A 288,358-nucleotide genomic window follows, 5' to 3' on the forward strand; every position below is an offset into this window, starting at 1 on the left:
CTCTGGGTCAGTCTTAAGTGGCAAACTGAAAGCTCTTGCAGATTCTCTGCTTCCTCTCCATTCTTTTTCTCACAAGAATTTGTTCTACTAAGTCTGTCTCCACCCATTATTCCATATTAATATCTACTCCCCAAAAGACTCAGATTTATTCACTGACACTGGTGTTTACTGAACAAACAGACCCAAATTAATACAAATTGGGGGAACTTCAGGATAAGGCTAAATAGTATTAATCTTGTTCTTGTTCTAATGCTGAATGAAAGAAGACAGCATAAGGGATCATGGGAAGAACAAATGCTTCCAGACTTGGTCAGGCTGCAATGCTCTTCTTTACAGTTCAAGGTGGTGTGTTATTCATGCTGGTTTTGGTGAATGCAACAAAAGAGCTGTGGTATGCTTTGGGATCACTGAGAAGATTGACCATGTATGTCCTCCTGTCCAGTGTAATTAGAACTAGCAGTGTAGTTGTTGGTTGTGGGATATTTGTACACTGTGTGAGGATACATTGCTGTGATTAGTTTAATAAAGAGCTGAATGATTAGTAAGTAGGCAGAAGGTATAGGCAGGACTGCTGAAGTAGAGAGAGGAAGTAGAAGGAGCTACCCAAGGTGTAGAATAGAGGCCAATAAGACATGGTGAGGGTCAGACATACAAAACGAAAGAAAGGTAAAAAGCTTGGTAAAACGTAGATTAATAAGGGCACATAAATTTAAGTTATAAGAGCTAGTGTGGCAAATCTAACCTAAGGCTGAGCTTTCCTAATTAGTAATAAGTCTCTGTGACATTATTTGTGAACTGGCTGCTCAAAATAAAATCTGTCTACAGTCCTTTAACAATCGACAGTCAGTTAAATAGGGGGAGGGAGACAAAAATAATTCTTAATTTAATAATCTATTACATCACTAAGTGCACTTAATCTTCTACTTATAACTAAGGAAAGTTTTTTTTTTTTTTCTGAATGGAATTTACTGAGTAGGCTACTCTAAATATTTTTCTTGCCTAAAGCACTCACATAATAGATAACTTGTAATTTGTGGTTGCAGTTTATTAATGCTTGGGTTAGAATTTCAATGTAAATATAAGAACATTGAATGGGTGCCATCCAAAAGCATCTTTGAAATAGCAACTTTGAAAGTCTCAGGGACAAAATTCACAGAGAAGAAAAGATTCAAAATAGAAAAAGGCAAAGGGTGTTGGAGGGAACAGGTAGTCCTGTGACAGGAAGCCTAACCAACATGAGAAAGTGAGAAAACTATACTGAGAGGTCCAAATCACATGCCAACAGTTCAGATGAGCCAAGGGCCGAAGAAAGCAATCTATGTCATAAGAAAATAAAAGAGAAAACACAATTGGGTCTTGCTCTACACATAATCAATGGGCAAATAAAGTGGCTCCTCAATTAGAACCTCAGCACCTAAAATTCCACATCTCACTCCACCTTCAAATACTGTGTCCATGCAAGTCAAGCAAAAACACTCCAAACAACATCTACTTAATAATTTCATCAAATTACCACACTCCATTTCTTCTTGGTATGACGAGGCTTCTATTAATACACAACGTTTGATCGTGTCTTCTCTCATGAACATCCATGTGTTGGATGAAATATTTCAAAGACTTTTTTCATTAGTTAATCTCTATGGGTTCCGTGAATTTGGATCAAGTCATCTTATTATTTTCTCACTTGTCTTTCTGAGCAGAAAATTAGAGTCATCTTGTATTTTCTTCATCTAGTTAGCCCTTTTTTTCTCTCCTCTCTTACTCCTTCTATATGCCAAGTGCAGTCAAGTTCAATGAATGGCTTGAAAATACAACTTCTAAGTCCATAAACTACTTTCTATATGCTCTTTAGCAAAATAATCTAATAAACAAAGTACTCTGAACAATTATCATGCTATTAACTCATTGCTGCAAATATCTTAGGGTGATGACACTGGCCAGAATACTTCAAATATGTTGCATACATTTTACTGCATAGTTACCATCAGCCAGCAAAGCCAACAACAGCAACAATGAAAATAACTAGTGTTTTTCTTAGTTTCTTGTTCTTACTCCTTATTTAGACTCTATTTTTAACAAACATTTATGTTTCAAAAGATGTCTGTATCTAATTTCTTAGATTTTAGTACAAAGTCTGAACTGTCTCAGTTGTGCTCTAAGCACATTTTCACTTAAAATTACAAAAAAAGAAACATAGTTTCCAAGATCTCTTTTTCTGATGAACTCAACTGCTAATCTTCGTCAACATTTTTCAGTAATACAAATTTCTAATGAATGACGTATTTCTATGTTCCAGTCATGTTCTATCTGGTCTGGACAGTGATTTATGATAGTGATAATTTTAGTTTCAAATGACCAAGTTTATTAAATTACTGGGGAAGCCTGTTTTAGGAAGTCAACTCTATTTCCCAATAGTGAGTTCCAGGCAGAACAGAGTATCCCCTTGGGTGAGGCTTCGAAGTAAAATTACAAACAACAGCAGAAAGGTGACATCATTTAATGGAGGGCTCAGAAAGATCCAACAGAAATTGACTGAGGAAGCTTCCTTAAGGCAGCCTTTTGTCATTCCTGATGGAGAATCCTGGGCAGAGCAGTGACAACTCAGGTGAGGTGCCAAGTTAAAGAACAAACAATAAAAGAGAGAAAAAAAGAAAATCATCAAAGCAGGCTCTCACAGCATCCATTCAAAATGTACTAGGAAGGAAGTTAAGGCTTTCCACTGGAGAGTCTCCTCATCTCCATGGCTCAGCTTCCCTGACCAAACTTCCCATGATCTAAATCTCAGCTTCTGTTTTCCACTTGTTTTTCATAAGATGAACAATAGAAACCAATCCTAGGGATGGTTTCGCCTTCTAGATATTCTTGAGGGCACAATGTTTCTACTCCTGAGCTCTTTTGATGTTCTTTCTCCCCATCGCAGACTGAAGAGGGCCAGCTCATCTCCAGACAAAGGGACTCAGAGGACACAAACATACTTACAGTTGAAATAGCAGGAGGGCAGCTGGCTTCTTAGTGACCTCCAACAGCACATGAAAATCTACCAATACAATTGACATTAAAAGTCACCCCCTCCACTAATCACCCACAATTACTTTGGAATCTTCCACAGGTGTGCCCTTCTGCTACTTAATAGCATTCTAATTGATGCCCATGCCTTAAGCCTTTGACCACCACATCTATTTAATTCAATCAATATTTATTGAACATCTTCATTGTGCAAGAACCCTGAGAGGTATCTAGAGGACAGGAAATATCTCTACTCTGTGATCTCCTAGTTCAATATGGTTATTATTCAATCTAAATAATTTTATTAATGCTTTATTAATATTATTTTTATTTTAATTTGATATTAATCACTCAATATTCTTTAGTTTAGAGCCTGCTGTTCAATGAAGACAATCTAGGCAAAATGTTATGAGAACTTAAAAAGAGAATGGAGCTCAATTTATTGTAGTCATCTTTCTAAACCGGTAGTTTTCTCATGTTACTTTCCTGCCAAAGAAAACACAATAGCTCTTTATTTGCCTCTATGAGTCTTAATTTTGGCAGCTATTGTGGGAATAGACTTAGAGGTCTCTTTTGCTCAAGTTGCCCTCAGTGTGACAATAAGTCAACTTCTTGTTGCCTCTAAGTCAAGAGGTATTACTCTAAGCTCCAGAGCAACATATGCCTGCATGTTGCCATGCTCCCCTTCATGGTCATAATGGATCGAACCTCTGAAACTGTAAGGGACCCTTCAATTAAATGTTTTCAATTATAAGAGTTGACATAGTCATGGTGTCTCTTCACAGTGATTAAGAAAAAAAAAAACCCTACAAAAGTTGGTACCAGGGACTGGAGTATTGCTGTGATAGGCCTGGTCATGCTTTTGTTAAGAGTAATGTGGACTTTGGGACTTTTGGTTAACAAAACAGTGGAATAATTTAAGCACAGATTAATGAACCATACTAATAGGAACATGGAAGACAGTAGTGCTGAGTGTGATCTGATGAACTGGGGGACAGGGCTATTTCAAGAGGCTTCAGAAGAGAAGGCTTTTAGTATATTGCCTAGATATCATTCATGTGGTATTTTGATGAAGGAAGGGGTTGCATTTTGTCTTTGTCAGAAAAGTTTGCCAAAGGCTAAAGTGAAGAATTTTGGATTTATTCCATTGACAGAAGGAATCTCAAAACAGCCTAATACAGAGTCTGCAGTGTGGTTTTTGGTAGTAACTCTAATTGCCATTGGCCATGCCAGAGAAGCAGGTTGCAACTGAAGTTCCAGGAGTCAGCCCAGCAAAAGGGAGTCCTCCAGTGGACCAATCTCGTTTAGGCAAGGTCCAGGGACTGCAGACTCTGAAATGTCTTTCACTTCTACTCTGCCTTTACATGTTTGCTGTAGCTCTCTTTCTCTGGTATCTAGCATGGTGTGAGTGGGTGTAGGGGGATCTCCACTGCCTGTAATATAGTGTGTTTATCTCTTGGAAACATCCCATTCTTGGGCATTTTTACCTGTGGATTGTCAAGAAGATGATCCCTCCCTAAGCTGTACTGTCTGATTTGATAATAATAATGATAGTTTATACAGAGTTTTGATAAATGAAAGTAAATACAAGGATATGTTTCACAGCCACAGTCTGTGAGTTTTACCAAAATAGCTGCATAAATTGCAGCTCAAGTTAATGATTAACCATTGAGTTTCCACCTTTAGTAATGTCACAGGATACAAGATCAATTCACAATAATCAGTAGCCCTCCTATATACAAATGGTAAGCTGGGAAAGAAATCAGAGAAGTATCACCATTTGCCTCACAATAGCAGCAAATAGCATAACGTATCTTGTGGGTAACATTAACCAAACAAGTGAAAGACCTGTTCAATAAGAACTTTATGTCTTTGAAGAAAGAAACTGAATAAGATACCAGAAAATAGATAGTTCTCCCATGCTCTTTAATAAGTAGTATCAACATAATAAAAAGGCAATCGTACCAAAAGCAATCTACAGATTCAACACAATCCCCATCAAAATCCCAACACAATTCTTCACAGAAATCTAAAAAAAAACAACTTCATATTGATAAACAAAATCTCAGAATAGCCAAAACAATCCTGTATAATAAAGGAGCTACTGGAGGCATCACCATCCCTGACATCAAACAGCTTGGTATTGGCATAAAAACAGACAGGCTGACCAATGGAATTGAATCAAAGACCTGGATATTAATCTACACACCTACAAACACCTGATTTTTGATAAAGAAACTAAAATTATACAATAGAAAAAAGAAAGCATCTTCAACAAATGGTGCTGGCATATCTGGATGTTAGCATGTAGAAGAATGAAATAGATTCATACCTATCCCCATGCACAAAAAGTCCAAATGGTAGCATTAACAATTGGGTTGCTTTGTTCTTATTCCCTGACCTTAAAGAATTCTGCATTTCTACAGAGCGAGTTGTAGGGAAGCTTCCAAAGCTACAGTCCTCAATATAAATTTGACTACACTGAACCTGATAGGAGAGAAAGTGGGAAGTAACCTTCAATTCATGGGCAAAGGAAACCACTTCCTAAATATAACTCCAGTAGCACAGACACTGAGAGCAACAATAAATAAATGGGACCTCCTGAAACAGAAAAGCTTCTGCAAAGCAAAGGACACAGTCAACAAGACAAAATGGAAGTATACACAATGGAGAAAAATCTTCACCAACCCCACATCAGGCAGAGGACTAATCTCCAAAATATATAAAGAACTCAAGAAACTAGACATCAAAATATCAAATAGCCCAATTAGAAAATGGGGTACATATCTAAATAGAGTATTCTCGATGGAAGAATTTAAAATGGCTGAAACAGTTAAGGAAATGGTCAACATCCTTATCCATCAGGGAAATGCAAATTTAAACAGCTCTGAGTTATCATCTTAACACCTGTCAGAATGGCTAAGATCAGAAACACAAATAAAATAATATCTTATGCTGGAGAGGATGCAGAATAAGGGAATACTCCTCCATTGCTGGCTGGAATGCAAATTGTATAAACACTGTAGAAATCAGTATGTTGGTTTCTCAGAAAACTGGGAATCAACCTACCACAAGAGCCAGCAATATCACTCTCGGGCATATACCCAAAGGATGCTCAACCATACTACAAGGGCATTTGTTCAACTATGTTCATAGAGAATTATTCGTAATAGCTAGAACTTGAAAACAACCTAGATGTCCCTCAACTGAAGAATGGATAAAGAAAACGTGGTACATTTACACAATGAAGTATTACTCAGTGGTAAAAAAAAAAAAAAAACAACAATGACATCTTGAAATTTGCATGCAAATGGATGGAAATAGGAAAAAAATCTTGAGTAAGGTAACCCAGACTAAGAAAAATGAGCATGACATGTGCCCACTCATACGTGAATACTAGCTGTAAACCAAAGGTAACCAACCCATAGCCTGTGACCCCAGAGAAGCTAAGTAACAAGGAGAAACATGTATGCATCCCCCTGGGAAGGGGAAATAGACAAGATCTCCTGAGAAAATTGGGAGCATGGTGGTAGGGGGAAAAGGGAGGCAGAAGGGGAGGAGGAGGGGCAAGGGGAAGGAGAACTACAGGGAATGTGATAGCCAAGATAGGGGAAGGACACAGATGGAGAACAGGCAATGAGATATCTTGATTGAGTGAGCCATTATTGGGCTAGTAAGAAACCTAGCACTACAGAAATCTTCAGGAATTCACAAGGATGACCCCAGCTAAAATCCCAAGCAATAGTGGAGAGGGTGTCTGAACGGGCCTTGCCTGTAGTCAGATTGATAACTATCTTAAATGTCATCATAGAAACCACATTTGATGGAAGCAGATGCAGAGAACCACAATGGAGCATTGGGCTGAGCTCCCAAAATCTAGTTGAAGAGAGGGAGGAGTAAGAATATAGGCAAAGAGGTCAAGACCATAATAGAGATACCTACTGACATAGCTTAGCTGAGCTAATGGAAATCTTCTAACTCTGACCTGATGGTGAATGAACCAGCATAGGACCAAACTAGGCCCTCTGAATGTGGGTGACAGTTGCATGGCTGGGGCAGACTCACTGGATGCGGCCACTGGCAGTGGGAGTAAGATTTATCACAGAGTTGAATGCAGACCTCTTTAAGGTCAGGGAACCAGAACAAAGCAACCCAATTTTTAATGGCTGATGTGCTCTCCTTGCTAGGTTTGATTGATGACCAAAGGTGATGATTAATTCCTTACACCCATTTCTGTCCCTCAATCTCTCTCTCTATATATATATATGAAAAACCCTAAAGATTTAAAGTAGAGCTGACTTATTCATTTTCATATATAAAAGTTTAGGTTTGTGATTTCTATAAGATTACTTTTCAAGATAAACACTAAAGTCATTGGTCCTTTATTTGCAAATGCAAAATGCAGCCTGCCAGTAAAAGACCTGACAGGAGCTCCTTGCTTGCCCACATGGTTAATCTATAACAAGTTACTAGGGGATGAATGTATGTGCGTTTTTGGGATAATTTGTTTGTCAACAGTAATACATAAAATGTTTAATCATGCGAGGGAGATGAAAAACATGTTTTTACCTATAATCATTCACTTGAGAAATAGAATGCAACCATTTTGACTCTTGTGCTGCCAGGAAGAGTGTGTTGGGGTACAAAAACTGTAAAAAAAAAAACATGAGAAGAAGAGATAAAGTAAATAAAAGAAAGAATAAAGAAGAAAATCACCAAGAGAGTTTGTGAGTGCCTTTTTTCCCTAACCCCAATCAGGTACAAGAGTCCAGCTTCACTGACTTTGTGGATTCCTATCAAAGCGCTATGCTCCTGGATGCTGGCTCCACAGACAGCAGTATCTAATGAAGACTTATAATAAAAACTTACTAAGGGAAAGTTTTGAGCTAGGTGTGGTGGGGCAAGCCTTTAATTCCAGCACTGAGGAGGCAGAGACAGGAGGATCTCTGTGAGTTTGAGGGCAGCCCGGTCTACAGATCAAGTTCCAGGACAGGTTGAAAGGGTTCAAAGCTCCAGAGAAATCCTGTCTCTAAAATAAAAAAAAAAAAAAAAAAAAAACAAAAACAGCCAAGCTTAGGAAGTGAAGGTAGAAAACCAAAAGCTGGTGAAGACATTATTGAACAACGGGGCCAATGTTCGAGCCCCAGCAAGCAACAGATATTGGCTTTTTAGCCAGATGATTCTGGGTTCAGAGTTAAGGATAGAAGAAAGGAGATATGGAATAAAACACTGAGGCCAGGCACGTGTGAGGGGTGACCCTGAATGGAGGCCTCATAAGAAGCCATCATATGAAACTGTAAAGTTGTTACCTGGATTGCCTTGGTGAACCAAAGAACCAAGGAGATATGTTCACAGGGAATAGATCCAGCCCAAGTTGCTGCAGTCAACAAGGCTGAACAGAGTTGGAGAGCTGAAGAGAATTTGATGCAGGATTTGCTTGCCCTGCTGGTTTTTGGTCTCACTTTGGTACAATATTTCTTCTCTAAGCTCCCTTCCCTGAATTTTGGAATATTAATGTACAACTTGCGCCATTGTATGTTTGAATTATTTGGTTCACTTTTTGGTTTTTACAGGTGATTACAGTCAAAAGATTGCCACGTATCTCAGTAGAGTCTTTGGACTTTGAAATAAATTTGAGACTGTTATAGATTATGGGGACTTTTGAAGTTGGACTGAATACACTTGTTTTGCATTATGATATGGTTATAAGCCAGGGAGTAGACATGGTGAAGTAGAATGTGGTGGTTTAAAAGAAAATGGCCCCAATGGGAGTGGCTTAATTTGGAGGTATGACTTTGTCAGAGAAAGTGTGTCACTATGGGGGCAAGCTTTGAGGTTTCTTGGTCAAGCTTCCCTCAGTGTGATAATCAGTTGACTTCCTGTTGCCTCTGAGTTAAGAGGTAGGACTCTCAGCTCCAGTACCACATCTGTCTGCATGCCAGCATGCTTCCTGCTATGATGATAATGGACTAACCTTCTGAAACTGTAAGTTTCTAGGAGTTGCTCTGGTCAGGGTGTCTCTTCACAGGAATATAAACTCTAACTAATACAGAGCCAAAAGATTTTTTTTGAACAAATCCCCAAGGTTTGTTCAGGGATAGAGTAGAATAAATCAATAGAATGCCAGGAGTGAGTATAATTATCTTGTCTCCCAATCTACCCTGCCAAGTCCATTATTTCGGTAGGACATGCACAGATGTGCCCAGCTTTTTGTATCATTTCACTTCTCCATCAGAATCAAGAATGTGAGAGAAGAAACACATGTTCTGTGGTTTCTTTTGAACACTTCCTATCCCAGGACACAGGGACGCTTTCCCAGTCTTTTTCTTCAGCCTTCTTGAGGGTTCTCTCCCACAGTTTTTTTTTTCCCCCAGCTTTTCATGAGAGCACTTCCCCATGAAAAGTGTGTGGCTATCTTTCAGGAATCTTATTCCCTGATGGCATTTCAACATGGCTAAGGAACTTAGCCATCTCCGATTATTCTTCAGAGGTTGTCTCCTTCCCTAAGTGTCAACACAGCCTTGCTATGGTTGAGAGCATAAAAATCTTTAGCCCCAAGGTGACTACTTCAGTGCTTTTTACAAACAGTAATTTTACACAGAAGACTTTGAGGGGGGAAAAACACAATAAAACCAGAAGCAAAGCCAAATAAAACAAGTTTAATAAAACATAACAAACCCACCACACCAATACCAAAATACGCAGGTTCTCAATACTATGATGAGTTTTATTGTTTGACAAACTTTCAGAGGAGTTTCATTGTATAACGATTATACTTTCGGGTGAGAGAATGGCCCCACCTCTTTCAACTTTTCTATAAATGTGTGCCTTCCCTAGGAAGCAGGTGGATACAGTCTCAAGTGCTTTCTTTCTTTCAAGCCCCATGCTTCCTGGTGGATTGTTCCTCCCAAACGCCTGTGAGAAAGCTTTTGGATTTGCCTTCCACAGCCTCTACTTCTAGACTGTATAGTTCCCCGTGGAGTTTTACACATTATACATATTTTCTAATTTCCATTTTTAGTTTTCTAAATGATTCCCTAGGTGTTTATCCTTGCCCCTACCTGCTTCCTTTTACTTTTTATTACAGTTTGCCTTACCTTTTTCCCCCAAAGAAAGTATCAAATAAATTATTTCTACTGACGTTCCTTTAATTTTAAATAAAGGTGCTTAAATGAACTCAAGCCTGCCTTTTCAATTCATCAGCGTGATTTAGACACAGAAACCCCAGAGGATAGGTATGAATTCTTTTCAGCGTTAGGTCAAGAACATCAGTAGGGTTTGGTCTCTTTGTTCTTTATTTGAAAAGAAGAAACATCATTATACTCTTTTTATTTTTGCCTACATTTTTTTTGGGGGGGGGACAATGTCTTCCTCTATTCAACATACAGAACCCAAATTTATTATCCTTATGCCTGAGCCACAATTGTTTAGAATTAAGGTGGGTGTCATTAAGATTGGCCCTAAGGCATTTTATTGTTTTAAGTTGGTCTTAAGTTCCTATGAGAGGAACTAAGGGGAACTAGTCCATTGTCCCTGTCTCTCCCATGTGTACATTCACATGTATATTCCCATATGTGTGCACTTCCGTGTGTACATGCACACCATCACACATTGAGCAGCAATGTTGAAGTAAAGATGGGACACTATCTTTCAAACCCAGCTAACCAAAAAATTTCAAGATTAACCAAGGAGAGAAAAGTGATATACAGATAAGGTCAGTGATAATTTGGTACTCTGCTTTACTTTTTGTTATTTTGAAGAAGAACATAACTCCATTTTACTGGGACATCAAATAAGAGCTAAGACCTGATTTTGTTTGTTTGTTTATGAGTATTTTATCCACTTCTGAAAGAAAGGTTCTTGGAAGGTGAGGTGCCAAAGGAAAAGTGGAAGGTGTGTGAAACCATGCCTAAAGGACTAGGGAAACTGTCTATAGAAGAAGTAGAAGGCTATGTGCTATCTCTTCCTTGGAAGACATTCATTGGACCACTAGATAAAAATACAGGCTGGAGAACAAAAAGTCATCTCCAGCTGTAGCATGAATGCATAGGAGTTGAATGAGGAAGCCAGGTGTATGATAAACAAGAAAAAGTGAAATGTAGATTGTTGAAGAGTTTGAAAAGTCAGAGAAGAGACATGTGATATGAACACACATCAGTACTTCCCCAAATGACATAGACAGGTAGAACGGTCTACTAGGCTATGAGAATGATGTTATTGAGTTTTCTATTGCTATGATAAAACAACATAACCAAGCCGGGCGATAGTGGCGCACGCCTTTAATCCCAGCACTCGGGAGGCAGAGGCAGGCGGATCTCTCTGAGTTCGAGACCAGCCTGGTCTACAGAGCTAGTTCCAGGACAGGCTCCAAAGCCACAGAGAAACCCTGTCTCAAAAAAAAAAAAACATAACATAACCAAAAGAAATTATGGAAGGTGTTTATTTTGGCCCAGGTTTTAAGAGGCTAGCTTCTATGCTGATATGGCAGAGGGTTCTGAAGGGAACAGCAGGGATGATGGTGGGGCAGAAAGCTGAGAGCTCATATTCTAAACTGCAAGAATAAAGCACAGAGGGTAATCTAGATGTAGTATAAGGCTATAAGCTCTTGAAGCTTGTCCCCAATGACATAATACCTCCTCCACAAAGACCATACCTCCCAATCATTCCAAACAGTGTCACCAACTGGGGAACACATGTTCAAATACTGTAGCCTATGGGGACATTTTCTATTTAAACCACCACAGAATAGAAAAACCTGAAAAAGCTAGATATGTCACATCAATGAACAAATAAACATTCCCTTGCTATGGAGTTGGGGGAGGAAATATTAAATGAGCAAAAAGCAATTCATAATGAAGAAATAACAATTATGTGTTACAACTAATTTATTACATCACAAACTGTGATAAATTTGGTGGAAAGAAAGAATAAGTCAAGGTGAGAGCTATTAGAGATTGGAGGAGACAGTTGAATCCTTTGTACAGAGTAGACAGGATTGAATCTTAGCTCAACAAATATTTAAGCAAGTTTTAGGGAAAGAATAATTAGCTCTCCAAAGATAGTGAACACTGGCAGTACGTCAGCCTAAGGCAGGGAAACGGGTAAATTTTGAAGAAATTAACAGCCACATGCACATGGAAAGGTGCTCCCATGCAGTACACGCATGCATGTACACACATACAAACACACAAGAACACACAAGCAGCCATAACTAAGGTTTTACAAGTGTTCTGTGGAGTTTATCCCACTCTCCATTTCCCTGAATTCTTCCACCAGTATTAAAACTGGGGATTGAGTGTCATAAAATTCATTCCATAGTTACTTTTCCATTCTCATTTTAAATGTTACTCCCATTTCCTTCACAACTGTATCTGTCAATGGTTTCTCTTCCATACATGTCCCTTCTTCCCGATCCCTCATTCATTCACTCCAACCGCTCCTCCTTCTCTTACCATTCAATTCAATTGTTGCTTCTTAAAGTTACAGGTCAATATGTCATTTTTATATTCGGCGGAAACTCATGTTTAAAACTAAAACTCATGTTTTAGTCCGTCTAAAGCAAGTCTTACCTTCCTGACCACTTTTGATTTTTGTATGCACCACCCTTCAGCTGCCTTCATCCTCTGGGGTCATCAGTGCTAGGTAGAGTCACATATGCCCAACTCTTCCTCAGTTAAATCCCTAACAAACCAAGTTCTGCAGGGCCTGTATTTGGATCATCTCCTTTTTGTAGTCTACATTCTCCTTTAGGATAGTTCCACTCCAATGGCTGGGAATGTTACTGACAAGCTGCCAGCCACATCCATAATCCTAGCTTAGCTCTTTTCTCTGAGTTACAGAGAAATTTATCAATGCCCTTTCTTTACAGCTCCTTCATCTTCATTCGCATTTTGTGGAAATCCCAAGACAATTTAACCAGTCTGAGTCTCCACTGTGAATGACTTTACCCCTACATCCATCTTTAATTTTTTTCTGATCCAGTACTCTGTGTTTACATGAAGGCTACCTTCTTTTGGGAACATTTGCCAAAACTGAAATCAAGGAGTCATCATGTGGGTGACACCTCTGTCTTTCATCACCTGGATTCCTTGCATTCAAAATCCTACTTGAGTATTTCTCCACAACATCTGGTTCCCATCTGTCTGCCTCACCCCACCTGCACAGTTTCCACTCTGGTCCAAGTCACTGTCATCTCTTTCCTGAAATATTGCAACCTTCCTTTTATTTGCCTTTCTGTTTCTGCACTTGGCCCCTTTCCATCTATTCTTTATGCAGTAACTAAAGTTGTATATTTTAAAATACAAAATGGCTTATGTTCTTTCTATGCTTTAAATGGTTCCATTGCTTATAAATTAAGAATCCGTAACTTAGTCTTGAGAACCTTTTGTTATTTAAGCTCAAGAAACTCCCTGGATTTAACTTAAATTTTTCTTTGTTATTAACAAAATCCACTTTGCTTACTCTTATACATGTGTGCACAGCCTCTCCTTTTGTACCTTGTCCTTCCTTCCTTCCTTCCTTCCTTCCTTCCTTCCTTCCTTCCTTCCTCCCTCCCTCCCTCCCTCCCTCCCTCCCTCCCTCCCTCCCTTCCTTCCTTCCTTCCTTCCTTCCTTCTTTTTCTACCTCTTTCCTTCATTCCTTTCTTTTTTGTTTGTTTCCTTGTTGCTTTAAGCACATGAACTTTGCTTAACCCCCTCAGGAACTCTGCTTTCTTTGAGTGAAGCACATTGTTCCCTCTGGCTCTAGGTCACAAACATCTTTTAGGTCCCCTGAGATAAACACAGGCCATGATAAATTTTAGTGACTTAAAAATCATTTTATTTATTTAATTTTTGTCAGAAATCAATCTATACTGAACTCATTCAGGTCACTCTTCTGTAAGGTTTGTAACAATCCCTCTCATACTACTATTTACCTGACGAACTTACTTGTGCCTGGTGCTAACTCTTCCTCTTTGTGTTTTCTCCTACTGTTTATTTGTGCTTTTTCTAAATTGTTCTCCCAACCAAGGCCGATCAAGTAGCTCTACAGGCAGTAGCAAATTGACAGAACTTTTGAAGGAATAGAACTAAAATCTAGTTCCTTCTGATATATTCTATTAATGAGAACGAGAACATCATTTAGCAAGTGCATCAACATTGTATACTTCGCAGTGTGGTTACTGGAACCAGATTATGGTGAAATACCCTAATTTGAATTAGCACTATTCAAGAGGGGTAACACCAAGTGTAAGGATATGGAAAAGAATAGCTGTTAAGTATGAAATTCATTCACCAACTGAACACAGTACTCATGCAGAGGAGGAAATCATAACGTATTTCATGGTCTTGAGAATTATAAATATAGTGTTAATGGAAGAAATGATTTTTACTGTCTTATTTACCACCTTTTCTACAAAGCCCATAGAGTAAGAAATGTGGGCATTTTCCTTGTAATCACCAGAAGGTTACATTTACAAAAGAAAGCTCATCTGACCGTTTCAGTTGTATAATTCAACTAAGGCTACAGCGATCTGAATCTCTGGGCTATTTCCAATTGTATGTATGGAAATTTCATGGCAAGGCTGAAGGATAGGCAGTGTCTGCTTCAATCAAATGTGGATTAGGTAAATTAGTGATGCTGTCGCCACTGATGTTAAAACTGGCATATTATCTTTTCTCACATTGGATGGCACTTACTCGCTACTTTATACAATAAGAATCAAATCAACAAATATAGGCAAGCAGACACAGCACTGTGGTCTCAGTCTCCTGGAGAGAAAATTAAATGTTTTCACAGGATATGAACAGAACTCATCTACTGTTAACAAATTATTTATTCTGGCTGGGCGGTGGTAGCCCGCGCATTTGATCCCAGCATTGGGAAGCAGATGCAGGTGAACTCTACGAGTTGAAGGCCAGTCTGGTCTACAGGTTTCCAGGACAGGCTCTAAAGCTACAGAGAAACCTTGTCTTGAAAACCAAAAAGGGAGGAAAAAAAGCACCTATTGGAGGTTACAGTATAATTTATGCTCTAATAAAAGATTTCTTTGTAAAGAAACATAATATTTGAAACAAATACAAACCAAATATTGAATATAATAAATAATGTGCAGAATGAATACCATAATTTTCACATTACAGAAAGTCAAATGCTGTAACTGATATTAAGTTGCATGTTTGTATTTTAAACCTGTAAGACAGGCGGGTGGAGAGATAGCTCAGTCAGTAAAATGTTTGCTGTGCAGGTTTGGAGTCCCTGAGTAAGGTCCCCAGCACTCATGTAAAACCTAGCCACATGTTGTGTTGGTAAGCCTACCTCTAGGGGACAGAGGCAGTTCATCTTCAGAGCTTAGTGGCCGGCCAAGCTAGCCATCAGTGAGCTCCTGGCTCAATAGCCCACTATGATGCAAGAGATAAGGCAGAGAACAACTCAGGAAGATGCACTGCTTCAACTTCTGGCCTCCACAAATACCTGCATGAGCTCACAAGTATATGTGGACCCTCTGACAGGAGCATGAACCAACAGACAGAGAGACAGACAGACAGACAGACAGACAGACAGACAGACAGACACATACACAGAGGTATTAACTGTTTTAGAGTAGTCCCTTATTTGGAACAAAATTACTATGATATTATTTTAGAATGTAGATTTCAATTTGTTTATATTAATCTACTTTGATTAAAGCCCTCATTAGCTTATTTCTCTTCTGAAGGACTCATTTAAAAGAATGCTGAGTAGATCATGGAAAAAAAATCAAGAATAGTGGATAGGAACAAAATGGCTAAGATGGAAATCCTCTTTCAGTCTGACATCTGGTTAGAGCTACACCTCTAAATAGCTACAGACACTATCTTTAATCAAACATTTTTATCTGCAAAATTGAACTGGAAATTGCTTGTTAATGCCTAGTTAATAGACCCTTTCTTTCCTAACAGCTGAGAAAAATCTCATTTTAGAACAGAATTAACTAGAAAGTGACAATCCTTAGAATTTATGGGTCTTTCCCTAGTTTGTCTGGAAACTCATCTCAGCCCATGCTGAACAGGGCTGAACAGAAGCAGTGAGCTCCGCAGCCAAGCTAGCATCACTGAAGGCATGCACTCAGCCCAGGAGGTGCGCATAAGCGGAGAGAAGCTTTTGTCATCTTTCTTATTTCTTCAGTAATGGAAATCAGGTTTGCTCAGATACAGGGTTCCTCCTATGTCAACATGTCCTGGGACAATATACTACATTGCTAACACTTGAAGAAAATGAGTATTTACAAACATTCGGTTCCTTATTATATTGTTTTGGGCCTCGAGGTTTTTGCACTCTATATTCACATGAAGTTCTACGTACAGTTTTAAAAATGCTCTCAAAAGTGTTCAGAGGCCCAGGAGATGGTGGTTAACGTACTTGCTTGACAAGTGTGAGGATCTGGACTCAGGTCCACAGGACTCGTGAGAAGATGGTGCTGGTCATGTCTGTCTGTGAGAGGGGAGGCAGGGACAGGAGAATATGCTTACAGGCCAGCTATCCAGACATATGCAGTTTTGAATGAAAACTCCTGTCCCTAACAGGGTGTCAGTGAGGAGCTACAGACAAGGTTGTCTTCTGATTGCAACACACATACCATGCTATTGAAGCATGCCCTGAATTACACACACAAACACACACACACACACAGAGAGAGAGAGAGAGAGAGAGAGAGAGAGAGAGACAGACAGAGAATGAGACAGAGACAGAGACACACAGAGACAGAAGCAGACAGACATGTGTTTGGACAATATAAAACAACATTCCCTTGAGAGAATCTGTGTATTGAAAGGTATTTATTAGATTCAGAATCAAGACAAGAAGGTATAATGTAAACACACCTGTATGTCATCATACTTATAAAACATACTTAATTATTCATAGACCAAAAAGAGTTAAGCATATTTTGTCTAGGGCATTAACTCAGCTGCTAGCCTAAAGATACTTATTTTTACCTTCCACCTCAATCATGTATATCTCTCAATGCCTTGCCTTATAGCCTTCAACACATCATGTGGCAGACACTCAGGCTCAAATCTCACTCTAAGCTGGCCAACAGTGCTCTGCCCCGCTCACTCTTTGTTCTATGATACAGCATGTGTATAGGATTTGGTTGCTTAGGATGTAACAAAAGTGCTTTAGAAACTTTCCTGGGAATGTTCCCTCAAATTCATTTCATGAATTCATTTCTGGCCTTCGTCCCATCAGAAAAATATGAAAGTTTGCCAAAATAGGTTTGTTTTATTTTACCCACTCAATGCAAATCCAAAAGCGCTTGCAATAGACTACAAGAGCGAAGGAATTATGTTTAGAGTGTATCTTCATGTTATATACAACGAGGCCGTATGTTCAGTGGCAAGAGGATACAAGTTTTGAGTTAGAATAACAGAGATTGGAGTCTGAACTAAGCCTGTCTGAACGTTCAACTTCTTCTTCAGTTGAAAGATGGAGATATTGTGAACCTCCCAGCTTGGAAATCATTTCCCGAAAGACTTATAACAACACATGTTAAAGCTGTCCACCACAACAACTCCCCACACGGTCTGGTTATTTTCCACAAATTCTTTATGATTCTTTTTTGGGGGGAAATCACTAATTCTTGCTCACAAATTTTTCTCTCCCTTCCTCCCTCCCTCCCTCTCCGTCTTTCCTTCTTTCTTTCTAGTCACTAGGATTCATTGTGGAGGATGGCAAACGGCAATCCCTGAACCAAGCCAAGACTTCAGCTTAGTTTGTAAACACAGTTTCCTTAGGACCCAATCCCGGTGGTTTATGTGTGCCCCATGACTGCTGCTGTAGAACCACAGCACTGTGTAGACACAACAGGGGCTATGAGGTTGTTAAAGCCTCAGAGATTCATTGTCTTTGGTTTGGAAGAAAAGGCTTGTTGACCCCACTTTGGAGACTGTATTTTCCTTAGCATGGCTGCGCTATTAGTGAGGTTGCTTATACAGCAATGTTCCCCCTATTACGATTGCTGGTTTAGTGTGGACCATTTCCTCACTGATCGTTACAGGCTCCTGCTTATCACAGTAGCACCAGGAGCGCCATCACTACCCAATATATTCTGTGCAAATAGAATGAACGCAGAGATGAATTAATGAATAAAACCAATAGGTACATTCATTTAAAAATGAGCTCAACTCTGTGATAATATTCACAACATAAAGTGGCCTTTTTCATGTATCATCAGTGTTCTGAGGGAAAAAAAATCACTTCAGATTTCACAAGGTTTGATACATTATACATTGCATAATTGTATAATTAGTATTCTCTATCATATAGACTACAGTTTTCCCGTTTTCTATTTTCTTTCTTTCTAGAGACCTTGTTCTATAAGAAAGCCTTTTGTGAAGTTCTTTCTGGGCTTTATAAAATGGGTAAATTAAATAACCATTTGTCCCATAATAAAATACTTCAGTGACGTATGGATAATATGGAGGCAAAGGCAAGGGAACTAATTATGAGGGAATTACTTACTTTTTATTCAATTACTTTTGGCATCACCTCTGCTGCGTTTCTGCTTTGTTGTCTGGTACTGCGCCCCTCCCATGTCTCTGCTTTGCATAAACAATATATCAGAAAACGTTTTACAGCAAATGCCCGGCAGCTCCTGGCCTTGAAGAGCTTATTCGCCTAATTGCACATCCCTGGTGGATTTTTCATAATACTTTACAGATCTAATTTAAATACTTTTACAAATTCATCAAATACATTCTCCGAGGCACATTTACTCAGCTTACTTTTGAAACTTCTAATGAATTCTCTCGATATGTAATTTTATACTCAGCATCATGATTTGAATTAAATATTATTGAACAAGGTGTTCATTATTGGATGTGAATTATAATTAGAATGATAGGCAACCTTAACTATGATAATAGTTCCAGTCAATTTCCTGTGGGACTTCCAGTTTTCAATCCAGTACAAAGACCAATACTCTCACCTCAAAGGCTCTTATAAGGGTTACAAGTAAATTAAGCAATGTCAATGCTAGGTGCTTAAAAAGCTGGGCTTAGGAGATACAATTTGACTCTTACAGGCAATAGAAAGTTGCTTTGGTGTTGCATATCAGAGAAAGATCTCTAACCCTGAATGCAATTTAGCATTCTGATATTAAGAGATTGATAGCCAGGCAGTCGTGATGGATGTCTTTTATCCCGCACTCCGCAGGCAGAGGCAGGCAGATCTCTGTGAATTCAAGGCCAGCCTGGTGTATATGAGCTAATTACAGGACAGGTTCCAAAGCTACAGAAAAACCCTGTCTCAAAGAGCCAAGAAAAAAAATAGAAAGAGGAAGACTGAAGTCCTATATTTTCCACTAACCTTGTAAACAGTTGATGTGTCTGTTAATAGCATGCATCAAAATCTGAGTCATGATACACTAATTCCTAAACATATATTTACTGATTTGATACAATAAAGACATGCCTGATGTTAACCAAAAGTTTGTTTTAAAATATATTTTTTAATGTGATTGAATTGTGGATTTTAAAAAAGCATTATCTTCAAGTGTAACCCTTATTCTTAATAAGAGAGCATGATGAAATTTGTGAAAAAATGACTGGACAGTCCACTGTTATCAGATATCCTTGATAGAATTTTATCCAGTGGACATTTCAATTAATGTGATATGAATCTCTCATTGCACAGTGATTTTCAGTTCATGGAGGCCAGGTTGTGTGAGGGAGGCTATAACTATCTTAAGTATGCACTATCTTGTTATAGGTGACATATAATGGGTGATCATTAAATGGCGTCTCCCTCCCTCTATTGTGAGTTATGGTCATCATCAGTGAAAATACTCATTCTTCTGCCTTTTCTGAAATCCTACATCCTTATTTATAATTTAAATACCCTGGACTAAATGAGTCTTCATCTGGACACCATTTCAAAGTAGGAAAAATTGAAGGCAAAACTGTGGAGTGAGAGAGAGCCTGGGTCAATGTTCTCTCACCCCTTTAAAATCATTACTTCTCCATGCCATGACTGGGACTTTTAGGGACTCACCAACCTGGAGCAAACCATATCCATGACATATTTATAACAGATATTGTCACAGTAGCTTGAAAAAGTAAAGCTGGGTCAGCTACTTTCACATCACCTACTTCCTATAATTTTGTCAACCTGTAATCAGTTCTATTCGTTTTTATCCTAAGTCCCCCTTGCAGAATACAAGGCAAGTCCACCCTGCTATTACGTCTGCATGGATTGCTCTCACATTTCCACCTCTGTATTCTACCAACTCTCATACCAGATCTCAGATGAAGACAGACTAGTTCTTCTAGCTCAGCAGGGAAAGAACACCCCTTCCTTCAGCTCAGTGTGTTGTCGGCAAGTCCAAGGCTTTAGTATGTGACATGTGCTATGTAGGAGAAGGAGCAATGGTAGATGGGCCATTGGGGAGGAATCTATGAAGTGGGTAAAAGCATATTACATACCCATCCAGTCATTTTCATGTTCCTCTTGATATTTCAATTGTTACTTTTTATATCTTTTGTTTGTTTTTATATTCTGATCAAAGTTTTCCTCCCTTCCCTTTTCCTAGTTCCTCCCCACCTCCTTCCCCACCACCACTCCTATTCCTGCCCCATCCAATTCTCCATTCTCTCTCTTAGGATACCGACAGGCATCCCATGGATATCAGCATGGCACAGCATATCAAACTGCAGTGAGACTTAGGCATCTCCTATTAAGGCTGGATGAGTCAGTCTGGTAGGAGGAGTATACATGGACCCATTCCAATAAACTATATGAAGTAAGCTTCAAGCAAGTGATGGTTTGTTCCTTCAGGCCCCATCAGTCACTCCAGACACTTTTATTGTTTCTCATACTTCTCGATGTAGACTCATCAGTATGAAAAAGGTTTCCTTTTAGCAAATATCATATGAGACATTGTGCTTTGGTTACTTCAAAACCTTGCGATATTTGTTTCTTTAGTGTGTGAGTGTGTATGTGTGCAGCCACGCTTGTGCACATGTCTCGATGTATGTGTGACGGTTAGATGTCACTATGCAGAAGTCAGTTTCTTCTTCCACCCTATACACTGCAGGGACTGAACTTAAGTCTTCAAGCTTGATAGCAGATATTCTAACCTGCTAAGGTATCACACCAGCCCAAGTTTATGTGTTTCTTCGATTTTTGTCATGTTTGTATGCAAGCAAAAAACAAGGCTCATCCTCTGTGACTTGGCCTATTTCTTTTGCCTTTAGATGTGGTCTCTCATAATCTCTTCCATCATCTCCTGCATTTTGGGAATTTTCGAGGGAGGTCAAATGGAGAGTTCTACTTTCTCTCTTGCATTTTAAATCTCCCAAGAAAAAGAATTTTTGAAAATCCAGCCTAGCATCTGTTGTCTGGATAACTACAAAAAATAATAAAACCTTAACCAATTTCTTGCCAGCAGGGGTTCTCTGGCATGCATCAGACAATTCCTGCCACCTTCCTGTAAAACTTACGATGATATGATAGATTGATCTGAGGCCAAACCACAATGATAGATGCCAGAAAAATGTAACACACACTTATGCTGCTGTATATGAGAAGGAATAATATCGTTTTAATAATAATAATTATAACATACAAGGAATCATGATAATATATCTAAATATAGATATACATACATGTACGAAGACAGAAAAATTACAAGGAGCTAGAAATGGAGGCAAGGTTTTTAAAGCAGAGCTGTAAACACATTAGTAAATGGTCCAGACATGGAAATGATATAGATCCAAATATAGGGCTTTTTGTCTGAGACTTAGTAGGTCATATAGGGATAAAACTCCTCCCTCTGCTACAGATAACAAGCTGGAGACGATCATTGCATAGAAATGAAACCCCAGAAGGTATCATTTAAAAGCAAGAAAGGTCTCTCTACTCACCCTCTGGAAAGCAACAAGGAAGACTTTCATCTGTCTTAGCTCTATCTGGAAATCGAAACCCCAGCTATACATAGATTGAAATCCACTTTGTACATAATACAGAGGTCTAGGTGCTCAATATAAACCCTTGTTTTGTAATCACTAGATTTTTTTTCAGGTTGAACAGTACAGCACAGAAATTATGACGCTCACTCAGGGTTAAATATCGTTGAAGCCTGGCATGGTGGTGCATGTCTGAAACCTGAAATTCATTAGACAGAGGCATAAAGATGGATCAGTCAAAGATATGTTCTGCAGAGTGAAGTTGAGCAAGAAAATCTTTCTCAATAGGCTTGGGGCATAGCTTATTGGTAGAGTAATTGCCTAACTTTGAAGGCTTTGGGTTTGATTGTCAGAATTAGGGTTTCCTCTGTACATCATTGGAGAGGTCACAAAAGAGTCATGCAGTGAGCAAATCTTCATGAAATACAGTCTCTCAATAAAGGAACAAAATAATAAGTACTAGTACATAAAACAAAAGGGTAAGCTTTGAAATGCAAAAATAATTATTTAAAATGATTGTATGCCTCACAATATTTTCATTAAAGGTGATTATAGATTGAAGTGAGTCAATTTTAAGAAAGATTAATAATAAACAAGAAATATAGTTACATAAGTACACAATGTGAATGAAAGCATGAGTATAAAACTCACGAACAAGAACTCTGGAGAACCTCATCGCATAGAGATTTTGTATTGTTCATTGAATATTACTACTAATAATAACCAGAGCTTATTGTATTGTCAATTGAATATATCTTTATTGCACTTTGGTAAAATTGATGGTAGCTAAGGAAAAGATTTATACAAAAAGAGTGATGGAGCTTATTAGATGAATATTAAAAAGTAGATAACAAATATAAAACAGAATAAATAGTAAGAGGAACAGTTGAGGTGAATGGTAGACATGAGCACGGGTGTAAGCATTTAGGAGAAAGAACACAAAGTGCCGAGAGCCTTGGGGATGTGTGTGGGACTGGATATGAGCTGTTACTAAAGGCATTACATTTCTTTCTCAAGGTTGTAGTGAGGTCACTTACTTTTCCTGGTATTCATGCAAGCAACCTTCCTTAGATTCAGGTTCATAAAGATGTTGGCTGGAACGATATTCAGTTTATATACATCAGTTTACTTTAGGATTCTCTATTTCAGTTTGAAAGTGCCCTTGCCTCTCATTTTCCCATGTTTTCTTCCCCATGTGGTCACATATAAAACACTCACATGCACATATATGTATGATTATAAGTAAAGCTGGACCAGCTACTTCTATATCAACCTCTTCCTGTATTTTTGTCAACCTGTAATCAGTTCTAAACACACACACATACACACACACACATACACACAGAGCTTTATGACTATCAAGTCATATCAAATTTGAAACAAACTTACTAAGTTATGTTTCAAGTATTAATAATCAATTTTGGAAGTGTATTTTGCTTTTAATTTCAAATAAACTTTCAAGATCCCATTATTTGCCAGTGACAAAAGAACTATAATTGGACACTAAGTTTAGAAAATCCTTTATTGTATGCTACACACACTTCCAACATTCCTTCTGTGCAATTTCTTTATTCATCTACTTTACCAGTGCTGGCTCTGAAACCAAGTATTCAATAATTCATTTGACATAATTTTGCCAGGTACTTCATTTGGGCATGCACTGAATGGTCATTCTATGAGCATATAATCTGTGTAATTACCCCAGGACTTCCCTAATAAAAAGCATTTGATATATTTGCTAATCTCTTCAACAGTAATGTGAGGTTCACATTTTTGCACCTGAGGCCTTTGTTCCATTTGAGAAAGAAAAGGTATATTAATCAGGCTGGGATATTTATTTTTAATTTTTTATATATTCTTATGCCAAGTGTTCTAATACTCACTAACTGTCATCATTGTAATGAATCCTTGTATATTTTCTTCTGGAAGGAATCAATTCCATTGTGTCTATGGTTTGCTTGAAATTATAACCCTTTTTATTTTTTTAATTAATTAATTTATTTATTAAACATTTCTGTCTCTTCCCCACCACTGCCTCCCATTTCCCTCTTCCTTCCCCAATCAAGTCCCCCTTCCTCGTCAGCCCAAAGAGCAATCAGGGAACCTGCCCTGTGGGAAATCCAAGGACCACCCACCTCCATCCAGGTCTAGTAAGGTGAGCATCCAAACTGCCTAGGCTCCCACAAAGCGAGTACATGCAGTTGGATCAAAAACCCATTGCCATTGTTCTTGAGTTCTCAGTAGTCCTCATTGTCCGCTATGTTCAGCGAGTCCTAATGGCACTAAAATGTTTACTTGCTTGATTAGTGAGAATACTTGCTAAAGGTACAAGCTCCTTATTTAGCTAACCAAATAGAAATAAGAACAACATGAACATCTCCTATTTTAATAACTCATAAATCAATATGATTTTGTGATCAAAGACGACTATTAAGACACTAGCCTTTCATGCAGGAGTCCCTGGATTTGCTCTAGAACAGCAGAAACACAACAACAGGAAAAAACTCTAGAACAGCAGAAACACACAACAACAGGAAAAAGACAGGGCTTTATATGGGTGATAGCTTTCTTACCTAGAAATAGCTCAGAATTTAGCAAAACCATAAACACTAAATCAACAACAGAACTGTGTTGTTCTCTTATCAAAAAAAAATTGATCCAATTTCCAAAAATAAAGTTTATAAAGGTAGTCAGCTAACATAACCAGGGCCACTCCTCTGAAATAATATTCAGAAAGTCTGGAAAGAACCTAGGAATCCATGTTTAGGACACCTTCCCAACATGATTCTTTTCTGTAATAATATTTGAAAATGATTTGTTTAGCCTTTAATACTGAACACATTTTAAATGATTAACATGTTGCTAGAATGAGAAAAGTGGTAACCTAATAATTTGAGAGGATTGTGATACTAAAGAAAAGTAGATGCATAAATATATATTATTTGTGTGTGTACCTTGTATAAAAATTAGAGAGGGAGAAGAGAGGGAAGATGGGAGGGAATAAAGAGGGAGGGAGGGAGAAAGAGAAAGAGAGACAGAATTTGCTCAGGAGAGATTTTAGAAGCTGAGATAGATAGGTAGCAGACAGCCCACAGATTTTTAGTAAAAATAAAAAAAACATATCTTGTAAAAAATAAGCTATGAAAGTTACCTGAAAGTTAAAACATATAGCATCAAACACCAAATTACAGTCACTTATTTCATCAAATAAAATTAAATCCTAGAAAGGCTAATGATGCCTACCTCTTGAAATCAAATGACATTGTCTGTAATAGTAGGAAATTCCCCATGATTTGAAGAGTGACAGAGCCATGGAGCCACTTGCTGAGAATATTGCCACTCATTCTGCCTCTATTTCTGCCCAGGTGTCATTACTGTGTAATCAAAGATGTATCGAGTTATTCTAGAAAGTTCCTTGCTTTTTTTTACCCCTGAAATTTATCCTTTTGTTATAAAGGATGATGAACAGGAAGCACAATGCTACCATTTCTGAGAGCCAGGGTTTCATAGAAGAAAAGGCAAGGCAGAGCGGAAGAGCATTTTTCTCTATGTGAATTTGAACAGAGTAACCTCTCTGGATGAATCGGCCCAAGCCACTTATACAAAGAATGAAAACACCTAGTCACAGTGCAGCAGGCAGAATGTGATGCACAAGATATGTTTAATCCTTGATCAAAGAAGGAGTGCATGGATAAGTGAATGAGCTTTGACAGAAAGAGGAAATATAGAGGTCAGGAATAAATAGGACAGTGACCCTCCAAAGTTCTGTTATTAAGTCACAGTGGGGTAAAATGAGGAGAAGACCAACACTAAGATGCTTTTAGCTACATGACAAAAAAAAGAGATATTACTGATTTCAGAATGAAGATAAATAGAAGCAAGTTATTTTCTGATAAAGTTGAAAAGCATGTCTTGAGTGGGAGAGGGCAATATCAAGATGAAGTTTCCAGAAAGACCAAAGCACGAGCAAGGAACTCAGGACCGCGAGGGGTGCACCCACACACTGAGACAATGGGGATGTTCTTTCGGGAACTCACCAAGGCCAGCTGGCCTGGGTCTGAAAAAGCATGGGATAAAACCGGACTCTCTGAACATAGAGGACAATGAGGACTACTGAGAACTCAAGAACAATGGCAATGGGTTTCTGATCCTACTGCACGCACTGGCTTTGGAACCTAGGCAGTTTGGATGCTCACTTTACTAGACCTGGATGGAGGTGGGCGGTCCTTGGGCTTACCACAGGTCAGGGAACCCTGATTGCTCTTTGAGCTAATGAGGGAGGGGGACTTGATCGGGGGAGGGGGAGGGAAATGGGAGGCGGTGGTGGGGAGGAGGCAGAAATCCTTAATAAATAAATTAAAGAAAAACTGTGTAGTGTTGCATACTCTTTATTATTGTTTCCTGTACTTGTATTATTGAAAAAAAACTATCTCCTTGGAATGTGGGGTCAAAAAGAAGGATCAGATGATGAAAGTCTAGATACCTGGAATGATTCAGCACCCTTAAGAAAGGAACATAACTGTATGTTTCCCTCTGACAACTGACAATACAGATGTCACCAATGACTTGACTTTAGACGTACCTGACTCCAGGCTTATGAGAAATAAATATTTCTGTTTATAAATAAATCCTTATAAAAATAAATAAATATTCCTAGATTATGAGGATTCTGTTATTGTAGCCCAAACAGCCTAACAGATCCAAGAACAGAAGATTCTGGTTATGTACTGGCTGTAACTGTTAGGTGGATCAACGAACTGTCTTTATCATGAACCCCTGAAAGTCTAATTACTTTTCTCATCATTCTGCATTTAAGAAACTTGGTCCAGGGTTATTAGAAATTCAAATTTCTTTTCTAAGCTCTCTAAATGGCCAACCCACCACAGCTCATTCTTCATTTATTTTTCCAGGGATCCATACTCATACTGTTTGATTTGTAGTGTGTTGCATAGAGAGGGCTTAAAATTAAATGGTTATTGCTTCTAAGGAAGATAGAGGTAAGTATATTTATTATCAATTATATTGTTATTATTGGCATACATATTCATGTTAATACATGTTACACGTATATGCAATTGCATACGCATGTGTGTGCACATGACTGTAGAGGGTAGAAGTTGACGTCCCTTTACAACTTGTATACTTAGACAGGTTCTTCCATTCAACCCAAAGTGGATTACAGGTAGTCAAACATCTACCTGACTTCTTTGTGGGTGTTGGGGATTAGAACTTCAATCCTTTTGTTTGCATGATAAACATGACTGTAGAGGGTAGAAGTTGATGTCCCTCTACAACTTGTATACTTAGACAGGTTCTTCATTCAACCCAAAGTGGATTACAGGGAGTCAAATATCTACCTGACTTCTTTGTGGGTGTTGGGGATTAGAACTTCAATCCTTTTGTTTGCATGATAAACATGACTGTAGAGGGTAGAAGTTGATGTCCCTCTACAACTTGTATACTTAGGCTCTTCCATTCAACCCAAAGTGGATTACAGGGAGTCAAATATCTACCTGACTTCTTTGTGGGTGTTGGGGATTAGAACTTCAATCCTTTTGTTTGTATGATAAACATTTTACCCAGTGACCGTTCTCAGTTTCAGGACTGAGTTCTGCGTGTATATATTCCTGGGAACAATGCTCTTCTTCCACATAATCCACTTTTTTGGTGAGGATTACTAGGAAGCAAACATGAATATAGATAGAGTCTCTGAGTTTACAGAATAGAGGTAAGTACAAACTCAAGAAAATTAATATTTGTGTTGGATATCCTACTCATTTACAATAATTAATTTTAGCGTTATTGCATTCATGTGTGTGTGTGTGTGTGTGTGTGTGTGTGTGTGCACATGTCCATCCATGCAGGCATACCACAGCACGCCTTTTGCAAGTTGGTTCTCTCCATTACATGGGTCTTTGGGATCAAATTCAGGTAGTTATGTCTGTTGTCAGGTGGCTTTACTCACTGAGTCATCTGAAAGGCCCACACGTAAAGTCATCTGACAGGCCCACATGTAAATGCCAGCAAAACTCAGCTATATCTACAACTCCAATATTTAGAATCCATGTAATGGAGAGAGAAAGAGTTAATTCTGTTTGCTTTTGAAGTGATTTCTTATAGAGAAACTGTCTATGCCATATGCTGACATTTTTGTCTCAAAAACGTTTTAGCATTTTTCTTTACAGCAACTGTACTTAGCAGTCCTACATTCTTTCAACACTTTAGAATTGTGCTATAATATTACCTTAACTTTGTAAGGTATGCATGCCTTGGATAATTAAATCCACTCTTGCTTTGCTTCAGTGTTGGAGAAATGTCTGGTTGTTTTGGGGGGTTGTTTTGTCTAAATTTAGCACTGGTAATCTATTCTCAAACACAAAATTATGCTACAGAATTACGCTCATTATTAGAAGCAGTTCACCTAGTTTATCATGGTCCATCACCAATATACATATGAAAGGTAAAAATCCAGCAATGTCAGAGATATGATAAAATTGTTCTCATCAGCAGCAACTAAGAATTTGCCTCAGAGGACTCATACACAGCTTGGAGAACGACTATGGTACTCTTCATCCATGAGAATACCTACTTAGTTTTCAATAAGTTCTCTCACCTCTGGGACTCCATACCCTTGATCTAACTCCCTATCTATATGCACTGTGATCTTCGTGAGAGAAAGTTAAATATAACACAATCTTCATTAGAATCCATTTGTAAAATATGGTCATGTAACATACGTAACAGAATAGTATGTGACAAGTAAATAATAATAAATGTGATCAAGGATATCCACAATATAGTGTGTAATTAAAGAATAAAAGAGAAAATACTTTTCAGGGTATTGGAACCATCATGATGTGGGGCATAGATGTGTGCTTGAGAGAGCAAAGCACCTGGATATAAAATCAACACACCTTTGATAGCTGACTGCTTCTGAAGAGTGGGATTCAATGCAATGTTGAAGGTGAGTTATCTCCTTGAATATCTTGCTTCTTTTTTTTCATTAATTCAATTTAACAGGCAAATTTTATTTTTTTTTTCATCTTAAAACCTTAAAACAACACAATTACACTCTATATACTAAGACTTTCATGGATGTGAGAATATGAAGATCTAATTCTTGGGACTGCTGTACCGACATAAAATGAATGCAGGCAGATTGTAAAAAATATATACAGCTTTATTGTAGAAATAGACTTACAGTACCACTCATCCCTCGGAGAAACAGGAAGCAGAAGAGGCACGCGGGTTCCTGCGCAACCAATTTAGAAGTAAACATTCACCCGAGGCAAGCCCGTCCCCTAAGGGGCTGGCTTAACCCTACAGACTGCTTTCTTTGTCAATTAAGAATCCTGAATTATTTGAAAAATCATATGGGTAAATGCACACAGTGTCTCAAAATTGCTACTGTAAGATTACCCGCAAAACTTTCATCTTTAAAGCCACGTGATGATTTTAGCTTCCTGCAAATAAGACTAAGGCAATGCCAAGAGCCAATCTTCTCCCTGGTAATGGAATGAGGACCAACATGTGAGTCGAGTATCTACTTCATTGTACCTATGAAGGAAAGGGCTGAGAGCCCAAGGCGAAGTTACCTTTCCAGTTTGTCCTGATGCAATAATGCAGTGCCTTATTGCCCCTCTATTTTAGAAATGGGACAAACTATTTAGCCATCCAAAAAAAAATTACAACACTATTTACTGGATTTAATCCATATCTGGGGAAAATGTCAAATCACTTCCAAATGCTCCTTCTTTCACAGAAAGTGCAAATCATTGTATTTAAAAATATTAAGACGTATGCATCAACCTTTTAATGGTTGATTTCTTCTGTACATTCTAATGTTGATTCATCTATGTTGGAGAACTTATTTTATGCCATCATCTTATGTTGACATATGAGGTTGTAAACATGTTATTTGACAACAAATAAATTATGCGCTATGTTTCCTACTTTCCATTGATTATCTCGCTCTTGGTCCCTGGCCACGAATCCAAGGGTATTTATTAGCTTTAACTGATCGATTGACGCATTGTTACTTAAAGGCTATGTCTTGCTAGCTGTTGCTTTTAAGTCAGATAATTATAAGTTGACTTTGTAAATGTACCTTTAAAGGTAGGGAAGGTACCAATTCATAAAAAGTTCGAGCTTTCAAAAGATGCAATTCAACAGAATCACAGCAGGCAATTACACGATGCCTACTTCGTGAATCTGAATAGATTATCGATAGTCACATTAGTGTGCGTGGAGCCTGAATTTAGAAAGCCCAGCTGATGGAGAAAAACTAATGTGCATTCTCACACCAAAGTAACCACGGACTGTCTTTTTAAAAATAGGAGCAGGAATAAATGCCATGGCAATTTCAGCCCTCTTTTCTGTTTCAATCACTTTCTACATCATTAAGATTTTGCAGGTGGGGGGTATCATTGTCTCATGTCGGAGGCTTTTAAAGATTTCCGTTATAGCAAAATCACACCTGGCAACTGCTGGGAGGTGGGGTATGACTTCAAGTTTTTCTTCTCATCACTTTGGGTCTAATAGGGCAACTAATAGGTCAAGGCGGGAAGCTCGGAAATGTATTTTTTTTTTAATTGCTTTAAGTAATTCTGACCAAAACCCATTAACCTTCCTATATACCCACCAGAAAAACAGAAACAAGCCACTTCTGAGCCTTGGCTATACTGTGCTAGTCAAGTGTTCCATGCTCTATGTGGCACGTCTGTGGATTTGTGATAATGAGAAAGATGCCCTTTGTGGATTCTCAGATTTTGCAGATTAGCAAGCCAGAGAAAAACGTGCCTTAAAGAGCAAGTATGTATTTGTTTGCTTGACTATATCTGTGCAAATTAAATCTCACTTTAATTCTAATTTAATTAGCTTGTATAACAAAAGGACGGAGAGGGGCATTTTTTTTGTCACTATGTTCAATTATTTCAATTTGTGAAGTAAATAGCTCTAGAAGAAACTCTTGAAATAAGTATAACTGTTCTGGCAAATGTGGATGTGGAATTGAAACACACGTGACTGTGATAGATGATTTATATGTTTATCCCTCATATCTTGCAGAAGAAATTAATATGCACACTTGAAAGACATGAAACTCTGTATAATGTTGTAAAATACATGGGAAGGCAAAATTATCTTCTTTCTACTTTTCTTGTAGGCTGCTAAAGAAAGACATGGGAACATAACAGACCTTCACCAGATGTATGGCTCTTCTTAGTGTAAAGAATTATTTGGCCAAAGGTTCAAAATTAATTTATAGTAATCACATCATAGAGGTGATGCTGTAACTTCATTTGATTAGTAGCAAGCAAAAGGTATAATTAAAAAATGCAGAAAAGCAGAGCATAGGTAAAAACGTCAAATTGCACATTAATTTAAATGTCTTTTTCCTGACATGACAAAGTGATTAATAACTCCTAATTTGAGAGAGGTGATATTCTAGTGAATGCAATTTATAGACTAGAAAATGCTGCGAGAAAATATTATACAGACCTCTAAATTATCCACTATACATTATTTTAAAAATATAGGTGTGATACTTCGTCTTCCCAGTTGAGCCTACAGCCTAACATAAGCTTCTTTAATTAGCTAAGTAGATTTTCAGTCTTTCTTTTATTGGGGGGACTCCAATTTTATGTCGTTTGGAACATTGCCTACATCTAAAATCATTTGGAAAAGCTGAGTTAGTCTCAAAAATATTAATAGGTACTCTAACACTGCATGCATTATTAATACTGCCTAATGCTATGTGTGGTCCCTAATACATTTGTGAGCAACTAATGAATATTCATAAAATGAATTGACACCAATAAACACGGAAAGGGATCCTTTTAGTGGAAGTGTCATCTATAAAATGAATGTTCTGAACATAAATTTAGAATAAATATTTTCATCAAAGCAACTCTTTTGTTAAAGACAAAGAACACTTTAGAAACATGTAGTCTTAAGACAATATCTAAACATTTAATGCAAATATGTATAATTGCTGATGAATGGTAGATCTGATAGGAATAGGAGAAACCTGTTTCTTATTTCTTTTATTAATAGCAAAACTGTTATAAAAACATGAGATTAAAAGCAAATGTAAAAAATAAAGATTGTGCACCAAAACATGTAATTTTTATGTTGATAGTCACTTAATATTTTTGCACAGCTTCACAAATTCTTACTGCTCTGGTCACTTATTTACCTGGATACTTAAATTCTTTTCAGAAGGACCCTTTACAAAGAAATCTGTCTCCACAGTTCTCTTATATGTGACACTGTCTTCTAACTCACATTCAATAACCCGGATCTCAGTACATTATTCATGGATGTATTTTATTGCAAGCCCTAAGTCTCCATATCTTAAGAAAGTAATATAACTGAATGCCACCTGCTCCTGGATTGTGTTAAAGTGGTTGTAGTTGCAAGCTCAATAAGTTCTAGAATGAATTGAAAGAAGAGGCAATGACAAGGGACGATGTTAGAACAGGATAAGAGTTAAACGTTCGCATTGGATCACTATGTTTCCTCACTAAGGTCACGCCTGTTCTTATAAAAGAAGGAGAAAGCACCCACTCATATGTTCCGTCCACTATCTTTTCCTAAGAAATATTACATTTAAAAGAAGTTTATGAATCTTCAGGCATTCAGGTCAAGGAGTGTTGGGGAATAGGGGAATGGAGTCACGCAATTTCTCCTTGGAAGAGTCTAAGGCCAAGAGTAAAGAACAATGAACTAAGCCCAACACAGGGCACATACTGTACTCAGGAGGTAAGTCGAGGAAGATCTGGGCTCCAAGACAAGACAGGGTTAAAGCAGCAAGACCCTTTCTCAAAAGTGAGAGTGAGGATGTTGTTAAGTTGTAGATTAAGATTTTTAAATTTCTTTCTTCCATCCCCAATATGACTCAAATCTGAACAAAATAAATAACTTTTTAAAATCTACTTATCTCATACATTTAAACATACCTACATGTTCATTATTTGAAACAATATTTGAAATGATATTATTGTATAAGAAGTTTTGAAATGTATACAGCAAACTTCTAGTTTGTGGAAACTCATTTCATTTATATGAGTGATGCTCATTTTTATTGATTCTCTGACACTTCTCAGAACTCATACTCTGATCGTCTTATAAGTAGGATAAAGATAGACTTTTTCCTGCTACTCTTTCTGTACTGAAGCCTGAACTTCATGTTGTTAGAATGCTTCCGGCCTCAAGTTTGTAATGGACACACAGCACCTTGATTGTCTGAGAGTTTCGCGTATTACAAAAACAGCACAAATTCCCACATCTGCGAATACATGGTCTTCGTTTGGGGGAAACTGGTTAATTATATTCACTAGATGTGAGCTCTGCTTCTACTTTGTTTATTAATATTTATCCAACTTTAAACCAACTTACATTGTTTCCCATTAAATATGATGGGTTATATACTGTCCATGGTTATTTCATATTATATGTATATGTATATATATACATATATTTATATGTCTGTAAGAAACATAATTTGTAGTTTGTAAGAAACATAAATTTAACCTTCTAAATGTCATAGATTGTAGTATCATGTTAACATTGGGCACTAAACGAGTACTGAACTTTACTCATTCAAACAACTATTTCTTGAATAATTGCTAATATTTAGTTTCTACAATATATTCACTAGAACAATAGATGGAAAAGCCTTATTTTCTGATGGTTCAGTATGTTTTGACCCTCTAGGTTTTAGTTAACCTTTCTAAAATAAATTGGGATGCCCTGTTGAGAAAGTAGAAGGAGAAGAGAGATGGTAAACATTTACATTGTTTGAAGGGGTGAAGGCAAAGATTATGAAGGGACTTCTGCAGTAGGTCCAGGGAGAGTTTGTTGTCTGTGAACTTAACACTGTAGATCCAAAATTGTCAAACTTTCTTTAAACAATCGCCTTTCATTTCTTGTTGACTAAATGAGACTCCAACTTCACAACTCATTAATAAACCGGAATCCCAGGAGTAAATCTGCAAGACACTCCGCTGTAACTCTATAGTCACTTAATATCTTCTAATTGATTTCCATGTGTTATTTCATTAAGTATATGCACATCAATAAGTCAGAAAGAGTTGTTGAGCATAATTTGCAATTAACCAGCCATACCTTAATAAAGCGTCCAAATTAAGGCTACAGTGTACAGTTCTGCGAGAGAGTACTTTTACATCGCACGTGCTTGTCTTGACTCCCCCCCCCATGCTACACATGTGTGTGTCTGAATATGTACACTCACACGCACACACATACACAGAGAAGTAGACAGAGAGGAACTCAGATATAACCTTACTGTGAAATATATCCTTATATGCCGTTCTCATTTGACCAAATATATCTAGACCTTCCTAAGGAAATATTAACTCTTTCAAGCACAGAATTTTTATGCATTTATTCTATGGAGGAGCTATATTATTGAACAGAGGTAAATTAATGCAAAGACTTAATGGGAAGTCACCAAATGCCCATTTCATGGGAAGAAGATGCATATGGACCCAGAAAAAATGCTCTATGAATTATAAACTTGAGAGGACAGGAGGGTGAGGTGACATTTATCTCCAGTGTTTGTTGTGCTTAGAAGAACAATGGGGAGACTCCTCAGACAATGCAGACTAAAGCAGTCCCGTCTGTGTGTATTTCTTTAAATGCAGTCATAACAACTGGAGACCAGAGCTGGGAGCCTGGGACTATAGTATACAAACACCAGTTTACTGAAGCTGTTTCACACTAATAACGAAGTTGGAAAATGAGTCAAACAGAATTGGAATGCTGAACAATTAAAATTCGCTCCCCATAAGCCCATCTCTATCATTTTATTAAAGGCTACTGGGAAAACCCTTACTGAATAACTAATTCTAAATTATATTCGATGAAAACAAATTAATGTAATAATTTTCTTTCTGAAATTAATTTAAATCTCTGTGGATGCTGCAACAAATTTAGTCTTTACTATGCATACAAAAAGTTATGAAAAGCCTTATTGCATTCGGTGCTTTAGGCAAAGATTCATTGTTTCAGTCACTGGTAATGGCTATTATTTCAATTTAGCAAACATTCTCTAATCAATCATATTTGCGTATTTACTTTAAATATTTTAAAATACCTCCATTTTCTTAGGCAAAAAAAGAGACTAGTTGCTGAGGTAATTCAGCTCCGTTTTGTGCATTCCTTTTGTTTTTTGTTTCTGTACAAAGGTATAATGGGTAACCTTTCCTAAAGATTAACCCTTGTACATATTATTTCTCTGACTGTTTTCTTGCAATTGAGTTCAAACTCAGGAACTCTACCTTCGTGTACTTTAAAATATTGTTTTCCTTCTGTCATTTAAGTATAAAATGAATCAGTGAATACAACTGTATGTGTGATTTCAGTAATAACCCCCCTTTTCTTTACAAATGTTCCAGACTTGTATTGTGTCTGGTCTATGCTAAAACTGTCCTTTTCGTTAGAAAAATCAGAATAATGGATTTATTTAGTTTATTTAAATCTGTTTCTGTTTCACCTGACAGTACAATTAACGTGTAGAAGACGAAGAGAAGAGAAAGCTATGTAAACTTACAATATATCACAAATATTTGTGATATTACGTGGAGAACTGTTGAATGCTAGAGAAGTGAAGGAAAAGAGAAGAGAGATTTATACAGGTAGAGGACAGTCAACATCAGCCATGTGTTCTATAAGCAGATATCTGTGTTGGTACCTTACAGTCAGGGAGGCTGTCTTCAGGAAGTTAACAGTCTCAGGACAACTGTCTGATAGTACAAATCTTCAGTTTTTTTCCAATTTATTAGTACCTATGCATTGTTTTGATAAATGTTGAGATGATCCCTATTCCAGTTCAAGACAAAACCATGACCTTGACATTGCCCTACCTATACCACCCTCTATCTGTCTTTCACATGGGAACTCATCAGGGTTCTCCTTAACTGAAGACCCTACGCTGAAGCTTTATTCCTGCAAGCACATTTGGATGGATGAAATAGGTCAGGGCTGGAGATGGAAAAGATACAGTAGAGCGTTCTGCACAGGCACATCTGAATCCAACTATGTTGAGAATGTGAAGTGTCTCCCAGAAAGAACCCTCTCCTGCTGACTTTTTATTCGCTGTTTCTGACATTGGCATGCTTTTCTATGGGCTGAATATAGTTATAACAATAAGTATGTAACAATACTGCTCACATCTGCCCTCTTTTCTTCCCTTAATGCATTTCTTCTTTCTCACCTACCTTCTTCTTTTAGATTCTATCACTTGTAATTTATCATTTTTGCCCATGAGAACTAAAACCAGTAAGACCCAGAAAAAAAAACACTTGTGAAATATTCATACACAGACATAAAAACATAATGGGGATCTTGAACCACAGCAGTAATTCACTCTTGCCCACTATATGTTACTATTTAGTTTTCCGTAGAACAGTCAGATAAATGGGGATATAATTCAGGATACCAGCTGTATACCAAAAGCCTTTGCATAGCTAGCTCTTATTCATTTTATTGGTCTCAGTAGTGAGGTTTAATTTATAAATTAGGTCTAGTCAAAACTTCCAAAATAAATTGTCATAAGTCTTAACAAGATCATAAATTTCTTACTTTTCAAAAACATGTTGGAAGGCATTACTGACTTTATTATTATTAATTGAGTTTGTATGTATATGTCTTTACATGAACATACAGCTAGCCAGAAGGTGCCAGATCACCTGCAGGTAAAGGAACAGATGCCTGTGACTCCTTCATATGTGTGTTGATACCTGAAATTTCGATCTGGGTTTTTCTGGTTCCAGTTAACTAGTTTATAGATCTTTTGAAATGTCCAAAGTCTTGGGCAAGATATAATTGAGCTTCAGAGCCACTGTCAAGTAAAGTCACATTCCTGTCTCCAGTATTCAATTTGATTGCCATATGGTTCAGGAAGTATGACCAAGGAAAAGGTAGTGTCCTTGTGGAAATACTGGACATGGTGTGATTCTTGATCTGTGAACAGTAGGACAGACAGCATGAAATTTCATCATACAGAACAAAACACTGTCTTGAATTTATGAAGTGTTCTGGAAGTTTCTATTTGACACTTTCGTACTGGGAGTAATGAATATATTTATCCATGAGTAATGGACACCCATTTCCCTGTAGGTTAATGGAGTCTACTGGAAAAGTATCGAACTTTTGACCCACTACCAAGATAAGCAGGCAACAATTAATAGAATATTCTAGCTATTAAATTTTCTGGAGATAAACACATAAGTTTTTAAAATTCAAATCAGGTATAAATAACTGATTGTTTTTTTGCTTGAGAGAGGCTCTCATGTAACTCAGGATGTCCTAAACTTACAATATAGTAAGGGTGACTTTGAACACTAGATCCTTCTGCATCCACCTCACTAGAACTGGGATTGCAGGCATGTGCAATCATCCCATGCCTAAACAAATGCACATCTTTATTCCAAACAGAAAAGGCACAGTGAGTATAAAATGCTATAATTTTATTCTTTAGAGTTATTGGAATTAAAAATCGTAAATAGTTTCAAGTAACCCAATCCATTTCTCAAGTAGTAATTGATACTCTACAACTAATTTTTATTTACCCAAAGGAAGATTTTCTTAATCTAGCCCATAACAGAAATAAAAGCTTTCCAATTTTAACTTGGTTAATTTATATCAAAGGTTTGCTTTGAGTTTGACTATTTCTTGTATATGAATAGGAATAGTATTTTAAGCAAATGTGGTTTTGTCTGAAACTTATGTGCCTTAATTAAGAACTCAGAATAGCTTGCACATCCTTTACTACAATAAAAATATGAGTTTATCTGCAAAGGTGAATGACGGGCAAATATATACTATATTTGACTAAAAGTGTCAATTTATTTGAGTGAAATCTGAAACTGAAAAATAGTAGCATATTTTGTTCATTATGATTTTGATAGTTTCATTTCTTTTCCTGTTGCTAATATGATTTATTTTATGACCATCTGTCCACATTTGATGACCATTCAGAAGCTAACAAAGTATCTCATTGCAGAGTGCCCTGGATATGTGCCAGAATTTGGGGCCTCTTGCACTCTCGGAGGGTTTGACCTTCCATGCCTCTCCTTTACTTAGATACAGACTTCTGTTAGTGTTAAATAAAGATGGATTTCTTTCTGTTTTAAAAAACTAAACAATTCTACAGGAGAGTCGTTTTTTTTTTTTTTTTAGTTTTAGCATATTTATATATTTGATGGTGTTTCCTGGAATTGCCGGGAAGTTTCCAAATGAATTCAATACTGTGCTCTGTTTTTCTTCTTCACATGAGAAATGTTTCCCATAGTTAAAAAGAGAACTTCCCCAAAGTGAAAGTAAATTTTATGGTGTAAGACTACTTTGTGATCTTTGTGATACGGGAATTCAGACTATATATGGGTTTCCGTTCCTCCTCTGAAATACTGGATTTGCGTAGTTACAAATCATCCTGACTATGCAGGAAAAACATGAAATGTTTTATAACTGATAGAGTGATATGCCAGTGTGAAGGATTTAATCAACTGATATCATATCTAAAATCAATATTAAAATTTGTAATAGATTTTCTAGCATGCTAGACAGATTATTCATATATGAAGGACAATTCTATTATATCTATTTTATATTCTGATTCATATTTTAAAAATGACAAAGTGACACAGTATAATTAAGGATTCTACAGGGAAACAGTCTGGGTCACTTCCCCAAGCCCATTCTTTGTTCACACCTTTTGAGACATTTTATTTATGTTTGTTACTTTACTATGTTGTCATTGTTTTGACGGACACTGGGAAAGGGTCAAGGCTATATCCCCTGGCCATCAGGAGACATGCTCTCCAAGAAGCAATGGTCAGCAATAGTCAGTAAGCCCGTATACATGGCTAGTCAAGGGAATAGTTTAAAAAGATAACATTTTTGCTTTACTCTGAAAGATTACCTTGAATGTGATTAATATATATATATATATATATATACTCTTAATTATTAATAGTCATCTCAAAAAAAGGAGGAAGAAGAGGACAAACAAGCAAACAACAACAAAATCCTGAAGAGCTGCAGTGAGAAATAATCACAGTTTAACTACTGAGCTCTCTGTTTAGTCTGTGCTCCTGCTGGGGTATGAAGTGGGAACACAGAGGAACACAGACAGCAGAAGCAGACCCGCCTTCCTTATGAGATACTAAAATCCACGAAGCTTTTAAGGCAACTGGTGAGGACTAATAGTTATGCTACAAGTCAGTTTTAAACTAATTCCTCACTATGAAATAAATCAATTTGTGATTCTGTGTATTTGTAATGACTATGTGCTTATTTAGCCATGAGATCTATAAAGCACACCCACAGGAGACAAGCAATTCCCCAGCAATAAAAACTATAGAAATGCTTGAGATTGCCAATGAAGCAATACTGAACAGGATGCCATTCTTATTCAGCTAAACACTGTACCCATCTGTCCGTGAGCCACCATTCCTGGCCTGTTTTAATTATGCTTACAGAAAGAGGACAAACTCCATTGCCTTGAACCTCTGCTTTAATCACCCCATCATTTTGAATTCTTGAAATGATGCCTGTGTTGCGTTAGTTTACGGAGGAATGACAAGGAGTCACTCCACCGACCAAAGTTAATATACTTTGTGTGTTTAATTAGATCCTACAAGAGAGATGGAAAGACAGGTGTAAATGACAGGTTTACTCCAAAATTAATTCCAGCCTGACCTATTTGAAATATGACCTGGAAACAAGCGAAAGATATGAATGCAAGTGTCAGATGTTGAATCACTAAGAAACACTTTGAAAACCCCCTAGTCTTAACACACTTACAGTACAGTGTACTAAAAGGTCTGAATTCAAAGATCTTTTTTATTTTGTATGTCACTGCTGTTTGCTATTACAACTAAGCTAAGTCTACTACTAAGAAAAGGAGGACACTCTCTCCTAGATTTCTTTAAAATATTTAAACAAATACTGCTAAAGACACACACACACACACACTTTCATGACGCAAATTTTAGTTATAAAATATTTAAATTACTAATTTTTTTAAAAAAACTGAGTTTGTGCTTTTGTTGTCTGCAATGTCTGCAACATAGTTTTTAATGAACTGTAGGAAAGTCAAATTTTCAGGCGATGCTCAGATGCTCAGCATGTCCCCAGACACTTTAGACTTGGCTTATGTTGAAGATTGGCATTATCAATTAGATGCTGTTGAAGATTGGCATTATCAATTAGATGCTAGTAGACCTGATATAAAATATCACTAACATCTCATTAAGTGTCACCATAGCTAAAACTCAAACTTCTTTTCTTGTGTTTGCCCTCTTAGGTATCACTCTGCTAGCATCAATGTTACAGACTCAGCTATATAGAGAGAGATTTTATTGTCTCTTCTTAGGTTTTGCAGAGGATGGGCCTCTGGTGCAGAGGGCTTCATTGTAAAGTTTTTCTTTCTTACATGTGCAACTTCCTAACCAAATTTGATCATTTAAACTGGATGTTTTTGGTTAATAAAAAACAAGATGTAGCACAATTTGTTGAAAATGCTGTCTTTTTTCCATTGTATACTTTTAGCTCCTTTATCGAAAATCAGGTGCTCATAGGTTTGTGGGTTAAAGTCAGGGTCTTCTATTCGATTCCATTGGTGGACTTCTCTGTTTTTATGCCAATACCAGGCTGTTTTCAATACTGTAGCTCTATAATAGAGTTTGAAGTCAGGGATGGCAGCATTTTCAACAAATTGTGCTGGCAAAACTGGATGTCAATCTGTAAAAGAATGAAAATAGATCCATATCTATCACCATGCACAAAACTCAAGTCCAAATGGATTAAAGACCTCAATGTCAGTCCGAACACACTGAACCTAATAGAAGAGAAAGTGGGAAGTACTCTACAACACATGGGCACAGGAGACCACTTCCTACGTATAACCCCAGCAGCACAGACACTAAGGGCATCATTGAATAAATGGGACCTCTTGAGGCTGAGAAGCTTCTGTAAAGCAAAGGACACTGTCACTAAGACAAAAAGGCAACCCACTTACTGGGAGAAGATTTTCACCAACCCCGCAACTGACAAAGGTCTGATCTCCAAAATATATAAAGAAATCAAGAAACTAGACCGTAAAAGGCTAATCAATCCAATTATAAAATGGGGCACTGAGCTGAACAGAGAATTCTCAACAGAAGAACTTCAAATGGCCAAAAGACACTTAAGGTCATGCTCAACTTCCCTAGCGATCAGGGAAATGCAAATCAAGACAACTTTAAGATACCATCTTACACCTGTTAGAATGGCTAAAATAAAAAACACCAATGATAGCCTTTGCTGGAGAGGTTGTGGAGAAAGGGGGACACTCACCCATTGCTGGTGGGAATGCAAACTTGTGCAACCACTCTGGAAAGCAGTGTTTCGGTTTCTCAGGAAATTCGGAATCAACCTACCCCTGGATCCAGCAATACCACTCTTGGGAATATACCCAAGAGAGGCCCTATCATACAACAAAAGTATATGCTCAACTATGTTCATGGCAGCATTGTTTGTAATAGCCAGAACCTGGAAACAACCTAGATGCCCTTCAACGGAAGAATGGATGAAGAAAGTATGGAATATATACATATTAGAGTATTACTCAGCAGTAAAAAACAAGGACTTCTTGAATTTTGCATACAAATGGATGGAAATAGAAAACACTATCCTGAGTGAGGTAAGCCAGACCCAAAAAGAGGAACATGGGATGTACTCACTCATATTTGGTTTCTAGCCATAAATAAAGGACATTGGGCTTATAATGCATGTTCCTAGAGATGCTAAGTAAGAAGGTGAACCCAAAGACAAACACATAGGCATCCTCATGAATATTAACCTTCATCAGGCGATGAAAGGAGACAGAGACAGAGGAGCACGGGACAGAAATCTCAAGGTCCAAATCAGGAGCAGAAGGAGACGGAGCACGAGCAAGGAACTCAGGACTGCGAGGGGTGCACCCACACACTGAGACAATGGGGATGTTCTATCGGGAACTCACCAAGGCCAGCTGGCCTGGGTCTGAAAAAGCATGGGACAAATCCGGACTAGCTGAACATAGAGGACAATGAGGAATACTGAGAACTCAAGAGCAATCGCAGTGGGTTTTTGATCCTACTGCACGTACTGGCTTTGGGGGAGCCTAGGCAGTTTGGATGCTCACCTTAGGAGACCTGGATAGAGGTGGGCGGTCCTTGGGCTTCCCACAGGTCAGGGAACCCTTATTGCTCTTAGAGCAGATGAGGGAGGGTGACTTGATCGGGGGAGGGGTAGGGAAATGGGAGGCGGTTGCGGGGAGGAGGCAGAAATCCTTAATAAATAAATAAATTAAAAAAAAAACAAAACAAGATGTAAGTGTTCTTTTGTATCTTGTATTTTCTGGAGGACAGAAAATTATTTCAAAGTAATTGCTAATAAAAATGTTATGAATTTGAGAACTTTAGGATTATTTTCTTTTCGATTGGATGGCCCATTCATTAGATGAGAACTTAACAGTTTGTATTATCTTCACATTTTGCTTGACATGATGTTCTATTACCATCCCTGCTTGTCATATTGATGCTGAGAAGATAGACCCTAGTGCCAGCCTAACTGGTGATGGGCACTTTTCAAAGTTTTTAGTGCATGGATATTTTGTTCCTTACAATTATGTGAAGTTTGATTGTTTTCTTCATTGTACCAAGGATTAATAGAAGCAAAACACTAAGAAAATTGACATAGCTTGTAACTGCTGGGGCTGTCTTTCAAATAAAGGTCTGTTTATGTAATGCGATTTACTCCTAAGCTCCTGTGACATATAAAAAATTTAAGATCAGCTGTACAAGCAAATACCACATATAAATGAGAAGCTACTAGTTATGGCCAAAGAAATAAAATCATGTTCTTATTATAGTCCAACAACGAGTTATTATAAGGAATAAATATCAGGCTGCCATGGACTGATTTGTATTCTCTGTATAGCATTACTATGATTAAGATATGGCCAGAGGTGCCAAAGGCTTGACTCAGTGTTTAATAGTACTTATTGCTCTTCTAGGTGAATCAGGTCCAATTCCCAGCACCCACACGGTAGCTCAATACCATATTTAACTCCAGTTACAGGAGATCCAGTGCTTCCATCTGACTGCTGCAGGTACCAGGCATATACTTGGTACATGCAAGTATACATACCTACGAGCAAAAGGCACTAATACATGTAAAATAATAAAATTAAATATTTTTAAACGTGCTAAACCTCTCTCGAATATAATTGAAATGAATAGATATTTTGATAAATTGAATTCACTTCCAGTAATGTATGCCCTTTTCTTTCACTTTTGAAAGTTTCCATAAGAATTTAACAAGTTTGATCAGATATAGCCAGTAGGCTGAAGCCACCCTATCTTCTGGTATGAATATTTTTTACAATCTCCCTGGCATGTATGACCTGGACTTATTCAGTCATTTCTCTTAGATGAGACATGCTAGTGTGCTGGGGGTGAGTGAATGCTGATTTTGAGATTTGGTCAAAAAGAGCCAAAGTTTTCATTTGTGGCTTTTGCATCTCTCCCTTTCCTTCTGTTCAAGAGCTGTTACTTTGGTGCCAGATATTATGGAAAAATTCACAGGGCAAAGAAGGATTAAGTTGTTGGCAGACTGGATATGAACGCTGCTAATAAGTACACATGTGAGCATGGACAGCGTGAACCAACAATGTAGATTTGTCCTTTGACCTCTACACCTGAGCCATAGCATGTATGTCTACACACATATCCTGCACACACTCATACACAATTAACAATAACATAACTCTTCTTATATTTGTTCATGGCACTATCACAGTATTATTGCATACAAAAAGAAGCACCAGAACAATACATTTCTGTGTAGAGTACTGAGTAAACATATACGTTTGAACACGATATATCACATGTAAGTAGTAGCAATATGTAAAAATCCAATTCCAAATTATAACAAAGCTCTTTTTTTTTCATGGCTGCTCGAATTGTTTAAAAGTAGAACCTATAAATACCTTTGAAGTATGTTGATTTTTTTTAATTTGGAATTCTGCTAGTTTTGTGATTAGTTAAATTTATGGCAGTGGCTAAAAATTTTGAAGTCGATGGCAAAGAAGCCTAGTGGAACTGGAGATCAGGTTAAATTTCAATTTCTTCTCAACTGAGTCATCATCTTTTGTCTTAACAAGAGGACACAATTTATAATTTGATACTGTAACAATGATACCATATTCCTTAACATGGAATAATAAAGACACAGAAGTTGTATTTTTCCTAGCAATTTATTTGATTTATTAACAATAAAATCAAGGATAAAAATCAGCAGTAAAAGATTTTTTAAAGTAACACTTATTCTTTTATGTTTAGGATCTTCTGTGCAAAATTTCCGAAGACCTCTTTAGTTGTAGAGGCTGTTATTAAGTTTCTAGCAAGCTTCTTGATGATTTTCAGTCCTATCACAGATTGCTATAGTTGTCAGGATGTGGCAATCACAGAGTAGATGCCCTAGTCATGTAAAAATAGTGCCAGCCAATATTCCAAAGGAGTTCAGAATACCCACTCTGTCTCTCTGTCTCTGTCTCTGTCCCTGTCTCTCTCTCATATATGTGTGTGTGTGTGTATGTGTGTGTGTGTGAATTGTGTACAGAATATAGCATATGAGTATGTATATTGAATAGGATATATGCTCTCTATAAATAATAGGCTAAACTGGCGAAATGATTTCTTAACCTTAATATTCTTTCTAAATAATGTTTTTATGTCATCAAACAATAAAAGTGAGATGTGACTTGCATTTTCTTTAGATAAACAATTGGCACTTGATTTTTTTCAATTATGGTTATATGTAAAATGTCATATAGCCAAGAATATTTTCATTTTGGTAGAATGACAACACTGTAACATTTGAAATAACATTTGGCACCAAGATAGTTTTCTTTAATAAAACCAATTTTTATAGATCTTGGTTGCTATATAATACGTTTTATATGATGCCTGTATTTGAAACTGATGTCACTCATTTATATCTATATAGGTTTGTGATTTTACCTGTAAAGAGATTTTAAGACTGGAATTCTTTAATTAAATTAAATGAGCAGGCACGGAATCATAGGTTACTGCATCTCAATGTAATGATAAACATTAAAATTAATTTCAGTCCTTCCTACTTAAGCTATATTCCTTCATGTGTGCTCTGCAAGGCCCAGTGCAATGCACAGACCATTCAAAGATGTATCAGCAGAATCAAGAACAGAAGAAACTATATATAATAATTTTCAAAGTATAATTTATATGCACTTAAGACAACTTAAGTTATTTTAAGGTGTAAGGTATAAACTACAATAAATGTTAATAAATTATTAATGACCCATTCTGACAGAAATTAAAGATGGATTTGATTCGGATAGAATTCCTGCAGGGAGAAACATGCAGATTTTATTTATGATTTAAATTCTTCAGAGAGCACAGTTTGATGTGAAGTACTGCAGAGAATTACAAGCCCCAGAAACAATCAACTTTTATTCTGAATGATAAAAATTAATACAGATGCTATTTTAAATTAAATCTGAAGCATCGATAGGCAGAAAAATGACTATGGAAATTGCTAATCTTAAAATACCTGTAATCTATCAGAGATGATGTTTTACATTGCAATGAACCTGACATAGTAATTTTCCTCTTTAAATATATATGTTAAGAAAGCAATTTTGGTTCCGAAAGTCAGTTTTCAGCTTTTTGTCATCTTTTCTCTCAAATTAAAGCTTTTACGATTGATGATTTACAGGTCATAATGTGAAGGTCCATAAAATATAAAAAGTCTTCTGGGGAGAATTAAAGCAAAACTACTGAATAACAAAAAAGAAAAAAAAATAACCCAATAGTTCTACAACATATAGCAAACCTTTTCTAGGTAAGAAAATTTAAAAAAAAAAAATATGACTTAATACCAATGCCAGGCTGATATTTTAACTAAAAATAAAATCACATCTAACTATTGGTGTACATTTCATTTAGAAAAATACTTATTACAAAAGAGATTCCAGGGAAATTGCAAACAGCACTTGGCCACATATGCAACCCCAAAGCATGTATATTGTTTATCTGGGAATACATATTAAAATATAATTTCAAACTGAAGATTGTTGATTCTCAATGATGTGTCTAGACATCGGCAAGGGAAACTCAAAGTCATAATCATCCAGGTGTCTGCTGATTAGATTTTGAAATAGTATGCAAAAAAAGTGCTTGAGCCGGAACTATTTGTAGATGCTCTTCAGGCAACAGAGTGATGGGGTTACTAAGTCTACGGCAAATCTTACTGTTTTATGATTAAATTTATTATTGCATTTTAGCTTCAGGCACCAAGATTTATTATACAGTGTCTTTCATGTCTGTGATAATCACTTCAGGGTTCTAGATAAAAGAAATATTTTGAGATGCCAGGGAAGCTTAGGATATTTTGCAGGTGGGTTTCTACCACCTTTAACATCCTCATAAATCTTGGAAATAGATGAATCATAAAATATTAATTCTCTTGATGACTTTATTATGTATGGTAACCTAAATTGGAAATGGTTAAATCTGGAAATTCAACAAAAGTTCCTGGTTGCTTGGGTGATGGCTATTTTTATTATTAACTAGCAGCATCTATTTTTAACTACTGAATTTACATATCACTTTCCATCTGATGATGAAATGTTTTCTATGTAGTACTTTTATAGTGGCATACATAAAAAGATAATTAAATGCATATTGTCAAATTTACTAGAATGACTATTTAAATAAAAGTGTATAATATATTGACAAGTGTTTTCAGAGTTCTTTAGTACCTATGTTGTGGTGAATTATGAAAAGTAAGTATAAATGGAGAGATGGCTCAGCAGTTAAGAGCACTGACTGCTCTTCCAGAGGACAAGGGTTCAATTTCTAGCACCCATATGGTGGTTTACAACTGTCTGTAACTCCAAAATCACACTGACATACATGCAGACAAAGAACCAATGCACATAAAATATTAAATTATAGACCAGGAATATCAATAAAAGTGAATACAACTTACACATACCACCTTCCAGTATCATAAACATTGTGTTAAGTCTGTGGGGTCAATAAACATGCAAATTCTGCTAAAATAAATGACCAGTAAAAGAAATCCCGGATTCAACCATCTAACCTGGGAAGTAGTCCCATCCTATGATAAACCATTTGGATAATTCATAAAATTAGGCATGGTATCTAGTGAAGAAGACTAACAATGCAGGAATTTAGAAATATTTATTTGACATTTGTTTTGTCATATAGTTATGTATTTACTTTCCAATGATAGATTTGATAGTCAGGGTACATTGGAATTGGACTGTGAGTGGAGAATTCTGAATGTTAGTTTAAATATTCTCTAGGCATGTGGTCTTGGACAGATCACTAAACTCACCCCACCCTTAGAGTCTTCATCTATCTCGGAAAGCAAGTATCAAAGCACAAAGCACATAAGAGCAGTACTTTGTCCTTTAAATGCTCGTTAAATCCACTACAATTATGCCCAATAGGAACTGTCCAGAAAAGGCTTTTATCTAAAATAAAGGCACTCTACTTGTTAATTCATTGTGTTATTGCAGCAGAAAGACTTTCAAAAGTCGGAGCTGGAGAGATGGCTTTCTTGGTAATGTGATAGTGTGTCATTTTAGTGCTATGAAGGGGAGGTAGGCACAGAGACCCATAGACGCGTAACTCTCTTCTTACCTCCTCAGGATACTTTCGTACACACTTACACAATCAGATTCTTTCTCTCTCTGTCTGTCTCTCTCTGTCTCTGTCTCTGTCTGTCTCTCTCTGTATTTCTCTCTCTGTCTCCCTCCCTCCCTCCCTTTTCACTCCCTCTCTTTCTGTCCCTTCATCTATTCTGGGCACTGCCTTTATATTTATTGTAAATGAAGGAGTAGACATGAAGTAGAGACACCTTTATAAGCTGCTCCCCTGAAATTATTCCCAGTCTTAGAGACACCTGGCTCCACAGGCATTCCCACCGTGATTCTCTACTTCGCCCTAATTTGAGGAAAGACAGTAACACTCCCTGGGCTGTGGAGCAAAAGATTGGGGGGGCATTTATGTCAGCCCAAGGCACAGGGTTCTTTTCTGTGACATTCAGTTTGCAGAAGCATTCCCATCAGTATAAGTCAAATTGAAATGTATGTCAAATAACTTGTTTTTTTTTCCTTTTCTAGTTTTGTTTGGTTAGTATTCTTTTCTGATTTCTGATGTAGTGTCTCATTATGTAGCTCAGTCTGGCTTTAAACTTTCAGCAATCCTTTTGCCTCAGGCTCCTGAGATTATGGGTGTGAGCTACCCCCACCTGGCTACTTTCTTATTTTAGAAACCAGACTTTAATAATCTGGCAGCCTTCAGAAGGGTTGAAACAGGATTGTAAAATGTTAAGTATATAAATGCCTTTAAAATGGACAGGACATGATCATTTAGAAGAGAAATCCCTGATGGTTATTGATCACGAACAGAAGTCATCCTGCAAACTCGCGCCTGTGTGGTGTGGGACGAGAGGCTGCTCTCCTGGTTGTCACAGCTCTAAGGTCTCTTGACAATGGAGAGCTCTATAATTTGAAGACAACTGATTCCACCTAAGTGTGTCTCCCAGGAATCGCCAGTGATTTAGTGGCTCTGAAAGCAAAAAGGATCCTCAACTAGTGATCCTGCCTTTAAGATAGGAAAGAAAAATTACCTCATGCAAATGTTTTTTGCATTTCCTCTCCCAGAAGCTTTGATATCTAGAGTGAGCTGCTTAAGTCCTAATGAAGACAAGAGCTCAGGAAGTGCATCCTGCGTATTGCCTGGCCAGAGACATCAGGTGTTGCTGCCTTCAGTGGCAACCCAGACTAGCTTGGGTTATTTGGTTCACTCAAAGGTCAAGCCTGCCATCCCCCCTGATGTGGCATTCTCTACACAGATGTATTCTTTTGTATACTAATAGTGAAATTGCCTGGTCTGGCATTAATAAAACAATAAGCAGATGATGTGAGGAATTAGAGGGGCTTCTTCCCGCTGCACTCAGGACCGGGGGCATTTAGACATGCAGCTTCTCATTTGCCGTGCACCTATTTGTTATTTTAAAACACCTCGGTCTCGGCAGTCACACTTTAAAACACATTCATAATGAGATCCAGAGAAGGCAATTCATCAAATTGCAGTGTGAATTGAAACGGGTTTTATAGCAGTTTTATTGTGCGAGAAGCCCAAAGAGCCCAAATGCGGAGTACTTTACAAAAACCGCAGACTCGGATTCTACAAAATCAACTTTGCTGCTAACAGAATCTCTGAGCTTCTTAAAACAATGGCCTGCATGTCAGCAGGCAGCATGGACCAAGAAAATGAGACAGACATGGTCTAGCAACCAGTAGCTCACAACTGTGAGACAGTCGTGTAGCTCGATGGTAAGAAACACAGCCCACAGGTCTAGGCACCAAGGTAAAATCAAACCCAAGAGTGAGAGGATTGGTTTCTTTCTCATGTTTCATGACTTACTTAACAAATGTTCAAATTCAGACTACACATCCCTTGGTTACAATTTTCCATAGATTAGCTTTTAATTTTCAGCCGGTGGTCTTACCTACTGCTGGTCTTAATATTGAAAATAAACAGCGATTCTGATTGGAATGAAATGTTATGGCCATATTTCATACTGGGATCACTCTCTGCAGCTGTTTTCATTTTATTTTCTGTTTATTCAACCTTGCAGGGAAGCCAATATTAGTAACATACATGACACAATTCATTTTTTTAATCTTTAGAAACCATTTGAAAGGATATCAACTTGCACTGGGCGTTATGTTTTATATGGCAAAATTGCACAGCCAGTGTACACAGATGAAGGGAAATGATCATTTTTGTATGCTTCACGAGATGCTTGGGCAACAGCTGTCATCGTTTCAAGAATAACAGTAGAGTCATATCTCTCTATATATAAATACACACACAGATGTTTAGTAACATCTGCAATTGTCTGCAATGATATTTTCTCACACTATATAATGTCCCCTAAATCTAAAACCCAGTAACACAGGAAAAGATATTTGACACTATCGAAAACTACATACACCATCCTACAACATTTTGCCGTATGTGACAAAGGTTGTAACTTTGTAATAGAGGGAAAACTCACAATGGCTTGACAAGAACATAGAAATTGATTTAATTCACATGATTTACTCCTGTTCCTCTTTTTTTTGTAACTGAAACATAATAGTTTCATGCCACTATGGATTATTTTAAATGACAATTTGTGGTCAACTGTATTTAATACCCGTTTAAGCCCATTAACTATACAACTAAAGAAAAATCTCTCTCTCTCTCTCTCTCTCTCTCTCTCTCTCTCTCTCTCTCTCTCTCTCTCTCTGTGTGTGTGTGTGTGTGTGTGTCTTTGTCTCTGTCTCTGTGTGTGTGTGTGTGTTTGTGTGTGTATACTGGGTCACTAGAATGGCTAATGAATTGTAACGTTTTATTTTAAAGTGACCCTTGAAGTATAGTCTTCTAAATTTCACCACTTCCAACACTTCCAAGTGAAATATTTTAATATGAGTTTTTCTGGCTGCATTTCAGAAAGGGTATAAAGGTAATACATTGTCTGTGATCATCATGATCAAAATATACTTTATTAGGACACTTCAGAAATTAATTTTTCCTTGACCATCCATTCATTCGTTCATTCCCCAGAAAGGTTAATATACGTGGAAGAAAATGGATTTCAGGAGAGTCTTCTCTCCTGCTTTACTGGCAAAGAGATTTCTAGGACTCTGCTTTCAACACTAGCAAATTTGTTAAGCAGATCCAGAACAAAATACACTTTTCTGTCTGCAAAAACACTTACGTTTGTCTAAATAACTTTTTCCCCTCAAGATATACAGCCAAAAACATGATCACTCAAGATTCATATCGACTCCTTAAGATTTGATCACGGTTAAATAAACTATTTATAGTGAGCTTCAATAAGATGTTCTCACAATTATTTCACAAACACTACATGAGCATGGTGGTTTTAGAATCTTCTGGGTGTTGGAAGCACATGCAGTAAACTTTGCCATTTAAAGTGCCTCTTTAGCAAAATGCCTTTTATTCGGTTCTCTGCTTGTTTGGTTTTCTAACAGGTAACATTCAGAAAACTTCATTAGGAATTCAGGATCAATTTCCTTTAAAAAGCAACATGTACAAAAGCCATTGGAAACCTAAGGAAATTTCTTCTGAAATCTTTTGAGATTCTTCATTATTTACAGGTTTAGATTATAATTGTAATATTTCAAACCCCATTAGCCCCATTTCTTGTTAATGATACCCATCACTGTTTCAAGGTGCTGTGATAACATTGTGTAATTCAATTTACAGTTTTAGTGGTGTTTCTAATGTTATTTCAAAGGATGCTTTCACAGCTGTACAGAAAGCTAAACAAGGTATCAATTATATATACCTATCAAGCTGTATTGATTATTCTAAATCTTTTTTTTCTTTTTTCTTTTTTATTCTTCAGTGCCATACTTAAGCTCTAGTTCAGCCATGGCCAGAAAAATGCATGCCATGTCTTTCTCCATTAGCAAACACTGCACAAAAAGAGTTACAGTTTATCTTCATGAAGATTTCTCTTAGGAGCTTTTAAAAAGTGTGAGCCTAGGCAGAAATGTATATGGCGATGATGTCTGCATTCATATTTGTAGTAAGATTCTTTTTAATGTACCTATTAGTGGGAGCTAAACAGTTTGGATGTTGAAAGGCAGAGGCGCGCAGCTGATCTATAGTCTAACGGCCAATGGAATGAGGAGTCATTAAACAGAATGCCTTCCACATAAGATCCTGAGTTGTGGATAATCCATAATCCTTGATGGTTACGTATTTCCAACACAGGTGTGATAGTTAAAAGAATTAAATCTAAAGGATGACATCTTTGCTTCCTTTCACAACCTTGCTATAATGTAGCTGGACGTAAACTTTGAATTCATCCTCAACACACTATGCTGATTTCATTCAGAGAAGATATTTGTCTGATTGAAAATAGTTACAAATTGGAATGATTTGTTATAGCAGCCAGTTATCTTTTACAACAAATGATAACATCATTGTTTTTGAGATGTAAGCATTTCTTCCCATAGTGGAAAGAAGGTTTTCCTAAAGTGGGCCCTAGGGGGGAACAAATTGGATTCTTACCTTGAAGGCACAAACTTTAGAAAAGGCATTGGATCCCAGCACCTTAGGTCTGTTGCCCATTTCATCTACCTGGGGCTGCCTTTGCCAAGCCTCCAGGAGGCCGAAGCCTTAATGCTTAGATACTGCTTTAAGACATCCAATAAAACAGTAAATATAGGGTGCCTTAGGGCAAGCTTGAAGTTGGGTGAGGTTATTGTGGTTAAATGAATGAAACTGAACAGAAAAAAATAAGAAGAAAGAAATAAAACTGTCCACAGTTTTATTGAAATATTAAATAAAATGTTTTCAAATAAAATCAATAAGTTCCAGGTTACTTATTGGGCATGAGCAGAAATATATTTCGTTATGCAACAAAGCCCAAGTTGCGAGTGTTTACCAATTACAGTGTCATGTGCAGCAATAACTTTCGAGGCTCCCTAAATATGGAAAATTACTGAAGGGAAACCCTAGGAACAAGCCACTTTTGACTATGAATAGGACAGAAATAGAAGAAAGGGGTCAGGGAAAGGAAGAAGATATGGCATGTACACTCACATGCATCTACATGCTTTATGGAACCGCTTTTGGTCAAAACATAAAACTATCCATTTGTATGAGCTGAAACAATGGATAAGAATAAAAAATGATCTTCAGAAGATAACTGGGTAATATAATCTAATGGAATCAATTATTCTTCTGTGGTTGATGAAAGTATATGGGAGAGCCAGACTAAGACAGTTTAAATAAAAATACAACCGTTACCTTATTAGAATAATAAAATGTCTACATGAAGCCTTCAATTGGACATATATACTATATACATCAATCTCTTTATAATGACAGAGCACTGTCCATGTACAATTGCTGGATTGATTTCTAAAATTAGGAAAATCATTAGTACACTTACTTCTGCGACTATTTCTGAATTGGATTTATTACAAAACTTTAAGTGACAAATATAAAATAAATGTTGAAATTGAGTGTTTTGAAGCCCAGTGTTTATCACAAAATAAATTAACTATGATTCACTGTATCGCTTCTAAGAATTATACTAATATACCAACCATTAATCTTAATATTCATTTAGCACAGGTAATTACAGCCAATCAGGAAGTTAGCAAATAGAATATGATGATTATATATAGATAGGTCTGGGCGTCTGTATTTATTACTTTTATAAAAGCATTTAATTTAGTGTTTTTCAATAGCCTGTGTTAAATTCACAGGAGCAGTTTGTTATCTCATATACAAAAGAAACCAGCCAACAAAATACCTTTATTTGTGCTTACGATGGAAGGAGATAATAAATTGACTTGTCCAGCATATTAAAAGCACAATGACTATATAAGTCCTTATTTCTGTTTCTTACCAATTGATCATTTTTACCATGATGATTTTAGTAAATAAGATTTCTTACAATTATTTCCTGCAGCTACTATTTTATGATGAAATGGAGAAGATATAAATATTATAACTTTAATAATACCATCTGTGTTATTTTTTTAAAAAGTAAAATGTTATATTGGCAATTGATATTTTAGAATGTATTTTCCTTTAATAACTGAAATGTGACCCACAAGTTTAAAATTTTAAAATATTTCAGAGAATCTAAGCTAATATGTGTGCTTTCTGTTTCACCTACATATCTCAAAATCTCGGGGTGATCCAACTCTAGTTCAAAATGGGTCATTAAAAGGATTTCAGATGTACCTAAACTTTTGATATTGCAACATAACATTGAAATCTACAATCTCCATGATTGAGGACCACATAATTGAGTTCCAAAATAATAATAATAATAAAGTTTCATAATGTTTTACAGAGTTAATGAACTTGCTTTGGGGCCTTGCTCATACCTGTTCTTTGTCACATGTAACCAGTAGGCTATGAGCTGGTCATGGGAGTTCCTCATTAGATTAGAGCCATTAGTGACAATATTTATGAAACAGACATGAGAAATCCAATTTCCCTATTAACTTGGAAAAGATCCTGCTTAGAAGGAATCACTAAAAAACCCTACATCAAGCACTCATTGGATTCTGCTACCTACTTATACTGTGATTTCCCATCTCTAGAACTTGAGAAATAAATTCCTGCTGTTCATGAGCTGCTGAACAAATGACAGTTTGTTATACCAGTTCAAATGAACTAACACACACACACACACACACACACACACACACACACACACACATTGCTCTTAATGTTTCTGACATATCAGAATCAGTTAAAAACTTGAAGAGAAGTAAATATTCCAAAAATACACAAAATGGGTTTTTATATTATTTGGACGTGGCTCAATTATCTGTCTCACAAGTGAGCATAAAGAATGAACAAAATCTTTCTGAGCTTTAGTTAAGTAAGTTACAAGTCAGGAAAAAAATACGATTCCCACTGTTGACTGTAAGATAAAGAGAAATAATATATGGATTACCATTCAGTGTGGCTGGTTGAACATCTATGAAACCACTGTTCTTCTAGGGACAGATGTTTTTCTAAACATGGTAAAACCCAGCCATGGAGAATTTGTGTTCTATTTGAGATGGTAAGAGAGTACATGTGCTTTCCTATGAATGTTTGTTTTATGTTTGAGACAAATACAATTAAAAAATAGATGAATTCATGGGTTATTGCTTAATACTTTAAATATTTTTCAAGTACCTCTCATGTTCTTTCTTTTACCCTTTCCCTTTTCCATTCTTTCTTCCAAAACTGGTGTGGGACAATTGTCTATATTCTGTCAATTATATTTTAAATAAATGTTGATTGGCCAATAGCCATGCAGGAAGTATAGGCCAGCCACCCAGACAGGAAGTAGAGCCAGGTCAAGGAGAACAGGAGAATTCTGGGAAGAGGACGCAGTCCCAGCCCAGACACAGAAGATGCAAGATGTGACTGCCCTGCTGAATAATGTACTTAACCACATGGATAACACAGATAAAAATAATGGGCTATATAAATCATAAAAGTTAATAAGAAGCTTGAGCTAATGGGCCAATCAGTTTATAGTTAATGTAGACCTCTGTGTGATTTTCGAGAGATGGCTCAGTGGTTAAGAGCATTGCCTGCTCTTCCAAAGGTCCTGAGTTCAATTCCCAACAACCACATGGTGGCTCACAACCATCTGTAAAGAGGTCTGGCACCCTCTTCTGGCCTTCAGGCATACACACAGAATATTGTATACACAATAAATAAATAAATATTTAAAAAAAAAAACAATTGTGGGAACTGGGCAGGACAGAAACCCCACAACAAATGGCGCTCATGTGGACAACTACATCCACTTAAAGCCTGAAGGAGCTTGGGAAGACAGAAAAGAATAGAGTAAAGCATGGCTTCTTGGTAGCAGCAATTTCTCAGGTCTGCTCTGCTTGCTAGAGGCAAGCAAGCACTCTCATTTAAGAGATGCTTCCTGACTCAGCTTTAGCTGCCATACCTTGCAGCTCTTTTAAGAAGTTCTGTCATGAAAAAATTAAATGGTGTTGATGAAAAGCTGACTGCATTCTTTCTGATTTTCAGCTGTAGCAGGAAAAAAAGCTGCATCATTTTAAAAATGCTGGCTTTTTAGGATGTCCTGCCAACACAAACTCTCACTTTTTCATGCAGGAGGTCCAGCTACAGAATATTTGAATGTGGTTTGTAAGCATACTGTTGCAGCTTGCTTGCTGGCAGGGACCTTGAAATGTCATAGAGTTGTGACAAGAAACCCAGCTGCATCCAGTATCTCCTCCATGAGGCTGGAATCTCAGAAAGCAATGAAATGGGCTGGATTTAGCCATCAAAGCCAGGGCTTTAATCCTCTCCATATTGCTTAGAAAATTAAAGACTCATGTGGTCAGAAAAAGAGAAATATATATAGTAAAGATAGATTCAAAGACAAAAGAAACTGTAAATGATTTACTTTGTTTAAAAATATATGTAGGCTTGGGAGAAAAAAGATAAAAAGAGAGTAGTTGTGTGTGGTGGCACATGCCTTTATCCCAACACTAGGGAGACTTAACAATTGTGGGAACCGGGCAGAACAAGGACCTGGCAGAACAGAAACATCAGTCAACACAAGGCTCTTAACCAAGTTTAAACATAAACATGCACAGAAGCACATATAAAATACAAAGTATGCCAGCTGTGATTATAGTGAGCTGTTCTGTACATTAGTCATGCTTTTCTTGGCTAATTGTCTTTTTTCTTTCTATAAACATATTTTCCTCCTCTTATTATTTTCTTGAGCATTTCAATGTAGAAAGCTGCTGAAGCTCACACTCTCTTCCCATAGCACTGTAAGTTGTGTCTAAATGTTTTGTAATATATACATGCAAGTGTGTAGTTTATTTAAGAGTTCCATAATACAACAGAAGTCTGTTCACAAACATATACTTGAGTTTTCTTCTTAAAAATATTGCTTGTTCTACAGAAGTTCTCTTCCTGTTTGTATATTTCATAGAGGTTCAGTTCAGTCTTTTACAAAACAACAAGTTTGTCAGGGTTCCTTGTCAAAAACTAAAATGAAGCCTAAACAATGCAGTAGTGAACACATCAATACTTAAGTATTTGGCAATGAAAATTATATCAAATACTACTACTATATATCATAATAAAATTTATATGATATAGAATTATATAATAAAAATTCAATATATACAATTTGTTTTAAACTTTACTACTTTTAACTGTTTTAAACATAGTACTTTTGTTCATTAAATCTTGATTGTTTGTCATTTTATGCTTTTACCTGACCTCTGTAAGTGTCTTCCAAATGAGTTTGTAGTTTTCCAATTGTCAGGTGGTAAACACTGCAAAACATTAGTGTATGTATGCTAGCCATTTTATGAATTTCTCACTTCTTTATTGAGTTTTTAGGGCCAGAGACCTTTGCCATTAAAGCTGTTTATATTCTTCTCTGGATGGTCCAAGAGCCTTCCTTCCCTTCCTATTGCATAGATAATGCTGTATTAAAAAATTGCCCACCTTCATTTTCCCTCTCATAACTCTGGGGCCCATTCTCCTTTATTTTTGTGTTTGGTGACTATTTAGTAAGTAAAGGAAGAGCTGGCAGTGGCCTGACAAAGAAAGTACATGCCAACGGTAGACTGTAGAGCATACAGCAACTTTTAAAAAGGTTTTTAATAATATCTTGCTTTAAAGTAACCTTAGCATAAACCCACTGGTGCAACCTGTATATTTTCCCAAACTACTTTTGTGACTGATGATAATTTGATTTCTAAGATACTATTTTTCATAACTATATTCATGGGTCACTTCCTCATGAGAATGGTGAATGCTTGTCTTGCTTCCTTTTCACATACACACACATACACAAACACACACACACACAATCTTCATCAACATTCCAGTAAATGTAGTTAATGGAATTTAATTAATTCCATTAAATGGGCAGAAAGCAGAGATTTTATTTGTATGCTTTCATTTTTGGTCCACATTTCTGATAATTTAAAATATTCTTTTAAAAAGAACATTACCCATCCAAGAAGAGTGGTGCATTTTTGCAATTCTTTTAAGAAGGTATAAGTGAGAGAATCAGAAGCTTTGGGTGATTCTGAATATTATGAGAACATCTACTGTTTTCTTAAACACACACACACACACACACACACACACACACACACACACTCACACACTGAATGATCCAGAACAACTCCCCCTAGCAGATATATACCCAAAAGAAAGACAACAATCTGTTGATAAGGTAAGTGCCCTCTCATCCCTTATGTAGTCCTAGTTAAAGAAGCCAAGGAATGGGAATAATTTAGCTATACCATTCTCTTATGGATAGACAAAGAAAAAGTGGTTCAGTCATTCAATTAATATTAGTCATAAAATGAATGAGATCATGTGGTATTTGACAACAAAGATGAAACTGATGATCCACGTCAAGTGAAAAAAGGCACACATAGAAAGGTCCTACACGCAATATAAATGGTTGATCTTCCAGAGCTTGAGATATTGAAAATTGCTTACTAGAAGCTAAAGCAAGTGGAAGCAGTGGGGAAGCTGATTTTTCAGTTCCAAGTAGGAGCAGAAATTCTGTTGTGCTGTCGTATGATAATAAAATAAGAACAGTGGACTATAGTGCAATAAACTATAGTAAAAGATCTTTGTTTTTTTAACTTAACACAGATTATTTAATCAGATGTACTTATAATATAATCAATGTGTGCTGATACCTCACCCTAGACTTCATTAATGTACTATGCAATTTTAACTTCTTTGTCCATCAATTAGAATAAGTTTAAGTGCAAATAACATCCAGGATGGTGGTATGTGCTTGTAATCTCAGCTACTTTGAAAAATAAGATGGAAGTATTGTTTATCTGAGCCTCTGGGCTTGAGACTGGCCTGAGCAACATAGAAAGAGACCTTCTCTCAAAAAAATAAATGTACAAATAGAGCTATTTCTTATGCAAATTTTAGTACATGTAATTTGAATGTCATATTTTGAGGAAGTTCTAAAAAGAAGAGTGGAAGTTAGAACCATTCTTATAATCTTGGCTCAACATTTGCATATAAATTGAGATGTAATTTTTAAAGTCCCACAGCCAGGGGTAAAACGAAATACCAATTAATGTGAAATCGGCCAGGATAATGTACTAAAATGAAGTCTAAACAATGCAGTAGTGAACACATCAATATCTCCAAATTATATTTAAGAGAATCAATTCTGGTTGTGGTGTAGCAAGAATGCAGGGCCCTCTTCAAAGAAATTCTGTTTTAAGTTACTAGAGCTATTTCAGTAGCTGGCTGTTAGCACTCATAGTAAAGGTGTATGAACTCTCCCTTTCGACTAAATGGGGTGGCCTGTTCACTCACTGTCAAAAAAGACAGCTTTTTTTTTTCCCATGTCCTTTTCCTGTGAAAGTGGAAGAATACAGAGGAGTTTATTTGGATGGTTTTTTTTTCCACAATTCCTTCAAAGTTTTCAATTAATTATAGTAATTGTGGTGTGAATTGATAGGAAATATATTTGTAAATCTAAAAGAAAAAAATTTAAAGAATATTGTCTTCTACATATGCATGTGATATTAAGTTAATCTCCCTAAGATAACATGAATGCGAATATTGAGAAATGAAAAGCTACTTCAATTTGCTACAAGCCTTTCAGTGACTAGGACAGAAATGGAGTCCAGCTGTGACATGTTGTTTTATTATTATCATGCTCAGAATTAAAAGGCACCCACAGAGATGCATACATGTATGAACACAAACACACAGGGACATATAAATACTCTGTTGTTGAAATTACAGTAACTCTGCCTACATAGTTGAGGAGATATTAAGTTCTGTATACTTTTTAAATGGCTATTTAAAAACTATTTCTATTTGGGTGGTATGATATTTATTTCAAGACTCTTTTTAAGGACACCAGATTATGCATAATTTTAAATCTTTCTATAACATTTTTTTATGTAGTGAAATTCATTTTTGTGAGAAATATTTGCATTCATGTTAACTCATGTACTAGTTTTTACTATATATTTTTGTTTCGGACTCGCTGAACATAGCAGACAATGAGGACTACTGAGAACTCAAGAACAATGACAATGGGTTTTTGATCCTACTGCACTTACTGGCTTTGTGGGAGCCTAGGCAGTTTGGATGCTCACCTTACTAGACCTGGATGGAGGTGGTTGGTCCTTGGACTTCCCACAAGGCAGGGAACCCTGATTGCTCTTTGGGCTGACAAGGGAGGAGATTTGATCGGGGGAGGGGGAGGGAAATGGGAGGCGGTGGTGGGGAAGAGACAGAAATCTTTAATAAATAAATTAAAAAAATAAAAAAAGAGAGATTTCTAATGGAATCTAAGAGTCTAATGATATAACAGGTTAGAGGCAGCTCCGTCTATTGATATTGTATTGGTAATCACTTTGGACCATAGAAAATGAAGCCTGAGAGCCTGAAGTCATGATGAAATCATGATGGAAAGTCTACCACAGACAATCTTTTGAGCATCTAGAAGAAAATTTCCTTTGTTCTCCCTTGACACATTGTCTTTGGGAGAGTAGCAGGGGTCTTGAATCAGGCTAAAAGAATACATAAATATATTTGATATATTATTCTACATAAGGGCCTCTCAAAAGACAGATGCTTTTTGTTATCTTAATGGGCAGTGTACTGTGTTTTCTAAAATACTTTGGCAGATCCTTGTAGTCCAGTGGAAGAGGAATTTCCCCTGAGATAAGAGCAAACACACTCTTTGAAAGGAATCCCAGGCATGAGGATTAGAAAGATAACTGCAAGCTTCATTTCTTTTATCTTATCACATCTTGCGCTCCCTCCCAGGAGCACAGAAGATAAGTTCTGTTTAAAAGAAGACTGCACAGGAGCTGCAAAGGAGGAAGCAAAATTTCTTCCCAATTTGGTATGGGCAATCTGAAAGGACAGACTGGGCTTAGGAACACTTGGAGCACATTCAGTTTATGAAATTGAAATGACCTGGTTTAAAATTGTTTAAGTGTGGCAATAGGGAGTCATAACCACTTTGAAATAGGTACTTTTAAAGTTTTAGCAGGGAAAATATTGTTTTGCAGTGTAATTGATACCAGGAAAGGCATTATGATTCAACAAAAGCATGGATTTTTCAAAATAACAAGACTTCTCACATTAAGAAGAAGAGTACTTATAATCTCATCATCTTGTTCATGATCAACATTCACGTCTTTTGAACAAGTAGCAATTTGACATTATAGAATGAGTTGTGAAGTTTTAAATGAGTAGATGGCTTCAAACAGAACTATAAGGCCAGAGGGAGCTTGGGACCTAGAATCTGTCTTAAGTTCCGACTTCATTTCTGAAGAGCAATGCTGAGTATATTGCTGATTTTGCTCTCTCTCTCTCTCTCTCTCTCTCTCTCTGTGTGTGTGTGTGTGTGTGTGATTGTGTGTGCATGTTCTAGAGCTCAAAAAGAGCAATGTACTTAAAGTGATTTATTGATAACTACTGAAACTGTGATAATTCAGGGGAATTAGAGACTCATGCATGGTATAGTTAATATAACAGTAAAGAGTAAGCATGAATATTAAATAAAACATTTCATTGAGAAAAACAAGCACCTCGATGAATAACAGATCAGTTTAAATGAATTGTTTTTAATGGAGAGAAGAAATCAGTAGTCCTAACCAACTGTAAATTCTTCAACTTACAACATTAGCTAGCCCAGCAACATAATCTGTCTTCAGTGTGGCCAACATCTGTCTGATTGTACTTCTTGCCTGCTTGATGGGAGGGGATTTATCTTTAGTTCTATGAACCCAACCAACTCCATATTGCTTAGCAGAACCTGGACTCTACAGGCACACCTAGGCAGAGAATCAAGTCTAGCTCTCCTCTTGTACAATAAAACAAATATTTCAAAATAATCCCTAATTATTATAATTAACGAATGTAAATTCTAACTGTATTCTAAACACTTGCTCACATACCCACCTTACACGCATACCCACAGGTAAATATAGGTATTGGAAAGATTCTCCATCTCTCATCAAATAAGCCTGTCTTTGCAACAGATGGAGACTACTACAGAGATCCACACATTCTTAAAATGCAGAGAACAAGTGTTAGCATGCTGCCCACCTTCAGTTGAAATAACTGCAATGCAATCATCATATCTAAAGGTCAGGGAACAACTCAGGAGTGACAGTATAAAAATCTTAAGTGTAAGAGGGCCAGGACATATACTGCTACACTTTCCTCCTAAGGCACTACAGGGAAAATGCACGCATAAGCGTTCAACAATATGTTTGCCGGCACACGATTTGCACAATGACAGTATCAGCTGACATAACAAAGTGGATGGGAGTTGCTCCACAAGATATGACCCCTAAATGAAGTACTCTCGGTGGTCAATAGTAGCTGAGAAGGGTAAAATCCGTTTCTACCTGAGCCTGCCTCCCAAATAAGTCTTCAAATTCCAAGTGATCAGAGTTGGACATATGTAGTAATAGGAGGAGCGGCGGCGGGGCTACGTCCCCAAAACCCCAGCCACCTGCCCGGCTAGCTTATGCCCCGAAATAATTACACAGACACTATATTCATTTAAACACTGCTTTGGCCCATTTCTATCTAGCCTCTTCTAGGCTAATTCTCACATATTAATTTAGCCCATTTCTAATCATCTGTGTAGCGCCCCTAGGTGCGCTTACCAGGAAGATTCTAGCCTATGTCCATCCTGGGTCGGAGCTTCATTGCTTGCGTCTGCCTGGGAGCTGGGAGGATGGTGTCTCTCTGAAGGCTTCTGCTCCCGAGAGGAGAGCTGTCGAGTCTGACCTCACTTCCTCTTCCTCCCAGCGTTCTGTTCTGTTTGCTCCACCCACCTAAGGGTGGGCCTATCAAATGGGCCTAGCAGTTTCTTTATTGCTTAGCCAGTGAAATCAACAGATTGATATATGACACTCCCACATCAGACATACGTACATATGTACAAGACTAAGTGAACTCAATTAATTGTATAGACAGTTATGTATGAGTATGTTTATGTATGTAACAATAATACTTAAAGAAAAATAGATCATTAATTTAGGAGAGAGGGAGGAATTTGAAAATTGTTGGAAAGGGAGGGAGAGGAGTATTGTTGATACAAAACTCATATATGAAGCTCTCAAAAAAATTCAACTTAAAATTATAAATGACTAACTTGGTGTCTGGGTGTGTGTTGTGAATTAAATGAAATTTGAAGTGTGAAAACGACTGATATGTTCTTTTGTCACTTTTAAAACAAAATGTAATATGGTGTAGTATTTGTGCATTTTTGCTGTAAGCTACAGGTTGAAATCACACTGTCTAGCATAAATGAAGGGTAAACACACATATCCATGTATGCACACGGAAGCTGGAGATGGACATTTTGTGCTGTTCTGTATCCCTCTCTGCTTTCTTGTTTCAGACTCGGGCTCTAACTGAAACAGGAGCTGAGTCTGTGAGACTGGCACCAATACTAAAGTACAGAGGGATGCTGTAACACCCTGCCTTTCATGTGGATTTTGTGGAACATATATTATATTATATATTATATATATATATATACATATATATATATATACTATAATACTATGTATTAGGCAACATAGTAACACCTCACCAACTCAATCATCTCCCCATTCCAAGAGACTGAAAAAATCTTTTGATTTGTTTAAAAGGAAGCAAACTTTTAGATTTGAGTAATAGAAAGGTCTTAGCATTCAATTGCTGAGTTCTGGAAAAATGTATTTTGCAATGACCTTACCTAAAAGATATCTCTATGGCATGAACTCACAGACAGTATTTCAGCAGGATTCATAACAAAGAACTCATATTCATTTTCTTTAATAATCTATTAGGGGCCTGCACAAGGGAAAAGAAGTGGTATTTCTTTTAAAGTCTCCTATAATTCAGATTTTGCCAATGTGAACTAACCCTGTGGTCAATTAAATATGAAGTAGTGCAGTTTTTGTTTTTGAATATACTGGACCTGAAAGCAAATATTATTTTTTGAAAAGTTAATAACACAAGGGCTTTTGCTAGTAATATTTAGTGGTGCATACAGTCACCTGAGGGTATCACTATTTACACAGAAGCAGAGACAATCTCAGAATTATTTGAACTATAACTTTTGGTCAAATGCATTAGCACAGTCTGTTTATGCAGAACAATGCACAGTAGAGGACTACAAATATTCTTTAAAGTTCCAACTGGAACTTTGCTTCAAAATGTCCTCTGTGTATAGATACCTAACCTGGATTATGACCTGAAAACTATTATCTTTTTCTAATTTATTGAAATATGACCACAATCTAATCTGTAGTGGAATCAAGGTTTTCCTTTTAGTCTAAATCCTGAGGAATAATTAGAAAAAAAAACAGAAACATTTTTTTCTTTGCTAACATCATTGGCCAAACATGTTAACACATAAAAATAGCATCAAAACTTCAAGACAGCCTCAGTGTGTCATTTAATTTAGAACCCAGGCAAAAACACAAGTCATAAGATACCAGGTCAATCACCTAGTTTGAGAGGATCCGTGCAGCAGTTCTTAAGAATGAAATGTCAAATAAATCCATACAAAATAAATTTATGTTCACCATTTGTGGCTTTATATATAAGGCTATTGAATGTAGCTTCCTAGTCTTTTTTCTGTCTGTTACTTTATACAGTCAACATGTAGGATTATTTTACTTATATGTATATGATTTCTACAGTAACATCAGCTGGTAAGTGCTATAAGAAGGTTGCTTGTACATCCTGGTTGCTCAGAACTCAAAATATCACACAGAAACTATATTATATGAATCACTGCTTGGCCCATTAGCTCTAGCTTCTTATTGTCTAACTCTTACATATTAATATAACCTTTTTCTATTAATTTGTGTATTGCCACATGGCTGTGGCTTGTCGGCTGCATCTGTCTCTGGCAGGGTTACATGGCTTCTCACTCCTTTCTCCCAGCATTCAGTTTAGTTTTCCCTGCCTAGATCTATTCCCTGCACAGGCACAAGACAGTTTCTTTATTCATTAACTGATAAAAACAACACATAGACAGAAGGACTTCCCACACCAAGTAAGAGTGTTTCCAAATTCTAATAATCATGTTCAATTTCTATATCCACAGAGAAGACTCTTGACAGTTTACTTGGGATATACACATCTGCATTTTTTATGTCTGCTTGCAAATGAGTACATGCATGTGCACACACATGTATACATACTCATGTGCATGAACGAACACACACAGCACGATCTTTTTCTTTTTTATATTACTTGAATGACACTAAGCATAATTAGGCACTTGAGGTAAATTAACTCTTAATTATAATGCTATTATGGTATAAAAATTTAGATCAATTTTCATTCTAACTTATAGCTTATTATGAATACTCCATCTCTGGTAATCTTCTGCTATTATGTTTATAGAGTTTATGATATAAAATTTTTATGAGTTTTGATCGATACATGGAATTAAAACAACTTAACTGCTACTATTAACGTTTAATTGAAGTGCCACTATAGTTGTAGCAATTTAGTTCAGTTCTATAAGATTCAAAAATGGAAAATTTTCAGAAAATAGTATTTAAAAAAGAAAATCAAGCTTCATGAATTTTAAAATCAAAGTTTACCAGAGTTTGTATATTGCTTATCCAGAATGCTTGAGATATAAAAGTAGAGCTTTGGGATTAAAATGTTGTTTTGAATATCAGAATATTTATGTGTAGACGTTGAGATCTTCTGGAATCGGTTCTGTTATTGGAATTTCCAAGGCTAATTTCTTTAAGGCTGTTTCCTAGTTGTTAGACTTTGGAAAAGTGCTTAGCTGAGTCATAAGTCAGATCTCCTTTTAGCCTTTTGAGGATTCTCTACACTAATTTTCGTAGGGCTGCAGCAGAACCTTTCACATAGCAAATGAGACTTTCCCTTTCCCTCCATCCTCAACAGCAGTTGTTACTCATTGTCTTCTAGTTCTTAGCCATCCTGATGGGGTATGATAAAGTCTCCAAGTAGTTTTAATTTGCAATTTCTAAGGATGTTACACACTATTTGGGGTATTTATTAACAATTTTGATTTCTTCTTTGGATAACTCTATTTAGATCAATTAATTGGTTCATCTGTTTTCTTGATTTTTCTTTTTGAGTTCTTTGCTTGTTTTGGAAGTAAATCCTCTAGTAGATGTGTAACTGGAGAATACTATCACCAATTCCGAGGTCTTTCCTTTTCAGTTTATTGTTTCTTTTGCTTTAAGGAAGCTTTTTACTTTTATAAGGTCCCATTTGTCAAATAGGGTTTAACACACGAGTAACGGTAGTCCTATTCAGAAAGCTATTTCCTACGTCTCTATCTTGTAGCATTGTGCTTATGTTTTCTTCCAGCAGCTTCAGCATGACTTAGGGATATAACTCCTTGTCACATGCACAAAGGACTCGACAGCTTATGCCACAGGAATTCACTCAGACATGTCTATTGTCATTCATTATTCATACTACCCAGGGAATGGAAGCAACCTGACTGCTCCTCAGCCAGTAAACAGACAATGAAAAGGTGATGCATAAACACAAGGACAATAAAATTCCAGGATGTAAAGAAGATGGAATTTGTAAGCAAAAGTATGGGACTAGACTGCTAGATGGATGTAATCCAGGCACGCAAAGAAAAATATCACAGGGGCTGGCTGCAAAGGAGGAGATAGTAGGACACGTGCCTTGAAGGGAAGGATGGGAAATTTATGGGAGGTGTGGCTTCATCTGAGGATGAAAGTGTAGAACTATTAAAGAAGATGGAGAGAAGAAAAGAAAATTAGAATAAGGGTATTTGAAAAAAACAGGAAAAAACAATATTCAATGTTCATTATATATATATATATACATATATATATATGGTTGGGCTCCTGTGATACATTCCTTTAATCCCAGCACTCAGGAGGAGGAGGAGGCAGGCTGATCTCTGTGAGTTTGAGGCCAGCCTGGTCTACAGAGTGAGTTACAGGACAGACTCCAAAGCTAAAGATAAGCCTTGTCTCAAGAAACTCATTAAATATGGAATGTGGGAGACAGAAGGTACCCACCAGAATACTGCTTCATCCCTCTGCGTGAAGGGCTGGCATCTTTTTAAGATTATTATTATAGAAGCCAGATTACCTGGCACCGAGTTATAGATAGTTGTGAGCCTTATGTGGGTGCTAGGGATGGACCTGTGTCTTCTGCAAGAACAAGGTTCTTCCTTTAAGATACATTTATTTTATCACTTGTGTATGACGTTTGCTTGCATCTATGCTGTTGCCTTATGAGAGTACAGAGCCCAAGAAGGCCAAAAGAGAGTATCTGATCCCCTAAAACTGGAGTTTCAGATGGTTGTAATCCACTGTGTAGGTGCTAGGAATCGAACCTGGGTCCTGTTCAAGATTAGCCAGTGCTCTTAAGTCTTGAGCCATCACGTCCCTAGCTGGCGGGTATCTTTTATTAACATCTACAATCAGGATGAAAATAAATCTACAGGGAGTGCTTCGTCAGTCAGTATCTATCATTTTGAGTTTGTCATTTTTTGCTTTAAAGTTATAGTAAAGTGCTTCTCATTAATGGGTTTATCTTTACATATTCCATAAATTCTACTGTCAGTCTTACAAATGTGTGCAGAAGACAAAACACAGAAACTCACATCTAGGTTGGCTCTTCTTCCCCTACAATACTTCCCAGGTCCAAGAAACAGACTCTTAAATCTTCTATGGTGTGAAAAACAACCAGTAGGAACATATCTTTTAGAGAAAGTAATGTTCCATCTGAAACTTGCACGCTCTTGTCATTTCATATGGTTCCTTCACAGTAATTAGAGATGGGGTCTATGAGAATTAAGGTGGCAGTGCTGGCAAGTTCAATTCTCTTTGGCTTTTATTTGTTGTCTTTGTTTATCATTTCAGCCATAAAGTTGAAAAATGAGAGATCATAACTATGATTTGGGACACATGACTGGCACTAACCAAATCTTTGTTAAAGCAATAAAATAACATATATGCCTGGCATACACTTCTTAAATCAAACTACATAGCACAGTGATGAAAATTAAACATAGCTATCTATCCAAATTTATCCAAATGAATGGTTGTTCTTAAAAATTAAGTCTTTGCAATTCAAGCCTCCTGTATTTTGCGAAAATGACTTCACTATGATAGCTATTCATCAAAGTGTAATTGAAATGGAACAGTTATCTGGTTATCCGCACAATGAAAACCTCCCTGTAAGCGCTTTGGTCTACACTGACTTTTTTTTTTTTTTTTTTTGCCCAGAGAATTGGTGAGCTTTGGTCGACATCCCTTAAAACAAAGAGCTATCCTGTGGTGGATGCCTCTTTGAAATGTTATTGTGTTTTTTTCTGTAGAAAGAACATTCTACATTTCTGTAGAAAGGTCTTTGTCAGAATCCTGAATGATATTATTTGAAGGTTGATGTTGGATTTTATGTATCTAACATTAAAATATAGAAAAGCAAAAAAATGTGATCAAGATTTAATAATGTATGTCATTAAAACATTTTCCAAGTCCTCTAATTCTCTCCCATAATGTGAGTAAAAGCTATTATGAAAGTTCTCTGGTATGTGAAGATTTAATTGTCTTTTAAAATTATATGTTTATTATACTAGCAACCTAAGTAGACACAGAGTTTTGATTTATAATTATTAATTTTATTATGTTTCTTATTTCAAATCAATATTGTCAATCACAGAACAAATTTCAGGGAGAGAAAAATATACAAAAATATGACACACAAACATGAAAATATCAATTTTGTTTGGAAAATAACAATTTTTACTTCAAGAAACAAATAACATATTAATAGATGTTTAAGTATTCAACAAAAATGTATTTACAAGCTAGTCTTATATAATTACTTCTAAAAATTTGTTAAAATTTTATGTCTAGTATGTCCCATTGTTTAACAGGAGACTATTGACTTTCGAACTAAAGTTGACTAAAAGGAGTTTTTAAAATGCTAAAGGAAACAATATTTTCTACTTAGTTGTAGACATTTAGTAGGGAAAAACGTGAGTTAATGAGATTTAATTTCAATGTTTAAGTTCACTCTGTATTTTGTATAAATTAACTATTCATATATATAACTGTGAATTCATATTGTCAATTATTGTTAGTCCATGAAAAGTCTTTTAATATGTTAAAACTGAGATTAAATAGAAGCATATGAGTTGTCATCTTTTATAAAGAGAATCTTTCACCTTCACAATGTATCCCCACACTGACCTGGGGAAGGTCATCCCACTTTCTCTCTCTTGGCTCTTTCTTAAAAATCACAGCCTTAAACTCTTCATTTGCCCGTGACAGCGCTTCCCCTGTCTTCCAAGGGTGCATTTCTGTATCAGCTATCATCCTTCATATTTTATCTCACTGCATACCTAGAATGTGTGAGTGTTGTGAGATTCTGTTTTTCACAAGGTAAAAAGGGAGTCTCTCTGTTTCATTTAGTGAAGTTCAGAATGATGCACAATGTCCCAGGAGACAGACACCTGCCCCTGCCTTAATGATGTGGTCTCTTATACATTAAGAACTTATTTTCATCCATTTTTTTACTTTTTCTTCCTTCTCTTCTTATGATAGAAAAAGGACTTGCTTATGTGAGAGATAAGAACTTGAGATCCATGAGGAAAAAAAAATCAGTGGATCCATTAAGGGTATTTAGATTAGTGGCTAAAACTGTAGTGATGAGTTAAGGAGCATTTAGCAGACAGTATCCTGCCTTGAATCTACATAGGTAGGATCTTCTGGCAAGTACTAGAAATTACAGAATAATGGATTCTCTTTGATTTTTTTTTTAAATCACAAAACGATGGTAGCAAAAAGTGACAACTTTTAAGTATTTTTATTTTTTGACAGTTACTAAGTCATTGTCTTCTTTATCCCAGGTATTCGCATTTGTTGAATTGCATGATGCTCATAAAGAACAGAAACAAAACACCCTGATAGGATTAGTTAACGCAATGTGAGCACCTGTTAACACCTTTGCTCAGATTATTCTTGGAAGGCATACATTCCACCATGTGAGATGTAATGCATATGTATGAATGAAGAGTTTTCTTTCATATTTAAGCCTTTGATTTTATAACATCCTTGAAATTCTTGAAAGTACCTGTCAATAAAATGATTTTTGTGGTTTTAGGCCTTTGAGGATCTAAAACAGGGAGTGAGGCCGTATGATCCAAGTGAAGTAAAGCAGTAGGCAGGGGGATTGCTCCCCATGGGCATCAAGTCCTGCAGTGGCACAGAAGCAACCTGAGTGAGAGAGAAATGAATTCTCCACCAAACATGCTCCCTATCAGACCTGACAGGCCCAGACAGTGTTTGGGGTCTTCTTTTTATCAGTGCAAATGAAAGATTATGTACATTTTCAAAAACCTATTACCTACTAATGATTTTTCACGTATTAAAGAATTAAAGGTTCAAAGCATTCAAATACTTAAAGAAACACCTTTAATTTAAAGTTATAAATAATGCAAATATGTTCTTGATCAATAGTAATTTATATTAGTAATACCATAAAGTAATATTAAATTCTTTTCTCAATAAAATTTATGCATAAACAGGTAAATTATATATATCTTAAAAACAAACATATTAAGATCATGTTTTCTAGAAACTTTCTATTGTAATGGAAATAGAAATGATTGTTTTGGCTGAAACTAGCCAATCAAACAGAATTCCGTTGCAAGAAACAATGATACAAATTACACGATACTACAGATGTAGGATGAGTCCTTGCAAGCCAGTTTTACTCCTGGAAATCGATAAAGAGAAACAATGATATTTCTTAATAAAATGAAATCCACTCCTTTAAATGTGGTGTGAGTTTCACTTCACATTTTCCTGGCATTACAACATTTAGGGGACAGTTTTCCCATAACTATTCTGACTATGGTATTTTATTTACAGTTATATATAACATTTTATATAAAGGATGTGTAGCTCCCTTCTTTTAAGTAATGTAGAGTATAGAAAAAGAGAGCAGGAGGAGAAAAAAATAACACTTAGAGACAAACTGACATTTAGTCTTATTTCTGAAAAAGTATTAATATCAAAGTGCCAGCAAAACACAGAAAAGTACATTTTCAGCAATGTGTCTTGCCCACATTGAGAGTCCAGTTGCCATAAGCATTCAGAAACTCAGATCTGTTTCTGGATGGTGAGTCCACTCTAAAGGACTGGCTGTTAGGAGGAAGCTGTGGTGGTATTGTGATGTGCGGCACAGAACACCCCGAAATCACAGCACTGAGGCTGGGCCAGGAGGACTGCAAGTTCAAAGCCACTGAAAACTCTTTAAAAAAAAATATGGCTTGCTAGTGCTATTTAGGAAGACCCTGTTTCAATGGAAAGAAAAATGTGTAGAACTTTAGATAATATCTATTGTAAACTCTCTTCCCACAGACCTGTGAGCATTTATGCTTCCCTGAGTTAGTTGTAACCATGGAAGTGTTATAAAAAAAAAATCAATCAAACTAATATTGTAAGTATTAATATTGTATAAAGTTGTGTGTGACTTCTAGATTCCCAGTTAAGTAGGTTTTAGAGTATGTCTACACAAAAGAATAAATTAAGTGAATGAATACAAAAAAGATTAAATTCTCATCTAGTTGTAATTTGGAAATTTAAAAGTCAAAAAATGGCATTAGGAAAATAAATAACGAACAACTGTAGAAATAATAATTAGTGTTTCCCAAGTGCATTTAAACATTTCTTATTTAATCATCTGGGCAAGCAAGGGTCAAATGTCCCTTTTCATATGAAAATAAAATGGAGATTATGTACTGTTACCAGGATTTTAAGAAATAAGTAGTGTCAGGACCAAATGCTGTTTTTTCAATGTGTGATGATCTAAAATTTGATCCCAAGTCCTTTAAACAAAAAAAGCTACTTCAGTTTTAAAAAACTAACACTAAATGGAGGGGCCAGCCCACTGGGTCCTAATAAGTTGTTGTCTCTCATTAAGTTCAGTCATTTCATTCTTTTTTTTTGAATCTTTTATTAGTCTAAGTTGTTTTTCTTTGACATAAATGATCTTTGCTTTTGTACTGTAATATTTATTACCTTAAAGTTTTTATATGTTGGTAGTTTGGGGAACATAAATCAATGGCAGTTTTTGTTTAAAACAAAAATGTCAGGAACTTTGATTTTTAAGTGGGAAGTTAGGAAAATGATAGCATAAATGTTAGCAGTTTTAAGCTGAAAAGAAAAACAGAGAGAGAGAGAGAGAGAGAGAGAGAGAGAGAGAGTCAATTCCCCATTCATTGGCTTCCTCAGAACACTTTATTGCTTGTTTACATTGTGCCCCAAACTTTACACTATATTCATGGGAAGACTCTCAAATAGCACAAACGTACAAAGCTCTAAACAGCACTTTGAGCGATGAAGATTGGAGTCGATCATGATCAATGGAGTCTAGAAACTTAAACATAACACAAAAGCTTCTGTGCTCAGTGTCTCCGAAAGAGTAATAAGGAACAATGCTGGTTCCTGTTTCACTGGGGTTTGAGTGGGGCCCTTTTTGTCCCTTAATTTCCCTAATTAGTCTCAATTGTGTTCTCCCTCTAAGTTAGCAGGCCAAGACAGTATCTGCTTTATTGCCATGGGAGGGAAACTCGGTCTTACCGTGCATTATTAGATACTCCGCTCTCTCATTTAGAATCCTATTAAGTTTCCCCTTGGTGTTTTCTAAATCAATTAGTTTTAGCCTTACCCTTCTTAATATGCTCCTTTTGGAGGATCCTAATTTTAGTCCCTAACTCTGGTATTTGTAGTTGCCTTTCTCTTTTCTTTTGGGCAAAGATTTCAATCAATTTTCCTGGCAATACTGCTTGGCTAGCATTCCACAGAGTCATATCTATGACCTCACCATTATCACTGCCTGCTAAATATTCAGCCCATATGTCTTTGGGCTTTTCCCTAAACTATTGCTGCTGAAGGAAGTAATTATTACTTTACCATCTTAGCACTCCCTTGTTGCTTTTCAAGGGAAATAATTCCACACCCAAGTGAATCATTGCAGGGTCCTAAACTAGAATCTTGTCAATAGAACAGCAACTTTACCCTCCAATTCTAGTGGGCATAGAAAGGAAAAAAATAAAAAAACAACGGTTTGGGAAAAGAAGGAATGGTTTACACAAGAAAAAGTGAGTTGTGGCTGTAAGTATACTTACGTATTTTCACAGTCAATATTGATGGTAAATAAATTTTATGGTTACAATAACTCAGAAAATAATTTATCACAATGAAACATATCACACAATTATTAGGTAATATATTTGTAAACATATTTAGACATGAGTTTATGTATTTATTTTTCCAAACATATAAATTATACACAGAGAAATCATTTAGTCCTGTGAAAATAAATGCAGAAAATTTCAGATAAATATTTTACATTATATTTAATTGTGAACTGGATGAATTGTCAAGTTTATAGTTTTCAGAATTATCTGTAATCTTCAAATATCTATTATAAATATCGCTTAAAAAGCAAAATATATTTGTACGGAAGTAATAAAGTGGTATATGTTTTGTTTTCCATATAATATAAACTGGTTATCTATGAAGCTAGGAATATTTAGCTCAGTTCACTGACTTCATGTTTCTAAAATGTGATATTCTAAATGTGCAAAACAACACAGCTATTTTTAACCTTCTGTATAGTTGTGTTTTGCCTACATGTATACATATACATCACCTGTGTGCAGTGCTCTCAGTCCCAGAAGAGGGCAGTAACCTCTTGGCACTGGAGTTAGAGTATTGTGAACTACCATGTGGGTTCTGGGGTCCCAAAGAAGGTCTTATGAAAGCAAAACAGCTTGCTTCAACTCTCAGCCAATGCTCCATCCCCCTTATCAGGACCTTTTCATAGTCTACATATTTTCAATTTCTGCCTTTCCAAGTAGGATCAAGAATATGAAACTTTTATACTGGTCCATAGATACACACACACAACACACACACACACACACACACACACTAAGCATAACAAAAATATTTTAAATACTGGAAAAACTAAATAATAGGTGAATTGACCAATAACAGATTATTTAAAAAATAGGAAGTATCAAACAAACATGAATAAATTAATAAAGGCAGAGAATATTTAAATTGTTGCCCATAACTAATAAATATAAAATATTTTATCCAACAGCTAGAATGTGTACATCATTCATAGTCTGTGGAAACAATGGCCATATTTAAATAGAAGCAATACTTTTAATCAGTAGTCCAGATTTGGTGATTTGCCTCCAGAGTTATTCATGAAGTCATTTTAATAGCCTATGACTTTTTATATTTTGGAATTAATAGTAAGCACTTTTGAAGTCACAGAACCATTTGATACTGTTTGATATTTAAAAACATAGGCAGGGTACAAATGCGGTTTTACGTGTTGTGTAGAGGAATATTTTTCTGGAACTGCTAAACAGTTACTTAGCAATTTGTTGCCAAAGATGTATTAATATATTGTTCCCCTTGCATTTATGTTATTGCAATTAGAAAGACAAATGGTATAAATATTACACTATAGATAAGATCTCTTAGTTACATAAAGTCTGATTGTTAATTTTTAAATTATTACATATTTAATCCACAGTCCCCACCTTTACCACACACAGGCAACCACAGACACATAAATGAAACAAAATAATAAATAAAGCAAACAGGCAAGAGTCTATTTTCTCTTTCCACTGTGTATCTCCTTGGAATTAAGCACAAGTCACTATACTTGGAGGTCAAGAGTTTACTTCTCAAGCCATCTTGGCCTCTAAAAACTTATTTTTTGTACTTCAAAACTGATAGAATAATAAATTCTATGAAAATTAGAAATTAAAAACAGTAAGACATGCCATCCTCCTGCATTTACTTCTGACTTCCTCCTACCCAAGATAGAGTCAGATGAGAGATTTAGGCAAAAACATGTATTTCTTTGGTTCATATGACTCTCTTTCATTTACCATCAGAAAAGAGATGCCAAAAAATAAGAAAGTTCACTATTAAATACAAATGAAGATATCTACAGTTATTTATTACCAGTTTTACTTATTTACAAATTAATAGCATTTGAATTATAGAATAAGCTTTCCTTCATTGCTCAGCAGTGTTCTCCCTTCATCTGCTTCGCAAGTCATTCAGTTTGTGAGTAGTGCTTTAGTTATAAAGTATATTTATTAGTTGAAAACTCATGCAACTATTGTTATCATGCTACAATAGGCAGATTTATTCCTACAAAATGGAGACTGCACATTATTCAAAAACACTAAAAATGACTGAAAACAAAATATCTGGAGAACGCGAAAAGAATGGCGATTTTGCTTTTGCAATATTTATCATGATATAAAACTTTAAAATCGGTGCAATTTTGACAAGGACATTTGGTACCCTGCAATGTGTGCACCTCATATTGTATCTGAATAGGGTTAAAGAACCAATCAGAGGGGTCATGCAGAAATGTGCTCTAGAGTCCCATGATGGACAGCGGGCCTCCCTAGTGCATTAGGTACAGGGGCTCAATCACTCGAGCAAAGTTTATCACAGTCATCTCTCAGCTGTTCAAACAAGCAGGTCCTAGGCAATCCTCAGTCAGCCCGATGGACTTTGCTATTTAAACATCACATCATTTCAGTACATTAGAAAATGTCAGTCTCCTATCTGGTTATACCTGACCAAGGAACTAAAGTTTGGAAGCAGCACATCTAATTTGTCTGCGAATAACACAATTGTCTGACTTTTTTACTGGAGAAGTAGAGCAATTGCATACACTTAATGTCTCACAGATTTCCTATGATTGAGTCAGAATCAATGCAGAGTAAAAACTTTGGAGGCATTTTAGAGTTGATATCACAATTAACTTAAATGACAATACTTCTAGATAACAAGAGGTTCAGTTGAAATGGAACAAGAAGGTCTAGTTTGTTACGAAATAGCAAATATTTAGCCCTGAGATCATATACATACAGGTAGCATTATACAGACAAAGCAAGGTGTGTGTGTGTGTGTGTGTGTGTGTGTGTGTGTGTGTAAACAAAAAAGAAAGAGACAATTAAAGAGAAAACAAGTAATTTATTTGGAAGGGGTTTGCGAGAGGAGAGAGAAGGGAAAATGACTTCAAAGGTTCTTTAAAACATTATTAAAAAGTCATGTTGAGGAGCTGGAGAGATTGCTCAGTGGTTAAGAGTATTTGCTGCTTTTGCTGGGGACTGGAGTTATTGACAAAAAAAAAAACTGTCTGTGATATATGGTCTAGGGGATTCAGCATACACTTTGGATGTCTGTTCCAGGCATGCATATAATGTACATACTTACATTTAGGCAAAACACTCATACATATAAATTATAAATAAGTAAAAATATATGCTGACTAAAACTATGTGAAAGAAATTTGGAAGAGTGCTATGTGTTTTTTATCTTAGTTATGAGATACTAAGAGACTAGAACATATACAATTTGACTCTAATAATTCTGCTCAGGTGCTCAGATCAACTACTATTTTAAAATTACCTTTATATACCCCAGAATTTCACTGTACATATTGCTTGGATCACTCTCATCGGGCTAAATCAAACAATCTGTTTTAATGTCACTTAACCCTAACAAAGCCATCTCAGACAAATATTTTAATATTTTTATTTCTTTTAATTTACTTTTTTGAGACAAGTTCTCACATATACAGAAAGCTGAACTTAGGCTCAAAACCTTCCCTCCTCTGAACCTCAAGTGTTGAGATTGCAGACATATGCTGTCATGCCTGACCTCATTATTTCAATTTCATTGACTGCAAGATGAGTTATTTACTCTGTCTAAACAAATAGAAAAATATCTGTGTTAAGATTTGAAAACATATTCTAACTTCAAAACTGCTTATTGTGACGTTCTTATTTTATTTTATGTGTATGAGTATTTTGTCTGCATATATGTCTCCATATTTACTGCATGTATGGTATTCTCTGAAGCCTGAAGAGAATATCAGATCCTCTGGAACTGGAGTTAACAGACAATAGTGAAGTACCCTATGAGAACTCAGAATTTAAAATCAGTGGATGGAAGAGCAGACAGTGCCTAACCATGAGAAATCTCCAACCCCTATGCAAAATATTTTAAATATTACCTAATTCTACTTATGTTACTTTGCAAGGAACTCAGTGTTATTCAAGAATATTAAGACATTGTTTCTTCTACAACTACCTACATGTTTCCTCCTTTGGTGTGGCACAGTGGTCTGTATTCTGTTAATTATATTTTAAATAAATGCTGATTGGCCAGTAGCCAGGAAGGAAGTATATATAGGTGGGACAACCAGATAGGAAGTAGAGGCGGGTCAATGAGAACAGGAAGGAAGTCCTATTCTGTAGTCCTAGCCCAGCCACAGAAAAAGCAAGATGTGACTGCCTTGCTGAATAAAGTACTGAGCCACGTGGCTAGCATAGACAAGCATAATGGGCTAATAAAAATTATAAGAGTTAAGAAGAAGCCTAAGCTAATGGCTCAATCAATTTATAACTAATGTAGCCCTCTGTGTAATATCTTTGGGACTCAACTATTGCGGGAACTGGGTAGAACAGAAAACCTCAGTCAATACTCCTCCCCCAAATAACCAAAGACTTACTATCTTATCAATATAATGACTACCATATTTGGTTTTTTAATATTCCTGTGAAAAATTGATGAGTTCATCAAAAGACAGCTGCTTTCCAGTCCATTTTTCTCTTTCAAAAAGGCTTCCCACTATCTTTATCATTTGGTATTGGCAATAATAGTGAACATTTTGGGCATCCAGGATTTCTTTTTGTTTGTTTGGTTTTTTTTTTTTTGCATAAACACAATGACACTTAACCTTCTTTATTATGTAAGAAGATGAACTATATGCTTGGTGTTCTGCTGGCTGTTAGAGATTCAATAGTTCATGTTTAAAATCTACATCAGGTTAGCAGAGCTTACACTGAAAGTATCTGTTATTCTCTAGTAAACCAACAGGAAAGCATCTAATTCTCATTACACATAAAAAGGCTAAGTCAAATATTTTCTTCCTTAGCTGGACCTGTTTTATTCATGGTTAAAAAAGAAAACAGACTTTCATTTCTTCTTGAGCATTGTAAATACAGATATTCCACTAGAAGAACTGTACAAATCAAATAACTTCACCATATTTAACTGCTTAAGAACTGTGGATTGGTATTGGCCTGTACCTAAAACAGGATGGGAAGCACACTGCAGTGCATGCATAAGCTGCATGGCCTCAGATGGCAGGGAGAAATTCGTGAGATACAGAATGAGAACTCAGTGCGACAACATGAATGATGTAGATACTCATATGACACAATAAAAAAAAATTGTACTTGCTATCACTTTACCTAATTCTATTTAGTGATATTTATCTACAATAAAATAAATGTAGATAACAAAAGTGTTCTTTTTACAGATAAAGACTTGCACTTATTAAGAAAGAGGAAATGCTCTTGTTCTCCCTCCTTCTGCTCCTCATTGGGACCTTGGGAGCTCAGTCTAGTGCTCCAGTGTGGGTCTCTGTCTCTATCTCCATCCATCACCAGATGAAGGTTCTATGATGATATGCAAGATATTCGTCAGTATTGAGGAGGGAGAACAAGAGCAAAGAAGTCGGGACCACGAGGGGTGCACCCACCCACTGAGACAGCGGAGCTGACATATTGGGAGCTCACCAAGGCCAGCTGGACTGTGACTGAAAAAGCATGGGATAAAACTGGACTCTCTGAACATGGCGAACAATGAGAGCTGATGAGACGCCAAGGACAATGGCAAGGGGTTTTGATCCTACGTAATGTGCTGGCTTTGTGGGAGCCTAGCCAGTTTGGATGTTTACCTTCCTAGATATGGACGGAGGGGGGAGGACCTAGGACTTACCACAGGGCAGGGAACCCTGACAGCTCTTTGGACTGGAAAGGGAGGGGGAAAGGAGTGGGGGGAGGGGGAGAAGGGTGGGAGGAGGGGGAGAAGGGTGGGAGGAGGGGGAGGGAAATGAGAGGCTGGGAGGAGGTGGAAACTTGTTTTTTTTTTCTCATTTTCTCAATAAAAAAAGATTAAAAAAAAGAGGAAATGCTATTTGGCTTTATAGACAAAAGAGAGTGATGAGACTACATTTAAATATGAACATAGAAGACAAAGATTATTGTAATGGGTTTATTACTTAGCTATAATAAGTCAAAGGAAATAAAATATATGTGAAATATTGAAAATTTATGCGGTTAATGCTGATCTTGTATGGACTTCTAGTATAGAATTCTACATGAATAAATTTTGGTTTATGTGGTAAAATTAGATACCAATAAATTCTCAAATTATAAAAATTTATGGCTGGCCATCAAAATTCTGAAACTTAATTATTGTGTTTCTGTGAGGCATTAGCAAGAATTCTTATCATTACAGTTTTACTCAGAATGAAAATGGAGGACGTATCCAATTATGAAAAGAGGTTGACAGACTTTTGATCATATACAGTGTATATAAACTCTAACCAGCTCCAAATAGTATCAGCTCAATGTATGGGCAGAGTCATACTGAACCAAGTCAACATATTTCTACTATTGAGGGTCATGAAATTTGATGACTGGCCTCTGTAAAACTGCTGTTTGCTATCATTATACAAGATTTGGAGTGGATTTTCATTTGTGATTTTTTTTCTTTTGAGATAGCCCAATAAACTCAATTGTTCTTAGAAGAGGAGAAATAGAGACAAGAGAGGGAGACATGAAGTTTGCTTTATGGAGACAAAGGCAAAGGCTGAACTCTTACTACCCCCAAGCAATGGTATACCTAGGCTGGAGAGTGGAAAAAACAACAGATTCTCTGCCTAGTTTCTAGTAATAATGAAAAATTATTATAGATTTACCTCCGGATAGAAACCATATAATCACACACAGTTACTCCTAGATGTGTCCAAGGATTAATGAAGGAATATGTCTATAATATGTCCATATTTACTTTGAGTATTTCTTTGTGTATGTGTGTTGTGGGGGCTATGTACTGGAGTTTAAACCTAACATGCAAAATATTCTAGGCAAGCAACCTACTAATAAAACATATTTGTAGCCCCCCTTCAGATTTATTTTGTAAAAGGATCTCCCTACATTGCTTGAACTAGCCTTGCATATACTCTGTTGCCCAAGTAGGCCTTAAATTTGGGATCTGTCTTCTTCAACCTTCAATGTCATTGAAATTACCAAGCTGTGCTATGGGCCTCGCTGTTGCTTTTCAGGATACAAAATCTGAGGGTTAATCCTTAAAAAAAAATTCTGTCATGTCACCAATTAAAGCAAATATCTTATGAGTAATGTTATTTCCTAGTTATCCTAGTACTCATTACTTGGAGTAGAATAGTTATTAATATTAGTATAAGTCAATATAAACATCACTACTTCTTCATATCAAATTACACATGGAAGAACTGAGGCAATTCACATGAGATTACATGATGTCAAGGTGAGATATCAGAGGGAAATTGTCAGGTAAGTCATCTGTAAAATGGAGAAGTGTATCGCACACATTCTTCAGTGCTGTGCCTGATATTCTGATACCTTGTAGTGTGCTCTTTGTCAGGTATTATTTACTGTGCCTTCCTTTATTTTGTCAGTCCCCAAAAGGACCATAATAACGCGACTAAACATGAACATTTTTCATTTGATAGAAAGCTTAGGAGCTCTTATAGGTTAAATGCAGTTACACCGTAGCTTTCAAGGACTGAAGAACTTGACTTTATTCAAGCAGCAAAGCTTTTATTCACAAAAGCCATTTCTTCATTCAGGAATGTGGGTGCTGTGATATATTAGCTCAGGCTAATATTACAAGATTCCCTGAACTTTGCAGTTTACAAGCACAGATTTATTTCTGACTGTTGCTGAAGCTGCAGTCTGGGGTCAAAGTGCCAGCATAACCACGTGTTGATATAGGTTTCTGGGATTTGCACCACTGAACTTCACTGTGCTCTGACAGGTTGAAATGAAGTCCACTCTGAAAGGTGGTCGCTCTCATTTGTGAACACTCTACCCTCATAGCTATTGGCCACTCAAATATCTACTTTGAATTCCATTGCTTTGGGTTTAGAATTTAACATAGAAAGTGGGAAGCATTCAATGCACTTGACTTGGGGAAATTTTTAAAAAGTAGATTCATCAATACTAAAGTGCAAGAAACTCAGAGGCTCCAATAACTGTAGGGTAGAATAGAAAGGACAGTCATGCTGTAAGCAGAATGTTAGAGGTACAATTTTGGAGAGGTAAAATAAAATTGTACTGAGATCTAATTTACTACCTTTTTAAAAATCAATTATGTTACTTAGGACTGGTTTTTCAGTTAGTAAAGGTAGGAGCATGTTACCGTGTTGACATTGGTTTGAGAAGATAAGGTTTTCAGTGGCACATACAGTTGTAAAAAAAGGAAAGGATTTCTTTGGAGGTTGTTTTTTTTTTTTTTGTTTGTTTGTTCGAACAAGCATGTGTCAGTGAAACCTGGAAGCATGAAGTATTTATATTCAATGTTTGTGACTAAAATTTTCTGTCTATGCCAAATCTGTAATAACACATGTTCAATGGCATAGAAGGAGTGGTAGAAAATCAATGATTACTAGAGTTATATAATAGGAGCTTAAAATGCTAAACATAACATTTACCTGGCTTGCAATATTAATCTCGTAGTATTGTCTGGTTACTGAGATTCGTCACACACACTTTTCCTCCTCAGTACTTCTTTTGGATTAAGTTCACGGTAGCTCTCCACACCAGTTAAACTTTACCATCAGCCCCCCAAACTTAGGATGAATCTGATAGTCTTAACTATACAAAAGGATTTTCATAATCGATAGTATGATAAACCATTGCTAATGAAGGGAGCTCTGTCTTAATGGGACATTACATTTCTAGTAATAATTCTCTAATACATGAAGAGCAGACATCAAGGAAAGGGTGGGGCCACCTGATAAAGCATTCGGCTCTCACATTCTCATCAAAGCCTAGTCTAACTCACATTTTTATGTTTTTTATAGTATTGAAATTTTTTAGAGGCATAACTATTCTAACAATAGCATAGCAAATATCATCATTGTAATTTTACTTCAAACTTCTTACTTTGCAAACAATCATTCAATAATCCACATACTAATTTTGATTTGGGTACAATTACATTTATAATACATACATTATGATAAATGATAACTACTCCATGCAACATCATTGTTTACTTAGGTAGTGCATTAATGCATTAATGCCATTATAAATTCAGATGTAAATGAATAGACTATTTTAACCTTTATTTTTTATCTGCTCAGCTGTGATAATTTTTGTAATTGGAGCAGATCATTGAGGTCAGCGAACGTCTGCCTAGGTTTGCGAGTGAAAGCGGTCTGGAAAGCTGAAATATTTACCCAGCGGAAGGGAAAAGGCCAATTCCATTTATCTGGTGTTAGAGATTTTAGTTCCACAGGTGAAAGTGACTGGCAATATGTACAGTGTTTTCATCAGTATCGCTGGGAAGCAAAATGTATTTACTAAGACCTGCAGTAATTGATAACCTTTACACACTACATTATATTAATTAGCCCGTTTAAGACACCACCCTCTTGAAATGGGACATTCTGGGTCAGTGATACCTACACAAAGCAATATGTTCCTTTTGCATATTTCCAGAGAGTCTGCAGTAATTGATAACCTTTCTACTACCCTTGCATCGGCCAAAGCATTCAGAGCACACCAAATGGCTGCAGAGTGGATTTCTGAATTAATGACTGTGCTCATCATTATGTACAAAAGCATGTCCTTATTATTACTAATATTTAAATATATATTGACTATAAGCAAGAAATTTTTAAAAAATGCAATGCACTTATTTGAAGAATTCATTGATTGTGCTTATCATAAAACATAGAGCATTCAAAAGCATCATTACCAATTGGGTTAATCTTTACTTAAACTACTTGCTTTAATTATAATGATTAAGCTGCCTACTGGGGATTCAATTTTTAATGACTTAATTTTAATGTGCTGTCCGTTAAAATGTCATTTTGTAAAGTTATCGTTCTTATTTTATCTCATTATCAATTTACTACTCTCCCAAAGATAAACTTCATCTAATATTGGGCTAGTAAGGCAAGTTTTAACTTGAGCCTAAATTTTTTTGATGTATAATATAATTTACCCTTAAGAGATAAATTGTTGTAATTGTCAAGGAAGAGTGTTACCCAAAGTCCTAACCAGTTGTTCAGCCTTTGAGCCATGGTGGAGAGACATGGAAAGAACTGAGGAGGGAGAGTGGTGGAAATCATATAAATACCGTGTACTTATGCATGAATTCTAGAAATATAAAATTTGAATTTGAAATAAAGAGATTAATGTCTGAGTTTGAAATTTCATTTTTGGCCAAAGAACAAAGGAGTAAAAATGTAATTATAGCATGCCTCATATCTTTATTTTTATGTTACCATCAGCTCTGAAAAACCCTAGCTACACCTGTGGGACCACATGTTTGTTAAAATTGCAGGCTTGGTATGTGTTACACTGTGGCTTGTGTCCTTATATGTAGAATTCCAAGAAATATTTCAAATTTGGACTATCCTCCACACAGCGTAACTTAAGACTGATTAGCATTAAAGTCGAGAAATGTTAGAAATGCCTTTTTGCAGCTGACACGGGCTGAATTACACTCCTCTTCCACAATTTAGAGGTTGAAGGTATATTTGTCAATGTGTTTCTGTCTGGGTATAGTCCTTTAAATAAATAAGTTTAGACTGGATGTGGAGGCTCCTAGCACTTTGGGCACTAATGTAGAATGCTGTTTCAAGTTTAAGAAGGAGTCCCAGGATGCACATGCTCAGTAGGCTGTATGGGTGCACTAGAGACACTGGGGGAATTGAAGCCATTTCTCACCTTGATCTTGAACTTCTAACTCTAAGAATTCTATGAAAAAAATGTTTCCCAATTTTTTGGGGTTTAAAAATTTATTTCTTGTACCTTTGAGATTATAGTGCAGTTATATCCTTTCTCTTTTTTTCCCTCTAAATAACCCTGCCATGTACCCTCTTTCAAATGCATTGCTTCCATTTTCATTGTCATCCCATGCATACATGTATGTGAATATATGTATCTACTGCTTACTATGACCTGTTCAGGCTTCATTTGATGTTTTCAGGGCTGACCATTTGATACTGGGTACCAATTAGTATGCTCATCCCTAGGGAAGACTCGTTATCCTATTCTCAGCACTCCTTGATTGCCTGTGGTTGTTTTGTAGAGTTGAGGCTTGTGGTCTTACCCACACACATTGACAAGCCTATTGTTATCTTTTTCATGTTGGGGGTCACATTGATGAGACTTTACAGGGTTAGCTTCTGGCGTTATTAAGAGACATAGTCTCACTATCAACTGTCTGATGCTCTGGCTCTTATAATATTTCCCTTCTAGGACACTTCAAAAATAATCATTATTTGTATGTGTGCATGTGTATATGTAAGTCTGTACACTTATGCATGCTATAGCATGTGTGTAAATGTCAGAGGGTAACCTTTAGGAGCCTGTTTTCTCCTCCTCTCATAGGTTCTAGGAATCAAATTCAGGATGACAGGCTTAAGAAATATGCAGCTGTACTTCCTGAGTCATTTAGACAATCTGGAAAACACATGTCTATTGTTGATGCTGGATAAATGCAGGACTACTGTATCTTGCCCTGGTATCAGCAGAGAATCGATAAGCCCCAAGGTTCTACATGATGAGAGGAGCTACTGTATGTGGCGATCATGCTTTACAACCTCAAATAGTTTGCATCCATGTCCTTACCTGGATACATGCGAAGAGTGTACAGTTAGCATGTGTGCCTATGTCCCTGGAAAGAATCACCAAGCTTCACTAAAGTAAAATGGAAAAATCTATTGGGAAAGCAGAGTTCATGGAGGCACATTTTCTGGCTTCTTCACAAACAGGATTTTGGTGAATGATAAGAAAAGGAAACTTAATGGCAGAAAGGTGAGAAAAACAAATGATTTAAAAAATGACCAACATCTTACTTTTGCCAAATTATAACTTGGCTGAAAATATATAGTTAAAGATGGGTGCTTTAAATGATCTGGAGTGTTCCAAAGGATTCCATAGTACTTTAGGGTACGAGAAAGTGATTTAGAGGACATGGTAGAGGCTGCCAAGCTACCAGAGCCCAGAGTTAAGTGCAGGCTCGGCACCTCCACAGTTTGTACTTATAACAGGGATAATGAAATGATTGATGCAAGAAGATCGCTTAGATTTCTATTCAGCAGATACTACACACTATGCTTCCCAACATAAAATAACCTCAAAATGCAAGTGAGAGAGGAAGGGTGTGTTTCTGAAGGGTGGTAACTGCCTTAGTTTGCTACTGGTACCGTATCAAAAAACCACAGACCTGGTGGTCTAAACATTACATTGTATTTTCACATGAGGAAAATTCAAGATCAAAATACATTCAGAGTTTGTTGTTTCTGAGCTATATTTTTGCAGATGGTCATCATCTCTCTGCCTCCACTCAGCCTTTTTTGTGTGCTGCTGATTATAAATTTCTTCTTCAAATGGCACTAGTCAAAGAATCAAACCTAACCTAATTTATGGAACTACTCAAGTCAAGAGTAAGTTCACTAAATGGAGTTGTTCTTTGACATTGTAAGTATTAGTACTTTAGTTGATTTTTTTTCGGTGGGGAGAAACAACCCATGTTATATCAATGGCCAACAGATAAAAACAGAACTCTGTCATGACCTTGAAATTTTGAGGCAGTTAAAGCTGTTACGAAACTTGGAGATGGGGACAACTGTGGGTCTTCTAGCAGAATGATTTGCAAGTATACCCTTTTTATTTCAAGGGAAGGAATATAAATTAATATTTGACTTCCATATCCATTTGGATTGAAGGCTTATCCCAGAGCTTCAGCAATCACAATCTCAGTAAACTTGTCTACTATCAAGCATTGTTAAAGATTAACTTTCTACTGCTACCGCAATTCAACATGAACATCTGTGAACACATCTGGAATAGTGGCATGCACAGAATAAACATTCAGTAAGCATCTCTGTTTTCTTCATGTAAAAAGCTTTAATTATATTTTTGTGGGGGAGGGTCATGCAGAAGGTTAGTCTCTATAGTCCACCTCAACATTAGAATTCTATTTTTTAATCAAAAATTACCTCTAGAGAGGTTGTTTTCCTATGAGTACCTTCAAATAAAGTGATCTATATATGAACATAACCAGCTGCAAGCCCTAGAAAGACTAAAGGTTATTGGAGCAATAAAAAAGACCTGCATAATAAAAATAACTATTATTCTTTTCTAATTTTCTCGATTACTTCTGCATTTATCTCATTAATAAGTCCAAGTATATAGGGCTAATCTAAAACAACCCAACATTACCACTGGTTCTAAATTCAGGATGAATATATTTGAAAAGGAAATATTTTGTGTAAACAATATTTTAACACACCTTCTAGTTAAAATTATATTGTGGAAATACTGCATTGCAGAGTTCAATATAGTCTGATTATTTCTCTTAACAACTTTTTATGACTCACTTTTATATCAATGAACTTAAAAATATGCTTACCCAAGCTCCTTCCTTTCAATAAAGAAGTTTCACATGTAATTTATATATTTTCATGTAATTTATATATTTCATTTATATATGTTTTAAGTTTAGGCAAAATTGCTACACTTAAATGACAAAATTAAATTGCATAGTATTTTATGTTAGTCATTAAAAAAACTTTATTTAACTTCATTGAACTCAGAGCTATTACCTTGCTTTCTTCCACAAGATATGCTAAAAATAATATCATTTCTACTGAGTTCTAAGACTTGTCCTTACTTAACAGCAGGCTTTTTACTCTAATTTAGATTAAAACATATTCAGGATCAGGAGAGCAATATTATATGCTGCTGATTTTCGCCTTCATCGCACAGTGTCATTGAGTTTTTTACTTTTTGTTCTCTCCTTGTGCCTGTGGATTTTGACTTCTTTTTGCAAGCTTTTATTTGCTTACATTTGTTTGTAAGATGTCTTTCTTTCATGTGTGCATTTGTTCTGTTTTTCTATTTTTGCACAATGTTCAAGAAAGAGATATTCTTCAAGCACATCACTGTGTAATACAGTAGCCTTCTACACATTATTCACGCTGCAACTTTAAAAAACAGGATATTCCAAGAAGAGCAGTGTGGGGAAAGTAAAGACTGGCAGAGGGCTTATTATTTTTTAAAAAATATGTAGGACTCAAAAAAGTAATCAAATAAAAAGGTAAACTGAGCCTGTATTGACTGTCCAAGGACTTTCCTCATTAGGGGTTGATGGCATCATTGATAAATGAATTTGCCACAATATATAATATAGTATGGTATATTCTGGGAGTTTTCCAAACACCTCTTTTACTTAAGACATTAAATAATGTCCATCACATTCATAAAGTCTGTCCACAATGCATGACAGGAGGTGGAACAGTTTCAGTGCACCATTCCATAGTGTTGTAACTGCTTCCCAGGCCTTTAAAACATTGGACCAAGCTTAGATATTAGAATGTGTTAGTGATTAAGTGAATCCTCACCTGTTGCTATTAGACAGACCCCAAAGAGTCCCTCATTTGTTATGTTTGAAAATTCTTTATGCATAAGAAAATTATTAAACAGAAATGTAAAACACGTCATACAGAAAGAGTGTTAAAGGCCAATTAGTTATGTATAAAACCCAAACAAAAGCACATGTGTTTGGGAGTTGTTTGAATGGAACAGAAGACAATGGAAATTTTCTATTTTAATTTTTTATTTACATCAGTAAATCATTGTAACTATTATGACAGGTCATCCATTTATCGATTATAAGAAATCAATTAGCTTTTGTGTTCTGATCTTTATTTTATTTTATTTGAGAAAAAAGAGAGAGAAAGAACATGAATTTTGGTTAAATAGGAAGGTAGGATGATCTGGGAGGAATAGGGAAAGAAATATAATTGGATAAAAGTATGCTATCGCAAAATTAAGTTACTTATTTTATTTATTTGAAAGTGTGTTTACCCGCATGAGTATATGTGAACATGGTTTATGCAAGAGTTTGTGGAGGCCACAAGAGATTATATTTCCTGGAGCTCCAGTTACAAATGTTTGTGAGCAAACATGTGGGTGTTATGATCAGAGCATGAGTTCTCAACAGGAGCAGAAAGAGTTTTTGTTTGCTGAGCCATATCTCCAGCCCTCAACTCTATGTCTATAAAAGCACATTTGAGGGCTCTACCATATTACTAGTTAATCATGTTTTTAAGCCTGGTTCAATTAAACGAGAATTCATTGCAATTCTTACGCTTATTTTTCAGAATTGCAAATTTAAGGCTCTTATTATTGTCTCAGGAATTTATGGATGCTAAACCACCAGAATATGAGGAAATACATTTGTACCACATGTTCCCCCGAACCTATACAGGTTCATCACTGCTAACTTATGAAACAGTAAACTTATTCTGTTTACACTTGTTTGCCATCTACTCTCTAGTGGAAGTCAAAGCACTGTGCCCCAGTAATATTGGCAAAACCAAACAAGCAAATAAAACAAAGTAAAGCAAAAGAAAATTTTTTGATAACTGGCTCTGTTTTCTGTGATATTGGATGCTATAGACTGAACAGTAGCCTATCAAATTCACGTGTTAAGTGTTGGAGTACCAATGTCCTGATATTCACAGATCCCAAGGCCTAAGAATGCACATGCAGACCTCAATATATTCATTGACACAAACACACTCACAGATCTATTATAAGACACCTGAAATGACTGGTATCACACAATATATATTTTAGCATATAGAATAGTAGCATTAAAGTATGGACAGCTCCTTGTAGATTAGAAAACATATACACATACATATATATGCTCCATAGATATCTGACACATATGCAAGAAATGTGTGATTATGTACATTATAGCTTCTCTAATGACTAAGAAGTTCTATAGGAAGTGGGTTTCCCTCTGGTTTCACTAACATTCTTCAGCCTGAGGTAGCTCTGAAGTAACTTGTTCTTTCATCACAGGAAGACAGGTCACCACACAATAAAGAGGGATTTCTTTGAAAGTTGTGCCTGGATGCTATAAGTCCATACACTTCATTTCTTTCTCTACAAAGATTTTATGCATTTAAAAGATGTAAACAAAACATAAAAATTCAGATGAATGATACACTAAGCAATATATATATATATATATATGCACATATATACATATATACATGTGTATGGTGGGGAAATCTTTTATATATGTGTTGTTGCCTTTATTGGTTAATAAAGAAGCTGTTTTCAGCAAATTGGTTAACAAAATATAGCCAGGCTGGAATATATATATATATATATATAGAGAGAGAGAGAGAGAGAGACAGAGAGAGACAGAGAGACAGAGAGACAGAGAGAGAGAGACAGAGAGAGACAGAGAGAGAGAGAGACAGAGAGAGAGACAGAGAGACAGAGAGAGAGAGACAGAGAGAGAGAGTAGGCAGAATCAGGGGACACCATGAAGCTGCCAGAGGAGAAAGACACAAACCACCAGCTGGAAACTTGCAGGTAGGTCATGAGCCTCGTGGTAATATATAAAACAATTGAAATGGGTTAATTTATTGGCCAAACAGTATTGGAATTAATATAGATTCAGTGTGAGTATTTTGCATCTGGGCAGACAGGAAAGGAATGAACAGCCTTCCCCAACATACATACATACATAGATGCATATGTATACATACCCACACACACAGCATCACATCTTCTGCTTCTTTTCTTTCTTTTTTTATTTTTTATTTTTTTATTGAAAAAAAATTCTGCCTCCTCCCAGCCTCCCATTTTCCTCCCCCTCCCACCACTCCTCTCCCCCTCCCTCTCCAGTCTGAAGAGCAGTCAGGGTTCCCTGCCCTGTGGAAAGTCCAAGGTCCTTCCCCCTCCATCCAGGTCTAGGAAGGTGAACATCCAAACTGGCTAGGCTCCCACAAAGCCAGAACATGAAGTAGGAACAAAACCCACTGCCATTGTCCTTGGCTTCTCATCAGCCCTCATTGTCCGCCATGTTCAGAGAGTCCAGTTTTATCCCATGCTTTTTCAGTCCCAGTCCAACTGGCCTTGGTGAGCTCCCAATAGATCAGCCCCACTGTCTCAGTGGGTGGGTGCGCCCCCCGTGGTCCTGACTTCCACGCTCATCTTCTCCCTCCTTCTGCTCCTCTTTGGGACTTTGGGAGCTTAGTCAGATGCTCCAGTGTGGGTCTCTGTCTCTATCTCCATCCATCGCTAGATGAAGGTTCGTTCTTTCTTTCTTTCTTTCTTTCTTTCTTTCTTTCTTTCTTTCTTTCTTTCTTTCTTTCTTTCTTTCCTTCTTTTTTTTTGTTCAGTTTTTTTTTAAGACAAGGTTTCTCTGTGTTTCTTTGCTGCCTGTCCTGGAACTAACCCAGTAGACCAGACTGTCTTTTCTTTTCTTTTTCAAAGAAGTTTAATGAGGAGGGAACCTTGTCTTGTTCGCATTTCTTACCAGGTGCACTGCAATTCCGCTCACCTGAAAACACAATGCTTATTACGAATGTGAAAACCATCCTTGCCAGCATCCTCTTATAGCCCCCTCTGCGATTTCTCTTAGTGGTCCAAATGCAGCCAGGGCTATCTATCTTCATAGGTTCCAACTAGCTTTTGAAGACAGATTTTGAGGGGTGAGGGGAAACCCTTATAGTCTGTGTTCTGTAGCCCCAGTGTTGAGCACCCTTTCACTGTAGAAACGCCACTGTCAACGCTTCCTTTCCCATTGTGTCAGAAGGACAACATACCCCCCCCCACACACACACACACATCCCTTTGAACAACACTTGGACAGATCTCAAAAGGCTTTTAGTTAGCAGCTGTCAGATCTTGCTTTTCTTCAAAGCCCTTCACACTGTGGACTTCTTGAGACTGTTTTCCACTCGTGAGCTTTTGCTTCTTCATCCTTTAATTGGAGCCCTTACTTGAGCGCACATTCTTCCCTTTTCATTCTCATAGCAGAGCAGGAGGCCCTGAAGTTCTCCCATATTTATTCATTTCTGCAAGGATGCTCTAAGCTCCTCTTCTCCTTTAATTCCTTACATCCCAACTTTGCCCTAGTCACCATTCCTTGTTTGCCCCTTACGTCCTTTGTGCTTGGCATGCCTGTTAAGTCACCTGAAGGCTGTTGTTTTCCTGCCTCTTATTCCTTCACCTAGGGTTGCAACATCTCCTCCTCCCATTCTCATCTGTCTCCTTTAGATTTTGCATGAAACTTCTTCTTATGAAAGGAGTTGTTGCAACTCCATCTTTACCCTCCAAGATTCTGTTTTCTGCTGCCTTCTTCACCCCAAACTTCATTGTAGCTTTCTCTTCTTTTGTTTTAACATGGTGACCATCATTTTCATTCTGCAACCCTCCTCTGAAGCCCCATCTCAGCGCACTCTCCTCTGCAGACTCCAAAGAGTTTTTTTTTCTGTCATCAAGATTGTAGATGGTACCACTTTAGCTTCTCTCACATCCATTGTAGTATGTGTTTAACTGGCTTCTGCACATATGACCATTTTCTTCCTAGAGGTTATGAATGATTCTTTTTCTTTTTTCTCTAGAAGCATCACTGTGCTCTTTCTTCATAGGCAAAATAATGGTACATTCCTTGTACTCATTTTATTTAAATGGACAACATACATACACACCCACAAATACACACTCACACACCTACACACACATAAGAGAAACAGAGACAGACAGCCCACAGAGAAGTTTCTTACTTAAAATAGGTAGCTAATCTCATTCTAACTTTGCCAATTTTACTTTAATTTTACATTGTGCTATTTAAATGCCTCAACTCATTGCTTTCAAAAAGAACTATTGCAAATGAAAAAAAGCTATAAAGAAGGTCTTTGAATTTTCTATATTTGCTACAATTTTGGAGGGAAGAAGTAGCCATCTGTACCCTAACTTGTTGAATATACTATAACAGTTGTTTTAATTCTGGTGCCTTCTCTCTCGCTGTTGCTTCTATAGCCAATTCCATCTATCGCATTAAAGTTGCACTTTAAAAAATGAATTAAATCTAACATTGTTGGTCATTAGAAGCAAATGAATGACTACAATCTCTTCCTCAGACTAAAAAAGTTGTTTTCATTCTTCCAGAATAAGAAGCATACAAATACTTGCCCACAAATACACTTAACTACTTTTATTACAGACAATTATTTATTGTGTGTGTGCACATGCATAATGTGTGCACATGCCATGACATCTGCACAGATCAGAGAACTACTAGTGACATATGGGTACCATGGATGGATCTCAAGGTGTCTGCAGAGCTACCTTGTGGGTCTACAAATTCTCCTTAAGTTTAAACATTTTCTTCATACATTCTGTGCATGAGTATCACATGAAATCTTGAACTGGAACCACAGCTTCAGTTTTGCAATATTAAAGACTCTTATGATTTCTCTCTGTCTTTTTTGTTCATCAAAAACTACTAAATTATAAATCTCTTTTTATGTTTCTCTTCTTCCCCCTTTCTCCTCTCTCTCTCTCTCTCTCTCTCTCTCTCTCTCTCTCTCTCTCTCTCTCTCTCTGTGTGTGTGTGTGTGTGTGTGTGTGTGTGCATGTGCTCATGCACATACTTCAGAGCACATATGTGTGTTAGGATAAATAAGGAAAGAAAGACTATGTAGTTACAATCACAATTTGAAGATTGTTAGAATAAGTTAAAGTAGAGATTAAGAGATCGATGAGCTCTCAATCCTAAACATTGTATCAGTTCCAATCTCTTTAAGATCTGAGAGTACTACAGAAGAGGCAAAAGGAAAGTAACAGCCTGTTGTATAAAGGGCCGCTTGTTGGTTCCTGGTGCCTGTCTAGCTTAGACCCAAAATACTCACACAGAAACTGTATTAATTAAATCATTGCTTGGCCCATTAGCTTTAGCTTCTTATTGATTAACTCTTATATTAATTTAACCCATCTCTAGTAATCTGTGTATTACCACGTGGCTGTGGCTTATGGGCTAAAGTTTTGGCATGTCTGACTCTGGCAGCGGCTCCATGGCGTCTCCCTAACTCTGCCCTCCTTTTCTCCCATGCTGTATGATATATTTTTTTATTTGAGAAAGTTTGTACTACTTGTACAATTATATTATGCATTATTATATACTCAAGTCACGAAGAAATATTAGGTAATAGGTTGCAAGGTTGTGAGAAAAATACCCTGTTTGTATTTCCAAAAGAATATTGATATGGCCAATCTTTAAAATGGCAAAAATAACAGTTAATAATTTTTGTATGAAGAAACAGTAAAAGAATTAATAAAGAAAAAGAAAAGGAGTCAAACACAAAGAATTTACAAATATCTAAAATAATTGTTATTGAGAGGGAACAGAGGTCACTGTAATCAAACAATAAGAACTATTTCCATCACAGAGATTTCTTTAAAGGACCAAAAAATAAATGAGAGATTTCAAATATTTTATTTTGAACTCCATATTTAAAAATTAATTTGAATGTACCAGTATTAACCAATAAAATGTCTAATTTTACAAGGTTAGTTGTTCTTAATGTCAATTAATGCCCTACATAAAATTCTCCATATTTACTCATCTAACAACTATGCATTTATTGAAGTGTGCTGAGTATTTTTATAAAGTAACATAAAATATATTAAATCTTAAAGCTAAGTATATATTATGTCTTACAAATTAAGAGAAGAAAATTATGTATGTCTTTGTTTTATATCAATCATTCATTACCCCTTCCCTTATCCAAGAGAAAAATAATTTTTTTTCTTGCTAACGTTGTGTCTTTCAGTGCTATCTATCACACAATTCATTTAATTCTATGTGCTTTTTGACGGCCACTCATGCTGGGCTTTCCTTCTTTGAAGTATAGTGAACAGTATAATGGCTCATTTTATTAACATTGTCATACAATATAAAACACATATTAAGAACAGACACACATGCCTTTCTTGCAAATATGATATCAAAAATTAGGACTGCTCCTGCACCAATCATAGACAAAATAGTATCCCCAAAGCTAGGAACAAGATACTGTGAAGTAAACTTTCATGAGCTTATTAACCCTGTTTATGTGCAGCCAAACTGTGTGTGGCTGACTAATTTTCAATCTATATATAATAAATCAGTTTTCTAAATAGGTGCATACTGCGTCTTTTATGGAAAATGTGGCAGGCTTTTACCTTCATAGCTGTCCTGTTAATAAGCACACAATCCAATGATGGTGATTTCAGTGGCCCAATGAAGCCAAGTGTGGACTACAGAACAGGCCTTCCTGGAGTGGCCACTCCATGCTGCCAATATGGAATGCTGTGTTTGTGAGTGCGAATCTGCTGGCCTAGTTTGGGAGATAACCCAGGAGTTTGTAATTACTTGTGCTGCCCTTTGGTTTTGGAAAACAAGAAAAAGGGAAGAAAAAAATACATTCTTGGAATGTAAAAAGACAAAAGAAAAAGAAGAAAAGAAGAAAGACTGGGTATAATTAAAGTGGGATTTCCTGTACTTTGTTCAAATTCACAGTAGCACACATTAATTTCAGTGCGTGGTTGCATGTTTCAAATCATTATGCTAACATTGACTACAATTAAGAGTACTATGATTTTCAGAGACGACAAACTTCTGCATGGAAAATCAGCTTTAGTTAAGGATTCCCTTCTAACTGCTATCAAACACCATATTTTTAAGGCTAGAAGCTATAAATCACTGTAGCTTTTTCCCCTCTAACGGTGGCAATGAACTCCTGTCCTAGGTCTGAAGAGTTTCTTGGAGCCAATCCAGAAGCCCTAGGTGGTTCTTTAACTAACTTGGGTAATTATACTGATTTCTTTGGGAATACACTTCTTTGGATCATAGTTTTCCTCCTAATTTTGTGGAAATGTTTATGGAAATCAGTATAATTTCTTAAGCTTTCTACTTCTTTGCCAGCAAATAATATTTTGTGGTGTTTTGTACTAGTTTTTACATGTAAATTAAGACTAAGAAATTGAACATTCAAATATTATATGAATAACACTAGGTTTTCTTTTTCTTTGATTTTATGCATAATGGTTTCAAATAATTGGTAAAATAGGTAACCCCAACTCCTGATGTATGTATATCTTTAAAATAATAGAAGGGCATTTTCAACTGTATGTATTGAATCAGAAAATAACACTCTTTCCGGTTATGTGAGATTTTTAAATAGTGATTTAAGTATAAATTTTCCAATTCTGGTTATATTAGTAATCTAATTGTTAATTAACAGAAAACTACTATATAGTATTATTAGTTCAAATAAATGTCTTTATGTAGAGTTGATCTCATTTATAAAACAAAGTACTAAGATAAGCATTTAGTACATCACCTTGAAAAAAGAACTTAAATAAAAACAATGTTCCCCAATAATAATTATCACACTAATTTATTTACTCCTGTGTGCTCCTCAAGAACCTTATTTAAACCACAAATGAAAAATAAAACGGTTCATTTTAGCAAATTTATCATTCAATATCTGGAACAGATAGACATTTATTTTTTGCAAATAAAATTTACATCATTCATTCGTAAATAATGACCTGGAGTACCTTATTATCCTCATTGTCAGAGTAATGATAATAGTCTTATAAATATACATAAAATATGAACATACTCTTAATTGTTGAGCTTTTTCCTTTAACAACAATTTTCAGCCCAAGGGCACACACAAGCCAGAGCAGACACAGCGCATCTCAGCACCACGACTTTAATTTCTGGCATTCAGAGCATTTAGCTTCAGAAAGTCTCAAAGGACAACAACTACTTTCATTTTTGCCTCCTGCAGCCACCCTGTCAGGGGAGAGGTCTGGGCTCAGAAAATGCAGCTCATTAAAATGAGGAATTTTCCCCGACTTTGATATTCACAGTTCACTGGGGATGTACTACCTGTTCGCTGAGCTATTTTGTCTGGAAGGGGGCTGTAACAGTGCAGACCAAACCTTAATTAAACTGCTTTAATCAAATTCATTAGGTCTCTAACATTTATAAAACATGTTGAGTTATGGTACTGATATTCTCAGTATATATTTTTTTAAATTGTCAGGTTTTCTCTTCCCTTATTTAATTGGGGCGGTGAATGATATTCAGAACAATACTTTCATCTAACGCATAAACGTTTTGCTGGCGGACAAGGTAGAGGCTCTTTGTATTTTCCTGCACACGGCAACGGCTGCTCTTAAATGAGTACAGTTCTTCTGGCCTGTGCCCGTTTACTCTCAGAGTCCTCATTTGAAACAGAGGATTTGTCAATCAAAAGAGAATTTTGTAAAAACAACAAATAGACAGACGTTTTATTAGCTACGTTGCAACTTACTGCTAAGTTGCAATTAGGACAGACAGGCTTCACGCATAACCATTGTCACAATAAACAAGCCTACTGTGCAAACACACATCACATCCATACACTAATGAGGCAATGATTTTTCACAATAGAGACCAGGGCTTTAAACTTTTATATATTCTTCTAACTGGTTTCTCTTGGCAGACAACAAAGGAGCCTAAGATCCCATTCTAAAACAAACAAACAAGTAAGTAAAATAGCAGAACCACATTCTTGTGGCTCTGAGGAACTTTTGTTCTGTCTGTTGGTTGCTGATGATATGATTCTGTGGTTTCTTTACCCTGGAGAAGTCTTGCAATGTTTCTATTGCAACCAACAACTGGAATTCCCCAGACAAAGCTTAATGATCACTAAAACTCTCACCTATTTTGCAGATGCTCATTTCTCAAATAATCTTGGGAGAACAGTATGTATTTATAACATGTGAAATTTTGATAAACCTTATTTAATAAGTGTAATATTTTACAAATGAGATACGAACAGAACTATCTTACATTTGGGTTGATCAAACTGGCCATCAGTAGAAGAAACTTCAAGATATGTCTCTTTGGCATCTAAAGAATTTATTTATATCCTGGGGGTAAAAGAATGTTGATCAATATAAGACATTTTGATAGTCACTAAATTTGCATTGAATCTATTTGAAATAATTCCACATGGAGTCAATCTGTAGATAACATAATCATCAGAAGTGCTCTGAACAGAAAAGTTATCATAGAATGAGAAATTTACCAGAGGAGATTCGTAGTTGAAGTTATGATTAAAATTGTGACATTGAAGACTATAGAAACTTGTTGCAAGATTAAGAATTTTGTCAGTTTGAGCTTCATTCAAGCCAAAAAATATTTATTAATAACACAGCATCATATTTGAAGAATTAGTTTAGTTGCAATTACCTGGCATGTTGCACGGAATGAATTGGATCATGAAAAACATGGACCAAATATCTAACTTGCACAGACTAATAATTACTCTGAAATGGCCTTCCTCTCTGTAAGGTCTCATAGAAAGAATGTGTAAAGTGGAAGATGCTTTAGGAGAAATAGTCTAAACCATTGAAAATATAGAAACAGAGACGAACAAGAAATGATAGACAGGGCTGGAGAGATGGCTCAGTGGTTAAGAGCGCCGGCTGCTCTTCCAGAGGTCCTGAGTTCAATTCCCAGCAACCACATGGTGGCTCACAACCATCTGTAATGAGATCTGGCGCCTGCCTCTGGCATGCAGGTATACATGGAAGCTGAATGTTGTATACACAATAAATAAATAAATACAAAAAAAAAAGAAATGATAGACAGAAAAGAGTTTGAAGTTCTCTGTAAATTAGAGCTGGGTGTTATATAAATAGCTGGTATGAAGAAGAAAGAAGTTTGGGGTATAATTCTATCTAAGAAAGAAAGTAAGGAACAGAGATGTACATAGTATTGGCCAGAGCTGATAGTCAATGAAGTATGAGAAAAATAAGAAAGTTGAGCATTCATTTTAAGGCTCTCCAAAGAGCTTCAAAAGGGAATCTTAAGAGTCAACCATTTCAGAAACAAAGAGACAAACAGAAAATGCAGTCTATTAATAGCCGGGGACTTGGACACATGAGGGTCACAGGCACCATTTGTGAGACGCACTCAAACAGCAGTGAAAAATAAAATCAAAATTGGACAATGAAGAAGTAATAGGGAGTAAGGATGCATCGTGATGATTACATTTTACTCTATAGACAGAGTAAAGAATAAGCTAACTGGCGGCATAGCTGCAGTTCCAGAGGTGGAAAGAATCAGGACGTTATGGCCAGTCTTGGGATACATAATGAGTTCAGGGAGTTCAAGGACAGCCTATAATATACCGTAAAGAGTAGAGGATGGAGGAAAAGCAGGTGAGCTATGGAATGAAATTGAAAACTATTATTTTTCTAATGAAGAAGAAAGGCTCATATTATAAGCATATATTGGAAACCAAAAGTGATAGGATGGATCAGAAAAGCTGGTGAAATGAAACTGAGAATAACTGGTGAGAAAACTGGGTGACAGCCTTGATAAACATTTTGTATTGTCTCCTGTGGCATGGGTTGAGTAGATCCATCCAAGTCAGCAATGCCATAGTTATTTCTAATACTCTTTCCACATCATCATTATGTTGTTAGAGAAAGAAGACTTTGAATGCTCATTGTTCCTCTCTGACTCATTTACTTATAATATTAAAAATAGACCCAAATCACATCATTGGGATGAATATAGACTCCATGCTATATCAACAAGAGTCAAAACAAGGACAAGTTACTAAACCAAAGATCAAGAGATCAGAATGTTAGTGAAGAAAAACATGCTTCAGAAGTAATTTCCATTGATTATAAAATGGTAAGAAATCATTAATCTTTTTGTTGTGTAATCATATCGAGAGGTTATGCTTTTCTGACACTATCTTATCTTTATCAATAAACACTTTATCAGAAAGCTTAAAATATCTGTTTGGATATGCATTAAACCATTCTGAATACTGTATTTGACAATTTGCTCAAGAAAGCTAAAAGTAGAGCATAATTATATAGGACCTCTAAAAAAATGTAGCAATGTCTTAATTTCATAGAAAGTTTTTCCTGGAATAAAGCATTTAGTTTTATTTTTGTTTTGTTTTTTTGGTTTTTTTTTCGAGACAGGGGTTCTCTGTGGTTTTGGAGCCTGTCCTGGAACTAGCTCTTGTAGACCAGGCTGGTCTCGAACTCACAGAGATCTGCCTGCCTCTGCCTCCCAAGAGCTGGGATTAAAGCGGCCACCACCGCCGGGCTTATTTTTAATTTTGAATGAACAGTTTGTCATAATGAAATATGTGTTATGTGTTAGTGACAAATACATTTGTTCGTTTGCTCTTGCAGTCACTAAATTCTCTACCAAAAGTAACCTGTGAAAATGATGGATTTTGTCTCACAGTACAAGGGTACAGGACATAATTTTAGGAGGTTAAAGCAGCAGGAACATGAAGTAGCTCGTTGTGTTGCAGCCACAATCAGGAAGCAGAGAGTGATGTATGCATGGCACTGCTCCCCTCACTTTCTCTACAGACACAGTATAGAATCTACTTTCTAGAGAAGGTGCAGTCCACAATCGGCATGGGTCTTCCAACATTAACCAAGTTCATGACAAAAAGCTCCCTTCGGGTACAGCCTCTGGTGTCTTCCAGCTGATGTTAGATTCCAGAATTGAGACTATTCTTATATAACAGTACATGCACACATACACACACACACACACACACACACACATATATATATATATTCTATAGATGCTAGATTGGGATGAATAATCTCATTTAGCAAAATGTCTAGTTAAAATAAATATGCAGTCATAGTTTTGTTTTAATTAAACTCACGAACTGAACTAGAAATTTAGTGGAACTTTGTCATTGCAACATTGACTTATAAGTGAAAGTCTGAAAAATGTTGTTGATTGTTCAGTCATTATGGGTATAGTCATTTAAATCAGAAAGCTGTGTCAACCTTTCTTTTCAACATTATACAGAGGGTCTATACACAATAACAAGGCTGGATAAAGAACTCCAAGCAAAAAAATTATTAACAAGAAATTTAAAATGTTTTTCCTATTGGTAATACATTTTCTTATATAGAAATAAAAGTAGATGAAACAAAATAGAAAGAAGAGAATATTCATGATTTAAAAGCATTTAGAAAAAAATCAACATGCATATGTAGAGAAATTTGGAATATTTTAGAAAGTTGTTTATTATTGTATGTGAGTGTGTGTGTGTGTGTGTGTGTGTGTGTGTGTGTGTGTGTATGTATGTGTCTGATGCATGTATCTGGTACATGTGTAAGGTCACCAGGCAACCTGGTACAGTCACCTGTCTGTTTCCACCTTTACATGAGCTCCAGGAACTAAACTCAGCTAGCCAGTTTGGGAAGCGAAGCACCTTTACCCACTAAGCCATGTCACAGGGTCATTAATACATTATTTTGATACTTCTCTTTTATACCGATGGGCTTCGGGTTACTTAGCAAGGCTGTGCTACCTGAAATGCAGGGTATGAAATGTAAGAAATGGAAGCAATTGGATCATTTAGGTTGCTGAGGCAAGCGTAAAGAAACATAGTTCATAGTTGTTAACACTGAGATGGAGTGAGAAGAGATATCTTGGATAGTAATTAAGAGGAATTGTGGCCAATCAAATCAGAGAATTTTTTTAAAGGAATACCAGGTCTTAATTTGAGGACTAATGAAAGGTTGTAGGGCTTGAGAAATAAGAAATGTTGGAGAAGCAGGCTTCGCTCAAACAAAACAAAAGAAAACAACAACAAAACACTCTGAACTAGAAGTATTTGCTATAGCTTTCAGGCATAGCAAACAAATTGGGCATTGCCGTGGAGTAACAGTAGAGTTAAAAGGATGACTCTATTTTGAAGATATAAATTTTGAAATAATCTGCCCAAGGAAAATTCCATTCAGAACCATAGATACATGCTTCTAGAAAGGCAATATAAACAGAAGAAAGATAAGGGTTCTGGCTCAATTGCACATTCCCAGTTAGAGTCTGAGAAAAAAAAAAACCTGAAATAATCAAAAACAGAAAAGAAAAGAAGGGGATGGAGAGGAATGAAAGGTAGCAGATGAAGATAGCCAGGAAGTCTGACATCAATGGTTCAGGTAGAATGGTAAAACTCTTTGCAAACACTAACGGCTTAGGTAACACATGAAGTAACTAACAATATGAGTTCCAAAGAACAACCTTGACAAGAGCTGGAATGATGAGAATGGGAGAAATTTCTAAACGTGACATAAATTAGTTTATGCAGGCAGAATTATCCTCTTCAAGGGTGATGCTAATTACTCAGGAGTGAAGTGCACAGAGGACATTGCTATTTCCCTCCCTCTGAAGGGCAGGTAAATATTAGTAGTTGGTCCATTTCAATACATGAGAGTGAAATATAAATAAACTCTTTCCCTGTACTACTATGATGAGGAGCAGCATGGTTTTACCATTAAGTTTTAATCATCTTCCTGTATATATACAACTCTACGGCAATAGGAGAATATAGGGCCAAAGAAGAAAGACTTTAACATAATGTGTCTGTCTACTTTAAGTAGAAAGTTAAGTATTGTTCCACTGGATTGGTCTCAGTGACTGTTCTGCTGCTGTGAAGAGACACCATGACCAAGGCAGCTCATAAAAGGAAGCATTTCAGTGGAGATTCGCTTGCAGGTTCAGAGGCTTTGTCTAATGTTATCTTGATGAGCATCATGGTGGCACGTGGGTGCTGGAAGAGTTCCCCAGAGTATTTCATCCTAGTCGGCAGACAGACAGACACACAGAGAGATCTGGCCTAGCATGGGTTTTTAAAATCTTAAATCCCTACCCCTAATCCCCTGTGACACACTTTCTCCAGGAAGGCCAAGCCCCCAATCCTTCTCAAATTGTTACAATCGCTAATGACTAAGCATTCACACATACGAGTCCAAGTTTCCTCTTCAAACTGCACAAGAATCTTGAGACACTGCTGAGACTCTGTGAAGCTGAAGACAGTTTTACAGCAGAACTCAATGTTATATTTGCTTCTTTATCATTCTCTCATGAGTGTGCAGTCGTGTGTTCCTAAAAACTCATGTGTCCATGACACCACTCTGCAGTTCACTGAAATCTTCACTTGTGTATTTGTGTAGTTTACAAAACTCTTGATCTTCTGAATTCTTTTAAATTATGAATTTATTAATCCCCCTCTCCCTCCTGAACACACAGTTACTGAACGTCTTTCAATCTTCATAAAACTATGCTGCTTTCTATAACATATTTTTATTTTTTTACCCAAATACCTTCCAAACATTCTTTCTTTAATTGAGTAGATGCTATTAAAAGTTAACATCTAAGATAGTTTTTGCTGTCTTTTGATCAAAACTTTGATATAATAAAATTAAAATTATAACAAATAAAATTGTAACAAAATAAAATTAAAACAAATACAAACAAATATACAAATACAAGTTGTGCCATGCCTGCATAGTATACAAAAATCAAAGGGTTTTAATAAAAGATTGAAGAGCTTGGTTGTTTTTTAAATGTGTGTGTGTGTGTGTGTGTGTGTGTGTTTGTTTGTTTGTTTTGAGACAGAGTTTCTCTGTATATTCTTGGCCTCCCTAAAACTCAGTCTGTAGATCAGGCTACTAGACTGGCTTTGAACCCACAGGATTAAAGGCATGCACCACCACCACCCATCTATCATCATATTTTATTTTAACCTTATTAGTTTGAAAAATGGATGTAGGTGATACCAGAAACATAAGAAAAGACTTTGGAGAGATGGAGAGTTAGTGAAACAAGAAAGCTAAGATGCTGTGAGAGTTATAGGGACCTGGCATAAAATATGTTTGGGTGCAGAGTATCAAGAGCTGGTGATTATCACTATAACTGACTGGCAGCCTTTCAAGGCAGGGATACTTTGATGAATATAAAGGTAACAGAGGTCAGAACAAGGACAGCATAGCGGGCGAGGCCAGCATCATTACATGAGTGGAAATACCACAAGTTCTCATGGGTATACACGAAAGTGGACTGAGTATATATATTATAGGCCAATGGGGTTAGGGCAAATAGCTTTAATTCTGTTTATCACATTTTCCTGAGCTGGTTCTGTACGTGGAGGCTGCTTGTTCATTTCATGGCCACTTAGACCCAAATAATCACACAGAAGCTATATTAATTACAACACTGATTGGCCATTCACTTATACATAATGCTATCTAGCTCTTATATTTTAAATTAACCCATTTCCATTATTTTATATTTTACCGCGAGGCTCATGGCTTACTGATAAGATTCCAGCCAGAGTCTAGCTACATCAGAAGTTACATGGCATTTCCGTAACTCCACCTACTTTCTCTCTAGATCATATTTCCTCCCTGGCTATATTGTACCTTTCTATAGGTCCAAAGTAGCTTCTTTATTCATTAACCAATACAAGAAACACATATACAGAAGGACGTCCCACACCACGCTCCAAGAAAGCCGCTTCATGTTACCTGGCGGTGGTGGGGCACACCTTTAATTCCAGCACTCGGGAGGCAGACACAGGAGGATCTTTGTGAGTTCGAGGACAGCCTGGTCTACTAGAGCTAGTTCCAGGTCAGGCACCAAAAACTACAGAGAAACCCTGTCTCAAAAATCTAAAAAAGAAAAGAAAAGAAAGCCTCATGTCAACATGGCAGGCTTGAAATGACAAACTCTGCGACACTCCAAACATTGCAACACCTACTCAAAATCTCATCATAGCATCGTTTTACAGCATTTGCTGTATATTGTAAAAGTTCCTTTCACTGAAGAAAAGACGGCAGAGCAGTTTGTCACCTGTCTGTGTCCCTCCCACTGTAAACTTTCTGAGTAATTCACGTAAGTTCACATTGATCCTTCTTGAGTCTCCTGGATATGACAGAAACTACACATGTCTGGAACTACATATTGCAAAATGTTCAGAACTAATGTCTCCTTCATTCCTTGGTAACCTGGCTTCTTTTAATAATCAGTTTGCTATGGTATCTGTCAAAATGTCTTTGTTCTAAATATCAGATATTGAGTACTACAAAGCATACCACAGAATTGTAAGCTTCAAATTCTGGAAAACTAGCTTAACCTTTTGTTTCTAAGGTTTTATTGAAGTGAAAAAAAAAACATATCATCTTGGGGCTGGAGAGATGGCTCAGTGGTTAAGAGCACTGTCTGCTCTTCCAGAGGTCCTGAGTTCAATTCCCAGCAACCACATGGTGGCTCCAAACCATCTGTAATGAGATCTGGCGCCCTCCTCTGGCGTGTGAGTATACATGGAGGCAGAAAGTTGTATACATAATAAATAAATAAATCTAAAACAAACAAACAAATATATCATCTTTATTATTATCATTATTTTATTTTAACATATCAATGAGATTAAACAATTTTTGGCTATTAGTTGTTGAATAACACCCTATGTCCATTTAACCCTCTAGTGATTTTTATTATAGGTTGTATCCCATGTTGAGATTTCCTTACATTATTTCAAAGACATTCTCAGGAAAGACCAATTCTTTCCTATCTAAGAAAGTCCTTGAGCACTGCTCAGGACCAGGATTATTTTACTAGAAGAAGAAAGGACTATTTTTATCATTACACAAAAGCAAAAGAAATAATTTTGTCAGTCTGTTTGAATACTCTGCTGCACAGTACCTTAAACTATAAGAGACATTTTCCTATGATGTTAGAAGTCAGTTCATGACCAAGGAGCTCAGAGACTCAATGTCTGGTTGCAGGCCAGCCTTCTGACTCATACAGGGTATTATTTTTGTTGTGGCCCACACATGATGAAGGTTACAGGTAATTTTCAGGGAACTCATTTCTGGGCACTGAACTCAAAACTGGTAGTTCTACTCTCATGATCTAATTATTTTCCAGAACCTATATTTTAGGTAATGATATATCAATATATGAGTTTTGATACATCATGAATATTCCATTCAAACAGGTCATTAAATTTGAAAAGTTTAGGAACTGTTTTAAAAGTTAAGTCTATCTGAGAGGTTGTGGCACACACCCTTTTACCCATACAAGTAACTTTTGTATTAGATGAACAACTACCACAGAAGTATTTAATTGTAATTATTATTTTTACTTTAAGATTGTTACTAGCTAAGTGTGCTAAAGAGTTTTATTTTCCCTTGCTTGTAGTAGTATGAGCAGCGGGCTGCTTCCCTGGCACCCGGCCGCCCTCACGGCTAGCTTTACCCGAAATAATTATACGGAAACTATATTATTTTAAACACCGCTTGGCCCATTTCTATCTAGCCTCTTCTAGGCTAACTCTCGCATCTGGACTAGCCCATTTCTAATAATCTGCTGTAGCCCACGAGCTGGCTTTACCAGGAATGATCTTAACCTGCGTCTGCCTGGAGTGGGAAAATCATGGCGACTCCCTGACTCAGCTTCTTTCTCCCAGCCTTATGTTCTGTTTTCTCCACCCACCTAAGGGTGGGCCTATCAAATGGGCCTAGTAGTTTCTTTATTGCTTAACCAATGAAATCAACAGAGTGATATATGACACTCCCACATCACTTGTGTGCCCTCCTATTTTCTTTAGGAGTAGTAGTAGTACTGTTACTTTATCAAGTGAACAAACAAATGGGTTTTTTTGTGAAACTAGCATATATTCTTTGTTTGTATTGTTCTTCCTCCTTTCTTAATTTCATGCCCTTCCTCCCCTCCCATTGAGCAACTCTCCTGTGGACCAGGTTCTTTGCTTCCAATAACTTCTATTTGGCATTCATGACACATATCACTTTGTGTATAGGATGTGTTTATAAGGGGAGATGAGGGAGGAATAGAAATATGCACTTGTGTGTGTGTGTGTGTGTTTGTGTGTGTGTGTAGGAGGAGTACATAAGGAGGAGATGACAGAGGATTGGATATGTGTGGATGGGTGTGCATAGGGTGTGTACATTAAGGGGGAGAGCACAATTTCAAAGTAGATCAAGATTAATAATTTGGTAAAGCAAATTCAGTATTTTAAGAATTTCAGTGATGAGGTATTGAAGATATGAATGAGCAGTTGAGAGCACTCGTTGCTTTTTCAGAGAACCTGAGTTGTGTTCCCAGGGCAATATCAGGATGCATACTGTTGACCATAGCTCCTGCTATAGGTGATCCAATGTGCTCTGCATGCACGCACACACACACACACACACACACACACACACACACACACACATACACACACACAAATATAAAAAGGAAAGAAAATCTGGATAGAACTGTATGTTTTTTTCTAGTACAAAGGGATGCTCCCTGGTGGTGTGTTAATCTCCAATACAATTTGAATCTTTGCACTCTTGGAAAGTATGTAGACATTTGGCATCATTTTAATAGTGACATGGATGAGTTAGCACCAGTGCAGACAAATTATAAGCTCAGTGAAGATAAATAACACACAAGTTTGCAACTTGAACTAATTAAAACAAGCTGGTGTAAATGCTTGCTCCAACAAGAAATGATGGATTATATATTGGGTGTTTCACCAACTGAGCCATGTAGTATTCACAAATGAATTGTGGGGATTTCTTAATATTTTCCATTAGAGAAAAGTTGGATTATGTCTCTAAATCTCATTATATCTGAAATGTTAAACAATTCAATTCACTAGGAAAAGTCACAATTTTTATCTTTATGTCTAAAATAATACCACTTTAAACAAATTACAAGAAACAACAATTTGTTTTAAATATAAATCTAATATTGATGAAATTATAAGGTACGCCGAGTTCACTCTCTTAATTGATAACTCAATGAGACTTCATTTTAAACCTTACCCCCTCAGATGAGTGGGCGGGGGATGAAAAGCAGAAGAAGCTGAGATGGGAGAATGGAAGAGAGGGGGAATTGCGGTTGATATGTACAATGGAAAAAAAATTAAAGAAAAGAAACAATACAAAATATTTCCAACATTGAATCTATTACAAACAGAATGCCAATTCTTATTCAATGAGAGCAAAGTTAAATTGAATAAGAAGGTAAAGGAATAATATGCTTCCACCTTTCAAATATTCCTCAGTGCCCAACATTTTTATATCAGCTCTGAACCCAGGGAATACCTAACAATAAGTTAGATATTGAGGCACTATAGTCATATTAGTAGGAGTTTAATTGATAATAGCATTGTACATAAAACATTTTGAGAATAAAAGTTTATTGCAATATTTGAATTTAGGGAAAGCATAGATCATTGGATTCAATAAAATAAAATAGAATCTGTTAATAAGCCAGACCAATCCACAGTACTCCCCAGTTATGCATTATTCCACAGCTTCCATAGGAACTTTCCTTACAGTGTTCAGAGCAATTAAATGGATGACCTCCCAGTGCAGGGAGGAGAAACTTGGTATCTGTAACCCACACTTTCGTTCTCTCTCTCATGACACTTTTGTCATGCTCACACCCCATTCAGGTCCATTGAGGTAGAACAACAGCACCTTGCTACCTTTCCAAGGACTTACAAAAATACATTTATTTCTAATTACAAAGTTATATTTTGCTTTGGATCATAAAGATCAACAAAATGTCAAATACATGTACATTGATTATAAAATCAGTGGTATAAGCCACAATGTGAAAGTAATTAGGTTTCATTGCCTTCACCACCATCTTACCAAATCATGATACAACCATCAGTTTTTACAGATGGGGGTGGATAAAGTCCTTACTGTAGAAGCAGAAACCTAAGTTTCAATCCCAGCACCAATATACAAACATAACTGGCAGTACAGACCTGTAATCCCAGCACTGGTGCGGCATGACAGGCTAATATCTGATCCTTGGTTGTCAATCAGTATAAATGAAGCAGCAAGCATTGAGGTTCAGTGAGAATCCCCCAAAATAATGTTGAGAGGCGAGGGACACAGCTTACTGAATGATGCACTTACTGTGGAAGCGTGAGGTCCTGGGTTTAGAGTTTTAGCACCCAGGTGAAATTTGAGTAGGTAAAAACTGAGTGGGCAAAAGCTGCACAGGTGTAATAAGTCAGCGACAATTTCAGAGCTCAGACGACAGAAACCAAGCAAAGTGATCAGCTAAAGCAGTGCCGTATCCGAGTTCCAATTGCAGCCGGACATCATGCTACAAGAAATACGGTGTGCAGTGATCGACGATGACACCCAAACATGACATCAATCTCTGACATCCACACGCACATATATGTATCTATATACATGTGAACTCATTTAAACATCCTTATATCATATACATACACTTTCAAAAGAAGAAAGAAAGAGAGAAAATAAAGTCAGAGAACATACCTGGAGTTTAATCCGTGGCTTCCACATAACCATAGATGAATGAACCCATATACACAGTGCACATGTAAGTATATAACAGACAGACAGACAGACACACACACACACCACAAGCAAATTAAAAATATATATCACAAGCCTAAATACTAGCAGGGGAGGCAGGGAGTAAAAAGGACTACTCATTCAAGGCTATCCTAAGCTACATAGGGAGTTCGCAGCTAGCCTGGGCTATAAGAATACCTGTTTGTTAAAAGAAAGTAAATAAACAAAAAGGAATAACATTTTCTTAAGGGTAATAAGTAGATAAAATACTCTTCTTAAAGATCTATATTACATACAATATGTACAAAAATATGTATTCTAATATGTTCATTTTTCTTAGGTAATTTTACATTGAACTCTATGATCATGCTCAAACTGGTCTAACTTTTATCTAGGTTTGACTAGGATGATGGAATGGTTAGGTTTAGGAAAGAAAAACCTTTGTGTTTTTATAAGTCATTTTAAAAAAATGTCATTTATGTCAGCCCTTTGTCCTTTTCAAATGGCTTGGTTAACAAGGTGATTTGAGAGTAAAGTCCTTACTTTCTGAATGGAAGCGGTGACAATGAAAGCTATTATAAGGCTCTTGCTTTAGTATAGATAAGTGGGACAGAAGGACACTGTGGGTATTCATTAAAGCTGAACGGAACAGAGGTTCAGGATCCTATGTAACAAGTACAGTAATGATCTACCATTCATAGAATGGTATATGATCATCTAGGGACCTAAGAAAGAATTAAGTTATTTATACTATGATGACATTGTGAAAGTAAAATCTGCCACTGGCCTCAAACAATAGTCTACATCGGCTCATTGTGCCTTTTGTAGCCTGTTCCAATCAGTTTGCTGCCCTTAACGCTGCATCACATCCCGCCATGGACTTCAACTACCTAGACTCAGAGTAAAGGAAGTTGCTGCTGCAATACCCCCATGAAAATCTCTCCCCACTCTTGTTTGTTGGTTCCTTCTAAAATAAAAAGAGCATATTGAGATGGTGTTTCTGGCACAAAAGACAGTTATCTATTTTGGATGGGTGTCAAATATTGATGTAATTTCAGTGAGTCCATGGAGTTCCCATGCATTGGAAACTTGGCTCTCAGTCGTAGGCAGAGTGGTTATGAGGTAGTGCGATCATAGCATAGGACTCTCCTGTCACCGAGGTAGCGTCTGGAGAACAATAGTGTTCTATTGTACAGATTTTTCGTGAGAAATTACTTCTAATAACAGCTTGAGATTGAGATTAGCCAAAGTCTCTGTCACTCTCTCTCTGTGTTCTCCCTCTGAAACGTACTCCTGCACCATGATCTGCTCTAAGACAATCATAATTCCAAAAATGTTGATAGCATGCCTGTAAAGATCATAGTTAGAAAGACAAATAATTTTCTTTTCTTCAATTGCAGCCTGTGTCATATATTTCAGTATATTAGTGTAAAACAGTTTATTCTAGTGAGGTTGGGAAAATGTCTCACAATCATGTTATTTTTGTTTTATTTTTATGATGGTTTCATAGAAATTAACCAAGAACCTTGTGCTTAGTGAGTAAGCACTCTATCTGTAATCTAAATTTCCAGCCTTATCATTTTAGTTTTTGAGACTAAATGATTGGTTAGGCCTTGCAGATAAATATGTACTTTTAAATTTCACTCCAGAACACAGATGGAATTAAAAACATGTGATAACAATTAGATGCAATGTGAGCAGATGTGGTGTTAAAATAAAACCAATATAATCATTTTGTGTTTATGTTGATAAAATGTACTTGATTTCCAACATGATGTCTTGTTCAAAATTAAATGTCTACTCCACAAGTATGAAAATAATGACTGCCTTTTATAATAGTAGATTTATAATGCAACAAGTCATATTATCTAAAAAAATTACAGTGTTCATATATTCTCACTACAATACACTGAATTACATGTGAGAATACACACCTACCCTACCCCACATAAAGAAAGTGCTAACATTTTGCCATCTATTTTGAAGTCTATATAAATTCATATAATCTAACCGTTAAAAGGCTAGAGTGACAATTATATTTTCTTTTTACTTTTTTGTTATGTTATCTTGAAGGTGCCTGAGGGTTTCTCAAACTGAAAAATCTTCCATAAGTTCTTTGCGGAAGTCATTCATAATACTGAAAATATAGGTAACAATTAACTGTCATAATAGAATGTTTGACATTTAAAACAGTTTTTGATGGCATAGTTCATATTCTCCTCTGCCATTTCTCTTTAACCAATGTAACTGAATCATTTACTTACAAAGATTAGAGGTTCATATTTAGCAAATTTTAAAAGGTACATTTTATGTTGTAAGTTAATTTTGTTATTGTAACATATGACAAATCTTTAACACTGCTTTATGTCTTGGTAAATGGTTCACATATCCTTCCAAAGTAGTTCAAATTCTGTAGTCCATGATGAATGCTATGAAACTTGAGATTATGATGCCTTGACAAGTTCAGGATGTAATATATAAGTCACAAGTCCATCATGAAAGGAAATCAGACCTGTATCAGCCTTCTGCAATGGAAGTATTGGATATCATCCAGAGGGTTTGTCTCTTTCTTTCTTTCTTTCTTTCTTTCTTTCTTTCTTTCTTTCTTTCTTTCTTTCTTTCTTTCTTTCTTTCTTTTGTAGCGTATAGCTTCTCATACTTACTATGCTTTGTGTAAGGCTACAAATTCAACTTCTTTTCAACAAAGTAATCTAGGTCAATTTGAGGATGCTGTGCAATCATAGTCTTGGTCAATATGTCTGTCATCCTATGCAGCAGTGATGCATTTAGAATTACAGGTGATTTTTACTTTAACGTGTTTAGTGTGATTCTGCACCTTTGAAGAGGTAAACATGCCCCTTTAGAAATCACCTGATTTAATCATCAAGTGACTCAGAAGGTATAGTGAGAGAAGGTGCTGCAAATATATATATTTCTCTAATAAATATTTGGAAGGCAGAAGAAAGGGTAAGTTTAAGATCACACTGCCATAACAAAGGAAATAAATGACTGTATGCTTTATACAAAGTGATTCCACATTTTATCAAAGGGACAATGAAACTGAACACCAAGCCACGGGATTAATCAAACCGGCTACAAAGCATTTGATCCAGAGCAGAAGGCTGACAAGGTTGGATTACGTAAACAAGAGCTGACTCCAATTTAGGGGAAAAATAACTATGCAGCCACATCAATTAAGAGATTTGTTGTGGGAACCTGGCGAGGTCTGACCTGGACAACTTCTCCAAAGCTTCAGCTTTCTGGAAACACATCTACCCTAGTCCTGGATTCCACATCAAAAACTGCAGCTTTTATGAAATGCATTACCATTGATTTTAGAATAATATACTCTGATGAACTTAGTATATATACTCTCCATATCAGTCCACTTTTTAAGGACCTGATCCAAAAGTTGCTGGGTTTGTGGTCAAGAGGTCACTGGTTAAACGAATCATGCTAACCTGGATGATCTGATGGAATGAAGCTCCCAAGTGTTCTCTTCTCTCTTCCTCTTCACAGGCACACCATCAAGAAGTATGAGAACATAGGAAGGCAATGTCTAAAATTATAGGAGAAAGCCCTTCCTAAGCACTCACTATCTTTCATTTGTGCTAGACTCCCTATCCCTGGAACTGAATGAAAATATTCCTGTTGTCTATGCCATCCATTAATTACCACGATGCTGAAGCAGAACTGAAGAGACAGCACACGGGTCCAATGCACCCAGCCATCCTGCCACATCTCACAGACAGATAATCATTCATAATTAACATGGAGGAAAAAAAGTAATAATTTCACAACTGTAAACTGAATGGGAAGGAAGGTGAGAGAGAAGGGTCTACATTGTCTTTGTTCCTGAGAGAGTAACAGGATGTATATGCAATAGGGAGGTTTGAGAGAAGATGGATATTGTGTTGAGTATCCCACAGCAACAGCAACATCCGAGACCCTGCCTTCCATCTACCTCTTCAGCCCCACTCCCTACCTAGTTCATTACTGCTAGTATTTTGTTATCTGTTTCAAAGTAAAATGTGCAGTTAATGTGAGAAAATATATTATGTGCCTTATATAAAATATTTTAAAATTAACAATCATTGGAGTAAGCAAATATTGAAAACACATAGAACAATTACTTATTCTAAGATAAGTGCAATGTTTGTCCATAAATCAGCCGCTACAAATTTTCTCTGAATCAGCCATACACAAAGTTGAGACTTATTGTAGGCTCTAGTGTAATCACCTTAAGTTTCTGTAATTCCATGTTATGGTAAGTGCTGTAAGAGTAATGTGGTAAAATGGCAAAGCATATACAAATCCTTTCCAGAAGGATTAAAATAGACTGTGACACTCCCAGTTCAGTTGTGAAAATGGTTGTGATCTCTTTGCAAGAAGAAGGCATGCGGTAGGAACATTCTGAGAAACTAGACTGGTTGATTTACTAAGAAAAAAACAGTATGTTTGCTTAATGGAGAATGGTCTGATTGGGAAGAACTGTCACAATCATGAAATAGATAAGCAAGGGATGGTTTTAAAAGAGACAATGGGGCCCATGGAAGAATATAAATTGAAACAGATGTCTTCACTTTTTGAACTGTGGAAGATAGAGTACAGCACCAGAGAGTAACACAGCCAGATGTTTTCTGCAGTAATAGGCATAGCAGAAGTGGAGAGAACTAAGTCAGGGAGAGAAACCTGAAGTAGAGACCAACTGAGGATTATTGAAAAGGATGGAGGGAAAGAGACCTAATACTGTACAAGAATAGCAGAGGAATTTACTGTTCAAACCCTAAAACCATTTACACAGAGAATATTTAGCAAGGATTTAAATTTGTAGGCAGTAAACTATAAAGTGGATACATTTGATTTGTTTTCATAAATTGAATCTGTGTTAGTGGAAAAAAATAATCAATGAGATACAATTAGAATTTGGAATATATGTGCTCAAAAAATGACAGATATAGTCTTCTGGCAAGTGATTTGTAGAACAAATAATCAAATTTTCCAGAATTCTTTCACAATTTTAAGTTTACAAGCCTTTAACTGAAGCAATTGTTTAAAAAAAAAAGGATAGGTTATTACTACCTGTGAATGCCGAGAAAACATCTCCTTTTTTTAAAAAAAAAAAACACTCTTGTTCTTATTTAAAAAGAGGCGAATTTGTGGGGAAATGTATTTCTGCTTGATATCAAAGAATTCTCTTCTACATGTATTTCAAATGGAGAGAAGATGAAAGGATATATATAGGCCACTTGATAGTGGTCTTAATAAAAAGTAATCATGTGTATATTTGAGTGCCTGTGTATAAGACTATGCACCACATGAATGTCTGAACCCCTAGAAGGCCAGAAGAAGGCACCAGATCCCCTGGCAATAGAAATACACAGGGCTGTTAACTGTATTAGGGTGCTCTTAACTTTTGAGCTCTCTATCCAGTGCCTGGTTGGTAGTTTTATTAAAGGGGTACACATTTTGAGTAAAACTTGCTTCTGGAATTCCACAAAATAGTGGTCTAATATGAATAGCGTTTTTCAATTAAACAGTAACTTTCCTAAAGTCATAATTAATTTTAGCAACTAAAATTATCAGCAATAGTTTTTGCTTTAAAATTGTTTCATTTTTTTTAGTATGTCATGATGTTTCCCACTAACTCCACATCAAGCTTCTGTTAGACTCTTCAGCAGCTTCCTGTTGATTTGAATAGGATGGAAGGAAAACTAGATTCACAGTCCCTGAATGCTGTGGGAGAGAACACAATATTTTTATTTACTTAAAATATGTTCTCTTCTTGAAGTTCTGCTCTTACATGTGAGTGGCATCATTAGGTATATTCCTGAGAAATCATTATTTTTGAAATGGGAACTTAACTAGGATGAGAGCAATATCTGAATAAAAAAAAACTTTGAAAAATAAAAACTTACAAATTGGCATTTAAAGGGTTGGAGACAGAATTCTCTCATTTCTTGAATGCTTAAAGGGGTTAATAATTTCTCTCTTTCTCCTTAGCCAGAACTTTTACTAGTAGTTGATATATATTAAGCCAATTTTTTTTTTGTCTTGGCGGTACTAATTTTCATGCAATAATAGTAATAGCTAAGGCCCACTGAGTGCTTGCTCTGCTATCAAGCAGAGTTCATAGACTATACACAGCTTGTAATTTTTTGAGAGAATCTGATGGTAAGTATTTCCAGGCCTGTTTTGCAGTAGACTAAACTGGAGCACAGCAGGAAGCCAGCTATAAGTGACACACTTAGAAGATACATCCCAGGCTTACATTTATACTTCCCTCATGCAAACTCTGCCATATTCTTCTACTACTTCTCCAGACATGACTTCAAATGAGCAGTCTGAAGATCTACCCCCTTGATCCAGGGTCTTCACAACTATACAGTTGGGGCTCATGAAAAAGTCAAGACAGTTGATCTTTGAAATTTAGGTTCATAGTTAACTTGGTCTACATTTTTCATATAAATGGATAACCTTCTTTTTTCTCTGTCCAAAAGAGTGAATGAGAAAGAAACCAAAATAATCTATATTTTGGAGTAATTTCAGACTCTAGCATTTCTTATTCTTCCATTATCTCAGTCTTCCAAAACTTGTGAGACCCAGTAAGAAAGTAGATTTTCCAAAGTTTTCAATGAGTGACGTGCCTTGAGTTCAGATCCTCAAACTCCAAGTCATCCTCTCCTGCTTTCTTAATAGCATGTTTTGATGTGAATTGCCTTGTCAAGTGTACACACTTTGTTCAAGCATCACCAAGTACAAGCTGCACAAAGATCTCCACAAAGAGGACATGAGCATTATGCACAGTATATGTCATCAGGGCAAATATCTGTAGTAGATATATAGCTACACTATAATAACAAACAACTAGAGAAAAATCTGTGCAAAGAATTTTCCCCATTTCTCTACTCCTCTGAGGAAGAATCAAGGGAAAATCATTCCATCTATAAAGCATATGAAATCAGCTTTACGGTCACTCTGGTGGCAAAAGGCACTATGCAAAGCGGTAGAGTGACCTGAGACATTAACATTAGTTCTTTCTTACCTCCTAGAATATTTACTGACTTCCAGTACCCTCTTCTGGTCAATAGCTATCAATAACTATTTAGACTTTCCAGAGAGAATTCTCAAAAGCTTACATTTGAGTACAACTTTACAAAGATGGTTATAATTACCACTGTAATTTCATGGTCCTGAGAATTTTCCGTGACTCAGAGACTGTACCTAAAAGATTTAATCATCATTATTTCTCTGCTTGGTCATTTGCAGTCATTTCATGTTTCAGTATTCTATTGTTACTTGATAAACAATGGGCTTGGTATGAGGGAAGCATATGAAACTAGAACATTTAATCCTGGATTATTTACTGATCAACTCTTTATTACTTATATAGAACAGGTCAAGTAATCCATATTATTTTTATTTTAATAATTTGAAATATTATAAAGTTTACCATAATAAGCATTGCAAATGATGTTTTATTTATTTACTTTTTAAAAGCACAATTAACAACTGATTTCAGAAAGCAGCCATTTCCTCGTGAGCTTGGAGGAGTAGATGACACAATTTAACCATTTCAGTTACTACCTCTGGAAAATAAAGTCAACACTGAAGCACAGCTCAAAGGGCCTCACTGTGTTAGCAAGCATTCCCGTTAATACTTCTACTGTGAGTACAACTATGACTATTATACTAGTATTATGCTTTATTCAACTTTCTACCAAGTGTCTTTTTTCTGACCCTTGTCAGTCCTCCTCTATATTCAAAGCTCAGAAGAGAGTCTAGGTCTCTACACTTTCAAAGAACAAATAACCACTTAGCTCTGTTTTCTTGTGCCCTTCAAACTCATAAGAGACCTGTTCACTCTCAATTGTCTTGTGGGTTCTCTTATAGCTTCCCATATCTTTGATTTTAAAGCTTATTTTTAATGAGCACAATGTGAAGTAAAACAGTTCCTCTCCTGTAAGTTACTCCTATTCCAGTCTTTAAATCCAGGGTCCTTAGTACTATACCATCTACTTCTATTCTTTTATCTTTTAAAGTAATCTCCTCTTAGCCACTAAGTCTGATGTTTCCTTGACACTAACCAGTGGGACTCTCCGTGAATAGCACAATCATGCATCCATTGTGTGTATTTTCAGGGCATTTGCTTGTGTTCATTTATCGAAGAGAAGCTATGGCTATATAAAAGACAGAATGACTGAACCTTAACTATGTAGTGTTTCCAAGATTCCATGATGTGATGGTTACCCTAGCTTCTTCATTTTCTGTCAATTTCAGATGTAATAATCTGACAACGTTGAAGGATAAAGAAATTAAGCCTTAAAAATCAGTACCTCTAATATTCCTTTTTTTCTAATCTCTTCTATTTAAGTTTATCTTTAAGAAGATACAACAGTTTTCTTCTCTGTTTTTGACCCAACTATTTAATTACACAGTGATAATTTTACTGTTCAATTGAATTCCAAATTTTGCTCCAATCAATGTTGGCATGTGATTTGGTCCTGATTCATGCCCTCCCTGAGATTCAGTTTTGTCTCATTTTAATCATTATAATTAGGCATAATAATATCAACTATGAAAGATCCTGGGGAGAATTAAATGAGACACTGTTTGAAAGGAACCTAAAGTAGTGTTCGCTTTCAGTAGAAAAGAAAATCATTAAACCTGTTTTCCCACTTAGATTAAGATTTTATAAATCTTACAGGGAGCTAAAGCAATGGCTTTCTAATTGGCCTCCCTGCCTCTATTTTTCTTTCTTTTAAACCTAATTTTGGAGTTAGACTTAGACATAATTGACAACACCTTAATAACAATACTTCTGTGATGGTTAATCATCACTACCAATTTGATTATATTGAATTGCGACTAGTGTTACAGTTTACATATGAAATACATCTCAAAAGACTCATAGATTAAAAGTATGATTACCATTTGAAGATATTTATGGAAAGTAAATGGATCATGTGGCTTCTGTTTTTATCAACAGATTTACTGATAGTTTCAAAGTGATTGGGATAATTGAGAGTTAATAAACTCAAAGACTGGAGGAAATAGGTCACTTAGGGTGCCCCATTGAACAATGCATTTTGGAATCTGTTTCTTCTGTTTTCAATCTTCTTTCCAGAGAAGATGAGTAGCAAGTTTGCAATGCCCATTTTCCATGACATACTACAAAAGCACTGAACCTAAAGCCATGGAATGAGCTGACCAGAAAACTATAAAGCAAAACAATTCTTTCTACCTTTTCAGTTGATTAATGCATATACCTTCAACAGAATAGAACCACAGAACTTATTTATATTAATATGTCTTTAATTCCAAAATGGTTAATGATTTAGGACAATTCTTCTCATGATGGGTACTCATGACTCCATCAAACCCTCTTCTGTTAGACATAAATCTTTATCAAATCACTTATTCATGCCAAAATCTCCATTCCCTCATATTACAGTTTTGAGGGTTGGTTGCCTATTATCTCCTTAATTGGCTTCTTTTTTTCTATCTAGCATTATTGTGGTGAAATTTGTATGATTTACTTTGTAGGGAATAGAGAAAGTCCTGAGTCCATGAGTAAGAGATGATGAAGTTCTATGTTGGTGTCTATTGTTGACATGAACTTGGCTGTGTCAATGTCACAAGTGCCTTACATCCATGGGAATTGCAAAGCCTTCCTCATTCAAGATCAAGAAAATACCAAATGGTCCATGCATAGATGTTGGCAGTGAGATCAGAAAAGATACCCTGCAGCATCCTTTCCTTGATTACTTGTAGCTTTCAACTACTCCCCTATAGAGACCCTAGACTCTTAGCTAAAACTTCCTCCTTTTTCATCTCTATATGATAACTTTATTTCCACGTTCAGCTGTCTACAATAAACCAGCCTACTCTATTCAGATAAATAGAATTTTCTTGTTGGTCGTATGCTTCTATCAGAGAGTATGGCCCAGCCTAATCCAGATTTTCCGTATGTGTATCTTTTGTTTCTTCATTTCCCCTTTCCTCAGTTAGATCAAACCTATGTCTGGTGCAGTTCTCAGTTTATGTGTGTGTGTGTTTGATGGATATTTCCATAACAACAGAATCACTTGTTGAAAGTGCTTCCATCCCATTCGGTTCAATATCAATTTTAGACTTTGTTTCTTTGGATTCTCATTATTTACATACACATGGTGCTGCTTATCTTTCCAGGGACTTTTCTTATCTCACCTTGTATTCTTGTATTTAGTGAAAAGTCAACTTTGTTAGCAATATAATTGATGAATGATATACTATCCTATTGAATTCCTATTAAACTTTAAGTTCTTATATTCATATCTTTATGTTTATTGCCTTACATATGCTTGTAAGTATAGCAATATAATGATAAGAATTCCTCTCCTCTCCTCTCTCTCTCTCTCTCTCTCTCTCTCTCTCTCTCTCTCCCTCTCTCTCTCTCCCAATCTAGTAGACCAAACTGCCTTGAACTTGTTATATAAATAAAGATAGTCTAAAATTTCAATCCTCTTACTTCCATCCCAAATTCTTAAATTGTGGGAAAACAACAAACGACACCACATCTGGTTCATGTTGTACAGAAAGTCACCAAGGACTTTCCATATGTTATTCAAACACTCTGCCCTCTGAGCTACAACCCCAGTCAGCTAACACTGACTGATGTAATGCTGTAGCAGTATAACTTGTTTCCCCTTTATAGTAATTCTATGATTGCATGCATCATACATCCTTGAGTACTGTTTTATTGTTACATTTCTGTATGTTTCTGTAATAGCATACCTGTGTTTGTCTGTTCTCAAGCAAAATGTTTGAATGTGTCTGTAAACACTTAGTCTCATAGATACTAGGTCATTATATTTTGCAATGAATCAATGTGTAGGGTTTATTTTTGTACAAAGAAGCTTGATGATACTCAAGCATAAAGAAGGGAAGTTGAGAGGTTTATCTAAGTGCTATAGGTTAGATTAGACTATACTCAGTTTCAGAACCATAATTTTGAAGTTATGTCCAATAATTTTTATTACTATGAAATTTTTTGTCTCAAAATTAATACTTATTTTAAAAGTTAAGCATGCTTTTATGCTATTTTCTACAGAAATAATTTTCAGAGGAAGCAATTCTAACTATCTAAGAAAATTTTTAGTTCTAAATAAAACAATTTAGATGATATCACTAGGTTTAAACCCTTTCTGTTATATAGTGCCTCCAAGGAATCAAATAGTTGGGAACATATGAACTACATGAATTAAATTACACAGAATAGTTCAACACAAAATTTTAATTGAGAAGATTCTAAAAACATCATGTTCTCCTCCAATAATTGTTTGCTACCTAGGGCAAAGAGGAGCTGGAGGATTCATCGGGAGTACTTTTCTTTTCTTTTTTCTTTTTTTGTATTGAGAAAAGGAAAAAAAAAAACAAGTTTCCACCTCCTCCCAGCCTCCCATTTCCCTCCCCCTCCTCCCACCCTTCTCCCCCTCCTCCTACTCCTCTCACCCTCCCTCTCCAGTCCAAAGAGCAGTCAGGGTGCCCTGCCCTGTGGTAGGGAGTACTTTTCTTTTTTTTTCTAAATTAATTTAGGACTGCTGTAAATAATACATGTATGTACCATGTTGCTCTTCAATTTTCCTTTAAATTCTATACAAATATAATGAGACTTATGATTATATTTCTCTGACATGATATTTTTATATTACCTTTAAGAAATCTTTATCCTTTAAAAACCCTGTAGGGAAATACTTTGCTTTGGTGCATAGCTATATAATGCAATAATATCTTGCTATGATGAACTTGATTTTTTTGGTACATGGAAGCCCTCCATGTGTTAAAGTTAGTGATAGGACCTAGATGTAAGCTTATTTAGTTGCTACCAAAGGAGAATTTTCTATATGAATTTTAATCAAAAGCAAAGGAAAAATAAATTTTGATCTTCTCTTATAAGTTTAAAAGATATACTCATTCAATCAAGAAAAAAAATCAACAAATTCATAATGTAAAATATCCTATATGTTTTCATTACATGTATTTCTAATATTGTTATCAAAGATTATTTCTTCAAAATCTACATTCCTTTGAGATTATTTGGAAAACCATAACTTTGAGTTTTCCTGAGTTGTTTTCTTCAGCTTAGAGGATAAGATCAGGCTCCCATTGCATCCTCAGCTCTAGCCACACCAGCTCCTTCATTCATCTACCATCCTCTTTGCATCTTTCCCCATAGATACCCATGAGTTCCATCCATCATGTCCTTCCAGGGCTTGTTAAGATGCCCCTGTTACTTTGTATTGCTTACTGTAAACATACTATTTATCATTATTTAATGTATTATTTACTTTCTCAACTTTTTCTTCTTCAGCTAGAGTCCAAACATCATGAGGTCAGAGTTCATCTTTCGTTCCCAGATGCATCTAAGTACAAAGCCAACATCAAAGTATTTGGTCAACAATGGAAAATATAATATAATATAATGTATTGCAAAACAGCTCATTTTCCTCCACCATTCATGTAAAGCTAATAAGACTACTCCCAATGCTTTCCTCTGTAGGAGTTTTTGCTCTGGTGACCAAGTTGGGTGCTGTTCCTGAAACAACGTCTGTTCTCTAAGGACAAGTAGACAGCAACAGAAGTAATGAATCAAGTTAGAGTGCTTTGAAAGGATCTGCCAGGAGATGGTAGCAGATTGATAAATGTACTTGGAAGATACTAGTACAGATGGTTGCTCTCTGTAAATTGACAGAGTTCCCCAATTACCAAGGACAATAGTCATACAAATCATTGAATGTAAACAGCAAGCTGGCGTCTGCATGGAGCATTCACCCCTTTGTTCTAGTCTATTTTTTGCGGGGAAGTATTTCTGCAGTGTAGCTAAAGAGAAACCAAGATAGTAACACAGTCATACAATCTTCAACCTAGAGTCTGTCCTGGCTGCAAGATGTTGTGGGGCAATGGTGACACAGAAGGGAGTGGTCAACCGATATCAGGTTAAACTTGAGAACTGCATCTGGAGAGAGAGCCCAGAATCAAAGGGTAGAAACAAACATGATGGCATACTAGTGCTGCTACTACTATTACTACACGATTCTGATTCCTAATGATATCCTGCTATATTAATAGATCAGTTCTTTGTCTAGTCATCATCAGAGAGGTTTCCTCTGGCAGCTGATGGGAGCAAGTGCAGAGACCCACAGCTGGATACTGTGTGAAAGAGAATCTAAACTGGAGGTCTCCATCAGTCCCTTTTCTCTGAGCTCAGAGAACCCTGAGGAAGAGGGTGACGAAAAATTCCAGGAGTTGAGAGAGAAAAGAAGACACCCAGAGAATATGGCCCACTGAATCAACTGAGCATGGTCCGCACAGGCTCACGGGGACTGAAGCGGCAATCATGGAGGGAGCCTACATGGATCTGCACCAGGTCCTCTGTATATATGTTGTGTCGATTTGGTGTTTTTGTGGAACTCCTAACAGTTGGACCAAATGTATCTCTGACTCTTTTGCCTGGTTTTGCATTAATTTGTCCAACCTCTATATGTTTGTAGTGTCAGGTTTGATTGCTGTCTCTTGAAGGCCTTCTTCTCTCTGAAGGGAAACAGGATGTGGGTAGATCTGGGGAAAGGAGCTTAGGGAGGGCTGAGAGGAGTGGAGGGAGGGGAAACTGTGGTTGGGTTGTGTTATATGAGAAAAGAAATTATTTTTAATTTTAAAAATTTCTTAAAGAACTAATAAAAATGAGAGATTAAGAGTTTTTCAAAACATAAATGGATATTAAAAAGTAAACAATATACATTATAATACATCTCTATAAACATTGTTTTGATAGTAAATTATGTAATTAAGTGAAAAATATCAAGTTATAAATGTAATTAGTGAAGATAATGTTTCTACTTAATAAATATTCACATTGCCTTTTACTTCAAAATCTGAAAGGGACACCTGCTTCAAAAAAGAGAGGGAAAGAAAGAGAAAATGTCTGTAATTACTGTGACTTACTCAGTAAGTTAGGATACATTTATGTCAACTGAAAATGAAAGGCAGAGGAAAGCATAAAGACTTGGAGAAAGGAGTTTCAATTTTATTTTATTTCATTTATTTCATTAAATATGCATCTGACAGGACAGGGTATGGGATGTACAATATGGACTTGCTAAAACATGAATAAGTCCTTGATATGATAATCTTGAATTATTTCTTATTTATAAAAAATATAATTAACACTACTCTGTGTTGGCTACATAAGTGTAGACAACGAGAGAGTTAAACTTGGTATTTCAGGTTAGAAAAATGTTTGCAGAAAGAGTTTCAAGGTGAGGAAGTTGATTGTGCACCATTGCATCACTATAACTAATGAGAAGTCTAAACCAAGAAAGGGAAAATAAATATCATGGGTGTTTTCTGGACGAAGACAGTGAATTAGAGTAAAAATCTGAGTTTTTAGAGTGTAAAAGTATCATTGGAAAAACAAGAAGAATGTGTGGAGTATACTGTGAAAAACAGACTGTTTATTGTCATTCTTTATTCACAAAATGAAAGTGTGAACATGTGAATGACATGTGACCAAGTGAAAGAAGTATTCAAAAGTATGTAAAGATCACTACATTACTCAAGGCTCTGCCACCATAGCACATACCTATAGCAATTAGTTTAAGACAAAGAAATCTTCCCTTTACCATCTTGTTTCTGAGTTTCTACTCTAAGGTAGGCTGGCCCCATCATTTTATAACTTGGTGTATGGGAATGCAAAACCACTTATGTCATGATTAAGTAATAGAAGAATGAGGGGCCAGTATCCCCTTAAGAGGGTCAAACCATAATAATCTAAGCAATTCCAAAAGAGGTCCCTCATTTTGACTGTTCCATCAACTTCCTATAGTGCCATGCTTGGGAGTAAGCACATACGCCTAAGGGAAGCATTCAAAATCTACACTGCAGTAGTCTTCTGTATGGATACTAAAATCACCAACAGTAATGAGTGAAAAAGACACTGTCATAGAAACGCAGCAGGTAAATTTATCAAAGAAGATGGGTAAGTGGGAGTGAACGTAAGTCCAAAGGATTCAGGCTCTGCAGGAGCAAATTCCTAGGGTTTGCAGTAGTCATGGTTGTGAAGGTGATTTCAGCTGGACACATTTCTCTGTTGAATGACATGGCGAAGAAGAAGAGAGCAGATACTACACTGTCCGTTCGCAGCATATTGCATAATTAACAGTTATATGCTTGCCAAATGGACAACTGGAGTTTTACAAACTGCATTCTAAGGAATTCTGATGCCTTAAATTACCTTAATAGGTACTCCATTCATAAAGAATTCCTTGATTAACCAAGACTCAGTAAAGCCCGACTTAACAGAACCTGAAGTGGTGTATTTATATCTGTACTTCTTACAGTCTTTAATATTTTAATGTGCAATATGAATCACCTAAAGGGAGATTCACTGTGCAGTTCCTAAACTTTATTGACCGTTTCACATTCATTCAAGAACAATTATTCACATCCATTATACGCTAGGTTTCCTCAAAACACAGTTTGGGACAGACTGCTGAAGATAATGTCCATTGTTCTCAAGGGCACACGGGAGGGAGTGTGCATGTTCCTTGGTTACTGATAAGCATGGGACACAGTAAAATAATTGCCCTATTTTAGGATGCAAACCTTTCTTTCTTTTATTGTTTCATCTAAGTACAAATGCTTTTTACAAAAATCTAGTTAGAAAAATGTTCATGAAAGCATCTAGTAAAGACATCAAAATAAAGGTATGAGTGAACCCTGGTAAAAATGATACAGGTTCCATATAAGGGAAACTGAGGCTACCTGATATGTTACAATAACAAAAGATATAACAATTTTGTAATAAAGTAGTTTTACAAAGAACCATGGACAGAATCAGGCTTAAGTTTACTTTGCAAGATAAATATATGTATTTATTTGGTAGATGAACTCCAGAACACTCATACACACCCATTCCTTCCTTTTGCACACATGCACGCACATGAATACATATTCCTATAAGCAGAGAGAACACTTAACATATACAAAACCCTGGGATTCAATCTCCACAACACAACATGAATGTGTGTATGTCCAATTAAATTATCCACTTAAATTTCTGCTTATTTTGCTTTGTAGAATCTTATCAGTAACAAAGAAAGTCAGTATTTCTTGACATGGTCTGGCATGCCCATACCTGCCACTACACTTTATGAAAGAAGCGGATAACCTGTAAATCAGTAATTCCAAGATCCATATTTTATGACACAAAGGACTGTCATCTACACTTCTTGCCAAAATTCAAGTATTTGAGACTCTATGCTAAGATTGTCATATATTCATTTTATTATAGAGCAATCACTGAAAAATAAAAGCAATCTTTTCATGTATTTGGAAATCCTAAATCTCTGCAATTAGAATACTCAGTATACATTTGATGAATGAAGATTCACTATTATTTAATAGATTTCAAGCTTATTTCCTCAGCTATACTGTCCTTACAGCTTCAATGTCATTTGTGAACATGTTAAAAATATTCAATGATTTTTTTTCTGAGTATTGAATTATTTCTCTTACACCATGTTCATTTTGTTGCTTACCAGTGTGGAGACTATTTGGCCAAAATTATCAAAGTATACTATTCACAAAGATCCTCACCGTTAGCTATTCTGTGTTCATGGTATGCATATAACAGTAAATGCCAGTGTTCAGATATAATATTCCCATCTCTTTCGGATATACTGAAATATATAGAAAAATACATAGAAAGAGCTGAAGCGAAATACATTACACCACTTTTTATCCTTTCCGTTTTTATATTTCTATGATTTCAAATTACTCAAGCTGTTCGGGTTATTAAACAGTGAATCCAGCTGACTTAAAAATATAGAACAGTGCCAGGCAGGCTCTTATAGAAAGCTATTTAGAGCTTCTATTATCTACTGAAGAACTAATGCACTTCCTTAATTGTGCCTGCTGGGTGATCAGGCGAAACTGGCTGAGGAATTCAAGCCCACACAGAAATGCAAGGCTGCGAAAAGGACATTTGCTCAGCAAGAAAGGTTGCAAAAACCCTTTGACAAATGAGACAAAGTAAGTCAAGTAATAACGGAAGGGCTTTTTGAGCATTTTCAGTAATTTGGTTATAACTAACTCTGGAGTGCATTAGCGGAAGGGTCTTAATCAGACCTCATTTTTCCATTAGAGACTGATTACAGTGTCTCTCATTGGTAGATTTCTTTTTTTCCCTCCCTGAAAATGTTAAGCAAATATAAACTGATTTGGTTTGAACATCCTTTTGTGCATGTCTCTGTGTTCTGAGCAGGCCTGATGCTGTCAAATAGAGCCTGTGTACACAGAGGGCACTGTTCACCAAGTAATCCCTCTTCTGCAGGCAAATGATTAACCCAAATCCACATTAACAGGAGATCAACTCACATCTCTCAAATGGAGTGTCTGTGCTAAAAGCTTGTTTTTACAAGCCTGGGTGAATCCCACTCTCTGAATTCTGTTTCTTTTATAAAAGATGACTTTCAATCGGAGAGATTTATTTTCCTCTTGCTGAATATGTCACTTGCTAGGCCAGTGATCTGCTTAAGAAGACATCTAAATTAAGAGACCGCCTGGAGGGTGGGTAAGTGTTTTCTGCCTAAGTGACTAAGATCATAGGTAATCCAATAGAATTTTCTTTTCTTTTTTGTTTAGAGACATCTTCCTAAAAAACAAAATAACCCCTCCCTTTAAGATATGATTTTGAAGATGTTTTATGCTGGGAAAAAATTTATAAATCTCTTTTGGTTGTTTATTCTGAGTCAATTTCAGTTACTTTATTCAAAAATACTGCATTAGTGGCTCTCCCGATGTACACGCTCCATTATACAAAGAACAAGTCTCAGTTCAGAGCTGGCTTCCATGTTAACAGCAAGTGATGGCTGTGTGAGCATAGGGATCAAAGCCACCCCATGTCATCAGGGGAAAGTTATACTCACATTGTTTCGCTACCCACTTTTCTTAAACTTTTACATAACATGTTGGTGTACATGTTCAGTGCAAGTGGTTTCAAGAGTCTTCTTCAACTGTTTTCATCATGTCTGTAAGCCAGTCTCTCACCTCAAGCCACTGATTGGCAAGCTTGCTGACCAGTGAGCTTCAATAATGTCCCGGTGTTCGAACACTGCAGTTCTGGGATTGCAGATAATCGATCCTTTATGCAGTTGCTGGGGCTCTGACCATAAGTCCTTATGCTTGTAGAACAACCATATTACCAAATGAGCTATCTCATCTATCCAGTATTCACTATTTTCAAACTTTTGTTATTGATAAATTTGAGAAATATTGGGAAAGATAAACTATGTCCAACTACCTGTTATATTCATATTTCTCTGTGGTTTGTGAATAATTCCATGTATGCTTGTATATACACATGAATATGTATCTACTTGTCTGATATTGATACCAAATTTTAAATAACTTAATAGGCAAATATCATTCCAAATAACCCAAACCAATCATTGGCTCCAGACTCAGAGAGCTGGTTGTGATATCAAGTGGGATATGTATAGATAATTACCCTGGTAAGGCAGAGTATTTCTAGAATGTCTTATAAATCACAACTTTGAGTCTCATTTTCATATATAACTAGTACAGTAGAAGAAACTAATTTGGAAGGGTGATCACATATGCACATTTGAAAGTAGAACCAACTCAGAAGGAAGAAGATCCAGAGAAGGGAGAGGAACTGATTCTTTGATTGTTTGGTTGGCTGCTTGATTGGCTGTTCTTGTTTGGGACTAAGTGGCATAGAGAATGGGTGGACCTGGAACACTCTAGGAAGCACTAGATGGCCTTGACCTGCTGATTCTCCTGCCACCACATCCCAGGGGCTGAGATTATAGACAGGCAATCCCACTTCCGGCTTCTTACTGCTATTTTAAAGTCTTTCATTTTCCTTGCAACTTTATTGTGTATCTTCTCTAATGTAAGCATAAGACTTCGGGCACAAGCTCGTTTCAGGATAATTATGTACTTTCCTCTTTAGAGATTTGATTAACACATGAGGAGTGTAAGATTGATGAGCAGAGGCACGTGAAAACTTAGTAAGTTATTTCCTACCAGATAAGGTACTGGGAACCCAAAACTGCTTCAGAGGTTTAAGCATTTGGGAATATTACTTCAGCTATTTACATTTCATTGGGAACAAATTAATGAATGAATAATATTTTTAAGGTTTAGACTCAAGAGAATAATCATTATGGAATCCTATGTCCTTTTAGGCCATTTCTCAAATGGCATCTATATCAGAATTTTAATGGAGATAAATGTAGCCTCTACTGCATTCATGAACTACAGTCATTTTTCACTTTTTAGTGAAAGTCTCTATCATACCTGTGCACTTTACAAATGTATTCAAAACTTAACTTCAATTTGAAACTCTTTCTAAGAAAATAAATCATTTTTACAACCTATATTTTCAGTCAAAGCTTTCAGAATGGTCCCTTTCTCATTTTCCCCATAAAGACTATCTTCTTTGAAGCCTACTTTAAATGTCATCTATCTCAATGAGATTTTTGTTACCACAACCCGTCCCCCACCTTCTTATGCTCCAAGCTTCCAAGAACCATCATCCTACTCTCTGTCTCTGTGTGGAACAGATCTTGGTTCTAATCTTTGTCTTTCAGTCCATATCTTTCTTACAGATACATTCTGATTTAGACTGAATATTATCTATTCACCCAATGAGCAGAAAAGTCTGAGGAGAATCAAAGTGGAAGAAGCAAGAGAGACTCGTGAGAAGTCTGTTGTATTAGCTCACCCAGGAGAAGGCCTTCAAAGTTTATTGCTGGCCAGAGAGGTCTGTAAAGACTCTAAATCATCTTGTTCTAACACTGCCAATTAGTCGTACTCTGATTTTTGACTTAATGAATTTTATTTTGTATCTGAGTTCATTATTTGTATGTTTATTGCTCTCATTCAATATTAGATACCTTGAAGGCAAGGATCGCATCTTCAAGTCCTGTGTTTCTTCAGAGTGATCTGGTGAGTGTCTGGAACCAACAATTTATTGAATAAGTAGACACTGATTTGGATTTATTTAGTTTAACCAGTATAATTTTTTTTTTTGTAGAAAAGTTACTAAAGTCTGTTGTATTCCTAATGTTTCTGGGTACAGGGAATTTTTTCGCATAAGTTACTAATCTTATCCGTCTATAGTTTCAATCTTTTCAATCTGTTTTTATGACATTATCATAATAAACTGGGTTCTTTTCAATCTGTTTCCAAGACATTATCATACTGGGTTTTTAAGTGGGGGTCATATATTAATTGAAAATCATACAGAGTCTTGATATTGAAAGGTGATTATACAAGCACGTGATGGGAGGGATGTGTTCAGCTTGTTAAAGTGTAGGGTTTCATGAAAAAATGAATCCATGACTAAAAATATTTGTGGATTTGACACTCACATGTTTCTGGTGTGGGAAGTTCTTCTGAATAAGTGTTTCTTTTATTGGATAATAAATAAAAAAGCTGCTCTCGGCCAATGGCTTAACAGAATATAATAAGCTGGAAGATATATATATATATATATATATATATATATATATATATATATATATATATATATATATATAGAGAGAGAGAGAGAGAGAGAGAGAGAGGGAGAGAGAGAGAGAGAGTAGGCGCAGTCAGAGAGACACCATGGAGGCACCAGAGGGGAAAGATGTGATTTAGCAGCTGGAACTTTGCCAGTAGGCCATGAACCTCATGGTAAAATACAAAATAATGGAAATGGGTTTATTTTTGATGTAAGAGCTAGCTTGCAATACACTTAAGCTATTGGCCAAACAGTATTGTAAATAATATAGTTTCTGTATGTTTATTGCAGGACCTGGCAGGACATAAACCTCCTTCCACACTTCTGTATATGTGTTGCTTTTATTGGTTAATGAATAAAGAAGCTGTTCTCGGGCAGATCATAGCCAAGCTGAACGATATATCTATATATGTATATGTACACACACACACACACACATACACACACACACATATAGAAAGAGAGAGAGAGAGACACAGAGAGAGACACAGAGAGACGGAGAGAGACGGAGAAAGAGTCAGAAATAAGCCATGTAACCCCTCCGAAGACAGATGCTAGAGGGAACCTTGCCGGTAAGCAATAGTCATATGGCAATACACAGATTAATAGAAATGTGTTAAATTAAGATGTAAGAGATAACCAATAAAAGCAAGAGCTAATAGGCTGAGCAAATTTCCAAATAATATAGTTTCTGTGTGTTTATTGCATGACTAGGTGGGACAGAAACCTCCTACAACATGTTTCTGTTGCTTTTTAGTGTTTTCCCATTAATATGGATATTACCCAGTAGTCAAGGAAATGTACTTTATGTCACATGTCCTTGAGTTAATCAGAATAAGGACTGAAGTTCATGCACTATTATATTTCCTATTCCTAGAACAATTTTTGGTACTCAGCCAGCTGTTTGTTACTTTGGAGTTATTTGTTTTTAAATGTGTACCTTCGTTGAACTAACTAAATAGTATTCTTTTAAATATCGTCAAAGTGAATGGCAAAATATTTTAGAATAATGAATGCATTATTATACACAAAATATGTAAGCCTGAGATCCTCTACTGCCTCTGTTATATATGTTGGTTCTGATGTTGTTTTAGTAAACATATAGCATAAATTCCAATATTCAACAAAACCTTTTTCTTCAAACAAAATTGTTTCAGGTTTCGTGGAGAATTTCTAAAGTCCATCAGTAGCAAAACAATGATGTAAAAAAAAAGAAAAAAAGATTAGAGAGCCCTCTTGCTATGTCAGAATTCAAGGAGTTTGCTTTATACACTTCCGAAGTTTCTCTAAGTCATAAATGTGTACAACTCATCAGTATGTAGAGTGGGTCCTTCTTAAGAGCACAATTGCTTGACATGTATTCTGGGTGCGAACCATGCTGGCAATGATCCTTTATATTTATAACACAGTCTTTCTATATGCTTTTCCCAGAACTCAATAAAAATTATTTATGCTCAAAACTTCATGATGGATCTTACTACTCTCTCATATTTTGACCTACTTTTCCCCAACAACCCCAAAAGGTCCTGACCTCTATTATCAAAATCTCGATGCAGATGGAAGCTCTGATGAGATTCTAATTAAGTGAAAACCTTTCTGTAATTATACATGTTCACTATTTAATGAGATACGTTCTATAATTAGAAATTTATTTGGACACTTTAAGATTTCACAGACTGTAGCTGTAGTGTCCTGTTTCAAACATTTTTCATTCATGAGGGGGCAAAGTTCTCTTCCTGACAAATGTGTCACTGCCAAGGGAAATTTCTCCTTTAATTAAGTGTACAGTCCTGTAGAATGATAAGTCACAAAACTTATTTTCACTCTTCCTTTACTTGCCATGAACACAGGTTGAAAACGAACACCTCATGAGGTACAAGCTTTTGCTGTTTAGGTTAACAGTGTGTTTGGTATTGGCTCAATAAATATTCCTGTCATCATTTAAAACAAATTGCTGGCAAATTCTGCTTTGGGATAAAAACAGAGGCATTTCAAGCCATTTCTATCTAGAAGAGTAAAGAAAAACTACAAGGAATTATGGGGCTCAAGACCATTAACTGGGGAGTCTTTGAAACTGGGGTAGAAGGGAATCCTCGGAAAAATCTATTTACAGTGGTGCTTTCTCAAGAACTTGTTTTTCTTTTTATACTCTGTCCATATCTTGCATCATTTCACGTCGAATCGCTGTGGTTAAATTACATGTCCTTACTCCCTCTTTTACAGTACCCTAGGGATAGCACTCCTAGCAGAATTACACAGGCAGAGTAAACCACATGAGTCATTACCAGGAGGCTCCACCCTGTTAACCGGAGAGGTAAACCTGAGCCAAAATATCAGTCTGGTTACATGATGCATAGTAAATGAGTAGGGAGAGGCAGATGGCCTTCACTATGTGTTAAAATGTAGTAAGACTTATACTAGTTTTCTCAGGAGATCTTGTCTATTTTTTTTCCCCAGGGGGATCTATGTATGTTTCTCCACATTACTTAGCTTCTCTGGGGTTGTGTGGACTATAGACTTCTTATCCTTTGTTTACAGTTAGTATTCAGAGGGAAGAGCGAGAATACGAGCAAATAGGTTAAGACCATGATGGGGATACCCACTGAAACCTGAGCTAATGGAGACCTTCTAATTCCGGACAGTGAGGGAACAAGCATAGGACCAAACTAGGGCCTCTGAATGTGGGTGACAGTTGCATGGCTGGGGCAGACTGTGGGATCACTGGCAGTGAGACCAGGATTCATCCCTACTGCTTGTTCTGGCTTTTTGCAACCCATTCTCTCTGGCTCAGCTGAGATAGAGTGGGGAGGGCCTTGGGCCTTTTCCAAAGCAATGTGCTAGATTTTGTTGATTCCTCATGGAAGCCTTATCCTCCCTGATGAGTGGAGTGGAGGGTGAGTTGGGAGTTGAGCAGGAGAAGGTGGAAGGAGCAGGAAGAGAGAAGGGAGTGAAAAATGTATTCGATATGTAAAATGAAAAAAAATAATTAAAATAACATGTTAGGTTGGGTTTATCACTCTGTGCTTGGTACAAATCAGGTGCTAGGTCTTCAAGAATAGGGATAGAGAAGTTAAGGGATAGGAGAGAAAGCACATAGAAGAGAAGATAAAGAAATAAGAGGAAAGGAGGAGGAGAGAAGGAAAAATGGGGTAATTGAGAGAGGATGGTGGCAGGGAGGGAAAGAGGGAAGAAAGGAGGAAAATGGAGGAGGCTCTTCTAAGCTTGAGTTCAGAAAGCAGAAAGCTTTCTGTTCATGTTGAGAAACCTTAGCACTCACTTCATTTTTTATAACTGTTGCAATTTGCTTAACACATGGGCACAAGTTCGTTTTATACCAAATATCCAATCAACCTCTTATTCAGAATAGACCTTCCTGAGTGTCGTCCAGGATGTGCTGAGCCATTCATGGGGCAGTAGAATCATGTCAGCACAGAGAACCTGGTGTCCTAATGACAGATTTTTCTTTGGAATATAAGGTATTAAATTATTTTTGTGTGTGTACAAGGGAGAGAAAATTATATTGTCATGAATCAAATATTTACATTTGGCTAGAAATCAAAGTAGTAATTCAAGCTCTTTGAAGACTTCAATACTGAAATGATAAAGTAGATGCAGTAAGATTTCAAAATTCCCCATTGAGAGCCTAGGCAGTTTGGATGCTCACCTTACTAGACCTGGATGGAGGTGGGTGGTCCTTGGACTTCCCACAGGGCAGGGAACCCTGACTGCTCTTTAGGCTGACGAGGGAGGGTGACTTGATTGGGGGAGGGGGAGGGAAATGGGAGGCGGTGGCAGGGAGGAGGCAGAAATCTTTAATAAATAAAAAAAATTCCCCATTGAAACCTAAAATCTGATAGAACTTTTATTCTTATAAGTACATTTTAAACATTTTGATGTTTGCAAATGAGTGTGTAAGTGCCATTTTATGGTACTGACAGCAGCCATCTAAGGTAGAAGTACATGCTGTGTAGTGCAGTGTTGACATTTAAGACAAGGCTTAAGAACTTGACCCCACGTTGTTTCCTGGACATTTGTCTCGACTGATTTATGTGAATACCCCTTAAGCTGCCCATTTCATGTGTATCATCACAGCTCCATTTAAGTATTTGAGGATGGAGATTTGTGTTCCTAGTTCCATGTCCACGGAGCCAAGGCCGGTGTGGTGGGAAGGAGGGGCGCTCCTCCTGGTGTATGCCATTGCACTGATTTAAAAGTCTTCTTTCTCTCTTCGTTTCTCCCTATCAGCCACGTGAGAAGGACAATAGATTTCGGGTGAATGCTAGTGTTTTATTCCCATATTTTCCAACCCTCGTGAGATTTCATATATCTAGAAGGCATGTGGATAATTTCATTATTCTATAAAGAAAGAAAGAGTAGAACAGAAAAAAAGAAAATCTTAACTCCTGTATTTTTCCTATTACCAACCCCAGAGCATTGGAAGGGTGGTTAAAACTCCCCAATGTTCGATTTATTTTCTACAATGACTATTATTTACTCCAAGAGAAAGTTCAAGTTTATGGATAACATCATTTATTTATGATAGAATAAATCTTTAAATCTGATAAAAATTACAAGGTTGTAAAGTATATTAAGTTCCTCCAGTAGATGACTTAACTCCTACACTTTCTGACATTTTCTCCAATAACATTTTATTTTAAATGTCAACCGTACATAAATTCAATCTCGTCACAGACACTGGGATGTTCAAAAGTTCTCAATTTTAGACAGAGGAAGGGGGGTAGGAGAGCAGGCTGGCCAGATAGAGAGAGAGAAATAGGCGAGGAATTACTTTAAGAACTCGTATCTGAAAATGCCTCAAAATGTTCATCCCTTCAGTAAGTTAAAATGTAAAAAAAAAAAAAAACCTAGCTTGAAATATGACAATAAATTATGCAGTGCATCATAAATTTTGAATTGCCCATTGTAATTGTGGTATAATGTGTCAGAACAATGTCCTGAAGAAGAAATATCAAATACTACTTCTCCCTTTGTTTGCATTATTGCCCCTCTATGTACTAAAAGAGAACACTACAGGTTTAAGTAAACCTATCAATATTTCAGAAGCAAGGCGATTCTCCAAATATTCAAATGAATGCTGATTGTATAAGCTTTAGAGAAGAAAAACTACATTTATCGAATCTTGAAAGAGCTTTTGTCTCATTTTGTTGTTCAAGAGAAATAGAACAATTTCATATTGTTTTACTTAGTTAACTAATCAATGATATGCTCAGGCATAAATATTAAAAGTTGTGGTAACTTGACATAAAACCAGCCAGCACAATTAGCACCTCTTTGTCATTTTAAGTACTTTTCCAGTTTACATTAAATTATATATTTAGTAATTCTGATAGCTACATATTCTGAGACCAGAATTTGAACAAAATATCTATTCTGTCTCCTCTGCCAAAGATTTACAAATCTATTAAAACAAATGCTTATACTATTAACAGTCCCAAAGTTTATTCAGCATATGCTAAATCAGAAATTTTATAAGCTATTCAGCTACAGCTATCAGTCTCCAAATTTTTAAAATGGTACTTGCTTAACTTAAATTCAGTGAAATTCAGAAACAATATTTTTATTTTATAATAGTTAATTCTTAACAAATCATCATGCATTATAATTTCGGTAATTCTAGAATCTGTTCTAGCACTGCATTAACGCAAGAAATAAACAGAATTGCATGCATGAACTTCAAATAAACTTAAATAAGCTTTTCTAATCAACTTTATTATTAAAAATTTGAACACCAAGCATTAAAAATTGAGGTATCAAACCAAACAGAAAGTTTTCAAAGTTAAATACAAATGGATAAGAATTAAAAAAAAGTTCAATGTTTTTAGCCATCATGAGGATGCAAATTAAAACTGCTTTGACATTTTATCTTATTCAAGTTGAACTAACTAAGATCAATTTAAGAATGAGAACAGATTCAGGTGTGGGTATAAAGAAAGGGAAAAATTTATTCTCATTTTTTGGGAGTACAAAATGGTGCAGCTGCTATGGAAATCAGTGTGGACTTCTGCAGAAAGCTAGATCTAGAGTTACTCGGTAATCCAGGCATACTACTCAGGACACAGTCCCAAAGAACTCTATGTCCTACTACAACAATATTTGGTCACCCATGCTTCTTGATGCTCAATTTTTAGATCAGCCAAGAAATTGATATATGTTACATGTTTATCAATGGATGAATAAATAATGAACATGTACTTGAGACCTACCAACTAGCATTATTAAACTATGAATATTTTAATTTTTATTCTATAAATAATCATTCTGATAGAGCTAACTCAGATAGAAAATCATTGTGCATTTTCTCTCATATGCATATTCTATTTTAAAATACATGTGAGTGTGTGTATGTATAAATTTGAATAGCCAAACAATAAATAAGGAACAGGAAGCATTAAACTGAGTAGGAGCGGGAAGACAGGGCAGAGGAGGGAATACAGAGAAGCCTAGAGACTTCTGCAAAAGTCACTTGGAAAGCAACTACTGTAAGACCTGCCAAGAATACATATACATATAAAAAGTGGAATACCCTATAACGGAGGAACAACTTCTCCCCAAGATAGTGTAACCTAAAGTCCAGTACCAGGTATGAGTTATCACCTTTTGATTTGTCCAACAGTAGAGTCCTGTTGATTTTCCATAAACATATATAGCTTATTGACACTGGCGTTGTTTATCACCCAGAGCTTGATGGCAAAATCTTACTGTTAAAGGTAACATATACCTTGGTTGTAAAACTTAAATAAATCAAGAGAGTACTGACCTGGACCTTCATCTCTACTGACTAGCTTTCATACTTCTAGAAAGATTTATGCATGTTCCTGGAGAAGAAAGGTCTTCCTAATCAACCCTCTTACCCAGCTAGCAACCCTGGGAGCTCCAGAAATGACTGGCTTGATAAGATTTGCCTACTACTGCAATAGTGACAGTGATGTTAATGGTAGTAACCCATCACATTTTGTTGGATTTAAAGTCTTCTCAACAAGACAGACTGCAAGCCTTGTACCACTAACTGATCAAAAACCCCGAGGCAGGCTATGTCATTGCCACAAAGAAGGACCTAGTATCATTATTTTGCTAAATGGTCACAGCAATAAGGACTTAGGGAGAAATTTATGATAATGTTTATACTCTTCACTTTTGATTTTTTGTTTTGCTTTGTTTTCATGATTTACTGTTATTCAGGCTTGGTCAAAGTAGATATCATTTAATCAAACCTAATTGGGATGACTTCAGCTGGATCATATCTGAAAGCCTCTCTCGCATGGTATAGCTTCAGTAGTTCCAGAAATATACTGAGCAAGCTTCCCATGACACAGATCAGTTCAACTGTCCTACTCACCTGCAACACACGACCAGCATTGCAAGAAAAGCACAAACGTACAATAAGTGGCACTCACATGTTGGTAGTAATTAATAGCTGTCTAATTGGACTTAAAACCTGATCAACACGAGAGGAAACATGCCTGTTACTAGTAAAGGAAACAACCTCCCAGGGCTAGAGAAGTCATAGACCTCAGAAAATAATCCACTATTGCCCTTTGGCTTGACCAGCATAATTCCTTACTACACTCTAAATTTTAACTTATACCCACAGGTAAGAGTAGTTACCACCCCTCATTAAAGAAGGTTCTTTTTACTGCAAAAGGAACCCAACACAGCAAACACAATGAGACACCATGCAGAGATTGTGGAGAGACCAGCCCCAAACAATCATAACATCTCTTACTATTACAAGCATCTGTGGCTCAGGGAGTAGCACAGAAGAGGGGGTGGAAAGATTGTAAGAGCCAGGATATTAGGGAGTCTGCAGTGAAAGTGTCTGACAGAGAAATGGCTGCTTAAACAAGACTGGAAAAAGAGCAATATCATGGACATGTTAATATGGAAAGGGACGACATTTTGTGATCTCAACATAGAAAAAAAAACTACAATCAACTAATGATTACCGGGAAAAAGAAGAATTAGTCTCCCCAAGGAATGATCCTCTTTATGTCCAATACATAGCAGTCAGGCCTAAGACCACATACATACAAACAATAAAAATAAACTCATCAGGTTGTATCTATATATATTTGTGCACACACAGACACACACACAATTAAAAGAAAAGATGCCATCAACTTGATTTGAACGTGGTTGTGGGACGGCTTAAAAGAAAAGGTGAGTTGGAAGGGCTGGAGGGAGGAAAGACAAGATTAAGTGATATAATTTTCTTTATATTTAAAACATGTTTAACAATTTTTAAAAATTAAAAAGAACTACTTGGGTCCAGATAGATATCACAATGATGAAGAGCACTTGCTGCTCTTTCAGAGGACTCCAGTTTAATTGCGAGTTCTCATATGGCTGTATGCCTGTGACTTCAGTTCCAGAGGATTCTATTCTGCCTGCTGGACCCATGTGATATACAGTCTTGCAGGCAAAACATTCTTGCACATAAAATTAACAACAACAACAAAGCACTTCTGTGAGAAGTATATTGTGAAGGGGGACGGAACTCATAATTGGAAACAGCATACAAGATGCCCCATGAGGCGAGTGAAGGACAGAGGCAGAGAGCAAGGAAAGAGATTTCTTGATTGAGGGAGTCATTATGGGGTTAGCAAGAAGCCAGGCACTAGGGAAATTGTCAGGAATCTACAAGAACGACCCCAGCTAACACCCTAAGCAATAGTTGAAAAGGTGCCTGGACTGACATTCTCCTGTAATCAGATTAATGACTTCCTTAATTGCCATTAAAGAATCTTCATCGAGCAACTGATGGAAGCAGATGCAGAGATCCACAGCTAAGTTCTGGGCTGAGCTGCCAGAGTCCAGTCAAAGAAAGGGAGGAGTGATATTATGAGCAAATGGGTAAGGAGTATAATGGGGATACCCATAGAAATAGCTGACCTGAGCTAATAGGAGCTGCTGACTCTGGACTGATGGTTGGGAAACCTGCATAGCATCAAACTAGGCTCACTGAATGTGATTGACAGTTGTGTAGCTTGGGCAGTCTTTGGCACTACTGACAAGTGGGACCAGAATTTATCCCTAGTGCTTGAACTGGCATTTTGGAGCCCATTCTTTTTGGAGGGATACCTTGCTCAGCCTACATATAGGTGGGAGGGCCTCATTCCTGCTTCTAAGTGATGTGTCAGACTTTGTTGACTTTTCTTGGGAAGTCCTATCCTCTCTGAGGAGTGGCTGGGGAACTGGCTTGGGGGGGAGCATGAGTAGGGCAGAGAGTGAGAACTGGGGTAGGTATTTAAAATAAGAAAAGATTGTTTTAAGAAATAAATTTAATAAAAAAAATTCATTACATTTTATTCAGTAAGAAGCACATAAGCAACTTTTTGAAAAGACAAAGCCAAACAATGAATGTGGTTTTCCCTTATAAAAGATAGTCATAGACACCATGTATAATCTTTTATTTTTGTAGACTCAATATTCTTTGCATACTTAGTTTGGTATTGCTGACTTTTAAATAAAGACAGCTTTTGTTTAAATTTGTGAATATTCGCTTGCATTAACATGGTCAAAGGAAAAACAAAAGCCTTGAAAAAAGAGGCTCAACTCAACAGCTCTATTTGTAATGAAGGGAGCAGGGAAACAATCACAGAAAGAAACATACAGATTGATTGGTACCTGCTGATAGCCTATGGGGCATGAAGCAACCCTCTGAATGTTTACTAAACAGTAACTGGAAAACACTTTCTAGAAACCATTGCAGGTTTCTCACTACTGGATATGATAGATCTAGATGTGGTTTAAGACGTGAAATGAACTCAGAGAGAATATAAGCATCTTGCTGACTCTTATAAAGCAAGTAATTACCAGAGACAGGACTTAGAATTCACTTGCTTCCCCAGATCCGCCCCTGCAGCTTTTCAATAAAGTAGGTCCATACTTAGAAATAAACATTTTTTTTGTTTGTGTGAGTACATGAATCAGACTATGTATTTGTTCATACAGAGGGGTAAATCACACATTTTATTGTGGCAAAGCTGTTGCCCTTTAGTCTCACAGTGGCCCAGGGAAGCAAAAGTTAGATTAGAAAGTTTAGATGAAAACATCCATCCTTCTGAAGTGCTAAACAGAGAACAGCCACTGTGAATGAGACCAGCAAAACCTTAGTTCTGAGCATGGATTACATTAGCTCTGATGGGGCAGTCATCGTCCCATTTGGATCTGACAAACTTTTCATTGTTTTTTATTGTTATTATTTAATTTATTTTTATCTTTAATGTGGGTCCTTCTGCTATTGATACAAGATAGTTTTTGAAACAATTTTTATCTATTTTGCTCTCTGTCCTCAACCTACTCTAAGTCAAATGAGTTCTTTTAAATGATTTAGTTTTTTTTTTGATTTGAGAGTTTTATATATGTGTAAATATAGCATATTTACACTTAATCTCAATTTTATCCTCCATGAAAAACTATATTCTCCACAACATCTTCCCTTAACTTCATGTCTTTCTTTAATACTTTTTTATAACCCACTGAGTCCACTTATTAGTGGTCCACATGGGAATGAGCATAGGAGAATCCAATGGGAGCATGTAAGTCTTACAAGGGGTCGCATCCTCAATAAAGAATAGTTCTCCATCCCCCAGCAACTCAAGTGCCAATAGCTCTTCAGTAAGGTGTGGGTCTCCAGTAAGGAGATGGTCTACCCTTCTATACTGGATATCTGGCTAGTTTCCCTTTGTGTATGTCTTGCGTAAGTGATTGCAGCAGCCGTGAGTTTATGATGGAGATGCTAGTCATGTCCAGAAGATAACGTTCCACAGCATTTCTCCTCACCCTAAGGTGTTACGTTCTTTCCATCTCTTCCTTGTTCTGGTGAGAACTCGGGGTTGTTATCAATGCCCTGTTTACTACTGAGCTCTTAGACCCTTAGCCTCAGCACTTTTATCAATTCTGAGCCTGTACATGTGCCTGTACCCATTGGAAAATGCAGCTCCTCTGACCTGCCTTGATAGCAACTATGTTTATGGGTATAAACACAAATATTTAGACGGTACTTTGAAATCATGGCCACAGTCTATCAAAATCATAGCAATTCTAATCATATGCACCAAATGTGGATGCATTCAATTTCTTGATAAAAAATGCTACTAAACATAAAGCACACATTAATTACAATGCATTACTCTCAGTATGTTTCAACAACAGCATGAGTAAAATGAACATCTATAAACATTCTATGCAAACAGTACTTTAGCCAGGTTGTTTAAGGCTCTGGATTAAAGACATTCTACCCAAACACGTTCTTCTCGGTAGTCTATGAAACATGTTCCAAAACTGATCACATATTAGGGCACAATGTATGCCTTGATAAGTATAGGAACTTTAAAATAGCATCTTATATTCTACTTGGTAACAATAGTTTAAAGTAGATATCAATACCAATGGAAACTACAAAAACTAATGGAAGATCACTGAAGATTTAAAAAAGGAAATAAAATGATTAGAAATGAATGAAATGAAGCTATAACATATTATCTCTCAGTCACAATGAAGTAAATCATGACATAAGTTTTTATGCTAACTTTAGTGCTCACACTAAAAAAAAAAAGAAAAATTTCAACAAAATTACCAGTCAGACTTTAGAAAACAAGACCTGCAATGACTACACCAATTGAGATGACAACCTGGACAACAAGAATTCTACAAGGCTCCAAAATTAAGGAAAGAGCTATGGGCAATACGTGGTTATTAAGAAGAGGAGAATATGTTTTCTCCAACAATATACCCTTGATAGGTTATCCAGTCCCAAGTGATCACTATAAACACACACACACACACACACACACACACACACACACACACAACTCTAAATGAACTCAATAATTTGTATTTATAAGTATGTATATGTATATGCATGCAAATATACATGTAAATGTAACAATAAAAATTAAAGATAAAACAGATTAGTCTCCCACAAGGCCAATCCATGCAGTAGAATCAAAACTCAGTGTCATAGTCCTTGGCTTCTGTTTGGATGCTCACCTTCTAGACCTGGATGGAGGAGGGAGGACCTTGGACTTCCCACAGGGCAGGAAACCCTGACTGCTTTTAGGACTGGAGAGGGAGGGGGAGTGTGAGGAAAATGGGAGGAGGAGAGGAGGTGGATATTTTTAATAAATAAATAAAATTAAAGATAACAAGGTCATAAATTTGAGAGTGGATAGGATAGTCACAAGAGGAACTTGAGAGGGAGAAAGGAAAAGAAACAGTGTAAACATATTACTTAAGTGAAAATATAAAATATGTAAAAAATTAAATAATCAGATGTCTTGAGGAAATTGGAGATCAATTTCTAAGTTCTTTTTATGAAGCAATTACTATTCCAATATCAAAACCAGATAAAGATATCACTCAATAAAGAAAATTGCCAAATAATTTTCCAGATGAAAGACATGCAAAGTTCACAGCAAATACAAATGAAATTGAACATTACAGCATAAAGCCCATAGATCATGACCAAACTGATTTTATTCTAGCAATAAAAGGATAGTTTAACATGTATAAATATTGCTTCCCATAAGACAGGCTTGGATTCTCCAGAAGATTCTCTGGTATATAAATTTCTAAGTACCTGTGAACACCAAGAAAAACCTTATGCATGCAGGTACTTTGCTTCCATGTTCAGTACCACATCTCCCAACTGGTTAGGCACTGTGACTGAACCTCCCATTCTTATTCAGCCTAAGAAAAGAGACTTCAGTATTGGGGCAGAAAGAGAAACTCTTTGGGTATATGTTAAGGATTTCAGCATACGTGGAACAAAAACTACCGACGTTTTCCAGGACATTATGTGATCTTAGGGTTTTTATATGGAAGGGGAAGGAAATAAACTGAAAGTGTCCGCAGTAGGGCACACTACAGAATCTAAAATATCTAAGAAGACACTGATCGTGTCTGGAAGACAGGAAAGATTGCAAGTGTCCACTAACATAGGCTGCATTCAATCAGCTCAGATCTCTTCTACCAGGTTTATATTTCCATAGGCAGCGAAAGGAGGAAAAGCAACATCCAGACCTCAAATAAGAAGAGCTGGGAAACAAACTTTTCTCCCAAAGCATTATACAATGAAAAGTCATGGACTATGCACTACAGAAAGCCTGGAAAGATCACCCTGGTCTTTCTCACTTGTACATACATGCTTGTGCCTGTGTTCATGCACACACTCACGCACACACAAACACACATATGCACCTGAAAACACACACATACACAAAAAATATTATATTTTTTGAAAATAAAAGAACAGCACAGAGAAAACAGTACTATTACCTGTGCTTAGAATCCAGGTCACTCATAAAATTAAAATCATTACCTCAAAATTACCTGTTTGCATATATTATTTTTTTAATAAAGGCATGTGGACTTTATTCTATTGTTTAAATTTTTCCAAGTGGGAAAAATTTTAATTAAAAACAGTCAGTTGTCAGTTTTCAGATTTTCCCCTTCCTTTGTCACTTTTGAAAATAGAATAACTGTGATATTTCTATCTTTTGTTAGTATTTAAAATATTTAATTAAATAAAGGATTAATACTTCAATCAATCAGAAATTATCGCTGAATTTTTTCACTGATTTGTTTCCAGAAATCTGAGTTGGTTTGATAGGGGACAGAAAAAATTGCTACAGAACTGTGAGGATATGGATTCTTCATAACATTTCTGTCCATATTCATATGAAAATATATAAATGTAAAACTTTAATATATATTTACTTAAATAAATAATTTGATTACCTTATTTTATTAGACCAACTTCATCATTAACTCTTTAGAATATCATAACCTAGTTTCTCTCATCCCATTATTAAATATATAAATATATTGATCATCATTTTTCTGAATGAATGTTGCCATTCTCCCCTTCACAGGACTTGAATCACAGGACTTGATTGTGACATTAATTCTTCTCAGAGGATGTAGCTATAATTTCATACATGAAGTAGTTCTATAAAGCTGTTTGGTGAAGTTACAATTCTGTTTCTGTGATTAAAACTATAAAGGCAAAAAGTAAATGCGATGTAGACATAAGTGCTTACCTTAGCTCACATTTAGAAGTCAAGGCACCATGGAAGTCAGGCAGTTAGTCATTTTATAACCTCAGTCATGAGTAGATGGAAATGAATTCATAGGTGCTTACTTACTTGAACTTAGTGCCCCCTCTACATGTACATATTCCAGAACTCACATGGATAGAAGATACCTACAACAGGCAGACATACCTACCTCAATTAATGTCACCAACGCATGCCCAGAAGCCTTAAATCTTTCTCCAGGTGGTTTAGATTGTGGCAAGCTAAGGATTAAACTGACAATCACTATGTTTATTACGTACAACATTGTTTTTTTTTAGTGTGGAATGATTTAAAAAATAAAATAACATTGGGACTACTTACGAATTTCCATATTTTTGTCCATATTAACCTTGAGGAGATATATTCTCAAAGAAAATGGTAAAGAAAGAGTTTCTTAGATGTTTCATGAACTTAAGAAAAATTTGCTTGCCACCTTTGAAGACAACTTTACAGTCTGTCCTGGAATCGAACCTCAGAAATTGCTTTCAATGCTCACAGGAATGGAGGATGGTGCCTGTTTCTCCTCCCATGACAAACTTATTATGAGGCAAGGCCTAGGGTTATGTTTATCTTCCGGAGAGAAATGCTTGTAGACGGCAGGAATGAGTACTTTCTAGTTCTAGGTTTTAGATATTGAGGTGCTATTACTTCAACATAGCTGCAGGAACAGCCTCTGGGAGGTAGCTCAGGGGTAAATGTCATAGTGTCATAATCCCCTTTTTAAGTTAATAAAACTCACACTTGATGGAGCTTCCTCTAAGATGTCCCCAGAGTCCTTGGTGCCGCACAGTCTGTGCACCAGCATTGTCTACAGCCTTCCACTTGTAGTAAACCTAATGGTAAAATTTAGTTTAGAATGAGGGAGTTTTCCTTCATATTTTATGTGATAGTGCCTTTTATTGTGATTCTTGCTGAGAAACAATAAAACAAGAAGCCAAATATGTTATCATTATTCTTTTCTGACATTCTTACAGTGCAACCTTTGGTGATGATCAAAAGAAAAACACAACCCAAATTTGTTTGCCCAATTTTCCTAAACTTTTGTTTGGTTTTTATAAAGGAATGTATATGATATAAATACGTTTACAAAATTTAACATCAACGCTTTCAAAATATTTATCAAATGCTGACTGCCTGAAATACAATAGTTGTTGCTATGCATTCAACTTATACTTATTCAAAAAATATGTCTTTGCAATCCTTAGTCTATTACCAATTCAAGAAAAAATATGAATAAATATATTACGGCAAGTTCACCTGTCCTCTGCCAACATTCACTAACAACTCACAAACTAACCTGTTACCAAGAAAGTGTGTCAGCCTCCTGCCGGTTGGCCTGTATGCAGTATTTATGTGCACAGTGTTTACCCCAATTGGTCCTTAATTTCATTGACTTCTTTTCCTTTTCTGAACAAATTGTTTCTTCCCATAAAGTGACCACTGAGTTAATTTCCAGTTAATGAAATTTAAAGGTAAAGACCTGGAATAAGTCATAGCTCTCAATTCTGTAATCCTGAAATTAATTTACCAGCTCTTGATCAAATGAGAAAATGTTTAGCAGGTACATCAGTCAAGATGAATTTTCATGTCTGTGGTTGATGTTAAGCACTGTGAGAAACACCTAATGGAAGTTTATTTCATGTGGAATACCATCTGCAGCATATTAGTCTATGATACTGTCTCTAACCTCAACTATCCAGTACACAATAAGCTGTTTCCCGATGCATGATGAGTAGACTACTCTCCGGTAGAGGGCTACTCTCTCTTAAAATGTCTCTGTGAGATACAAGCTCTCCTTCTTCCCTCTGGATGATATCATAGATGAACACAGTGAAACTCATGAGAGAGATTAGTAGAACAGTCTGAGAAAGTCACCATGCTGGGGATTAGAAACCCATTTTCCCCAAAGCTATTATTCTAATTTCTTAGATGTTGGTTTACAGTTCTATTGTCAAGTGATGGAACAATCAGAAAGTTGGGGTGAATACCTAGTGTGACTACTGGGAACAGGTCCTTGGAGGGTATTAGGATTCCAGTGCTTCCTCTCTGACTTTTGACTCCCAGGCTTCCATAAAGCTAGCTATGGTACATCTTCACACACATTATGATATATTATGTCACCACAGACCAAGAGCAGCAGGATCAACCAGCCACGGAATGAAAATTTTGAAAACGTGCAAAAGCAAATATTTTCTTCTTTTTATATTGTTTTTCTCTAGAATGTTATCACACAAATTTAAAGGAAACTAACACAGCAGATTGGTTTTAAATATGTACGTATGAAAATTCAGTAGTGAATAAGATATCAGCTCTTCCAAAAGAAGTTGAGGTCAAGCAGAGAAAAATGTGCAAGCAATAGCACAAGATATAGTATTTTAGGAACTCTACCATAGATTTTGTTATTTGACACAAATTATCAAAGGAAGATAGAGTACATATGCTTAGAAATTTACTCAATTTGATTAGATGAGTTTACTCACTGGATTTGGGAAACAAGTTCTATAATTTTAAATAGCAAACATGGAAGTGTGATGACTAATCTTGGGAGCTTGATGGAATTTATTGTCAATATGGAAATAACTATTGTCTTGTCTATGAAGATGTTTTCAGGATATTTTAACAGTGACTGAAACCTCAGCCTTCATGTGGACAGCTCTATCCTATCAACTGGGATCTCTCTGGCTTAATAAAAAGAAAAAGCAAACTGAGCACCCAGATTCTTCTCTTTATCATTTCTGACTGTAAACCCAGCATGGGCCAATAATGTTATGCTTTATGTCTGTTTTGTTTTGCTCTACATCCTCATCCCCAATAGACAATATCCACTTCAAGGCAAATCAATCCTTCCTTTTCTAAATTGCTTTTGTCAGATATTCTGGCAACGGTAACAACTAAGGCAACAAAAACAAACAGAAGGGAGCAAAGTACCTGAAGCCCAAATATGGATCCTGGTCAACGATTATGACAAACTTATGTGACGTGAGGGAAGGGCATAGGAAACGGAGCAGATGAGGGTGTGTGTATAAACATAGAGTTACATAGTCATACTTTTATTTATTGAGGTTATTTTTGTTCAGAAACGTGATAATTTATTAGGATATTGGAACAGAGCATGAAATTTGATTGGGTGTTGTGAAGAAAAAGATACATAGACACAAAGAAATTGAAATTAAATAGTAGTGTGATGGCTAGCTTTGCAATGGCTTGAGAAACAACTCACCCAGATATGAGGAGGACCTTGGAAATGGGGGGGGGGGTTAAAATGTTAGTTTCATGATTTGTAAGTTATTTAAAATTTAAAGAAAATAAAGCAGAAAGATGAACACGGGGAGATTGCTCCCATTAAGAGTTACCCTTAATGTTCAGCTCTCAGCAGCCATATGGAAGCACACAATCTTTCAGAATTCTAATTCCAAAGGACACCATGAACTCCTCTGACTTTACTAACACCAGACACCACAAAGGACACATACATACATACATGCAAGCACAATATTCACACACAAAAAATAAAAAAGAATATGTTTTAAAGCAAAAAAATAATATCAGAGATCTATGGTAAGAAAGAGAAGTGTGATAGATTTAATTTTACATCTGCTAATTTTAAGATACCAAAATCTACCCAAGTGAAAACAGCAATAGACACAGTGATTGTGAGGGTCTATGCTCTGGGAGGAGTCATTTGATGAAGATTGGATTAGGAAAAACAATAGAATTAAAATTAACAAAGAGATCAAATATATATAGCCCAAAATTCCAAAAGAAAGTAATATTTGAGGAAGAAAGAAGTACAATTTATCTGCAATAGTATTAGATGATGTCCTTGTCCCCGAACATCCTTAAAAGTCTTTAGATAAAAAAAAAGTCCTTAGATATATTAGAATGGACGTATAATTGAATTTTAAAATATACAGAACTTGTCAACTAGAACTCTGTACAACGTAGGGTGTTCTGTGATTACAGAAAACATAATAATACAACATAATACAACAATGTGTAAATAGACTTTGGGGAAAAAAGAGATTTAATAACTTTTCATAGTACAAATTCCGACTTAATGCATTTCAACATGAAAATAGCATTTATCTTTGGGTTTTGATGTCTTCATTGGGTTTCAACATAAAGTTATCCCCTTTATTTCTAAAAGAGTACCAGCTGTTTTTACCTTCCATGAAGACAGAAATGTGACCAAAGTATCGTATATTTCAGGGTTAAAAGACATGTATGTGGAGGAATGCATAGGTGTGGTAGCTAACAGAGAATGTACATTTAGGATATAAGGGAAGAAATTCATTTAAGATATTTATAAATATATCATAGCTATAACAACATGCCTCTGTTCTTCCTCCTGTTGTTCTGTGATGTTTGAGTATAATCTTATCTGAACATTTTTCCATATAGGAAACAGTGTGAAAAAAAGGGGAGGAGGGAGGAAAGTGTATGACCAATGAAAGAAAGCCTGAGCAAAGGTAAGCGTGAATTACACTCCGGAACTGTAGAGGTCATGTGTGAGAAGGAATCAGCGAGCATATGGATAGATGTTCATGGCTTAGGGACAAGCTGGAAAGAAGGTTGAGAAAATCTTTGCTCCAGAAGATGGCCCCTTTTTCCTGAAAACGTGGAAGAGGCAGATGACGTTTGGCAAGAGCGATGGGCAAGGCGACACTACTTGGAGGTTTTAAAAATAAAATTCCTCTTTGTGCTTCTGCCTGTAATCCTTTTTCCAGTTCTAAACTGGCATGGGAGGTGCTGCCCTGGACCCTCCCGAGGTGCTCTTTGGCCCAGCTTGCCTCACAATTGCACTCTGGGGCGGCAATGGTGCTATCAGCTTTAATCTCGTGCCCTTCTCTGTCTGCTTCGGTGCCTCTCCACACCCTAATTTCCTGCCCTCTGTCCCTCATGCTTTCTCTCTAGCGATTTCTGCTGACATTCATATTTCTCCTCTGTCTTCCGCTCTGACCTTCAACCCTATTGTCGGAAAGAATGCCAAAGATTCTATTTGAAGAGGTAGACGATAATCTTGTTTTATCCAAAATAGCTTAGAAAAATACAAAGATGAGGGAGCAGTAGAGAGGCTTACACTGAAGCAGTGTAACCAAAAAGGAGGCAAGCAGAAATTTTCTGGATGATTGTTTTCAGAAAAATTCTGAATATAAAAAATAATATTATGTTATTATTTAGAGTTTGACGAATGTGTTTATATGGAAATAAGATACACATTAGAATAAAATTTTTAATTCAGTATAGAATATTTAATGATGACAGTGTTGGGTTTATTGAAGAATTCCCTAAGTTTGAACTTAACCCGAATTAAGCTAGCATAATCTCACTTCCCTACACGGTTTGCTACCAAGAGAGTGAAGTAACTGTTTTCCAAAGGTTTTATTTTATTCATTAGGGCAACATAGATACTGTTTAGTTTTTCAGTTAGTTGAGGTGAGGTTTTTGTAATACACAAAGGGCTACATTTTAGAGTGAGAAATTTTTGCTTTCTTTATACAGGAAATGGACATAGACTTATCCTCCATTCAGGAGAAATGTGACCTACATACACTGCATGTGGCTGTGATTTTCTCATTTTCCCTAGTGAGAGGGAGAATTATCCCCTCCCCCATCCTCCTCCTGCTGTTCTAAAAAGGAAAAAAAATGTGATCATAGGAGCTTTGAATACAATTTTTGTTGAGCTTGTTTTTTCTCTCACCTTAGGTGACCAGATCGATAGACAGCCCAGCAGCTTGGGGGAAAAAAAAAATCAGATGGCTGGGATGTAGCCAGAGGCAGTTTATCTAGTGCAGCAAGAGTCCATTCTGATATTACAAAATTGAAAATAAATGGAACGTAAGGAGACACTTCTATCTCAGTAAATTTAAAAAGAAAATGTACATGTTAAAATAACTCATGATACTATCCGAACCAGTCTTCCGCACACACGTACAAAATATATCAACAATGAAAGACAGTTTTCAAGGCCATGAGAGGTTCCTGGTATTCAGAGAATTCATGTCCATAAATACAAATTCATACAAGCTAATTATCATAGTTAACCCTGGTACTGTACTGGCCTGTGAGGTAAGATGGCTGCTTAAGCACCTCACATGAGGAAAACACATCCGGGAAATCAAAACAATGTTCAGATTAAAGACCAAATATGTTTCTCGTCTTAGAAGCTGTAGATTAACAAAGTTTAAAAATAGACACGAAATCAGCAATAAGTGTGATATATCACTCTTTGATTTGTTGATAATAGGATATACTGCTGCTGGATGCTACTGTAGAATATTATTTCAAGGTGTGTTACTTTTGTTTATGCTCTGAAACATTTCATTAATGATGCAAAGATGAGTTTGATTAAATAAAATTCTCCTGCAATCTTAAGGCTGAGTCAGCAACTAACTGACATGAGGTGGAGGAGTCAGGTGGAGAAGAGTTTATTAAGCGGTAGACAGAAAAAGCAGGAGGCTTTCCTGAGAGACAAGAGGAGGTTAGCTAGGTGAGCTGCTTGCTATTCAGCCTCTCTGGGAAGCAGGTTCTACCTCAACCTTTGAATCCTGCGCTCTTTAGTGGGAAAGAGATTTAGATCAATTCTCCAAGGAGCTTTGAGAGAGTAGGTGCCTGAGGGCTCTTGTGGCCTAGTCTCTGCTAGTAGCTGCAGCCTTGCAGTTGCTGCACCTTGAAAGCATCCACCATTAAAAAAAGGGACAGCAAGCTGCCTACTAGAACTTGATTCTAAGAATCTAAACAGAAGAAATAAACAATTTCAACACGGGATGTGGGTAAATCAAGTCGAGACTGACATGGAAGCTTCCTCTTTGTGGGTGACTAGTCACTCAGAATTGTGTAAGTGACCTTATTTCCCCATTGATATCAACTGATTTCTGCACTATGGGAGAATCTTGCATGCTTTGAATGGCTGCATACATACCTTTGCTTTGTTATGATCATGTACCATCGAGGAAATAAACGCTAAGATGAACAAGAGGTACCTTGGAATAAGACTGTTTCAGTATTCACAACAGCAAATGGTACCAGTCAGTGCCTTTTGATTCCTAGCCCGCAACACTTTCAATTATCCTCTTCATAAAACTCAGTTTATCTGTGCGACTACATAATGTTCCCTAGACCTACATTCATAGGATAAACTTACGTTTTGTTGAAAGCAGACAAGCTCAGGGACTTAATGTATAGTTCCTAATGATTAGGTTAACCTGTCTACATACAAGAAAGCTAACTCCTCTAGCCTTTCCAGAGGTCAATGAGAAGTCTATCTCATCTATTGATATTTGACAACAAATGAGCATCTGGTTAAAATAATAGAACTCTAAATTGAAAAATTTCACGATAAGACTGAACATCATGAGCCAACAAAGTGATAACTGTTTTTGTGTTCATAGCAAAACGGTTTTGCACACCAACTTGCACAGGAAATGTACCTACAATACCTCACTAGTCATGTCTTCTAGTATAAAATAAAATTATTTAATTCCAAAATATGCATGCATAGTATTTGCATGAATTAAACTAAGTAGAGATGTGTGTATACATACATATGCACACACATGTGAGTATGTACATATCAATGATATGGACACTTAAAACTATAATGCTTTTTATCTCAAGTGGACAGTTATAACAATTTTCCGTCGTTTTGAAAAATGATTTGAAGAATATGCATTCTTCAGACAGTTTAAAATGCTATTAATGAGCAATTAGAATGTCTTTGATATTCAGTTGTTAGATGCATTTGCTGAAGGCATGTCTGATTTAATACATCTGTTTCAAAGGGTGCATTTATCTGCCTCATTCTAATTCCAGGAACTATGCCAAAATTATTGCAACAGAACAAAAAATAAAAGGCATAAATATTGTCAAGAAACATGATACAATGAAACACTTTTGCTGAAGCAAAAAAAGATAGTCTGGTAAAAATTAGCATTAATTTTTTATTTTTTGAACAAAATTAAAAATAGTTTTAAAATGTGGTAGAAGAGCCTATATTGTACATATAAAAACTAAACAATGCTATGTTTTCATCGTATGATTATTTGAGAAAAGAACCCCGGGTCATAGAAAACATCTCAATTTAATTGTTATTCTCAATTGAATATTCTAAAATACCCTCTAATTGGAGCATTTTATAGTGTTACCTTTATAAAGGATGAAAAAAATATACTCAAAGAATTAATAACTAATAGTGCTAAATATTCATTCAGTTTAACTCTACCAGGAAAACTTCAGACCAGTGTAATGAGCTACTAGTATTTATTAATGTCAAATGCAAGTTATTTAAAAAAATGTACTCATTGTCTGAAGACCTTTTGTAACATACTTTAAAAAAGACAAACTTAGATGAATTAAGCTAAATACAGGATCAGTGTGATGCCTTATTAAAGACACAAGCAGGTTGAACCTACAACACACCAAGAAGACACGTTTGGTATGTGGCTGTGTATTTAGTTATGATATTTTCCTCACTATCTATGCTCTACTGAGACTGATGCAATGATTTCATTTGGTTTCATCATGTGGGTAGAAGTCTGTAAATGATGAGTGAGGATTTTATTCAAATAATGACACAGCTATTGTTAAGTCTTAACATAAAAATGAATGCATATGATGGAGGAAGGTCATTGGCTAATAAAGGAACTGCCTTGGCTCATCTTATTGGTTAGGACATAGGTAGGTGGAGTAACCAGAACAAAACGCTGGGAGGAAGAGGAAGTGAGGTCAGACTCGACAGCTCTCCTCTCGGGAGCAGACACCTCAGAGAGAGACTGCCATGCTACCAGCTCCAGGGAAGACGCACGCTATGAAGCTCCGACCCAGGATGGACTTAGGCTAGAATCTTCCCGGTAAGACCGGTGCTATACAGATGATAAGAAATGGGCTAGTCCAGGTGGGAGAGTTAGCCTAGAATAGGCTAGGTAGAAATGAGCCAAGCAGTGTTTAAATGAATACAGTGTCCGTGTAATTATTTCGGGGCATAAGCTAGCCGGGCAGGCGGCTGGGGTTTTGGGGACGTAGCCCCGCCGCCGCTCCATATTACTACATGCATAGGTTTTTTTTTTTTTTATTCCTGGCAATTAAAAATCTCTGTTGGCCTTTCAGACTGAGGCTGGGTTCTGATCACAGTTTTCTTTGAACATGAAGCTCAACATTCATTCTTTTCTGTCTACCATCTGGCGGCGAGGTCGCTGTGGATTCTGCTAACACTGAAACTATGAAAGTTTCATAGATGTAAACAGTTCTGTTGGTAGAAAGTGCAGATGGAAACCATTTTCTGTGTCTTCTTCAGACTTCGTAGACCTTGTTGAACCCACATGACTCATCTGATGACACTTGACTTTGCATACATCGGACTAAAACAAAAATTAAATAAATCCAGGCCAAATCCGAGGATTTTGCTGAGGAATAGAGAAGATATGTTGAGGACGCCTGTTCTACTGGGAAAAAATAATGTACAGGGGAACTTGTCATATAGTCTAGCTTGCACAGTAAAAGTAAGATTGGTATGATTTTGTTTGTAGTGTGATAACACACAGAAATATGTTAGAGACTTCAAACACAGTGGATAAAGGGATGTATCTATTGTAAAAAGAAAGGAGTCAAGTAAATCTCTTCCTTCTCAATTTTATGTAATGCTAGCCATGATCTAATGCACTGATACACTGTATTTTTTCTGTTTGAAAATTTCTTTAACTAAGAATGTCCATAGAATCATACTAAAATACTAATGTCAATAGATCTTTAGAAACAATTTTCATGGGAACATGACAATAACTTATCCAGTAAGCAGATGTCTTGGCACACTCAAATAACTGACTGGGTGTGAGAAGAGGATGCTCCATCTCTTGAGAGTATCAAGTGAAGTCTAATATTACAAATGCGGTCTGTGACACAAGGAATCATATACTAGGTTGATAATAGATGCTAAAGTTCAGAGTTTTAGAAAGGACTTGAAATTTTGGGCCTCGAGACTCTGATGTTTCATTTCCTCATGTTCTAGCTCTGCCAGTTTGTCAACAATCACATACTTGAGTGGTTTTGCAGCTGGGGAGTGCCACACAACAGAATGTCTACTACTGATTAGGCTCTGAGCTCCTCTATAATGTCTTTCTACTATCTGTTCCTTCTTTTTTACACTGACATGTAACACCCACATGCTGACGATCATCAGACTTACCAACCATCAGGACATTTGCACTAGCCTGTCTTCCTAGACTCCCAAGTCTCTGGTAATTATATTCTTTATTTTTCATATCTTAATTCCGATGACAATTATTATAGATATCTTCTTTGCCTACTCTCCTAATCTTTTTCTGCTATCTTGTTTGATTTTCTTCTAAGGTCAATATTTCTGCCATGGCATATATGTTATGTTTTATTTTTTGCATTAATAATGTATGTATTGGTTAATAACCATGTTCATATAATTGAGGTAGCTGGTAGTTGACAAAATTCATGTTAACAACTTTGTGAACCAAAGAACAGCAGGTACCATCACTCAGCCACACAAAGCAAAATGAGAATGTCCATTATGCCCTGTCTTATCTTTAAACGCACATGTTAGATCAATTAAAAAAAACCCTTCCTGATTAAAGCTCTAAAAGTGTAATCTATGTCTATATTCCAAGATCAAAGCATTGTCATCAGCTGCCTAGATTAACAGAGTAACTTCTAATTGGCAGTGGCAGCTGCTAACTCCCTATTTCAGGTCTTGCATTAGTTCATTTGTTTTTAATTTTGTAGCTGGGAGATATTTGAAAATCCACTTAGTCTCATCTCCTTCCTTGCTTAACATTTTAAAGAGTTCTTATTTCTATTATGAAACTTTCAAATATTTAGGTATTTTTCCCCCACCTTCTGCCTCACCTCTTTTTTTCTGACTTCTTTGTTCATGCTATGTGGCTATGATTTTGGAGACTTTCCCTCCAAAAAGTCTTTGTCAATTTCTTTGAGCTACTACATGTTTGAGTGGGGATGCACACTATTTTCTTTCATGCTAAAATTTTAGACTTCATCATACCTACTTTATTGATTACTTTTTTTACTACAAATTTGAGGCTGCAAAAACACAGAGTTCAAAAGAACATATCCATTTGCTAATCCATAGGCCACCTGAGTCAGCTTAAAGAACACATTCAATTCAGCCCTTATTGCTGAAAAAGAAAAGAATTTAACCCTTAATCTTGGATTGGACATTTTCTAACAATGTAATATTTCTATTGATTAGTTGAGAATTTTATACAAGGCATCCTAATCAAATTTGCTTCCCTTTCTTCTCAGGTACACCCTCCTATCCTTGAGCCCACACCGCAAAAACACACCACCTATAGTCTGTGCTGCCCATATGTTTCGTTAGCATATGACCAAGCTCCCAGTGGTCAGTCTCTCAAAGATAGTTGAGTCTTTTCCATCCCTCTGTCAGAAGACAACAACTGTGAAGAGCTCACCTCAACATCTCCATTTCAAACCTTAAGGACTCTCCCCAATGCCCTCCATCTAGACCATTTCGCTTTGTAGGTGGTGAAGGCTATTGATCTCAGTGTCCTTAATTCTCAACTAGGAGCCTGTAGTCCTCAATAGCACCACCGCAGATGCTTCATTGCCCAAGACAGTCAGCAGCAGCATGAATCATGAACTTCCGCATGGCCTCCTACAGTTACAGAAACATCCATAGAGACCCACAATGAATCATGGACATCTCCATGGTCTCCAATCGCAGCACAGACCACAGATCTCATCATGACTTCTAAATGGCTGACAGACCTCAGGCATCAACACAGTCCCCAGATTGAAGAATAGGTATCTGTTGCGTCAGGGATACCAACATGGTCTCAGGTGGCAACATGGACCATGGACACCAACATGAGCTTCAGAAATAAGATTTATTTGGCTAAGCTCTCTTGTATTTATCATCAGTGGACTTGACATAGTCAATTTAGTTGATTTATAGAAAATAAATTCACGTGGCTGAAAAAAAACTGAACAAGACTTTGCTCTTTTGGCATCTCTCTGTGGAACACCAAGTGCCACCCAGTCTTCTTCCAGGTGCTAGAAAGATGCATTAAAAACAATGCTGACAATGTCGCTATATCTAACCTAAACTTATGCGATAATAAGAGACAGACAACAATAAACATATAATATTAAGTGACTCATAGGGCACAAATATAAGTTAGTGGTAAAATAGGACAGGAAGAGAATACCACTGAAAGGAACATATGTGGGATAGTGAGGGTAGTTGTTTCCTCCCAAACCATAAGCTAAATCAATCTGTGTGACAGATTTGACCTATATATCAAATTTCCAGGCAAGAATTCTCCTAAAATATGCTTTTCATTCTTATGAGATTGTTATGTTCTATACGCTGACAAGGTAGTACAGTCAAGATTCTGAGAGAAATGAGATGGACCAGTTTTATGCAGCTATCTAGTTGTGTCTTTATTTTAAGCTGAAAAGAAAGCCATTGGCATGGAATTATCACTTATGAGAGCAAAGTTCATTCATGTAGCATCTGATATATCTCAACCCTTTTGTTGGGATGCAGGCAGCACATGGATCTGATACCACTGTGTAGTAACTCACAAATCATTATAATTAGGAGACAAGTGAAAAGAATGTGTTTTCCTCCTTCCTTTTACTTCTTTCTTTTCTTTTATTCACTGAGCTCCAAAGTAACTAGCCCTTGGGGGAGATAAAGTGATGAATACCCTCATTCAGTTCAAAGAAACAACAACAAAAAATCCCCAGTTGAATGGTTCATTGCAAATGGCAAAATGGTCATTGTTTAGCGGATGAGGTTTCCTCTATTTAGTATCCAGGCAATGACTAATGATTTTCCTCCAAACCTCCTACTCTTAAAAGAATGAATAAGCCCCGAAGGCCTCCGAGAGATAAGTAATACTTTTCTCCTGGTAGCTTAGCTAGTGACTGAGATGGAAAAAGAAACTGGACAATATTTCAAAGCCAAGACATATAAACATGATGGTGGATATTGCACTCCTCTACTCCTAACTCTTTGGTGCCCAAATGGTCTCTATGTCATCCTGTGTATTTTGTGCCTTATCCACAAATTCACTCATCTGAAGGGAAATTGTGTAGAATATGCTTCTGGGTGCCTTCCCGTCAGTAGAATTACAGTCACTGCATTTCTCAAAGAAAAATATCCCCCGTGGCCTAAGCCACTGCTTAAGCAGCATTTTGAAATTAGATGACCAGAGACCAGATTGCACAAAAAACATTTCTTCCAGACTTACATATTTATCTGTGTTATTCTATTTTCAAGGAACAACATACCAACAACCACAAAACAAAAAAAGAAAGAAAGAGAAAACTACAAAATAAGTGTGAGGCTTTGGGAAACACACACACACATCGAATACAAATGTCAAGTCCAGAGTATTGGTTTCATTTGCTCATCTCTATTAGTAGAATGTCATAGGTTAATATGTTTGTGCCCCACTGAGACTAAAGGGGAAAAATACTGTGTTTGTAATGAGGTTAGGCATTAATGCAGGGAGGTCATGTCGATGGCATAGAATGGATATGGCAACAAGATTTTCCTTAGTTGCCAGTGGGGCATTCAACTCACTGATGGGTGATGCTTTGAGAAATATTGAAAGGGAATAGTAGTAGAGTACTCTGGATGATAGAAACCATAAATAAGATTCTTCTCCACAAAGGATTAGAAAGCAAAGATACACTTTACCAGTGGTATCTGCTCAAAGTTCAAGGACTGAGAAGAGAGATAGCAGGGTATTGTGCTGGCAGTGGAATGTGTTTGCACTGGCTTCATGTGATGAAACTGGATCTCAGTCTTAGGAGACATAATAACATTAAATTAAATGAACATTGGCACTGTAGGCTTGTAGGAAAGGGAGGGTGAAAGAAAAGGTGCAATATGGAAAAAAAAACCATGTATTTGAATTTAATAGTTAAAATTAAGATTGACAAATTATGAAATGGATTTCAGACAAACTTATTATGTGACTGCTTCCAGTTCAATGTTGAGGAAATTAACTCTCCTTTGCCTTTTATTTCAGGGGTGATATTTGTACATAACCATTATTAGTAAATACCTAGAATAAAAATGAAACATTATTAAAATATAATAAATATTTATGAACATTATTATTAATAAAATCATTAAGTAATGCTACCTACCTTATAAATCCTTTTGATTGTACATTTTATTACGCGATGAAATTCCTAGCAAATAAGTATTATTTTAAAAAATATGTGAAATAGTGAAAAAATAATTCCCCCCAATAATTAAGAAATGGAAATCAAATTCATAAAACATACTATCACTATTAACCAAAGAAACTAGTAGAGGATGATATTAGGGCATTTAAAAAGTTAAATTTAGAAAGATTATAAAGAATGAATTAAAGCAGTGTTGGGGAGCATAAGAATCCAAATATGTCTTATAAATATGACAACTCAAAATACTACTTAATGGGTATTGAACTGTCAACTGCCTTTTTAGGGAGAATTTTGCTAATAAATCTTTAACAGTTCAATATCTAGTAAGAAGCCTTAAAATTAGTTATTAACAAATGGAAAATCATTGGGCTGATGATAAAGATCTGAAACATATTGGTAGTAGTAAACATTTAGAAAAATTGAAGTGTCCAATCAAAAAGGATAACTTTATATAAGACTTTTTAAACTAGTATATCTCCCCATGATCATGGAAAACAATGCTGTATTTTGGTGGAGGTATACAGGCATTTTTGTCGTGGGTCTTGACATTTCATTGCAGATAAGTCAAGTACTTCATCTTACCTTATTTCCTAATTTGGAAGAAAAAGATTCATTTTCTTAGCAAGTTGGAACTTAGAAGAAGGTAGAGGAGACCTGCATTTTTATTTCTTTTAAAGAATGAATCTTCCTAGAGACAGAATTATCTTTCTTTTCATTTACAGTTTTTAAGATGCCCGGGAGAAAAAGAATCAGCCATGACTATATGGATCACTAACACATGGGTATACTCTTTATTTTGTAATTCAGTTAGTGAGATTTTATGTTACTATCACAAACATTTAAGAGTAACAACTCTAAGAGTAGGGGTTGGTTTGGGCTCATGGTTTTAGAGGTTTCAGTCCTTGGTTGTTTGTTTCTACTTTTGTAAACAGAAAAACTAGACAAAACATGAATGTGGATGAAATGGTAGCTCTGGATACATGGAGTTGATGAGGACATAAGTTGAATGAACTTAAGTCTCCAAGGACGATGACCAAGCACCATATGTTGATGAATTGGTGAGAACGTCCTTACTATCCTTAGATGTTGCCTTCTGTGACCATTATATCAAAGAAAAAGCAAGCATATGGGTTCTTTAACTTCCTAATGGGTTCATTATCGGGCCAGAACTGTGAGATACAATGGGTTTGTGCTCAGATTCACCCAAGGGCTCTTCTCTTGGCGTATTTCAACATTCATAGCATCAGTGGAATGCCTCAGATTTGCCATTAAAAGTTAGATATTTCTATTTAAAAAGCCATTCCTTTGAGATACATTTTGTTCAGTAGCTACTTCAAATGACTGCAAATGTTAGCATTTTCCTCACATAATCATATGTGTTGAATTTCACAATGTGGTCAAAAGGGTAATCTGAAAAATCTTTAATAAGTCCTCAGGAAAACCTCCCCCTCTCTCAGCTCTATTCAACCTTGGTTCGTTCCGTCTGGTAATAAGTGCTCAGAAATACACATTCATAAAAGTGCAGTGAACAGATTTAAATTTCAATAACTGTGTGTATGCACATGTCAAAAACTACATGAGCACATAAGAGTATAATTAGCAAAGTTTAAAAGCAATGCATATCAAAACCTTTAAGCTTCCATACAACTGCCATATTTTTATAAAATCATCAATCCAATTTTCCAACTTGTTGAAAAATGTTCCCAGTTACTACTGCACAGTTTCAGAAAGCACATGCATACCCCAGCCTTGTGTTCCCACAGCATGTTCAACTCTGAGGATAAAATAACATTTATGTTCATATCAATTTTAGTGTAAGCTTTATCATAATATAATATTGAATGATAATAATCACCATTTTCTTTATAGAGAAATGAAGAGAACTTTGTGAAGTTTCTTCTTAAAATAACACATTTTAATGTTGGTGATTGATATCTGAGATCCCAGTGTACTCCAGAGGGGGAGATCTGATAGTTTCCTAAATGGATGCTGTATATGAATGCTAATAGACCGGTGTCCAAATTTATCTTTCATAGAGTTTTAATTATTAGAAGGAGCCTCATCTGGGACAGTATGGGTTCCTGGACTATATTGTATAGTTGTGCACTTTACATTGAGCGTATCCTCAGGGCCAGTGTTTATCCACACTGTGCAATTGAAGAGTTCTTCAATGGGTTGCTCTGGATGGATTTTATGAAAGTCCATACAACATAGACATTATAAACTAAGGCATGGTTGTGGTTCTGACACTGAGGAAGAGGAGACAGAAAGAGCTATCCCTCCTTCCCAATGGCCAGTCAGTATTGCTGAATCAGGGAACTCCCGATTCATGGGGAAATTATGTCTCCAAAAATGTAAACAGAAGAAAAGAGAGTTTGACTAGGCTCCACATGCATGCACATACACATATATGTGTAAACACATATGCTTACAGACATGGACATGAACATATATGTCCACCATTTACCGCAGAGGGAGAGAGGAGAGAGAGAGAGCCCTGACAAGCTCTGAGCAAACCTAATGTGTCTGGTGTTTGTTTTTGTAGAGTTGATTGCTTCAGATATGTTATCATCTGGCACACACATGTGGGGCTGAATACATCCAAGTAAAACCTGAGAGTTTTGGAAGGAAATCTAGACACAAAATAAATACAGAGTTTAGCACATTTTCTTGGTAGCCACATTTTTTTTCCTAATGGGCTCTGTTGGTTGGTGTTGAGCAGGAGCACCATGGTTCTTTTAAGAAAATACTTATCTGACTCAGCATAAGAAACTGGCTTCCTGGTTTGTGCTGCCAGCATGAACTCTGCCTCTTTCAGAAGGCTGAGCACTGAAGTGGAGTTTGTGAGCAGCATGTTACTAGTTGCTTAATGGTGGCATAGACCCCCTTCGTCCATGGAGCTGGGGCAAAGTGCATGGCTCTCAGAGGCAGTGAACATGCCTCTGCCATGTTGGACTGGGCAGAGCCAACGTGCAGTGCTGTGGACTTGGTCCTAGCCATAATCACTTAGCATTTAAAAGAAATATAAAAGTGCTCCTGGTTAAAAAATAATTATAGATATGCATGCAATGAAGACAAATCCAGATAGAAAAGACCTATAAATGTGTCACATTGTTGAATAAATGTACATAGGCTAGAGAAAGAGAAAAAATAGTTATAAAGGTAAGTAGTTTTTTTAAAGTAAAGTCTTTAAACAGACAGAGTACAGACAGTCATAGGTTAAAGGGGTAAAGAAAAATAAGCCACATAATGCATATTATTGTTTTCTTTAAATTTTTGGAACGAAGAGACATTTGATTCTCAGGAATGCTAATCTAAAAAAAAACATATATACTTTAAAGGTATTGAGTTTAAATTTGGGTCTAAGGATGTTTCTTTGGAAAGAGATTCTGCTTTTGTTTCCACAGAGGATGAGAACCTGTGAATTTCTTCCAGACTAATGTGGATTGATAGACCAAGATCACCCATAAGGTCTCCATAAAAACCCCACAAATTGCTTCGCCCAACCAAAAGCAGAAAGAAGTATGGTGAGAATTATACCCAAATTCCCAAATATTGTTTATAAATGTTTATTTAAATTTAAAGGGGGAAATGCTATAGAGATGGATACTTTGCATTGGTATGGATCTTGGTTTATTGATACAAATTTGAGATCAATTTTGTTATATATGTATTTCTGCTCTTGATTAAGGCATTGTGTTTGTGCAGCTCATTAAAAATGTAATTATAGTTAAGAAATACAGGTTAATAGATAGTTATCTATATTAATCAAGCTTGTAGTCATGTTAGTTATGTTTTCTAGATGTACAAAGATATATATCAGATGAATAGATAGTCTTCAGATCTTTCAAAGGCCACAGAATATGGCATTTAAAATGTTTTAAGAGCTTAGACTTCTCATGATAATAAGACACATCTGCTCCTGGCAACACCAACTACTTCAAGAGGAAGAAGAGCATGGAAGAGGCTCCTCATGGAGTTTGTTAGCCATTTGGGCAAGAGATACTCTTACCTGTACTGCTTGATGTTATCCTGTATGAAGTGAACATGCAGGACCCACAGAAAAATTACTGCAGAAGTTGCCTAAAGAAGGTGAGATAGTCCTTCAGTGTTCCTGCTTCATGAAAGTGTCTGTCAGACATCTTTTAGAACACAGAAGAAAGTGTCTGACAAACTGCCAATATAGGTGGAACTGTCTTTGAAATTTCCTACTTTATGGAAAAGTCTGCAAGATGCTATGACCTAGTAGGCTAAAAATGGATTCCTAGAATAATGATACAAAAGATCTTTTGGTAACTATCCAGGAAGTGATATGTCTTTGTCAATTCTAGAGTTTTGGAAGTTACTTACAATGCACTTCCTATTTACTTAGGTAATATTATATCCTTCTGGAGTCCTTGATGGAGTTGAAAAATATATATATTTATATTTATAGTTTTCCTTAATTATGATAAAAGATAAAAATAGATATAAATATTGTAACTATAATTCTTGCTTGATAACTGTTTTGTTATATGTCGTTTTGCTATATTAAAGTTAAAACCTTCCTTTTTATTTAGACTGAAAATGGGAGGTGATGTGGGATTACCCTCCGTATGCTGTAAATATGTTTTATTGCCACTGGTTAATAAAGATCTGATTTCAGCCAATGTCTTAACAAAATATAGCCAGGTTGGAAAAAATATAGAGAGAGAGTAGGCAAAGTCAGGGAGAAACCTTGTAGCCACCACATGAGACAGATGCCGGATGCCAGACACCAGATGGAACCTAAGCCACAACCATGTGGTTATGCCCAGATGAATAGAAATGAGTTAATTTAAGATATAAGGGCTAGAGAGAAATATGCATAAGCTAACTGGTCAAGCAGTGTTGCAATTAAAATAAATTTTAGTGTGATTATTTCGGGTCTGGGTAGTTGGGAAATGAAGGAGTAGCCTCTGCCTACAGTATAGGGAGTATGACTGGCCTCCACATGCGTACACATACACATATATGTGCAAACACATGTGGCTACAGACATGGGCATGCAGCATTTACCACAGGAGGAAAGAGAAAGGGAGAGAGAGACAGAGACAGAGAGACAGAGAGAGAGAGACAGAGAGAGAGAGAGAGAGAGAGAGAGAGAGAGAGAGAGAGAGAAACAGAGAGAGAGAGAGAGAGACAGAGAGAGAGAGAGACAGAGAGAGAGAGCCGAGAGAGAAAGCCCTGACACTGAGAAGCTCTCAGCAAACCAAATGTGTCTGGTGTCTGTCTTTGTAGAGCTGATTGCTTCAGATATGTTATCACACAAAACTAACACATTTCCCAAACTACTCTTTGGCTCTAGGACCTCATGATAAAGTTTAAAAAAAATAAAACAGGATATAGACCGCTAGGAAAGCAGTGAGTTACTAAGATCGGCTGCCCGTACTTTCTTTCACCCAAACACAATTATCCTAAAGTACATTACATCAGAAAATTTTGAAGTAGCTTCTAGCCAGCAAAGCAGGAAACAGGGAAAGCATCAGGGCTGTCATGAGTTAGCAAGGACAGGGAGAACTATGGGCTTCTCTCAGGGTTTCAATAGGAAAGAAAGCGGGGAGTAATATATTTAGACTTAATGATGTACTTTAGATTTGGAGGGCTAGAGTCCCTACCTAGCACTGTGTTACTTTGCCATGATATGACTCACGAAGGCACATTGTGGCAAAGAGTTGGAAATAACAATAAGCAAAAGTCTTGGTAGTATGCATGATGGTTGGTAGATTACATTTGAAGGCATGGCCAAGAACGACCAGATTTCCTAGGATTTATTGCTTTGTTTAACACAAAATGAATTAGAACAGTGGATAGGTTAAGGCAGATTCTAGAAACGTGGCTGGTATTAGAGATCAGGGCAGCTTAGGGGTCATAGCCACTCCTATCTCTACTGTATGTTTACTGAATGCCACCTTCAAATCTAAAATGAGCAGGATCTAAATCCAGAATGGCTGAATTTGGTTACTGAGGATGGTCACAAATATATAGGCAAATCTTCGAAAATGAAACCATGATTGAGATTCCTTTATTAGTATTCTTATATAGTATTTTTTGTAGTCATGGTCAGATGAAGCAGGCACAGAAAGAAGGGAAAGGACATAAATTCAATGCTACTCTGTGTTAATTATTCTTGTAGACCAAATACATTTGTATCCATAATGACCTAAGGCATTTTACTGAAAATATTTAAACCACGTTTGTGGCCTAGATAATGATAGAGACAGTAAAATTATTATAAGGGACAAATGTCAGAGAGGAATGACCAACAACTATAGATAGATAACTTCCTTTCTTCAAGGCAGCAGGCAATTTTAAGACACTGCCAGCACTAATAGGAGTCCATAGTGGTCAAGCTGACATGTCCCTTTATGATTTTATTCCAATGAATTCTAGTGACCTTCAAAATTCAAATTTCCTCAGAATTATCTCCTTTCCACTGATGGGAATATGCCCACTTGATCCATTTTCCTTTGTTGAAATAGTCTTAGATGAATATTTTAATAAGCAATTAATAGCAGCTAGCAGGGGCGAAACTATCATTTTCACTTCATTTTTTGTATTTGATTTTGCTACGAGGACTGATGTTTGAGGTTAACAGAGTCATGAAAACACAAGAAATATCCTTCAGTCCTGATGAAAAACATCAGTAATCAGGGACCGAAGCTTGTAAAAGGAGAAAGACTTCCTGATTAATTAACATAGCCACAGTCGATTCCAAAGGGCATTCAAACACAGAGCACCCGCATAGTATCTTTCTTTTTATATCTAAATCCATTCAGGTAGATTATTCTTAAGAAAATGTAGTTAGTCACAAAATAGATGGGGCTGGTGTAATTCCCTCTATCGGTATCTTCCCTCAGGTTCTTAATGACAAATGCATTACAGTTATTTATTACAAGTAGATTAAAGTGTCAGTATGGTTCAATTCATAGCAATCTTATACTTTTTAAATGCATGGGGAATTGGGTTTCTTCCCAGTGCTGACAATGCACAGTGCCGCTTTCCAGGGGACTCGATTCCTCTGGAGTCCATTTCTTTATGTTTATTACTTTAAGAACTGAAGGTACCATCTGCTCAGACCTTGGAGTTGTTTAAATTGTTTAGAACCTCAGGTCATAATGAGAGAAACTACGGTGTACTTCCACATAGTAAATTTCCTTTGCAATAATTAGCTACACAGTCCTTTCTTTTGCCCGGCAACGAATAACTCTGGACATTAAGTTGATCTATACTAGCAGCATGTTCTGGGGACTGACACACTGCAGGCATCTCTAAGTGATCTCAGGAAGGAGCAGAAAGCAGGACCATTCTGTCACTCATTGTCATTGCTATGCATACTCTACATGAGCACACTCTTTATGATTAATCTAGAACTCATAGTATTAGATAAATATGTGTTTCTGAAATAGTTTGGAAGATGGGACAGAGGATCAGAGGTTAAACTATACAGATAAGAACTTAACAGCCCTATGGCTGTAAACTTTATTGTAAGAAAAAGTGCAGTAAAGTTTCATAGGAGTTCTGTAACCTGTAATGTTCTCATTGCTGGGTTAATAATGTAAATAAATAAAGAAATGTAAATTAAGAACAGAATCAAGCAATACTCAATGAATTAAAATTTGTTTGTTTGTTTGTTTGTTTGTTTGTTTTATCAAGATAGGGTTTCTCTGTAGCTCTGGAGTCTGTCCTGGCACTAGCTTTTGCAGAACAGGCTGGACTTGAACTCATAGAGATCCGCCTGCCTCTGCCTCCCAAGTGCTGGGATTAAAGGTGTGCACCACCACTGTCTGGCTATAAATTATAATTTCATTTACGCCAGAAATCTGAGACTATTCTGAAACTGTATATACAGAATTTGAAGTCCTCATGAATGTGTATATTTTTCTGAGGTGGATCTACTTTCATTCACTATTTGACTATTTACAAGTATATTTACAATAATGTACTGTTTAAACAAATACTTTAGGTAAAGAGGAACAGGGCACAAAGACATTTATCTTTTGAAAAAAAAATAGTGAGCTGCAGAAAAAAAAAGAGTCTGATAAAGAACAATCACTGTCTTTTCTACCTGTTAGAAAGATGAGCCAAATCATCTCAAACCTGAATGTTTGTTATCTGAATACGTCTCAGAAAGATATCCACATCCCGTTCATACCCATGCTGTTATAGATACATACACTTGGAATAACAATGGCCTTCATTAGGTCATGTCGTGTTTGAAGCTTTTCTTCACAGATACCAGAATGATAACTTTCAGGATCTCTTCACATATATACAAATTGCTGCATATATATTGGAATTCAAATAAGTGTTTTATTTCCGTTTTATGTAACATTTTTATTTATGTGCATGCTGTTTACTTCATCCCCATTATTTAAATGATTGTATTGCTATGTTTATATTCTAACATTTTCAAATCTGACAGGTTCTCTTTCTGTTAACAAGGAGAAAATTATACCGTATCCCAGCACTCACAGGAAAAATGGATACCATGAATATTTCTTAGTGAAACAGATGCAAACATTTATAAACAACAAACCTACCTGAGGGGATTAATAGGGAATGGAGGTAAGGATTGAAATGCTGTACAATCACTAGGGCTTTATCCTTCCCAACAACTTTCTGTGTGTAAAATGAATGTACTTTGTGCTTTACTGAGAGAATTTTGAAAAAGAAGAGAGGGAAGGAGAGAAGAGAGGAGGGGAGAGGAGAGGGAACAGGAAGAGGAGAGAAGAGAGGAACAGGAGGTAGGGAGAGAGAAGGGAAAGGGGTAAGTAAAGAAACAGAGACACAGCAAAAGAGGCAGAGAGAGATAGGCAGACAAAACGCCATGGAAACAGAGACAGAGAGATAAAGGGAGACAGACACAAAGAGAAACAGAGGCAGAGGTTACATTAGAAACTCAAATTGGTTAAACATTTGCCCATTCACTTCTCACTATTCAATCACTCACGATTGATTGGTAGGTAGCCTGGTTCATAGAATAATTTCTTTGTTCATCCGTTGCTTCAAAATATGCAGTAAAACTGTGTAATAGTAAGGTAGAGACACATTGAGTTTTATCCCTTGTCTTAATTATATTTTAGTCCATAGGCCAAGGATATCCCTAAAGAAAGCAACGTTTTATATACCTAAAAAAAGCAATTAGTTTTGTAAACACTCGGCCTTAATTTCTGTTATAATTTTCATTATTTTACAGTCATATGTCTTACACTTCCAAGTCCCTCTTATTCATATTAAATGTTTTGTTCAGAGACCTAAACCCAGGACCTTGTGTTTGTTTAAAAGTCTTCTACCACTTAGCTGAGTGTGTATTTTAGGGGTTTTATTTGGAATCTCAGGTGACCAGTCAGAGCAATAAGACCACAATTTCTAATTACACTTAACTAATTAACTGATTAGGAGTTAATAAGGCAAGTCAGTGTTATTCTTTTCATTAACAGCATATTAACATGTCAACCAATTAGCTTTTAAAATATATGTGCTAAAGTTCGTAACAACTTTAATTAATAAATTTGTTTCAGAGAGAGAAACGCTTTCATTCTAGGTCACATTGAGAGGTTATCTGAAATTTGGTAATTAATACTTCTAACACAAACTTAGATAATATTTGGGAATATATACTCACAAGTATGAGCTAGTGCCCATCGCCTAATAATAGATTAGGTATGTTTTATTTTTACTTAAATAAATCATCAAAAATTTAAGAGATTGTGATTGAGAGTCTTGCATTTTAAGCAAAGGGCAAATCCCATATTTCCTTCAACAGAAACTCAAGTGAGGGGAAAGCTCAATGAAAGTAACAGGTTTGGAGATGACCATTCAGCAATAATTTAACAATTTAGAGCAATGAATTTAATTTACAACTAAGTGGAAAATTAAAAGGCTAAGAAAATCATATAAAAAAAACATCATAAATAAATAAAAAATAAAGAACCACTGTGATATTGGTTTGCTATTTATACTTCAATTTATAAAGTAATAAATTGTTATATGTGTATTTTATGTAATGTGTGTTATTTTTATATTAAAGTTCTTATAATGATTACTCTATAATTCAGGATGTTTATAATTATTGACATAGGTTTACTGTGCCAGTAAACATGTTATAGAGCATTGCTTTAGTGATTTTAAACTGAGATATTTATCAAAAGCATTTGTAGAGGAGTAGTAGCAACTCTGGAATATAGAAACATACGGTTCTTCTGCACATATGCACATGCATACTTTTAAATACACGGTCTGCTACTCCCTTCTAATAACCTATCATCCCTATTTGGCAGATATTGAGCCATTCTGTCTTTAAAAGTTCTTTCTCTACTGCACTCATCTTCTAACTATGTGCTCTTCTCTGGTCTTTCAGACTTCTGCCTAACTGATAACTGATAGTTACAAGAAAGTTTTCAGATGCAAAGTATTTCTAACATTCACTAAATTCCACAATCGATAGGCACTGCATATATTCAGTGGAATTTGGTGATTGTTGACGTTAGTATTTCACCTTTTCTGTTGTAATTATAACAGTATGATTTGCACGATTTCATTTTTCTTCAAAGACTCTTATGCTAAAATTTGTAAGACACTTAAAGGCTTAAAACTAATCAACATTGGTACTTAGCAACGAGGCAACTAGGAGGCAATTAGGTTTGGAGATGGTTGTGGGTAATGATCTTTTAATACATAATGGTGGAGTGAGACCAAGGCATATGCCTGTGTCAAGTGTACACACTTGCACACACACACATGAACACACACATGCAGACAGACACACATACATTCCCTGTGCATCTGATCATGTGATCTGTCATGTTATCTTGGAACTCTGCCTAAGTGAAGTTGTTGCCAGGTACAGACATTCAGCCTTGTACCAGAACTAGAACAACAGCAACAACAACAAAAATTACTTCCCCAAAGTTAACTACTCAGTTTGTGTGGTTGTTTGATAAAGGAAGGAAACAGACTAAAGAGTACAGTTTAGGGCAATCTGTCTCTTTCCATTTTCATTCTTCCCAAGAGACATACTTACCCCAAAGCCGGTACATCGTTACCAGATATGCAATTTATCTTCCCTACATATGTAGTTTCTATAAATAATACTATTTATTATTTTTAAAAAATACTGTGTTGGTATTAGCAGGAAGTATGTGTTATTATACCACATTTTAGAAATTTTCATTTTACTTAAAATAACCTTGGAATCATAGACTTTGCTTGAGGACTTGTTTGATTAATTTGACCAGACTACAAAGTTTTAGAGGAACTGAACATACTTATTTTAGTCATCAATTACTTCCTGAAAGTTTTTTTTTTTTTAATAAAAGAAAGACACAGCAGGATGAAGAGAATCTTCATATCATTGATATTTGGAGCTTTGAATGCCTGCTTAGTTAAAGGAAGCCCAGTAGGAATGTTTTGCAACAATGTTGCCAAGGTTTATGGCTTTCTTATTTTATTAAGCTTCAAACAATGCCTCCCTGCTCGCTGATATTATGCAAAGATGGAAGACGTTCACATCAGAGGCATTTCCTATCCTTAAAATAAAAAGTATTTTAGCACAACAAAATACTCTTTTCTTGAAACCATCACATTAAGTATGTTTTATTTTTTAAAAAAACTAGCATCCTCCTCATTTCTGCTAAATTGGTAATAATGATGTGTGTGCACTAAACCAGGTATTTCAAAAGTGATTCATAGTAATAAATCCTAAGTCTTAGGCAGTAACTTGGGAAGTCTACCTCTAGAATCACTCACCCATTATCAGCCTTTGTTGTCCAATATCTGGGAGACTGGATCTCAAGTTTAATTGTATGGCCATTAGCCTGTAAGCGACAGAAAGCCTTCCAAATATAGTGATAATCCATATCCCCTAAAGCAGAAACTCAATTGAAGAAAATGGCCTGCATAGATGTGAAATTGGCCACATATGCATAATGGCAAGAAATCAAAGATAAATTAATGAGAATGCTTATAATTACATTTATGTGTTTTTTCCTATAATAAACTTTTGAAATGAAAAGGCACATTTGATTTATCCATAAGCTTAATGAAGGGGAAAATTCAATCTAATTACATTCCAGTTGAATCTTTACTTCTAATGCAAATTCTTTGAGTTTTTCAGTACTTTAAAGTATATCTCCAATAAAAGTAGTATATCAAACCAGAAAAAGTACTTTCTCCAAAGCATGATTTTTATTACATTATAAATTAAAACTCACTATACATACATATAATTTAAATCTGAGGTTCAATTATGCAAACCTAAGAGAATATATGCATCACTTTTTTATGGATTCCTTAATAGAAATTATTCCTAAAATTATTATTTAGAAATAAGTCATTCTCTTTAAAATTCCATAAAATTTCAGACTATTAAAAGAACATTATTGCTAAACCAAAATCTATTAGACTTTAGTCTTCTTATGTCATATTACTCCTCTTATTTAAAGAGCTGTAAATATCTTTATTTTCTAGTGTTTTTTAAATTACAGGGTATATTCTGATAATGTTTCATATGAGAAATTTAATAACTAATATTATCAATTTTTATTTTCAATTTGAATTAAACACACTTCTCCAGTCTTGTTATTAAATTAGTCTTCAAACCCTACCTCCTACCCAGAAAAATATTATGTATGTTTTCAGATGAAACTTAGGCATTGTGTGCATCTGGGACACAGATAAACAAACTTCTCCGTAAAGTTGAAATCTGATCAGGAAGTTATTTTTAACCACCTATGTAGACAAATGGCACTTACACAGCTGGACTGAATATAAATTGTGATTCATTTCCCTCTCTGCCATATGTTATCTTCCAAATAATATTGATATGATAATAGGAAAGGATGCAATAGTCAACAAGATCAACTTGTAACACACACAACTGCTTTTTAAAATCAGAGTTTTAATACCATTATTTCTTTCCACATTTAATTCTGAAAATAACATCAATGGGGTTCTAGGGGCCCATAAACCACAGATTTTAAAAGGCAAGGGGCTATGTTGAAGTCTGTCTTCTTTTCACATATGAAGGTTTCAATCAAAGTTTTGTTTACTAGATCACCGTGAAAATATATGTATATGTGTATATGTATATATATGTACATATATACATACACACATCATAGATGACATTGTTTATGCTATGATGAGTAGCATACTCCTACCACCTAAACCTTCTTAGCTCCTACTGTGATAGAACTCAGAAAGAAAGTCATAATGTTTAGACTGGAGAACGAGCTCTTTTGACATGAATAACACCATTATAATAAAACAAAGGAGATTAGAGCTTCCTTTCTGTTCTGTATGAGAACAATAAAAGGGGAGAGGCCTTATACTAACCAAGAAAAGGCTCGTGACTATAAATGGACTCTGCGTGTCTTGACCTTGGTTTGGCAATTTCATTTTCAGGAGTATAAGAAATCACTGTTTGACAAGCACCAAATCCATAGTAATTCTCTGTAGTAGCATAAACTGAAACCATTTTTTGTGTAATTTCTTTTCTCTTCGATAGTAGTGCAAGTATCATCGCTAAAAACATTTCACGTGTGTCCTTATGCCAACGGAAAAATATAGTCCTCACTCCTCATCAAAAGTTCTCTTTTCAACAGATAGAGACCATTACAGAAAAAAAAAAAGACAACCAATCGAAATGCAAAGTAGTGGAGCCCAGTTCCAGTGGATACATCTAGAAAACAATCCCCCAGCAATGAAGGCTCAGTAAATATTGCTGAAGACAGGGTGGAAAGATGGGGAGATCTATAAGTTCAATCTGAGACTTTATCTCTTAGTTATGTCAGTAGCTACACCCATAAAGTCTCACCAACATAATAGTTTAAACATGAGCTGAACAAGGATGACTCCGACAGATGTGCAAAAGTTGATGGGCCTCAACTTAAGACTGGAAAAGCATATTTACATTTAGGGTTTCGAGTTGTTTTCAAATAGAGAAATTAGAAATCTCTAATTTCTAGAAAGGGAAAAGTAAATTGCAATCATTTATATGTTTCTTCTTTCCACAGAATCCTGGTGAATCTTTAATTGCTTTTCTAATAATGAAACTGAATTTCTAAAATTTGACCCTAGCATTTACCAAAAATGTGACAAGAGATGTGCTACATTTATTATAATTTTTATTTCTCTTTGCATGTGATTTATGACATCAAAAGTGATCTCAGATAGAGAACTTAAACTTTATTTATTTACTAAATATTTTGATGCATGAAGAGTTAGAAGGGGATGCATACACAAAGGTTTATGTTAATGAACTAATAAATTATTTTTTTTAGTTCTCCAAATGATCAGAACATATATGGTCTATTTGCTCTAATTTTAGTCTATACTAAAGGTTGCTAGATAACATACAAGAAGAATAGTTAAATTAGAATTGCAAATAAATCATGCATAAAGATAATCTGCATGCATTGTAAAGACAGTTATCCATATTTGCAAAATCTGGTAACTTAATCTATCTGTGGTATATTGTTTTAGAATTTATATGTGATGTCTGCTCTTTTCACTTTCCTGATTAGGATCCTATGACACATTCTGAAAAGTGTGATATAGTACTGACTAAGTACTATATGGCTAAGATAAACAAAACTTACAACAAACGCTGACCAGGTTTTGGCCTAACGCTAGCACTCCCTGACTGGTGGTGGGAATGCAAATTGCTGTATCTGCTCTGGAAATCAGAACGTAGAATCTTCAAAATAAAAATCTAAAAAATGACACAGGTATGCCACCCCCTGATATATTCCCAGAGGACACCGCATCCTATTTCATACATAGTTGGTTATGGCTGCCTTGTTCACAATAACTAGGAAATATAAAGAACTACATGTCGTTCAATGGATGGATGGATAATGAAAATGTGACACATATACACAATTCACTGTTATTTAGCTGGAAAGAAAACAACATCATGAAATTTTCAGGTAGATGGATGGACATAGAAAAGGTTATCCTGAGTGGTATTATCTATCCTAGAAATGACTGCATAAGCAAGATATGAGCAATGACTTTTTCAATAGATATGCTAACATAGAAGGGGAAAAGAAAACATTTCTTGTCCCACCACAAGACAAATAACTCCAGGCCACTAATAACTGCTAAGGAGGGAAAATGAACCTCTCTTAGGGATAAGGGCTACCCAATACTAAGTGCTCAACCCTGAAACCATAAACATACAAACAACTCAGTGAGTTGTGTTTATATATTTGTGTCCCTCTTTGTGTGTAACAATAATTAAAGAAAACAATGTTACTCATTAGAAGTGAAAGGGAGAAATGGAAGATGTTAAAGGAAGGAGACATGAAGCTGGAAGGAGAAAGGGGAAAGGTGAAGTGAGGCAATTACATTTTAATTAAGATATATTAAAATAATGATGACTATGATAACTGGATCCAAACCTGCAAAATGTTCAAATGTTGAGCTTCAAGTTAAAGCCTAGTCAAAAATCCTAACCACTCTTGTGGTTCCAAAGATGGAATAGAAGAATTAGAGAAAACCAAAAGTGTTGATTGTAGATTTTCAATTACTCCATAATGTCTGTGAAGGGTATCAGACACAGGTAGGTCTCTGGGACGGCACACTGTCTCTCCTTTCCACTTCTGTACATATTCACTGATTGTGTTAGTCTGTGGCTACTTCCTGTCCCTCAGCTGTGAAGATAACTCCTACTCTAGCTGTTATGACAAAGACAACCCACTTTCCCAGAGTGATTTGCTGTTGTGAAAAAAATCAGGATTTTCCAAACATAAGGCTGTGCTTACAATCCCAGAACTTAGGAAACTGAGATAAGAGAATAGGGATTTGTATTCAGTCTGCGCTACACAGAGCTAAAGGCACGCATGAACTATATTGCAAGAGACCTACTCAATAGTGCAAAGAAAAGAAGACTGTTTAGAATCCAATGCTGAAGAGCCGTGTTAAAGAATATTAACACAGGAAGCTATACCTGAAGCTTTCTCCATGAGTAGCAGGAATAATATAATAAACACAATACCTTTTAAAATAGTTATATTTGTGGCAATCTTTCTATTTGAATTTCCAGAACTGTATTATTATACAGATAAGTTAACAATTGAGGACACAATCTTTACACATTTATTGTTCATTGAGACATGTTTCATGTTTTCTACATAGTATTTGATTCATAAATATATACACAGTAACATAGAAATCATATTATAATCATCTTTCTGCATTAAGTACATCCCAGAGACATCAAATTTAGGAACAATTAGAGCTCTCCAAATTTATTTTTACTCTGAACATGTTAGCTCAAACCACACAGCTGCTAATAAATAGATCCTGACTTAGGACTTATGCTATTATGGGCCCTTTAAGTTCTGATTTAAAGTTAAAGTTGGTTAAAAATATGTTATTTATAGCGCAAAAGAAGTTGACCACTTTTTAAAGTAGTTTATGGTTATTCAGTGTATTTTCTTTTCAATTTGCTAGCAAATAGTATTATATCCAGCATACAGTTAACTACTATTTGTTCATTTAGATGAATGAATTAATTCAGGAATAAACATGATAAAAGACCTCCTTTCATAATGAACATTAAAACTTCAACATATTATGAAAATTATGGAATTTTTCACTGGATAAGCAACAAAAGTTTTGTTATCTATTATCAAAGCAAAACATGAGGGAGAGTGTCATAGGAAAAAATGATTATGACTCCGTAAAGACAGTTTCTCCCAGTCTAACAAATGAGATCAGATAGCTGCCATTATCTGGACTTTTGGGGTCATACGAAAGCTTGTTTCAGTTAGATACAAAAAAAAAAAATAAGCTGAAATCAAGATACCTGGGAAACATATAGCTGGAACCATCATGTTCCTAATTCTGCAATTTACTCCCCAAAGGCTGTCTGTTGCCGCATCAGCACATTTTGGATATTAATAAATCGGGAAGACTATCTAATAAGCAATATTAATTAAGCCACCCAGGTTAGAAGGTGACTTAATATAGATATCTAGGGATTTCTAGGCTTGTCAGAATATGGCTTTTAAATTACTGATGCTCCAAGATAAACTCATATCATTCTACTCTCTTTCATATGAACCTTACTAACTCTGCCTTAGGTCTCCAGATCATGAAAGAATACACAGTAAATCAAGAATCAGCCTTGGAATCAAGCATTGCTAATTCTCGCAAAAGCGCCTAAGCCTGACACAATCTTTCAACTCAGGATGCTATTTCTAATTCTGAAACAAACACTGACTGCCTAACTAGGCAAGAGGTAAAGGGTGTTCTTTAACAATTTGTTCTTGGGTTTAAAATGCTAGCTCATTAATCAGAGTGATTTTAATGAATATAAATTACAGGCATGCAAAATGGAGCTCATACTTATGTCCTCATTTTTATTGAATTGCCAATTCCATTTACAGCCTCATTTTGGGTTTTTCTTTGACTGTTAAGGAATATTGACAAGTAATCTAATCAACTCCTTGGTTATGTTACAAATTGAACAGAAAAATCTCCAGAGATGAATTTGTCATTTCTTAATATGTTATGTATGAACATCACAAACCACAGTCTTTTTTTTTCTAACATAGTTTGTAAATCTTTTCAACACACAACACAAAGTCTTACATGTCTGGTGATTTAATGGCAAATATTATATGTTTTAGATTGTGTGTATCTGTTTTGTGATTATTCTCAAATTTAGCAACTAAATGACTCATTCATTTAAGACAGGTTTTAATGTCTCATTTTTATCAGATAGGGGCAAATAGGATACATTCCTCCATGAGTATAAATGGTAGTGAGTCTACATCCTAGAAAATTAGTAACCGTAAAGTTGTATTATTTTCTATATAGTTGAATTACTTGTCTACTTAAAAATATTTAAAGAAAGATCTATAAAGCAAGAGAAGATGATTTTTTAGGGAACATATAATTTTGTCTTGTCTCTGCTTCTATGTGTGGCTTTGTCAGTGTAAATTATAATGTTGAAAAATCAGTAATGAATGCACATGGTTTAATTTTACAAGTTCAAGGAAGTTCAATGATTCTCATGAAGGGGAAACAATGTTAACATTAAGGGAGAAGTGTTAAGTAACATGGGGGGGGGGCGAGGAGATGTTGCCACCTGGGTGTAGTTTTTCCTGATTTCGAGTGTAGTTTTTCTTGATTTCGGTTATGATCTCTCTCTCTCTCTCTCTCTCTCTCTCTCTCTCTCTCTCTCTCTCTCTCTCTCTCTCTCTCTCTCCTCCCCCTCTCCCTCTCCGAAAATAGTACAAATCCCGAGACAATGGGAGGAAATACTCCATAACAACTCTACACCAGATGTCTACCTCTGCATGGCATTTTCACTAAGATGTTCTCACTCGAGCATAGGACAAGAGTGTCAGAACTTAATAAACAAGAAGTGATTCATATTTTAGACCTTAGGTTTAGATTTACACATCATTGGTAAAACCTAGTTTGGCTTTCATACCCTTATGTGTTATTTCTCTATAGAAAGATATATCTTTAAAATTATTGTTTAAGTAATTCTTCCACTGTATTGTAAATCTTGTTATTTATTAAAAATGTAATTATAAGAAATAAAGCTCTTAACATCTTTATAAAGCAAAATTAACTTTTTTACTTTACTAGCATTCTCATCATGGCACAGACAAAATATAAGAAATAGGAGAAAGTATAAAATCTCTAGTCAGACAAATATTTTCCTTTCATTAGTTATTAAGTATGAGATTAGGAAAGAAAATCACTGTGATATTATTATATAAATCTTCTATAACTACATTAATTAAATATATACTCACTTATTTGTATACTGTCAACTTGAAAAATTTAAGCAATTTTATGAAAACACATGTGCAGTGCTTAAATATATAACATAAAATAAGAATGTGATTTTGCTGTTTATATAATACTAGATTATTAAAAGATATTCATGGTCATAATTGTTTACACATTCTGAAATATTATTTGCCTAGGTAATATATTATTTGTGTAGTTTTTCCTCCATTTCTTTAGTATTTGGCATCACTATAGCTATCCATATATTTAGAAACTAATTTTCATATATTATTTTAGTGACTATTACAACACAGTGACCAATATCAGGATTTCATTTCTTACCTTATCTGATTCAATTCAGTATAGTGGAGAGGACACCAAAATGTGCAACAAAAACCCATCTGTGATTTATCAGCAAGCTTTCTGGATTTTCCAGATAATCAGTGTTTGGTTGACCCAACAAAGGTGTCTATGCATTGCTCTATGGGCTCCCATCATTTGGATTTGAGGCTTCAGCTTGAAGGGAGACTTCCAGGTCTTTCTCCTTTCTAACAGTTACTTGCTATTCATTTCTCCCAGTGAAGAATTTGTAGTTCCTAATTTTTGTTTTTGCTAATTTGCTTTACATTTCTTCTTTTGTCTGCATGACCAATTAGACAGAAACTATGCCAAATTCCTGTAAATTCAAGCACTGTGGCCCCAGACAAAATTAGAATCATGTTAGCAGTCTACCTTTAAGTATTTTAACAAAAAGTAGTAAATAGTCTTACTGAATGAAATACGTTCATTATTTTGTCCCTCTGTAAATCCCTGTATATAAAAATACATATTAGTATGCAAATTCTGTTAATGTTCATACATTTTCAAAATAATTTAAGCTAAAAAGGGATGCTAATCATCTGCTCTTCAATTATAACTTCTACATTGGCAAGAAGGTCATAGTGATCAAGTAATGGAAAATTAGGAGGATATGGTCAGGTAAGGAAAACAAGGACGGGACTATCCCATTCTCTTGAGGAAGGCAGTCTTGAGGAAAAGATCTGCTCTCTGATAAGGAGGACATAGGCCTTACACAAGGCCTAACTCAGAGCACTCCCAACCCAGGAGACTCAAAATCTGAGTGCTCCCTCCAATCCAGACACATCTAGATGGAAGCTGTCAACTTGTTTTCAATAGTGAAATTACTTTCAGTCTTTGCTTGCTCACAGTTTGATCTTTTACCTTTCTTGGGTAGTCAATTCTTTACCTGGCCTGTAAAAAGAATTTGATTATCAGTCATGGTCTGCATGAGAACACAGGAGACCTACCAGGTTCCCAGAGCAAAATTTAGCACAGTCACACATTGGTTTATCATGCAGAATTCATGAGAAGGAACAGACATTGCTTAGTCCCCCATGTATAAAAAGTCTCACAACAACTCAGCCTCCTTTATTCCCTTTGTATGTAACCCCAATCACAATCTGTTTATAGGCATATTTTTTTACATTTTACATAAATTTGTACTCAAATTCTGAGCTTTTCCACAGATAATTGAGAATGAGTATACACATGTCACATCTTTATTATTTGACACACACGGTAGGTTCATACCAGGAAAATGAATATTTAACAAGTAAAGAACTAATGATTAACTATGAAAAAATGTATTTGTTAAAGCTGGTACATCTCATGATATTTGGAAACAAGACAGTAAGTAAAAAAACCTATATTTAAAATTATAAAGAAATAGAAATATTTTTAACACAAAAGGATCTGTGTATGAGGAATAAGATGCCTAAATTTACAGAATGTGAAAGAAAAACCAGCTGAGGTTACACTGATCTAAACTAATTACACAAGATATGTATAAAAAATAAAAGAGAAAATATATATGTATCTACACACACACACACACAAGGATCTTGAAGATTTCAATATCAATGGTCAATTTGTCAGTCTTCAGCTATAATCAAAGGTCTGCTCTTCATAAAATTACAAAGACTAATGGAAAAATTAGAAAGAGATGTCTAAACAAAGTTTATTGAAATGTTTGTTACTTGTTCAATCCTTTTCTAAATATTAAATTTAAAAGTTGTTTTGACTACCTGTATTATCTTCAGAACACATAAAAATATGACCAAAGATTGAAATAGTTAGTATGAATCTTTAACAGTTCAAGGGGCTGCACCTCGAAACATTTGCCTTAAACATGTGAGATGCTACCAAGACTCTTCTCTGTCACCGACTTCTTAATAATAAAATGCTGTCTGTGATTAGAATACCATGTCCTTGACTCAAAACAACACTTTGCCCCAACAAAGGGAAAAAAAAAACAGAAAATAAAAACATAGCTTGTTAAATGCCAACTAAATTTAAATCAACTTAAATTTACCAACTATAAACAATTTAAAAGTTTTCTCTAGAAAGATCACCTCTCACAACTATTACATGTTCTTCCTATTAAAGGAGGCTACTAAATACCATGTTGTCAAACTCACAGCTTTGGGAAAATTGGTCAGGATACCAGAATGGAGTTCATGAGGCATCACTGAACATAAAAGACAAATCTAATGGAATTCCATTTCTCTCATAAGTTAGCAATTAGATGTCAATATCTGGCTATGCTCTGAAAGAAAATGAAATCCAGACTTCAGGCAGATTTGATCTGTATTGTCTACCATCACTTGGTGTTCTATTTAGTGCGTGGACAAGGGCAGAAGCAGCTACTTCTGTGGAGGGCTCTGAAAATGAGACATTTGTTTTATCTGACTTCTCTGATAAACTTCCAGGCATTTGCCTCTGTAGAGAAGGCTGATATAATGAACAGAATTGCCCAATTGCACTTTAATCCATCAAAGAAAACTTTATCACTCTAATTGTTAAAAAATAAAAGATGGTGTCTCTAATCTTATCTCTCAACACTTCCATGGAAGTTGTAATAAAAGAGAGTCAATGGCCAACCACTGAACTTAAAAGTCTGAAAATCAAAACAAAGCTAAACAAATGAAAAGTACAAACCCTGAAATCTGAGCTGGAGTAACAGTGTAATCTACAACAGTGGTAACAAAGAAACCATGACCCTGTTAGCATCTATGATGAGGCATACAGTCCTTGGGTGGTTTCCTTACCTATATTCTTTAACAAGGGCAAAACTGCCCAATTACATTCCTAGCTATTTTCTAAGCAAGAATTGTGATAATACTAATACTTTGTGTATGTTACAGGCACCACTTCATCCACCCAACAAACTCCAAGCACAATGGCTCTCAGCAAATGGATATCCTATGGTCTGGATCTCTGCCTAAGTTTTATTGTAACCACTCCAAAAAAACCTCCTTGAAGCCACTGACTACAGCCTCTTCCTAGGTTTTCCTCTGACAACTTATAGCAATTACAGCAGCTATAATTTCCTCTTCCAAGAGTAACTGCTTTTGAAAGAGTGGAGGAAGTTAGAAGAATATAGCCAGGTAGATACAGATATGATGGACAGATTTTCCAAGAGGGCTATTTTCACACTCATGGGGGAGAGGCAGTAAGGAATAGAAGGTCACAGAGACATATGATGATCCAGAGACCTTACTAAAGACTTAACCATCATGGCAAACTTCCAATTTGAATGTTTCCTCCAATCTTGATGGGAGATATCAAGTTGTGATCAATTAATGATTATTATTTTGTTTTCATTGTGCTTCTCTGTCTTTCCTATATTTCAGTCATTTGTCTTTATCAGGAAGTTATTTCTTTTTATGTCACCCAGAATGAACTCACCTATCACAAGGATCTCAATTATACAAGGACCATTGAGCTGTGCAGACTTAATTCAGTGAAACTCCATTCTAGTATTCCTCAGTTTTATGAATCATCATCATCCTCTTCTCCTTATCCTTCATCTACTGATGTGGGAGTGATTTCTTATTAATAAAGAAACTGCCTAGACCCATTTGATAGGCCAACCCTTAGGTAGGTGGAGAAAACAGAACAGAATGCTGGGAGAAAGAAGCTGAGTCAGGGGTTAGCCATGATTCTCCCACTCTAGGCAGACGCAGGTTAAGATCATTCCTGATAAGCCAGCTCGTGGGCTACACAGATTAATAGAAATGGGTTAGATCGATATGTAAGAGCTAGCCAATAAGAAACTGGAACTAATGGGTCAGGCAGTGTTTAAAAGAATACAGTTTCCGTGTAATTATTTCAGGGGCATAAGCTAGCCGTGTGGGCGGCCGGGTGCCAGGGGACGCAGCCCCGCTGCCCTTATTTCAACAATCTCCTTCTGCCTCCTCCTCCTCTTTCTCTTTTTATTCTTCTTGCCATTAAAACTGTCCATAAGTAATGTTTTCCTCCTAAATCACATTATTGCATTATAACCTGACAGCATATTTATCTTGGATCTTTGATTTGGATAATTGTGCATAATAGAATATTTTAAGTTGTGCAATAAGCTTTGTAACTCTTTCACTCTATCCATGATGTACTCTTCTGGATAGAAGTCAACAATGAAGATTGCTTAGAGATGATATATGACTGAAATACCAATGCTTAGTGGCCTAATTCTGGAGGGTTTTGAATTCAAGAATAGCCTAGGCTAAGTAAAGAGACTGTTTCAAATCTTTTTTCTACTTCTGAAGACTAAAAAGATAAACCAAGGATCAGAGATGTAGTTGAGCTCATCTCTGCTCACACTGATCTTACAGAGAATTTGAATTTGATTTCCAGCACACATATAATGGCTTACAATGGTTTGTAATTACAACTCGCGAAATTCTGATGCTTTTAAACTCTATGGGTACCAACACTCATATTTAGAGAGTCACACACCAACTATTAAAACAATTAAAATTTTAAAGTATAATTCATGGCTAGTATACACAATGAAATATCTGTTATTCTAGCTTAATTAAGTTCTTGAGAAATGAGGGCCAAATATGCTATACAACCTTCATAAATCACATCCACTTTGGAAATCAAAGGTTGTCCTAATTGTCATAGGTCTATGGTGTGAAGTAGGATCAATAAGAGGGTCATCTCAATGCCCTCATGTTTAAAGACACTTCTTCATAATTTTATTTATGCACACTTAGTGAATGCATTCTGTGCTGGTGTCAGTAGGAAATATGAAGCGGATGAATAATCCGATGACTCTCATTTCTGTTTCAGCTACAGTTAATAGATATCAAAAGTGTTCTATGACCTCTACCTCACTAGAAATCTTCACCTGGAATTTCCAGAGTCAGCATTCTCTTGGTACACTCCCCTGCTGTCTTATCCTCTGTCAGTCTCAGGTTTGGCCAAATCAGCTACCTTAGATTTTACAAGTAAATTGTATCATGTCATCTCTGACTCTTGAGTCTGCCTACATTTAGAGCCTGGGGCATCTTTTTAAATTCCTATCAGTCAATCATATGTCCTTCTTCTTTCACATTCTATAAATCCTTCCCAAGTGTGTCCTGGCAGTCAGGGATAATGGTCATCAAAATGATTCTTATGGCATCATCTTCTCTGAGAAAACTATTCATTCTTTTGCTTGCTCTTCTTTTCTATAGAAATACCTACCCCAAGATAGTTCTTTAGCTGTTGTATGAGCTGTCCCTAGCCTCAGTGTGTCTTCTCCCACTTGGATTTAAAATAACCTGGCAATCTCCTTGTTTTTTTTTTTACACTTCTAGTTTTTTGTATCTTTTTCCTGAAAAAAAATACTAGCTTTGAATCTTCTGTCATTAGACAACCCTATGCCTATCTTTTGTTTATGTAAAATTATTCATCAATGATTGGATTGTTCTGATTCATACTTACAGTATTTTGGTTTCCCATTACTCTAGGTTCCTTCAACAAGCCTCTTTCTGTAGCACTCATATTTAGCTGTATTTGATGAATTGCTGTGGTTTCTCCCACTTTTGGGCCATTCTTTACTGCCGTGTCTTTACTTTTGTATCTCTTCAGCTAAGAATTTGCTCCAGCAATTCATCCCTACTACCTCCTCAGCATCATAGTAATCACTCCTTACCAGATCATTTTCATCATGATATAAATGTCTTGACAATTAGTTCTTCAGTCACTATCATATTTTCTTAATCCCCTTACAAAATGTGAACCAGATTGTTCAAAAGCTCCCTCTTTATTCCCTCTCTGTATTAAGCTTCGGTCTTTGAAGCAAGGGTGTTTGAAAAACAAATGTACTTTAAATGTAGGTTGTTGATAAAATTCTGTTGTACTTTAGGGTGCTTATCAAACTCATGTGTTGCTTCAACACATCCACAAAGATTTGCTCTGAGTTACAGTGAGTCACTAATCAGATGGCTCCACAGAAACTGCTGTGAGTCACTGTCATGACACAGATACTACAAGATTCATGGTCCTCATCACCCTCATCTCCATTGGCCACTGGGTTTACCCTTCGAGATGTTGATATGTCTTGCTTCTTTCTCTCCTTCAAAATAAAATTTAGAATGAGTAAAAGTGATTTTCCTATAAAACTCCTCTCTTCCCTTGATTATTGGAAAAATAAAGAAGCAAAATCATTTGTCCAAACGCAATGAGTTTTCAACCTCTTCATTCCTTCGGTAGTCTTCAACCTTCTGCACAATGGTGACGGGAGTCACAGGCCGTGGCATTCTTGAGTAGTGATTAACTTATGTGATATATTGGTAGATGCCCGGACAAACTGAAGTGTTTAAGTCTACAACATTGCTGAATTAGCTGAGGATGTAACAGTCATAATCGAACTTGTGATTATTTCCTCACTCAGTAAGGGTGAGAGATGAACTATTTGGTATAATCTGGATGCAAGGTACCAACAAAACATTTCTGTGGGTAGGGAAAATGAGCCAGTACTCATGAAATTCTCTTAGTTAACTTTCAGGGTACATTTATTTTTTTTCTTTTCCAGTTCTTGGAGACATAAATTTCTAATAACACTTAATAGTGTCAGTCTAATGGTCCCTTTTGACATCATAAGGAAAAAATCATCCACTGCTACCACAGCTGGTGGTGTTATCTAGCTGATAGGTACATAATGTTTTTTAGTACCTCTGTGGTCATGCCGCCTTTCTTTTCTATATGTTTATTTCTAAAATCTACCAATGCTTCCTTTAAGAGGAAAAGGGAGATTCTATATAGAATCTAACTCAAAATCTAAGGTATGCTTTTCATTAAACATCAGGATTATTAAGTTTACCTCACCAGCAATAATTTCTATGTCATATAAAATAGTACTCATGTAAAAATTCCAGATAGGATATTTATAGTCTTTCAGAGACATTATTCAATTTACCATATGTCCCCATCTTTTACCACAAAGGTCAATATCTATAGGCATACCATTGTTTTTGACATAAATAAATATATAACATTACACTATCAAAAATGTTATTTAGTAATTTATTTCAAACTGTTTTATTATATGTCTCTCATTCATTACACATATGCCTCTTTTTTGGCTTATTATAATTCTCTGATGAGTAGAGAGGGAAATGAATAACATCAGATGTATATGTATGTATATATATGTATATACATGCATATATTTATAAGCAAACACACATATTCCTACTTTGTATGCATGGTTTTATTTTCATAATCTTTAAAGAATAATTCTAAAAGTTTAGTAAAATGGGCAAATATTCTTAGCTTATTCAGCACTACAGTTCTCTGTGAAAATAGTTTACACAGTATTTTCTATTCTATTATTATGCACTTTTTGTGACCAGAATGAGATGTCAGATTGTTCTTGTCTGATATATATTGAAAATTAGAATTGGATACTCTACCACCCTGGCCTTTATATATATCCTGGGCTGGATAACATTTCTAGTTTTTCTTCCTATTTATACCTTTTCTAATCTGAGAGAAAAAAACTGAAAGATCAAAAAGCCAAGGCAAGAGAGGGCAATGACCAAATTTCACACAGAACAAGCAACACCCAAATGCATGATTCCCTACTTATGAAAAAATTTAAATAGGGATGAAAATCACTATAACTGAATCCATCTTAGATAAATGAAGAAGGAATTGTGACAAACCCATTCCACACAATGTTACAACTCCCCAGTCTTCCAAGGAAACATAACTGAAAGATGACATGAGCTCACAAAGTCAGCTTTCATTATTACTGAACTGATGTGTGCATATATTTGTATCTTATGCTCTGTGCAAAGAAAGCTACTTCAGACCTGTCACCAAGTTCATGGGATGAAAAAACCCCACAGATTTGCCATGGCATTTTTAGCTCCTCTTTGACAGAATGCACTGACAGACAGCTGGTAACTACACTTATACCTAGGAAGGACAAAATAGTTGTCCTGCAGATACATGAATCTTCACTCCATTTTTTTTTCTCACACTTTCTTTCAAGTTCAATCTTTTTCTTACAGGAATATATGTATGCATAGTAATTGATCTACTACATTGTTATGTTCTTAGAACATTTGTAAGTAACCAGAAAATATCTCTCACAAATCACTACCTTAGACGATCATTCTCTAGTGACAGTTTGACCACTGTGACTCTCTCTTCTTAAGACTGGTTAAATCTATGCACTTCTGCTAGTTATATTTTGTTTCCATTTCAAGCTAAATAGTCTGTGTAATTCAGTGACCAGATCATATGTGTAGTAGTATAAATTACCTGAACTTAAATCCTCAACTAATTGATACAGTTACACACCCACTAATGTAACCATGTAAGTTTCTTAGATAGTGACTGCTCTCAAACAAGCTAAAGGGGACAGGACTACAAGACTTAAATTAGTTGTGATCATTAACTAAATTGAATTCAAGTACAGTCACCATAGGGGGTTAGAGGTCTGAAATTAAGAAATTCCATATGAAGAAAGTAATAAGTGGAAGGGGGATAATGCAACCAGAAAAGGTAATTTGGGGAAGAAATGTTTGTGGGTACATAAATAAGATGGGCTGTCCAAAGTCACATGAAGGAAAGTTGCAAATTGTAGATTTAGAGACAGGATGTAGGTTATTGGGAATTAGGGAAGGTGAGAAGACCTTTGGATCAGAGTTAAGGAGAATAGGTTGGATATATCATCTCTAGTATTTTAGAGAAATAATAGATTTTCATGATGGAAACAACAGGGCTCTGGAAAAAGAAGGTGTGCAAACACAGAGATTGACCAGGAAGCTGTTTTCCTCTGAAGACCATTAGAATACACTTTTGGCTATTGAGGTTGAATTACACTCAAAGGAACACTGAACTGAGCAGAGAAAAATGTATAACTCAATAAAATCAATTTAAAAAATAAAAAAGAATTTTTCATCTTTAGGTAATGGAGACTCATATAGATTTGTTTGATCTAACAGCTGATGTGCACATATATGCATTTATAACATATATTACAGTGTGACACAAATTCTAAGTGTAAGTAATTGATATTTAGCAGATAATATCATGAAGATGGTTCTTAATTAGGTAACATTGTTTTTAGAGGTGTGCGTGTATATGTGTATTTGTGTGTGTGTGTGTGTGTGTGTGTACAGAGAGAGGTAGTTGAGAGTTTCACACATTTTAAAGGGTGGATAGTGAACTATCCCTTAAATATTAAGCCCTGAAATTTGCACTCAAATGAGATTTCTGTGGTTTCAACTGTTATCTTTTAGTGAGAGCTAGCATCAATGAACTTCAGTAATTAAAAAGCTGAAATTGTGGTTCTTCGTAGGTAAAGAGAAACTGATGTGTTTTCGGAAAATGGTATTGTCCTGGAGAATAAACATTCTGTGTTAGTTTGGCATTTTCTAGTTCCCCCAGAAGGTCCAGATTAGCTTCATTATTCCCCTTACTGAGGGTAAAAATCACCGAATGAATAAACTGGGAGATGTACAATTTTCTCATTCAAAGAAAATTTAGACAACATTTGATAGACTAATATAGGAATACTATAGAATTATTAACTTCCTCACCTTTAAAGCTGTTTAGCAGGTATAAATGTCAAAATATTGTGTTAAATTTCAAGATACAAAATTGAATTTTATGAACATTTATCAAATGCAGTTATAACTAAAATATGGCTCTTGGCTCTACCTATGCTCCCCAGTGGTGATTACCCACCACCCTTGGCTCTTCAGCATTTGTTACATGATGAATGCAGCTGAAGAACTCATATGTAAATTCGCTTAATTTTAATTAATTCCAATTTTATAGTCACAGGGAGTTAGCATGACTCTGATGGTCCAAAAGGTAAGGCAAAGCATCACAGAGAACATAGCCAACTGCTTCTGAACTGAATTCCACAATCACCCCAATACCTCCCCTTATTAATAACAAGAGAATTGTGCCATAAATTGTTTTAGCACTCTCTGCTCGTTCAACTACTCGTATTAAAGCTAGTCTCTTTCTTCTTCCAACTTCTCACCCCCTCTTCAATATTGCAACCAATGATATCCTGTAAGTTTGCTACTTTGAGAAAGAGAGCTAACCTCTTATAAGCAGCTTCATCTCCAAGGGTCAAGCCTACAGTTTTCTACTCTTTTTCCATCCCACTTGATAGTACCGTTGATTAACTTGTCATTTTTCTGCTCTGGGAAGTATTGCCATTGTTTCCTGGGTATTCTCTTGTTACTGCAATGCTGCAGCAGCTCCTTGTCTTGCTTCCATAACATTTCTTCATAGTTGCTGTTAATTTTGGTCTCAGTTTGGAGGCTTCCCATATACAATTCTAAAGTTCCCTACTTTTCTCAAATAAGCCAGGGTCATAAAAGGAAGAAATAAAGTCAAATGAAGACTTCTCTTCAAAGCTGAAACTCCAAAAAGAGACCCACTCTCTCTTTTCCCATGAAGCCCTGTTTGTACTTAATGATTCCATATTCTCAGAGCAGGGGTACCTTCCTACCATCTTGATCTTACTATTTAATAGAGACTTTTAATGCATCCTTTTCCCCTGTAGCATGATGATGGTCATGACTTTCTATCCAATCCTGGATGTTCACCATATCCCTCCAGCTTCAGACGCACACATTCCACATCACCACCACCACCATTTCTATTGTTCAACAGCTCTTGTGGTGCAAATGGAAGCTTCACCCGAACCCCTGCCCACCTCTCATCCACCAGACATCTATTGCAAAGCACTGGAAGTGTTACTCTTAAGTCCTATGAGCATCTAGAAGGCAGGAAAGTACTATTTACTCTGTTCATTTTCGATATTTGAGATTGTGCACCTCATTGCCAAAGAGATTTTAAAACCATTCATAAATAACATATAAGATTCCCACTAAGGTTTTGGAGATTAAATGGAATTAGATAATTCATGGACGAAATAAAAATTTCTGAAATCTAAGTTTCTTCTTTTGGGCCCAAAGAAACTTGTGTGTGTGAATGCATATATACATATCTATACTGTATCTATATATGTATGCATGCATATACATATATACTGTATCTATATGTGTGTAGACATGTATACACATATATACTGTATGTGTATGTCTATTTATATACATATGTATGTCTGCACATAAACACATGTTGTCACAGTTATATATTTTTAACATGTACTTACATACAAATGATATGTTTATGCCTCTATACTATATAGTATATTATGTCTGTAATCATACATTGCTGCTTGGTTTGTTCTTGAAAATAAACAGACATGATTTGACAAGTAAAAGCACATTAAAAATATCTGCTAAATTACAGAGAGTCTGACCTACATAGTTTTAAATTTTATTTATACAATATGCTTCCCTGCTACAGGTAACCTCAGTTTGATCACTGTGTTAGAAAACAATGCCATGTTTCCTATGTGTGAAGTTATATTTGCTGCCCTTCACAAACTCTCTACCCGAAGTAAAGACAGATCTGTACTTTCAGCTACTTCACCAATAATTTCACACCATATTAAGGTAACCCAACTTAATACTAGTTTCCTATCTCCTAAAATAGGATTAAATGTATTTACTAAATTATGATATATATATATATATATATATATATATATATATATATCTTTGAATTCTTAAAATAAGATCATTTGTTTTTTAGTCCAACATATCTCAGACCTGGCTATATATAAATTTCACATGTGTGACACTGTTAGTTCTGTGATAACATAACAATAGTGAATTTATTGCACTCTAGAAAGACGCTTTAATTGCCTGTGGAGGTCATGCCAAATTGAAAATCAGTGGGCAGGAATAATGCCAAATGGTGCAACTGTTGAGTCAGTATGATATGCAGGAAATAGCATCAGTGAGGGAGAAACCAGTGCATACTCTACATTGTGAAACTCGCCAGTAATCGATTTGAGTAGGAAAACTACCGTGAAGATGAACTATTTAGAAAATCCCGAATTCACAGATCACTTTGTTGTATCCCTGTAAGTTTTAGTGATATAGAAAACTGCATGCGAAGTGCTGCTTGCTTTTCATTAAAGTTGCATTTCCATTTACAGTCTCGCAACTTAAATTGCTTTAATTCCTCAGTGAGCAAAGAGCCTGCAGCAGGCTGATATTCCCCTACTCCATTTAGAATCGAGATAATTGCCAAGTAATTACATTAATGTAAAGAAAGGGACAAAGATAACAGCGGATGTTAGGGAAAACAAGTTACATATGCTCACAGTTGAAATAAATAGGTTTAAACCATCATGAAAAACACACAGCAGAAGAGCAGACAATGGATCCATCTGACATTATCATCGAACTTCAGTTAGAAGAAAACCCTTTCTTTATCCCGTGCGACAAGAACAGAACATCTCCTTTGAAACTTCTAATATGCAACACTATTCACGATCTGGATAGTTCTAGAAGAAACGGCGGATAGGTGTTCTATGAGCTAAAACGTGATCGATTGTTTAATTCTTACATATAGAGGAGTGAGACCATGTAACTGTTAATCAGAACGGAAGGCAATGATAAAAATAAAAATAGCAAAGCTGATGTAAACAATGGCCGAACAGAGTCTTTGTTATGACACATAGCTCTTCAAGATTAAAATGACTAGATTGTAACTGTTTAATCCTTTACAGTAACTAAATTTGAATGGAAATATTTTAATATAATTAAATCATTTTAAATTTAAGAAATTACATTAATATATTTTAAGGAATTTGAGCCAGAATGGAGTTCTAAAGATTGAAGAGTCCTAACATTTTAAAAATTTTCACATATACATATATATGTATATATATACATTTGTGTAAATATATATAAATACTTACTGTTGTTTTCTTGGGTAAAATCTATATTCACCACAGGAGCTTGAAGTTATTGCCTGTTAAAAAGTAAAAAAAAAGACAAGAATATATTATTTCAAAACACAATAAAATCTATATTGAAATAACTAATAAGATTGCTTTATGTTCATAAATAAAATTTTTATAAATATAATATCCTGATTCTAGTTTATTTCTTGAGTGAAGAACTAGAAAAGCCAACTAACTAAAAAAAATTATCAATGTTCACTGCATGTTGCAAAATCCTACACTTATCAAATATAATTTTGATTACAGAAAAAACAAAAATGTTCTAGGTGGAACAATGTATTCATTTTCCCATGTTTATAAGAATTATAATCATTGGTTTATACTGAATGACTAAGAAAGAATCATTTGCATTTCATTCTGCTTAGAGACTTGGGCTTTCATGGTTTTCCAAGGTTCTTTTTGATGCAACAAACCTTTCCTAATCCATCAAATAAATCTGAAAATAACAAGAAAAAAGGGTATAATTAAGTTAGAGGCACAATCTGAACAAACAAAGACGACATGAACAAATCCACAGATTAAATGCAACATTTCCCTGGATCCTAGACTAATCTGCAGTGAAAAGTTAAAGAGTTTATTTCATGTTTACTGTGAAGCTGTATCATATTATTTGACCTGAAATAATGAACTTTGTTAATTATCTCAGTTACTCAAGCCCAAAGACCAATTTATAAAATTACCCTGATAACTGGGGCAACAGCAGTAGTTTACATGAGTTATTTCTCTAAAGTTAATTTTAATTTAAAGTTCGGAATGTGCCTAACACAAAAGAAAATGATAACAGTTAATTAAATATCTACAACCACAGACAAAATTATCCGAAAATATTTAACATAATGAATTTCAAGATGAATAAATATTTTTTATTTCTATACAAATACAAAAAAAAAAAGAGTGTGAGCTGTAGGCTAGGCTCATCACCATATCCATGACTTCACATGTTCTGGGTAATTTGCTAGGTTTTCATCTTCTTGAATTATTTCCTTCTTTTTTGAGCAGGTTTTAAACACAATTAGGGGATTGCTGCTTACCAGTAAAGTATACATGCAGTTACTGTGCTCTTAGGGGTACCATACCACGCTGGTCCTTGTGATTTATAGCATCATAGGTGGGTAGGACAGATGCTGCTTTCCTCTTAGGGAAGCTTGGCACAGCCGCATTGCTGGGTATCCCGGCCCCGGTCTGAGCTCTAAGTGCTTAGAACCCAGCTTGCGAGCTTCGGGCAAGGGGCTGGAGGTTGAGAATACACACGCAGAGAAAGACCGACACACAGACCTTCCAACACTGGTACCCAAAGTCCTTCTTTAATAGCACCATGGAGGCTTAAATACCTGCAGTCAATGGCCAACCGGTGAAAATCCTATCCTCTGATCATCTAGGCTAGGCACAGCTTCTACTAACTTCAATTAGAAGGCTCTAGACAGGGAAGAGCAGCTGAAGGCCAGGACTCAATTGGTCCCAACACCACATCTGATAGGAGTGACGAAAGTCATAATGGCGACACAACTGCTTAACGAAGATCCAGCAACGCTGAGCCACATAATGGCCTCTGTGCCACCTTTGGTTTCATCTTCACCTGTTGCCTACTTGGTAGACTTATTATTTGCACAACTTGGGAATATTGGATTGATGGAAAATTTATTATGAATCATGTATTGTTTCTAATCTTACCAATGCAAGTCCTGAACATGCTACCCTCCCCCTTTGAGGGAGATATCTTTATCTACTTGAAGGTCTTCCCTACACCTTGGAGGTTGTGTTACACATAAAGAATCCAAAGGTCTCTTTATGAGGCTATGAGATAGTCTTGAAACATTTGCCCCTGTACTTAGAAAAAAAAAGGTAATCAAAACAAAGTAAACTTAAAAAGGTCAACAATATTTGGTGGACTAGAAGAGCTGGCCACAGGTTGGATTACAAGTCTCTTCCCATGTTCTATCGGGAACTCACCAAGGCCAGCTGGCCTGGGTCTGAAAAAGCATGGGACAAATCCGGACTAGCTGAACATAGAGGACAATGAGGAATACTGAGAACTCAAGAACAATCGCAGTGGGTTTTTGATCCTACTGCACGTACTGGCTTTGGGGGAGCCTAGGCAGTTTGGATGCTCACCTTAGGAGACCTGGATAGAGGTGGGCGGTCCTTGGGCTTCCCACAGGTCAGGGAACCCTTATTGCTCTTAGAGCAGATGAGGGAGGGTGACTTGATTGGGGGAGGGGGAGGGAAATGGGAGGCGGTTGCGGGGAGGAGGCAGAAATCCTTAATAAATAAATAAATTAAAAAAAAAAAGAAAAAAAAAACAAGTCTCTTCCCACTGTACACTAGGCAATTACATGACATACACAGCAACAGAGGTAGGTTATCTGAAGTTACCTCTGCCATACCCAGAGACTTTTACCTTTGGGCAAAGAATGATGTAAAAAGATGATAAATGAGTGAAATGTGTCAGGACCTCTCCTTCGTAGAAATGTTAGCACATGCAGAGCTGCTATAATGTCATATGACCAAAGTCCAACAGAATGACAGGATTAAGGATAATCCTGGAATTATAACAAACTCTATAAAGATATAAAATATAGACATTGTGTTGTACCAAAATCTAAATAATTACCGCACCAGCTTTGGTCTGAGGATTTTTCTTGGGCACTCTGACCTTTAATAGTTAATAATACACTGCTTGGGACATGTTGATCTGCCTGGGCTGACTTGGAGATTTTGTTTTGGTCTACTGTATACTTATAACCACAAAAAACTACTAGCCTGAGAATAGGCTGCCATATGCCTATAGATTCTTAAAAATTGGTTTATAGGGTTAATGTGCAAAAATGATTATAAAAGATATCTGTAACTGTTTATCAATGGTGATTAAACTTGAGAAAAATGATTGTAAAAGATAATTCTGTTCTATCATGATTTATCAATAATGACTAAAAGATATGCAAGAGGAAGTGAACCACATGTCCAGAAAACAAAAATATTATGGTCTATGTTTTGGAACAACATGAATCTATTGCTTCCTTCTGAATTCTGTATAAATAGAGAAGCAGTCTGGCTGCTAGCCAGTCAGGCTGCAAGATTTTCAGTCAGGCTGCAAAATTCTCCTAAGTATTATGCCTGGCTCATTTTTTCCTTGCTTACTCCTTACATCCTCTTGGGACCTGTCCACCGCCAGGGTTGACTCATGACAGAAGCTTGCTTGGTAACTTCTGATACCATGAAAGCTCTTCCTGGGAGAGAAGCATTTCAGGTCAATTCTAGCTCATGGTCTGACTTACATGGTGTCTTCAGCAATACCAGTCCACTTTCCACCTTTTGGAGGTAACCAAAGGCAAGGCCATAGCCTTCCTGTTTGGGGAGTCTATTGAACAATCCTGACCAACACCTCAATACAGTGCTTCTAATGCCTGGTGTTGAGATTTTCTTAGATTGTCTTTGGATCTTGGATTGGAACATTGTTAACTTAGATGAAAAAAAATCTTAATTTAAACTATGTAAGTATATTTATATAATTCTTAAGTGAGTTATAGAATTTTTCCATTCAGGAAGATAGCTAATAGTTTGATTCTTGATGACTTCTTGGCCATTCCTATCATTACTCTTCTTTCTCTTCTGTGTTTATCTCACTTCCTACTCACCGATTAGAGTCACTGCCCAATTTTCTACTTCTCCAATCAGAGTATTTGTACCTCACTGTTCCATTCTCCACCGCTCCCTTTCACCCTGGCAGCATTTCCTTTTTCAACTTTTTTGGTTTCTGCAGTTAGTTTAGAACATGTGCTAACATCTGAAGATTTGGAGCTTGAATCCCCAGGTGAGTAAATATGCTCTGTGTTAAACATGATTTTGGCATAAGTAATCTTTTATCATAATTATACATTTCCATTCTATTTATCTATATTATTTTCTTTCTCTAGTCAAAATTAAAAGGGCAAAGTAAGGAAACTTTTGAAATATTTCTGAGTATTATGTCCAATATCATTTTGAAAATTGGTATTATTCCAAAATATTTCCACCTGTAGGAAAATGGCCTTTAATATAAAATTAGAAGAGTGTCACTTTTGTGCAAGCAAGATCTGGCCCCACCTTTCACCTGCCATAGTATAGTGGTAAGGGAAAGATCCCTCCCCCAAACACTTGCCACCTGAGGCTGGTGGGACAACTGGTCCTGAGGTCAAGAGAGTAGAACTGACTGGCCTTGCCCTTTACTTGCTGCAGTGCTTAGGAGAGCAGACCCTGCACTCTCCAGGACAGCATTGAGCTGGCACTGTTGGAGGTGGGGCACAGGTGAGCTGGCCCTGAGGGTGAGAGAGCAGGGGAGCTGGCCCTGCCTTCCTTATCTGTCAAGTGCTGCCTTGACTGGGGGAAAGACACCCCTCCTTGCAACCTTCAGCAGAGGAAGCGCTGGCCCTGGGGTCACAAGAGTGGGAGAGCTGGCCCTCCCCCTCCCCCTCTGCAGCACTCAGGGGAGCTGGCCCTGCACCTTGCCAGAGTAAAAAAGAAGAACTGGGCCTGGTGGTGTGGGTTAGCTGGACTCAAGGATGTGAAAGCAGAATTGGCCATGCTCATTGCTTCCTGGTGAGCTAGCTGGAGCACTGCTGGAGAGCTCATCTGGTGGTGGTGATGAAGGAAAACTGGTGAGATGATAAATCAGGCTACCCCTGAGGCCTAGAACCAGGCTATGACTTAGCTCATCCCCACATCCACCTTATCTATGAATGGCTGGAGCCTGTGAAGGCTCCAGACCTGAATATTCAAAACAGAAGGATCTCCATGACATAGCACAACAGGATATCCAAGAGGAGTTCCATAGGACACAGTATCAATAGTAGAAGTAACCAGAGGCCTCAAACCAGACCATTGACTCATTGTAATGAACCCTTAGAAGTAAAGATGTATGGACAAAAGGGCATAGCTTCAACACAGAGATTTCCTTTGTTTGGTTGGTTATGGTTTCATTTTTTGGTTTTTCTGTTTCATTTTCTTTTAACAGTTTTGTAGATACTACAGGACAGTGAGATGAAGGGGGTCAGGTTACATGTGTGAGATCTACAAAGAATCAATAAAAAGTTATAAAAATGTGCTTTTTTTAAAAAAAAATTCTGTATTTTAGTGATCAAAATATGCTAACAAAGTACAACCTTCTTTATTTATTTTTCCTCCAAAATTTTTAAAATTTAAAAGCTTAAAACTTAGGGCAAATAATATTCATGAAAGAAAATAAAATATTTTAGCAATTTTACAGAAAAATATAAAAACAGTCTTTTGATGTGGAATTTCCCTCTTTATGCTGTGAATACCACTGGTTAATAAAGAAACTGCATTGGCCTAGAGTAGAGCTTGGTGGGCAAAGTGAAACTGAATGCTAGGAGAAAGAAGGCAGAGTCAAGGAGAAGCCATGGAGACACTGCCGGAGACAGAAACAACAAAACCTTTCCGGTAGGCCACGAGCCTCATGGTAAAATATAAAATAATGGAGATGGATTAACTCTAGATATAAGAGCTAGCTAGAAATACACTTAAGTAATTGGCCAAGCAGTGATTTAATTAATGCAGTTCCTGTGTGATTATTTCGGGAGTCTGGGCAGCCAGGAAACAAACAAGCAGCCTTCAAACGGCTTTCTTTAATTATACATGATAAAGTATTTTATGACAGTACATTGTGAGACAAGGAATAAGTCACCATGTTATTCGAATGTAGCTTTCAGAGTTCTGTTCTTTGTTGTGCTTCTACCCTTCAAACCCTGCCCCTGACTCAGAGTCCAACGCTGAGAAAATTCTTGGATTCTGGGTAGTGAAGTCTGGCATGAGTACTTCTGCATCTTCTGCATTCCTTATTTTTTATTCTCTTTGTTTGTTTGTTTTTGGTTAATTGGTTTTGAATTCTTCTGTTGCTTTTTGTTTGGTATGTCTATGTGGATGCGCTTTGCAAGCATGTGCACATATATATAGGCTTACACTTTTGAAGGCATGCAAGTGAATTTGGAGGGCAGAGGTAGACTTAATGTTTCTTCCTTGGTAGTTCTCTACCTTATATTTGCTACAGGGTCTATCTGTGAATTCTTACTTGCCTGCCTGTTCAGTTAATTTAGCTAGCAAGTATTCTGCGGATGGCTAGTTTATGTTTTCCCTGTATTTGGGCTTGTTTCAACCTACTCTATATCCTCAGGGCTTATGAAGATCTGAACTTGATTCCTCAGGCTTCCATGGCAAGTGCAGTAAACACAACAAACTGTTTCTCTTGACATTGCATTCAAACCAGTAAGAGAAGAGACACTGAAAATTGTAAGTTTCCTGAGAAAGACCAACGAAATTCAAGACAGGATGCACAAGTACGAGACCTGGGAAAGAAAAGAAGCGAAGCAAGAACCATGGTTTTGGTAGTCTCTAGGGTACTCAGCAAAGCTTCAGTAAGCTGGTAGAAAGCGCATCCCTGCAGCAGTGGTGCTTCAGGAAAGGGATGCACTTATCAGTGAACTTCACAGATACTTGGACATCTTCAAACAGCCAGGGGCAAGTGTACTTAAATTTCTGATGTTCTGAGACTTAATTGATCCTTGTGGTTCAATCTGAGAAAACATGCTTTGCAGCTATCTTCCAAAAGCAAAATTACAAATTGCAGTCTTATTCCCCAAGCCTTCAAGAACCTCTGATCACTCTTACTTTATGCTAATTGCCCTAACATTCCCCCCGCCTCATAAATTACAAAAGTTGGTATGATATACACAACACATATAGTGACACTCTGCTTCCTAAAATGTAACTTTAATACAATCATTACGCTTCTGGCGTGCTTTTTACTGCTAAACCAACTAGCAAACTAGCATCTAATTAGATTGGGGAGAAAAACTGATAAAAGAGAAGAAAAATAAAATAAAGGAACAAGAAGACCCAGTTTTCACATAGCTGCTCTGGGATTTACATTAAAAGTCCCAGAGAGTTCACACTAGGATTTTGCCTTATTCCTCTGTCATTTCTGTCCTATGGAATGCCTGGAGTTCAGCACCAGACTCTAGTTCCTAACCTGCCAAAAGACATTCTGTCTTCTAGGTATGGTTTTCTAGCCTTTTTGCTATTAGCCCATATTTTGACAGTATGTTGTCATGGTAACAGAATTCATTAAGGGTGTTGAGATTTGTTCTGCCAATGAGGATTTTGGCTGCATGTCCTGCTGGCCTCAGAAGATTGATCCATAACATTTGTCTTGTGAAGCCCTGTTATCTCATAAGATGACCGATGTTACAATATACTTCATAATGAGCCAAGTTCTCCTCCAAGAGCTCCTTCCAAAATGCAAGTTAGACACTCTCAGCAGCAAGTGTATTTTCAACATCGTCATAAAAGTTGGGGGCTTTAAGTAGGCTGTAAGTGATATGTATGCAACCTCATCATCCTTAGGTTGAAGAATGATTTAAGAATGCAATCCTTTATGTCTATTGTTTAATCCCAACGTGGAAAAATTAAGTTTTAGATTTTGAAAACTTTAATTTGTTTAATCATCATCAGAGACACAGTTTGCTAGAAATAACTGACACATTGATTTAGTGACAGAAAAAATTCTTAGCGTTGGTAGCTACCTTAGTTTCTTTCCTCCTGCCCATGACAGAGGTAATGTAAGAAAGTAAGGTTTTATCTCAGTTCACAATTCAAGGCCAGTTCATCATGAAGAGAAAATTAGACAGCAGGGACGTGAAACAGCTAATCACAATGCATGCATGCCCAACTCCATTTCTTCCATTTTCTTCTTCACAATTTTTTTCACCATCCCTAACTCCTGCCCACAATTAAGGTGGATCATTCTGATGAATGTATTCAAAATAATATCCCATAGTCATTCCCGGAGTCCTGCCATCACATGATTATAGGTACTATCATATTGACAAGTAACAATAGCCATCACCATAACCACAAGTTTCCAAAGAGTGTCACCAAAAAAATCTTAATATACCTTCTTTTAATTTCAATGTTGTTCTAGTAACATATTGTGACACTTTCTGTAATGTATATGAGAGCACAAACTATTTAAATACACTAGTAAAGATTTATCTCTTCTGTGAGGAAGAGGTGAGTGTCTGAGCTACCTGCAAGACAGCCTTGTTATTGGCCCTAGCCCCTGGGCATATCCTGTACCCCACTCCCACTTACCACACCCTTAACAACCAGGCAGCAGCATCCCTCCCTCTGACCCCCACCATCTCCTGTCACATTGGAAACCACAAGAGTTATAGGTGCCATGTACACCTGAAAAAGTAGCAACCACCAGAGCCAAAGGCACTACCTGCATTGATTGGAGGACAAGTTGGGTAGACGACGGTGTAAGAATATATTCAACAACATAAAGAGTAATAAGACAGTTCCAGAAACTAGTGGTTTTACAACAGCAAGACCTGAACACCCCAGTGCAGACAAAGCAGAAGAAAACAACCTTAAAAATAATTTTATGAACATGAAAGAGGCCCTTAAATAGGAAATGAAAAATTCCTTTAAAAAAATGGAGGAAAAGACAAACAGAAAATTGAAAGAAACCAATAAATCCCTTAACAAAAGCCAAGAAAACCAAGAAAAAATCAGTCAAATGCAAGCATAAGCAACAGAATGCAAGAGACTGAAAAGAGAAGCTCAGGAATTGAAGATATGATAGAGAAAATAGATTCATTAGTCAAAGAAAATGTTAAATACAGCAAATCCTTAACACAAAATATCCGGGATCTGGGACACCATAAAACGATCAAACATAAGAATAATAGGGATATAAGAAGGAGATGAAGTACAGCTCAATAGCAATGAAAATATTTTCAATAAAATTATGTAGGAAAATTTTCCGAACTTAAAATAGGATATGCCTATAAAGCTACAAGAAGCTTATAGAACACCAAATAGACCAAACCAAAAAAAAAGTATCCTTCCCTATTCACATAATAATCAAAACACTAAACAGACAGAATAAAGAATACTAAGAACTGCAAACGAAAAACACTAAGTAACATGTAAAAGGCAAACGTAGCAAATTATACCCAACTTCTCAAAGGAGACTCTATAAGCCAGAAAGTCATGAACAGATATTCTGCAGATACTAAGAGAACATGGTTGCCAGCCCAGAATGCTATAACCAGCAAGGTTCTCAATCACCATAGGCAGAAAAAACAAAATATTCCATGACAAAACCAGATTTAAACAATGCCTATCCACAAATTCAGGCTTACAGAAAGTATGAGAAAGGGAAGGAGGGGCAACTGGGGCTAGTATGCAAAATTTTAAAAAATTCAAAGAAAAATATTATATGGTCCAAAATGTCAATTGTGCTGAGCTTGAGAAACTGTGGATTAGGGCATAACTGGGTTAATCACAATCCATTTCTGCTTACAGTCTAGTTAATTTGTTTAAAGGTGTAAAGAGAACCCATTCAATTGTTAAAGAAAAAAATAAAAAAGATGAATTCAGAGGCTCATGAGAAGAAATTCTCTGGTCTTCTAAAAGGAGAAATAACTAACTAACTAACTAACTAACTAACTAACTAACTAACTAACTAGATCAGCAAATTCATCAAAACAAGCCATGTGAAAAGCCCAGACCTACAGAAAGGTCAGAGAGAAGCTCAGGCAAGAGGAGGGTTCACAGCTCCTTGTACCATTCCTTATACAGAGTCATTTCTCAGTGACTTCTCTCCAGTCCCCACTTAATTCACTACTATTTTATCTTAGGCTCTGGTTTGTCTTGTTATCTGTTAATAAATTACTACATTATTTTCCAAGTTTTTTTTTTTTTTAGATTTCCTCATTTGAATCCACAGAAATGTATAGTGATATTTCATTTGTGCTTCAATAAACAAGGTTTGCCTGAAGATCAGAGAGTAAAACAACTGCCCTGGTCATCCTCACAGAAGGGGAAGTGGTGGTACACACCTTTAATCCCAGTAGCCACACTAACCAGGCAGTAGTGGTGCATGCCTTTAATCCCAGCACTAGAGAGGAAGACAAGAAGAGACAGCTCTCAAACACACTCTCTCATTCTGAGATTTCTGAAGACAGGATCTGTAGGGATAAGCCCAGCACATTAGGGGGCATGTTTGTCTCAGGCTAATGTTTACATATAAATCTGGCGAGCATGAGACCCACAGGTCTCTTTTTTGGTATCTCCTGGTCTTCGCTGGATCTCTGGTGTTGTAAGTTATTCCTTCATTAAAATTTGTTGTTTCATATTAAACTAGCCTGGTTATTACTCCGACTACATTTTGGTGCACATTTTTGACAACACTCTGGCCAGACCTTCTCAAAACGCTCAGAGACTAGTTACAATTTTCTTAGGTCAAAGGTTAATTTGGGAATTTTACCATCATTTGCTTTCACAGGACCCCCTAAGAAAAATGTCGCCCCCATGTCAGCTAGAAGCAATCTTAGAGGATGATGTCCCCTCTCCCAACAGAGTTTGCCCTTAGGGTTAGGGGCATCATTTAGTGGTTGGTTTAGGGTTGAGAGGATGGGGAGATATTTTATGGAATTAGAGGTATTTTCAAAAAAAAGGGGGGGAGGATTATCTGGTTTGATGGGATGATTGGTATTTGTGAATTACTGTTTTTAGAAAATTGTATTGATACTGTTTCTTGTATATTGATATATTGAATATTGAATGTGAATGTTCCTACCTCTATTTTTATATAAGAGTATGCTTATAACTTTGTCTATATTGTATTGATACATCTACCATATTACAATGTGCATTTCTGCTTCTGATTCTATTTATATAATAACATTGTTTACATTTGATATGTAATGACATTGTTTACAGTTGAAGATCATTGTCTTCATATATTGCACAGTTGTTTATTCTCTTAGTCTTCAAGTTAGATAGGTATTGAGAATTATATGTTTGCCATATTTATTTTTAGGTTAATCAGGTTTTTTAGATACATAGAGATTATATTTAGTATAGATAGTATAATCTTCAGCCTCTTCGAAGAGCTGTAGAAAATGGCCTTTAATCCAACCTAGAATCTTCTTAATCTAACCTAGAACTCTGTGCCAACAAGACACAATCACTCCTGGCGACACCACTCTACTCCCGAGAGAACATTGAGCACCAAAGACACTCCACTGGGAGCTTGTCTTCTTGGCAAAACTGGCCTTTGGGTTAAGAAAAGCACATACCTCAACTACTGACAAAGATACAGAATATCCATAAGTGGATAAAACAGGATTGTCTTATCTTGCCAAGACAGGGTAGGATAGTTCTAAGAAAATCCCTTGCCTTTAATAATGGTATGTCAGTTATGTTAGGCCTTAGCCAAAGTTGTTTGACTCAACATTACAAACAAGACTTTGGGTGATTGCCCAGGTAGTCAGTTGTCTCTGTCATTTGTGGAACATTTTGGATATCTCTCGTTTGTTAAGTAATATTTATTCCCTTCTCAGATCTTTGATGGAGTTGAAGATTAGTTAATTGTAGTTACTCTCTACATTATTTAGATTCCTTGAGATAGAATGTTTAACAAAACTTTTGTTCTCAATATTGTTTGTTATATTTATTATTTGTTATTATTGTATATAGTTGTATTTGGTTTAGTTCTGTCTTATTTAGACAAAAGGGGGAGATGTAGGGATAAGCCCAGCCCGTTAGGGGGCGTGTTCGCCTCGGGCTAATGTTTACATATAAATCTGGCGAGCATGAGCAGTCTCTCTTTTGGTATCTCCTGCTCTTTGCTGGATCTCTGGTATTGTAAGTTATTCCTTCATTAAAATTTGTTGTTTCATATTAAGCTAGCCTCGTTATTACGCCGACTACAAGGATCGCCATTTTGGACTGAGGTAGAGGTAAGAGCCAGTGGCTGGCTGCTTTACTTTTCTGACCTTCAGGATGAACCCCAACATCTTTCTCTGAGGTTTTGCTAATTGTGCTAGAGAAATGGTTCAGATCCCATGAGTTACCAATCTTTTTGGCCCCTGAAATTTCAGTTTTAGTTTATTCTCACTTTGTTTTGTTTTACTTTTTCTTTTCCCTTTAGGTGTTTTTCTTTGCCTTAGTGAGGTTTATTTCAAAACTGTAGAGACTTCAGCGACTAAGCCGTCCCTGTGGTTAAATAATAATATTTCATCATGAATATGCAATATTCAGCATGGTATGGGGACAAAGACCTGAATCTTACATGTCAGCAAGTGGGGTGTGAGAATCAGGTATTCAAAGTCGTGATTAACTATGCAGTAAATTCAAGGTCACCCTGGGCAATATGAGACCACATCTCAGAGAGTCAGAGCTAGAGACAGAGAAAGAAAGCAATATGCCCCATCTACTATTTAGCAACCATTATGAGCATTGCTTCCTCCTTTGCCGTTGCTACTAGATGTAATAATTTGCTTGCTATTGCCATAACAAATATGAAACGAAGCAACCCGGGAAAGGTTGACTAGGTCTTACACTTCTACAACACAGTGTATTCTCCAGGGAAATCAAGGGAGGAGCTCAAGGTGGAGCTTGAAGGCAAAAACTGAAGCAGAAATATCTGGGGAATGCTGCTTACTGGCACAAGTTTACCTATCTGTCTTCTATCGTCTAGCATAACTGCCCAGGTGCTGTGTAGTCCGCAGAGGGATGTCCTTTCCACATCCAATGTTAATCCAAAAAGTGCACCCCTTGTAGTCTTGCTTACAATCTGATGAAGGTGTTTTCTAAGTTGGGTCCCTTCCTCCAAGGTGACCCAGTGTCCTGTTGACAAAAAACTGCCCAGAGCACTCCATTCAGTTTACTTCTTGTAGCCTTCATTCATAACTCTTATACATTTATTGAGTAGTTGCCTTGTAGTTAGGTTTTAAAGCATGAAAATAAAACATATTCCCTGTTTTACCAATAAAAAGGCACAAATAGATATATGGGGTCAATTCAGCCAAGGGAATGTGGTATTTGTTCTGCATATAAACACAGCAAGAGAAAACTACATCTTTCATTTATGTGTGTAAAATGAAGACTTGTGTGTTTGATCTTGTAATTTTCTAGATTGCTTCATTTTATAAGAAATTAGTTCTTAATTAAGAGATCTCAATTTGTGGGAAAATGCAGTGTTTGAGGGAAATCTCATTTATTAAAATTTAGCTGTATTTTTTCTCAACATTTCCTAACAATAACAAAAGTCCTTGTTAATTTGTAAGTCTATCAGGAATCATGTAAATAATGAGGGGTCATCTGAGACTCTCACTCTGAAGGGATAAAGGTAGAGATTGCTACAAGAAAGCCAGCCCACTTCTGATTGTCCTCTCCAGCCAAGGGAGGAGAAGAGGCACCAAGCACATGATAGACGGTGCTTTAAAAAGTGCTGCTTCTACTTTTAACAATGCTTTAACTAGATACACTTTTGTCCTGAAGTTCTACTTTTAAAAATGCTTTAACTAGATATACTTTTGTTTTGAAGTTCAAAGAATGAATCAAACAAAAGGTTAAGTAACCCTTTTAGTGTGCCTGAAGGCAATAAACCTCTGTTTATGAATCTTTGTGTAGGACACAATAGTGACAACTTTAAATCCCGGAAATCTTCTCAAGCTAATGAAGCCAGAGTAATTGGACCAATCCCCGTGGGGGTGAGCTGACTCCAGCAGGAACATCTAAACTGCCCTGCATGACTTTTTTCTTACATTTCTTTCAAGTAAATGAGATTGAAGGTTTACAGAATGGCTTCTGCCTGCAAAGTGGCTAAAATACAATAAAGAAGATAGAGTCCTTCTGTTCAGACATGGAAAACAAGCATCTTGACAACTGCAAGTGAACTAATCAATTCTGTCAAACAGATATTTAACAAAGAAACAGGTGTAATTTTAATAAGAATTATTTTTGGGTCTGCTCTGTGCCATTTTCAAACACTTCAAATTTTAATCTAATAAGAACAAAACAAATATTTATTGTTACTTATACTTTTGCACAAAATGATTTAAGTGACTCAGAGCTGTAATAAGATTTTAATAAGTCCTTAAAATTGTGTAGGCTCATAAATTCATTATTGTTAATAAAATTGTTTCAATCAGTTTCTAAAATATTTTATATGCTATAAAAATACAACTAGGGTCATTATTAATATAATATAAGAATTTTTAAAAGATATTTTCAGAATATATATATCACACTGAAACTGAAGATTAAAAATAAGTCATAAAAATAAAAAACAATACACATATTGAAACATATATTGTAGCATGATTTAAAGCTTACTTTTTCCAAGTGACAAAAATGTGAAGATTGGTCATAACAAAGAAACTTAAACACAATAGAGAAAAGTAAAGACAGGGAAATGACAAGATGACCTTATGACTTGCCACAGAGATACAGCAACCAGGCAGTAGAACATGGTGAGTGGATAGGCAAAGAGACCAAGGGCACAGAACAGAGAGCCTGGAAACAGACTCACACAAAGATGGTCAACTCATCATCGACCTCTAGAGGGACAGAGGCAATAGAATGGAGCAAAGGGAGTCTTTGCAATGAATGTGCTTTAACAACTGACTACTGTATGAAAACAAATCTCAACAAACACTTTATAACATTCAATAAAATTATCTCAAACAGATTAACTCAATATAAAATGTAAAGCCAGCTAGCCAAACTATTAACACTTAGAGAATAACAGTGGAGAAGATTTGGTTGTCCTTTGGTGTCCCTGTATTTGGAAATACCATTTTAGATACAAGCAAAAACATGACCCGCTAGTGAAATAATTGGAAATCCTACTGGGCTAGTTACTGGCAAAGTAATGAACGTAAAAGTCATATAACAGATAACATATTTTCACATCTCTGACCAAAGCCTGATATGCAATTCTCTACAGATTCCTCTCCCGCCATCTGGTTGTTTGTGGGCCATGTGTCTGCTCCCCTCTCCATTATAAATGGCATTCTCTGGCTAACAGCTGAGGTTTATAGTTTGCCTTCCTTGCAGTTATTCTTTTAAACTTTAATAAAAACACGTGTTCAACATGTTCACATTTGAACAACAAAAAAAGTGAACTGATAACGAAAACAGACAAAATAAACTCTAAATGTTTAACAATATGAAGGAAATGCATGGGATAGCACATCAGATCATGGTGATGAGGACTTGTAATCCCAAAGTTTGTGAGGGTAAAGCAGGAATATCATTGCAAACTTGAAGTCTTTCTGGATTCCATAGTGACTTCAAGGGTACTTTCAGTTGCATAATGAATGCCCCTCTCAAATGTAAACTATACAAAATGAATCAATAGATGAATCTGATTAGAATTTTGCTAATGATCTTGACCTTACCAAAAAGATATAGAGATAGCAAACAATCCTGGGAAAAGATGTTCCATGGCATAAGATGTCAGTATGTTCAAGGACACTGAAAATGAACCTGTGGTATAAGGTCAATTCTCTGGTTAGAAGTAATGCAAAAAGTTCCTGACCTTGCAAAACACACTATACTAGTTTATTACAAAATCAAATATATGTTTCCCACAGGATCCAGTAATGTTATTTTATTTGCTTAAAACACATGAAATATTATACCGATACAGATGTGTGTGTGTGTGTGTGTGTGTGTGTGTGTGTGTATACACTGCTATTTGTGGGAACTTTAAAATTGTTGAAAGTTGTGAGAAATTTATGCCTTTCCAATGCATTTTGGTAAATGAAGATAAGGTAATATTTTCAACATTGAAAATAAATGAACTTTCAAAGTCAAGAAAAGTCATGAAGAAATTTTGAGTGCCTTTGACTATTTAAAAGAAACTAGTCTGGTAAGAATGCATAATGTTCAATTCCAACTTAAAAGATCCCAGAAATGTTAAAACTATACGGACCATAAAAGGATGAACAGTTGCCATGCCTTGGGTGTGGAAAGAACACAACCAGTACAAAGGACCATTCAGACCAGGAACTCTATCACTGAGGTGATACAGTGGTGGCTACAATTGCTCATACACTTATTCGAACTGACAATTGTAGAAGCAAAACTTATGTGGACATCCTAGGTTGATTGACTGCAAGGCTTGTCCCATCCTGTGGAGGGAGGTTAATGATGAAGGAAGCTACATTTGGTGGTCCAGAGTAACCTTTGTACTTTCGACTCAGTATTTGACAAATGTAAAACTAATCTGAAAATATAGTTCAAATTTTTAAAAATTGCCTGAGGGAGTTCGTAATAATTTGTAGCGTATTTTGAAATGATATCATTATTTTTACTTATAAAAATCCCTATTTTAATGCAAGAAAAATTTTAATGATTCATGGTATTATTAAAACATTCACAAAGATATTTATATACTGGATTATAGCTTAATGAGATAGGAAGTTGAAATGTTGGCAAAGTCTAAAAATACAAATGAATTAATATTAATTTATGGCAACAGAATTCTCTGCCTAGTTATAATAAAATAAAAGAAATAGTGTATCAGAAGGGTTTTAAATAAAAATTTATTCAACTATTATTATTAGAATAATTTAGTTTGTTTATATTTAAGTTTTATTTGCTATTTTTGTGTGTCACAGTCTTCAGGCATACCAGGCCGCCCTTAAACCCATAATTCATAAATGTTTGGACTGCATACACCTACTACTATGCCTGTTTTTTAATGATTATTTTATTTTGTCTATAACCTCATTAAATGAGATGCCCATGGTTGGTGCTATTTGATAAACAGAAATAACTATGAAATTTACATTATCATGTGCTAGGCACTCAGTACTCTAGATATATGATTAAGAATAATATTTGATGGAGGAAGGTCATTGGCTAATAAAGGAACTGTCTTGGCCCATTTTATTGGTTAGGACATAGGTAGGTGGAGTAAACAGAACAGAATGCTGGGAGGAAGAGGAAGTGAGCTCAGACTCCACAGGTCTCCTCTCGGGAGCAGACGCCTCAGAGAGACGCCATGCTCCCGGCTCCTGGGCAGACACATGCGATGAAGCTCTGACCCAGGATGGACATAGGCTAGAATCTTCCCGGTAAGCGCACCTAGCTGTGCTACATAGAATATTAGAAATGGGCTAGTCCAGGTGTGAGAGTTAGCCTAGAAGAGGCTAGATAGAAATGGGCCAAGCAGTGATTAAAAGAATACAGTGTCCATGTAATTATTTCGGGGCATAAGCTAGCCGAGCAGGCGGCCGGGGTGCTGGGAACGCGGCCCCGCCGCTCTTATTACTACAAATATTTTGCTATAATAAAGAACCGGCACACACATACAAGTAACATAATTTCTTGCTAAGAAATTGAGATTTATTTATTTATTTATTTATTTATTTATTTATATATATATTTATTTATCTTTAATTCTTGTAACTAAATTTCCTCTGTGATGTTAGCCATGAATTTTATAAAATCTCTAGGTAAAATCTTTATTATAAAATAGCTTACAGTAACACTAAAAAAGTTAAATTTAATATTTTTGTTATTTTTTATTATTAAAAGCAAATGTGCAACTAAGTAACAAAATAACTTCTTAAAATAAAATTGAAAAAATTCTTCATGCTCTATCAGTTGTCATATGACCAAATAATATATAATATTCATAACAAAATCAATTTAATAATAATCCCCATCCAAATAGTGATGTGGGATTCACCTCTTTATGCTGTGAATATGTTTTATTACCATTGGTTAATAAAAAAGATGCTTTGGGCCTACAGAAGGGCACCATATATCCAGGCAGGAAATCAGATTTGTAGAGAAGTATGCGGAGTCATATCGAGACACCTTGTAGCCACCAGAGCAGAAAGACATGAACCTCGTGGTAAAAGATAAAATAATAGAAATGGGTTAATTTAAGATTTAAGAGCTTACTAGAAATATGCTTAAGTGATTGGCCAAGCAGTGTTGCAATTAATATAGTTTCTGTCTGTTTATTTTGGGTCTGGGAAACCAAGAATGAATGAGCAGTCTCTGCCTACAAAATAGGTTTCATTTAAAATAAAAGTAAGCAAGTACTTTATGAAATTAAAATTGTAAACTATCAGGTTACATATACAGAAGGATTGGGAACTATTTATGGGTCTATTTTTATATGTCAGAAAATCAACTCTAAATTGAAAACGAATAGACTGCATTAAAAATTAAGGCATTAATCTATATGTTACAAACAATAGATATATGATCACATAAGAGTACCAGGTTCAAAAATGCAGACTTGTTCTTCTAAATCTTCTGTTAGTATAGTTCTGATGAAAATGAATTTTGAGGAGTTCTGGTTCTTATATATTATTGTTAAAAAATGAAGACAAATAATAAAACTTTTGCCGCTGAAGATATTTTAAGTTATAATGTCTAAAAGATGCTACCATTTTTCAAAGCCAACGGGACTGTTAGAAAAGGATAGCTCTCCTGGGTTCAAGGGAATGTCTACTGTGATGGGAAGGAGGCTGAGTTAGAAACACTGTGACTGGGGATATAATTGGCTATCTGAACAGAAAGCCTGTAAAGAGGAAGAGCTGCCTCTAGTGTAGGAGGAAGTCTTGGGCTATCAAGGAGGGCTTCTGTTACCTTGGCTCTCACACAATCATTCCTTTTAACAGAATCATCTCTTTCTGGTGAGTACAAATTTGAATTCTTCAACTACTGTGTTGATCACAGTTGCCAAGCAACTCAAAACTTACTCTATAATACACGATCATCCCTAATCAATTTAAAGAGAATGGGGCAGAAGTTCTTGGGGGTGGGGGAGTTCCAAACTTCAACTCTCATTCTCTTGTCAGTATTGCCTTAAACCTAACCCACATTGGAAGGCTCTTTTTAAAAGCCTAGTGAAATATTACATAAACTCTCATACTAATCTGTGATAAATGGGCTTTTAATGGCCAAACCTGTGCATCTATCTTCCTTAATGGCTCTTCTTTCATTGAAAGCCACTTTTGTCACTGTGAAGCCATAGCAGCTGGTTGACTGTGTTACAGTGTAGAAGATGGTCACATCCTTAATTAAAGGATCCAGTGCCATACACGGAAAAATAAGAAATCCCGAGGTCTAGTCTCAACATTGTCACTTCATATCAGAAGGCATTCATGTCCAGCTTTTGAATCTCATTGACTTTCATGGTCCTTACTTACAAAATTTGTATTTTAAACTGCTTTCCTATTTGGGGAGACTTGTAGACATGAAATATTTAAGATTAGTGTCCCACTGCCAGCTGTAAAAAAGGTGTCTAGAAATTATTTCCTACTACTAGTGGTAGCCAATGTAATTGTAAAATAACTTAGAATATAAGTGATTATGAGCAGTAATGGTCCTAATTATATGTTAGTGCAGTCAAAAGTTCTGCAACCATCTAGGAAAACAAAAAATGGCTCCAGTTGTATGAATGGAATGCATGCATGCTAGTGAAGATAGATGAGAGCAGGAGATAGTCTCCGAGAAGGTTACCGTATGTATTAAAGAAGCTGGTCCTCCATGCCCAGAAGCTTGGCCAAACACTGTACAGGATGTGCCTATGAAGGTATCTTTGATGGAGTTAGTAAAACAAGGATTGTTTTGCTTTCAATGACTTGAAGAACTCATTTTATAATTATAATTGTGCAAATGTCATCATTACAACAGCACACTCACCTGACAATATTCAGGCACCTTTTCCTCTCTCTCTCTCTCTCTCTCTCTCTCTCTCTCTCTCTCTCTCTCTCTCTCTCTCTCTCTCCCCTCTCTCTCTCTCTGTCTGTCTCACCTCTCTCTTCCTCCTTTTATCCCTCTCTCTTTTATTTTTCTTTGAACAATATGATCACAGTACATGTTTATCCTAATAATAATCTCTCAGTGCTTCACAACTCAATAATGAGTAACAAAAGCATTTGGGAAGCTAAATCACAAATAAAACTCAAATGGATACTTGAACTGTTTTAGAGAAGCCAGGTAAAAAAAAAAACCTGTTAGAATTTTCTTCTATAACACTTTCCAAAAAGAATAATTTTTTAAAGTTAAGGGTAAAGAGGTGGTCCTGAACTCATACTGTTCCAGGCACTTGTTTTGTAGGCTCACAAACATGCATAATTCCAGTCCTAAGGAATGTTATGCCCTTCTCTAGACTCCACATGTTCCTGAAATCCATAGGCACAGACTTACACACCATTTACACAAAACCAAAACAGAAATAATGGAATAATAATAGAAAAATAAAAATTAGCTTTCATTTCTAAAGCAATCAAACAAGAAATTAATAATATTTGGGATGATGGTTCATTTGGTAAAGTACCGAGTTCAGAAGTGCGAGGACCTGAGTTTGGATCTACAGCACACGTACAAAATTCTGGGTGTGATAGGATGTGTCTATAGTCTCAGTATTGCCTTAGACAGATATAAACAGATCCACAGAGTTTTTTGGTCCATTGGCCTGCCTTACTAGACCAATCAGTGAACTTCACATTCTCTGACAGACCCTAACTCAAAAACTATTCTGGAAAAACAGTTGAAGACAACCAATATCAACCTCAGGCCCAAATAGGACAGAACCCATATACATGCATATCATTGTGTGTAATATACACTCAGGTGCATGAACTCACTGAAAACACACACACATACACAAACACATACTTAAACAGATGAGGGATGGAGAGAGGGAGAGAGAGAGAGGGAGAGAGAGAGAGAGAGAGGGAGAGAAACAAGAATAGCAAGGACAACACTGGCAATTTCTTCTTCATTTGATGGAAATAGAGAGTTAATCCTATCTTTAATATTATGCTGCTTATTTTGTTTTTGTCTTTTTGGGGGGTGTCATCTCTATGATCATCCCCAACAACTAGGAATTATTAAAGGTGTATCAGCTGACTTCTTTTCTAAGCAGAAAATCATACTCTAAACAGGTTTTACAGGTTTACGACAACAAGAACAAAACAAAACACTGAAACAGGATTTTTCTAGCTTATGTCAATGACTTTCCCTAATAGAGACCACTCTTCCCATTGAGCATTCTGTCTTTAAAATCCACTCTTTCCTGTGTGTATAATTCTTACCACTGTGACTTCATGAGAGACGTATTTACTCTAACTATTCTTAGATAATTGTATACAAAATAAGTACAAAATTATTAAAAATATGAAAATAGTCAATCCCTAGATCTCTTTAAATTGTCATACAATCTTTTAGAAGCTGATCCAAGAATTATTAGGGTCTTATATTAAATCACCACCAGATTTTCTCCACCAGAGAATTTGGGGGTTTAATAACCAAATATCTCTATAATTACAGAAGAATCCTATACAGAAGGACATGTATGTTTATGGTGGTATGGCCTAGATCATGGGACTCACATTTAAAAGGTTTGTTTGATTCGATGGTAGTCATATTGTAATTATTACAATGTGGTTACTTTCTCGCTATTATATTCTAATAAATATTTACAAACCTCTAGATCCTTTACGCTTCTGTATGTCAGAAGTGGAATTCAATTTTAGCAAATACAAGATAGTACATTTAAGTCAGTTTGTCTGTTTGGTTTGAAAACCATTATGCAACTATAAGATTTAAGACTTTTAGAGCCCTTTCTTATAGAAGTATTGTCCTGGGGTTTATGCTAAAGAGAAATTCTCTAAAACAATTGATTTTTCAATTACTAAGGGTTATTGAGTTAATATAAGAGTGAATTTACCTGGTTTCAGATAATTATGAAGTGAAATTTTAATATGTTCTCCAACAATTGATGATTATGAAATCCAACGACTGTCCCATCACAAAGTAAGAGACAATAAATTAAGTTCACAGCGACATGGTTCATGGCTCAGTGTTTATTGTGAAGTTAAGGAAATCTAAGTTCAAATCACCAAAAGTCCTGTGAAAGGCGAGGTGTAGTTGTACCTGGGCCTGTGACCTCAGTGCTGGCACTGAGGCGATATAGGAGGAACTGAGACTTGCAGGCTTCTAGCCTAGCTCAGGTTCAGAGAGAGAGACTGTCTCAAGGGTTTAAGACGGAGTAAGACATACTGTTCACCTCTGGTCTTCACCTCTTCACATGAGACACACACACACACACACACACATATATACACACAAATAGGTGCATACAATGCACACATACTAACATACACACCACATGTACACATACACATCTCACTCAATATACACATAGATGAGTACATAAAATAAATTCAAAGTTCATGAAATATAAACTAAATCTACAAATCATGAAATATAAAATAAATCTATAATTTTTTGCACTACTTGCAAACCATTAATTGTTCTGACTCAAAAGTAAAAAAGAAAATAAGTAAGTTTATCATCTCTGAGTAAAATCAGTGTTTTTTAAAACTATTTTCCCCCTTAGGAAACAAATTGTCTTAAAGTCTAAAATAAATTTTAATTAAAGAAACAATAGGTGGAAATGTTTTGTACTTTGATGTACCTATAACGATGCTTTTGCAAACAAAATACTGTAATAAATGGAGACTTTGAGCGCCTTAGGATTATTTTTTATCTACCACTACACAAATATGCTGCCAAGTTGCAACTACACAGCGCTGGAGCGAAATAAAATACCTCTGATTGCCATTAGCAATTATGAGAAATTATTAGTCTGTCTAGAGGAAACTAATAGATATGATTAGAGAAATTAAGTCTTCTTTATCTCTTGAAAATCAATGGCCTGGATGTACCTCCAACAGATAATGAATTAGGGACACATGAGTTGAAGATTAAATAAGCCTTGCTATGTGTTCAATTCGATGATGTCTGGCCTCAGACTATTCCAACCAATACTGTATCATAGGGAACTGCCTTTTTAGTTTAAAAACATAGTTATTTGGACACTATGAAAGCAGAGGGACAACGTCTGTATTTTATAGGGTCAGGTTTCATAAACTGTACTGTAGCAGAATGGTTAGAGTTAACTTATGTATATTTGCAATATATGCATGTGTACTAATAAAGCTCTATCATCATGGAGCATTGTAGATCATCGCATGTACATAACACAAAACAGAACCAGAGTATATTAGGAAGATTTATGAATAACTCCAGCTTCAGGATATCACAAAGACAAGGGCTGGTACTAGTCCCATTTCTACATAGAGATCTAACTTAAATTCAATAAGAATCTAAATCTATTAAAATTTTATGTACCTGTCTTATATGATTAATACATATATGCCCTAGTATATTTAATTCAGATTGGATTTAATTGAAAATCTTTTATGGTATGCATATTTCATATTGGACAAGACATATACTAAAATGTCCCTGTAAAACAGTTCACATTATAAGTAGAATTTCCGGGAGAGAATGGGCAAAGAACACACCTTGAACCCCCTTCAAAGGTATCCAACTACAGAAGATTGATACTGCGGGGAGCTGCATGGCTCCATGTCTAAGGTGGTTTTGAGTGGGTTTCTGGTAAGCTTCTTAGGCAGCAAACTCATCCTAGTGCTGCCTAGGCCTGGCAGACATCGATGGTGACAAAAGTTTCATATTCATCCAGTTAAGGACTGATTCCCAGATATTATGAGTCATTAGGTTTAATAAGATAAGACCCCTGTATCAACTTATAACTCTTAATAAGAATATATTTGCACTAAAATCCAAGCACTAAATATAATGGAAGCAAGGGAAGTAAAAGTTAAAAAATATTTTCAGTGCAGAGTCTACTGTTTAGCAGCCTGACACTAACTAGGGAATATTTGCATTTTTGTGACATAGTGATCTAGCCAGGGCAAAGAGGGAGGAAGGGCACAGTTTCACAGTGGTCTCAGGTAACTTCCATAGGTTACTTGGGAAAACATGAGTAGAAAAGTGGTCAGAATCTATGTTTAGTTTAAAGTCATCTGTCACCTCAGGGACAGCTCTCTCAGCTACCGCAGGTGGCAACAGGTGAGGGGAAAGGGCATCTTTCCCTCACTTATGCCACCACATGACAGAAAAGGGAGCTAAAACCCAGACCCAGAACCAAGTCTATAATTTGACCCAGCCTAATATCGACATCATCAGTAAACTGTTGGAGCATGAGAAGGGGACAAATCTACAGATCCAAAACAGCAGGATCTCTAAGACACAGGACAAGAACAGAATATCCATGAGCAGTCCCAGGGAAAGCCCATTATCAGTGGTGTAGCAGAAGCCAAAGAGCTAGAGGCAGACCAATGGCTTCAGGCAAGGAATACTTGCAAGTAAAGATGCACAGACTAAAGGGTAAACTGTGTGATTCAATGCATCACAACAGCTTCCACGAAAAAGATTTTTTCTTCTTTCTTTCTTTCTTTCTTTCTTTCTTTCTTTCTTTCTTCTTTCTTCCTTGCTTCCTTATTCTCTCTCTGTCTCTCTCTTCCTTCCTTCCTTTTGTTTTTTGTTTGTTTGGTTTTTTTTTTTTTGGTTTTGTTTAGTTTGGTTTTTCTTTTAAATTTGGTTTTGATTTGGGGATAGGTTGCAAGGGCAGAAGGAAAATTCAAGAGACGGGAAGGTAAGTGGGATCAGAATGCATGATATGAAATCCATAAAGAATCATTAAGTTAAAAAAGTTATCTGTGGAAGTTCCATAATTTTATCTCAGTCCCTTACTCAGCCTAATGGAGAAGGTGCAGCATGCATTTTCTCATTTGGTGTTGTTTGCATACCAGAAGCAGAAACACCTTTGATTGCTTCAATGAGTACAATGTAATAAACAGATAAAAACAGACCAGAATAGAGGCCTGAGCAGAAAGGAATAGCAAACAACATTTTCCTATGCAAATGTTATATGGTACTTTGAAGACATCTGGAACCGTGAGGACCTAGTTGTCACAAAGTCTTATTTGCTAACACGGATGATTCATTCTTTACTGAATCAGTGGAGAATCATACTCCCGCACAATGGGAAATAGTCTGAGCTTAATGGGAGACAGCAACAACTGTCAATAACTACCACACAGCACCAGCAACATCATCAAAACGCCCCATAAACACCATGTTGAGAAACTAATAGTGTGTGTAGGGGAACAATTTTGCATCTCCCCAGCACTGGAGGTACTATTTTCAGTACCACTGGCCTGTGTTTGCTAGGATGATGGCTGTCCATCATCCCCAATCACTTAGAAAGCCGATCCAAGATACTGTAGGTAAATATTATCCACGTGAGGCCTCTGGTAAGCTTTCTAAAAATTCCATTCAGTAGAACATAACTGATAGAAGAGAATGTGAACAACTCAGTGTCCCATAGCCCTCAGGTACAAACATAATTTTATCTTTCATAATATTTAGCAAAATATTTTAGAGTGAATAGCTAACAAGAAAAGCAGAACTAAATTCACAATATATTTTTCCATGGATGTCTGCAATAATATCAATTATCTATGCCTACCTTGCTGGTTTAAACGACAATGACCTTTATAGGCTCATAGTACTTGATACCCAGAAGGTGGAAGAATGGGGAAATATGACCTTATTGGAGGAATTGCGCCACTAGGGATTGGATCTTTAAGGCTCTGATGCCTACACAGCTCCCAGCTAATTCTCTTTTCTGCATGCTTGTGGAGCACATGGAAAGTCTGAGCTACTACCAAAGCACCTCACCTGTCTGCCTACTACCATATTTTACACAATGATAGTCCTGGGCTCTAATGCACTAGAACCACAATCCCGATATAAGGTGCTTTCTTTTATAAGTTAACTTAGTTATGGTTTTTCCATGACAGTAGAAAAGTGACTGAGACAGAATCATTACCAGAGCATGGTCTAGTGCTGTGACAGTCACAACTATTATAGTTGCAGGAGAAATGTGGAATCCATTAGGACTTTGGACTAAAAAAAAAAAATTGAACACAATAGAAGCCATTCCTGAAAAAAAAAAAACATGAAAGATGGTAATACTGAGAGCCATGTGTATTTTTCAGACCCTGTTATAAAAGGTTTCAGAAGGGAATTAACAACTGGTCTAGAGAACATTCACATGATTTCTGGCAAACAACACGGCTGCCTTTTATCCTTGTCCTAAGTATATGCCAGAAGAGATTGGGACTAATTTTGTTGGTGGAGGAAATTTCAAGGTAGCCTAATATTGACTCAGTTATTAGCATTTATGCTTCTCCATGTCTAAAAGGAAAAGAGCAAGCAGCGCAAAAAAAGAGCACCGACAATACATTGGATGTTGGAATCATGTTTTGTAATTAAAAGAGATAAGGATAAGTAGAAAAAAGGGAATGATGCCCTCGGAGTGAGACTCTACCTGTGTCATCCTGTAACTGTGGAAAGAAAAAGCCTAATGAATTATCTTTCTCCAACGACTAACATCAAATTACAGCTTATAAAAATGTATTTAAAGGAAGAGGCAGGTGCCACCCCAAGCAGGCAAAAGAACTTGACAGCATCAACCCACGTTGCTTTAAAGTCATGAAGGATACAGAAGTCATGGATGGAGTTGTGGCAATTTCCTCTGCAGTTAAGGGAAGACCCTCAAGCCAGGCATGTGGCAGGAGAGTCCTTGCATGGAGGCCATAATTCCTAACTTTATTTTGAAATGTATCCTTAGACTCACAGGTAATGTGTTATCATTCCTTATCAAAAAAATTCTCTGTAAACTGAGATGATTGCAGAAAACAATAATAAGTCATAATGCAGAGATCAGTGGATCTTGTGAAGTTTAGCCCCAAAGGACAGATCTACTACACTGCTCCTTCAATTAATGCACAGGGGATATTTTTGAAAAGAGTGGATGGAAAGATTATAAGAGCCAGAGGACAAGGAAGTCTGCTATGAGATCGTGTCTCCTAGAAGTGACAGGGGAGCTATGCTCATGATACCTCAGCAGTATGGCTGCCTACACAAGATTTGATCAATTAACAATATCAAAATAAATGCTAACACAGAAAAGGGAATCTCATGGAGTTCCATCGCTAGGAAAAAAAAAAAACGATAGGCAACAAATTACTGCTGAGAGGTGAAGAATTAGCTTCTCCTTGGGGCGAGTTCCCTAGCTGCTTATCTAGTACAAAGTGGTCAGCCCTGAAATTAAACACACACAAGCCACAGTAAATAGACTCAAAAGGCTGTACATATATATTTAGGAATATGTACATACATAGATACATACAAATAATTACAAAATATCCATTAATTTGAGTGGGATGGGAGAGATTGTAGAGAGGCAGCGTGGGAGCATTTGGAGGAAGGACAGGAAATGTGGGAATTGTTGTAAGCATACTTTAATTTAAACATCTTCATAAAAGTTCCAGATTCAAATCAATATTTAGGTAAATCCCACATATAAGTCCCTCATATGCAATGTACAAGATGAGAACATGAATTTGCATTCCGATGACCTGCATAAAATCTTTGTGTGGCAGTGTATGTTCGTCACCCTAGAATTGAGGGAAGTAACATGGCAAAAGCAGACAGATTCCCAGATAACACTGGCAGGCCAGACTTGCTAATTGGTGAGCTTTGGAATCAGAAAGACACTGCTTCCAGAAACATGGTACAGCACGTTAGAAGAAAACAATGACTTCCACTTCTGCCTTGTAAATGCAATGCAACAGCTACACTGCACACAAACATGCACAGCAGCTACCCTATCCACATACATGTACAGCAGCTCCTACACACACACATATATGCGTGTTCAATATAAACATGTGCACAGCACGAATATATAAACACAATTTTCTTGAAATGGCAGCACTACTTAAAGAACAGAAATCGAGAAAAGCCCAATGACGTTTGCAGCATGAAGGCATTTTTCTAGGTTGGTACTCACCCTACCCACCCCGTATCTCAAAGGGATGGTGCCTTTATTCCCTTCCAGGGAGAATAAAAAAGAAGGAAAAAATGAATCACGTTAATGCAGACATGGTTCTCTAAGAGCATCCAGATGTCCTTATGACATTCCTCTTGAAGTTACTTCACTTACCAAAACTCATCTTCAAAGGACTTATTGAATTAGTTAAGGGCTCCCAGAGCCCTGGTAGGTAGGCGATGGCAAAGAATCAGTCCCAACAACTCTCCACTTTAGTAATCAGTTTTACTGCTTCTGTTAATTGTTCACCCATACTTTTTTAAAGTCACTATGGACTGTTTAGTTATGTAGGGAGACACTTTGATTTCACAGTATCAAGATAGCCATTTTTATCATTAACTTTGAGAGAACTAAATTTTATTTTTCTATTCTTAACTTTTAGGTCTGCTTTGTGATGTCACTGATGGGCAGTTGTGTCCCCCAGGAGACCGCATGTAAGAACTACTTGGATTTGTTTAACACTAAATCCAGGAAGAGAAGAGAAAAAGGGAGGGAGGAAAAGGAAAGATGAGTTGTGTGTGTGTGTGTGTGTGTGTGTGTGTGTGTTGGTAGGAAAATACAGATGACTGAGCAGTTGTAAAATCTTGGATGTTTATAGATAAGGACGAAACATATGTGCAGAGTTCAATAACTCTGAAGAAAGAGGAAAAGCTTTGAAAACTATCATCACCTGTCTGGACCAAAATTCCATGCATGTCCCTTAATCGTGGGAGCTTGAGAAAGCAAATGTCTTGGTTCCATGGATCCTCATCTCTAAAGTTTAGTCATTTCTTCACACTTAATTGGAAACATCAGTTCACCGAGAGGACAAGTATATATAAGTACTCAAAAAATGGCAGTAGAGAGATGTTAGTAATGACCAGTGCACTAGTATTGCTTAAACCCAGGCCTGACTAGATTTCTTCAATTCTTGTCTGAGTATGCTCTTATCACTAGTAATTTTGAGAATCATCTCATGAGAGACAAGATTAGACACATTAGTACTCTTCTGGTCAGAGGACATAGGCTCCCATAATTCAGAAAATTGATGGGACCCAACCCTGTACATAAGAATAGGGACTCACTTTACAAAATCTCTTTGTAAAATATGTTACAAATGATAGCGTAACCTAAAATATATTCAGAATGCACTGTTTTAAACCTTTCTTGTTTTTTATCTCTGACAAATTCTGAAATATATATAATATGTTCCTTAAATAAATCCTAATCTTATACTTAATATATAAAATTCATAAATGAATTGGTTGTGGAGACATGTATACATTCTATACACATTATACATGTAGTATTAAAAATGCTGCCTTACACATAACAACCCCATGCACTGTCTGTAATGAATCATTAATCATATTGATGTTGCATAACAAACTTCATTTAATCTTTCTGCTTGAAGCATAACTTTCCTCTTCAAGGACAAGACTCTTAGATCCCTTTTCTCTCATGCTGTGCTGTAAAAAGCACAGACGCAATATTCACTGGGCTCTTGTCTTGAAGTTTTGCTCCCTCGTTTACTGGCTGTCTGATGTTAGCAAGTCGCTGGAAGTCTGAGAAGCACAGCTTCCTACTTGAAGAGCTGTGTGAAGATCAAAGGGGGAAACACAACTCCAGTGCCAGGCATCTTCCCCGCTCTTAATTTACGGTGGTTATTGCTGTGTTCTTGTTTACTTACTCTTCACGCTATTGTCCACGTTAATAACCACCTTGACTCTTGGAAGTTTGTCCACTGACTGGGAATCACACACACACACACACAAAAGTGAACTCCAAGGTAGAGGCACTGTAATGAGACCGAGTTCTTCAACTTGTGATTACTTTATCGGGATATAACCCACAGACTGACAAAAGTTTTCAGTAGTAATTAAAGTTGTCAGTCTGTTGATCTTACTGTTCACACGGTCAGCTAAGTGTGCCTGTTCTAAGCACACAGTTTCCTTATAAAGCAGACAAGGAAGGGACAACAGGAAGTTGGGAAGGTTCAAAGTATAAGCAGGGAATTGAACTGTTGTGATTGGTTTTGAGAATCAGGAATCACAAAAGGAATGCTGGTAACCTCAGGAAGGCAACAAAAAACCACAGTGAAGCATCAGCCAGAAAATAATAGACTCAGTCCTACAACTGCAAGATGCTAGATTTTCTGGGGTGCTGGAATGAGAATGACTGCCTGCCAGGACAATAGACATCAGCCGGGCTAGTTCAGACCTATTTTATGAAGCAAAGGGGTGCGCATCAGTAATTCTAGCTCTAGGAGACAAAGAAATGAGGCAAACCTGGATTCTAGAAAGAAACTTAAAGTCTTTAAGTATGGAGATGTAATAAGAGGATCTTGGAGTTTTGATTAATATATCTTCTTATTATTTTTTTTTTAACAATTGTTCACGCTAGCCTGGAATTGGCTGTATAGTTCAGGTTGACCTCAGACTTGCAGCAGTCCTTTTTGCCTTAGCTCTTCAAGGATTGTCACTAAAGGTGTGGACAACTCAACCCTGCTAATCAATAGAATTCTAATCTAGTAAACAGGAGTTACTTTAACTGTTCAGTGTGTAATGGATTATGCGGTAATAGAACTGTTTATGATTCTAGTACGTTCTACATGATAGCACCTATTTGTGAGGTGTTTCATTAATGTCTGTCTATAAAAATTTCACTCTACTTACTAGAGCTCTGTTTTTGCCTCTTGTGACAAGCTTACTTTGAACTATCTGAGGTGGTTGCCACTCATGAAAATGAAAGGAAGCAGAAATTGAAATAAATATTGCATTTCTACCTGGGGATGACTACTATGTTCTTTATCTGGATATCCAGATTTTGAATAACCTGAGTCAAAGACATCATTTAACATTTGTCAATAGTTCATGCTTTTTCTAATAAATCTGATTATATGCAAGTAAATTTCAAGTTCTACATTATTTTTATGGTGCAGTATTAAAAATATTTTGACTTTCATGTCACAAAATAACAGAGCCAATTTTTCTAAATTCACTTTGAAGTTATTTTTAAATTTTTTTGAAGTACTCCATATCACATTCAAATCTATTAACGTGTTTGCAGCATTCTTAAAAAAATATTTTAACATGGTGGTTGAGTTTTCTGAATTTGAAATTCTTTCATACCTTGTATCTGCATAGCACTAAAGAAATACAAAAGTATCTGATGTTAATGTTTGCTTTCTCATTATCATCTTTGCAAAATCTAGATAATATTTTTGCAGGATTTAAGTAGTTACATGTGTCCCTTTGGCTGGGGACCTTCATCTATTTACCATCTAATGCTAACAGAATCACTTGGAATGATCTTTTTAATATTAAGGTGTCAGAAATTATTCACATTTCCAAAGGGAATTTAAAATTCTTTTTCTAAAAATAATCAAAATTCTATCTATTATTCAACTATTAGGAAAAATGCTTTAAAAATATAAAACTAAAATTCTGCAGTCCCAGTCCAATCGGCAACATCAATGGGAGACAGTCATTAACACACTCTAGATGATAGCCCTCAGTACTCATCAGGACCCTCGCTTCAATCTCAACAGAAACGCACAGCTGCTGAGCACACCCTGCTTCTCCCACTGATCTGGAGGCTAAGGAAGATGCAGAATTTACTTTGTGATTGAAAGGCTAATGCAGCAGTGCCACCTAGTTGTCCAAAGATATCGTGCTGCTTATTCATTCCTAGGAGGAGCCCCAGGTAAGAATGAATGCAAAGTTTTGATTTTATTTCCCATTGACGCAATCCCTATATTTATTGCAACAAGTATTCATGTTACACAAATGAAACAGGCAACGAATTCAAAGTTTTGCTTAAGGGAGAGATAGCTCCTGTTTAGGACTGCAAATTCTGCAAAACAATTTTCAATACTTTGCTTTAATTTTGTTAGGATCTGCATTATTGAATACATCTGTCCTATCAACATATATTAGTTACATGTGACCAAATGCCCCAGAAATTTAAGCTTCACAAAGAAAGATAGGCTTTCTATTAAAACTTAAACAATCTGTAGGATCTTCAGAAGGTAAAGAAATAACACATTTCCTTGCACTGCATGAGACTTAAATGTTAGTATTATTTAAAAAAAGGAACATACACAGTTGATGGTCTGCATCTTTCACAGAGTCTACGGACTAGGAAGAGGCAGACATCCTACCTGTGAGTCAAACTGATGTAATTTGGTGCCCAAAGTCAGAAAGACCTCAAGTTCTGTCAGGCCTGCATGAGCTCTATAGCCACAGAGACAGTCCTGGGAGTTACTCTCAAGTCGTCTAGAGCAAACATGTCAGAATTAGTGCCTCAGGGGAATAATGTCATGATGGAGGTCTCCAGGGTTTACAGATGTCACAAGACAGGTAGGGGCTAAAATGTAGAAGTAAGTTAATTAACAAGTCCTCATCTCTATGGTCATATGTATTTCTGTCTATCCAATTTCAGGATTCAGAGACAAAGACTATAGAAAATTTATCCTAGTCTCAAAGATTCACATTGATAGAGTCCTCCTCCTGAGTAGATGTTTCTTTTCAGTCCTCCAGCTTCCACTTTTATCCTGAATGGGATGATTAGGGATATTCTGATCTGGACCAGTCACTAGCCCACAGTTCTGATTGATGTGAGACTGGCTGTGGTTGCAAGGCACCCTGCATGCATCAGGCAGTATCAGGAAAAGCCCTCAAGGAACATAATATCCTTCAACAGGAAGGATATGTCGGTGGCTTCCTCTCCTCTAGGGAAATCATAGTAAGAGTATTTGTAATGGACAAAGTAGTAATTGTCCACATCAGAGCCAGGAAAATACCAGCCTCCCATAGTGAGGAAACACCTCAATCCTTCCTTTGCATTCTTTTCTCTATAAAACACTGAACCAGCTCTAAGCACTTTGGAGACACACTTTAGGTTATTAGATCTCTCTAATTATTAGATCTAATTATTATATCTCTTTATTATTAGGTTATTAGAACTCTCTTCGTCCCACATAATTAGTCTCTCAGTAAAGCTCCTGTTCTCTTTTTCTGGTTTCTGAGCCCCAGGTCTCTTTGATTGGTTTTCTAAGATGGGGAGGTGGGCATAGTCCACTATGATTTCCTGAAGTTTGTGCTTTGTCCTAACTCTAATAATGGGCTGTGGCAATGATCAGTCCTCACCCTTCATCCACAGACCTTTCTAAACAGTTTTCTTACCAAAGCAACCCCCTGTGTCCATATAAATTCTACACTTACTTCTGTGTAAAATTTTCAGTGATAAAAAGTGTAGAATACTAATATGCAGGTACAGATATATCTACAACAAAATTATGTTTCTCAGATTAATAAGCCGCTTGGTCCTGTTTTGAAAGAATGTTCCTCAGTTCAGTTTTCGTATTAAGTATGCACTTTGGTGCAAAGTAAAAATATGCTTGACCTTGAACAAGATAAAAATTTGAAGGATGGTGTGAAAATTAATGATTTAAGCTAAATGACCTCTCAGATTTCTATGTGTTTAACATGAGTCACTCTCCCACTGACTAACTACCCTTAAGGCAGCTCAAAAGGAAAATGTTAGAATGCACAGAAGATAATGAAAATGTTGTCCCTCAGCCAGCACAAGCTTATATTTACACAAAGTTAGCACAATTTCTTTCCTTCATTCTTTGTTGTTTTCTTTCTTTCCTTAAGATCCCTCTTTAGTTCTTTCTCTCATGCCCACTTATTTATCCAAAGGAAAATGCATAGCCATAGCATTCAAATCTCTCCTTAAATACTAAATAATATAAATTAAATACTTAGAAAACAATTATAATCATAATCACCTTAAATCAAAGAAACACTAAAATAATTTTTCTATCACAGTATACACTAACAACATGGAACAAATGTAAAAATAGTAGAGAATTCAAGCTGCTAATGACTAAATCAAAGGCAACAAAAGACAAAAGAAGTAAAGAGTAATTTCGTACCTTCAAGATCCAAAGCCTACATAATTTGTTAAAAGCATATTTACAAATTATATCATTTAATATACCATTTGAATCCCTCTTGACAATTCACTCAGATGCTTTTCCAGCTTTCACACCTCCCTTCTGAAAATGTTATAAGCCAACTCTGCAAAAGTTAAAAGGCCACCCTTGTGCCTTCTACCCTTTTTGTCTTCTCTCATGGGAAGACACAATTTTCACTTCTTGAAAGATGAAGCAATGGGTTCCTTCTACAAAGTGGGAAGAAAGCTCTCCCTAGACTTAGGTTTATTGATCTCTAGAACTGTTAGAGATACAATCCTATTAACTTTAAATTGTCCAGGCTAAAGTATTCTCATTACAATAAAAAAAAAAAGAATGAGACACAGGATCTGTGGCAGACATTGCTTATTGGCAAACAAACCTGCTACCTTTTCTTCCTGACTTGAATTTCCCTTGGTCTTTTGCAGTAAGGTGTCAAATAGATTATAAACAGAAGTAATGAGTAGCACTCTACAATGTTGACCTATTTAAATAAAATCCTTATATGTTCTTCTCTACTTTGATCATGAGAAAGCATGAGGAATCTTGAAGAAAATCAAACATTGAACATAATTGAAGAGCAATATAGAAGGATCCTGGGTTCCAAAACCAAGATATGGAAGAAAATTTTTCTTTACTTAGGAAGAGTGATGGAAAAGCATGCAGGGTTGGGGGAAGGTGTTTATATTTTGTGAAGTCACAAGAATGTGCAAATTTATCTTTTCTGGGAGTTATCGATGACTGAAGCAATGCAGATATTAGTATCCTAAAGTGCCAAGATGAATAAAGTATTGATTTTGCAAGAAATTAAATGAGAGGATTGGAAAGATACAGAATCAAGCTTCAGAAGGGCAAATGTAATAAGCCTGTGGCTGAGGTCACATGGAATGAAGAATAAAGTCAGCTCCAGCGGAAATGAATGGAAAAAGTATGTGGACTCATTTCATGCCCTTGCACAACATAACAAGGAGGGGACAGATTAGGACAAGGATCTAAGGAGAAAGGTAAAAGATTTCAGAGCCTAAAAAAAAAAAAGCAATTGTTTTTCCATAAGGAATTTAGGATTATTTTTTTCAATTTCTGTGAAGAATTGCATCAGAATTTTGATGGGGATTGTTTTGAGTCTGGAAATTGATTTTGGTATGATGCCTGTCTTCACAACATTAATCCAATCAACCTATGAGCATGGGAGATCTTTCTATCTTAGCATCTTCTGCAATTTCTTTTTCCAGTGCCTTGAAATTTTTATTATAAAAGCTTTCACTTCCTTTGTTAACTTTATTCCAAGATTCTTTCGAGGTTTTTTTAAATAGGATTTTTTCCCTCTGATTTCTTTCTCAATATGTTTGTCTACATAATAAAGCTACTGATTTTTGTTTGTTAATTTTGAATACTGAAATTTTGAAGAATATATTGATCATTTATAGGAGTATTCTTTCTAATGGACTAGTTAGGCTCTTTTATGTAGAATCATCATCACAAACTAAAGTAAGTTGATTTTGTCATTTCCTATTTGTATCTCTACTCTTGCCCTCAGTTGCCACATTACTCTAGCTAAGACCTTCCTCACTATATTGAAGAGAAATGGAGAAAGTGAATAATCTTGTGTTTTTTCTGCTTTTAGTGAAAACACTTTGATATTTTCTATGTTTGACATGCTCTTGGCTATGGGTTTGTTATATAGTGCCATTATTCAGTTGAGATATGACCATCCACCAAAATACTTTAAACAACCCTGCTAAAAAGCTGCCGGAGGCACCTAGTCTTCTAGGAAGCTAGCATAAAAGCAGATGTATTGATAAATTGATAAATTTAATACAATTGAGAGACCAGATCAAAGTTCATGTACCTATCCTCTGCCCCTAATTCTTGAAAAAGAGCAAAATATACACTACAGAAAATATAACTTCTACAAATGGTGCTGTTCAAACTGGATTGCTACATGCAGTAGAATAAACTGTAGGAAACTCAACAGGGATCAAAAAACTTCAACAATGACCTGATTTATTACACGTTATTGCCATTTTCTTGGTTACTTTGTAAAAGCTGATAGTAAGACATGGTTGCTGAAGACACCATATACTTGAGCTACAAAACATGGAGAAATCAAGCATGTACTGAGCTGGAAGCATCATCTCTACTGATAACTTTTAATAGTCTTGGAAGATGCTATGCATTCTACTGGAGAAGGAACGACACCATGAATCTCATCCTTCTCTGAACTACGTGGGGTACAATAACAACCTGCCTATTTAGATATGCCCACTAGTAGCATGAATGTGATGGCCTTAATCAAACACATTTTGTGGCTCTAAGACCCATCCCATAAGATGGAACCCATACCTATTAGTGTTAATAGAACCTATATCTACATAAGCCACAGGTTCTAGAAGAAAGTTATTACTATTATTCTGCTAAATAGAAATAAAGTTAAAATAATTCCTAATGCTTTCTTGCTATACATATAGATCTATATATCTCTCATCCTTAATTCAGAGAAACTTTGTGTTATAGAAAGTAATTAACATCAAGACCTTGACCATGTGCAGGAAGAAAATTAAACTAGAGAGCGTTCAGGCCTAAAGGGGACATCGATATCATGCCTTTCCACCAAATTCTCAGGATGTTTCATGGAAGATGGCACAGAAGACTTGTACGAGCCCATGGTGGAGACCATGGGTACAATGGGGTTCAACAGGGTTGAATCAATCACTTTCAGACACAACAAGGAACCAGGCAGTGGTGGCACATGCCTTTAATCACAGCAGTTGGGAGACAGAGACAGGTAGATCTCTGTGAGTTTGAGGCCAGCCTGGTCTACAGAGTGAGTTCCAAAATAGGCTCCAAAGCTACGGTGAAAGCTTGTCTCTAAAATCCAGAAAACAACAACAACAAACTAACAAACAAAACAGACACAAGGAAGTTTCACATGTGAGTTCACAGTGACTGTGACATAATGCATAAGACTTGTGCAAGCAAAATCCACACAAAACTCCAGCATGGAGCACGGGAGGTTTGCCAGGACTCGTATGAAAAGTTAAGGAGATACAGGGATTTGATAGCTGCTGGACAGGGAGTTTCCTTTAATGACCCCCTAGTAGTACAACCACATCAAAGAAGGCCCCACACCTAACTGTAGTTGGGCAATACAAACTTGACCAGATGAACAAGAAGAAGGAAAAAAGAAGTCCAAGTGATGGATATGGACGTATTTCAAAGGAGCTGGGGTTGGGAGCAATTATGATATTATCATATATATTGTAGAAAATTGTCAAATAATTAACGAAAATATTATCTTAAAAGAAAAATTAAGTTTTAGAGCTCAAACAAGGAGGTGTTTAAAAAGCATTGAGATAAGTTGTGTTAAGGTTATGAGAGGAGCACCAACAAGCATAGGAATGTTCAGTTCCACCAAGTCCTTTATTCCCATGACCTTGGCTTGACTGCTAAATAAGGTGAAACAGTAAGAAAAAGGTGTAGGAGAGAGAAGGGTTGAGAATACTCGAGAATGTTTTTTTTTAAAGGACATGTTTTGCTAAAAGCTTGAATCCTAATATATAGGCGCTCCATGGGATGAGCCATGCAAAGATTAATCCTACATCTCAATTTCTTGGGACACTAAACCAAAAGAATTTTGGTCCTTAAAAATTTAAGGCCACGAAGAGCTATACAGTGATTTTGAAGCTAGCATGGTCCTCAATGTGAAAACTTATCTCCAAACGAAATATTAATGGTAACAGAGAGGAATTTGTTTGATTTCTAAGGGAATTCATCAGTAAGTAAGCTATACGCCTATGCCACAATGAGTCTGCGACACTTAACTTAAGCTTAGTTTTAGGCCATCTGGAATTCAGATGAAAGGGGTAATACATCCTAGAAGCCTGAGAGGAGGATTAAGAGTCTAAAATATTTGTCTATGGAGAATAAAAGTCAGGAATAACTCCCGGGAATTATAAAGATGACTACCGAGAATGTAGCATCAAGGTGTAATCAAGATCTCCCTCACAGAGGACAGAAGAACCTCTCTGTGGCATCACCGATTTCATCATCGCCTTGGGTGAGGGACTGCACTTTTCACCCCTGTCCTACTTTCTATGTTTTTGGAAGGGGATTATCTCTGCTCTTATCCTTTTATCTTATCTTTGTCTGCCAGTATCCCTAATCAGAAAAGACTGGTAACTCATCTTACTTCTTCACAGGTGTCTGAAATTTAAGTTGATAGAAATGTTAAACTCAGCATTGAAGATAGAGAAAGTCAGTATCTGTAGAGATTGGTATTAAGATCCTCAATGAAAAACAAAGTAGGAAATGGTTAAGTTCCTTATACAATATGAGGTTTGAACATAAACCTCGGTGTATCTTCTTAGACACTTTAAATCATCTGGGTTGCCAATAATGCCTAATGTAAAGCTGCAAAAACAGTTATTAGTTAAACATTACATAAAGTGTTTATGGTCAGTACAAATTCAATTTTCGTGTCTTATTTTGATGGACAGTTAGTTGACACAGAAATATACAATATCCGAGAATATGAAGCCAAAAAGACAAATGTCACATGTTCTCTCACACTGAAGTTTCAGAGATATGGATCTTCAGATCTAAGTGTAGTTAGTATTCACCCTTCATCAAGAAAACTTCTCTTCATTACATATAAGTAACATTGTAAGATATATACAAGTAACATATGTACAAGTAACATTATAGCATACAAATAAATAATATTACAGAATGAAGAGGTTGTGTTTATGAATACATATATATATATGTATATATATATATATGCATGTAATAACAATTAGTGGAAAAAGAAGTCATGAGTTTGAAAGAGAATAGAGTTGGGTAAATGAACATGTATGGAAGGCAAGGAAAAGAAAAATGTTATAATTATTAGAATTTCAAAAATGTATAATAATAATAATTTTCACAAAACTAAGATTACCAAAAATTATTACTCTGAATCATCAAGTTTTATTTTCTGAAAATATGTGTGAGATAAAGGATATTCTCATAAGCAACAACAATAAAATATGTGGAAACTGCACTGGATCAAACAGAAAAGTTGAGTGTCTTCCCCTAGCTACTGAAGACTGGTTTGGAATCTGTTAATGGTGACTTTTGTATTACAAATGGAAGACAGTTTATGAAGTGTTGTATCAAATTTGATAAAAAAAATTGTAATGTCTAATAAAAATAAATTATATAGTGAACTTTCACCTTTTCTCTGGCTATTTGTTCCCTTTAACATGTTGGGGATATTATATTGTGGTTTTGCTTTGTTTTATTTTTTTGTAATAAAGAGACACCGTGATATAATAAAATGACCATAATTAACTTATTATTCAAGAGTAAAGTCCTAGGAGAATATCAGAACTTACTACGTGGCTTAACTTCTGAGTTCTCACCAAAATATATTAAAAGTACAAATCTGCCAATGACTAAACCTTCATAATTTGCAGTATCATGAGAGAGAGAGAGAGAGAGAGAGAGAGAGAGAGAGAGAGAGAGAGAGAGAGAGAGAGAGAAAGTATGAGGGAGTGTGCACATGTGCCATGAACCACATGTAGAGGTCAGAGGACATCTTTGTTGAGTCTATCCTCTCCTTCCACATTTAGACATGTTTTAGGCGCACAACTCCAGTCCTCAGGCTTCCACAGCAATAGTCAGGTGCTTTTGTTTCTGATCCTGTTATTATTTGTTTATATATGTATACTTATCCATTACTGCATGCTTCAATGGAGTACAGTGCTAACGGAATGTTCAGAGGATTATAAATCCTTATTGTACATTCTTCCATGACCTTAAACACATGACGTTTTTTGCTATAACCATTTCTTTTTTTCCTTTCTTTATTTATTTATTAAAGATTTCTGTCTCTTCCCCGCCACCGCCTCCCATTTCCCTCCCCCTCCCCCAATCAAGTCCTCCTCCCTTGTCAGCCCAAAGAGCTATCAGGGTTCCCTGCCCTGTGGGAAGTCTAAGGACCACCCATCTCCATCCAGGTCTAGTAAGCTGAGCATCCAAACTGCCTAGGCTCCCACAAAGCCAGTACGTGCAGTAGGATCAAAAACTCATTGCCATTGTTCTTGAGACTCAGGGATATCCCAGACTCAGGGATAAAACTGGACTTTTTCAGACCCAGGCAAGCTGGCCTTGGTGAGTTCCCAATAGAACATCCACATTGTCTCATTGAGCCTATAATTTGTGATCCTAGAGAAGCTAAATAAGAAGGAGAACCCAAAGAAAAACATATAGGCATTCTCCTGAATATTAACCTTCATCAGGCAATGAAAGGAGACAGAGACAGAGACCCACATTGGAGCACTGGACAGAAATCTCAAGGTCCAAATCAGGAGCAGAAGGAGGGAGAGCACGAGCAAGGAACTCAGGACCGGGAGAGGTGCACCCACACGCTCTAACCATTTCTTGATTAGCAGGTCAACAACAGCATGTCAATTCTGTTTACTTATTATTTCTCACATTCATGCTTTTTTCCCCCATTTCTTTCAAAGAAAACATGTAACGTGCGTCTTTATCATCATAGTGTGAAAACAGGAGCAAATAAAGTCTGCGACTTTTATGTTTTACTTACTGTTTTCCTCAACTTTGACTATTTTTTAAAAAATATTTTGTCCATAATATTTATAAACAATAGCTAGAAGTAAGTTTTTATTTCCCTACTGATACAAGTACCAACTGAAACTGCTTGGCATCTGCAGTCATGGTGCATGTTAAAATTTCAATACTTACTTTCTAGAAAAATACCTCAATTAAAATGAAATAACAATGAGTCCAAGTTTTTGAATCTACTATTAGTTTGCAAACTTTAACTGTAAACAGAAATTGTCAAAATCTTTTAAGTGTACATTAAAAAAAATTCTCATGAGTCCAGGCTAGCCTTCTACTGCTATTTAACTATGTATGATTTTGAATTCCTTGTTCTCTTGCCTCAGTGTCTTGAGTGTGTGGGAGTATTATGTCTGCTTGAACTTTACTTGATTGTGATGACTTAAATATGAAAATGCAACCAAAGTTTTCTAGGCATGTGCACAACTAACATCAGGAAAAATAAAAGATATTAAACAAATTGCAATTTAAGATATTTGAGCATAAACTCTGATGCTTTAGAAACAATGACTACCCCCCCTTCCACAAACCTGATGTGTTAAAGGCTGTGTCAACAGTTGGTGACACTGTTGAGAGGTAATTGAACCATGAGGACAGAAACTAGTTCCAGTGGATTGTCAGGGAGTGGGGCATTTCTGACTAAAGCTGCTACTGTACAGAATAGGTAGACGTCCTTAATCCTTAAGAATTCATTTATTGGTAGAACACCACTCCTCCCTACCCAGTTATACATCTGGGTTCTTAATCTGCTCAGCTGAGGGGTCTGATTCATTCTTTCCTCCCCCCTTCCCATTCAACCTCCAGAACCTGTAGCATGTGCCTACTGATGTCTCTCAGCTGTGTTTCTCTACCGTCTACTCTTCTAAAACAACCTCCTAACTAACTGCCTACATTACTCTCTAAGTCTCATCTGAATCTAAAGTTGGTTTTCTAAGACTTTCTGCTCCCTGTAAATGTCTTGACCTATTTCCCCAAGCCCAATAATGTCTCTATTTGATCTCTGCTATTCCACCTTCTGTATTGGACCCACAACATAATTCTTCCTGGGACAATGTTGCTGTCCTTTAATGAGCTTCCTCTCTTAAGGTCCTTAGTGCTTCTGTCTTGGCATAACCTTGAAGTTCCTTCTCTTTCCTGTGGAATTTAGTTCGATCAGGAAATAATGTTGTTGGCATACTAAAAATCCTTCAGTTATAGCAAATCTTGTAAGGATGAAAAACTCACTAGGACTTGCTTTTGAGACGTGACATAGGACGGAAAATGAAAAATAATATATCCAGTGTTCATTCTTCATACTTTTATCTTCCTGCCTGCTTCAGCAAAAATATCAGCAACTCAGTTTAGCCAGGAATCTAATATAGCCTTAAAATTTTAAAATGTAGTAATATGTATAATAGAAACTAGTCAGAATAATAATATAAAGATCAAATATTGGAATGAGCAGATAATGAAGATTAATGGAATCATCATATTAAGAATATCATAATGAGAATAAATTATGCAATTATCGGAAACTGAAGTACAGAAACAGAGATCCCAGGAAAATTTATAGAGCAAACCTGGACAAAAGAAAAGCAAAGAGAAACTCACTAGCTTTTGCCTCTGGGGAGTTAGGAAAGAACAGAATGAACAAGCATGGTCCCTTGATTTTTCCATTTAGCTGCACTCTATTTGCTCACGTGCATTATATTTCAGCTGAACTATTAATAGAATTTGTTGATACTACCTCACTTAATTTCTATTCTTCAAGAAATTGTTTTCATTAGGCATCTTTTTAATTAAACATCCTGTGCTCAGTGATCTTTTGGCACCTGTGTTTTCTCACCTTTATGAACAGAGAATGTTCTGAACTAAGAATATGGCTTGTCCACTGTAGAGAGTGTGGAGATATTCTCTCTAACCCCCTTTTTCTTTACTCCCTTGGTGTGACTATCAGAATCTTTTTTACAATAGACACCAAAGATAAGACATTGTCACCATGGCCAGTGCATAGTTCTCATTGACCACTTGTTTGGCTCTAAACGAGTCACTCTGGTTTATAACAGGTCTAAGGAGGGTATTTTTGCCACTGTTCCTGGTAAGATGGTCAAAGCAGAATCTACTGCTTAATACATGGTTGTTTCCAGCCTTCTCTTTGCAGAATGAAACCACTGAGTTCTCAAAGAAGCTGCTCTTAATCTTTCTTACTGCTTGGGTCACATGTTAAAGATCAACAAACCCTAGATATTGCTGAACCTAAGTGTCATGATTTTGAAGAGCAGATTCCGAGTTGACAGAGGACACTCTAAAAGTGAGGACAGTAACAGAATTCTCATGGAGAAAGCTGCTTCACAAAAAGTGGCTTCTTTTTCTGGTCAGTGTATTTCATCAAGGAAGAATGTACAGACAAAAGACAAGTTAAGGCCTTTACTATTCTCCTGCTTCTGTGACCAAGCCTCAGAAGAGTTTGAGGGTAGGGGGTGATGTGTCTCAGAGCCAAAGGAAGCATTGGCCACAAAGAACCACATCAGATTTAAAGCAAAGGAGAATAACCTTTGCTTCTATTTTATCTAGAACGCTCATTTTCTTGTTTTTGTTTAATATGTATAATTTCATCCTGGTCATCAATTCTTGTCGTTCAATTAGACGATTCCTCTGATTAAAGCATATGACAGGTTGTCAGAGACATCTGGTGATGGCTGAAGTAGCAGCTTACACTCTCCTGCTTTATTGTGCTCTCACCAGCCAGAAAACATGATGTCTGCCTGGCACAAACCTGATACAAAACTTGCTAAGTCTGCAATCCTAGGCATTAGTTTTCTCCTCTCTTGTGTCCTCCTGTAGCATCCTTTAATGTCAAAATCAAAAGAGATGGAGAAACTAAGTTGGCAGGTAATAACAAGAAACATTTATGCAAATACATGTGTAGTACTTGTAATAAATAAGCCTATTTACAAAATGAAGGGAAAAGTCTATAAGAAGGTTTGCAAATGATTGGTTCTCTCCTGTTTATTTCTTGTTTGATAATAGTTCTCCTAGCAACATACCTGTATACCATTAAAATTTTACAAATGCATAACATTGGATTACATGTCCTGAAAACTTACATGGCAGCCTCAAATTTCAAGTTAGATAATAATTGACCATTTTGCAGAGGTAAGAGTTGTTCTATAATTATATATAACAGTGGACAGAGATATCGTATTTGTTATATTGCTCAAGTTTGTGATACAGTGCTTCTAAAGCTCTTAAAATTTCAATTATTAGTGTGAGAGAAGCTTTTGGTGTTACAATCCCTGGCCTTATCCCAGAATCTGAGATAAGAAAAGAAAAATAATCAGAATCAATAATGATTGGTGGCTGAGGTTCTGGAAGGTGGATGGAAGCATGATAGACGGCCACAGTTTTCAGTTCTATTTCCCACTTTCTAAAAGGAGCAGAATTCTGGAAGGGAAGGGAAGGGAAGAAGCAATGATCAATTATTGTAATCAATCATCATATGTAATCAATCTACATAAGATACGGGGCATAAAAATCCTCAGTGAAAGGGTTCATAGATCATTTCAATCGCTGCATACATAGATGAGCTAGAACGGTGTGGCATGAATAGCCTGGGAACTTCGCATTATTTCTCGTGTGTCTTGTGTGCATCTTCATTGAGCTCTTCATTGTCATCCTTTATGAGAAGATGGGCAAAGCAAATGAAGTGTTTCCTTAAATTCTATGAATCAGTGTCACCAGTAATTAGAAGAAAACGTCTGGTAACAATGACTCAGTGTTTGAAACTGGAGGCTGACGTTTAAAGAGGAGAATCTGAGTCCTCGAGCTGCCAACCCCGATTGTTTGATATCAGAAGTGAGTGGTGTGTATAGGACCTTAGGAGAACTAGTACCCAGAAAAAAACTGCAGAAAGGCTTGGTGTGAAAGCCCACATTCTGAGTCTTAGAAGTGTTTGGAGCAGAGGAAAAGCTCCTCCTTTTGGAGAGTTCTTGCCCATGAGCATTATGGGCACCTCACTGAACCTGTGCTTTCCAGTACCTGCATGAAGATTCGATGAAACACATATCCCCTGAGAAGAATTGCATAGAGACTTGAGAAAAACTGAAAGTAAATTAAAATCACAGTCACATTGAGAACAATCACTCAGTCTGTGTTGAAACTATCTGGAGAAAAATTAGCACAAACACATTCACAAAGTCACACAGGTAATAAATATCATCGCTAATGCATTGAGTATACAACTTCCCTAACTAAACTTCTCAAGATGTTATCTATTAGGTATATATTTCTGTAGGGGATTATTTTTTAAAAGTAAAAAAATACTTTATGTTTATCTCAAAATGTTATTTCAATGCTTATTAATAAGTTTTAAATCTTATTTACAACAAAAGAATGTATCAACATGCATTTCTGCCCAGTCAGAATATATATAGATGTGTATATAGACATATATGCACACTTATATATGTGGAATTCTGATATTTCTCACAAACAAATACACATACACACACACACACACACACACACACACATATATATATGTGATGAATTCTGATATCAATATATCAGCAATAAGGCACAAGAGGATTGTTGATTTTCAAATAAAGAACCCAGAATAATTATATTATTTCTTCTTTCCCTAAGTTTATCTAGAAAAACTGAATAGCTCACCTTGGGCATCACACGCATACAATGACTTGAAACTTATGTGTAAAATCAACAACACAATCATCATAAATAACTTTTATATAGTTTTTGTACATACCAGTATTTTACATAAATACAGTGTTTTTTCTAGTTTTTCTTAACTAATTGGACAATTAAAATAGTTTTTAGGGGATTGACACGTCTGTATCTTTGGAGGGAAACTTCAAGTAAAAGGTGTCAAAAATCTATTTCCCTTTCTCTATTTTGTTCACACACTAAGAAACAAATCATGGGCCCATGAACTGTATTACACAAGGTGTTAGACTTCATTCTGGTACAAAATTTTCATTGACACCAAAGGTCGTGTAGTGTAAAAGAATTCCTTCAAGTGAGTGTTTCTCTTTGTATGTGTGGTTTGTGAGAAACCCTGGGTCTGAATAAAAAACGACTGTGTTCGTAAGTCGTCCTTAGACCCACCGTGTCAGGTTCCCATCTGCACAGAAATCGTCTAGGCAGGAAAACTGTCAGTGGGTTTCACAAGCATCACAGTCAGGTAATTAATAAGAGGACGTGTCTAAGGTCACAGCAACTCAAAGATTGATTTGACCCTCTCAAAACTTTTGGTGGGCTAGGAAACAAAATTTTTTACTTATTAAATATGTTAATAAAAATGGTAAACGTTGCCTCCAAAGCGGTGTTTTAACTTGACATCTAAGACCACACAACAACGACAAAATACTATTTAGAATAATTCAAATGAACCATTAATGGTAAAATTGTTAGGCACAACACAATAGATAAAAGAGATAAAATAGCCTTACTCTATAGTTAGGAAAGGGGAATTAAATTTTAGGGTATTTTTCTTTTTTTTTAATTTTTTGAGTTAAAGTAGTGTTTTTCCAGATACCTTAACACATATGCTGAAAATATCCATAGCTATTTTAATTGAAGCTATTTTCATATTTTATATTTAGAAATTCAAGATATTTGATTTTTTAGTTTCCCCTCCCTGTACTCCTCCTATTTTTTCTATCACCTTCCCTCTCTCAAAATTAACTTTTCCTCTATTTCCCTTCAAAATAAAAAATATATAAAAAGAAAATGTTTTCCAGGAATATCCACCAAACATGGCCTAACAACATACAGTAAGGCTAGGTACAAACCCTTATCACGGCTGGATGTAGCAACCCAGGAGGAGGAAACGAGTCCCAAGCACAGGCAAAAGAGGCAGAGACACCCCACTCCCCTTGTTGTTCCAAGCTACACAACGATAATATATATGCAGAGAATCTAACTCAGACCCATTCATGGTTATGCTTACTTCTTGGTCCTCTGTGAGTCTGTATGAACCCTGCTAGTTCATTCTGTGGCCCCTGTTCTTGAGGCACTTTCTACCTCTCTGGCTCCTACAATTCTTCCTCTCCTTCTTGGATCCAAATATGACTGGCAAAAAAAGAGAACTCAATGAAATGATCCCTAATAATATTTTGCTGTACTCCTACGTATCTTAAAAGAAAATAACTAATATCATGAAGGCCTCTGAGTATGTTTCTTATCAACATTCTTTCTTTCCTATGAGGACAGCTCTACTATTAATTATAAATTATGAATGCCTCATTTCCTTTACTTGTCTTTATTATAATTGACAAATTAAAATTAATAAAACATTTCAGATAACTTATTTTTGTTACATAAGAAAAGATAGTGTCTGCTTTCTTCTTCATTCTGAATGCTTTAGCAAAACTTTTGTTTTGAAATGGGTATCTACTGCTTCACATCAAAGTGATGTGAATGAGAACCCCTGCAAGAGAAGTTTCATAAGGACTTGACTCATTACCACTAGAGTGATATACTGGTTTGAATGCTGCCGCTTTAGAGGCTAACTACCTTATCATGGGCTAGCCTCAGCCCCCTAGAATAGCATTCTTTTTCCACAACTTTGCCACAGAACTAACATCCTGCGTCTGACTGGTCTGAATGTCTGTTTGTCTGAATATATCCAATCTGTGGAATGGTAGAACAAAAACATATTCTATATTTTTACCTGCCTGGGCAATTTTAGAATAATTTCTGGATGCTTTTTACCCTTATAAGAATCCTATTGAGACACTTCCTGATCAACCTACAGGGCTACACCGCCCGGTACCTCCTCTCTCTTCCTATCCCACCCAGCTTACATCCAGATCCCCCCACCCCCTGTATCCCTCCATCCCTCCCTTCCTTGGTGGCAGAGCGCCTCCCTGCTCTGCCAGCCTGGGCGTTGGGTCCTAACCCAAAGCGGAGGGTAAAGGGGAGCTCGGTAGCTCTTTTGTCCCCATAGCCTGCCTGCAGCAAGCAGGGTGGGCCCTTTGTCTGCGAGTGAACCAAGCAGCAAGGAGTTTTGATCAGGGCACCTAGTGAAACATCATTGTGGTGAGTGAGTGCTGCAGCACCCGGGAACAGCCCGCCTACACTTCCTGATCAACCTACAGGGCTACACCGCCCGGTACCTCCTCTCTCTTCCTATCCCACCCAGCTTACATCCAGATCCCCCCCACCCCTTGTCTCCTTCCATCCCTCCCTTCTTGGGTGGCAGAGTGCCACCCTGCTCAGCCTGCTTGGGCGCTGGGACTGAACCCGAAGGTGAGTGCAAAGGGGAAGGCAGTAGCTCCTTTGTCTCCACAGCCTGCTTGCAGCAAGCAGGGTGGGCCTGTTGTTTGCGAGCTAACCAAGCAGCGAGGAGATCTGAACTGGACTCCAGGAGAAACATCACTGGGGATTGACATCACTGGGAAGGTACATCAGTCGGCAAGAAGACCTGATCCTGTAAAAGAAGATCCATAGGAGAATATTGGGAGGAAGAGATGGGGAGACGCCAATGCAAGAATTCACCCAACAATCTGAAAAACAACACGAAACCACCAGAAGCCAGCGACCTCACAACAGGAAGACATGAACACCTTAATCAAGAAGAAGTAGAAAAAACTGACTTCATGAAAGTGATTGACGCCCTTAAACAGCATGTAAAAAACGCCCTTATAGAAATGGATGATAAATATAACAGAAAGTTTGAAGAATTGAATAAATCAGTGAATGATACCCTAGAAAACCAAGGAAAAACAATCAAACAGATAATGGAACCAGTTCAAGACTTGAAGACTGAAATGGAGGCAAAGAAGAAAACACAAACAGAGGGCCGGCTGGACATGGAAAATCTAGGTAAACGAATAGAGACTACAGAAACAAGCATAACCAGCAGAATACAAGAGATAGAAGAAGGAATCTCAGATTCTGAAGATACCATAGAGAAAATAAACACTATGATCAAAGAAAACAGCAAGTCCAACAAACTCTCATCACAAAACATTCAGGAAATATGGGACACAATAAAAAGGCCAAACCTAAGAATAATAGGAGTAGAAGAAGGAGAAGAAGTGCAGCTCAATGGTCCAGAAAATATATTTAATAAAATTATAGAAGAAAACTTTCCCAACCTAAAGAAAGATATACCTATGAAGGTGCAAGAAGCATACAGAACACCGAATAGGCTGGATCAAAAAAACCCGTCCCCACGCCATATAATTATCAAAACACAAAGCATACAGAATAAGGAAAAAATATTAAGAGCGGCAAAGGAAAAAGGCCAAATTACTTACAAAGGTAAACCTATCAGACTTACACCAGACTTTTCCATGGAAACCATGAAAGCCAGAAGGTCATGGATAGATGTACTGCAGAAACTGAAAGACCATGGATGCAAGCCCAGATTACTATACCCAGCCAAACTTCGTTCACTATAAATGGAGAAAATAAAATTTTCCAGGATAAAAACAAATTCAAACAATATGCAGCCACAAATCCAGCCTTACAGAAAGTAATAGAAGGAAAATCACTAACCAAGGAGTCCAACAATGACCACAATAACTCAGACATCTAGAGACCCTTCATCAACACAAACCAAAGAAGGGAAACACACAAACTCTACGACTAAAAAAAAAATGACCGGAGTTAACAACCACTGGTCATTAATATCACTTAATGTCAATGGACTCAACTCACCTATAAAAAGGCACAGGCTAAGAGATTGGATAAGAAAACAGGATCCATCATTCTGCTGTTTACAAGAAACACACCTCAACCACAAAGACAGGCACCTACTCAGAGTAAAGGGTTGGGAAAAGGCCTATCAAGCAAATTGACCTAAAAAACAAGCAGGTGTGGCCATACTAATCTCTAACAAAGTTGACTTCAAACTTAAATCAATCAGAAGAGATGGAGAGGGGCATTTTATATTCATAACAGGAACAGTTCATCAGGAGGAAGTCTCAATCCTCAACATCTATGCCCCTAATATAAAAGCACCCACGTACATAAAAGAAACATTGCTAAAATTCAAGGCAGCCATCAAACCGCACACACTAATAGTAGGAGACTTCAACACTCCTCTCTCACCAATGGACAGGTCAATCAGACAGAAACCTAACAGAGAAATAAGAGAATTAATGGAGGTAATGAAGCAAATGGACTTAACAGACATCTATAGAACATTCCATCCAATTAGGAAAGAATATACCTTCTTCTCTGCAGCTCATGGAACCTTCTCGAAAATCGACCACATAGTCGGTAACAAAGCAAACATCCACAGTTACAAAAAAAAATATTACTAACCACCTGTGTCTTATCAGATCACCATGGATTAAAATTAGAATTCAACAACAATGCTACCCCCGGAAAGCCTACAAAGTCATGGAAACTGAACAGCCAACTACTGAACCATACCTGGATTAAGGAAGAAATAAAGAAAGAAATTAAAGTCTTCCTGGAATTCAATGAAAATAAAGAAACAACATACTCAAACTTATGGGACACTATGAATGCAGTCCTAAGAGGAAAGGTCATAGCACTAAGTGCCCACTTAAAGAAAACAGAGAAAACACATATTGGAGACTTAACAGCCCACCTGAAAGCTCTAGAAAAAAAAGAAGCAGACTCACCTAGGAGGAGTAGAAGACTGGAAATAATCAAACTGAGGGCTGAAATCAACAAAATAGAAACACAGAAAACAATCCAAAGAATCAATGAATCAAGAAGCTGGTTCCTGGAGAAAATCAACAAGATTGACAAACCCCTATCCAAACTAGTCAAACGGCAGTGAGAAAATTTTCAAATTAATAAGATCAGAAATGAAAAGGGGGACATAACCACAAACACAGAGGAAATTCAGAGAGTCATTAGATCTTACTACAAAAGCCTGTATGCCACTAAACTGGAAAATGTAAAAGAAATGGACACTTTTTTAGATAAATACCATTTACCAAAATTAAACCAGGACCAGGTGAACAATCTAAACAGACCTGTCAGTCGCGAAGAATTGGAAGCTGTTATCAAAAACCTCCCTACCAAAAAAAGCCCAGGGCCAGATGGTTTCAATGCGGAATTCTACCAGAACTTCCAAGAAGACCTAATACCTATACTCCTCAATGTATTCCACAATATAGAAACAGAAAGGTCATTACCAAATTCCTTTTATGAAGCTACAGTTACTCTGATACCAAAACCACACAGAGACTCAACCAGGAAAGAGAATTACTGGCCGATCTCACTCATGAATATCGATGCAAAAATCCTCAACAAAATACCGGCAAACTGAATCCAAGAACACATTAGAAAAATTATCCATTATGATCAAGTAGGCTTCATCCCAGAGATGCAGGGCTGGTTCAACATACGAAAATCTATCAATGTAATCCAGCATATAAATAAACTGAAAGAAAAAAACCATATGATCATTTCATTAGATGCTGAAAAAGCATTTGACAAAATTCAACATCCATTTATGTTAAAAGTCTTGGAGAGATTAGGGATACAAGGGTCATACCTAAATATAATAAAAGCTATATACAGCAAGCCGACAGCTAACATCAAATTAAACGGAGAGAAACTCAAAGCCATCCCGCTTAACTCAGGAACACGACAAGGCTGTCCACTTTCGCCATACCTCTTCAATATAGTGCTGGAAGTTCTAGCAATAGCAATAAGACAACATAATGGGATCAAGGGGATTCGAATTGGAAAGGAAGAAGTTAAACTTTCGTTATTCGCAGATGATATGATAGTGTACATAAGCGACCCCCAAAACTCCACCAAAGAACTTTTACAGCTGATAAACAGCTTTAGTAATGTGGCAGGATACAAGATCAACTCCAAAAAATCAGTCTCCCTCTTATACACAAAGGATAAGGAAGCAGAGAGGGAAATCAGAGAAGCTTCTCCATTCACGATAGCCACAAACAGCATAAAATATCTTGGGGTAAATCTAACCAAGGAAGTGAAAGATCTATATGACAAGAACTTTAAGGCATTGAAGAAAGAAATTGAAGAGGATACCAAAAAATGGATGGACATCCCTTGCTCTTGGATTGGGAGGATCAACATAATAAAAATGGCAATTCTACCAAAGGCAATTTATAAATTCAATGCAATCCCCATCAAGATCCCATCAAAATTCTTCACAGATCTTGAGAGGACAATAATCAACTTTATATGGAAAAACAAAAAACCCAGGATAGCCAAAACAATCCTATACAATAAAGGATCTTCTGGAGGCATTACCATCCCTGACTTCAAACTCTATTACAGAGCTACAGTAATGAAAACAGGGTGGTACTGGCATAAAAACAGAGAAGTCGACCAATGGAATCGTATAGAAGACCCGGATTTTATCCCACAAACCTATGAACACCTCATTTTCGATAAAGGAGCTAAAAGTATACAATGGAAGAATGAAAGCATCTTCAACAAATGGTGCTGGCACAACTGGATGTCAACCTATAGAAGAATGAAAATAGAACCATATCTATCACCGTGAACAAAACTCAAGTTCAAATGGATTAAAGACCTCAATATCAGCCCGAAAACACTGAACCTGATAGAAGAGAAAGTGGGAAATACCCTACAACAGATGGGCACAGGAGATCGCTTCTTAGGTATAACCCCAGAAGCACAGACATTAAGGGCAACATTGAATAAATGGGACCTACTAAAACTGAGAAGCTTCTGTAAAGCAAAGGACACTGTCACTAAGACACAAAGGCAACCTACTGACTGGGAGAAGATCTTCACCAACCCCGCAACAGACAAAGGTCTGATCTCCAAAATATATAGAGAACTCAAGAAACTAGACTTTAAAATGCTAATTAACCCAATTAAAAAATGGGGCACTGAACTGAACAGAGAATTCTCAACAGAAGAAGTTCAAATGGCCAAAAGACACTTAAGGTCCTGCTCAATTTCCTTAGCAATCAGGGAAATGCAAATCAAAACAACTTTGAGATATCATCTTACACCTGTCAGAATGGCTAAAATAAAAAACTCCAATGATAGCCTTTGCTGGAGAGGCTGTGGAGGAAGGGGTACCCTCATCCATTGCTGGTGGGAATGCAATCTTGTGCAACCACTGTGGAAGTCAGTGTTTTGGTTTATCAGGAAATTCGGGATCAACCTACCCCTGGACCCAGCAATACCACTCTTGGGAATTTACCCAAGAGATGCTCTATCACATGTCAAAAGCATTTGTTCAACTATGTTCATAGCAGTATTATTTGCGATAGCCGGAACCTGGAAACAACCTAGATGCCCTTCAATGGAAAAATGGATGAAGAAAGTATGGAATATATACACACTAGAGTACTACGCTGCGGTAAAAAACAATGACTTCTCTAATTTTGCATGCAAATGGATGGAAATAGAAAACACTATCCTGAGTGAGTTATCCCAGACACAAAAAGATGAACATGGGATGTACTCACTCATAATTGGTTTCTAGCCATAAATAGGGGTCACGGAGTCTACAATAGGCGAACCTAAAGAAGCTGAGTAAGAAGGTGAACCCAAGGAAAAACATATAGTTATCCTCTTGGATAAGGGAAGTAAACAAAATTGCTGGGGAGAAAAGTGGGATCTTGGGGGTAGGGTGGGATGGGGGTAAGGGGAGATGGGGAGAGAAAAGGTAGAAGGAAAGGAGGGGGGACTTGGGGAAACAGGAGGATCGGGATAAAGGAAGGTTGGATAGGGGAGCATGGAACCACAATTCTTAGTTAAGGGACCCACTTTAGGGTGGGCAGGAGAATTGACATTAGAGGGGCTCCCAGGTGCCCAAGCTGAGGTCCCCAGTTAGTTCCTTGGGCAGCTGAGGATAGGGAACCTGATATGACCCTATCCTAGAGCAATACTGATGAATATCTTGCATATCATCCTAGAACTTTCATCTGGCGATGGATGGAGATAGAGACAGAGACCCACACTGGAGCACTGGACTGAGCTCCCAAGGTCCCAATGAGGAGCAGAAGGAGGGAGAACATGAGCAAAGAAGTCGGGACCACGAGGGGTGCACCCACCCACTGAGACAGTGGAGCTGATCTACTGGGAGCTCACCAAGGCCAGCTGGACTGCTACCAAAAAAGCATGGGATAAAACTGGACTCTCTGAACATGGCGAACAATGAGGGCTGATGAGACGCCAAAGACAATGGCATGTGGTTTTGATCCTACGCAATCTGCTGGCTTGGTGGGAGCCTAGCCAGTTTGGATGTTCACCTTCCTAGATATGGACGGAGGGGGGAGGACCTAGGACTTACCACAGGACAGGGAACCCTGACTGGAGAGGGACTGGAGAGGGAGGGGGAGAGGAGTGGGGGGAAGGGGAGAGGGGTGGGAGGAGGGGGAGAAGAGTGGGAGGAGGGGGAGGGAAATGGGAGGCTGGGAGGAGGTGGAAATTTGTTTTTTTCTTTCTTTATTGTCCTTTTATCAATAAAAAAAAATAAGAAACAAAAAGAATCCTATTGAGGGCTTCTTAAGAAATTTAGCCAACACTACTGCTTTTTAATTGATTGCAATATGGTCATGAATGAGGTTGAAAGACAATCTTTTGATTATCTAGTACCTTAGGATAATATTAGACTCCACCAAATAAAAACTTTGAAAGTCATCAGATAGTAACCTGAGGCCTATGGAAATCTTCTCCCATTTTGCTCATAACCACCACTCTAATGTACACACCGAGGTATTTTAAACTTGCCTTGCTTTGTGAGTTTCTTTGTTCAGTAAAACTATAAAACTGTGAAACTGCTTCCATTCTAGAACATAAATTTAGGGTGCTCTAAATCTGTGTTCCTGGGTTGTGGTCACGCAAAATTTCTCTAGAATAAACTATCGCTTATTCTTTTTAAGATGATAATTGTGTTTTTGCTTTGATGGTGGCTTCCTCATCTTCACAGGCATATTTTCTGTTCCTATATAAATACACCATGACAATTTCTTCCACTCAGGAACAATGTTATTATTGCTACATTTGTTAGTACACTCTAGAGCTCCTTGAAGTTTGAGATATGTCTGTTTGTCTGAATATATCAAATCTGGAAAGAAAGAACAAAAGATACATTCCATCTTTTTACCTGTCTGAGCAGTGGTGGAATAATTCCTGGATGCTTTTTACCCTTATAGAAATTTTAATGAGTACCTCTTCAAAAAGGTAGTCAATTCTACTGCTTTTTTAATTGATTGTAATATGATCATGAATGAGGTTAAAAGACTAAGATGTAGCTTGGTGGCCGTAAGCTTACAAAAATGTACATGACCTGAGTTTGATCATTAGAATTGTAATAATAACAATGTTAAAATAGTAACGAGGCTAGATATATTTTTCCAAGTATTAGCTACTTGAGTTTTAGCTAAATTTCATACAATGTAAAAGGATCATTCGTGCCTTGATGTGTGTGTGTGTGTGTGTGTGTGTGTGTGTGTGTGTGTTAGTGTTGCAATACTGAATTGGGTGTTGGCAACTGGCTAGTGGCCATATCCACAAATAAGATGACAAAACCTTTAAATTTGTTGGATAGCAATCTTCTAATAATTGTATATGTGACGCATACTTCTGCCCATTTAGAGATTAGCTTTCAAAATTTTTGTATTTTGTGATGATTTTAAAGAACCGTCGTTTAATCTTTATCATGTATAAAATGTCACAATGTTTGGTCTTTAGTTGTCACCAAAGTATTTTGGATTCTGAAGAGGTAGATTTGGTGTTAAAGAGCACCAGAATAAAATTTGGGATTTTTGTTTGGTTGTTTCTGCATGCTAAGCAACACTGCTTTGTATTTTATAACTTTAGACCCGGGACCTGGATTAGATAGAACATTTCGTGAGTACACTGTGTAAGGTAGATGGACCATACAGGCCTCCAGAAAATACTTCTCTCTGCTTCTTCTGTCATTGTTCACATGAGGCCTTTAATTCCATTCTCAGCCTGGCTAGGTACTGACATGATAAAATTCAAACCCGAAGCCCATTCGAAAGCCGTGAAGGTTCAGAAATTTCTGTGTAAAACACAAGATATTTTTACCCCTAATTAGAGTCTGGGAAGACAAGTTTCTTTGACATTTCTTTTTGTAGGCCAATGGGTTATTTTTCACCGGGTTCTGTCTTTGAGAGTGTGCATTTCAAGGTCTGCAGATGGACATTTGAAGTTCTCTGTCCCTCCCCTCTACCTTACAAGGGTCCAAGGCCTTTGTTTTTCCTACACAGTCCTAAAATATATGTCTCTTGTTAAGAAGACTGAAATGCCCCTCAGGGCAGACACAGTTCAACACCTGCTTTTCTGCCTTTCAACTTCCTTGTCAATGGGGATTGGAACATTTCTTTCTTGAAACTCAGCTGTATCATTAAAACAATTACATTACAGCCCATCCTGTATTTCTATGGCTTGTTTAAAGAGCTTTCTTGGACCATCTAATATGTATTTCTGGGAGATGTAGGCTGTTTATCAGTAAATACAGTGACTATTTCTTCCTGTATCCAGATGGAAAAACAGAATAATGAGTCAAAAAAAAAAAAAGAGTTAAGCACCAAATCAAAGAAATGCTTTTGAATACAAAATCAAGGAAGGAAGAAGATCGGAAGAGAGTTAGAGGCTGGGGAATGAAGGAAGGATAGACAGAAGGAAGAAAGTTAGAAAAGAAAAAAAAGGAGGGATGGAGGAAGGGGGAGAAAAGAAAAATTCTAGAGACCTTTTTTGGAAGAATGGACTGAATTGTATACATGAGTATTCGGTCTTCCTGAGCCACACCCCCTCTGTGCAACTGAGCAATTCAGTCACAGGGCTCGGTACTTTGGTGTATATTTAGTATCTGTCATCAGATCCCATCTTGAACAGCACTGTTCTTCAAATTATGAAATGTAGAAGCATCATAGGGGCTCCCACTCCTTTCAGCATTGTGGTATTGATCCAAGGTCTCTAAGTTTCTACCACATAATTTTCAAATTTGTAATATATAAACTCTTTTTTTTTATTTGCTATACTCTCACCTATGTAGGCTCATCCAGCTAGCCCCGATGAAATTCCCCTTGAGGGAACTGAAAATGTTCTGGGATGAAATACTGTTTAGTTTCCTAAACAGTCACATTTACCTGTGTATCTGAAAGAGACACATTCTACCACAGTGGTTTTCTACCCCCTTCCTGCTATGACCAACTCATGCTGTGGTGACTCCCAACCATACAATTATTTTTGTTGCTACTTTGCAACTTTAGTATTTATTTAATTGTTTATTTTGTTTTTAGAGACATGTTTTTTCTATGAATCTCTGGTTATCCTGGAGCTGACTGTGTAGCCCATGTTAGCCTAAATTCATATTCACCTGCTTCTGCCTCTGAAGGGCTTGAATTAAAGATGTACACCATTGCCTGCTTGCAACTGTAATTTTTGCTATTTATGAACCATAATATAAATATCTGTGGTTTACGATGGTCTTAGGTAACCCTTAGGAAAAGGTCATTGGCCTTCCAAAGTGTGTTGTGAACCAAAGGTGGGGAACCACTGTTCTACCATTATGCTCTGTCATCTTACACTGAGCACAGATGCTGCCTTTGACATCCTTGCTTGGTCACAGGTGCCATAACCAGAGTCCTTTTGACTCCATCTAGAAACCAGCGTTTCTTCAATATAGGTAGCATACCTAGAGGGCACAAAACTAGAATGACTTTTCTCCTTTACGACAACACAAAGTTGTTAATGCCCTACCAATATACGTGGTTGGATTGCAGTGTACAAAGGAGAGTCTTTTTTATATTAACTGGCCCTTCAATTTGCAAGTATATTGTATTTTGAGGTTTACTCAGCTACTCACATTACGTATACCAAAATTCAGAGTGGCATATTGGTGACATGTAAGTATCCCCAAGTACTCATCTCTGCAGACATTTATTTGTTCTTTAAGAGTTTTGTATAGTGTTTTGACCAAATTTTTACCCCTTCCACAACTCTTCTAAGATCCACCTCTGCTTCCCTATACAAGTGTCTTTAAAGAAAATGGGGCAGTGGTGATGCACTCCGACGGCAGGTGGCGCTCTGTGCAATCAAAGTCAGTCTGGTATACAGAGGGAAGGACAGCTAAGGCTACACAGAGAAACTCTGTCTCAAAGAAACCAGAAACAAATGACAGCATCAAAAATCTCTCAAAAGAGACTTGTAGTATCTATATAGTCTTGGATATATGGATTTCTACTGGATCATGGTGGATTTAGCAGGAGATATATTCTTAGAGAAAATTTTCTATCCATCTCCCAGTAGTTAATAGCGACCAATAGCATCATAGCTAAAGGTACGATTACATGCCCAACTCTTCTTTTTCATGCTGGGATTTCATCTGACTTAACCTGGTTCCGTTTTAGTGCAATACTCTCTCAACAACTATGAGTTCCTATTTGGTGCTGCCCTGCTGTGTCTAGATCACATCGTTTCCTTGCCATTATCTACTGTCTCCATCTCATAACTTCCCTTGTCCTCTTTCACATGATCCCTAAGCCTTGTGGGGAGTGGGTACTATATATATCCCACTTAGTCTTCGGACTAAGAATTCTACAATCTCTTAGTTTCTACACCTTGGAAAGTAATGAGTCTCTGTGTTAATTACATGTGTTGCATATAGAAAATTTTCAGAATGGGGCTGTGAGATGCACTGATCTATGAGAATACTGATAAGTTGTTAGAAGCATGTCTTCTAGGCAGAAGATTCATAATTAGTTCTCCTCTAGTGCTGATGACCTATAGGTTCTTGGACTGGAAATGGTACCAGGTATAGAAGGGTTTCATGTTGTGACAAGAAAATGGTTGATGATTCCCATGAGGTCCACTGCCCCTCTGCAGCATGTCTTACAAAATCAGTCATTATGTAGCTCACAGATTTCAGAGATGAGTGTGCCAGATGCTTGCTTTTCTCCTCCAGTAGCTTGCATAGTACCTTTCACCTCTACCTAGAATAGGCAGTAGGAACAAACCTTCTGGGTCAGTATCAGGTGGATATTTCTGTGTGCTCTGACTCCAGTATGTGGCGTCATACCATCCAGTTATGGATGGTAACCAAGACCAATGGCAATGAGTTCTGAGCTTTGGGGGATCAGTAGAAGCTCTGCCAACACATCACCTTGCTACTTTCATTCTGGTGGCTTTCATTTTGTGGCTAATACTTAGGCTACTGTTGAATCCTAATCTTTTGTCTGCTAATTCATACTGTTCTTTGTTTGTTTGTTGGAATTTAATCTGTAGACTTTCATATGGCAAGTAGAATCTCTACCACTGAGGTACATCCCCACAACTTGATAAGTTGACACATAGCCTCTCACTCTATAGCTTAGACTAGGTAGAATTCATTGCCTTATTGCTATGCCTTTTTGTGAGTCATATGGCTGTAGGCATCTGCCTCCATGCTCACCTACCTCCTATTTTTAAGTAAATTTGCTTATATGGTCTATAATAGTGAAGTTTACAAGGATGGGGACATAAAAACAGTCCTTCAATTATTTCCAAATGATAGAAAATTATCTTGAATTGTGTTTTGCTTATGTGCATATAGGTAAAATCATCTCATTGTTTTAGTCTGTTGGAAGAAGGCTATCTAAAAATTGTACAGTTTTCCTAGTAGAAATTAGATCTCCAAACAACCCAAAATTCCAAGGCTGTTTTTCATAGTGAGTTTTTCTTCTATTACAGAATACCCAATAATAGGGAAAATATAAACAATACAAGTTTATTTAGGTCATTCCTTTGAAAGCTGGAGCATACAAAATTGCATGGAAACAGCTAGGAAGGTGTTTGTGCTAAGACGTAATGGGATGGAATTTTATGTAAGGCCCAATAATAAGGATAAAGTATAAGAGCTGACATAAATTGTATTCGGAGGTTGCCTGAGAAAATGAGCTCATTTTCGCTTTAACCAATTCATGAAGACTTGGGCCTTGTGACCTAATCACTTCTTAACAGCCCTGTCTCACAAGACCCTTACATTGACAAGGAAATTTCAACATGAATCTAGGAGGGCATACACTGTAGCAACTGTTAATCAAATGTAAGATAAGCTATAATGAATTTTTGTATCTGTCCCCCTGAAAGAGACATGTCAGTGTGATTAACAGAGCTTAAAATGTACAAGATCAAAAAAATGTTAGATATTTTTTCTCCAGCAATGAAGACCTTGGCTGCCACTGCACTCTACTGCCAAGAATGGGTTGCAGGCACTTGATTTCTACAGAAATGCAAATTTGGTTGTTCTAATTTTAGTTTTCTTTCTTGTGTATTAGTAATACAAAAACTAATCAGTTCTTTCCAGAAGACTAGGGGATGAATGTAAATCAAAAGAAAGCCGTCTCTGTGTTCTTTTCACTGAGTGTGTCTCGTTTAGACATTTCTAAAGCCATCTTTGCTCCTTCTGAAAATTCAGCTCCAGTGTTCTTCCACTAACAAATACAACCTTGAGTTTAATATTGTGATATACAAATTATTGGTATCCTTCCACCATGACAACACTTAAATCACTTTATACCCAAAAGGCAACAAATTACCCCAGAGTGATAATAGCTCAATATATTCCTTACACAGGCGATCAAGAAGACTACATTGTTTGGTCATGCCAAACACAACATATGGATAAGTGCCTGACTAAACGTTGTAGTTTAAGAGTGCAGACCTTTCCAGACAAGATATTAAGATCACTCCAGTGTCTTTCTGTCCATCTCATTATACTTCTAGTTCTGGCAGTCAGCAATGAAGGGGAAAGGTGAGCTCAGGTGTAACTCTGCGCTGACTAATCTTTGACATTTTCAAGAATGACATGTCCACTTCCCATTTGCTGTGCCTGTGGAGACTCCGTTAAGAGAAGCCAGAGATTTATCCTGCTCTACAAACAACATCGCATAACTTTAAAAAAAAATGACACTTGTCTGGTGGTTGACCATGTCGGATGATTAATGCCATCGTTTATGCAAACAAGGAACTGATTCATCCTTATCTGTCTTCCTAAGGACTCTTGGGTAATGGCAAGGTGGAACTTCCATCTGCTCTGTGTCATAGAAGCAAGTGGGCTTATCATGATGGTATTGGATATACATTTGGACCTGTTCACTGGGCATTGACCTTCAACTCAATGGTCTAACTGCAAACAAATACCACTGAACAACGCTATGAGCAATGAGTTGCAAGCCCCACTGAGAAACTGGCTTGTGCTGCAAAAACAAATTGAAAGAGCTTTCATTTTTGTCTATTTTGTCTATTAACTTATAATTAATAATTACTGTAAGTCAATATAAATCCACATCAATAAGTAGTCACATAAAACTTCAACTGCCCTCCTTGACCTTGCCTAATTTACAGAGAAAAGAAAGTGCCAGTGAGGGGAAGATGCTACACTAGATCATGAATATACACTTGACTTTAATATTTAAGATGTTCCCTAGCTATTTTATTTTTAAATAATTGTGTATATCAGATTAAAATGCCATTTCAAATAGAAAAGAACAATGCATTTTAATCAAAGAAGTGCATCAAAAAGTTTTAGAAAAGCAAATAATCCATACATATTTTTAAAAAATATATAAATTATTTTATTGAATCACGATTCTCTTAGGCATCATTATTAATCATTAAGCATGTTGGCTTTGAAGTCCCGAGTTGGATTAATGTAACAGATTAATGGTTTCTGGAAGAACCATACAAGAAATGTCTAACAAATTTTGCCTGTGCCATCTCCCCATTATTAAATGAGGGTGATAGAAATGTACGCCATAGAGCATTTTTACAGACTAGAAGTTTGAATGCATCCCTAATAACAATGCCTAGCACATGACAGGGCCAATCAATATAAAGTATTAATATTTTAATACTACTTTTCTGAAAGTGTGGGTGCTCAGTATTCAAAAAGTGTGGGTTTAAGGATATATATCAAGAGACAACATTTGTGACATCTTTGTTAACACAAAAAGTTCAAGAGAACTATTTTTTAGAAGTAAGAAAAGTATATTCCACATAGGAATCTCAACTTACAGCTATATGAGGTAAAAATATCTATATAGTCAATACATTTGAAAAGCCAGAGAATTATTAATTGAATATTGTTTCCCACATTTGTGCCATTTCATTTAGGAAGAGGTAAATAAAGGTACCAGAGTGATCAACACAATTATGTTTGTGGTATGCTTGGGATATCTATTTTATTGGGGCAAACAGATAGATAGAAGTTCCAATGTCACATCACTTCCATGTGATGCAACAGAATACTGCTATAGACAAATGTTTCTATAGTTCAGGGGTTGGATTCTCCAGGGATGATGTCATAACTTTTTATGAAGTTTTACCTCTTCTAGAGCTTACAATATGAACAGAGAAGAAAAGAGGCAGTAAAGTTGTTTTTTGTTGTGGTTGTTTTTGTTTTGTTTTGTTTTTTTTACAAAAGTAAGACATTGAGGAATATTTTATCAGAAAGGAAGATAAACGTTTTAAACTTTGGATGGTATCTTTCTTGTTAATTAGTAAATAAGGGTAAGACTTGCTGTGCTTAATTTATTAGGAAGCTGCTAATATTGGTTGGACCTGCAAAAGAGAGCAGTGGTTTTGGATACAGATGTGTCAGTAGAAATAGCAGAGAATTAAAACATACATTGAAATCAGTATTAACATTGAACCAAGAAATGCAGTGCTATGTGCTATGGAGCTATTTCTTCTAAATTGCCAGTGCCATCTTTGATGGAGGAGAGAACTGTGAAAGCCAGCGGAAGGTGATGATACAAACAAGTCTCAGGATGTTCATGAAATCTATTAGGCTCTGGAGGATCAGGAAGCTATGGTATGTACAAGGCCCTTCTAAGAAGATCTATAACCTTTTTCCTTTTTATTCTGAGAAGGAAGTCAGTCTTTTCAATGAAGTACAGTAATTCTATAAAGTTTTCTGTGCTTTGCTCAGCTTCTTGATGATATAGAGTATCTTTGAGTCACCCATGATTCTGTATAAACTCCTAATATACTCATTTTTTTTTCATCAAGAGAGACTGAGGAAAATAACTTTGCTGATCTGTCATTTCTCAGGTAAATAGATGTTTGCTCAGAGTTCCTTGGAAAAAATCATGAAACAGATTGCTATTGGAGTTGAAAGAATGGAGTCATTATGACACAAAGGTTACTGGGTTGAAAAACAGTCCAGATGATAATGACCTTACAGAGGATGAAAGATATCAGAAGAAATTTGGAAGATCTGGGAGATACTCAAGTAGATTTATGCAGGAGACAAATATGATAATTCTTCAACATGAGTGTGTATGGAATTCAAATCTTTTCACCCGAAAGTATATCTAAAAATAAATGAAAAAGCATTGATCTCCTAGAGACTGTAGAACATGATGTATAGACTACACAGTAGGTATCATTGACACAGGGACCCTAGTGAACTCTTCTGTCTTCTGGTGCAAAATATTTACTGTCTTCCCCAAGAGGAAAATGTATGTATTCAGTAGAAATGCATCTTTAATATAAAAGTATCTTTTGATGCTGATTTCTATAAAACATAAGTTCAGTTTCATTGTATTACAAAAATGTAAAATAAGTATATTGAGTTATGTCTTGCCTGTTCTTGTACTAATCAGAGTTGTAGTTACAAAGCTTAGACATACATATTAGTGTATTTTTAAAGTATGAATGCAGCTTGGTTTTAACATTTAAAAATAATTAAAATAGAGGAGTTTTCATTGTTTTAATTATTGGCATTTAACATATTGGTAAAAATTATTTTTAATTATCTAGATTTTTATTCCTAAAATTGCGAGATTCAAATTTTACCCATTCCCTTGTAGCTGGTAAAAGCAGAGTGAATGAAACATGGAAGTTTAAAATGAAAATATTTCCATGGCATTTGAAAACGGAAAGAAAATATCAGTGAGGCTGAACCACTGCATGGCATAAAAGTGCTTGATAAGCTTATTTGGGGGAACATTAGCATAATGGAAGACAATCAATAGAATCAAATAATTACAACAAAATGGCACAATTCCCATCAGCACACATGTGCTGTGCATGTTACACAAATTACTCCCCTGTAAAATGCCTAATTGCATTCTCATGTAAGGCAATTCATCAGAAAATAAGACTGTCTCATTTTACTCTTGAGAGCATTTCAGGATTCATCTTACAGCAGCAGCAATAAAGAGTGAAATCTCAATTTCGTCCAAGACCAAGGACTGGCACGTGGCGTCTGTAATGTGTCATCACCTCCCAGTTCGTCTACTGCCTAACCTCGAAGCTTTAGGGGAAGGTTTAAAGGACAACAAATATAAGGAATTTTTCAAATGGGAATTTGCATAGTAAATACCGCCAAACAGTGACATTGAAATTACCATTGACATGTTTTTTTTTAATTTTTATATGTGTTTACATAATTGTTAAATTAAAATAGAAACATTATTTGGATATTAAATATTTTAGTAGATTAATATATACCTCAGAGATGCTTTTTAGCTTCATATAATTCCACATCATTTCATGTATCGACTCCAAAGTCACTAGTTGGTCAGTCTCCTCCCATCCCAGAAGATTATACCTGCTGGTCTTAGGGGAGGTACTTCATATGAGCTGGGCAACCTATTCATTTTTCCTTTTTTCAACATCTACCAGCAAAAAGACTATTTATGAATAAAATTGTGCTGTTATTACTTAATTGATTACAAACTCAGATAATTAAAGGTTTATCTTATGAATTCACTGAAAAGTAAGCTTTTTCCTTCTGTCCCTGTTTTATCTATTTTAATGACACATTATAAGTTAATAGGATGTTTGGTGAATAGCAGTCCTCCATGACTTTATTCTTCGAAGCACAATAACTATTAATTTAATCACAGCTTCACAATGTCATAAAGTAAAACTAATTTAATTACTTTTGGAATGGCCACTAGCCTCATTAAAATGTTAATAGAGCTTATAATTATTAAATTGCTTAATGATTGCTAATAAGAACAAATGACAAAATAAAATTTAAGTACAAAACAAAAATGCCCTCAAGTAATTTTTCTCAGTTTGAGTCACATTGGATATTGTTAGTGTAATAATAGCCACAAATAAATACATTGTAGAATTTAGACTTATGACCAAGGGCAAAACATCTAGGAATATCCTAAACAAATGCCTTTATGTCTACTAAAACCAAACAAATGCTTCTGAGGAAATTTAGCTAATTACTTCAATACAGTGGGAAATTTATTAAATTCAGCGATATTAGCAAAAATGAATTTCTGATTTTTGTTAGCTATATTTTTCTCAGTAAATGAATGAATACAAAGCACTGGATTTTCATCACAGCAATGTATGCCTCAGTACACTGGAAAATCTACTGTTGCCCTTTTATGTTTCATTTTATGATTTGCCAGAGTAGAATTTTAAAGCAAATTGTATTTGCTTCTAAGCCACTACGTGAATTAAAATTAATTTCATTTTTATTTGGTGGGCACACTTATAGTCATTTTAAACTTTAGCTGAATGGTTGATCCATTGGAGATTGAATCCTACTGAATATTGGCAGTAAGTAAATATATAAATGGCATATTTTATTAACTTTTAAACATCATTGGATACTTGATATTCATTTGGTTGTCAGCTACTCTATTGAATACATAAACATAAATAAAACTGGTATTTATCACTCCCTTTGGAAAGCTCATAAAATGAATTCACGCTTCTGTGTCTCAGCTTGGGCAATATTACAGGGAGGTTTAGATTCCAAATGTTCTTTTCTCAAAGCACATGAAGGAAAAGCCGGACATTGTGCAGTGTTGCATGCCTGGAATGCTAGCACTAACGAGGATGATTTGGGATGAGCATGAGTTCAAGGCCAGGCTGTATCTCTAAAATAAAAATGAGAAAATTTGGACAATCTTGAAAATAGATAATTTTATTAATTTAATTACTTTAATGACCATTTATGTAATTTTTATATTACAGTTGTTTGTTGGAAGTAGTCAATGATTTTCCTAGCAGTGTTAGGCTAGCTAGTGGCAGGATTCTGACTTAGGACTAAGTCCAAACTTGAGCTAAGTCGTTGAAATTCACTAGTTTTGCCAAATGGAGGCAGTTGTGATGCACAGAGTCAGCACACATACTGCTTCGATGCACCTTATTCCTTCTCTTTTATCGTTTTCTGGTACTTCTATCCCCTTTATAGAAACACTCCATTTTTACTTCTTCCTACTCAGGGTTGTCAAATTTCTGTCCTTAACACTTGCTATAATAGCTACCATAGTCTCAAAGTTAAAACTTCTCCAAAGAGGCAGATATGATAATGCTGATAGATTGTCACAATGAGGATATCACGAAATGTTTAACATATGTGGCTTCGGAGGATATTTTTAAGTGAGCAGAGCTATGGCCTCAAAAGAGATTGGGGAGCCCAATGGTGTGTGTTTGTATTTGTGTTTCGCTTTTGCTGTGTTTTGCTTTCTACTCTAAGGTGAATGGCTGCTTCTGACACAAGCTTCTGCCATTTTACAATGATGCTGACTTAATACAGACTAAAAGCAATCAGACCAAATGACCGTGGAATGAAACCTTCAGCACTCTACAGCAAGGTAAATTGTGTGCGTGTAGAAACTGATTGTCTCAGTCTTGTCCAAGGGTGATGGAAAGCTGAATCATAACATTTTTCTCTCAACATTTCACGGAGTTGCCTCATCAGTCAGGTGGGACGTACAAGATTCCTTTCAGGAAATTCTAGATGGAGAAGCCGATGACCCTGAACATTAGACAATCAAATGTATCACCCAACTCTCTTTAATTTCTATCACTTGTCACTGTCTCAAACTACTTCATGTATTTGCATGCAGGTTTAATATGTTTCCTTCCGGTAGGTTAGAACTTCAGAGGCAGAAGCTGCATCTTTCTTGTGTGCTGCCTTAGCCCCTAAGCTAAAAGCAGATGTGCAATCTGGGGTAACCATGGATGTCCGATGCCTACTATGATGCTATGAGGATAAATGAATTGAGGAACTTTTTTTTCACTATGTTATTTTGGACATTTGTAAGTATCTTTAAAAACACATTTTAATGTTTTGTGTGCTGCCCTACCATTGCTTTCATCTTCTAGAAAGATATATTCTTAGTTTCAATCAATTTGTCTTAGCCTGTAGAGATTAAAATAATTCCAGTTGTCCTAAGTTTTCTTTGTAGAAAATGTTTTCAAACTAGTTGCACCAAATTGTTGAGAAGAAAAAAATATAACATATTTAAAACTGTATTTAAAAGGTCCTTACCAACTAAATAAAGACAAGGGTATACCAATTACTTTATTAAAAAAATAGGTATTGTGAAAAGATGAATTTTAAAAAAAGTCTTTTTAGTTACATTAAAAATGTCAAACAAAACTTGTGCTAATTGGCCTTAAGTATACCTTTTATTTGTGTATCGTCATGTCACTGAAAATTATAACTCCTGAGTAATGATTAATAAATTTATTAATAAAGAGATTAGTGATATGATTTTGTCATCCCTCCACGTATAGATATTGGGTGAAGGAAGGACAGGTCTATGTAACTACATTATTGAAGTACAAGAGTGTTTAAATCACTATCTCATAAACACGCACTTAGATAAAAACTGAAAAATAAAAACTCTGAAATATATGATCTTAAAAATAATAAAATAAACCTATTTCTAGCTGCTCTAGAGAGGCAATGGAATTACAAGCTCCATCATGCTTGCCTTGCAAGGTGGGCCTTGGAGGATATGGGTAGTTAAAGCTCCATAGGCCATTAACCACTCGCCCCCTGTCTGCTATTGTCAGCCAGGATGGTGCTTGTAATCACTCACATCTTGAGTCACACACGTTGCCTCTATGAACTGCAATGATGTTTCAACAGCTCACTTCATTGGGTCACTGACCAACCATCAAGTAGGAGTTTTTAACATGGCCCTGTTTGAAACTGGAGCCAAAGAATAATGAGATATGAACTCAAGTCATGACCAGCAATCTTTCTCCTAAGCTGTTAAATGACATAACATATGGGTGTTGCTAGCTGAGTGGAATATATACAATTCAAAAGGAAAATCAACACACAAAGAAAACTTGGATTTTACATGTGGTCTGTTGCTCTAAGACTGATGTGGCTCTTTAATGAACTAAGAGAAAGGTAACAAAATGTCAATAGGGCTCTCTCTTTGCTTTCTTGTTAAATGAAGTTTTTAAGTATGAAATAGCTGAGATCCAAAATCATGATCCTTTAAGGGACATCTTTCACACTTTCAAATAATAGTACCATTTCAAAAAGGACCATTCTTGAAAGGGGCATGAGAGGAACAAAAATGTACAGCTAACAGGTGTGTAAAATGTCTATGGACACCTAGTAAACCACTAATCCTGCCAAGATATTTGGGATAGTACATCAATGGATCACCAAAAGCATGCAGTATGCACTTGAATATGCAACATATATTAGAGGCAAATTTCATCTATGCCTCTGGGAGTTTCCTTTGTTCTACTTTTGTCTAGATCCAAGAACTAAATTTTCAACGGCAGACACACTTGCAAATACAAGTTTGTATGTCTTGTACAGCATTGGACCCTTTGTAAGGGAATGGACACCTAAAGATATAATTAGAATTCGACAATTGTCATGATTTGAATGAAAATGGACTCCATAGATTCATAGGGAGTGGCATTAGTAGAGGGATGGCCTTGTTGGGGCAGTTATGTCACTGCGGGTGGACTTTGAGGTTTCAGAAGGCTCAAGTCAAGTTCATTGTCATTGTCTTTTCCTGTTGCATTCAGATCCAGATCCAGAACCCTCACCTACCTCCCCAGTACCATGTCCGCCTGCATGCTGCCATGCTTTCTGCCATGGCAATAATGAATGAAACCTCTGAACTGTAAGCCAGTCCTACTTAAATATTTCCTCAATAAAGGGCCGCTTGCCTTTAATCCCAGCACTGGGTAGTCAGAGTTAGGCAGATCTCTGTGAGTTCCAGACTGGTCTATAAGAGCTAGTTCCAGGACAGGCTCCAACGCTACAGAGAAAGCCTGAGGTCTGGTGTCTCTTCATAGCAATAGAAACTCTAAGATAAGCATGTACATACTGATATTGACAAGTGGGTTGTAATAAATGGTGAGAATGTGATAAATTGAACAGTGACTTCCTGGGATGGAAAAATGGGTAGGAAATTAAATGTGCCCATAAAGAGACCAGTAGACAAGGGAGAGTGAACAAATGTTTGTGCAGATATTTCCGAATCTCAACGTGTCATCCTTGATTTTAAAAAAATAATGTTTTCCTTCTGACATAGGAAAAACATCTTTCTAATGAGAATTTTTCTTCATTTGATTATTTTTAAAAAAGAATGCCAGGATGATCTTTATCTGCTCACCATTTTCCAAGTGCCTTTTAATTCAAAATATGCCCGGGTGACATATTCTGTGGTTGAACGTTCTTAGCTCCCCAGTTAATAGTCTTTGCTCATTTTCAAAAACAACAAAGACTGGAGTCAGACCGTGTCACTTTTGAGAATTCAAACGTAAGCCCAGGGTTGACAGATTTGTATAGAATAACGTGTGTTGTCATTTAAAAAAAATGTATTATTTGAAAAAAAGTTCTAAGTTGCTTTTTAAGTGGCTTTCTCTTATTGTGATTTCATTAAGAGAAAGATTAGACAGGTACTACTTGCCCCCTGGACTTTGTAATTCAAGTGTTTCTTTCTAGAAGAACAAAAAATTAAAGCCATTAGCAAAAGGGCAAAAGCAAGGTAGATGAAAATGACATGTGAGTTTCTCTGTTTGGATGGATATTATCAGATATCAGCAAGATGCTTAAACCAATAAAGGGAGCCAAAGGCAACATGGGTCTTATCTTGAGTCTGCTTTTCAGGTTTTGTTTTAAACAAATTTAAGGAAAGGAGAACAAAAGAACACCACACAGAAATATGCATCGATTGAAAGGCCTTTAGTTCCCTTGGGCTTCAGGAGTGTTTGCCTTGCCTGATTGTATTTCTGGGATATGTGGAGAAAGAGTCACAGATAATTTTCAAAGTTAGAGAAAGAAACTTGACATCTGAGAGATGAAGAAGGCTCACTTTCCTAAAAGAAATATGTGTACAGAAGCACAAAAGGAACTTAACTTGAATATTTTTGTATAGGCAGTAATAGAGGCATTTTGATTTTGAAATATTCCATGATTTGGGAGGACACTAAATGCAGAAGCAATAACTAAATGAAGAAGGATCGACCAGTTGGCAAAGACACCTAACAACCCAAATATATCACCTAGGAAATCTTAAGTTATATATGAACAGTCTTAGTTATCGACATTTAAATGCAAACCAATCTAATTTAGCAAATGCAGGCACATCCTCCTGCAAAGGAAAACATCCTGAATGATTTGAATAGGACCTTTACTCAGAAACCACTTTCTTTGTATTACCAGAAAAACGACTTTAATTTGTTTCCAGCTGTGAGTTGGTACAGCACCCCATAATGGAATCAAAGGGAAGAAACATTTGCTTTTGAGTCTCTCTTTCTGCAGTGTGTGTCACAGTACAAGTGATGAAGCACTCATCCATCCACACCGCCTTGCAGCAGGGAAGCCGCAATCTTCTTGCTTAAAAAGACACTTTGTAGCAGCGTTGGCAACAGCTGCAACCACTCCAGAAATGAAAAGGTTCAGGGAAAGAGCACACATGTATATCAAGTTCCGATCTGTTTACCCCAGCCACTAGCACATGCAATACAGCTAGGTTGCTTCTCTGCTCCTGGAAGAAACCCCAAGGAAAGGAGAAGTCACTTTAATGAGACACCACAGTGTTTCCACTACTCAAGGCCGGCCGTGGCAGGCCGCTCCTAGTCTCAGAATCCCTGTTATCTCTTACTGCTGCCTGCACATCCTGTGCGTGCTTGGCTGACAGGAAAAGATGACAGTTTCGAAATCCAGGCCTATTGCTAGAAACGTGAATTGACTCACTTTCTATCCCCAAATCTAAGGTAGAAAATAATCAGTCCCTCTAGTTTCCATCGTCTCTACGGAAAGGAGACAAAAAAGTTGACCAAGTTTGTTTGTATCATAGCAACGCATAGAAAGCAGATCCAAGCAAGGCCTTCCTGCTCCTGCCTGACACCCGATTGCAATGGGTCTGCAATGAAAATCAATCTGCTGGGGACCTGGGGTGATTATGGCTCAGAGTAAAGGGGTGAAAGGGACAGGTCCCAAGGTATTCAGCATTTCTTTTGCAGATAATTCACAGCTCCAAAGTCAGTCATCCAAATTAAAAACAAAACAAAAATAAAATCTTAGAGTGGTGGTGAAACAGATGGAGTTGTAACATCCAAATGACAGGAAGTTGTAAAGCTGAGGAGACAGATTTGCAGAGAAGCAAGGTGTGACTGTTAGAATATGTTGGAGTAGCCCCTTAGAATAGGGCTTGTAGCCTACCAATGCTGATGCTAAGAGGATGGCCTTAACAAGCTTGGCTAATTACTTCCCCAATTAAAGTTAGCCAGCTAAGAGACTCTCACGATAGTCTCAGTTGTCCTAACCTCTCTATCGTTTAAAGGCACTAACTATCCAGGAAATTCCCTGGCGGTTGTTAGGGATGGAAACCCTTTGAAGTTACTCTGATATACCTAAGAACACCAACACAATAACTAGGTGTTTCCTAGATTGAATTCAACTAATTATTTCTCTTCGTGGTTTGTAGTAATAAGGGGCGCGGCGGCAGGGCTATGTCCCCAAAACCCCAGCCGCCTGCCCGGCTCGGCTAGCTTATGCCCTGAAATAATTACACGGACACTGTATTCTTTTAAACACTGCTCTGGCCCATTTCTAATCATCTGTGTAGCGCCCCTAGGTGCGCTTACCGGGAAGATTCTAGCCTAAGTCCATCCTGGGTTGGAGCTTCATAGCGTGCGTCTTCCCTGGAGCAGGTAGCATGGCGTCTCTCTGAAGGCGTCTGCTCCGGAGAGGAGAGCTGTGGAGTCTGACCTCACTTCCTCTTCCTCCCAGCCTTCCCTTCTGTTTACTCCACCCACCTAAGGGTGGGCCTATCAAATGGGCCTAGCAGTTTCTTTATTGCTTAAACAATGAAATCAACAGATTGATATATGACACTCCCACATCACCCACGTGTATGCATGTGTGTGTGTGTGTGTGTGTGCATATGTAGAGACTAGAAGACTTTGGTGTCCCTCCCCTTACTCTTCACCTTACTATTTGAAACAGGGGTCTCTCAGGGATCCTGCAACTTCACCATTTTTAGCTACATTTCGTGGCTAGCGATTCTGTGCCCTCCTCCTCTGTCTGCCCCCCACACCAGTGAGGGCAGGGAGGACAAAGCTTCATATAGAAGCCACTTAACTTATGACTTCATTATGCAATCAGGGAAGGAATCCAAATGCTACAATTTTTAACTGCTGAATTGTGCATGCCAAAACCTGCAAGAGGTGTCTCAGAACACCTATAGCCTGATAATATCCATAGGAAAATATGCTGTACTGCCTTGAATGGGCAAAAAAAAAGGAAAAAAAACATGGAAGCCTTTTATCATCAAGAAAAAGTAGTTAAACCTTTGGGAAAGTTGATTGCAGTAACAAGTGCTTCTCTTCAATACCGTTCGTTTTATGAAGGTATATGTGTTTTTTTTGGGTATAAATAGTCTCATTTATAAGAAGAAACATGGAAGCAACCGCAGTATGAAATCGCTTCAGCTCAATGAGGGGCTGTGAAGAACAAATGACTGAGATATGCTAATTTACCCCAACTAGATGCGTTTCCTAGGGAGAGCGCTAAACAAATTGTGTAAAGAGTATCCCAGAAACTGGGGGGAAATCAAACTTGTTTTTCCCTGCCGGCTCAAATTTATTGAGGCTGCAACTGTTATTTTTGCAGGTGAAACACATTAGCTAACAAAGGTGTCATTCCTTTCTCTTAATGCACTCGGAATAATTTACAAGCTAACAGCATTCGCCACTGACAGTTCTCCGAGGCATCATTGTGCCCTCCCCTCGAGCTGTGCATCTGCTGAGAGATTTCAGGAATAAAGCCCTATTCTGTTGCCCAGAAGTTATCAACCTGGTAAAGACATTAGGGGTCACAATCCTGCAGGCAAATGTGGAGGAATAAATTTCCCTGACTAGATGCAGTTTCTTCCATCTAAAATTGAATTTAGAGAGGATTTCTTTAAAATAAGACTTAGCAACATTCATACCTGAACAATTGCCTCGTAATGAGGGACAGAGTTATGCCAGTCATTCTGACCTCCAAATATAGAAAAACAATATAATTTCCCATAGTAGGATTGGGTACTTTGATTGTTTTAGCAAACTCATTACTCTATTCCTTACACTGTTCTCACAGGAAGTTTGATTATCTGGCTCAGTTTCATGAGGAGCAAGAAGCAACATGCCTAGAGTTCGAGTTCAACTGGTCAGAATTTTTTTTTTTTAAGTATATGTTCAGTACTTGAGTTACTTTAACGGGAAGGTTTTTGTGAGAAGGTGTCATCAGATCACCCAATGTGCTTTCTAGAAAGCTGAGGAGGTGTAACAAAGTGCTGCAGACTGCTTTGTGTGCAGAAGGAGGAAATATTATAAGATTTTGATGAACCTCTTTCCACTGGCTTTTGAGTTCCCTTCTCACTCATTCTAAAAAGCATTCCTCTGATGCACGCAGGACACACAAAATCACCCTTAACTCAGCGTTCCGAGTTTTGTTTCGTTCTTCCATTCAAAAGAACTTAACATGATGGAATGGTTTTCCTCTGTAAGAACTTCACATTTGCATGCATAGATATAATAAGGTGCTATGTTTGATAGTCCCAGAAGGGATGTGTTGCTTACTTGGGCAATTGGGCAATGTGAAACCTGCAACATCACTTTGCACAAAATGGAACAAGGAAGCAGTTTTAATCAAACCATGATTATGTTTAATCCAAGAGACCACCTAGTAAAAGATCTCTGAATATTTTGGCCACAATTAACTGATTGATTGATATTGACTTTAACACTCTTTTCCTTGGAAGGAACTGAAAAAATCTACACATTAGCTCACCTGAGTATAATCCAGGTTTTGATAAGAGAAAAATGAAATACCATTGTTACATCATTCCGTTATTTATATGATAATAAAGAATATGTAAATGTCTTGCTTTTGAATCTCTTCCTCTGTAGCTTTATCAACTGATAGGTGAGGTTATTCAAAAGTTTTTAGAGACTAAAAACTATTTTGTGGTGTTTTATGTATTTACCTGTGTACAGATTTAATACTAATGCTAATTTAATATAATGCTATGCCAATAGTTTCATACTTCCATAAATAATTTACTGCTAATAATACTCTAAAGATCTAATGTCCAATGTCTAATACATACAATCTACCATCCTTATAATATCTACCTCAGTGTAATTGTCATATGGTCACTAATATTAGCACTTTTAAATTAATCCCTTTGTGAATGGACAGATGAGAACATTTATTTTTCACCACTGGCAAATGGAAGAAAGAGGGCATGAGTCTAGTATATTCTGTCTCCATGTTCACCATGGAAGGGTAGCTTCAAATCATCCCTCCACCTTCCTCGACTTTCCAAATCCCATTGTTACAAGTGAGACATTTTCTACCATTTTATGGCTTGAAGTTTTCCATGTTCTTGATCACTTTTGTCTGCAAATGGAAGTTTGGAACTAAGTTGAGTATGTATGTAGGGCACTTACATGTAGTCTAGAGAAATTCTGAGAGAATATACATAGCACTGGGTTTCCAGGAAAGATACTTTGGTCAATAATTAATAAAACCACTTCAGATATATATATATATATATACATATATATATATATATATATATATATAATAGAAATGACATGAAGGTAAACATATGTAGACACAGCTATACATGATTGGAGAAGATCAAACAGTTAGGAAGGCAATGTACATCCAGTAAACTCAGTAAAAGAACCACAGAATGAATGCACAGATTGGTATCTTTACCACACCCAAACTCTGTCAAATCACTAGGCCTGGTAGTGCAGACACTTAACGTCCTTTTCTGAAAACAATTTCATTTCTACTGGTTTTTTATGATTTTTCTAAAAGCAGTAATGATATCTTGAAAATATTCCTATCAATATGATCTACGTGAGTAGACACAAGTCAGCGTGACTAGATCATCTCCTTAGTTACTATTGAATATGGGCAGAAAATCTCTTAGGAGTGTAAAACATAGTTGAAAATAATATGTCTAGTGTGCACCTAGTATAAGACTGTGACTCTCTGATGCCTGCTCACATGCATTTGCTTGATCTATGATAGCATCAAGAGAAATTATTTTCTTGTGTCAACTTTCCTAGAACTTAAAAACCAAAATATTTAAGAAAAATATCTTTGCTGTTTAAACTAGGTGTGAAATCTTAATCACTGATAGTATAAATAACAGGCATATTCAGCTGTGAATGTGTGTGTGTGTGTGTGTGTGTGTGTGAAATATTAGAATTACCATGAAATTTTCTTCAGGTTATTATTAAAAGTATCTATGTGCTGAGATTATAGCCTGCCATGACTTTTCTCATCATAGACTTTTGGACTATATTTAATGAAGATATTTATGAAATGACATAAAATACTTCCCAGGTGAAATATTTATTGGATAGTTTTTGTATTTATAACCATACTACAAATTAGGATCATACTTTACTATCGATATTAAAATAATTCTCCATTAGTCATTCATGGGAGTTAATGGTCTAATACCTCTAAGTATCATGTTTTATTTAACATTTGTTTTGTGTGGCTTCCAAGGACTATTTCAGCGGTATTTATGCTAGACTCCATTAAATGTTTATTATGTGCCTGTAATTGCCTCAGGATCTGATAGATTCATTTGCTTTCTCTGTTTCATTCTGAAACAAGAGGCAAATCCCCTGGGAAACAGAGAAGGTCATCTCGCATTAGGATGTCAGTGCTTCTCTAGGATGTCCATTAGGGGGCAGTTAAGGAATAGCGTCCCACTGATGTTATCAGCCATCCCATCAATTTCCGGACTTGATATGTTCTGCCAACACACTCTGCCATTTTTCCATGACATAGACACGTAGATACAATGAAGGGAAGGAGAGCCAGAGAGAGCCAGAGATATTGACAAAGACAGAGTGTAGCTTCTTCATAGGTCAGGACCTTGAAGTCACTTGTGGCTCCTCCCCAGCAAAGAGCCTCTTTGCATGAGGCTGGTGGCTGCTCAGGAGAAGAGGCCAGTCCTTTCCTCACCCCGATTCTATTTGACTGGACTCCAGGGAAAGCTACTGGAGCTAGAATCCTTTTGCAAAGATGCAATGAATGCGAAGCCTTTTCTGTCTCCTCCTGTGGTTACAATTCATGAAGCCAATTTCAGAGACAAGCTGCAGTCTGTTGTCTGCAGTAAGAATTGTAAATGCACTGCTCAGACGACCTACTCAGGGAATTCTGTTAACAAAGGTTAAGTGTAAATTGCCCTTTGGATTTGTCTGCACATCACCATTAAAAATCTTATTGGAACTAGTGGGTAGGAATAAAAGTTTCAAATACACAAAGCATAAAGGGAAAAAGAGATAAGCAGTGATTTCCTGGAAGATGATGCAGAGGTGTAAGCCCATGCTCATTTTCTCAGGAAATTCTTAAGAAATGCCTTGTTCCAAAGTTAAGAAATAACATCTTACTACTAAACAAAAGGAAGACAACAGTTGTTTTATATTCATAAAAATAAGTTCCACATTACCACTGCTATGCAGATAAGTGTAGATTCCATATAACACAGGAGATATTTACTTTCACAAATATACTAGCTCCCCTCAAGATTAGTAACGTGATATTTACGCTCAAGTATAAGTACAGTTCAAATTTTTGGAAGTTCTTATGAAGCAGACTTTTAAGGCATGACCTAATTTGAACACCATAGGGAACTGCTATAATTAAGATTCCCTGTCTTTTAAAATTTTTATAGGGAATGAATAATTTTACATCTCTAGCATATTGTTACACATAGGTATTTTAATAAAGGTAGTGCAGAAGTATAATATAAAATAGCGGTCCCTGCTGCGATCACTCTCATCCCACGGCTGCTTCCCATCGGCAACCACTCTTTCCCTTTAGCTGTCTGCTAGTTACATTCATATCTCTCAGCTACTTTATCTGTACACTTACATTAATTATGATATATTGTGTTTTACCTATGATACATAAGAAGCCACCAATATTTATTCATTCTTTCATTCTTTCTTTCTTTATTGCCTCCTGGCCAACTCCCTATTTTACATTTTTCATGTTTATGATTTGGTTCCTAACACTATCCTTAAAATACAATTAAAGCTACACTTTTAAGATAAAGTAATTGACATTCTTGGTTTTTCTTCACTTCTTTCTGACCTATGTCAGCCACTCAATTTTATTTAGTGTCAGGTGATAGTGTTGACACTGGCTTGTATGCTTGTGCCCATTCTGCTTTAAAACTGACTTAAAATATTGATAAGAACTGAGAAGCACTGATAGCATTTTTAACTATATTAGTATTTTTTACTCTAAAGACAAGTCAAGGTATAACTCACATGCCCTTTTCACTTGTAAAATGCAAGGATGTTTCTGACATGAAAAAGAGATAATCCAAACCTTTTCTCCTTTTATTGCATTTATTTTCTGTTTTGGACATGCTTTTCTGTTTTAATTTTCTGACTTTGACTTTTTCTGACACTCAGCATTAATTCTCATCCACACTGAATGTGCTGATTTCTGAACGTGGTGACAGCAACATGGGTTACCAAAGTACACATGTTTGTTAAGTCCTGCTCTCTAGAAAAACACACAGATGTGATCCAGAATATTCCTTCTTCCTCTAGCCAGGACAGCTTTAGTGAGCACAGTACCAATGGGTACATTTGGAGTTCCCATCTTCATGGCATGTTTGTGTATTCCTTTGAGAATTCAGCAGGCATACCTTTTGAAGCCCATCCCACAGATGCGCTTGGGAATGATGATGGTGTATTCTCAAGCGACCACCTTGTTGATGGTACAAAGGCCCTTCTTGTCATCTTTCTTTGACTGGCTCTTTGTTGAAATTACTGGGGAAGGATTGTTTGTGCACTTTTACTTAATTAAACTAATTCCAGCGAACTTCACTTCCAATTTGGAGGATGAATTACTGCCCTAGTGTCATTAATTAAATTGTATTATGTGTCTGTGAATTGTTAGCCATATAATAGTATCCTTTATTTTTTTTCTCCAGGTTAAAGAATGCCTCGTTATTATTAGTTTTATTGTCTTTCACATTCTCTGTTGGCTGTGTTTGATATTCAGTGACTCACATTTCTTAATAGAGGTTAATTCTGGTAATCTGGTCTGATCAACTCCCACATGGGACAAAGGTGGAACAGCTTTCCTCCTCTTTTTTTTTAAAAAAAAATTAATTATTCTTTCAAAATTTCACTTATAAATACGCATACTCACAATCTTATCAGCGTCTCCCTTATTATTCTCACTTAGACCTCCCACATATCCCTCTCCCACTCTCCTTCTTTTGTGACTGGGTTTTTGTTTTGTTTTGTGATTTCTTGCAGTACTTTGTTAGGGTTGCCTGCATAACCCTGGATGAGGGGTTTATTTGCTTCATGAGGTACCAATGGCTATACCTCTCTGGGCTTTACCTTCACATTCTCTAGCAACTATAGATCCTTGGTAAGAGTGGGGCCTCATGCGCTCTTCCTCCTCCATTACCGAATGCTGATGGGCAGGGACTGAGAAGGAATAATGAAGTTGGAAGATGAGAAGGAGTCCTGTAGAAGGCTATCTTTCCGATGAATTTCCTTCTTAAAACTTCATGTAGCTGGGTCTTATAGCCTGTCCTCTTCATGTTCTAGACTTGTGGTATTAGGCATTCCAGCCAGGAATCACATACTCTGTTTGGCAGGAGAATGTGAGGCAACTCATCATTCTTAAGCAGTGCGAATAGACTTTCGGTAGGATTTCGTTGCTTTTCCATTTTGTGTACTTTGGAATAGTAGTTAGATGTTGGATCTAATAATTGAACCTCAGTATTTCCTATAATTCCATAAAATACATATTCAGAAAATTTCCAAAATTTCAATTTTACTTCATTGACCATTCTTCTTAAATTCACCAATTCTTTTTTTTTCAAGTACTAAAAATGGTTTTCTGTTTTCTGATAATCTTCCATCCAAATCATCTTTTTTGGTGCATGTACCTTTCAAATTCTCTTTAGAATCTGACACAATACTTAGGAACAATTTTCAAAATCTCCTGCACTTCTGCCAGCCTTGAAAGTAAAGGTATGGGCGTTATTTAACCTACATTACCTTTCCAAAGGTTCCTGATAAAATAAACCCAGCCCCAGAAGGTGAGGTGTGTCCCTGGAGCACTTCCCAGTGATGTTTACTGTCCATCATCACAGAGATCACACAGATTTGTTCAGAAGACTTAAGTCCATTAGGGACATTTCGTGAGATTAGAGTTCATATCCTCCAACTAGACTCATTGTATGAGGAGGCTTTCTTGGCTCTCTCTGCGCCAACCTCTGGAGATGAGTTATGAAGAACTGGGTTTTTTAAAAGTGCTGATCCTCTGTCTAAAACTACTGCCTTGAAAGTGTAGTCGTCCTAGGTCTCTGACCTAGAAGGCTCTTGTCTTCATCAGCATTCATGAAACTGACAGGTTAGTCAATACAAGTAGGGTAAAAGTTCAAATCCTTCAGGTTTATACATACACATCATCTTCTGAAGCTCTCTTTGGCTCCCCCATTGTTCTTTGCACTGGAGTCAATTGTTTTGTGGTTAATCCTTGTCTTTATAATTTTCTCATACTCTCCCAACCTTCCTCAAATGTCTGGTTTTTATTGGTGTGTTCATATTTGAGATGGGGAAATAGAAAATTGTTCTCTCTGCATGTTTGAAAGGGCCTGATAGATAAAGAGATTCTGAAAAGCAGAGCAAGGAAGTTAGGTTGTGAGGCAGGAACGAAAGGGGGAAACTAAGGAGCCTTAGAAAGGAAAAGAAGCCCTTCCCAGAGAATTTATCTGAGTCTCTCGTCAGCTCATATGCAAGATTTCCAGTGTGTAGTTACCATTCACTGTGGAAGTTCCCAGTGTAAACAACATTCTTTTATACATCGATATTTAGTGTCCCACATATAACACCTCAAGATCTGTGACAATGGGCAGAGCCTCATACTTTCTCTAAGACGGTTTTGGAATTTTCAATGAAACATGTCAAGCATCTTTGTTTAAAACAAAGATATGCTGCCTTCTCTAATCCCTGTAATCTAGAGTATTTCCTTCACTTGTACTCCTGGCAGGAGCCCTCAAGAACTAGACTATCATCTTATATAGTTTCTTCCACACCCTTGACCCCAATATTTTCAAACACCACAAAATCCTGTCTGTGACCATTGTAAAGCCAATGAACTTCAGCTTTCAGAAAAGCTCAAACCCTTGCTTCCAGGTCTATTTTTATCTCAGATTCTCCCCTTTTTTCTTCCTCCTTTCAACCCTCATGCTTAAGGCCAGTACTGGAAATGTCTTTTGATACACTTCTGTACTGTTTCACACTGGGTTTTCCTGACATTATTGTCTGTGTCAAGCCATGGACCTAGATTTGCCTAATTAAGGTTCTTAAAAGTTAAAGAAATGGCTGATGCTTGGGGGTGACAATTGGGGAGGTGGGTGGCTGGGTCATCTTGAAACTAGATCCCTGTCCCTGTAAGTACTAAGAATTGGAGTTGAAAGAAGGTTCAAATCCAAATTGTCAAATATATAGAGCTGGACAGAGGCCCAGCATCAACATTGCTTCTGGACTAATTGTTTATTAAAGGTCTCAGAGAGATGTTATTCTTCTTATTAATCTCCCTGTTTTACATATTAGAATTTTGGGATGCTGGTTTTATGAAATTGCAATATGGATGCAGTTGGATCATATAGAACAAAGTTAACCCTCCACTGTCAAGAATATAATGCAAACAAATAAAATTATATGCAATGTATTGGTCACTTAGAAATACATGCAGTAACATAGGTATTTGTGTGGGTGCTCAAAATGTTATTGGCATTGATTATAAAGAACTTATACATAAACCCAGAAAGCAGAGATCCTAGTATTCTCTGCAGGGTATGTCAGATTTGCTTGCTTTACTTGCATTTCTCAATTTCATCAATCACATACAAATCTCTAAATGAAATGAGGAAACCAGACAAAGTTAATGAGAAGCAATAGAAACTGCAAATTTGAATGTTCACTGTGCTATTTTTTTCCCCATCTGTTCAGTATCTTGTTTTGCTTTGATTTCTTTCTTTTGAAATGGATGATTTGAGGCGCTCTTTTGCCTCCAGGTTGTAAGTACAACTTAATTTTTAGAATCTTTAAAACTCTCAACCGGATGAATTGACATCATTTACTGATGAACTATTAAAGAAAATAATTGTTAAGAATGAGGGTGCTTCTAATGTTGTATTTTCATATTAAAGGATTTTCCCGGAGAACATTCAGTTACATATGTTTAAACCCTCTGGAGTAACAATGATTTTTTTAAGCTACCACTGGTATGCTTGATGATCGACAAACTTGGGAGGGGGGATCAGCATGATTTACTTAATTTAAGGCCGTTCTATCTTGTTTTACTCACATTAATCTAAGCAGCTTTTCCACCACCTCCAGCCAGTCCTGGTTGTGCTCTCATTTCAATTAAGACTTCTAAGTGTTTTTAAACTGTCATTTAGCCATATTACACCTTAATTGTTTGTGTTACTCTTCCATGAAATGTTTCCAAATGGTTTTTCCTCTGCCCCAAGGCATGGGCAGGCTGTGGATAAACTCATCAAGTCAAGAGAATTATTTGAGGGATTGCTCTGGCCAGTAGGTCTTGTTCCAAAATCTTTATATCATTATCATAGTTGTCCTGAGCAACCAGAATTTGATTTCTTATCTTCTTAAACTGTATCTGATGTGTCAAAATTATATTCATCACCATGGTCATTTACTATCAGTTTGGATCATTCTTGGCAGAACACAATGTGAGATACTGTTATTCAATGTTATACATTATTTTCTTTATCTATCAGGGTGTATACTCTAATATAAACTTATATTTTTCTATTATTGTTTTGATTTTTATTAAGTATTCTTTTGATATATACACATTTTATATTAAACCAACCAATTTATGCCAAAATATGTATTTTTTTAATATGAGAGACATTGACATTAATGTATTTGGTTTTTGACCTTCATGTCTTTACAGTATGGTTTCCTTAATGAGAGAATGTTAGAATTTAGCATGTGTGTGTGTCACTTTGTCATTACTGTTCGGGTCTGTGTCTCTCTAACTCCATACTCTCAGGGTTGCAAAGCATTAATGGAATGAACACAAACATCATATCATTACATTCTTTTCTTGGCTCTCCTCCCAAGCCATTTGAAAGTCCTATAGTCAGACTAAATCCTATATACATAGACATTTCATTTTTAGTGCGCTCATTTGTAAATAAGAGTCTGAAATACCAAGTTTCCTTATGTTATCTTCATAGCTAATTTAGCAGGGGTTTGATTGTCTTCTGCTCTTTCCCCTAGCTCCCTAATTTCCTACCTGCTTTTCTTTCCACCCAAGTGATTTTTTTCATTTTTATATGTGGTGCATTCTGTTACCCTTCTATGCTTTTTCCTTAAAATCTCTTTCCCTTGGCTCATGAAATTTTTTCAAGTTTGAAGACATACCTCTGCCCTCACTCCTATATAAATATAGGCATAAAATTTAACGTAAGACCTGAATATGTGAGATAAGATGTGTTGTTTGTCTTTCTGGGCCTGAATTACCACACTTAATATATTTTCCAGTTCTATATAAACTTTCTTAAAATGTTCATAATTTAACTTTTATTTGTGACTGAATCAAACTTCGTTCTGTTTATGTACCACATTTCTACTATGCATTCATCTGTACACGACATCAAGAGTGATCCTATTTCCTTGCAATTGCAACCAAAGCAGCAATAAGCATCAATGTGAAAATATTTCTGTGTTTTTCCCCAGGATCTGTATCTATAGTTGTAACATAAATTGTATTAGTAAATTGTGTGCTTGTTGAAAGCAAATGGGTCCCCTGTTCTCAGGTGGAGTATATTTATATCAAGGCCCAAGAAATTCATATCTTGGGGAAAGCTGGTCCCTGTTCCTGTTGCAGCAAAGAAGTAAGGTATTAAAACATGGCATTGTTGAGTATAGATAGAACGCAAATGATTTCCACCCATCGTTCATAGTATGGCATGGGAGTGCTTTGATGGGAATGAGAAGCAAGATGCTCATCCTTGAAGAGAACACTCTACTCAAAAATCTCACACTCGGGGATTCCAGCATGACTGCTTTAGTGATTTTCCATTATTTCTGCTGGATTTTGTAAACAGTTCGATGATGTTTCATTCTCTCTTACTGCCTATTTGATCTTGGGAACCTTATCCACAAAGAATTCTCATATATTGCCAGGTCTCAATGAGGAACTTTAGCTGGCTGACTCTGTTGGACTCTCTCAGTCTATAGTTGCTGGGAAGTATAAGCCTTGCCTCAATATTGTTACCTTTTCCTATTCAAGAAAATCATACCATCATTTCTGCTGGATGTTCTAAGACCCTGATATGATGATGTTCTTAAATATTGCTTACTCTTTGTTCTCTTATTTTTGCTTTTTGCATGATTAATGCAAATTCAAATCAGAAATACAGGTATTTTATATATGGTTCTCCAGACATAAGAAAACTGATCTTGTTGGTAGAATAAAAAAAAAAAACCCTACATAATATTTCTGAGGACTGTTTGTTGCCATATAACCACTGGGTCAAATTGGGACCTCCTACACATTGGATGGGGAGTTATGGGGAAATGAAAATAGCTGTTAGGAATGGAGTGATAAGAATAAAAAACATAACCACATAGAAACCTTTGTATTCAAAACTGCAATTATAGCGTTAACTTGTAAAGGTTGCTTGTTCCCTATAATTTCTTCCCTTCTCTCCCCCCCCCTCTCCTCTCTCTCTCTCTCTCTCTCTCTCTCTCTCTCTCTCTCTCTCTCTCTCTCTCTCTCTCTCTCTCTCTCTCTCTCTCTCTCTCTCTCTCTCTCTCTCTCTCTCTTTCTTGCCTTTCTTCATTTCTCCGTTTTTTTTCAGAAGACTTATTATTAGAAGTCACTGTTATCTTGGTCATATGTTAGTATAATGTAGCCTGTGTCTAAGACTTATAAAATGAATATACTCCTCACTCCACCAAAAGAGAAATGTAATCATTAGGCCAACGACAAACACTGTGATCTACAGTGGTGTCTTGCCTTCAAGAAACGCTAGTACAATGATGACACAAAGCTTATGGGGTACCCAACTATTATCTGATTTGACTTAAGGCCCAAACCATGAGATGCTTGAGTGACCAAGAGTCTAAGACTGCATAGCCCAGGGACCCATGGTAAAACAAAATACTACTGTTCTAATAAGAGAACATAGCAATAAAATGACTCATAATAACATCATATTATGCTCCTACATCAGTACCTGGCTCAGCCATCATCAGAGATACTTCCGCTTGCTGCAGATGGGAACCAATACAGAGACCCAAACCCACACATTATGCAGAGATACCTTAGATCACCGAGACCTAAATGAGATGTCTCCATTCAATTCCTATTCTCAGGGTTCAGGAAATTTTAAAGGACAGGAAGTGGAAGAATGTGAGAGCCAGATGGGATGGAGGGCACTAAGAAAACAAGGGACCCTACATAATTAGGATGCGTGCATTTATGAACTCACAGGAAACTCAGGCAGCGTGCACAAGGCTGCATGGGTCCTTTAAATATATATTATGCCTTCCATTATGGGATTCCTGAGTGTGTGAACAAGAGGCTATCTGTATCTGGTTTTGTACCATTTTCTTGGGCCCTTTTCCTTCAGTTTGTTTTGTCCTATTTTGATGTGTTCATTTTTGTTTCATCTTGTTTTATTTTATTATTATCTGTCATTAGTCTGTTTGGTTTTTAATCAGACAGGAGGTAGATCTGGATGGAATGGGTTTGCATTGGAACTAGAAAGAGGAGAGGGAGGGCAAATTATAATTGGCCTACATTATGTGAGAAAAGAATCTATTTTCAGTAAAAGGGAAAAATATTCCATAGCTAGATTTGATAACATGTAATCCCAGATGTTGGGAGAAAGACGCAGGAGGATTTGGAGTTCTAGTCATCCTTAGCTCCATAAGAAGTTTAGAGTCATTTCTGGCTACATTCTGGCTACTAAGCAACCAAACAACCAACCAACCAACCAAACAAACAAACAAAATGTGGCATCAAGATCGCTGTTAGGGCTCTTGCAATATTTAAACATTTCACAGTAGCATTATAAAGTTAAAGACACTATTTCATTATTATTACTGAATATCCTTAAAATGGGTATCAAAGATTTGCAGTTACTGACAAATAAAACTTAATTTCCTAGTTTTATGCTATATTTTTTTAAGAAAGAAAAAACTAAAAAGAAATTCATACAAAAATGGAATTCAGGTAAGGTATTGCAGCAGGCAAATTCTTTAAAAATAAGAAATAAGTTTAACCTGTTACTTTAAGTTATACAAGTAGTTTTGATTAAATTCTATTTTATTAAATTGGAGAATTTTTTTATGTTGCTATGTCTCATGATATTAAGTAAGTTAAAGAAAAATTGGAAATACTTTTAGATAAAACTTAAGTATTATGCCATAGCTATTTAAAGTTATTAAAATTTACTAGGTCAAAGTTCAATGCAATCATATCAAACCTTATTTAAATCAATAGAGTTCTCTTAAGTTATTGATTTTTGATAACACTTACCCAAATTGGCTTTATAAGGAAATACTACATTTACAAGGAAATTGGCTTTACAAGGAAGTACTACATTTAATTACTCTGCATGCCTCCTCCCGCTGTCTTTGCTTCTTGCTCCGTTTCTGGCGACTAGACTCCTTCCTGATTGAGCAGAGGGCTGTTGTCTGGGACGGTGATCTGTAAGTTTTTTCCCCTTTAAATAAATACCGCCCTATTAATCATAATTCCAAACTGGTGTGGGATTGTTTATGACTTACGTCTTCATGTGTGCGTGCGTGTGTGTGTATGAGTGTATGTGTGTGCGCACGCGTGTGTTGCATGTGTTCTTTAGAATTATTTGGTTTTTAACCACTGGTCAATCTAAACCTTAATGTCAAAAACAAACAAACAAAAACAACAACAAAATGAAGATCAGAGTTTATTTACATTTATTTGACTTTCATTTTTCCTTTACTTAAGTGCTGCATGTGAGTTAAAAGTATAAGAATATTAATTTTAACAGTATTGAAAACAGCTTGGTATTGGCATAGAAACAGAGAAGTCGACCAATGGAATCGAATAGAAGACCCTGACATTAACCCACAAACCTATGAACACCTGATTTTCGATAAAGGAGCTAAAAGTATACAATGGAAAAAAGAGAGCATCTTCAACAAATTGTGCTGGCAAAACTGGATGTCAACCTGTAGAAGAATGAAAATAGATCCATATCTATCACCATGCACAAAACTCAAGTCCAAATGGATTAAAGACCTCAATATCAGTTTGAACACAGTGAACCTGATAGAAGAGAAAGTGGGAAGTACTCTACAACACATGGGCACAGGAGACCACTTCTTACGTATAACCCCAGCAGCACAGACATTAAGGACCTCATTGAATAAATGGGACCTCCTGAGATTGAGAAGCTTCTGTAAAGCAAAGGACACTGTCACTAAGACACAAAGGCAACCCACCAACTGGGAGAAGATCTTCACCAACCCTGCAACTGACAAAGGTCTGATCTCCAAAATATATAAAGAACTCAAGAAACTAGACCGTAAAAGGCTAATCAACCCAATTATAAAATGGGGCATTGAGCTGAACAGAGAATTCTCAACAGAAGAACTTCAAATGGCCAAAAGACACTTAAGGTCGTGCTCAACTTCCTTAGCGATCAGGGAAATGCAAATCAAGACAACTTTAAGATACCATCTTACACCTGTCAGAATGGCTAAAATCAAAAATACCAATGATAGCCTTTGTTGGAGAGGTTGTAGAGAAAGGGGTACACTCATCCATTGCTGGTGGGAATGCAAACTTGTGCAACCACTTTGGAAGGCAGTATGGCGGTTTCTCAGGAAATTCGGGATCAACTTACCCCTGGACCCAGCAATACCACTCTTGGGAATATACCCAAGAGAGGCCTTACCATACAACAAAAGTATATGCTCTACAATGTTCATAGCAGCATTGTTTGTGATAGCCAGAACCTGGAAACAACCTAGATGCCCTTCAATGGAAGAATGGATGAAGAAAGTATGGAATTTATACATATTAGAGTACTACTCAGCAATAAAAAACAAGGACTTCATGAATTTTGCATACAAATGGATGGAAATAGAAAACACTATCCTGAGTGAGGTAAGCCAGACCCAAAAAGAGGAACATGGGATGTACTCACTCATATTTGGTTTCTAACCATAAACCAAGGACATTGAGCTTATAATTAGTGATCCTAGAGAAGCTAAATAAGGAGAACCCAAAGAAAAACATATAGGCATCCTCCTGAATATTAACCTTCAGCAAGCGATGAAAGGAGACAGAGACAGAGACCCAAATTGGAGCACAGGACTGAAATCTCAAGGTCCAAATCAGGAGCAGAAAGAGAGAGAGCACGAGCAAGGACCTCAGGACCGCGAGGGGCGCACCCACACATTGAGACAATGGGGATGTTCTATTGGGAACTCACCAAGGCCAGCTGGCCTGGGTCTGGAAAAGCCTGGGATAAAACCGGACTCTCTGAACATAGCGGACAATGAGGACTACTGAGAACTCAAGAACAATGGCAATGGGTTTCTGATCCTACTGCACGCACTGGCTTTGTGGGAGCCTAGGCAGTTTGGATGCTCAACTTACTAGACCTGGATGGAGGTGGGGGTTCCTTGGACTTCCCACAGGCCAGGGAACCCTGATTGCTTTTCGGGCTGGGGGGAGACTTAATTGGGGGAGGGGGAGGGAAATGGGAGGCGGTGGCGGGGAAGAGACAGAAATCTTTAATAAATAAATAAATTAAAAAAAAAATAAAGGACTCTACATACCCCAAAAGACTATCACAAGAATTAAAAGTGTAGAAAACAAAGAAAAAAAAAGAATATTAATTTTAAGTCTTCAAAAATCAAAGTGTTGTGGTCTCTACCAGTAAAGAAAAGAAAGACTAAATGAACATTGACTTGATAAGATGGATGTTGTAATCCAAGATCAGCCTGGATAATAAGACCTTTATCAAAAAGCCTTATCATTCTGGAAAGTCACCTGGTCCTTTGTATAGAGGAACTATACAGATGCCAGTTAGAGTATCGCTCACATGGAGGGCAGCCATGGGGGAGATCCCATGTGAAGAAACACACATCGATAAGTAAGATCCTGACCTATGCATGCAGAAGGCACAACCGATAGATGTATGGCTAAAGAATAAGAAGGTTCCTTTTGATATTCTAAAAATAGTCCCCAAAACGTCTGATCTGATATCAAATTTTTTATCATTGGTTTACCTCATGATAGCCATTCTGATAGGTCTGATGTAGAATTTCAAATAAGTTCAGCCTATCTATCCCTGATGGCTAACAAAATTGAAAACTTTTAAAAATAATTATTGGCCATCTGGATTTCTTCTTTTGTTTACTGTCTGTTCAGTTCATTGTCTCATTTATGGAGAAGTTTTATTTACTTACTTAGTCCTTGAATTTCCTTAAAATTTAATTTAATTTTTAATTTTTGAAAATTTGATATGTAAGTACCATATTTTACACCATTTCTATACCATCTCTCTTCTCTCCATCTCCTTTCATATCTCCTCATAATAATCTCCATTTAATAACTTCATTTTTTATTGTTACATAAGTCATACTAATTCTGTGATTACTCATGTACATTTGTTTAAGGACATCTTGGAATTGACTGTTTAAACAGATTTAGTTTGCAGAAATTTTCTTTTTTTTTTTGAAGATTATCTGCTCACCCTGCTGATAGTTTTCTTTGGCTTATAAATATGTTTTAATTTCATGCATTTCTTTCTCTTCTTTATCTACTTGTAAAATGTAGCAAAGTCATTGCAAATTGCCAGGAATTTCCGAAGTGCTGTCTAGTCCCTCTTCATACACCTGTTTTGGCAGAACTATTTCCCAAGATCAGCCCTGTCACGAAGAATGTATTGCTTTAGTCATATAGAATACTTTGGATCCATTGTCAAGACAAGAAAACAATCAAATCATACAGTGATAGCCGAGGTAAAGATGTACAGCTCTTAGAAAGGGGAGGAGGGGCGGCTAATCAGACTGTCCCCTGAGAGTCAGCATTCGTTCCCCTCTCCCCATTCCTCTGCGCATGATCATTGGGGTACTAGAGCATATAAGAGGTAGACAGTTGATTCAGTCCAGCCCAGTCATAGTGCAGCTACTGGGAGTCTACCCTGCTCCAGTCGGACATATTGGTGATTCTCTGCTCTTAATTCACCCATGCTCCTCCAAGTAGCAATAGCCAATGCTTGTTTGACCAATCAGCGCTTGGAGAGAACACTTCTTTATCCTTTTGGTGCCACACATGGGGGTAAGTAGTTCCTTTCTTCACATCTCGCTAGGAAAAGGAATACAGCAGCAGCTTTCCAGACATCTGCACTTTTATTTGAAGTACATTTCAGCAGAAGCCCCAGACTCCTAATCAAGTTGTAGTTCATTTTCTACTCTGATGGTGAGTTGAAGGTTACCTGGAAACCACTTAAAAATTAAAAATTAAGAATTGCAGAATCAGAAAGGCGTCTCTGATTTTTTTATACCTTTCCCCCCTTGCAGTGGATTACACAAAATAGTCATTTTTTTCTTACTGTTTTTCTCTGAAGCAGGCCTTATTGAGGTCACACTGACGACTGTTCTACAGACTGGTGGCAGGTGTCCAAACTTTTACCAAGAAGAAGCTGCACCAACAGGACATGGTAAGTTCTCTCGTTTTGGTTTGTTTGTTTGTTTCATCCTTCCCCTTTGCTCTCCAATTACATTGCTGCATGGCAATTTGTAGAAATGCACAGATCTCCCTTTCTCTGGGCCTTCATTGCTGAAGACTCACACAGCACACAAAAATTGGCATTAAATTAATTTGCGATACTCCCTTCTCCTTAATCTCTCTTCCTTACACTGCCTCAGCCATAAATTTTGCAATTATTAAAGACAAAACATTTCATTTACTTGCCCAAAAAAACTTATTGCTATTCAGTTTACTGATTTTTAATTATTTTTTTCTTCATCAAAACGTATGGGTACATGAGCCTGTGTAGATTCATGTGTGCCGTGTACATGTGGGAACCCAAGGACGCCACAGAAGGTCATCAGATTCCCTGGAAATGGAGTTGTCAGCCACATGGGTGCTGAGATTCAAACCTGTTCACGTGCAAGAACAGAAAGCACTCTTAGCCATCAAATCAACTCTCTAGTGAATATATTGATTTACTGATGTTTTCAAAAAAAATGCCAGGTATATTTTTGTCTCATGACTCTATTCCTACAGCTCTCAATGCAGGAAATGTTCAACTTTCCCTTACTTTCAGTATTACTTTCTCATAGAGCATTGGGTCCTTGGAAGAGGATTGAAGGAGGCGGGGAGAGGCAGGGAGGGGACAAAAATGTAGAACACAGTAAAAGTCAATTTTAAAAAACGGAAACATCCGAAGTATCTACACTCTAAAATATTATTATTGTCTATGATTGTCTTTAAATTTTTGCTGTCAACAGTTGCTATTCTGTTTTCATCAGTGCTTTGAGACAGGTCTTTTCGAGGACTCCCGATTGGCCCGTTACCCTCCTGCCTCAGTCTATTATGTTTTCCACACATGTTGTTGTTTGCTGCTGTTTTGTTTTAAGACTGGATTTCTTTGTGTCATTCCAGCTGTCCTAGAACTCACTCTGTAGATCAAACTGACCTCAAACTCAGGAGATGTGCCTGCTTCCAAGTGCTGAGATTAAAGGCATGTGCCACCGCTGCCTGGCTTTCCCTACTTTTTTTTTTTTTTTTTTTTTTTGGTTTTTCGAGACAGGGTTTCTCTGTAGTTTTTGGTGCCTGTCCTGGAACTAGCTCTTGTAGACCAGGCTGGCCTCGTACTCACAGAGATCCGCCTGCCTCTGCCTCCCGAGTGCTGGGATTAAAGGCATGCACCACCACCGCCCAGCCCCTACTTTTTAATAGATTAGTGGGTAGTGTTTTCTTCATAAAGCTTATTAATACTCAGCATTAGACTGCATATTGCTTGTCTGTTTTCATTTTCTTATGTGAAAGTAAACATTTAAAAATTTTAGTTTTAGCTAGTTGACTATAAATAGTATTTTTTAGAATTCGCCAACATTGCCCACTTGGAAGGTAATTTGTATTTTTGTTTGTGTTAAATAATATAGTACCAAGTTTTTCTATCTTTCCAGATCTACTTTTATGGTTCACAAGAAAGCTCAGCAAGTAAAACCCTCTGCAATTCTCAAACACACACCAAAGGAAAGAGAGAATCAAACTGACTTTCACAAGTTGTCCTTTGATCTCCACATGCATGTTATGGCACATATAGGCAGACATACAAGGGCAGGCATATGCACACACACACACACACAAGGCTCAAGCAAATGTAATAATTATTTGAAAGATAAACTAGAAAGGTATCCACTTTCAGTTTTACTGTAATTTTAAAAGTTCCACACACTGACTTAGTATTTACACTTTTCGTAATGTTAGATTTGACTTTACTCTTCATAAGTTATATGAATTTGATTTTTAATCTATCTTCTTAAATAGGAAAAGAAGTACTATGACTAGGACCACCATCAAACCATTAAGAATCATTCTGAAAACATATATTCTAAGAATTGTATTCCCTAAACAAGTTTAAGTAGTTTACTAAAATGTGTTTTAAACAATTTTACCTCCCTATGTCTTAAATCCCAACACTAACGCTGGCATGAAACTCTCTCAGAAGGAGTTGGCTATGGATAATAAATATTGATTCTTCACAGACCCATGGGGAAACTAAATGCAAGACAAAAACTCAACGTAGTTGCTGTCACTTTGTTGTGTCTCTGACCTTTACTTTGGCTGAGAGCCAGCAGATAATTCAGTGTCCTAAACCTATGGTCACTTGCAATCCTAGGAACAACAGATACTCACAGGACACACTTCTGTCCAGATAAGGACAATTAACCAGTGTGGCTGATGGAAGAGGGTCATCTATCTATGAGTTACTTTCATTGGTTAATAAAGAAAACTGCTTGGCCTGATAGGTCAGAACATAGGTGGGTGGAGTAGACAGAACAGAATGCTGGGAGGAAGGGAAGTGAGTCAGACGCTATAGCTTTCCTCTCCAAGATGGACGCAGGTTAAGATCCTTCCTGGTAAGCCACCATCTCGTGGTGCTACACACATTAATAGAAATGGGTTAATCAAGATGTGAGAGTTAGCCAGTAAGAGACTGGAGATATGGGCCAGGCAGTGTTTAAAAGAATACAATTTGTGTGTTATTATTTTGGGTATAAAGCTAGCCTTGTGTGAGCTGGGTGGGAACGCAGCCCGCCGTTCCATCTACATGTGGCAAGATCATTTCCCAGACAAGAAAGGATCATCTGGTAGGTTGGTCTCAAGTGATAACATCCGTGAGACCTTATTAGAACATTGACAATGATGAATCATACCACACTGACCAATTCTGCTTAATTATATATATCTGTTATAACTTGTAGAGCTGGATTTGGATTATTGGATTCCCTTAATATTTCCCCATCACAATGGTACCACACTGAGTGACTTGCCTCTCTGCCTTTCACAATCGCTTGTCTCTCTAATGGTCAGGCAGGACACGGCTGTACATGCTGGAATTGGGGAGCTTCTAGGGCCTATACTCATGCTCTAGAGCAGTGTTTCTCAATTTTTCTAGTGCTGCAACCATTTAATGCAGTTCCTCATGTTATGGTGACCTCCAAACATAAAATTATTTCTGTTGCTACTTCATAACTGTAATTTTCCTATTGCTATGGATCATAATGTAAATATCTGATAGGAAGGATATCTGATGTGAGACCCCAAAGTCAACTTGTAGGTTGAGAATCATGGTTTTAAAAGGTCTGAGTACATCAGTAACGAAGCTTCTGAGCTTCTACCCAAGACTTCCATTGGTCCACACAGCATGATAGGTTTTTCTTTTAAGTCCACAAACAAAAGGATGAGAAGGAGTGGAGTCTACAAATAAACATTGCTTGTTGTGCCCGAGGCTGTAACTTTACCTACCCCAGTCTTGTCTGTAGAATCATTGTTACCAAACAATATTTCTTCCTCCTAGTTAACAGAATTGTTGGATAAGAGTAACAAGAAAAGCAAGGGGAGAGTAGTCAGTTCATGAAGTAAAAATATAGTTTGATCTTCAAATTTCTGATTTGTCAGATAGCTATTCAAAATGAAAAATGTAATGAATGGAATATTTTGCTGTGATTCTTTTTGGTTACTTGGTTAGCTGATTTGGACTGGTGATTTAAAAAATAATAAAAGAAAATATTTTAAAATAGCTTCACTATTTTAGTTTATTTGATTTTATTATATTTCAATTTTATTACAATTTGACTTTCAATTCTTATGTATTTGACATTTTCAACAATTAAAACTGCAAAAAATTTAAAACATTTTTTAAAGACTGTGTTGTAGGTGAGAACTGGCATTGGTATGTAAAATGAACAAAAGATACTTATTTTCTCTTTTAGAAAATAAAAATAAAAGATGGAAAGCACACAAACACACACAAAGAAAGTATTGTAGGATGCAGGGAAGATGACTAAGAAAAAGCACCAACAATGTGACATCTCACTAAGAAAATGATCAATACTGAAACCTGAAACTATGTTGGATCTGAGGAATGCATTGAAGACCTGCCACCTTCAGAGAATGGTTTGAGCAGTAAAATAAAATTAATTTATTTGCTGTTTCAGCGCCTATGCCTTAGCTATGCAGGCATGTCTCTGAAGTTGACTGAATCCCATAATCTATACTCTGAATGCTGCAACTGATAGTGGAGTTGCAGAGGAAAAAATACAGGTAGCAACTCTGATTATACAACCCCTGGAAATATTGAGCTCCCACAATCCTAGTCTAGGTAGCTTCTAGGAAGATGAAAGGTCCTGCAAACACATATAGCCCTTGTTTTGACTTTCTTTCTCTTTGTTTGGGAAACAGATTTGAAAGACCAAGCAATCAAAAATAACAATGCCTATTCATAAAAAAAAAAAACAGAGAAAGTAATCATGTATGGCCTAAGAATCAGAAAAGATGTGAGAAAAAAATAAGCTATCCTTGGCACAGAGACAATCAGCTATTCTATGACAACAAGAAGCAGAAAAGAAAACACCTAAAATGAGAACATCAAACAAAGATAAACAAAACGAGCCATGTCTGAGGAAGGTGGAAAGTCTGCTTTTCCAAAGTCTTCCCTGTTGAGTCTAAGAAACATGCTCAGTTCCTTTAGCTAAAGGAAAATGAAAGTGGCCCTGAAACCGTCTCCATGACAGTGTCTTAACCACTATTTCCCTTCTCCTCACTCAGTCATAGCAATGAGAATCCCCTTTTAAAGGTGGGTTATAGAAATCAAAATTCCAAAACAACCCAAGAATATCTGAATGAACATGCTTTGGGTTTGTGTCTTCAGTCTGTTAGACTGTAGCTTTTTGTTGAATGGTGGTTCTATGTGACACTCCAATATAACAAAAAGGATCCCTGTGTTTGGAAGTTTAATACTAAACTCTACCATAGAGTGTAAATTATATGAAAGCATAATTCATTGTACTTTTCTTTCACTAGCCCATTTTTTTTAAAGGAAACATTAGCTGTGACTTTCATGGTAAGTAAGGAAAGATGCTGAGGAACATCAGAGACTCAGCTTCCTTAAGCATGTAAGTTAGAAGTGAAGCAGCATTAAGGTTAAGAATATTGATGTTAATGTTAGGTCTTTATTGTAAAAAAAAGCCTTAATATTTATTTTTAGTGGTGTGGGATATCCTTCTGCATATGTATTGCTTATATTGGTTGATGAATAAAGCTGTTTCAGCAATGGCTTAACAAAGCAAAGCCAGGTGGAAAATCTGAACAGAAATGTAAAAAGAGAGTAGGCAGAATCAGAGACACACTGGAACCTTACCAGTAGGCCAAAGCTTCCTGGTGATACACAGATTAAATAGGAATTGATTAATTTAAGATGTAACAGCTATCTGGGAATATGCCTGAGTCATTAACCAAGCAAAGCTGTGACTAATATAGTTTCTGTGTGATTATTTGGTTCTGGGAGACCAGGAAGTGAATGTGCAGTCTCCTTTTACAAAATGGTGCCCAACGTGGGACATGGATCCACATAAGACCTAAAAAAGCTTTAAAAATAAAAAGGGGGTTTCTAGACCAACAAAAATGAGAACTAAGCACAGCTTCTTGGTAACCACATTTTTTTTTCATATAGCTTCTGCTTGCTGGTGGCAAGCAGAGGCACAGAACCTTTAAGTGAGACTTCCTGACTCAGCATCGGCAGCAAAATCAGGTTCCTGGTAATTGGTGATAGTACGAACAGTTGTGGCTCTTCTGGGAGGTCTTGCACTTAAATGGGGTTTGTGAGCAGCATCCTACTAATACTTATGGTGACATAGACCCTCTGTGTCCCTGGAGCTGGGGCAGTGAGCATGGCTCGCAGAGGCAGTGAACATACCTCTGCCATGTTGGATGGGCCACAGCAAACAGACAGGGATGCAGAGCTGGCAAGCTGTTGGGAGCTGGATGATTTTTCCGTTTGATTAACAGCTTTCACACCTTTCCTTTGTGTCTACTTTCTGCAGAACTTTGAAAAGCTTATGGATGCTTTGAAGATATCACAATCGGGGTTGCTCTAGCCACAGATCTGTGCTTAGGGAGACCTTGTTCAGCTAGTCTCAGTCCTCCAGTCTCCCGGCACCCACTGGGGCAAACTGCATCTCTAACAATAACTCCGTGTGATTCTGCATGACTTGATAATTGCTTTTACATAGGGTAGGATGGGGGACACTCGGGATAAGCTGGATCTTGCTCTAAGTTCCTCCATTTTGTGCAAGACTGTTTTCCAGGCTGTCCCTTACCCAGAGAGAATCCATTTTCAAAGCAGAGTTTGAGTGTTTATGATGAAGCAGGATGGCTGTACTCTGGGGGTTATGTAAACAGCATCAACCATGAGATACAGGCTGAAAAATAATTTAGTCCTGGAATGGAAAGGGTGTCATCAATTTATTAAAGTAAACCAGGCAGACCTGTTATAATGCATGGAATAGAAAGGTTTTGCACCCTGATGAGCTTCCCCACCAACATAGCAATCCAAATCAGACCAAATCCAACTGAATTAGAAAAAGCCCAGGTTTAAGGGATAAAATGGCCCTGGATGACTTTCCAGCCCCCCAGAGAGGAGGCAGAGAGACCACAAACAAAAAAACAAAACAAAAAACCCAAAAAACAAAACAAAAACCCACTTGTCTGTTTTCTGTGAGGCAGTTTAAATACCCTGTGGGAATGATCTTGGACATCTCTAGGCAAGGGCTCATCATTTGGCAGACTTTCTCAGATGAGGCAGCGTTTGGAGCGAAATGGAGGAGGGGATTTGGGGTGGAACTTCTATCACAACATTCCAGACTCTTTGGATATGTGGATGCCAGAAGATGGGGTGAAGCTTCTACCAGAACAGTAATTATATTAAAATTATTAATATTAATAACTTAATCTAGATCAGGAAAACAAGGTCTTATACCTTACTGGAAACAATCGACGGAGGGAAAATCCAAACTCCTCACCAACACTGGGCGGTGATGGTGCATGCCTTTAATCTCAGCACTCGGGAGGCAGAGGCAGGCAGATCTCTGTGAGTTCGAGGCCAGCCTGGTCTACAAGAGCTAGTTCCAGGACAGGAACCAAAAGCTACAGAGAAACTCTGTCTCGAAAATTCAAAAAAAAAAAAAAAAAAAAAAACCCTCCTCACCAGGACCACATCAGGTACAAGCAATCTAAGACTGTGATGCTGAGAGATGAATGAAGAGATTTAAGAGACATAAACAGATGTTAAAAATAATCTAATGCACGCCAGCAACATTGAAAGAACTCCAGAAGAAATGAGAAAGAGAAATAGAAAGCTTCCAAGAAGGATAGTTAATGATTTCATAAAGATATGAATATAAAATCCCACAAAGTACCAAGCTTTTACTTTTGGGCCAATAACCAGCTCCCAAATCAAGACACTGGGACTTATTAGTTATGAATGTTCAGCCCTAGCTTAGATTCTTTACTGGCTAGCTCTTTTAGTTAAATTAACCTGTTTCTCTTTATCTAGCTTTTCCTTGAGGCCTTTTCCTTTACTTCTGTATACTTTACTTCTCACATTTGTCTGTCTGTCTGTCAACTGCTAATTTTTGCCCCAGCATGTCACCGCTTTCTCCTCATTCTCTTCTCTCTGATTCTTCTCTTATTTATTCCCTCCACCTAGCAGCCCCAGCTATCTCTCTCCTTCCTAGCTTTTGGCTGTTGAGTTTTTTATTAAAGTAGTTAGGTGCCTTAGGCAGAGAAGGTGAAACAAATATAACAATCTTTACATGATTGAATACATATCCTTATATCATTAAACAAATGCAGAAGAAAAAGTATATCACACCTTTATACAGTTAAAGTAACATTCTGCAGCATAAACAAATGTAGCACATCATTACATAGTGAAATATTCCACAACATCAAGAAACCCAGCAAATTTCAAACTTAACTCAAAGGGAATGATATTAATCATTATAATCAGACTTATGAAAGAAAAGGCAGGGAAAATGCTGAAAGCAGAGGTAAAACATAACATACAGGAAATTCTTCAGAAGAATACTAAGACTTGTCTTTAAGAATTTTAGAGACTATTTGACAGTGGAAAAACATATCTAAAGTGTTAAAAGAAAATAGCAAATACTTATCAACTAAGAATTCTTGTCCAGGCAAACTACTCACTAGTCTACAAAGTTATGGAGAAATTAAGATCTTTTTAGATAAATGCAAAGACAATTGCCATGCAAGGCAATCTTCGAGGTTAAAGGGATAATACCCTAGAGAATAATTTCGAGCCATATGTCAAATTTTTAAATATTTTAAGAATAATGAATGCATAAGCAGTTATAGAAGCTAGTATTACTCATAAAATTATTTGAAACAAAACTATTTTTTTGCTTCCCATTTGATTAAAGACAACGTTGTATTTAAAACACAATTATTTTGAAAGCCATAAATACTTTGGAGATAGTATGCAAACACAAGATATTGCTTTTTTTATATTTTAAAGAGCAATTCATGTAAAAGGATTATTAACTAGCTTGTGTTTTACAGCATACTATGTATATAGACCTAGTTTTGTGATAATCAGAAATGGAAGGGATATAGCTTTAAAAGGACAGAGATTTTAAGTATTATTTAGAATAAGCAGATATAACATCAGAATAGTATAAACTTAGGGTGTTAAATGGAATCTTTGTCATCAAAACAAAAAAAAATACACAAACAGGAATGAGAAAGAAAATTAAGCTTTTCATAATGAAAAGTTAGCCAAGAAAAGAGCAATAAAGAAAATAAGAGACAAATCCTCCAAGTTCACTCCAAGGTAACTACTTTCAAAATTATCATTAACTATTGAAAATTTAAGCCAGTTGAATATTCTAACTGAAACAGAGAGTTTGAGAAACTGCTTAAAGAGGTATCATTCAACTGGGTGCTGTCAGCTAAGGAATAAATTTAGAGCCGAAGACACATATATTGACAGGCAAATTATGAAAAGGATAGCTCGTATAGGGAGCAACCAAAACATGAAAGAGGTAGCTCTTTTAATACCAGACAAAACGGTCTTTAGATATAGAAGAATTCCAAAAGACAAAGGAGGGTATTGGGTGCTAATAAATTTTCACTACAACAGAAAGATATACCTATTAACACTCTGTCAAATGTATTGACCAAGAGCGAGTGAACTTCAACAGTATTCAAAGCATATTCACAAAGACTGTTATCCCTGGATTGTGAGGAAGGCTCAATAGGCAAGATTCACACAAATAGGAACATTAGTTACACCAAAATATGTGAGGGAAATATTTGTGGTTATATTTATTAATAAATATTTAATAATTAAATAATTTTTAATATTAAAAACATATATGAAAGTAGGTAAAAATAAGAAGAAAATTGCCTCAATATAAGGTGAGCTCTGTTTGTTAAACTGAAACAACGAAAACTGACCCCATTTAATTATGGAAGATGATCACTTAACCCTGATATTATAAACATGATAAAGATTCCCACTCTTGCCAATTTTCCTAAACATAATACTGGTAGTTATGAATGAGCAATTTGGCAGGAATATTATTTAGTCATTCTAATTAGAAAAGGAAAATGAAAAACATCTCTTTTCATAGATGATGCAAATTTTTAGGTGGAAAAGCCAACTAAACACACATACACACACACACATGCACACACACAATTACTGTTAAAACTAATAAATGAACTCAATAAAATAATGTTACAATGTCAGCATAGAAAAGCCACTTCTATTATTACATAGTCATTGAACAGTGTAAAATTGAAATTATAGAAATTACTTATAACAGTGTTGAAGAGAATGAAATACTAAGATATTAATGTAGGGGCCAAAGGATTTTACAAAAAAAAATACAAAAAATTCCTTAAGGTAAATATAAACAAAAGTTTACTCCATGTCAACAAATTGGAAAACATCACGTTGACATACCAAATCTACCTAAAAGAACCAATGCAATCTCCCTCAAAAACCCATTGCCCTTGACGGAATAGAAAACCCTGTCCTAAAAAGTGGAAGCCCTAGGAACCAAAAACAATGTTGAAAAAGAATACACCAAAAAGTAATATAGCATGGAGCTTGTACATATGCAGATGTATGGTACAGGATGCTAGGTCCAGAAACATGGCATAGCAAAGATGGTCAGGTGATTTTTCTTTTCTTTTCTTTTTTTTCCATGCTTGCCAAGAACATCCAGTCTGGAAATGATAGTTATTTATTAGAAATAACACTTTCATTAAGTGGGTAGCCAAAGCAATCCTGCACAATAAAAGAACTTCTGGAGGAATTATAATCCTTGACTTCAAATCTACTACAGAGCTGCAATATTGAAAACAGCCTGGTATTGGCATAAAAACTTACAGGAAGACCAATGGAACCAAATTGAAAACCCAGATATCAATCCACACATTACGAGCACCTGATTTTTGGGGTGGAGGTTCTTAATTCTGCCTTAATGCAGTCAGTTTAATCAAATTATTTTCTTTCTTCCTACTCAAACCTTTTGGAAAGGTGTCACAAGTCTTTAAGAAGGTCAGTTGA

This window comes from Microtus pennsylvanicus, chromosome 9 (genome assembly GCF_037038515.1).
Source record: "Microtus pennsylvanicus isolate mMicPen1 chromosome 9, mMicPen1.hap1, whole genome shotgun sequence".
Lineage (NCBI taxonomy): Eukaryota > Metazoa > Chordata > Mammalia > Rodentia > Cricetidae > Microtus > Microtus pennsylvanicus.